Consider the following 288,358-nt stretch of genomic DNA (forward strand, 5'->3'; position numbering starts at 1 on the left):
TCTATAGGGTAAAAGAGTATGCAACCACAAGAATGGAAATTTTCTTGTTGTGTTTGTGCTTTTTCAGTTCTTTCTGTAGTTGTGTTGTAGTTTTTATTTACTTTAATTTTATTTACAACCTTTGTTATGAACGCCTACCTCTACGATTATGATGGATATTTATACCATACACACTGGGTTGCATAATTAACAGGATAAACACTGGACAACTATCCTAGAATCATAATTTCTTTGTATCCCCATTTTGTTCATTTCCGCCATGTTGATTTTTTTTAAATTATGACTTCATATATGCTAAGACATATTCTCTATCAAAACGAATCCAACGAGAATGAAGTTGGAGTATGCAAGTGGGCTTGTTAGAAGTACTGTGAAGAATATTATTTAGTAGCATGGGGATAAAAATTAGTAAAGTACTTTTGAAGTTTGTTTGCATGTACCCGTGTCCGTAAATAAAGAGTACCTTAGTTTGGAAGTAGTTATTTTAATAGTAAAAGTAATAGCAGTATAGATAGTATAAGTTTCACCTGTATAGCAGTGGCGACGAGGATGGGATTCGAACCCAGTGGAGCAACAAGAAAAGAATGAAGTGGTCTGGGTGAAGAACTATCGCGATCGTTTTCCTGAGTTTATCAAAGCCGAACTGGTCAGGCAGATGAGCCCAGTCGTATTTTTGGTAAGAATACAAGGAAAAATACGGAAGTGCCATCGACATCAAATAATTTTTCCGCAAGCAAAGGGAGACCGAGAAGATAACATGCCAAGAAAATGTCAGGAAGATATATGGTTTCTTTGCCGAAAGAACCCGCTCGCAGACGCAGCAGTGGAAGATGTACAACTGCCTAGAAGCCCAAACATGAATGCAGAAAGTGACAGAACATCAGCAGAGCAGCAAGATTGGCAGCTACCAAGAAGATCCGGAAGGATCAGGAGACCACCTAATAGATTGTCATTGAAAAAAAAAAAAAAAACCGGGCGAAGAGTGTAATAGTGAATAATCTGTGAAGAATGTGAAAGAGTGTAAAAGTGAATAGTCTGTGAAGAATGTGGAAGAATGTAATAGTGAATAATCTGTGAAGAATGTGGAAGAGTTAAATAGTGAGTAATCTGTGGAGAATGTGGTATAGCAAATAGTCTGTGAAGAGTGTGACACTACTGTCAATAGTCTGTGATGAGCATGAGGATAGCCGGCTTTGGCATGAGTCAAAGAGTTCGTGGGAGCAAGAATGAAGTTGGAGTATGCAAGTGGGCTTGTTAGAAGTACTGTGAAGAATATTATTTAGTAGCATGGGGATAAAAATTAGTAAAGTACTTTTGAAGTTTGTTTGCATGTACCCGTGTCCGTAAATAAAGAGTACCTTAGTTTGGAAGTAGTTATTTTAATAGTAAAAGTAATAGCAGTATAGCTAGTATAAGTTTCACCTGTATAGCAGACCCCTTTGTTTAAATCGTTTAAGTAAGTTTCAGCTATAGAAGACATCAAATTAATATATATACATACATCTGTGAAACACTTTCCGCGTTGCCGTAGTTGGATAATTCAAACAAGATCCGAATTTCCCTTGCTAAGAATTTATGTAAATAGCAAGCCACTATATTTGTGGTACCTTACGGCCATTTTGATTATTTCATTCTTCATTATATATTCATATGATGTGAAAAAAAGAAAATAATAATAAAAAAACTGAAGTAAACAAAAAATCCAAATACAGGAAAAGAAACAAGAATACACAAGGCCTTGCCACTCACTCACTGTAGCTAGATTGAAGAAACCTATCAGCAAGCCGGCTCCGTCTTTACCGGTTGCGTGTGCATCCACGCATAAGAAAACATTGCCGCCGACAAAGCCGGAGCCGACACCGACATGTCGGCGGCTAGTCCGGCTGCATTTGCCGGAGCCGGGAGTTCCACCGGCTTTTTTGCCGGGTCGGAAAGCGTTTGCAAGCTACCATTTGATTACATTACCGCCGATTCCATCGCCGGAATTGTCGGAACCGGGTCCGGCATTGCCGGAGACGTGTGCAAACGCTGTTAAGGTTTATGACCGGAAGTAAACCTCGAGCTTCTTGTAAACCTCTATTTAAATTTCTTGAAATCTTTCCTCTTCCATGTTTATATATATATATGAACTTCTAAAATTTGTAAGAAAAGATATACAGATAGATACAAGCAGCTTCCGGTTGAACTCAGATATTCATATGCATAATACAAGACAAGCGTCTGACCTTCATGTAGAGTCCTCACGTTTAAAAGTACATAAGAATAGTACATTTCCTGTGGCAGTGAATATTTATAACAAGCTTCCTTCCACTTTAAAAAACAAAACATCTGGTTTCAATAAAGCAGTCAAGTCCTACCTACTCGAGCACTGTTTCTATTCTGTAGAAGAATATCTCGCCTGTAGTGAATAATGTTTAAATATATATATATATATTTTGTATATCTATAATGTAAGGTTTTATTAACTGTTATGTTGTTTTATATCGATGTATGTAAATTAGAATAATGAAAAATTGTACTTTTTATACATAAATTCACATGTCTTTAATATTGCATGTAGATTTAAATCTATACATATGTACACATTCAGTGTTCTTATGACGTGTCCAAATCATACGTTCACGTTGTGAACAATTTGTATGAGAAAGGATGACAATAAATACAATACAATAAAATACAAATATGACCCAATTTCACACCTAAAACATGAGTAGGCAACATGAAATATGACTCAAATCACATGTTAACCAGTAACAAAACTAATTTTATAACGAAGACATACAGAGATCATTTTGCTACTAGACTCTAGTAATTGCCATTATCTCCAAGACTATTCAGTACATTCTAAATATGCATACGTAACACACGCCTTGCAAGCACGTCGTTACTAGAGAAGATGCTGGTAATGTTTGTCCCTACTGTCGAAGCACAGTTCAACGCAACACGTCATGTTTAGGGTTACGTCTTCTCTAGTCTTTTCGAGACATCTGCAATGGTTAGCTTTGATGGAACTTTCCTACCGTCGTATTTATTCAAACATTCGACATGCTACTACTTAAAGGAACGTATCGCTGTAGTTACGAACTATAAAATCACGCCTCTGTTGTGTACATGGTTGCCCTTTGCCAGCACCAACACAAAATCATGGCAGTGTTCATATTCTAGATACGGCAATGCGTAATACGGCGCCAGTTTTCGCGACGACATAAGGACTTTTTCCCCTTATTTCCCAAGGACCTATATTTGTTTGATGCATACGTCATAATTATACGCTTCCGACTTGAAATATTTGCAGTTTTGGGTACCGAAAGAATCTCCCCGTGTATTTACACCAAAATTTATTCAGGTAATAGACAACTGAACTCATAACTTAAATCTAGAATTTTTAATGTTTAGTTCGAAGGAATGTTTTATCACATATTTTATTAGTAGTAAATAAACAAAGTTACATTTTATACAATATTCGCCATTGCAGAACACAATAGTACATAGTATCTTCAACAAAATCAATTTTGTAAAGTAAAACGAGAGTATAAAACACATTTCCAAAGAACTGAAACAAAGTTGATTCTGAATATAATTATTATAGTACTTGATTTTTTGGTTTCGCGAAAATAAGCCGTCACACCCAATTAAATGTACTTTGGTGTATATTCTAATGCACGCTGGTGTCTTCCTCAATATGCACACATTGCTGCATGCAGTCAACGATGCATGGTATTGAGAAAGATAGCAGCGTGTGTTGGAATATAAATGGAAGCTACATGTAATCAGATACAAAGAGTGTTTTCACTTTTCATTATGTAACCTATAACAGCCTTAATATTCTTAGTTTTATTATTATCTCTTAGTTGTTAGTTTGAATTATTTACAATTGTTTTCCTTTTCGTGTAAAGGTGAGAGAAACAATTTTCTACCGACACTTTTCTTGATACATGATTAAACTCAATTAATTAAAGTAACGGATAAATCAATCATCACGAGTTACGTCTTTCTTGCAAATTGAAACTGATACCAGAGAAATAAGAGACTACAGGGTGGCCCAAAGGTAGTTATACACTCCTGCATTGATCAAGTATAACATTCTAGTTTATGGGTTTACAGTATTTTCTTCGGCTCTTCCGAGCTTGAGATGTATGTAAAATAACATTGAGAACAAATAATAAAGAAAGTAAGTCCACCTGATGGATAAAAATAAGAAATGATACAAAATGCAATGATCTATTTTACTTACTTAATACCTACTTTTGGGCCACCGTGTATTATTTTTCATTTTTCTAAAAAAAGGCTTATTAACGATGTAATAGTCTCGGAAATATAGCAACATTCTAGTTTTTTTTTAATTGGAGAATAATTTCTGAAATGAAAGTCTCACTGTATTTAATAAGATGAATATCGATATTTTTTTTTCGAATAGTCGATCTGCAATGCACAACAATACATCTCTCTTACCTGCAATGTGGATCTGAAATTGAATCTGTGCTAGATATTTTGAAGCCGGACCGCCTGTATTGAGGATAATCTTTTTACAGATTTAGTGTTCTGGGGACACTATTTCCACAACACAATTATCGTCCACAGCATCAGGTGATGCACCAAAGGCAAATCTGGCTTTAAAACTAGTCCGCATCTGGAAAATTTCCTACCTGGTAGTTCTTCGACCCTGTGAAGAACTGAAGATTCAAGATTGCGTCCGCGAGTTTCTACACTGCGAGAACCCAATATGGTTTCTACAAGACTACCCTCAGTAGTCTGACTGCGACTAGCTTCACAAATTCTTGAAGCAGTAATCCCTCCAAAGCGAAGTTTATGCCGTAGCTCGGACTCACTCTGAGATGTCGTCAGTTCTGAAGCTTCAATACGGGCGAAACCTTCATCATACTGCTGCAGAACTCTTGAAACTCATCAAGAGTATTCTTTCCACTGAAAGAAAACCAGCAACATAAATTATGCAGCGATAGTTTATAACAAGATGGATTGGCTTGAAATTTTAAATCAACCCTCGTATTTCCCCAGCGTCAATTCTTAGAAATATAACGCAATCAGCTAACAGTTGGAGGAGAACAACGCTTAAGAATTTGTCACCCAAAAGGTGCCTCACTTTTCCAGACAACTCTCCTTCCTCCCGTCAGCCCATATAAGGAAGAGGAATTTTGCTATTCTCGAGATAAACGCCCACGCACAAGTCCTCATGACGATGACAGATTTTTACGTGACAATGTGAAAACTATCAACAATCGTCAGTTCCATAACTTATTGGAATAATCAGTGTTTTTAATGTGATTTCTATTAACCTATGAACCATTTATTGTATATAATCAGCAATATTACGAAGCAAAAACTTAATGTTTTCTACGAACTATATTTTAGTTTTGTCAGTGTATTCTTGCGCTGTTAACTGGCAACTATGTGACGCATGAAGAGAAGCGTGTGTGTCCTGCTAGCCGTCATGTGAATTAAATGTACTGAGTTTCTATCTTCACGAAGACCATTAAAATATGTAAAGTTTTAGTGTTTAACTCCCAAGAATAATATAAGATGATTTGAGCAACACAACACTCGAATCTAAGTAAACAAATCATCACCTTTTCATTTACCAGTGAATAATGGAAACAACATAACAATATAACGGAAATTCACAATTCGCAATGTCAAGGAGAGCACCGACTTCTAGTAAGCGACGTAGACATATTCACCATTTGTAGTTGACTTTTTCGAATGAGGAAATTTATGGGAAACGATGCAAAACTCATTTTTATTCAACAGTGCACTAGTGAATTTTATTCCGTATAGTTGTCGGAATCGTATTGCGCGTTTACATATCGGTTCGTATACCACAGTGATTGGGCCATCCTTTTTATACAAGTGAAATCTTGTGTTCTTATACGTGTGTAAATGCTTTATTTTCATTGAAGTTAAAAGTTAAATATAAATATTTTGCAAAATAGTTCTTTCTTTAATACGCAATGAAAATTAATCTTTAATAATTTCAACGTGTGTGATCTGTATTGTCTCTTTCTCAGTGAATGGAGGATATTTACCTTATTACCTTATAATAGTGTATATGGCTTAGAGCAAAATTAAACAGGTAAGGTACTTCTAAGCAGTGGAGGTCAAACATTACTTTCGTCTCCCACTACTCGTCTGGTGTTAATAATGCATTGCTGTCCCACCTTGTTTCCTTTTACAGGTATTGTCCAGTGTATCTTGGAGCTGACGTACCAGCGACGGTGGGTATATGGATTATGCCTTTGATATGTACAATGCCCGAATCCCAGGACCGTGGAGGAGTGAAGACACTTGTTTTGTTGCCAGTCTCTTACTTCAATTTAATAATTTGTGCATTTGAATGATGCTGTAAAGGAAGATTCATAAAAAGATCCAAGGTTCGGATCCCAATATTATTATTAGTTGTCTTCTTGAACTGGAACAAATGAGTATCGAATCCCATTCCCCTTATATGTGGCTTCCCTCACAGGGACAGATAATGAACGAACCTAACACCCTTATATCTGGCTTTCCGTTACAGGGACCAATAATGAACGAACCCGGCACCCTTATAAATGACGCACCGAACAAGGACAGATGTTTTAGTGGGGAGAAAGCGAGTTTTTGAACTCCACTGCTTCGTATTCAATGCCAGTTTAGTAATTTGTGTGTTGTATTTTCAAGCATAATATTTTACAATGTCAACGCTTAGTGAAATGGAAACACTGCTTGAAGCGTTGAAAATTTATCCGCAGATTTGGCTGCAACTAACCAAATACTAAAATCAAATCATAATGAGTTGACCAAACAATTTGAGAATCTAAATATACAACTGGTTGAATTACGCGAAAAGGTTGAAAATAATTCTCAGGAGCTGTTAAATCAGCCAAACATTGCTGCACAAAAGCAGGTAGGTCCTAGTTTATGCATACAAGAATGCGAAACAATCACTGAAATTTAAAATGTAAATCTAACAATTCATATTCTGCGAAAGAAATATATCTTTGCATTCTTTTACATGTAGTGTTATTTACATTTTTATATTTTTGTGTTCTTTTTAGAATATATAATTCATAAATCCACGTACAAAATGCTAGCGCTAAATTTAATGAAAGTAAGAGCACAGGTAGAGTTAGAGTACGCTAACGTAATAAATGAATATAAATATAGTACTGTTCCATTTTGCTTAGAAGAGTTTAAAATGTTGTAGGCCTTGATGTAGAAACTCATAGTTTTAATAGAGCAGCAAAAATTGCAATTTGTGAATCTGTATTTAATTGTAATTGTGAATATAGGAGAGATGTCGAAAAAGAGATCAATCTCCGCGTACGTGGTATTAGGAAATCAATTCAGTACGAAAAATTAAAAGAGAAGTGTGCTCGCGGCAAGTATATAGATTTTAATTATGTAGCTAGAAAGTTGAAACTTCAATGTGATGACGTTAATGTCAAGAATAAAGTCATTGAAATAATAGTTCAACGGCTACAGAAAATGTATTCCAATGATGTTAGTTCTTTTAGTGATCATGATAGTACGTTCAATGGAGAGGAGAAAGAATTATTTTCAAGTAATGTTGAAAATTCTCCTGAAATTGTTGTTAGTAGTATCAAATCTATCCTCAAAAAACGTAGCAAGGATGTCAGTTTACATACTATGTCATGTAATGTGGGTCAAACCGAAAAGGAAAACAGAATTCCAAAAAAGGTTAAATTTGCAGATGAAGTTAATGTGGACCCGTTAGCACATGTTCGTCATAGTTATCCTTCTGAGGTTAGAACTAAAAGTTGTAAGAGGAAATTGGAAAATGTTGCCGATGATACTGATTTATATCCAAACCCTGTTAAAAAAGGTAGGTTATCTAAAGTCGAACAGTCGCATTTTGTTCAAATTAATGAAAGTGAAAATGTTAGGTGGAATGAATTGTTTCAGTTGTTGGATAATAATACTGTACAATTACTAGGCATTACAACCAAACTGGAAAGTATAGCTGTTTTACATAGCAATGATGTATTTTCTCAAGGGAATGAAGTAAGTATTAAATTAGCCAGTGTAAATACAAACACCGTGCAGGTTGTCTTCATGGGGGTTACCTCCAACAGTAGTACGAGTGTGGTTAACGTAACCACAACTAGAGAAATAAAAAGTGATACTGTTGTAGTATTTTTAGACGAAAATAAAGTCTGCACTTGTCCCTTATGTGAAAGGAAGTGGGTGGATCAGCTGTTTCCCCCCTCCAGCTCAATGCTACCTGTTCATAAGAAATGTTTGTCTATAAGTCCTGTAATTTTTGTGGTGTATACACGGCATGTTACAAGTTATCCCAGAGTAAGATGCATTAGGCAACCAGTTCACACTGATGAGTTGCATTATTTTTCCATTGGTAATATATCTTTAGTGTTGCTAGAAGGTACAGTATGTACACTTGTAATTGTATGTTGTAGTAGAAATCAAACCATTCCATGTTCGACTGGCATACATCGTGTAACTTGTAAATCCATGAAAGTTAGATTCAGAAAAGGTAAGGAAAAGTATGTCGAACCAAATCAAAACGTTCAGATTGACTATCCACGAACCAATACTTTGTACTCAACTCGAAATGCTATTGAAAAATTTAGAAACAGAAATTTTTGCCTAGAAAGCAAAAAAGGTAAGCAAAGGTTTTTCCACCGTGCAAAAATGAAAAATAACCTACAATTCTGCAAAAAGGTGCGTAAAGTAAGTAAAGTATTACGCCTACGTAGAAAGTGTAAATTCTTTGCTGTCAGTGTTTGTAATGACACTCAAGTGGTAAATGTTCTGAGTGTACAAACCAATCGTAAGAAACCTGTTAATTCTCATAGTAAGGTAGCACAAAAATCTACTGTTTACAGAATGTTGCGTTTTTGCACTGACAAACTTAAACGGATGCCGAGTATGGAAGTTAAAAACAAAATTTTTGAATGCATGAGAATTTTAATCTACGATGTCGTGTTAAATCCAATACGAAAAGGAATTGGGTAAACGACATTAATACATAGCCGGATTGCCCATTTTCCATATTTTACATGGCAATGAAAGATAAATTTTTGTAACATTGCAGAAATTTTTATATAAAATTTTTTGATATTAGTAATTATTTTTCTTAACATTGTTAATTTTTCAGAAAATTTTGAATGTTCAACTAAATCAATAATACTTTATCGTATGTATCACGTTAATGGCTATAGCCGATAGATTCTGGAAAATTTTGAATATTAATTTTTCATTTCATATATTGTTACACCTCATAAGATATTGAAAATGTTGGATGAGTGATACCATTAAAAAAATGATATTTCAAATATACACATTACGAAATTACTTGTAATATTATATCTTTTGTTAATGCATTCACAACGAAATTTAATTTTTCGAATTATAAGAAATATAGTGTTTCTTTTCGAAGTGCAAGAGTAAATTTGCGCAGTGAAAATTTTAAATATAGTGAAATAAAATAAAATTTAAATTGTGAAGATGTGGGAAATTTGTATAGAATATTCCATCACAATGTTGTAATTTTACAAAATTAGAAATGTTTTAAATCACAAATTTAAATATTTTGGTGAAAAACCGTTCGGTATTAAACCTAAATAAGCTCATTTTAAATTAATGAGTTAAATTTCTTAAATTTTTAAATAATAACCAAGCGTCAATTAATAGTAATGTATACTTACGATATGTTTTGTCAAATTATTTGTTTTAACAAATCAGTATGCCTCTGGGATTAGTAATCAGCTGAAGATACTTGAAGTTTGGTGTGGTAAGTTATGGTAGTTACCTATACCCACTTTCATGGCGCGTTGTTTAGTTGAAAAGAATATACAATGAGACATCTTACTATAAATGAGTACCAAGTAAGTTGTATACATGATAATTATTAGCAACTATTGTTGCATTCACTTTGTATTAATCTTTTCGTTGAATACGAAAACATTTCAAGTAGTACTTGAAGACATTGAAGCAAAGGTCCTTCCAATATTATGGGTTATTCACATTATGTAATGCCCGGAGTAGGCAATTTTCTTATTAGTCCCCTCTATATTATTTTTAAATCTTAACCAAACATTCTATCCTTTCACTTTGCTTCGGGGATGGAAATATATTAACTAATAATTGGGGTAGGGTCTTGCAAATTTAATGCAGGCAGTATATTTTTATATACTTCGAGCGTGACGAACTCGCATTAGTCTAGTTTATTTCATTTCATAGTAAATGAAATATTTTTAGTGTTATATTTACATATGTGTTTTTAATATGCCATTTTAAGAAATGTGAACCAATTGTGTGCACTATATCATATGTTTTAGTTGTGCTGAATTATTTCAAATATTTTTTATAAATGTCTTGTGCTGATATGTCAAGGAACATACACCTTTGAATTTTATGAGTAATATTGATCTTTCAAATATAATAATTTTTTATGCATTTAGCACTAAGGAATATTTTATCTTCATGAAAAGTAAAATCATGAAAAGTTGAATTATTTGATGATATGTTACTTTTGAGTGATATTGTGTGTTTTATTTTAGAATTAAAAAGCATTATTGCAAAAATTAAAGTAATTTTACCATTTTAAATTTATTGGAATACAGTTAGTTTGTACTATTTATATTTTGTTGTGCATTTTTAAAAATGGCATTGAATATAATACCTCATTGAATACGATACCTTACCACACATAATATTTTATTAAATATGATGCTTTATTGAATATTGTATTGCATTGAATATATTGATATGTTTGTATAATTTGGTTTGAATTTTGAAAAACATTATGAAGTACAATGCTGAATAGTATTTTGAATTACAAATAACTATTGACTTATATTCAAATATTGAAATTATTGTTGTGTTTAAATTTCAAGGAATAATTAAAATAAATGGAAAATATAAACAAATAATGAAAATAAAAGAACTTAAAAGACATTTACGAAATGGCCCTCGCGTTATCGTAAATGGCCCTCGCGTTCGTTATTTTTCGAATGTTCGCGATCATGTACGTCCGAGTGAATTTACAAATTGTTATTCTTTAATGTGAACAAACTTAAAATGACATTAACCCTTTATGGACAAATGGTGTACTTTGATTGCTGTTGTGTTACAATGTTATTATGAAGACTTGGATTCCAGGGTTCTTGCCCACTTCTGTGATACCTTCAGTGGACATTCCGTTCTCCGCCATCTATAACAAGATGGATTGGCTTGAAATTTTAAATCAACCCTCGTATTTCTCCAGCGTCAATTCTTAGAAATATAACGCAATCAGCTAACAGTTGGAGGAGAACAACGCTTAAGAATTTGTCACCCAAAAGGTGCCTCACTTTTCCAGACAACTCTCCTTCCTCCCGTCAGCCCATATAAGGAAGAGGAATTTTGCTACTCTCCAGATAAACGCCCACGCACAAGTCCTCAAGACGATGACAGATTTTTACGTGACAATGTGAAAACTATCAATAATCGTCAGTTCCATAACTTATTGGAATAATCAGTGTTTTTAATGTGATTTCTATTAACCTATCAACCATTTATTATATATAATCAGCAATATTACGAAGCAAAAACTTAATGTTTTCTACGAACTATATTTTAGTTTTGTCAGTGTATTCTTGCGCTGTTAACTGGCAACTATGTGACGCATGAAGAGAAGCGTGTGTGTCCTGCTAGCCGTCATGTGAAGTAAATGTACTGAGTTTCTATCTTCACTAAGACCATTAAAATATGTAAAGTTTTAGTGTTTAACTCCCAAGAATAATATAAGATGATTTGAGAAACACAACACTCGAATCTAAGTAAACAAATCATCACCTTTTCATTTACCAGTGAATAATGGAAACAACATAACAATATAACGGAAATTCACAATTCGCAATGTCAAGGAGAGCACCGACTTCTAGTAAGCGACGTAGACATATTCACCATTTGTAGTTGATTTTTTCGAATGAGGAAATTTATGGGAAACGATGCAAAACTCATTTTTATTCAACAGTGGACTAGTGAATTTTATTCCGTATAGTTGTCGGAATCGTCGTGCGCGTTTACATATCGGTTCGTATACCACAGTGATTGGGCCATCCTTTTTATACAAGTGAAATCTTGTGTTCTTATACGTGTGTAAATGCTTTATTTTCATTGAAGTTAAAAGTTAAATATAAATATTTTGCAAAATAGTTCTTTCTTTAATACGCAATGAAAATTAATCTTTAATAATTTCAACGTGTGTGATCTGTATTGTCTCTTTCTCAGTGAATGGAGGATATTACCTTATAATAGTGTATATGGCTTTAGAGCAAAATTAAACAGGTAAGGTACTTCTAAGCAGTGGAGGTCAAACATTACTTTCGTCTCCCACTACTCGTCTGGTGTTAATAATGCATTGCTGTCCCACCTTGTTTCCTTTTACAGGTATTGTCCAGTGTATCTTGGAGCTGACGTACCAGCGACGGTGGGTATATGGCTTATGCCTTTGATATGTACAGCGGTGGACACTTCTAAATGGTACACCTTAGCCGTAAATCTCCATATGGCTGTACCATTTAGAAGTGTCCACCGCTGTACAATGCCCGAATCCCAGGACCGTGGAGGAGTGAAGACACTTGTTTTGTTGCCAGTCTCTTACTTCAATTTAATAATATGTGCATTTGAATGATGCTGTATAGGAAGACTCATAAAAAGATCCAAGGTTCGGATCCCAATATTATTATTAGTTGGTCTTCTTGAACTGGAACAAATGAGTATCGAATCCCATTCCCCTTATATATGGCTTCCCTCACAGGGACAGATAATGAACGAACCTAACACCCTTATAAGTTCATCTATTTGTGTAATTTGAGTAGAATTATTAATTAACAAGTTCTGCCGCTCTTTTCTTTTACCTTCTTCAATCACTGCTGACAAAAGATCTGTTCTAGGGGGAACGCATGGTACATTAACGTCTGAAGAAACCAATGCACTAGTACAAACAAATTTTCTTGCCCCGCAAACAAATGAAAGAACAGACTTTTCCAGTAGCATTTAGTGGACGTGGTAGCTGGTTCCTCACTCCGTCTATGTATCCACATTAAAAATTCTACAGCGTGTTTACACCCGCCTGCAAAAAACAAATAAGTAAATAATAAGACTTTTTTCTTTAAAAAGAGATAAGTATAAAATATTATATTGCATATTAACACATATTTACGATACATTGATAAAACATTATTTGTATTTTACCTAATAACATGACTGAGTCTCATTTATCCTACTTTACAACATTCTTATCTTTCAGCACCAGCAGCTACAAACACGGTAATGCACTACTGTCATTACGATTAAGTAAATTTAAATGCAGTGTATCAGCTGAAAATACACCACTAAGAAATGTAAGTATCCGGCAATTAACAGTGAAAGAGTTGCAAAGTTTAATTTCCTGGACAAGTTTTATCTTCAGTGCACGGAAAATCCCAAAGAACATTAGTGGAGCGCATGCTTTTGATGATGATTTAAAAGTGTTGGAAATTGCGTCGTTTACTGTGCGTCAAAAACTTGAGTGCTGTTTGTGGTTCGCTGAACTCAAGTTGCTTGAGGTCGTACAGGGAAATTTAGGCAACAGAACCACAAGACCATCGTTACATTGTTCGGTGACCTAAAAGAATAGCTGGAAACTGGCAGTGTTGAGGAAGAAAGACAGTGACAAGAAACTAATGGGTGAAGAGAAAGTTAAGGCAGTTCGGGAAGCTTTTCAGCAAAACTCACGCGAACCAGTCAGGAATATAAGTAAACAACTTCGGATCCCACGATGATGCAACACATTGAAACATATGCTAACTACACAGATCCCTGCCATATTACACCTTTAATATCAGATTTCCTAGATAACCATTCCCTAAAGAATTTCGGTTTAAGAGGAGGCCCTACTGTATGACCAAAGAGGCTATCCCGACTTTTTTAAGCGAACATTGTATACCATACACCAGTGTTAGGATTAGATGACTTATTACAAGAAATACTGCTGCCCGCAAGTCTGTAATACTTTAAAGATTCAATACCTCCTTGACGTTTGCCGAGCAACCAAAGCTACTCACGTGAAAATCTGAACTTACTGTATTATCGTTAGATTGTCGAACATAAAACAATTGATTTTCATAGCAATTCGTAAATATTCTATACTCATTTCACAGATACAAATTCCATATACAGATACAAATTCCATTCTAACATACCCAACCTTAGAGTGGGAGACCCGAGTTGATGGAATCTCATGTGGTTCAGTTTCCATGTTAAGCCGGTCCACGTCTCATAGCTTTGGTGCTGAAAGGTTGCTTTAATTGATAAACTCTGGTAAAATAAACAAGCTAAACAAATTCAAAGTGCACCCGCGACTATTACATTCCTACACCGTAAATATATTCTTTAAAGTCATAAACATTACCTAACCTGCTGCAGCTGCACAATCTTCACATTTTGCCACTTCAACCTTTTCGTCTTTTTCATTCATAATTACATAAACGGTGTAATTTTTAGCCTTGTGCTCTGGTGTTACGTGGCCTTTAATAATGCAGCGATCATTTTCTTTCTTGAGCTGGACGAATCCTACAGCTCCATCTCCATATAAGGTTCTTGCTGATCTGAAACAATAAGAAAATAATTTATTAGGGATCATATCTCGCAAACGGCGCGAAATAATCAAAAAAATATCTACAAAGTTCCCCCTTTATGATACCCTTTTGTCGATTTTCATTACGATACATTCATAAACCAAATTTAACATACCTTCGCCAATTCTAACTCCAACCGGAAGTAGAGGCCGCGGTGGCTCAGTGGTAGAGCGATCACTTCTGCTGCTTGGGGTCCCGGGTTTCATCCCAGCCCCCGCCAAGTGAACTTTGCGGTGGACAAACACCGTGTGTCTGGGTTTTCTCGGGGTTCTCCCGTTTCCTCTCACTTTCATCATTCCACCATTTCATTCACCAGTCATCATCACCGTCTCTTTTAGCCTAACCAGCATAATCGTGGGACGTAAAACTCAAAGATTTCGTTTTATTCCCAACCGGAGGTAGGTTTAAATCTTGCAAACGATACGATATATTGAAAAAAATATGGAAAATTATCTCCAAATTATGATACTCATTGCCAATTTTTATCATGATATCTTTCACTTGTGCCTGTAAAGGTACATGTACAGATGTTTTGAGGAATGATAAGGAGATTCATGCCCATATGAGAATGATGCGCTGTGTAGAGAGCGCAGGTTCAGCTAGTAACTTATTATTTTATTAACAAAAGAAATCGAGTAAGCTCGTATGTACATATTAATGTTATTCGTTATGCAAGAATTTTAAGTGCATCTCTAATTACGCACCGATACATGAATTTATGGGTTACTTATCTCTTCACAAAATATACGATTAGTATTGCATAAATTGTTTCTCACAGAAGTCATTGCATTTATAGATACAAATTCGCTCTAGGAGATCTTAACCATTATGGATATAAATACATGTGGACATGCATCATAAAAGCGACAGTGAAATTAACACAAACAATCTGTGCTAAGTGGCCGCCTAAAAGTACGAATTATATCTAACCTGTCTAAGGGTAGCGCGTAGCTAGTGGATTGCCACGGATGCGTCCGTAGGAAGCAGATGCGTCAGCGATGGTATGCATACACGAGTAAGCGAATATAGCGGAAACACACTATATCTCTCATGTAACTAAATGCCGTACCTTTCGGCCAGCTTTATCGTTATTAATCACGACTTAATGTACTGCATTGACATACGAATTTACTTCACTACACTTTCCTTACAGAGAACTACCTGCTTGAAAGTATTTTGATTACTTATAAACAGGGGGGATGTCTGAGGTGTTCCTAATATAGTTTTATTAATTATATGTCCCTATTAAATTTTACGAATCTACAGTGCCTTAAAACAACACCGGATCTAATCTTCCGTATTGAAAAAACACCCGACAGAGTAAGTCGTTATTGCAACCGACCACGTTTCAACAAATTCCGGGAGAATGGCTCTATTCAAGATAGGGCACGTAGTGGGTGACCAAAGACTGCCACCAATGAGGAAACTGCAACGGCGGTCGTTACGTCGTTTGTGAAAAGTCCTAAATGAAGTACCCGTCGTGTGTCCCTAGCATGTGCCATAAACTAATCCTCCGTTGTCCGGATATTGCACGCCAATCAGTGGCATCCTTACAAGCTGCATATGCAACATAAACTGAACGAGGATGACCCTGATCGCCGTTTGGAGTTCTGCATGTGGGCTACTAAACAACACGAACTGGATCCTCCGTTTGCCAAGGGCATAATGTTCAGCGACGAGGTGTTTTTCACTTTGAACGGGGAGGTTAATCCACATAATTGTCGATACTGGTGTGACGCAAATCCAAAATGGGTTGACCCGAGTCGAGAACATAGTCCAGCGAAGGTGATGGTGTGGTATGGCATATGGGACACCCGCATCATTGGGCCATTTTTCATTTACAATACCTTAAATGCACCACAGTATCTGATGCTGCTGCAGGACCTTGTGATCCCTGCCACACTGAACGCTGACGGTATTTTCCCATCTTATTTTCAGCACGATGGAGCCCTTCCACACTACCGGCTTGGTGTCAGTGAATGGATGAACAACTGCCATGGAAGTGGATTGGTCGCCGTGGTCCCGTGGAGTGGCTGCCCAGATCCCCTGACTTAACGCCCCATGATTTTCATCAATGGGGACATCTTAAGTAGGATAGGCGCCGACTTTGGGGGGCAGGGCACTTGTGTCCCCCTAATATTTAAGGGTGGGGTCCTCTCCCCCAAATATAATCAAGTAGAGGAAGAATTACCAAAGAGGAGCAAGAATTTCTGTCGTAAATTACGTAGTGCCTTTAATTCAATATTAGGAAGAGCCTTCTTATTCGATAAAAAGCACCGTTTTCAAATCGGCGTTTAACCTTTTTAGGATTTCCACTTTTTGAAGTACATTTTAGACTTTCATTCAAACAGCTACTGCTTCTTTACTATTGATCGTAGGATCGTGTAACATACCTCATTTTTCTCAAGATAGATCATACCTTCCAGCGGTACCACTCTCTTGTCCGTATTATTCACAAGAAATAAGAAAATTGAAAAAAAAAAAACATGAGATTTTTTCGAAAAATATTCGAAATTTTTGTGCCCCTCTGGCCCGGACCTGGGTTTACGCAGGGATTTGAATCTTTAAAGAAATCTTCTTATATACATAATACGTGCGCAAAATTTCGTTCTTGTATCTTGAAAACTGAGGTCGGGAGAAATTTTTGAAAGTCTGAAGGTGACCCACCTTTTCATACATGTATATAAATAAAGGAAGTTCGGGTATTATGGAATAGTCGGATAATATGGGGAATACCTCATTAGCTCGCCTGTAATGTGTTGCTTCCAAGTAGAGAGGAAAGAAACTACTACCTCACGTCCCCATGATGCTCTACAGTCAGTCTCCACGTGATTGTGACATTCGTTGTGTTGATAGACGTGAAAATCTGATTTCTTATTCAGGAATACTTTTACAGGTAAGTGGTTTACAACCTGTGTTTTCCTATTGAAATGTAATAGAACAACAATTCTTCATTTACAATGACGTTGGATATACAGAGTAGTAGTTTGATAAGCGTCGTTACCTATACGCCTTCGAATGCGTTTAAAAGCTCTTTCGTTTCCAAGCTGGCGTGAAGGGCAATATGGAATACCCGCAAGAAAAGCATGGTATTTCGATTACAAAAATATCTATCAGTATTGGGCAATTAAACATACATTTATGATGATAACAATACTAAGTGTATTTTTTATTACCGGTACAAAAAATTGTCTGATGATACAAGGGGTGAGCTTGAGTCCAGCGTTCATCATGCTTAGTGTGAGCATACTATGAATGTGCCGATCCTAAAGCAGCGTATTATATTTATGACTTTTGCAAGTAATAACAATCAGTTATGGCTTGGCATTCAGAATTTTAATATATTGTCACTATATTCATTGTATGTTCAACAGAAAACGTTTTTTCTTTTCTATATAGCATTTGTACTCCATATCATCCGACTATTTCATATTACCCTCCAAAGTGGTTTCTTTACAAGTTATACATTTTACCCACCCCTGTAACGAAACTTCTTTATCAAGATATACATAAATAAAGCCAAATATGTAAGGCGTATACTTGTTTTCCTTTTTGTTTCAATGTGCAATTATTAACTGAGTTCCAAGCAAAACAAAAATGGTATTCCATAATACTTGAACTTCATCTATATGTACCTAGGTATAAAATATTTTTTTTTATAAATGTACTGCGTCATTCCTATTTAGCCTAGAGTCATGGTTCAAACGCCATTTTCTTCTGTATAATAAGCCCTTTCCAACGGTATCACTCACATGTCCGTATCATACACCTAAGCCAGATAATTAATGAAAACCTCGGAAGTATTTTTGCAAATCCAACCAACACATTTTGCCCCTCTGGCCTACGCCTGGGTTGACGTAGGGATCTGAATTTTTTTTCTAAAAATATTGTTATGTACTTATTACGTGTGCAAAATTCCAATTTTGTATCTTAAAAACAAAGGGCAGAAAAATTGTTGAAAGTCTGAATTTAGGCTCTCTCTTTATACACACATAGTGATGGGTAAATTCCCGGGAAGATATTTTTCGGGAATATTCCCTGGGAATATTCCCGGGAAGATTCCCAAAATGGGAATTTATCCGGGAATTTATGTACAATCAGAAAGAAAATTGCATTCTATTACTATAGTATGATTCCAACGTTAAATTAATTTTTATACCACAGCATATTATTACTGTTGTCCACAGAGGATTCTTTAAAATGTATAATCTGAACAATTTACTTTATTAACACTTTATTATATTTACAGAGCACGCATAAATCTATATTTCTTTACAATATGTTCTATCAATTAAATATGTGTGAAAAAAATATATAGTAAGTCCTAATACTTTTAAACCGCTAGACAGATTAAATTTATATGTAAGTGGATTTGCTCAACTTGACCCTATTACTGATATTATAAACACATTAAATTTATAAATGTTATAAACCAAATAGTTTGGGTAAATGCCAGATGATACATGTCTCAACAATTTATCAACATTTGCGCATACATATTTATGTTCAAAAAATTTGCAAGATAAATACTTATCATTGTATTTTAGCACGTAACATTGATATACACGACCTTTCATTCTACCTATTTCTCGAAATTCCATACGTTAATTCACATGTAAGAGAAGTCCGAGTACCTCTTCACAAAATAGAGTCAGAGATAATGATTGATAAATTAAGGGGAAGATTCCCCAAAATGGGAATCTTCAGAAAATTTATGCACAATAACAAAGAAAACTGCATTCTATTATTAAATTATGATTTCAAAGATAAATTCGTTTTTATATCAGTATGTTATTACTATTTTCCCCAGAGGAGTCTTTAAAATGATGTTATGTTATTTTATTAATATTATATTATATTTAGAGAGACGCATAAATGAACATTTATTTACAACAGGGTCCTATAGAAGTAAATATGTTTCAAAAACGGTATAGTAAATCCACATACTTTTAAACCGCTAAACAGTTTAAATTTACATGTAAGTGATTTTTCTAATCTTGACTCTACTACTGATATTATAAACATTAAATTTTTAAATGTTATAATCAATTTTGTCAACATTTGCGCATAAATATGTATATTCACAATATTTGCAGGATACTTTCTTGTCTTTATAATTTTGCATGTAACATTGCCATACACGACCGTCCTTCCTGCCCATTTCTCGAAATTTCATGCATTAATTCACATGTAAGAGAAGTCCGAGTACCTCTTCAGAAATTCGAGTCATTGAGAGGAGAAAGACCGACGTCTATTACTAACGGTGGTTCAGGGTTTATTAATAGTACTTCATCTCTATTTCTACATAATTCTACATTACTTTACAAAATGGTTCCTTTTCATCATTTGTAAATTAGTACTTTGCTAATTTTGGCTGTTGCTTAGCATCGAAGGCCAGCTTTTGCATCTACTTTTTTTTTTTTGTGATATTCTATTCCGATGCGTTTGTTTCATGGTTTCATACGTTAAATTACGTTACCAACATTAAATTCAGAGAGCACTGCAGAGCGGTTTTAGCGAATGAAGGCGGGTTAAAGCCAACCATAGCACGCTGTTTTCTATATTCGTTACCAACAGTTCACTTTCTTTTCTCACATAAATCACTTCCACTTACCTTTCCGTTTTGTATAAATTCCCTACTGTCCTAAAAAGAAATGTGTTCGATACTTTCTTGACTACTTGAACATCATTGTCAACTCATTTCTCCCGTAAATCATCCTACTTTTTGCTAGTTTTGGCCCCGCAATACTAAACAATTACCTTACTTTTTAGTGCAAATGGAAATGGAACTTATTAGTTATAAAAAGTACCGTCAAATAATTTTAAATTTTTTAACCTCCAAATTCTTTAAAACCTAGAAGTAAATCATAATATATTAAAATAAAGTAATTAGTCATATGGTTGTTATAATTTGGAAGATAAAGTAAAAAATGGAAATAAATTCCTTTCCGGGAACTTATAGGCCAGGAAAAAAACCGGGAATATTCCCATTTTTAAATTCCTTCCCACTGGGAATATTCCCACTGTCCAACACTAGACGTAACTTAACGTAACCAAATCTAACCTAACCTAACATAAACTAACCGAAGCTAACCTGAACTAACCTAATAATAGAAGTAATAATAATCTAATAATAGGGCCATTCCACGCGAAAGTGAGCCTGAACCCAAATTTTCGAAAACTGTCAAAACCAATGCATTTTTACGTATATATGAAGTAAATAGAACGAAATTTACTTTTCCACAAAGAAAAACTTATTTATACTTAGAATTCACGTAAAATTTTAAGTCAAAGTTGTGAATTTGTAACATGTCAGCTGCGAGGAAATTTTTTATTCTTGTAATCGGCAACATTTTACGGTATATTGTGCATGTTTGGCTGAAGTAACTTCTAGCTATTCAAGATGCTTCTTTTTGCTACAAGCTGCAGTTGAAAAAGTGTTCACAGGATAAAAATTGTTTATAATATCATTAAAGATATAAACGTCAACTTGAGTGTCCTGCCCGTGACAGAAAACTACCAAAAGTTAATGTACTGAATTACTAAATTTGAGAATGTGGTTCGTACTTAGTAGAAGTAACAATTTGCACGTGTACTTCACACGTACCAAATTTTGGACTAATGCTAGTAATATATTTCGATTTATTTCAATTTGAAAACTTGTCCTGCCCGTGACAGTGGGCATGCCACTGGTGGGATAGTTTGTGTACATTGGCTATTTATGATAGAAAATGATTCCATGTGCACTAAAATGAAGTTTTGTAAGCATGAACATTTTTTACTTAAATAGAGGATTATCTATTACTGTCAGTATGATGTTTTAACTTAAAATAAGTTTCATATAAATATTATCATTAGCGTCACCTTTTTGTTCGTTTCAAGGGAGAAGTGAAGAAGGGACAAAATAAAGTAATTGTAGAATGCTGATTTCGTAGTAGCTTTAAGCTCTCCGTTTCAAAATATATCTGTTTTACTACTAACAGTACGGGACAAGAATAAACGACCAAAAATGCCATTAGTTTTAATGGTATTTTTGGTCGTTTATTCTTGTCCCGTACTTTATCATCAACAGAAATTGAAAGAAAAAAGACTTTGAATAAAAGACGGGAAAATGCTCTTGTCAATTGAATGTCTCCAATCAAAACAGTTTTTTCCCTGCAAATCGACAGCGAAAATTTGGTAGTTCGTCGAACTTTTATATCAGAGCTTCATCCGTGTAAAATCTTTAAATTTCTAACAGACTTTTATTCAGATTCTGAAAATGATGATTTCGAAAGCCATGAAGCTATACTGAGGGACGACTTAGATGTGCATGTTAACAAGGCTTGTGTTAGACCAGCTGTTGAAGATATAACACAAGGAACATTTTTTTAATGGAATTTTTCCCTAGTGGACAGAAAAAGAAAACACAAACATGCAACCATCGCACAAAGCCCAGTGGAAGAGGACGAAAAAGTCAACGAAATTCGTATGAAGACCGAAAGCGATTGCGGTAAAAATTTTCAAGACTGTTGAAGATGTGTCTTACGTGCATTTCGATCAAATAATACATGTGATACCAGCAGTGCCGTGCCGTGGGGGGGAGGGGCGAGCGGGGTGACGGCCCTGGGCGTCAAAGTAAGAGGGGCAAAATTCAGGAGGAAAAAATAAAAGAAATATATAAAATGGAAGGAGAAAAGTATTGAAAAGTGCTCAAAATCAAGGAAAAGCAGGGTTTATTTTTGAAAATTTTCTTGCGCGTCGCGCCAACCATGGTGACGCTTTGCGGCTGGTCTATCGACCTCACTCATATTTACGGGGCGCCATCGCGACGCGTCGTATACTCTCGCCCCGGGCGCTGATTTTCCACGGCACGGGCACTAGATACCAGCACCTATTTTATATACTGTTAGACAGTGTTTAGTACGAATTTCCCTACAACGTAGGTGTAAATGGGCAAATAAAACCATTTCCTAAAGTGTAGGTGGTGAGAAATAAGTGTACGACATATTATTATTTTTATGTGATAAAAGCGAGCCTCAAGTAAAGTAAATAGAATTATTTGTGTACAACGCTATAACAGACCAGCAGAAATTGACTTATTTTCGATTTTATTTCATTTTTGAAATCATTCTTATTGAGATTTTGTGTATTGATTCACACGATGTCCTGCCCGTGACAACCATGTGTCCTGCCCGTGACACAGTAAAGTTTAGTTTATTTATCAATATAAATATTTGGCAAATTTCTCTTATGTGAAGTTTGTTTAAAAATTTCATCATTTATACATTTCCGTTTAAATAAAAACATTTTGAGCTAAGAATTCACAGAGTTTTGTAACATTCACTTGGTGTGTGGAAAGTCACTTCTCTTTTTTGTCCCCGCCCGTGACAGACGTTTAGGAATTAATATTTTCTACTCTAAACGGAAAAAAATACTGAAAATATCAGCTACATATACTGCCAAGTCTGTACTGCTCATACATCATGCAATTAGCACAATTTATGTTGTACTTTTAGAAATATACAACTTTAAAGCATCAAAAATGTAGTGTAAATGTCCTGCCCGTGACGATGGAATGGCCCAATAATCATTTTTTGGAAAATTATGCGGGACCACTACACTAATATAACATAAACTAAATTAATCTGAAGTAGCCTAAACTAGCTTAATCTACCCTAAACTAAACGAATGTGAACAGAAATTACGAAAAGTGTAACATTTTTAGAGAAAAGAGCTGGACCCCTTCTGTTAAACCTAGGCCGAAATTTCTAATACGATTTTAATACAGTACATATAAGTAATGCAAATATGGTGTGCACTTATGTCTGAGATACGTATTTACATGGACGTATGTCAAATGCACGTAATCTTCCATAACCTAATTACACATTAATTTCTAGTTTGTGAAATGTTTATCATATGAATTTCTAACACGACGAGAGGACGTATTTCTCGAGTTCTTAGAAATTACCAGGAGAAAAGAATGCTAACGTCCAGATGTAGGCAACAGAAAGGACTTTTTTTTTTTTTTTTTTTCGAATCCGTAGATTGTAAAATGTATAGAAAAATTTTGACAAGTTTGTAATTTCCCCATTTTATGTCAAGAAAAGGACCCAACCAACCCCTGCGGGGCTTCTAATCCATTCCTACCCCTACTGCTACTACTACTACTTACTTCTACTCCTATACCTACTAACACTTCCTACTACTACTATTTATACTATGGATCTGTATAGTAAAAATACACATTGTTTGATAGGCATTAGTGCTTTCTAATGGCCACCTAGCACAGGTTGGATGGTGTTCTGCAGAAGACCTCTTAAAATGAACCTGAACCAGAGAATAAAAGAGCACGCCTCGAAAATGATTGCTGAAGGTACAGAAAGTGCAACTAGGGAAAAAGTAATATTTTTTTATGAACTTCCCTGTGCATCCGCGTAGTAAAACTGCATGTTTAGTTGTTTTGCCTTGTGATAGCCTACACAATAATAATGATTTGTCTTATGCAGCACTACTTCATATTCTGTTATTATATTATAAGAAAAGGATTCTGAGAAACTAAATTAAATTAAAGTGTGGTGAAGATATGAATGTTGTGAGATTGCTTGTAAAATACGTGTATTTCGTACGTGCTCCCAATTTAATGACGTTTACTGCTTAATTATCCTTGTACGTTCCTGCCTCGCTTTTATGTGCGGCACCAATAAATGTGTTCCTTGATTGTTACTATATTATTGAGTATTAATACATTTTAACCTTAAGTTACTTTGGGTTAACTTTACAATGCCCGCTCCAGTTGGTATACTTACTCAGAAACGAGAAATTACACTATTCCTACTCCTACCCTACTTATTCCTATCGTACTCTATTCTACTATATCCTTTTAAAGCGGCCCTCATCGATGCACAGCTGGAGCTTGTGTTCTAAACTTTACTCATTTCTTTAAAATATTTACTTGCAAAGTCCTATCTTGGGTACTGGTGCAGAATCCCACACAGCAATGAAATATTTTCAAAACGTTTCTAAAACGTACCATCATTTTCCTTCAGAAAATGTATCCTACTTCCCTGCAGGAAATATATTCCATATGCTGTTGAAAACATTTTCCAAATAATACTGAAAATATCTTCGCAATATACTTAAAAACGTTGTAGAAATATTTTATACGCCGTTAGAAAAGTTTTCCAAAGAATGTTTTCTGTACCATTTCCACACATTACTGAAAATGTATTTGAAACGTTTTATACAATGTGAACGGAATGGTTTTTAAAATGTTTCGCATGGAATATTTTAAAATCATTTGCCAATAACACTGAAACTCATTTGTCTAAAATAAAGAATTTTTTTCTAAATATTTTTACAATGTATTGGGTACTTATTTGGAATGTTTTCTGAAGATTTCTAATCTATTTTTAACAAAAAATAATGTTCTGTAAAATAATAGTTTTAAAATATTTTCCACTCATACCAAAAAATATTTTCTATACGTGACAAAAAATATTTAGTGAATATTTTCTGTACATCACAGAAAATATTTAGAGAACATTTTCTGACGTCCGAGAAGTTGGCCCCCCCCATTGAAGCACTAATGACCTCTTCTAGTGCAATCGTTAGTGCTTCGTTAGTGCTTCTTAGAACACCAACTCCCAACATTAGTGCTTCAGAAGTTTGGACGCTAGAAGCAAAAAACTTTGGGGGGGGGCCAACTTCACGTTAGCCCCCCCCAGAAAGCACTAACGATTAAACCTAGTGCAATCGTTAGTGCATCGTTAGTGCTTCCAGAAAACACGAGTAGTTTCGTTAGTGCTTCACAACTAGTGTGGTTATGGCCAGTTATATGTCACGAGATTCCCATAACGAATACATGGGGAATTTTTAACTGGCTCTAATTCCCGCCAAATTCAAAAGCGCTAATGATCTCTTCTAGTGCAATCGTTAGTGCTTCGTTAGTGCTTCTTAGAAAACCAACTCCCAACATTAGTGCTTCAATAGTTTGGACGCTAGAAGCAAAAAACTTTGGGGGGGGCCAACTTCACGTTAGCCCCCCCCAGAAAGCACTAACGATTAAACCTAGTGGAATCGTTAGTGCATCGTTAGTGCTTCCAGAAAACACGAATAGTTTCGTTAGTGCTTCACAATTAGTGTGGCTATAGCCAGTTATATGTCACGAAATTCCCATAAGGAATACATGGGGAATTTTTAATTGGCTCAAATTCCCAACAAATTCAAAAGCGCTAATGACCTCTTCTAGTGCAATCGTTAGTGCTTCGTTAGTGCTTCTTAGAAAACCAACTCCCAACATTAGTGCTTCAATAGTTTGGACGCTAGAAGCAAAAAACTTTGGGGGGGGCCAACTTCACGTTAGCCCCCCCCAGAAAGCACTAACGATTAAACCTAGTGGAATCGTTAGTGCATCGTTAGTGCTTCCAGAAAACACGAATAGTTTCGTTAGTGCTTCACAATTAGTGTGGCTATAGCCAGTTATATGTCACGAAATTCCCATAAGGAATACATGGGGAATTTTTAATTGGCTCAAATTCCCAACAAATTCAAAAGCGCTAATGACCTCTTCTAGTGCAATCGTTAGTGCTTCGTTAGTGCTTCTTAGAAAACCAACTCCCAACATTAGTGCTTCAATAGTTTGGACGCTAGAAGCAAAAAACTTTGGGGGGGGGGCAACTTCACGTTAGCCCCCCCCAGAAAGCACTAACGATTAAACCTAGTGGAATCGTTAGTGCATCGTTAGTGCTTCCAGAAAACACGAATAGTTTCGTTAGTGCTTCACAATTAGTGTGGCTATAGCCAGTTATATGTCACGAAATTCCCATAAGGAATACATGGGGAATTTTTAATTGGCTCAAATTCCCAACAAATTCAAAAGCGCTAATGACCTCTTCTAGTGCAATCGTTAGTGCTTCGTTAGTGCTTCTTAGAAAACCAACTCCCAACATTAGTGCTTCAATAGTTTGGACGCTAGAAGCAAAAAACTTTGGGGGGGGCCAACTTCACGTTAGCCCCCCCCAGAAAGCACTAACGATTAAACCTAGTGGAATCGTTAGTGCATCGTTAGTGCTTCCAGAAAACACGAATAGTTTCGTTAGTGCTTCACAATTAGTGTGGCTATAGCCAGTTATATGTCACGAAATTCCCATAAGGAATACATGGGGAATTTTTAATTGGCTCAAATTCCCAACAAATTCAAAAGCGCTAATGACCTCTTCTAGTGCAATCGTTAGTGCTTTGTTAGTGCTTCTTAGAACACCAAGTCGAAGCATTAGTGCTGCAATAGTTGGGACGCTAGAAGGAAAAAACTTTGGGGGGGGCCAACTTCACGTTAGCCCCCCCCAGAAAGCACTAACGATTAAACCTAGTGGAATCGTTAGTGCATCGTTAGTGCTTCCAGAAAACACGAATAGTTTCGTTAGTGCTTCACAATTAGTGTGGCTATAGCCAGTTATATGTCACGAAATTCCCATAAGGAATACATGGGGAATTTTTAATTGGCTCAAATTCCCAACAAATTCAAAAGCGCTAATGACCTCTTCTAGTGCAATCGTTAGTGCTTTGTTAGTGCTTCTTAGAACACCAAGTCGAAGCATTAGTGCTGCAATAGTTGGGACGCTAGAAGGAAAAAACTTTTGGAGAGCAACTTCACGTTAGTCCCCAGGTAACACTAACGATTAAACCTGGTGCAATCGTTAGTGCATCGTTAGTGCTTCCAGAAAACACTAATGGTTTTGTTTTGCTTTACTATTAGTGTAGACGTGCCCACTTATATGTCACAAAGATGTCCAAACTCACGAGGTCGGCGCTCACGAGTTCGAAACTTACGCTAACTCGACCTCAACCTCACGAAGTGAGGGTGAGATAAGGCTGGTGATGTGAGCGTGAGGTTGAGTGAGCTCTAGGTGAGACGGGTGAGGTGAGCGTGAGGTCAGACTGGTGATGTGAGCGTGAGGTCAGACTGATGATGCGAACGTGAGGTTCAGTGAGCGTGAGGTCAGGCTGATTATTTGAGCGTGAGGTCAGGCTGGTGATGTGAGCGTGAGGTTGTGTGAGCGTTAGGTCGAAATGAGTTTGTGAGTTCAGGTCGAAATTAATTTTTTGAGCGTGAGCTTGAGTGAGGTTAGGTCAAAGTGGTCACCTCTGTTTACGAAACTCCCATAAACACATGGGGAATATTTCACTGGGACTAATTCCCGACAAACTCAAAAGAGCTAATGATATCTTTAATACAATCTGTAGTGCTTCGTTAGTGCTTCCTACAGTAGTGACTCTTAGCACTAGTGCTGCAATAGTTTGGTCTCTAAAAGCAAAAAAAAATTCAAGGACAAACGTGAAGATAGTCCTTTTTTTTTTTTTTTTTTTTTTTACTCCTAGCATCCAAACTAATGAAGCATTAATGTTCAGATTTCGTGCTCTAAGAAGTATTAACGATTGCACTGGAAGAGATCATTAGTGCTTTTGAATTTAGCGGAAGTTTAACTCAACGAAAAATTCCCAATGTTTTTCTTACGTGAGTTTCGTCACTAATAATGAAGCACTAACGAAACTATTAGTGTTTTCTAGTACCACCAACAATGTATTATCAATTGCACTAGGTTTGATTGTTAGTGCTTCCTGGGGGGCTAACTTCACGTTTGTCTATGAAACTTTTTTGCTTTTAGTGACCAACTATTGCAGCACTAGTGTTAAGAGTCACTGCTCTAGGAAACACTAACGAAGCACTAAAGATTGTATTAAAGATATCATTAGCTCTTTTGAGTTTGTCGGGAATTAGTCCCAGTGAAATATTCCCCATGTGTTTATGGGAGTTTCGTAAACAGAGGTGACCACTTTGACCTAACCTCACTCAAGCTCACGCTCAAAAAATTAATTTCGACCTGAACTCACAAACTCATTTCGACCTAACGCTCACACAACCTCACGCTCACATCACCAGCCTGAACTCACGCTCAAATAACCAGCCTGACCTCACGCTCACTGAACCTCACGTTCGCATCATCAGTCTGACCTCACGCTCACATCACCAGTCTGACCTCACGCTCACCTCAACCGTCTCACCTAGAGCTCACTCAACCTCACGCTCACATCACCAGCCTTATCTCACCCTCACTTCTTGAGGTTGAGGTCGAGTTAGCGTAAGTTTCGAACTCGTGAGCGCCGACCTCGTGAGTTTGGACATCTTTGTGACATATAAGTGGGCACATCTACACTAATAGTAAAGCAAAACAAAACCATTAGTGTTTTCTGGAAGCACTAACGATGCACTAACGATTGCACCAGGTTTAATCGTTAGTGTTACCTGGGGGGCTAACGTGAAGTTGCACTCCAAAAGTTTTTTCCTTCTAGCGTCCCAACTATTGCAGCACTAATGTTTCGACTTGGTGTTCTAAGAAGCACTAACAAAGCACTAACGATTGCACTAAAAGATATCATTAGCGTTTTAGAATTTGGCGGGAATTTGTCCCAATGAAAAATTCCGCATGTATTCCTTACAGGCGTTACGTGACATGTAATTCGCCAAAGCCAAATTAATAGTAAAGCACTAACGAAAACATTAGTGTTTTCTGGAAGCACTAACGATCCACTAACGATTGCACTATGTTTAATCGTTAGTGCTTTCTGAGGGGGAGCTAAAGTGAAGTTGCCCCCTAAAGTTTTTTGCTTCTAGCGTCCAAACTATTGAAGCACTAATATTGGGAGTTGGTGTTCTAAAAAGCACTAACGATTGCACTAGAAGATATCGTTAGCGCATTTGAATTTGGTGGGAATTTGACCCAATAAAAAATTCCCAATGTTTATCTTACGTGACTTTCGTCACACACAATTTGCCATATCTACACTAATAATGAAGCACTAACGAAAAAATTAGTGTTTTCTAGAAGCACTAATGATGCACTAACGATTGCACTAGGTTTAATCATTAGTGCTTTCTGGGGGGGCTAACGTGAAATTGGCCCCACCCCACAGTTTTTTTTTTTTTTTTTTGCTTCTAGCGTCCAAACTCTTGAAGCACTAATGTTGGGTTTGGTGTTCGAAGAAGCACTAACGAAGTACTAACGATTGCACTAGAAGAGGTCATTAGCGCTTTTGAATTTGTTGGGAATTTGAGCCAATTAAAAATTCCCCATGTATTCCTTATGGGAATTTCGTGACATATAACTGGCTATAGCCACACTAGTTGTGAAGCACTAACGAAACTACTCGTGTTTTCTGGAAGCACTAACGATGCACTAACGATTGAACTAGGTTTAATCGTTAGTGCTTTCTGGGGGGGGCTAACGTGAAGTTGGCCCCCCCAAAGTTTTTTGCTTCTAGCGTCCAAACTTTTGAAGCACTAATGTTGGGAGTTGGTGTTCTAAGAAGCACTAACGAAGCACTAACGATTGCACTAGAAGAGATCATTAGCGCTTTTGAATTTGGCGGGAATTAGAGCCAGTTAAAAATTCCCCATGTATTCGTTATGGGAATTTCGTGGCATATAACTGGCCATAACCACACTAGTTGTGAAGCACTAACGAAACTACTCGTGTTTTCTGGAAGCACTAACGATGCACTAACGATTGCACTAGGTTTAATCGTTAGTGCTTTCTGGAGGGGGCTAACGTGAAGTTGCCCCCCCCCAAAGTTTTTTGCTTCTAGCGTCCAAACTTTTGAAGCACTAATGTTGGGAGTTGGTGTTCTAAGAAGCACTAACGAAGCACTAACGATTGCACTAGAAGAGATCATTAGCGCTTTTGAATTTGGCGGGAATTAGAGCCAGTTAAAAATTCCCCATGTATTCGTTATGGGAATTTCGTGGCATATAACTGGCCATAACCACACTAGTTGTGAAGCACTAACGAAACTACTCGTGTTTTCTGGAAGCACTAACGATGCACTAACGATTGCACTAGGTTTAATCGTTAGTGCTTTCTGGGGGGGGGGCTAACGTGAAGTTGGCCCCCCCCAAAGTTTTTTGCTTCTAGCGTCCAAACTTCTGAAGCACTAATGTTGGGAGTTGGTGTTCTAAGAAGCACTAACGAAGCACTAACGATTGCACTAGAAGAGATCATTAGCGCTTTTGAATTTGGCGGGAATTAGAGCCAGTTAAAAATTCCCCATGTATTAGTTATGGGAATTTCGTGGCATATAACTGGCCATAACCACACTAGTTGTGAAGCACTAACGAAACTACTCGTGTTTTCTGGAAGCACTAACGATGCACTAACGATTGCACTAGGTTTAATCGTTAGTGCTTTCTGGGGGGGGCTAACGTGAAGTTGGCCCCCCCCCCCAAAGTTTTTTGCTTCTAGCGTCCAAACTTTTGAAGCACTAATGTTGGGAGTTGGTGTTCTAAGAAGCACTAACGAAGCACTAACGATTGCACTAGAAGAGATCATTAGTGCTTCAATGGGGGGGGCCAACTTCTCGGACGTCATTTTCTGTGCATGACAAAATATTTAGAAAACATTTTCTGTACATGACAAAATATTTAGAGAATATTTTCTGTACAAGACAGAAAATATTTAGAGAATATTAGGTAAACATATAAAAAACATTTTCAAATTAGTTTCCTTGGTGTTTTATAACAGTAGAAAATGTTTAGAAAATATTAAACTAGTTTCAGATATGAATTTGTGCTAAGAAAAAAATATTTACGATTCATTTTTCAAATAGCAATTGATATGTTTTTGATTTGTTATTGTATGTAGTTTCAGAACGTACTTAAAATACTTTCTAACGAATTCTGGTTTTCACATAGAACATTTTTTCGTCATTACCACGATAACACCTATAGTTTGAAATACATTTCTTTCTTCAGAACTGAAGGAAATGCATACTGAACAGTTTTCCAACTCTTGTGACTTAAAATATCTGGATTTCATTTTTACAAATTGATGGGGTGGTAGAAGTCTGTGTGTGTTGGAACCGGTTTAGAACACACGGAAACATATCATCACATAAATTTGTGGAAATAAATTCTAGTATTCTAACTTATAGGTTGAACAAAGAAATGTATTTCAAACTGTAGATGTTATGGTGGTAATGAAGGAAAAATATTCAGAAAGAATTTAAAATATTTCTCTGCGAAAAGCAGAATATGTTAAAAAATATTTTAAGTACGTTCTGAAACTACATACAATAACAAATCAAAAACATATAAATTTTTGAAAAAATAAATCGTAAATATATTCTTTGTTAGCACAAATTCGTCTGAAACAAGTTTAATATTTTCTTAATATTTGCTACTGCTACAAAACACCAAGAAAAGTTATTTGAAAATGTTTTTGATATGTCTACCTTATATTCTCTGAATATTTTCTATCATGTACAGAAAATATTTTCTAAATATTTTTCATGTGTCCGGGTTCCCTTAATATTACAAGGCGACACCACAGGGGGCACTGTGCAGTATAAGTGGAGAAAAATAAATTATCTCGGACACACTACATTATATCAATGCCAATATTCACTGAAAAATGATATGGAGGAACAATAACAATCGGAACAAATCACATGCATTTTGTGAAAAGTATTCTTAATGGAACTCCTAAAAAAAAATGCTATAGTACAGTTTCTTACTAAAGTATTAAAAATATACGAAACTTACGAACACGTGTATATAGTGAGTTTTTCTTATTAAGAATCACTGTAAAAGGTGATCATATCACCATGAAACCATTTTATTGCACCATCACTCTTAACACAAGGACGACGTAGACTACTCAGATGTTCACAGCCGAGGTGTCTTAATTGTGCTCTTCGTTGTATGTTTTACACAACACTAAAATAGCTATTGTAGTGCGTCGAATAAATGACAGAGCACAAGAAAGACATCCCAGGTATCAACATGTAAGTGGTTCATGTCGTTCTTGTGTTAAAAGTCATGATGAAATAACTCAAGTATAAAGAAATCAGCTCTACTAAGTTAAAGTACATAATTACAAAAGGAAAGAAACTGCAAGAATGGACTAAGATTTGAACCTGTAATTTCAACTTACCGTGTCGATGCATTAACCACTATGCTACTCACTGTTTCCGAATAGTCATTCATTCTACCACTCCTGAAGTCAGTGCTCAAGCAACCAGACCGCATTGACTATACCGCAACTTGTGAAGTACTTGGGCAACCAGTGTCTATCCCTTTGGGGATCTTATGGTACATTTTGTACCATACGCGTTTTTCATGGTACATTGCGTTATTTCTCTTCTATTTGAGCTTTTTCGTCCGTTTTTTTTTGTTTTTCAAGTCCAGAGGCATTGTAGAAGACATTACGTATGGTTTCAGACCGTCCTGCGTCCAGACATGGGAGGTGATGACACCATAATCTTAAAATGTATTATTTCCCTTTTTAAACCTATGTTCATTATTTTTTGGCGGGCTTATTTTTGAACGTAGAAGATTGAAATTTTGCACAAACATTCAGTCCACCGAGTAGTATTTACCAGATTTTTTGTTCCGATGTCAATGCTAAAACAGGGGGGGGGGAACCAGAGGGGCAAAGGGGTTAAAAAAGGAATATTTTTACCCCCAAAATCCTGTTTGTCGTCATTTTCCCGCCTCACGTACATGATAGGACCACGTGAGTCACACCGCCTGAAAGGCCGTTCCATTCTGAAGAGAATGACGGTCGAATTATTATTCTAGGGTAATTAGGGATGTCTCAGGAATTTTTTGAAAAATATACTTCTATATAGGGAAAAATGGGGCATTGTCGGTATATATATTTTTTGGCTTGCTTATTTTTGAACGTAGAAGATTGAAATTTTGCACAAACATTCAGTCGACCGAGTAGTATTTACCAGATTTTTTGTTCCGATGTCAGTGTTAAAACAGGGGGGAACCTGAGGGGCAAATGGTTAAAAAAAGGGATATTTTTACCCCAAAAAATCCCGTTTTTCGTCATTTTCTCGCCCCTCACACACGATAGGACCACGTGAGTCATGCCGTCTGAAAGGCCGTTCCATTCTGAAGAGAACGACGGTCGAATTTATATTCTAGGGTAATTAGGGCCGTCTCAGTAAATTTTTATCCAAATATACTTCTGTATAGGGTAAAAGTGGGGCATGGTAGGGAAATTTTTTCTGGCGGGCCTATTTTTTCACGTAGAAGATTGAAATTTTGCACAAACATTCAGTCCACCGAGTAGTATTTACCAGAAGTTTTTTTCGATTTCTGCGTAAAAACAGGGGTGTCCAGAGGGGCAAAAGTTGAAAAAATGGAAATAAAGCCAGCTCTATTCTGAAGAGAATGAGGTATGAACCATGATCCTAGGATAAATAGTAACGATGCAGTAGCTGCTTGACTGAAAGTCTCAAAAATAGCCCCAAAAGCCAAGATCCCCAAAGGGCAATACTACAGAACCCTACTTGTGGTAAGATTTATACATGATAAATGGGGAAAATAACTTATTTTATATCATGTAAATATCTAATGCGATATACAATCGATTATTTCCTTGAGTTATCGTATATAATAGAGAAATTATCCTTAAAATGATCTAAATTCCACCATCCTACATTACTTATGATTACATTACAAACCGAAAGCCAAATAAAGGAATGAACCTTTAAAAGAGAATACTTAAAATAAAATCCTGTAGATTTATTGAGAATAATTACAGTAATAATTACTTAATTTTACATTAAGTATCCATATGAAGTACACAATATATTTAATGTGAATACATAAACATAAAGTCTATATTAATTTAAGTCTACTAATTGCATACCGTACATTATAATAGTCTGAAAAGTATATACACCTCATCAGTGTATCAAATTTAACAAGTGTTATATAACATTTAAAAAAACACTTACTTTGTAAGAAAAGCTCGAACAGAGTTGCACCTTACAAACTCTTCCCCACACCCTAGTATTGTAGTTCAGAAAATGACTGTACCAATCACCGAAAACCAAGCAGCAGAATCATGCGTTTACTTACATCTTCCCAGCCCCTCAAAACATACAAAATAAGTTAAACTATTTCTTGAAAAGTTCTCTATCACCTTCATCTAAGAATATATTTAACGATACGAAGTAGGTATATTATACATTACTTTAAAATCTGAAGTGTGATTTAACTGCCATAAATTAAAACTCAGCATAATATGCACGCAAATTAGCTTAAATGAGTACCATACACATCACACGAAGCGAGTTACGCCAATAAAAAAAATCACAGTCAATAAGAATTAATTAGATCTTCAGTCTAGATATTTAAATTGGTGTTATGTTGACGCTATGAATTTTGGGCTTCCTACACTAAATGTCTCTATGCCAAACTCTCTATATATAAAACGTTTTTCGTCGAATCTGCAAATTGAGCAAGCCGCGCGCTAATGATGGGAGGCTGATGATAGTTCATCACACAGGAAGACACTTTGAAATGCTAGGTGAGTCACAACACTTTCTTTTTCTGGGATTCATCCTTATTTACGGTCAAATTTGGTACCGACTATGTAGTACCTGTGTGCGGCGTACCTTGAAATCATCTCGGTTGATAGCCTCCAAACACAGTGGACTCCTAAAATAAAGCAATTGTTGTAAAATTACTATTTGTAGCATGTGTGGCAAAATTTAAAAACGAAAGATATCTCACAAGGAAGGGTCACGCAGTGGCTCCGCTGAGATCCGAACGAGACAATTATGTTTGCATTTGATATGCTATAACTAGATGAATCCCAAAGTTATACGTGCCACCGGGCGGAATATCGTCAGTTATAACATATTTTGTAATGTAAGAACTACAAAAAGTTACCTGGCAGAATAGTTTGAACCGAGTCATTTGTTCGGAAACGGTTGGGTAAGTGGAAATCTCGGACAATACGTATTCCATCATTTCCAAGTACACACTTTTTTCGGATAAACAAGTTTGCCCCAGGGTTCTTGCAGGGTCCCAGACGGGGTCCAACTCAAAATTTTTCAAATAGCAAGGGGTGTTAAGTAGCACATCGTTTGAAAGCTGTTGTAAAATGAAAGAAAATGCAGCAAGTCTCGACTCTCTACGACGACCCTGTGCAAAATGGCGGAGGGTCAAAGTGTAAACAAAAACTTAATTGATAAGTCCATGGTCACCTCTATAAATCTTAAACAGTAAGACAAATGTGAAAATAGGAAAGGAAGTTTGGCACTATTTTCAAAGTACAACAATTTAAGTGAAAACGTCTTGTCGCAGGGTCCCAGGTGGGGTCCAACTAAAAAGTTTCAAACGGTAAGAGAGGCAGAACATCGTTTGGAAGCTCTTGTTAAGTGAAAGAAGATGGAGGACATCTCGACTTTCTACGACAACCCTGTCCAAAATTGCGGCGGGTCAGAATGTAAATAGAAGCTTAATTGAAAATCTATGGCCACGTTGAGTCCAAGATGGTTGCTTAAAACCTATATCGAAAGGATAAGCATACCAAACTGCTGAAGCTTGGGAAGCTAAATTTGGCATTAATGTTGATTAGTACGGTAGGTGACGAAAATATGCGAAATGTTTAAAAACGCAACATCTTGAGTTCAAAATGACGCACTATGTATCGAACGCATGTCCAGCTCACACCACTAGTGTTGGAGAAGTGAAATGTGGTATTTGCGTTTATGGTTAACAGTAGGTATCCACAAAATATTAAAGAGTATAATCTGTAATCCAATATGGCTGTCAGCGTAAAAAATGAGATCGTATATAAATGTTATTTCTTGGAATACTGTGACCAAACCAACAAAGTTTGACGCAGCTCGATGTACTAAAATGACTTACACATGATTTAGTACTACTCGCCAATCTTGTAAATGAATCTTTTTTTTTTTTTTTGTATATTTGGGATTGCTTGAAGTATTGCGATCAAACCAACGTATGTCATGCAAATGTAACCATCACGAATACGTTGCAATAGAGCCCCAACCTACTGGTCCAGCAAGTCCTTTATGCATGAGCTATGTATGACAAAATTAGAAAAAATACTCGAAGGTATTCAACTTTTGTTTAGCAGTATGAGTAGGAAGTCAGAGTTGTGTGTTCATCGCATATTCGTTATATTCAAGTAAATGATGTCGAGAGAACCGTGACGAACGTGCATTAAGAACAAAACGTATGTGTTGTTACCGAATGAAATAATAGTTGCAGTGAATCAAAATTCAATTCTTCTTTACTCTTCCTATTGTTTCTAGAGAAAAATTGAGATTCAGATTTGTACTGTTATGAATGACATAGATTTTAAGCGGCCATCTTGGATTCAAGGTGGCCAAAGTTTTTTAATTAAGCTTTTGTTTACATTTTGACCCACCATAATTTTGGACAGTGTTGTCGTAAAAAGTCGAGACTTGCTCCATCTACTTTTATTTAACAAGATCTTGCAAACGATGAGATACTTTACCCCTCTTGCCATTTGAAACTTTTTAGTTGGACCCCACCTGGGACCCTGGAACAAGAGGTTTTATCTTAAATTGTTGTACTTTGAAAATAATGCCACACTCCCTTTCCTATTTTCACATTTGTCTCACCGTTTAAGATTTATAGGGGTGACCATGGACTTTTCAATTACGTTTTTGTTTACACTTTGATCCTCCGCCATTTTTCACAGGGTCGTCGTAGAGAGCCGAGACTTGCTGCATTTTCTTTCACTTTACAACAGCTTTCAAACGATGTGCTACTTAACACTCCTTGCCATTTGAAAATTTTGAGTTGGACCCCGTCTGGGACCCTGGGGCAAAGTTTTTTATCCGAAAAATGTGTGTACTTGGAAATGATGGGATACGTATTGTCCGAGTTTTCCACTTACAAAACCGTTTCCGAATAAATGACTCGGTTCAAACTATTCTGCCAGGTAATTTTTTGTAGTTTTTACATTACAAAATATGTTGTAACTCACGATATTCCGCCCGGTGGCACGTATAACTTTGGGATTCATCTAGTTATAACATATCAAATGCAAACATAATTGTCTCGTTCGGATCTCAGCGGAGCCACTGCGTGACCCTTCCTTCTCAGAATCAAGGTTAAGTCAAACGAAGCGTTTTATGCGTTTTTTTAAAATATATATATATACATCTTACCTCAGGCTATCCAAAACACTAAAACATTGTTTCCTATACTTTTGGAAGTTATATACTAAATATCTTAATAACTGTCACTCAAATTTGGTACGCTGAATAAAGTTATAGTGTAGATATAGAATTGAAACTATGATCCAAACTTAAAATAATGATATTACAGAACACAATAAACTTAACTTAGGATGAAAATGGAAACTGTAGATGCATGAGTATTGCTGAACGAAGGAAGAAAAGTAACTCAGCTGGGTTACGAGTTTGACAGAGATCATACACAGAAATCATTCGGTGGTTTATATTTCCAGCTTCGACTTAAGAGATAAAGAAGATAAACTCACTTTAAAAAGTTAAAAAGAAAAAAAAAACTTTTAAAAGATTTAATTTATTGTGAATTTTTGTTCAGTATTTGTAAATAAATAATGTAGAAAACCGACACAGAGCTTGCCCGCTGGACTCTGGCGCCCTAATCCCAACTCTGCTATTTGCATGCCTGCCATATAATAATAGAGATATAAACTTTTTTTAAAAAGTGCAGATTAAGGGTAGCTTAATATATACATTTTTTTAACGATACTTACAGTATGGCGCTAAATTTGTCGTACAAAAGAAAAGGACTGTTTCCTGAGAGTAAAACAAAAAAAAAAGTTCCTATAAACTTAGGGCGAAAAGCTCATCGTTCACGTGTTATAGGCTACCGAAAACATGAAAAAAAATCAATTCTAAAGGTCAGTAGTATTGGCCCCACTTTGCCTCACTTTTTGGCCCCTGGGTCCCTGCCTCAGGACCCATGGTCCCTGGCCGGGGTCAATGACCTAGGGGTACATAGGACCACCCCCTCTAAATTTTGGCAGGGGTACATAGGACCACCCCCCTTAAATTTTGGAAATTGCCAAATCTAAAAATTTGGTATGGTAGGGTAGGACCATAGTATGTACCTCTATTAGTATTGGGTGTCGATGTCGTTCCCTTTCATGGGTAAAAAATTGCCAAAAATTCAAATTTCGGGGGTTTTTGCCCTAATTTATCCCCTTGCATGAGGTGTTATTACCCTATATAGTTATATGGGCGTATACAGGGGTCCATTCCCTTTCATAAGACATGGGTACATTAATGCACCCCTTGAAAAATTTGGGAGGGGTACCTTGGCCCACCCCTTACATTTTGGAAATTGTCCAATTTCAACATTGGGTATTATACTATAGGACCCTAATATGTACTATGATAAATTTGGGTGGTCCACCTCATTCCCTTTTAGGGGTACATAGGACCACCCCCCTTAAATTTTGGAAATTGCCAAATTTAAAAATTTGGTGTGGTAGCCTAGGACCATAGTATGTACCTCTATCAGTATTGGGTGTCTATGTCGTTCCCTTTCATGGGTAAAAAATTGCCAAAAATTTAAATTTCGGGGTTTTTTGACCTAATTTATCCCCTTTGATGAGGTATTATTACCCTATATAGTTATATGGACGTATACAGGGGTCCATTACTTTTCATAACATATGGGTATATTAATGCACCCCTTGAAAAATTTGGGAGGGGTACCTTGGCCCACCCCTTAAATTTTGGAAATTGACCAATTTAAACATTGGGTATTATAGTACAGGGCCCTAATATGTATCATGATAAATTTGGGCGGTCCACCTCGTTTCCTTCCAGGGGCACAAAATTGCCAAAATATAAACGTAAGCAATACGTTATACCACGTGTTTGATTTTTGGTCGATTTTATCCCCTTTGATGAGATGTTATTACCTTATATGGTTATATGGTCATGTATAGGGGTCCATTCCCTTTCATAAGATATCGGTATATTTGTACACTCCTTTAAAAATTTGGGAGGGGTACTTTGGCCCACCCCTTAAATTTTGGAAATTGCCCAATTTAAACATTTGGTATTATAGTACCGGACCTTAACATGTATTATGATAAATTTGGGTGTTCCACCTCGTTCCCTTTTAGGGGTACAAAATTGTCAAAATATAAACGTAAGCAATACGTTGTACCACGTGTTTGGTCTTTTGGCCCAATTTATCCTCTTGGATGAGGTTCTATTACCTTATATGGTTATATGGTTATGTATAGGGGTCTATTCCCTATCATAAGACATAGGTACATTTGTGCACTCCTTTAAAAATTTGGGAGGGGTACAGTAGTAGTGGTCTTTTATGACCAGGATTTTTGAACTTCGTTCCCTTTTACGACTAAGATGAATGCCTTGGTACCTCGATTCTGATTGGCTGAGAGAGGTCACGTGACGTTAGGCCCCGCCCACGCGGGAAACTCAAATTTTCCAGGTCACGTGGTATGACGTCATGAGTCACCCGCGGGGAAAATCCCTCACCCGGGATTTTTGAAATTTGTTCCCTTTTACGGGTAAGATGTGTGTGTTGATTGGTTGATAGCTGTCACGTGATCTTAGACCCTACGATATTTGAAATTCGTTCCCTTTTACGGGTAAGATGAGTGTTTATGATTGGCTGATAGAGGTCACGTGATCTTAGGCCCTGGGATTTTTAAAATTCGTTCCCTTTTATGGGTAAGATGAGTCCTTTGGCACCACGATGCTGATTGGTTGATAGAGGTCACGTGATCTTAAGCCCTGTGACTTTTGAAATTCGTTCCCTTTTTATGAGTAAGATGAGTGCTTTGGTACCTCGATTCTGATTGGCCGACAGAGGTCACATGATCTTAGACCCGCCACACGGTGAACAGAATACGTGGGAAAACCCCATCACTCATTTGTTTCCATGTTACGGGTAAGATGATTGCTTTGGTACCACGATGTTGATTGGTTGATAGAAATCGCATAATCTTACACACCCACCCCAATGCTAGACATTCAGAGTGCTATGACGACGATCCACCCTAGACCTGGATTTTAGAATTTAGTTCCCTTTTTATGGTTATGCGTAAAGTTCCCATGAAGGGTTCAACCTCCTCCTTAAATAACCCTTTTTGGTATCATGATATTGTACTGAAGTTTACCTTAAATATTATAATTCTCTTTGACAGATAAGATGATTACCAGCTTTTTTACCTTGATGGAGATCCTGTCCTTGAATTAGTAGCCTATGTCTCTGGAAGTAACAATGGTGAAAGAGAGGTGTCCCTTGTAGATTTCTTATAACACATTGTTGTGAGTTTAAGCGATTTTTTAAACGCTCAGTAAGCGCTTCATTAATGGAAACAGTGTTGCCAGATTTTTTTTACCTAAACTGCTCCGATTCTTTTCGAAACGGTTCCGCAGTGTGCAAGAAATTTTAAACTAAAAAATTTTTCGAACTAAAAAAAAAATTTTGTAACTAAAAAATTTTAAACAAAAATTTTCAAACAAAAAATTTTCGAACTAAAAAAATTTGAAACAAAAATTTCAAAAAAATTCGAACTAAAAAATTTAAACTAAAAACTTTCGAACTAAATTTTCAAATCAAAAAAAATTTTCGAACTAAAAGGAATTTAAAAAATTTTCGAACCCAAAAAAAATTCGAACTAAAAAAAATTTAAAATTTTTGGAAAATATTTTAAACTAAAAACTTTCGAACTAAATTTTCAAATCAAAATTTTTCGAACTAAAAATTTTAAAAAATTTCGAACCAATTTTTAAAAATAAGTTTCGTACTAAAGATGTAAACCACATTTGAAAGTTTTCAAATCAATTTTTTTCGAACTAAAATTAAAAACCAAATTTAGGACTAAATTTTCAAATCAATTTTTCGAACAAAATCATGTAAACCAAATCTTGGATGTATTTTCCACCTTAAATTTTCAAGATTACCATGATTTGAAAACAAGTGTTCAGGGTTTCAAGAAATAATAAAACACATTTTTTTTCAACTTGTTGTATTTAACGAAAGGTATGGTCTTCCTATACATGTTTATTAACATAATAAATAGAGGATCTAGTTAATGAATATGTTGGACGCGTCATCATCTTCGAATCTTGTAGCCGTATCCTGTAAAGAAAAAGAAGAAACGACGGATTACTTTATGAATTTCTTTTTTTTCTGAAACAATAAAAATGAGTCAATATTGATAAGAGAGAAATAAAACTTACTCGTAAATGATGGATCTGTTTAGGCTCATCTTCCTCCTCGGGTACGAGATGACAGCATTTTTTTCACCGATGGATGTTTATGAACTCTTCTGGGTACTGCATTTTTCTTGGTGTTGCTGCTTTATGGTCAAGGTTCCTCCTTCGGTACGAGATGACTGCATTTCTTCCACTGATGGTGGTGTTGATGGTTTATGAACTCTTGTGGGTACTTCATTTTCTTCTTGGTGTTGCTGCTTTGTGGTTAAGGAAGGGAAAGAAGAAAAGGAAAAGGAAAAAAGAAATGGCGGCCTTATTGGGTATTTACAGTTTTTTCTTCTTCATCTTTTTTTCCTGTTCCAACTTTTGTTTTTTTTAACGTACCCGTACGGAACCGTATCATAGGAATTGAGTCCTTTAAATCGACGTTTTGTGTATCGGATGCTGTACATTTTTTCTTCTTTGCGTGTGACGATGGTATGGTCTTTAGTCCTGCATATCTTATGGGGGATAGTGATGGTGACTTGTCCACGGCATTGATTTGTAATCATTTCTTTTAGCGTGTTGAAATTTAATTGTTGTCCTGCATTGTAGTTTAATGTAAATCCTCTAATTTTACATATGTAACTGGTGACGTTGGTGTCCGGATTGTATATTTCTAAGCTGTAATTTTTTGGTCCTCCACTGACAAATGTCTTGATGTATGCTCGTGGTCCGTAAGACTCCATCTCGTCCGATAAGCATCCCAAGTACGTAGAAGGTTCAATGGTTGGCTCCCCGGGCTTCTCCGTAAATATTACAGAATCCGTGTCGAAATATAAAACACGTTCCTGCAACATTTCCAGGTACTTGTACAGTTCCAGACGTGCCTGACATGTTGTAAATGCACCTAACACGACATTGGTGTTTCGGTTTTGAACAGGCACATGTTCATTGTACTCCCAGAACGCATACAACATCGTATCATTGATGGGTACAATTTGATGGAGTTTAACGTCGGGGGAAGTGAGTTTTTCATAAAATTCTTCCGGCCGATCAATAATTGTGGTCTGGCTAAAGTTTGTACGCTGGCAAAGCTTTCCCCAAAGAGCGTTACCACAAAGCTTAGATAAACTTCTTCGTGCAGGATTATTTTCAATTTTGGTCGGATCCAATGCAATACCTTCACGCTCCAGGACGGTTTGTATAAATTTTGTTTTGTCTTCTTCGGTCACACAGGAACTGGGCCAGCCAGACGCTTCCATTTTCGATTTCAAAAATGTATTGATATATTCCGTGAACAAGCCACCTGTTTTCGTGATGGGATCATATTGTTCAATGTCATAATCCCAAATTTCAAAAATTTCCACTGGTTGATATCCTAATTCTACTGCTTTCTGTATTTCATATGATACCCATGTTCCAGTGAGGCACCGCTCCTGGTCGTTGTGCGTACACGTTGCTGTAGGGTCTGGGTTCATTTCTTCGGCACACGCAGCACACAGTGGAAAGAGCAGTTTCTTGTTACATCGGTAAGGCAGGAGACCATGATAAAGATGGCGACTTGGTAATATCGTCATTTTGATCAGACCATTGACTTTATTTATTGGTGGTATATTTTCATCACCCTGTAGATAAATTCGTGGATGGCCTACAGGGTATTTAGCACACTTATTTATGTAAGGATAAAGCGAGACAATATCGAAATATTTTATTACTTCCCCTGCTTTTTCGTCGACTTGGTGGTACAATTTCACGCAATTGGTCCTTCCTCCAAAAAAGCTATCTCTTGGATTTAATGGTCTGCGGTTCATGTACGGGTGATTCTTCAGATACGTCGCCATTGCAGGATTTTGTTTTAAGAACTGATTAAATTCGCACTCCCACATTTCATGTACAATGTACCCCAATTCACGCAGTCTTGCATTTTTTCTTTGCGTTCGTTCATAACGGAATTCCATGGTGTCTTCTGGATTGCTGTAGATGGGCTGATTACGGCCTGTAGTAAAACATACTTTACACCCGTGATAAAAGCAGCCGGCATGCTCGTAGACGTGCTCCTCTAACGTCTCAGGATCTTGGTAGTAGCCATCAACATGGAATCCCGCAATAAACACTTCCTTTTGTCGGGCCGCATGTAAGATTTGTTTTTCTTCGGTTTTTTCAATGTAGGCCAGCCATTGCATTGCAGCGATCGATTGGGTACTTCTCCATCGATAGCCATGTGCCGGTAGAATTCCAATGGTGTTAGGTTTGAGGAAATTCCGGCGAAATACTAAATTGGAAGCACTTGCAATCGTGATCGTCTCCAAGAAGGGATTCACTTTGGTTTCTGTTTCAAATGACGTCATAAACGAAACGCATGCTTGCCGCAGTACATTGACATCTTGAATACAATACTTGAGAATTTCCTTCTGGAAATCAAACGTGTCATTACGATGATCGTTGTACCACTGCATGAACTTGTTTCTGTCTTCGACGGCCATTTCATCTGCACCATAATACTTCGTTTCTGGAAGTGGTCCAATATACGATTGATTCTCCTTGGTGTTGAAGAAATGCGGGAAGTAGCCTTTGGTTGCGGGTAAATTGAACGCTTTTGACAATTTACTTAATGCCATAGGTAGGAAGTTCAACGAGTCAATGAACGTCAGGTTATTCAAGGTTAAACTCAGTATCTTGGTCCCATTTAATATGACGTCAGGTCTCCATTGGCATTGTTCTACCATGGTCTTTAGGATAAAATGTCCATCGTATCCCTTAGCGTTGTGCGCGACACAGAAAATCCTATTTATATTGGGACGACGTTCCCGCAAGTACTGGAGAAAATTATAAACTGGATCCTCTCCTTGGAAAATATGCTGGCGCTGACCACACGTACTGCAAGACTGCTGGATATTATTGTTTTCAACACATACATAACATACTTGTTGTGCAACCAATAAATTTGGAATGTGTACATACGTATTATCGCCAATATTCATGTCCTGCATAGATTCTATATCATAGAATATCAATAAGGCTTTCTTTGCGTGCATGAGTGAAGGAACACCAGGTTTCAAGCATTGGCGATCAGGAAGCATAAAACATTGACGTGATCCCGGAACAATCTTCTTACAAACATTGCAAAAGATCTCATTACAATCATGAAGTCGTTGTCCTGTATGCACAAAAGAATATACTCTGTAGCATTTAGTACATTGCTTCACCATTTTGCATACAGGTTCCCCTTGATGATATACAATATTACGATGATTGTTAAAACATTGTTCGCCGTAAAATTGACGATTGCAGTCGTTGCATAATATCAGCGTTTGGTTCTTGTCGCATAGTGGTCTCTGTAAACATTTGGAGCACGTTACAGGACAATTTTTCACATGTCTGTTACGCTCACTATACTTTTTATGGCACGCTTCACAGTAGAAATTGGTTGCAAAACAAGCAGTTAAAGATTGAATGATGTCAAAATGGCCAGCCAAACAAATCAAATTTATGGGAGTGCGATTTTCATCATTGGGCCCCTCGTACATGATATCATGGCCTGTGAAACTAGTATACACTGTAATTTTATATTCTTTGAGGTATGCCTGGAATTGTCGTATTTCATTTACACTGGCACCATGATCCAAATTGACTCCTGCATTTGCACATAACGCATTCACTTCATCGTCCACAACATATTTCGATTGACGTTGATATTGCCAATATCGTTGCATATCTACATTCTTGTATGCCTTCAGGCCAATAGCAATAACAAGGGCGTACGCCAGACACCTTGAATCTTGATTTTTTACACGTACAATCCCTCGCTTGCTACGTAACAATTCTTCGTTTTGAAGTACTCCTTGCCGCAAACCGCCATAGCCACGTGGAATATCCACACGATGAAAATGAACGGTGAATGGTTCGTGCAGGAGAAACGCATTGTTACTTTGTAACACTCTTTCGAACGAGGCCCACATCGTTTCCAGTGTCAAGTTTCGTGCTTGGCGAAAACTCACCCAAAACGGTTTATTCGTGTTGCGTGGTGATATTACCGATAAACCAACCATCGCCTCATCGTCGACATTGACTAACAAATGGTCCAGCATTGCTTGGAAACTGTTATGTACATACTGTATGATATCGGTTCCTACGGGCGGTGCGTTGAATTGAATTTCGAGCATTCTGCCCTCAATGTTAAATCGTCTATAATGACGAGTGATTTCATTGCGAACAGTAAAACCCGATTCGGCCATGTTAATAAAAGGAGAAAACAAACAAACAGGTACAATTATGGTAAAACAAATATGTAATGGGAAAAAAGGAATTGTGCAGCGTGAATTTACTACAAAAGAAAAGAACAAAGAAAAATCTTAATCACCTGATAAACAGGAAATCATAACATTCATGATAAATTCTTAACTAAGCAATTCATGTAAAGGTCCTGAGTTTGATTCTCTGGCGGGGCGTTCAGAATCTCATTATGAAAGCACACGTACTAGAAATCAAAGTTTTTTTTTAAAATAATTATGTTACTGAAATGAGTGTTTTATTGCTGTCAAACTCGAGACCATTACATCAGCATGTAACTGACCTATCATTCTATAGTGATAAAAAGAATGCATGAAATGAATGAATGTTTCATCAGTACTGAGATGTGACAAAGTACGCGTCAGCATTTTTTCCCCACTCACAACGACCTTTAAATGATGCGTTTGCAAGTTGAAGAGATTCATCAAACATTAACGATACCCATGCGTAATTGTCGAAACAAAATCTGTATAGCGTATTTTTTTATTATTATTGTGACTAAGCGGTTAGCGTACATGGTTCGGACGTGGAAGGCCCTGGTTCAATCCTCGGTGGGTTTGCTTTCCACGTCGGGGGCATGTCAAGCCTATTCTGAAATTTAATATTCTCAGGCGTTATCATACATTCTTTTCAAAACTAAGCTAAATGGTTGACGTACACACCTCATAATACATAAACGTACATAAATCGTCTATAATGACGAGTGATTTCATTACAAACAGTAAAACCCGATTGGGCCATGATTAAAAATGAAAACAAACAAACAGGTACGGTAAAACAAATATGTAATGGGAAAAAAGGAATTGAGCAGCGTGAATTTGAGTTGATTTTTTGATTTTTAGTTTAGCGTCCCTTTCAGCAGCGAGGCTATATGAGACGTGGACCTACTGATTAACGTGGAATCCGAACCACATGAGCTCCCGCCGGGAATCGAACCCGGGTCTCCCATGCCAAAGGCGCGTATGCTAACCGCTTAGCCCAGGAAATCATAACATTCATGATAAATAATTAACTAAGTAATTCATGTAAAGGTCCTGAGTTTGATTCCTGGCGGTGACGTTCAGAATCTCATTATGAAAGCACATGTACTAGAAATCAAAGTTTTTTAAAAATAATTATGTTACTGAAATGTGTGTTTTATTGCTGTCAAACTCGAGACCATTACATCAGCATGTAACTGACCTACCATTCTATAGTGATAAAAAGAATGCATGAATGAATGAATGTTTCAACAGTACTGAGATGTGATAAAGTACGCGTAAGCATTTTTTCTACTCACAACGACCTTTAAATGATGCGTTTGCAAGTTGAAGAGATTCATCAACCATTAACGTTACGCATACGTAATTGTCAAAACAAAATCTGTATAGCGTAAAACTTTTAACCACATATTCATACACTCGTGGCTAAGCGGTTAGCGTACATGCTTTTAACGTGAAAGGCCCTGGTTCAATCCTCGGTGGGTTTGCTTTCCACGTCGGGGCGCTGTCAAGCCTTTTCTGAAATGTATTATTCTCATGCGTTATCATACATTCTTTTCAAAACTAAGTTAAATAGTTGACGTACACACCTCTGGCCTTGGTTCAATCCCGGGGCGGTTGCTCGAATATCACGTTAAACTGAAGGGACGCTAATGCTTTCAAAGGGAATCGAACCATATTATTCTCAGACATAGTTTTTAATATTCTGTAATGCATTCTTTTCAAAACTAAGCGCACACATTTTCTGGCCATGGTTCAATTCCCGACGGGCGCTCGCTGAAGGGACGCTAAACATATCATTTCTCGTGCTTAGTTTTAATGTGTGGGGATTCCTGATTCGATCTCGTGAGTTTATTCGGGGTACTCTTACTTTCCCATTCCACTAATTCTTTCATAGCCTAAATATTTCGTACTAAAAGTAAAACAGTGTATGAGTGATCCACCCCCACAAATATGAAATAAAAATGATTTTCGAATCTTGTGTGAAAAATAAAATCTCACTGAACTTACCTCAAATTCAATGAACACAAAGTCGGTGCAGTAAAGCTTCTTAAATGAAGACACTTCTAAAAAAGTCTACCTTCTCACTCGATAGTTCAAAGCGGTGTAGGATTTGAAAAATGAAATTTAGATTTTTATTTAGGTCGCTGTGAAAACGACGTCACCGTCAACCAATCAGAAACGAGGAAATTTATAAAATGACATCACAACGAACCTATCAAAACGCTCGCTGCTTTTGTCATGAATCACGAACCAAAACGATGTGTAACAATCGATCGTGACGTCATTCACGTTTCTCAATAGTATCGCAATTCCGATCCCAAATGATTTCTACATGTCACTACTTGTCGTAACTGTGACGACATTTCATTTTCATCATATTCCATACGAGAATGTCAATGTTTGCTTTTTTCATGAATCATGCTGACACGTTCGTAGTAAAACAAAAAGTAATGCGATCCGCTGACGTTTGCATTTTTCAATCATATGTGCTTCTATGTCGTCACACAAAGAAGTCTATCAGCATTTTATTTTAATCCACGAACGAAACCCACCAAGCATGATTAAATCCGAATTCATTCATAGCTAAGCGGTTAGGATACACATCTTTGGTTTGAAAGACCTGAGTTCGATTCCTGAAAAAAACATTTCTTAGGATTTTTTCTTAAACTTGGTTTAAATTTCTAGTTCGAAAATTTTAAAAGTTTAGTTCGATAAAAAGTTTGATTTGAAAATTTTTAGATGTGATTTACATCTTTAGTTCGAAACTTTTGTTTTTAAAAATGTTTTAGTTCGACAAAATTTTGTTTCAATTTTTTTAGTTCGAAATTTTTTTTTGGGGTTCGAAAATTTTTTGTTTGAAACTTTTTTGTTTCAAAATTTTTAGTTCGAAAATTTTTTGTTTGAAAATTTTTGTTTAAAATTTTTTACTTTTGAATTTTTTTTAGTTCGAAAAAATTTTTAGTTTAAAATTTCTTGTACTCTGCGGAACCGTTTCGAAAAGAATCGGAGCAGTTTAGGTAAGAAAAATCTGGCAACACTGTTTCCATTAATGAAGCGCTTACTGAGCAATAAAACGCTGAGCGTTTAAAAAAAATCGCTTAAACTCACAACAATGTGTTATAAGAAAACTACAAGCGACACCCCTCTTTCACCATTGTTACTTCCAGAGACATAGGCTACTAATTCAAGGACAGGATCTCCATCAAGGTAAAAAAGCTGGTAATCATCTTATCTGCCAAAGAGAACGATAATATTTAATGTAAACTTCAGTACAATATCATGATACCATAAAAGGGTTATTTAAGGATGGGGTTGAACCCTCCATGGGAACTTTAAGGTACCAAAAAGGATAACCATTAAAAAAATCCAGGTCTAGGGTGGATCGTCGTCATAGCACTCTGAATGTCTAGCATTGGGGTGGGTGTGTAAGATTATGCGATTTCTATCAACCAATCAACATCGTGGTACCAAAGCAATCATCTTACCCGTAACATGGAAACAAATGAGTGATGGGGTTTTCCCACGTATTCTGTTCACCGTGTGGCGGGTCTAAGATCATGTGACCTCTGTCGGCCAATCAGAATCGAGGTACCAAAGCACTCATCTTACTCATAAAAAGGGAACGAATTTCAAAAGTCACAGGGCTTAAGATCACGTGACCTCTATCAACCAATCAGCATCGTGGTACCAAAGGACTCATCTTACCCATAAAAGGGAACGAATTTTAAAAATCCCAGGGCCTAAGATCACGTGACCTCTATCAGCCAATCATAAACACTCATCTTACCCGTAAAAGGGAACGAATTTCAAATATCGTAGGGTCTAAGATCACGTGACAGCTATCAACCAATCAACACACACATCTTACCCGTAAAAGGGAACAAATTTCAAAAATCCCGGGTGAGGGATTTTCCCCGCGGGTGACTCATGACGTCATACCACGTGACCTGGAAAATTTGAGTTTCCCGCGTGGGCGGGGCCTAACGTCACGTGTCTCAGCCAATCAGAATCGAGGTACCAAGGCATTCATCTTAGTCGTAAAAGGGAACGAAGTTCAAAAATCCTGGTCATAAAAGAGAGTGAGGATGAGTCATTCGCGCCAACGTCTACCACTACTACTGGTACTTTGGCCCACCCCTTAAATTTTAGAAATTGCTCATTTTATATATTTGGTATTATAGTACTGGACCCTAACATGTATTATGATAAATTTGGGTGGTCCACCTCGTTCCCTTTTAGGGGTACAAAATTGCCAAAATATAAACGTAAGCAATACGTTGTACCACGTGTTTGGTATTGACCTAAGTTATCCCCTTGGATGAGGTCCTATTACCTTATATGGTTATATGGTTATGTATAGGGGTCCATTCCCTATCATAAGACATAGGTACATTTGTGCACTCCTTTAAAATTTTTGGGAGGGGTACTTTGGCCAACCCCTTAAATTTTGGAAATTGCTCATTTTATATATTTGGTATTATAGTACCGGACCTTAACATGTATTATTATGATAAATTTGGGTGTTCCACCTCGTTCCCTTTTAGGGGTACGAAATTGCCTAATTTTAGTACAACCACGTGTTTGGTCTTTTGGCCCAATTTGTCCTCTTGGATGAGGTCCTATTACCTTATATGGTTATATGGTCATGTATAGGGGTCCATTACCTATCATAAGACATAGGTACATTTGTGCACTCTTTACATTTTTTGGGAGGGGTACTTTGGCCCACCCCTTAAATTTTGGAAATTGCTCATTTTTTATATTTGCAAATTTTTGTTCGAAAATTTTGTTTAAAATTTTTTGTTTGAAATTTTTCGTTTCCAAATTTTTTGTTTGAAATTTTTTGTTTCAAAATTTTGTTTGAATTTTTTTTCGCTTCAAAATTTTGTTTGAATTTTTTTTGGGTTTAAAATTTTTTGTTTGAATTTTTTTTCGTTTCAAAATTTTGTTTCAAAGATTTTTGTTTGAAATTTTTGTTTCAAAGTTTGGTTTGACATTTTTAAAAGTTTGTGCACTTATTAGTAAAGAACTGGAACTGTTTAGAACAAAAACCTCTGGCAACATTGTGGTGCAATAGTACACGTCAGAACATGATAATGCAACGTCATCAGTTTTGCATCATATATAAGTATCGTTCGAGTTAGTATTCATGATAACATCATCATGGCTACTTGTCTGCAGTTTCTAAACACACGTGATGTGATGAAATCATTTACCAAGATTACTGATTTACAACAGAATGTACCTTATAGAATCTTAGCTAGCCAAATGATCCCTACAAAGTTTGGATTAAGAATCGTAGTGAAGCTTGAAAATAAGAATATAATTTTACCAGCAAGATATTTACCCATGGAAGCATCAAAACAAGAAGAACTGCTGCGTTTCTTAAATACTGGATCTGTATCTTTATGTTACAAAGGATTCTTGGGTCGAAGTCATCAACTTGAATTTAGTACACAGCCAGATTCGTCAGCCATTGTGATGAAATCATGAATCAGCACATTTCTTTCCAATGACGTCAGCTGTAGTTGTATGAATTTGGTTGGCCAGCATGACATCAGCAACTGTGATGAAACCATGAATTCAAACGTCAGCACATTCCTTTCCAATGACGTCAGCAATAACTATAAATCAACCAATACACTGTCATCCCACGAAATCATTTGAGCAAGTGCTTTTCAGGAGGAAAGATGTGTACTTCTAACGATAAAGAGTTCATCTTCGCAAGCTATTATCCAATAAATATATTTCAAACAAAACATGTGATGATTGGTATCAGTGTTAGAACATTTGAACCTGTGATTCGATTGGGCAAAGCAGAACAATTTGGTGTACAACTGACCTGTGAAGAATGGCAAATATTATGTTCACGAATCGACCAAATGAACGATTATTTTCATGATGAGCTAAATGTGACCATAGTCAAATCATTAGGCTCAAATCATGAAGTGGTGCTGCGTACAGTCCTCGAAGAGAAGATGGTGCTGTTACGTAAAAAGAGTACATTTCATGTCCCTCGCAACATGGTGTATCTAACGGAAACAGAATGGAACAAATTCATCAGCGTATTTCAGTGTGTGAAACATGCAGTGGAAGTGTGCAACAAAACTAGTATATTCCTTCAAAAATGTGTTATGCATATTGTACAACATGTATCTAGATATTGTGATGGTTGTCAACATCGTTCGTGGGTGCATACCTGTATTGATAAACAGTTTATTTGTGATCAAATGGACATTGAGTTTCCACCAATTGATATTGCAATAGACCTTAAAAGACTTCAACTGGAATTAAAATTATATGCTAAAGACAAACTATTGCAAGAAGTTCAAAATACATTGTATCGACAATATCCAGAACCACTATCTGGTATGGATGTATGTGGAGTGTAATAAAATGATCCATTTCAATGAATTGTGTTTTTTCATTTCAAGTACAACCCCAGGTTCTGACGTGTACTATTGCACCACAATGTTGTCAAAGGTTTTTGTTCTAAACAGTTCCAGTTCTTTACTAATAAGTGCACAAACTTTTAAAAATGTCAACTCAAACTTTGAAACAAAAATTTCAAACAAAAATCTTTGAAACAAAATTTTGAAACGAAAAAAAAATTCAAACAAAAAATTTTAAACCCAAAAAAAATTCAAACAAAATTTTGAAGCGAAAAAAAATTCAAACAAAATTTTGAAACAAAAAATTTCAAACAAAAAATTTGGAAACGAAAAATTTCAAACAAAAAATTCTAAACAAAATTTTCGAACAAATATTTGCAAACAAAAATTTCAAACGAAAAAAAATTCAAACAAAAATTTCAAACGAAAAAATCTCAAACAAAATTTTGAAACGAAAAAAATTTCAAACAAAAAAAATTTAAACAAAAAATTTTGAAACAAAAGTTGTCAAAAAATTTTCAAACAAAATTTTGAAACAAAAAATTTCAAACAACAAACTTAAAACTGAATACAGCAAAGATTTAAAACTCATCAACCAATCAGATTGCACGAAAGATAGTGATCAACCAATCAGATTGCAGGAAAGATAGTGATCAACCAATGAAATTGCATTAACAATAACTTTGCCAGTGTTGTAGCATGTATTCCCTTAAGACTATGAGTCATAAGATTCAATAAGGATAGCTATGTATCCCTGTACACTACCTCATCAAGGTCAATCACGTGGTACATCGTATTGCTTACGTTTATATTTGGCGGGGAATAATCAATACCAATGACGCATTCTCAAATTATCCTACAAAGTTTCAATGTACCAATGTCCTGGACTCCTAATCCCATCATAGGTCAATAACTGATCACGTGATCACAATGATTTACCCAAAGAACAATTACCAATTATTGATATGACAATAAGAAATGTACCCCTCCCAAAATTTAAGATTGGTACACAAATACACCTGTGTCTTATGAAAAAGTAATAAATCCTGTACTTATTCAATTATAAAGCCGGTCAATAACCTTTAAATTTTGAATATTTGGCCATAAGAGGAATACCAATGGGTCCTAGAAAACGTTTACCGAATTTTGTTATTTGATAATTCCCAAATTTAAAAGGGAACATAAACATATAGAGGTAATAAACCATATAACGTATTAAATAGGGGTCAATAACATCCGAAATTTGATTTTTGGTAGTTCTTTACCCATGAAAGGGAACGATGTGGACCATCCAAATTTATAATGGTACATATTGAAGACCTGTACGAAGATACCAAATGCTTATATTAATCAATTTCTAAAACTGAGTGGATGAGTCAAGATACCCCTCCCAAATTTTTTAAAGGGTGCATCAATATACCCATGTCTTATAATAGGGAATGGACCAATATACATAACCATATAATCATATAAGGTAATAGGACCTCATCCAAGGGGTGAACCAAAATACCAAACACGTGGTTGTAGTAAAATTTGACAATTTTTTTTACGCATGAAAGGGAACAAGGTGAACTACCCAAATTTATCATAATACATTTTAGGGTCCGGTACTATAATACCAAATATATAAAATGAGCAATTTCCAAAATTTAAGGGGTGGGCCAAAGTACCCCTCCCAAAAAATTTAAAGAGTGCACAAATGTACCTATGTCTTATGATAGGTAATGGACCCCTATACATGACCATATAACCATATAAGGTAATAGGACCTCATCCAAGAGGACAAATTGGGCCAAAAGACCAAACACGTGGTTGTACTAAAATTTGGCAATTTCGTACCCCTAAAAGGGAACGAGGTGGAACACCCAAATTTATCATAATAATACATGTTAAGGTCCGGTACTATAATACCAAATATATAAAATGAGCAATTTCCAAAATTTAAGGGGTGGGCCAAAGTACCCCTCCCAAAAATTTTAAAGGAGTGCACAAATGTACCTATGTCTTATGATAGGGAATGGACCCCTATACATAACCATATTACCATATAAGGTAATAGGACCTCATCCAAGGGGATAACTTAGGTCAAAACCAAACACGTGGTACAACGTATTGCTTACGTTTATATTTTGGCAATTTTGTACCCCTAAAAGGGAACGAGGTGGACCACCCAAATTTATCATAATACATGTTAGGGTCCAGTACTATAATACCAAATATATAAAATGAGCAATTTCTAAAATTTAAGGGGTGGGCCAAAGTACCCCTCCCAAATTTTTAAAGGAGTGCACAAATGTACCTATGTCTTATGATAGGGAATAGACCCCTATACATAACCATATAACCATATAAGGTAATAGAACCTCATCCAAGAGGATAAATTGGGCCAAAAGACCAAACACGTGGTACAACGTATTGCTTACGTTTATATTTTGACAATTTTGTACCCCTACAAGGGAACGAGGTGGAACACCCAAATTTATCATAATACATGTTAAGGTCCAGTACTATAATACCAAATGTTTAAATTGGGCAATTTCCAAAATTTAAGGGGTGGGCCAAAGTACCCCTCCCAAATTTTTAAAGGAGTGCACAAATGTACCTATGTCTTATGATAGGGAATAGACCCCTATACATAACCATATAACCATATAAGGTAATAGAACCTCATCCAAGAGGATAAATTGGGCCAAAAGACCAAACACGTGGTACAACGTATTGCTTACGTTTATATTTTGACAATTTTGTACCCCTAAAAGGGAACGAGGTGGAACACCCAAATTTATCATAATACATGTTAAGGTCCGGTACTATAATACCAAATGTTTAAATTGGGCAATTTCCAAAATTTAAGGGGTGGGCCAAAGTACCCCTCCCAAATTTTTAAAGGAGTGTACAAATATACCGATATCTTATGAAAGGGAATGGACCCCTATACATGACCATATAACCATATAAGGTAATAACATCTCATCAAAGGGGATAAAATCGACCAAAAATCAAACACGTGGTATAACGTATTGCTTACGTTTATATTTTGGCAATTTTGTGCCCCTGGAAGGAAACGAGGTGGACCGCCCAAATTTATCATGATACATATTAGGGTCCTGTACTATAATACCCAATGTTTAAATTGGTCAATTTCCAAAATTTAAGGGGTGGGCCAAGGTACCCCTCCCAAATTTTTCAAGGGGTGCATTAATATACCCATATGTTATGAAAAGTAATGGATCCCTGTATACGTCCATATAACTATATAGGGTAATAATACCTCATCAAAGGGGATAAATTAGGTCAAAAAACCCCGAAATTTAAATTTTTGGCAATTTTTTACCCATGAAAGGGAACGACATAGACACCCAATACTGATAGAGGTACATACTATGGTCCTAGGCTACCACACCAAATTTTTAGATTTGGCAATTTCCAAAATTTAAGGGGGGTGGTCCTATGTACCCCTAAAAGGGAATGAGGTGGACCACCCAAATTTATCATAGTACATACTAGGGTCCTATACTATAATACCCAATGTTAAAATTGGACAATTTCCAAAATGTAAGGGGTGGGCCAAGGTACCCCTCCCAAATTTTTCAAGGGGTGCATTAATGTACCCATGTCTTATGAAAGGGAATGGACCCCTGTATACGCCCATATAACTATATAGGGTAATAACACCTCATGCAAGGGGATAAATTAGGTCAAAAACCCCCGAAATTTGAATTTTTGGCAATTTTTTACCCATGAAAGGGAACGACATCGACACCCAATACTAATAGAGGTACATACTATGGTCCTACCCTACCACACCAAATTTTTAGATTTGGCAATTTCCAAAATTTAAGGGGGGTGGTCCTATGTACCCCTGCCAAAATTTAGGGGGTGGGCCATGGTACCCCTGCCAAAATTTAGAGGGGGTGGTCCTAGGTACCCCTAGGTCATTGACCCCGGCCAGGGACCATGGGTCCTGAGGCAGGGACCCAGGGGCCAAAAAGTGAGGCAAAGTAACCCCATTACTACTAGGTCCACAGCTCCAAAACTGTGGGACCTACCAAAGTCGGGTCAAGACTTCACTTAGGAACTAGTATGTGCTCTATCTTAAAATACATGTTTTAGAATCCTAAGGAATCACCCCTCTGCTTTTGTACACCGAATTTAGCACCATACTGTATAAATTAATAAGGTAGAACTATATGTGGTGTTTCTCACTATGCTCACTTATATATATCTTAAAGGCTAGTGATAAATATCACCAGCCCTCTGCTCCTATACCACCCTGTGATACCGGAGCAGGACGTTTAAACCCAAAGCCGTATTTCTAAATAGGTTAATCTACTTAAACGGGTTATAATGCATTTCAAAAATAGAAACCGGATGATTACGTACTAAAAGCCTTAAAAATAGGCACTAATATCACTAAAACAGTAAAAAAAAAAAAAAATAGTTGCACAACCTAAAATTAAGAAGTTCGGAAAGGTTAAATTTGATGCAAATTTTCTTTAAAATGACATTTTCAAAACTCTAAATTTTCGTTACGTTATAGTCCTATGGCAAACAGTCACTAAAAGTCTCAGTTGCAACAAATGCTTAATTTAGTTCTATTTTTGTATAATGCAGAAAAAATGGGTCTAATTATTTTGTTTTTAGAATGATATATCCTAATTTCAGGAAAATCGGAGACAATGACAATGACAATGATAGCATCCTACTTTTAATCTTGAACAACCAGTCACAGAAACTTCTGAAACAGCCAAGCAAACGTTTGACTGGTGCTAATTAGAAACTTCTCGGCTGTAAGTCAATAAAGTGTGTTATTCAAAAACAATTTCTTAAGATTTTTAGCAATCAATAAAAGTTTCATGGCGCCCGGGAAATAAAATAGTATGTACTACCGTGGTAAAAGGATAAGGTAGAAGGCAAATCAGTAAAAATAAGGCCAAAGATTAATATCTAGATGCAGTCAACAAAAGAGCAAAGTTCGTGAAAAAAATATATTTGTTATTCTCCATACCCACATTTTGCAATATATATGGTGCATCAATTAATATACTTTTCCCCTCGCAGCGCTAGGTCAATGGTTAAATTAAAAATAGAAAGCCCTTCGTTTGAACTCTACATCCAATTGTCCCGCACCAAACACCTGTATTCTCCACATCCACATTTGAAAGATTTGTCTTATATTCAGTAATTATCATGCGTCTCCCCCTACAAAAAAGCATAAATCTGACAATTACTAGATTAGATCCTGCTATCTTTAATTTCGGATTCCTACATTTTTTTTAAAATCAATCCTTATTTCATGTTCAATACATCTCTTTATCAAAGAAATAAATTACTTTCCAAATATAAACGCCCCCCGTCAAAATACCGCTAACACCGTTTTACCCCGTATTTCCATCTCATATGAGTAAGAACTCTGTTGATTCCTTGCTCTAACAATTACTTAATAATTCAGTTCAATGCAAACTATCTCGGGTCTCTGAGGGATTACCAAACCTCTTATGTGCAGTGGAATAGGGAAGGGAGGCAGAGAGGCCGGCTGCCCCTCCAAAGAGGTCCGAGAGTGTACTTTGGTACTTTGACGATTGTAATTTTTTATATATTTTTGTTTGTAATGTTTCTATATGTACCTATAACAGCACTTCCCCCCCCCCCCCAAAAAAAAAACACATCCTGGCTACGCTACTGCTTACGTCTACCGCAAACAAATAATAGCTCCCAAAATGCAATATTAAATTAATTTCCATTGCAAGCAAGTGTCCGTTTTTCCTCTCGTGATTTTTCTCCCCCTCTTAGCATTGCCTAAGGGAGTATATGCGTACACTACTTTCCAATAATAACATTACTTGTGCACTCTTTGCTAACACTATTTATGTTACTGTTGTTTATTTTTTAAAATTCTTTTCTTTTTTCCTGCTTGTTGACTTTTCAGTGTGTAAAATGGCACAATTATGCTGTATCTGGGAATTTGTTTAATAAATAAAAATAAATAAAATAAAAAAATACATTTTCACGGCATATTACTTTAAAAAAATCTTTAACACCCTACCAAATCATATTAAAATGGAAAATAATACTACAGATATTAGCAATAAGTTTCTGTCTTCCTCTTTTATCTATTTGTATCTATTTCCACACCATTTATTGTAAACAAATAGGTGGAATAAAATTTTGAGACCCCCCAATCTTACGAATAATCACAGTGCCTTAATTTTCTTTGTTCTTTCATAGGCTTATCAAAACTATACTATAATATTTTAACGTGCCCCGAGATTACAATAATTACATTCATTATTAACAGTTAAGTGCACTTCTACTATAGTGCAACACACAAATGCCAAATACAAACACCCCATCGCAAACAAAAGTATCGTTAGTGAAAAAAAGACTTAGCTATAGTAATACCGCAAACGGAAAAAATACCATCGGTCTAAAACCTATAATACTTGATTAGTTAGCATTAAAAAAAAAATCTGAGGGGTCCCTGGAGCCTTGGGGTCCGGAGCATGGCTCTGTTCCTAATTGTAGGATCACACTTTTTAAGCATATCATTTTTGATTAATTTTCAAATATCACTCAATAATGTCTACTACCCTTTTCTCTTTCCAATTATTCTTCTCATATAAAGCAGGCAACAGTCCAATTTCTCTATTACGCTTAATGATTTTATACACCACTACAATAAGCAGCATTTACTACAGATGTCACGAGTAAAATATACTATGTGTATCCGTTATAATAGTGTTCTTAGAGTGTGATTCTCAAAAAAAAAAAAAAAAAAAAAAACTGACACAACAGTTCCAAACAATGCCATACTCTATCTAAAATACATTCTATAGTATGTTCTCGCTTTCGACAATGTAAGTAAGGGCAAGAAAATGTACAAACATAAATAAACTCCTCCCCCTCAGATTTTGAAAATTCAATTACAAATATAAGAAACCTAAAATTTTCACTTCTGTTTCCTCTCGTAAATCGTATATTGTTGCTAAAAAGAGGCATTACTCCTGTCTCCAATTACTTTCGAGAGTAAGCACTAAAAATTTTAGACCTATGTACAGCAAGCAAAAAGTTTCCAGCACTGGCGGCTCTTGAGGGAACAATTCTAAAAAGCCAGTGTTTCTTTAAGTAACACAACATCGGCTAAATACTATGTGCTTTGGTCCTCATATATAAATACAATACAGGCCCAGGTCTCATATAGCTTAGCTGCTAAACGGGAGGGTAAACTGAAATTAAATCAAGTAACAGTTATTGTGCACAAACATAGCAGCATTCCCAACAATAGTTCAGATCTCAAGATATATAATATAAGTTTGTAAATATAGGTCCACGTTTCATATATCTTACTTATTGCGCAACTCTTAGCGCCCGTCTATTTGATGTCAAAAATCGATTCTTACTGATACAAATAACCGCTATGCTAAATATATATCTCCCAACATTATTTCTATTGTAGTTCTCAGTGTAAGCAGTCACAAATTCCATTCGCGGAAATCAACCAAAACTATAAAAAAATATTTCAGCCTTCTTGTATTTACACTACGCAAATATTGGAATGGTCCCAGGTCAGTTTCATAATCCTTTCTTCCTTCCTCAAATACTATAATCAACAAACCGCCTTTCTACATATACATGAAAACTATATCTAAATCATAGTATATTTAAGTTGATGAGGAATCTTAATTCTGCAATATCCTAACATTGAAACTTAACTAAATTAATAAAAATAATAACTTACCTTACTGGTTCAAACTTCAGTCGTGGAATACAAGTACTTACAAACAGCAGAAACAAAACTTCACACGCACACATAAGTAGAAATGATCTTCTGAGTTTCACAATCCAGTCTTATATAAGGAAACGTAAAGAAAGAAAAAATCATCCTATACCGTTCTTTAAAGAAACAAAGGGAGTATACAACTTGTTCCAGTCTCAACTTCAAAACAACAATTTAACACAACCCCCTGCCTTTCTTGACAAAACAAGACATGGCAAATTAATAATGCAATAAAAAAATGAAAGTCCCACTAAAAAGAAAAAAGTGGGAGCACAAAAGGAAAAAAAATCCTGTTCTTCCTTAAAGTGAGGAACAACAAAACATGCTTCCAACTAAAAAAGCTGAGAAAAAAAATAGGGACAACAAACAATACTTAAAATATAACTTTTCTTCTTCTTATTGTCCCTTAATGATCCAAAGGTTTACAACAGGGTCCAACAGCTACCTTAATTCCCGCCAGTCATTTTTCCGAAAGTGATTTACAATGCGTTATTTCGTTTTCAAGGTAACTTGAGGTGAGTTATTATCCAACATTTTTTAATCCCACCTCTTCTCTCTCTCTTTCTTCTTTCAGAGAACGTTTCCCAAAACAAAAAGGGACGAGTAAAATTTCTTTATGACTCTCATATGCGTACAAGAAAAAATAAAATCCTAAAAGAGGCAATGTGTAACCTTAGTTTATCTTTCAAATACTTCAAAGAAGTCATATTTCTTCAATGGAAGGGTCTCATATCAGTAAAAAATGCAGCGTCCCTAAACTGCCTTTTCTCACAGTACACAAAAAACAGAAATCCTAAATGTTGGAATTCCCGTTAAACTTTACTTAAAAAATATATTGCCTACCAATAATACCTAAGATAATACGCACTTTCTCCAGATGAGCAAAATAACTTCAAATTGCTGTGTCCATTCAAACTAAAAAATAACATATTACGAAATTTACGTCAAACGGTATTCGCAATTATTTCTTCAAGGACTCGGTAAAAGGGAAAAGAAATTCTTTGCATTTCTAAAATGTTTCTCAAACAATATAACCGATTGCCATTCTCCAATCAAAATTCTAGTGAGTCTTAAAATAAAAATAAAAATGTGTGTTCCTATCACGCCTCATTGTCAAACAATCAAATTCTTCAAAATTCTTTCGCAGCTACACGGTTCCAAATCATAAAACCAACAATATATTTTCATCAAATACATGCCACATATGTTCCAATACTTGAAATTTCATCTGTGTACTCTCTCTCACGGACTTGTCAAAACAAGCAGAAATAAGCTTTCTATTCTTCAGCGGTCAAGTATACCTGATGCTACCTGACTTTATGAAGCTACATTAAGTTCTAAGAACACCGTTCCCCCCTCTAAAGGTCTCTCTATATCCGCACAAGTGTCAATCAATAACATCGTTCCATTATTTTCCAAGGCTGTCGGCATACCCTTTATCCTCTCGTCCACAAAAAAAAAAAAAAAAAAAAAGTTCCAATCTCAAACATTTAAGTTTCCATGTAATTAAAAAAAATGCCGAAAGAGGGCCTATCATTCACAATCTTTCACTCTCCGGCGGCAAGATTCTTTGGTTTCGGTAAGTTTTACGTAACATAAAACGAAAGCATCTAGTATTAACAAGCAAATCTTTCCTTCTTTTGAAGATAGATGGTAGTACTGTTCTTTTCAGCCTTTTATATAATATATGTCAGGCAAATAAAGAATAATTACGGAATAATTTATTTTCTACTTTATTATATAATATTAAAATCCATGGAAAAATTCAGGGATTAAATAATATGTCAAATGTACTCAAACAAAAATAAGAAAATAAAGTAAGCATAGGTATAGCTTCCAAAATCAGAAATAAATTTGCAACAGGCATAGTCTGAGCTATTGCGAAGATGTACATTCTATCTGAAAAAAAAAATCGCGAATCCGGTTCCGGTATCACCGTTCTTTGTAAAGAATCGGAGCAGTTCGTTCAATGTGATTCTCCAAAGGATGTGCTGACGTCATCCGTAAGGAAATATTATATTTATTTATTTATATATGTATTATAGTATCATAAAATATAATCCATACCCCCCGGTCAATAAAAAATAATTAAAGGGTTAACAAAAATTAATATTAATCGCGATTCAGGTAAATTTGCATACATTAGCATGCTATGAATAATTAAAAAAATATGCTCCAATGAAAATATCAAAATGCCACGCCCACTTAAAATGCTCTAGTTTTCATGCATATCATTAAAAATGATCTAGTTTTACCTAATTAATATGCAAAAATATTAAAATGACCTAGTTTTACCTAATTAATATGCAAAAATATCCTTATATTCCGGGTTAACCCTTTCGTTTAATACCAAAATATGGCCATACGGGCCAGTAAATACGGCTTAATTAATCCTTAATTAGGAAAAAGTTCATTAAAAAGGATATATATTCCCCCTATTACTAGTCTCCCCAACGCGCCCTGTTTTAAGTCAAAGGTCAAATTTATAAAGCATTATACATATTATCATCTAATAAGGTTCAATTTTTAATTGAAAATTCTGTTTTTCCTATAAGTGCAACTACTACCTCCGTTTAGTCCGCTACATTTTTTGTTTACATACCAGAAAATTGCAAGGTATTCTTTTACGAAACAGTAACTTTGGATGATTAGGCTTACGTCTGATTATCTGCATGAACATTTGATTCTGGCACCAAAGATTGGCAACAATTATTAAATTATTTTAATAAAGTATCTAATAATTCATCGCAGAGAAAGATTAAGTGAATCGAACTTATTTTTAGTTTAAAGATATATTAAAAGTATTACTTATCTATTCCAAGTTATTTAACAAATAGTCAAGTTGCTGATACACTACAATTCTCATTCTTCATGTCAACTTCGGTGCATCTTCAGAAACCAGCATCGATCAACTTTCAATTACAACCATGTTCAACTCATAACACAACAAGAGTAAAGACAATTCAGAAAAGGAAACTTTTCTTACTGCGTTATCAAGTGACATAAAACATAGTCAAAATCCGCCCCCCCTCTCTCCATGTCCAATATACACAAAACAAACCCATACACCTGTATGATGATTAGAGCGAAGCAGTTGCGATCCCCTGTTGAGGGATGCTGTCTTTTCAATCTCTCGCATATTCACCGAAAGCCAATGACTCACAGCAAAAGGGTGTTTTCAGTTGCAAATTCCCAGAAGGACAGGAAGAAGTAAACTCTTCGTCCGCAGACTAAGGTAAAACTATATTGTTTCTGAACACAAATGAATGTTTGCCGATAGAATAACCATAAATTATTTTTCTCCTGCAGCGAGGGTCGTTTGCACATGAAGCATTAAAAAGAAAAAAAAAGTATCACGCTCAAAGAAATATTAGCAATTCAAAGAAGCGTAGCGCATAAATAGGCCAATACTTTAAATGAGGATAATAAAAGTAAATTTTAATTTTGCACTTTAAAGTACATTTGGAAATACATTTTCTTCCAACATTTCAGTCAGTGTTCGAATTAAAAATTCGAACGAGAGGGGGATGCTTATGTATTTTTGCTATAAATGTAGAAGGCGAAAATTTATCCCAGAAATGGATGTTATGTTACTTCTGTGATACGAGCCGGACATACATTTTTACCGAAGGGGAATTTCCCCGGCATCCCCCGTTAATTCGAACTATGACTTTAGTTAGGGGGCTGCAAAAAATTATGGGGGGCTGAGCCCGCCCTAGCCCCCCTTGACTACGGGCCTGCTTCCCGGGAATATTCCCAGGGAATATTCCCGAAAAATATCTTCCCGGGAATTAACCCATCACTACCCATCAACATACAGCAGCAGACATGCAAAGGAAGTGTTTACGAACTGATGACGTAAACCAATCAGAAAACGTTTCCATTGCTGTGACGTCAATAGTGATTTTGAGTGGTGTTTAAAGTGATTTTACTTCGTAACTAGAAAATAATTCGCTAAGATATTTAACATATATAGGGATGCACGCGAGACGCGAGAAGTCTCGTCTCGTCTCGCATTTGCGAGACGAGACTCAAAATTTTATGCGAGACGCGAGACGAGACTAAACCATGCGAGACGAGACGCGAGACGAGACTCGGTTAAGTCTCGCACGAGAAGTCTTGCGAGACTTCTCGCAGTCTCGCAACATTTATGAACTACATTTAATTGTATATTTAGTGATTTTACATTTATTGAGTTTTCTAAGTTGAGCGTTAATGTCTCTAGTAACAAAAAAGTGATTGGGGCAATAGACATTTTATGAGATTTATTATTATTCAAGGTTGATTTTCAGAATTAAAGCCTTCTTTAGTTTCCAAACATCATTAAAAAAAGAAAAGCTTTGTAAATTGGAAATTTATTACAGCATCGATTTAGGACTTTATTTTGCAACACAAACACATACACGCGGGCGCGCACGAATACATGAACTTCTGTTTTTGGTCTGAAAAGCGAATTAGACTCCCTATTGCTGCGAAATGTGATATTTCTGTTGTTTCTGTCTTTTTCACATTACTGCTAGCGATTAATGTTGGGAGATGGCGGGGAAATCCCCTCTTGTTAAAGTTTATCTCCGGTCCGGTTCGCAGAAATAACATAATATTTTTACATGGAGTAAGTATTTTTTCTATATATTTATCAAAAACATCCCCCTCTAGTTCGGAAGTTTAATTCAAACACTGGTTTGGTAGGATGGCCCTATAGGTTTGGTGGGAGATGGTAGGAATGGCCCTATATCTGTCAGTAATTTTACTTTTTAGATATGGCAACAATATATAAGTTGAAAGCGAAAATTGATAAAACGCGATAATGCAACATTGCTATAAGCGCGAACGAACCAAAAGAATTGGGTCGTATTGTGTTGTGAGGAGTTCGTTTGTTATGTACAAGCGCTTTTGGTGGTCTAAATACATCTTTATAATGGAAAATCACCCTTCAAGAAAACGACCAAAACGTGTAAATGTTGATAGTGGTGACGATATTTTAGAAGAGCCAAATGGGGACCCAGTTGAAAGTGAAACGGATTCAGGTACTGTTTCTGCAAGTTCGAGTCTTGATCCATCCGAAACAGCAGGGGGTAAAAGTAAGTTCCAGGTTTATTTTGAAATTGCGACGAATGCTGAGTTGGCTATTTGTAAATTATGTAAGCCTAAGAAGATAGAATTGAAAATGCATTCTCGTAATATAACGCGGTGAAGAATATTCACAAGAAAGAGTACGCGATTTTCTACCCCGACAGCGACAAAGATCAGAAGAGTAGCTGCAGGAAGGAGGATATAACAATATATTTCCCTCAGGAGAAGGAAACTAAGGTAAGTGCATAGCATACTTGACAGTGTCTAAAGTGTTGAAAATTAATTATCACTATTCCCCGCGGCGAGCCATTGATATAATTGTTATTAATATATAACATAATATGTTTTATATCAGTTATTTAGGTTAGTATATTAGTATATGTTATCCACAAGTCCGTTCACACAAGTAATGTTATTCCTTGGTGGCTGGTGTAAAGGGAGATAGGCGACAATAGATGGCAGCACTGTTCTCCTACACAAGTAACGTATTTTTATATTTTCTCTGCTGTTTCCACAAATTTAATGCTAGAGAGTTTAAACGTTCTGAAAAGAAAGATAAAACCTATTCTAAGGGAACAATCCATGTCAATTTTGGATATTGTGACGTTAGAGCATTCCTCGGACTAGAAGCAGGCAAAGACAAGGTTGATATACGGGTTAAAAGAGACGAAGAAATTTACATATAGATTACCACATTTCGCTTCCACAAAGCCGACTGGCCAGGATATCGAAATTACCTTAGTAGCATTTTTGCAAACTCAACTCTATCAGAAACGGAGGAAGATCGTCATAATTCTTTGGATAGAATAACTACAGCACTCCATGACGCTAGCAGCCGTTTTATACCGACTAGTACATCCCATAGTTTTCACCCAACGCTCCCACCCAATTATTTACCACTTATCAGACGTTCACGAGCACTATACAGAGATTACAAACGTACAGGAAATCTAGAGTCATTGCATTTACATCGTCAATTTCAACGCACAGTTCACAATTATGTTAAAGCATATAAATTCCGTCAATGGATAAAAGCTTGTAATAATTTGGGAGACGATGCACACCCATCCAGATACTGGAACCGTTTCAACATGCTTACTGGTCGCAAGACCCACACTACCTATCCTCTCCTAGAAAATGAAAATCCTCTTCACACAGATAAAGAAAAAGAAGACGCCTTCGCAACCTATCTACAATCTATGTTCACGCCGTCTGAAGCAGCCATTCCTCGCAGGCATCCCACACATACCTTTAACATAAATTTACCAGAACTTCAACCCAGCACGTCTCATGTTTTACCCGACCATCCTCTTGCTACGCCTATCACTGTAACAGATATCAACTCCGTCACGGCTCGCGAACGCAATACTGCCCCTGGTCTGGACTCAATCACTTACCGTCATGTCAAAGAAGCGCCTCTCGCCTTACTACACCTTTTAGCAACTATATTTACGTTTATTCTCCGCACAGGTTATCTTCCCCCTCAGTGGAAGTCTTCCAAAACACTCATGTTTGCTAAGCCACACAAACCACAAAATTGCGTATCATCTTACAGGCCCATACAATTAACTCCGACTTTCAGCAAAATATTGGATCGCATCCTTGTCAAAAGACTTCACACTCACTTAACAGCGAAAGAATTGCTACCTTTACATCAAGCTGATTTCTGACCAGGATATAGTATTAACGATCAGTTAATTCGCCTCACCAACATGATCACTAATCATTACAATTCTTCCAAGCCTGCCTGTTTAGTATTATTCGATCTCGAAAAGGCATTTGATAAAGTATGGCACCTGGGACTTTTATTCAAGCTTCTGTCTTTCCGTCTTCCTATCACGTACATCCGCTTCGTCTTTAATTTTCTTTCAAACCGCCTGGCTTACATCTACATCAATGACAGTGTCTCTTATCCTGTTTTTCTTCATAGCGGCGTTCCGCAAGGCTCTGCCTTGTCCCCACTGCTGTACCTGCTTTATGTCGCTGACATGCCGTCCTTACCGCAAAACATTCATACTTTTCAGTACGCCGATGACACGGCTTTCCTGGCGTTAACGAAATCTATCTCTCAAATAAACAATGCGATGAATGAAGCTATCCGTCTCTTTAGCGATTGGTGTCGGACGTGGCGCTTAACAATAAACGCTACCAAAACTCAGGTCATAGTCTTTATTCCACCAAAACGTCGATCACGAGTTCATCGAAACCCAGCTCGTCTTGCCCTTACCGTCAATGATACTGCCATACAGGACTCAAAGACAGTGAAATACTTGGGTATAACATTTGATCATCATCTTACATGGCGTCCACACCTCGCTACCGTTGTAAGCAAAGCCAAAAATATATTAAATTTACTTAAATGTCTCATAGGTACAACGTGGGGTCTCCATTCTTCTACGCTCATCAACAACTACAAGGTCTTCCTCCGTCCCGTTCTTACATATGGTTTTACCTCATCGGTATCAGCAAGCGCAAAATATTACGAAAAGCTGTTAATAATGGAACGACATGCTCTCCGCCTACCCTACCGCATTAAATTACCAAGTCCAACCAGTAAATTGTACGACCGTATCACATTTCCTCACCTTCTTTATCATATTGAAGCTCTTCGTATTAAATATATAACTCAACGGTATGACAGCGAACACGCTTTATTTTTTGAAACCGTTTACAGCGACGCTCCCTACACTCACAGCCATCACCACACCTCTACAACTCTCTCACTGCTTTTCGCATTATATAAATATACAGTACCTCCAAATCATCCGGACTATAACATCATCAGTATCCTCAGCACATCACACGTACCGGCCCATATCTCACCTTCATATCATGCACAATAAACCCGCTTGTTACTCACAGGACCTCCTCACGTACAACAAAAATAAATAAATAAATAAATAAAACTTATGGATGTTTAATAAAGTTAATAAATGTCTCTTTGCCCAACAGAAATTCATTTTTTCCGCCATAATAATGTTAAATCTCTTTCCCAAATAGAGGGTGTAGCCCTCCCAATGGGTGCTAGCTACACCATAGCTAGCTAACTTTAAAAAAATACATATTGATATAGTAAAAGGATCCGGGTTTGGTTCAATGAGTTCAGAAAAAACATATACGGAAACGTTATATTCTTTATATCCTAATTACATTGGCGACTTCTTTTTTGGGGCAAAAATGTGCCCGCATGACATACTGGAAAATATTGCTGGAGAACTCTAAGCTGGAAAACAATGTTGGATTCAGCAAACAATTTATGCTGGTTTTGTTGTAAATTATGCTATGCGAAAATTAATGGTCCAGCAATCAAATTCCAACACAACTTTTCTTTTAATTTGGAGTGAAGTGGACACAAGTTCGGATACCATGTTGAACTCTAGGTTCCGTCTCCTTAGGATGTTATGAACATTCATCCCATGGAAAGCAATGGCAAACCACCGTGGGTTCACCTTGCCAAGGGACTTTTAGGTCAAATATCTGCCTTCGGACAGAATATCACATCATTCATTAACAGCCATAGAATAAAACATTGCAAAATTTTAACCCAGAATATATGCGAGACTGCGAGACCATGCGAGAAAGTCTCGCGCGAGACGAGACTCAAAATTTTATGCGAGATGCGAGACGAGACTTCACATTTGCGAGACGAGACGAGACCAACATTTGAGGCTGCGAGACGAGACGAGACTTTTGCATTTCTCGTCTCGTCTCGTCTCGCGTGCATCCCTAAACATATACAATATTCAAAGCTCGTTCTACATAAATAAAGCAATATACATACGTTGTTGGTCAAAGAGGAAATGTCCATTCCGGGAAGATTCCCCAAAACCAGAGTGAATATTCCTGGAATTTCTGTACAAATACAAATAAATATGAATTAATTTACTATGTTTTGATTTTAAAAGGTAAATTAGTTTCTTATTACCGTATATTATTACTTGTATGTCCAGATGTTCCTTTAAAATGTATACTCTGAATGTTATTATGTTATTTTATTATATTTAGAGGGTACGCATAAATGTTTATTTACTTACAATATGTCCTATGCAAGTAGATATGTGCGAAAATTGGTATAGTAAGTCCACATACATTTACTTAAATTTATATGTAAGTGGATTTTCTAAACTTGTTTCTACTACTGATATTATAAACATGATAGGCGTTATGCAGAGTCCTTCTGATCGTGATTAGTGCAATACTAAAGAGTTCGAGTAACATATGTTTCCTGCAGTAGTCAGACTTGTAGTATGACTCTAATCATACGCCAATACGACTCTGCATAAGGCGGATTAAACTTTTGAATGTTATAAACAAATTAGGTTTGATAACTGCCGGAACACACATGTCTCAGAAGACACACTTGCGCATACTTATTTGTGTTCAGAATATTTGCAAGATACTGACTTAATTTTAGAATTTTGCACGTAAACATTGCCACACACGACCCTACTTGCTACCTATCTCTCGAAATGTTATTTGTTAATTCACATGTAAAAGAAGTCCGAGCACCTTTTCAGAAATTCGAGACAGAAACAGGAGACATACCGACGTCCATTTCTAAAGGTGATACTGAGTGTATTGATAGTACTTCATATCTATTTCTACATTAATTTATAAACTGGTTCCTTTCATCATTTGGGGGGGGGGCGGTGGCTCAGTGGTAGAGCGTTCAGCTCCGGTGCTTGGAGTCCATGGTTCGATCCCAGCTCCCACCGTGTGGATTTCATGGTGGACAAACACCGTCCTTGTGGGTTTTCTCGGGGTTCTCACGTTTCCTCCCACATTCTTCAATTCACCATTTTCACCTACCTCTCATTATCCCTGTCTCCTTTAGTCTAACCGACATAATCGTGCGACGTAAAACTTAAAAATTTCATTTCATTTTTTCTTTTTCATCATTTCTAAATTAGTTCTTTGCTACTTTTTAGTGCAAGTGGAATTGGAACTTAAGTATCATATTATTAGTTATATACAGGGCCGGCTCAAGGGGGTTCGAACCGTGCCATCGCCCACGGCGGTAATTCTAATCGGCGGCAAAATTTGAAAAAGAAAAATATACTATCAAAATATACTGCTTCGTAATAGGTCCACATGGAGAGATAAAATTGTGTTCACCTGAGATTGTAATTGAACTTACTTCACTCACATTCAGGAAAATAATCAGGGAATTCGGAGCATTCTCCTTCACTTTCAATTATCAAACTACTAGCCACAGGTATATCGTTCAATTTTCCCCTTACAGTGGCGTAGATAAGATTTTCAGCTACGGTGGATAAGACTATCAAGGTTTCTTTTATTTTTTTCTATTCAGCAATGTTCTAACTCTCCGCTCCAAGTATACAAAAGGTATATTCCCACTTGAGACAGGCCGTTCTAGCCTACAGTATCTTGATACATTTAGGTTCTAGCTGCGAGTTGTTAGCACATTTTGTGAGCAAATGACAATAATCGTTCGTTTTGTACAAATTACACAGAGTAATGGAGAGTACATTCTAAAAATTGGCGAACAATTTCTTTGTTTCGTATCGGTAACAGACATCTGTAGTCTAGGACTCACAGAAGTAATAATTAAACAGCTAAAGGCAATAAACATTACTATCGAACACATGAGGGGCCAAGGATACGACAATGGTTCCAATATGAAAGGCAAATATTCAAGTATTCAAAAGAAAAAGAAATAAATTTCTAGCCTTCTACTCCTTGCGATAGTAATTCAGTAAATCTTGTCTCAACGATACAGCCACATAATTTCACTACATTGTTTCATTTATTGTTAGTTAGAAAGTTTGACTTTTTTTCTGCGCCAATTCAACGTTGGGCCTTACTAAAGGAGCATATTAGCAGTCTCACTTTAAAACAATTTACCACCACAAGATGGGAAAGGCGAAATGATGCTCTGACTCCACTTAGATATCAAATAGGGGACGTTTGTGATGCCTTGCTTCATATAACATTAAGTAACGACAATAGAACCGATAGAATGGTCACCCACGATGCTCTGTGTATAGCAAACCAGCTGCGTAGCTCCTTTCCTTCCCTCACTCGTTATCTGGTATGACCTTTTACTCCTCATAAACATAATAAGCAAAAATCTACAAAGCATTGATTCTCATGTGTTCGATGCAGTCGGGTTTCTTCAAAGTATATCTGAGTACTTTGAGAGGAGAATAAATGATACAAAGTTTCAATTTTATTTGGTTGGTGCGATGGAGTTGGCATCAGCATTAGATATGGATGATCCACGGATAGGTAATACAGTGCAAGATCGAAGTCGAAAGAGGAGACTGAATCAGTCCGAGGCAGAGGATGAAGCTATTGAAGATCCACAAATAAGATACAAGAACAATTTTTATTAGAAAGTTCTAGATGTGATTGTGTTAGCTTTAAGAGAAAGGTTTGAGCAACTTAAACATCACAGCGAGTATTTCGATTTTCTTTACGATATAAGTAATCTCAAAGACATGCCACCTGAACTTTTTTTTTTTAAAAAAAAAGTGAACTAAACTCCCCAGCTTTTAACACACGAAGAATCTAAAAATATTAACCCGTTATTTGAAAGACGAACTGAAAGAAGTGTTATCCGCTATAATTAAGCCTAAATGCTACCAAAAGAGACTTTAAAATTAATTGAGGAACATGACTTTGCTCCCAATGTTTGTGTTGCACTTACAATTTTGTTCCTACCGGTAACAGTGGCAAATAGATTAAGAAGTTTTTCGAAACTTAAGCTTGTTAAAAACTATCTACGATCTTCCACGTCTGAAACATCCTTGAGTAGTCTAGCAATGATATCAATAGAACATGAATTGGATAAAATGCTGGACTACGTAGTGTGATAAAGGAATTTGCTCATAACAAAGCATGAAAAGATTCTCTCAATTAAGGTGTGCTAAATTTATGTCTGTCTATTGTGTTCTAGTACATTAAAAGGCTTAGGCTAATCACTTAGGTTTGCTATAATATCTGATTCTCTATATTATCTTCATACTCCATACTCTATTTGAAACACCTTTTGACATAAAATAAGATTAAATATTAAAATTCTTTGTCGTGACTAAATGATACTTCTTTTGTTTTATTTTTTGTATGCGCTGCTGTACATCATAGATATACAGCGAAATCGAGCATACTGAATATTGTTTCTTGTGTGGAGTCGTTTAAAAATTATGTAAGCATTCGAGAGAAGTAGTTCATTTTTTGTTTCCTTTTCCATTTCATAGGCTACATGTTTTTAAATGGGGCATATTACTTTTTCATTACGCTTGATCGTCTTCTGTCAAAATAAGGTTTGCGGATTAAAAAGGCGGCATGTGAAAGTACCGCCCAGGGCAGGAAAACTACTAGCGCCGGCTCTGGTTATATAAAATAGTTTTATGAATTTAATTTATTTAAAATTCAAATTGTTTAAAACCTAGAAGTAAATAATAGTAATTGAAAATAAAAATATTAGACACATGCTTCTTATAATTTTGAAGATAAATTAAAGAAATGGAAATAATTTCCTTCGCGGAATTTATATGTCAGGGAAAACTCGGGAATATTCCCATTCTTTATTTTCCTTCCCACCGGAAATATTGCCACTTCCCATCACTAGGAGTAGGGGCGGATCCAGGACCGAAATCTGGTGGGAGCGGTGGGTTGTCCTACTCCTACTTTTAAGAGCTCCAAACGTTGGGATGGGTTTTATTTATATATATAAAATAAGAAAGTTTCCTCTTCTGGGGGGGGGGGTGATAGCCCCGATCGCCCCCTGGATCCGCCCCTGCTAGGAGTGATGCGAACCGATGGGAAAATCGCATTTTGTGCAACTTTTTGACGTTATTTTTTTCCGACAGAGATAAAGGGTACATTTTTGCATCAAATTGTCGATATATATAAGATCAATTGTATACATAAAGCCCATGTGAATGAAATTTTCTACGAGCGAAAAATAGATATTGTGCATAATCAAAGTGTGAAATTAGTATTAATTATCTAATTTTTACCATGCCTTTCTCTCTTTTTGAAATCGAAAGTTTGTGCAGCTACTGACGAGAATGTTTCTGGTCTGTTTGGTAGTTAAAAATTAACCACCAATTGACGAAACTTGTGCACTGGTAAAACAAAATAATGGACAAATATTTGAATAAGTTAAAGGAAGCAAAAAAAGGGAAAAGGGAGAAACAAATGAAAGAAGAAGGAAAAATATCAGGAAAAAATCAACTTCAAAATTTTCTGCACAAAACGTGTGGAAAACAAAATTTTTATACCATCCTTGTGCTCAGCATGAGGTATGGCTGGTGATGGGTAAATTCCCGGGAAGATATTTTTCGGGATTATTCCCTGTGAACATTCCCGGGAAGATTCCCAAAAGGGAATTTATCCGGGAATTTATGTTCAATCAGAAAGAAAATTGCATTCTGTTAATATGTTATGATTTCAAAGTTGAATTAATGTCTATATCACATCATATTATTACTGTTGTCCACAGAGTATTCTTTAAAATTAGGGATGGGCAAAATTTTCCGGAATGCGGATTCCGGAAATTTTGTTTTCCGGAATCGGAAAAATTCCGGAATTTGGGAAAATTCCGGTATTCAGAAAAATCCGGAATTCGGAAATATCCTGAATTCAGAAAAATTCCGACATTCGGAAAAATCCGGAATTTAGAAAAAATCGGAATTTTTCCGAAATTCGAAATGTTTCCGATTTTACTTTCCGGATTCCGGAAAGTAAAAATTCTGGAATTGGCCATCCCTAGCTAGTAGCTGCTAAATAAAAAACACAATAATGAATATATATACTGTATTAGTTTTTTGTAGTTCGATATGTCTTTATCACTTACGTAGACAATTGCTACTGCAGTTATTTATTGCTTTATGAGTAAGGTCTTATTTTCACACACAAAAAAGTCGCCGGTATGTCTCAAACATTATCGCGTTCCCACCTGCAGCTGTTCCAAAGCACTGCAAACTACTTTTTAACCAGACTAAAGGTAGTGAAGGAAAAGAAATCTCAACAAATATTCTAATAACATTCGCTTATTGTCAACATATCTATGTACAGTAAATACAAATTTATAATTTTTGACTTTACGAAGTATACAATGTAATCGTTCAATAATTAACATAAACAGGCACTCATTAATTTATATTAATATAATAATTAATAAAACTAATGAGCGGGTTATTGATGACTCAGTGTTATAGTTTTCATATATGGTATTCTAACCCAGGACATGTGGGTTTTCGATGGCTAATTTTGTGTTCGAAAATTTTCCCGGTGGTACTCTTGGTTCCCTTTCTTATATTTGTTCCATCATCACTCATTAACGTTTTTAGTTTATCAAAACTATATAGCCATATATTCATTCTGTCCTTCAGTGAAACAAACAGTCTCAAGAACTATCTGATGGATTACCATCAATTTTGGCCATGATGTACAGAGTCAATAGTTAACCCATTCCGGACGAAGCTTTTAATACCTGATTTTCCCTGTAGACGACGGTTTTTTGGCATATGTTAAAAATTCGTAGAAAATACAGTTTTGAACACAATGCTATTTATTATACCATTTTATAAACTACAAAACTTCCCCTTTACACAGGTGTGTAACATTCAACACTTGGTATACATTTTCTAACTTTTTACTGTATATATAGACCCTATGTATATCAATTACGCAAAGCGAGAAAATTTTTTACAATGTAACAAAAACTACAAAAATATCCTATACACATGTAATATGTAAGCTATACAGATGAATTCCTCCATGCACAGGCACTGGCACTTTTGGCTATGCACAAAAACGAAATCAGAATCAGAATCATTGCGCAGAATGTCCACAATCATCATCATCTAATAACTTCGACACCATTTTCACAAGTAAAGGCAAAAACCGCGTATTCAAACAAAGGTGTAATTACAGCTCAATTATGACAAAAACTGAACACACACGCCACGTAGCGCTTGGAATCCGAACCACGTACTCATAATTAACATATACACAAAACGTGGTGCGAGCGTCGCCCATCGTTTCATTGCTACAAAAGAAAAATAGTACAGTGCGAGCATAGCTCGCAGCCCGTCTACAAGGACAAAACATTCACGGCGAGCTATGCTCGCAGTCCGTCCGGAATGTGTTAAGAATCGAGTTCCCTGATGAATGTAATATTCAAACCGGACGCGGTACAAATCAACCATTCTAGGTTTTAGCGTTAATCATTATATAGTAAATAAGGTAATAGATAGCGAGAAGCGGTTTCCAGTAATCTACATATATAACATTCATGTAGATAGAATATTACCCAATTTCTGCATCTGCTGAAAATAATGAGCTTAGGTATTTAGAGAGCATTTTCCGCTTTAGAAAATATGTGCTTGGTAAAGAATGTAGAGAATTAGCTGAGTCAGGCACGTAGCTAGAATATAGTAATAGGAAGGGGGGTTCTGTCACGAAATACTGAGGTTATTTACCATGGGCTCAATCATTCTAAATTATTTCATTGGCAACATATATTGGTTCGTTTAGCCAAGACTTCTAATGGGGGGGATTAGTGATGGGCAGTGGGAATATTCCCGGTGGGAAGGAATTTAAAAATGGGAATATTCCCGGGTTTTTTCCCTGACCTATAAATTCCCGGGAAGGAATGTATTTCCATTTCTTTACTTTATCTTCCAAATTATAAGAATCATATGTCTAATTACTTTATTTTAATATATTATGACTTACTTGAAGGTTTTAAAGAAATTGGAGGTTAAAAAATTTAAAATTATTTGACGGTACTTTATATAGCTAATAATATGATTTTTAAAGTTCCATTTCCATTTGCACTAAAAAGTAAGGTAATTCTTTAGTATTGGGGGTCAAAACTAGCAAAAAGTAGGATGATTTACGGAAGAAATGAGTTGATAGTGATGTTCAAGTAGTCGAGAAAGTATCCAACACATTTTTTTTAGGGCAGTAGTGGAAAGGTAAGTGGATGTGATTTATTTGAGAAAAGAAAGTGAATTGTTGGTAACGAAGATAGGAAACAACGTGCCATGGGGGGATCTAACCCGCCTTCATTCGCTAACGCTTGCTCTGCAATGCTGTCTGAATTTAATGTTGGTAACGTAATTTAACGTATGAAACCATAAAACAAGCGCATCGGAATAGAATAGCGCAAAAAAGTACGTGCAAACCTGGCCCCAATGCTGAAGAACAGCCAAAATTAGCAAAGTACTAATTTACAAATGATGAATAGGCACCATTTTGTAAAGTAATTTAAAATTATGTAGAAATAGAGATGAAGTGCTATTAATAAACCCTGAACCACCATCAGTAATAGATGTCGCTCTGTCTCCTCTCTGACTCACATGTGAAATAACGTATAGAGTTTCGAGAGATAGGTAGAATGAAAGGTCCTGTATGGCAATGTTACGTGCTAAAATATAAAGATAAGTAAGTAAATTGGTGAACAAATTGGTGGCAAATTGTGTGAACATAAATATGTATGCGCAAATGTTGATAAATTGGTGAGACATGTATCTTCTAGCATTTACCCAATCTAATTGGTTTATAACATTTATAAATTTAATGTGTTTATAATATCAGTAATAGAGTCAAGTTGAGCAACTCCACTTACATATAAATTTAAACTGTTACTATATAATTTACTATATAATTTTTTCACACATATTTAATTGATAGAACATATTTTAAATAAATATACATTTATGCGAACTCTCTAAATATAATAAAGTGTTAATAAAGTAACATAGTACCGTTCAGAAAATACATGTTAAAGAATCCTCTGTGGACAACAGTAATAATATGCTGTGATATAAACTAATTCAACTTTGAAATCATAATATAGTAATAGAATGCAATTTTCTTTCTGATTGTACATAAATTCCCATTTTGGGAATCTTCCCGGGAATATTCCCAGGGAATATCCCCGTAAAATATCTTCCCGGGAATTTACCCATCACTAGGGGGGATGATATGAAATACTGTGGTTACACACCAGTGGCTCGATCAATCTAAATATTTTACTGACAACATACCCATATTGATTGGTTAGGACAATAAAATGAGGATATGTTAGTAAGTATTTTAATAAGAAGCTATGAAGAAATCTCGAGTAAAAGAATATAAAAAAGTATTGAAAAAGATATAGTCTTCCGAGGTCGTTCGAACGGTGTCGAGAATTTTGCGCCTGGGAAATTTGTGCCCTACCTCAAGAACAGGGAAAATTGCCCTGCAATGTACCTCCACCGGGAAGTTTGAGCCCTGCGAAATAAAAGAACCTATTCGAGCTTACACATTTGCTCGGAGGGGCTGACATTACAACATAAACAATCCTCCCCCCACAACCATGCCATTTGTGATTTATTTTCATTGTGGCTAAATAAGGAAAGAATAAACTTCAATATAAGCCACAAGAACACAACGGATCAACGCAACCACTGCTTCTTCCAGAGATTATTTTGGGGGAAAACTGGCCTCCCCAGAGCTCTCAGAGTGCCCCCTCAGAGGATACCAAAATAATACATCTATAATATAATAATAAATGGAATAGTACCAGCAGTGACCCTCCTCCGGAATACTAAGTGTGCCCCCGGGAACATTTTTTCTGAAAGAACGACTGAACGCAATTGTGTGTTTGAAGTGTAATTCCAGCAAGTAAACACACTGTACATAGTTTTCTTGATAATATTACTGACCTGATTTTACATTCACTTTACATTTTCTTTTCTATATTTTGTGTCCTGAAAAGCCAAACAACTCGCAAGGATTGTGAACAGAGATATCTGGGTAGAGCCAAACAGCCTTTTGTAGATTAAATTATACTCTTTGATTATATTAATAAATAGTTATATATCAGTCATTTATACTTTTATTGTAAATTTTGTAGTATAATGAAATATTGTTTTTGTATGGATTGCCCTTTAGTGAACTAAAATTGTATATTTTTCATTTGTTCGGAATATTATAACGGATGGAGTAACTCACTGAGACGATGAGAGGCAAGCCTAGTTCAAGTGTGAGTGGAAGTTACTTTACACAATACAAAAATAAGTTGAATTGTAGGGCGCTAACATCCCAGTGCAAATATATAGCTGGCGCATTTTCCCCTCTTTTTGGGGTAGGGCGCAAACATCCCAGTGCAAATATATTGCGAGCGCATTTTTCCCTACTTTTGTAGTAGGGCGCAAATTTCCCGGGCGCAAAATTCTCTCATTGAAGGAAAATATAATGTCCGTGAAGTTGACAAGCCACTTATGTCAGACCCCAATTTCGACTTTAAACGTCGCTAGTGCTACGTTAGTGTTCGATAGTGACGCAAATCGTTAGTACTCCACAGATAACGTGTGCTTTTTAAATAATGGATATAAGTCTTCTAACTGCATGGCAACACGCCCATTTCTAAGAATCATCTCAAAAATGAGGTTAACCGTTAGAGCAAGTACCAGTTAATGTTATAGCAAGTGCCATTAACATTAACGTTAATCCTCCATCGTACGGCCATTTGAGTAATAATAACACCACGCTGTTTGCTAAAGTCTCAATGCGTCCCTATATTCTCGCGAATATAATGCGCAATGTGGATGTCCCCTGACGTGCCCAAGTTAGTTACTTTTTTGCAACTATTCTTTATCTCTTATTGTTTATTGCTAGTCTGCAGAGTATCCTTACATTAATATGCCATTTTTCTTGATAATCATTGCGAATTTACAAGCAATTTGTTATTACTGTTAGAAGATATCAAAAAACAACAGATAAAATCTACTACTTAACTGTTCGTATTTTTCTTTTACAGTACATAAACGATTAATAATAATAATAATAATAATAATAATAATAATAATAATAATATGACTATTCCAGCATAAAAGTTATCAATTGCATCACACAGGCAACAAGCGACGCATACTTTAACTTCATAAAAATTTGTTTCTCACGATTTTCTGGAAAACTACGTATAATAACATCTTCACTATGTCAAGTTGTTTATTTCAGTGTGATATAAGTCTTACCTCTGGACAATATCACAGTAAAACTAAAATTAAATACTAGGAGTACATCGTACTTTTGAACTACATCTCATTAACCATGGGAAGATTGAGTAGTGTATACTTTAGGATGTAAGTTTCAGCTTAACTTGCATCATACATTGTTAGGATTACAAAAAGGAAATTTGTTCATTTGCATTTGAACAAAATTCTTAGGATTACAGAAAGAAAATATAATTTTTCCGAATTCCGGAGTTTTTCTGAATTCCGGATTTTTCCGAAATCCGGGATTTTTCTCAATTCCGGATTTTTTCCGAATTCCGGAATTATTCCGAAGTCCGGAATTTTTCTGAATTCCGGAATTTTTCTGAATTTCGGATTTTTTTCCGAAATCCGGATTCTTTTCAAATTCCGGAACTTTTCAGAATTCGGGAATTTTCCGATTTTACTTTCCGGATTCCGGAAAGTAAAAATTCCGGAATTGGCCATCCCTATTTAAAATGTATATTCTGAACGGTAATATGTTACTTTATTAACACTTTATTATATTTAGAGAGTACGCATAAGTGTATATTTATTTACATTATCGTAAAACAGATCTAATTTGTAATTTCTAAAAGGAAAACAAAATAAATCAGAAAAGAGTAAAAAGGAAATAATCAAGAAACGCGATTATTCTAAATTTAATTTTACATTGCATAGAAACGGTTTCTTTTCGTGTCTCATGCAATTAGCTTGCAATCGTTCAACATTAGCCGGATGCAAACATGCAGATAGAGCAGAAAATAGAAAAAAACATACAATGAAACTGCAGACATAAGATGGAAACACATTGAAGAGAACGTTCTCATCACAAGCAATTGATTTGCTGAGATAGGGACGCCAGATCCTTCGAACAACGCCGAGCGAAGTTACAAATAGAAGCAACAACTTGTAACAATAAGCATTTTACCTCGATATTTCAAACTCGCAACATCGCTGTGTGCGAGATACTCCGATTTGTCTTATTTTGTTATTCAAGCATATACGAATCTGAAGAAGAAAATACCTAAAATGAGAAAAGGACTGTCATGGACTTTTAGGGTATTTTAGAACCTTAGGAGACACTCTCGTGGTCCTCCCAAAAGAGGGAAAGTCACCGAAAACTTCGCCCATACAGAAAAGAAGGAAGAGATGGTTGCCTAGCAGTCTACGATGCTGGAGTCCAGATTCCTAATTGGTCGCCGCCCAGAGCTAATCTCCAAGCAATTAAGATGCTTTATGGACTAAAGACCTTCCCACCTCATTTTTCGGACTAAGACAAGTGACACTTAACAACCGTCAGGAACTGTGTATTAGTGATGTGTTAATGTGAGTGTTAATACAGACTACAACAAACTGGAATGGATGGAACTAAATCCGTAAGTAGTACTCATTTATTGGCAAATCCGAGTCAGTTGCAGTTTCTATACATATACTCACCGTTCTGCTCTTATATCTGAATGTTTCCTTTTAGGCTGTGTTGTTTCCAATCCAACACTAACCCAAAATTTTATCGGGAACTAAATTTCAAATTAGATTCGCAACAAAGAAACAAAGGCACTCGCATTAAAGCCTCACACATTACCTTTGCTGTGAATAAATGTTTCCTTTATACTCGTACATTTCCTCCTCGAAAACTGTGTACTTTTCATTCACCCAAAATGCTCTCCCTAATAATATAAAAATGAAGATACGTTCTAGGTTGCAGGTACGGAAACCTCATCTAGACAAGAACGTTCAATGCGCGCTGTACCCTGAGAGCAGGCAAGACTCAGTAGCATATGCACACAACGTGGTGCCGAAACCGGTTTACATACAACGTGGTGCCGAAACCCACTCGCACACTTGAGGCCGCTGGCTCACAACGTGGTGCAGAAACCCGCTCACACCCTTGACACCGCTGGCTCACAACGTGGTGCCGACACCCTCTCTTCTAACGCTAAGAATAGAACCAGTGGTCCACACACAACGTGGTACCGTACCCCGCTCGTACCCTTGTGGCCACAGGCTCAAAACTTATTGCCCGAAAACCGCTCTTCCCGTAGTGGTCCTGCGGAAAAACAACGTGATGCTGAAACCCGATTTATCCACAACGTGGTACCCGTGCTTTGTATGCACCTTGCTTTTGTAATACCATCACTCGGATTCGTACCTAGGGCCTTCACTATTCTTTTACGGCTCTTCGCCTTTCAGGATATTCTCTTTGTTTATGGCTGAACATCAGAGTGTTTCTTTTACTAGAACGACGCACTCCCAATACTCTTGGATTTTGTTGCCGGGGTTCCCCGTTCAATGTGCGCTCTGCCCCTGAGACCAGGTAAGATTCAGTAGCATATGCACACAACGATATGCTCTATCAATTAATTATGTGTGAAAAGAATAATACATTTATAGTACTAAACAGTTTAAATTTAAATGTAAGTGGATTTGCTCAACTTGACTTTATTACTGATATTATAAACACATTAAATTTACAAATGTTATAAACCAATTAGATTGGGTAAATGCTAGAAGATACATTTCACACCAATTTATCAACATTTGCGCATACAGATTTATGTTCACAAAATTTTCAAGATACTTACTTATTTTTATATTTTAGCACGTAACGTTGCCATACACGACCTTTCATTCTACCTATTTCAGAAATTCCATACGTTAATTCACATGTAAAAGAATTCCGAGTACTTCTTCAGAAATTCGAGTCAGATAGAGGAGACAGCCCGACGTCTATTACTAATGGTGGTTCAGGGTTTATTAATAGTACTTCATCTCTATTTCTACATAATTCTACATTAGTTTATAAAATGGTTCCTTTTCATCATTTGTAAATTAGTACTTTGCTAATTTTGGCTGTTCTTTAGCTCTGGGGGCCAGCTTTTGCACCTACTTTTTGCGATATTTTATTCGGATACGGTTGTTTTATGGTTTCATACGTTAAACTACTTTACCAACATTAAATTCAGACAGCATTACCGAGCGAGCGTTAGCGAATGAAGGCGGGTTAGAGCCCGAATGGCACGTTGTTTCTATATTCGTTACCATCAATTCACTTTCTTTTCTTACATAAATCACTCCCCCTTTCCTTTCCGTTTTGTATAAATCCCCTACTGCCTAGTGATGGGCAGTGGGAATATTCCCGGTGGGAAGGAATTTAAAAATGGGAATATTCCCGGGTTTTTCGGCTGACCTATAAATTCCCGGGAAGGAATTTATTTCAAACTGTTTACTTTATCTTCCAAATTATAAGAACCATATGACTAATTACTTTATTTTAATATATTATTATTTACTTCTAGATTTTAAAGAATTTGGAGGTTAAAAACTTAAAATTCTTTGACTGTACTTTATATAACTAGTAATATGATTTTTAAAGTTCCATTCGAATTTGCACTAAAAAAATAAGCTAATTGTTTATATTGGGGGGCCAAAACTAGCAAATAGTAGGATGATTTACGGAAGAAATGAGTTCATAGTGATGTTCAAGTAGTCATAAAAATATCGAACGCAATTTTTTAGGGCAGTAGGGCATTTGTATAAACAGTAAACGTAAGTGGAAGTGTTTTATGTGAGAAAAGAAAGTGAATTGTTGGTAACGAAGATATAAAACAACGTGCCATGCGGGGCTCTAATCCGCCGTCACTCGCTAACGCTCGCTCGGAATGGTAACGTAATTTAACATATGAAACCGTAAAAGAACCGCATCGGAATAGAATATCGCAAAAAATAAGGTGCAAAAGCTGGCCCCCAATGCTAAACAATAGCCAAAATTACCAAAGTACTAACTTACAAATGATGAAAAGGTACCATTTTGTAAAGTAATTTGGAATTAAGTGAACTTATGTAGAAATAGAGATGAGATACTATTAATAAACCCTGAACCACCGTTAGTAATAGACATCGGTCTGCCTCCATTCTCTGACTCGAATTTCTGAAGAGGTACTCGGACTTCTCTTACATGTGAATTAACGTACGAAATTTCGAGAAATCGGCAGAAGGAAAGGTTGTGTGTGATAATGTAACATGCAAAATTACAAAGATAAGAAAATATCTTGGAAATATTGTGAACATACATATTTATGCGCAAATGATGACAAAATTGTTTATAACATTTAAAAATTTAAAAAGTTTATAATATCAGTAATAGAGTCAAGTTTAAAAAAAGCCACTTACATGTAAGATTAAACTGTTTAGCGGTTTAAAAGTATGTGGACTTACTATACCATTTTTCAAATATTTTTACTTTCATAGGACCCTATTGTAAATAAATATCCATTTATGCGTACACTTTAAATATAATAGAATATTAATAAAATAACATAACATCGTTGAAAATATACATTTTAAAGACTTCTTTGGGGACAACAGTAATAACATACTGTGATATAAAAACGAATTTATCTTTGAAATCTTAATATAGTAATAGAATTCAAATTTATTTGTGATTGTACATAAATTCCCGGGACTATTTCCGAAAAATATCTTCCCGGGAATTTACCAATTACTATCTCTGATCCAATTTCTGAAGAGGTACTCGGACTTCTCTTACATGTGAATTAACGTACTACATGTGAATTTCGAGAAATAGGTAGAATGAAAGTTCGTGTATGGCAGTGTTACGTGCTAAAATGTAAAGATAAGTAAGTATCTTGCAAATTTTGTGAACATAAATATGTATGCGCAAATGTTGATAAATTGGTAAGACATGTATCTTGTGGCATTTACCCAATCTAATTGTTCTATAACATTTATAAATTTAATGTGTTTATAATATCAGTAGTAGAGTCAAGTTTAGCAAATCCACTTACCGATAAATTTAAACTGTTAAGTGGTTTAATAGTAGGTCTATTAGGACTTACTATATAATTTTTTCACACACATTTAATTGACAGAACATATTGTAAGTAAATATACATTTATGCGTACTCTCTAAATATAATAAAGCCTTAATAAACTAACATACTACCGTTTAGAATATACATTTTAAAGAATCCTCTGTGGACAACAGTAATAATATGCTGTGATATAAAAATTAATTCCACTTTGATATCATAATATAATAATAGAATGCAATGTTCTTTCTCATTATACATAAATTCCCATTTTGGGAATCTGGGAATATTCCCGAAAAATATCTTCCCGGGAATTTACCCATCACTACTAATGCCCCAAAAAAAATTGTGTTTGATACTTTCTTGACTACTGGAACATCACTATCAACTTATTTCTTCCGTTAATCATCCTACTTTTTGCTAGTTTTTGCCTCCCAATACTAAACAGTTACCTTACTGTTTAGTGCAAATGGAAATGGAACTTAAAAACTCATATTATTAGTTATATAAAGTAACGTCAAATAATTTTAAATTTTTTAACCCCCAAATTCTTTAAAGCCTAGAAGTAAATCATAATATATTAAAATAAAGTAATTAGTCTTATAGTTCTTATAATTTGCAAGATAAAATAGAGAAATGAAAATAAATTCCTTCCCGGGAATTTATAGGGCAGGGAAAGAACCGGGGAATATTCCCATTTTTAAATTCCTTCCCACCGGGAATATTCCCACTGCCCATCACTAGGTATGGCACCAAGACATGATGGACACACTGGATTTCTCACAACAAAAAAATACTTGTTTACCCTTAAGGATTTCCTATACGGAAACTATTATATTTTTGAATGAAGATCGAATAGTTTTATTCATAGTGTATCACTTTTTTCATATTTTTACTTCATTATTCATATTATTATATCGTAATTAGTATAACATGGGAAATTGGAAATCTTAATGGGACTTTTGGACTCACTAGATGGGATTTTATAACTTTTCGGGTTAGCATCACTGCCTTTAAGCTTGTAGTAGGAAACACGTACAACGAAGGCGTTGAAACGTGTTGTTTTCTAACAGGAATTCATATACATTTTCTTAAAATCTGATTGCATGTTTGATTGAAACTATAAAGTTACTTTTTTTGAATGTTCTTGTAAGTCGTTTCATTAACACTAGCAGTATAAAATACATTGGTCCTATCAAACACAGTTGCAAATACATTATAAATCTGAAATCATAATGGCTGGTGAGGCATCTGTTAAGTTGGAATTGATGTGCAAAGAAGAAATCGAGAATGACTTCCCTAAAGAAGATCCATTCGAAGGGAAAGGGTGGACATACGAACTTATGACTGACAACAAAGAGTTAACATTATCTAAAACAGAAGATCAAACAATGGAGACGGATGTAACTATGTATTCTTCAGATGTGAAATCCACTATTGATAGGGTGAAATCAGAATTTCCAATAGATCCTCTATTTGAAAGTAATAACGAAACGCTAAGAAAAATAGAGGTTGAAGAGGCTTCCACGTCGTTCTCTAATGACAAGAAAGAATTAACAACAAAAAAATTAAACTCAGTTGAGACAGAAAGGTAAGGTTAAATTTTCTATATGGCAATTAGTTCAGATTGATAATAGGGTTGCATGCTTTAGAAAATTTTATAGACGAGGACCAATTCTCCACTAGAAATATTTAGATATGGCAGAGACCTCGATTGTAAGTTGATAATTTACAGTTCGCAAGTGGCACAGCACACATAGACTAGCTGTTCACAAATAATCGATACTACCCATAAAAATTTTATAATAGCTAGAGTCATAATTAAGTAGAGATTAATTAGTTTTGATTAAACATTAGCCACCCTTTTCCGTAGTGCATCCAAAATATTAGAAAAACACAAGATAGAATTCTTACCACATGCATGCACATTAATTGTAAAGTTCCATGCTTAAATTCATTGTGTATTTACTTCTTTTTCAAGAAGGCATCTTTTTATATTTTCACCAGTCATTTTTGTCGGGTTTGTTTACTTTCCTCTATATAGATTTGTTTTATGGGGGCCATTAATGTAAGTAAACGAGAAGAACTATTGCGCTAAAGGCAATATCCAACTTGTGCTCCGTGGCCACTAAGAAAGCACTACCGGAAACCACATTCCGTACGTCTCAATGGAAACTGTAATAAACAGGAAGTCTTTTTTATCGTCGTTCTATATTTCTTCCACTCACATTTGAAATATGGAATAATGATATGGGTTCTTTTATCTGGCGCACAGACTGTCTTCAAGTGTGAGAAAAAGGATATAAGAATAGTACCGTCATTTCCCATAACTATGGTCCAGATTTTGCATATATTTGGTCATACCTTTTCTAATATTTGCCGCAGAAGTGCATAATTTTGGCTGTGGGTAGTCCATACCTTCCGCTAATAAAATAATTTACTGTCGTTAAACTAAGCACTTGACGTTCACATTTATGAAAGAAAATATGGTGGTACATAGTTATGTTCTGAGTTGCCCAACAATGGTCCATGAATAGATTGTGGTGTGGAAGGCAATGTTGGGAGGCAATTTACATGAAAATGAAAATCTACAGAATAGAAAATTTATTAAAAAGAAAACAAAAGTATTAAAGTACAAAGTTTTTAATAAAACGGTACCGTAAATTATCAAATAGTACAATTTAAATATTACTGATATTTTAACATAAACACTACGGTACTACACTAAAGAAAGCACCAGTACATTATAGGTTAAAACTAATTCAATCCAAAGTACTGTGCAATACCTCTGTCAAGTTCTTTCACTTTGAAAAGTCCTCGGGAAGAGAAAATTTGTTGGAGTGGATTAATGCTAATGATTATATCACTTAGTGGATTATATAACCTATCTTCTTGTTGTGGCCATTTCCAGTACGAACCAGCTTTTTCCATACAAGAAACAACAGCCCCTGTTTCCCTTGTTTCCTTTACAATGCCTGGCCATAGCCTACTGTCATAAGACACAATAACATACACCCCCTCTTGCAAGTCAACGCCATTGTAACTGGAGTTTTCATGGCTAAAGATGTTGGTAGAGAAATCGTCTTCGTCTTTATGTAACATAGATACGTTTGTATATGTATCTGAATGAGTTAAACGTGAGAGTTCCAGCCCGTCATCTTCACTGTCTGAAGATTCAAATTCTTTTGAAACTTGGCTGCGCTTCACTTTCATCTTACTTTTAGAAAGCTTCCGTTTTGGTGCTTGAGATCCACTTGTGGAAGTCTGTTCTGCTGCAACATTTCCCAAATCTTAAAACTCATCTATTGAAATGCTTCTACCAGGTTCAACATGTAGTTGTCTCTTCCGGGTAGTACCGGTACATTTTTTGAACGCTAACGCATTGGTATCATCATTATTAGCACTGGTACTGGTGTCGTTTCCATAACGCATTTTCTCTGAATGTTGTAAGAAAACGGTTGATACAAGAGAGGAAGTTTTGTTCCTTTCTGGATCAGATGATGGCAATCTGTCTACTTCGTTCCTTTTCAGTGTATATATTCCAGTTTTGCAAAACACAGAGTGTAGGTTAACTGATCCTCGATCATGAAGCATTTCGATCAGCTTACGCAAAAGGTTCGGAAAAATAGCTTTCGGAAGGGTTCCTTGTTTCCGTCCTTCACCAGTTGCCTTCCAATCGTGTAAAATTTTTCTCCAAGCTACCTTCATGGGTCTAAAATAGGCTACATCCAGAGTTTGCGTGAGGTGGGTTGAGTTTGGTGGCAACCAAATGAATGAAATATTGTGTTGTTTACACGCATTGAGCACACGGACATTAAAATGTGATGATAGGCTGTCATAAATTACAACCTTCTTTCCGGTTAGATCCTTTAATTTTGGTAACATTATTGTGAAGCACCAATCCTCAAAAACTACTGAATCAAACCAACCGCTTCGTGTTCTGTTATATCTAGCCCCTGGAGAACCACCTTCAATCCACTGATCATATATTCTTTCCGCTTTGAAGTTTACATAAGGATGACACATTTCTCCCTTGGCATTTCCGCACATCATAATGGAAACTGAAGCTTTCGTGGAATTGAGGACAAGTTCAGGATACTTACATCCTCTTTTCGTAATAACTTTGAGCTTTCCTGGATCGTCTACTAAGTTTGTTTCCTCAAAGTTCCAAATATGAGTTGGAGGAATATCTTTCAGTTCTTCAGTCAAGTTGTTAAAAAATCATTGATGAGATTGCAGCTGACTCATGCTCGCAAGTTCTTGATATTTGTACTGAACCGCACAGATAATTCTGCACTATGCCGCTGTATAAAACATTCCGACCAGCGTTTTCCAGGTAAGTTGTTTTTAAATCTTGGCTCCACTTTACCAGATGAATCCAAATAAGCTTTAACAATAAAACGAAGATCTAATGAAGTTATTGGAAATCCAAACGTAGACAATGCTATAGCGTGATCAACAAAAGCTTGTTCTTCATCTGGGGTAAACACACAAGTACGTCCAGGCAAGGCTACACAGTTGACTCGTAAAGCTTTCATCTTATAATTATGGAACTACGAGGTATTTTATAGAAAGCTGAGGCCTGCCGTTGTGTCATTCTCTTTTCTTTAATTGCTTTAATGCAATCTTCTAATGTGTCAGGCGAATAAGGAAGATACGGTCGCCCATCAATTTTCCGTCGGTTTTTCTTCCTCGTAGTCATTTCTGTGAAAATAATACGAAAACGATTTTTTTTTTAATCTTGTTGCGTGTATAATAAATGGTACTGGTGCATTTCCTACAACAAGCACTGAACTTTACTTCTGCATAGTAGATTTATAGTCAGTAGCGGATCTAGAAGATAAAAACTGGGGAGAGGAGCTGCCACACACAAAGGGTAATTACTATTACCATTTCCATGTAGAATAAGCAATCAATTGCTTCTTGGTATTTAATAATTTAGTAACTTTCAATAAAACTGATAGGCCGGAACCCCGGGCCCCAGCCTGGATCCGCCACTGCCTATAGTCAGTGAAATAGACCTAGGGTTGAACTAAGAAATAAAGGTGCAAACCAAATGGGATACATCTATGGTCCACATTGTAATAACACGCTACCACATTTCACAGACTAGAATTCCCAACTATGGTCCACGAAAATTGTGGTACATTGTTGGGATTCAAGTTGAAGACTTTTGTTTACTAGCCTACTACACAGAAACAACATAATTTCCTTCAGTAGTTTATATCTAGTTTTACTGTAGACATAAGACAGTTCTTAAAATAATAACTTTTATGCGTATCCTACTTACCAGTTTTATCCACTGAAGCTTACTTTCCATACTTTTGTGCACGAGGCAGTTATTGTTGTTTTCATCACGTCACGTCTCCCGCGCAAATAAAACCCGCGCGTTCAAACTAACTATGTTGCCCTATTGCACCATCTATTGGATCTTCTTTCCGATGCCTAGCTTAACTCCCGGCAGGAAAACGTACTAGCTATTGCTAATGACGTCATGAGAGTTGTCCTGGACCATAGTTGGATGCGTGGACAATATTTATGGGAAATGACGGTAATAGGACTATCTAGAATTGAATCCCACAACGAAGTTTTTAGTAAAACAGATATCATGACTTTTTTTTTCTTTTGTAAATTTTTTGGTGTGTCAAGTATATTTAAAAATATTCAGAAACTTTAACCACGGAAGTGATGTCCATTCCTCTATTAGGCATAAAGACCATATACTATATTATAAGTCACGTAAAACAAAATAAGAATATGGATATATACATAAGTGTACGTCTAAGAAATTATTTAAAAATTTTGGTCACAAGCTCTTAACACAATCTCAAAAATTCTGCAAATATTTTGTCGTAAGAAATTTAGTGCATAGCATTTCGGATATGAAGAGGGTTGTTAAATGCAGAATATTCCTATCTACATAAAATTCACGTCCATAGCTGGATAAAATTTGTAAATGTTATCTATGTATGTATATATGAATGCATGTTTGTATGCATCTATCTATTTATCAGGGCTCGAAAATCTACTGTAGATGCAAAAATGCATTGGTAAGAAATATTTATAAAATATTTTGAAATAAAGAACACGGACCTCCTAATTTTGCTATCGAAGCAGAGCGTTTGACTACGTAGACCATCATGTTTTATCTAAAATTGAAAGGTGTGGACTCCAGCATAACAGTTTTAATTTCTTCGAAATACATATTTACGAGGTCGAACACAAAACGCCTTATTCAAAGACCTTCTGACATGTGATTAGTGCAATACTCAAGAGTACGACTAGCAGATGTTTCCTCAAATAGTCAGGCCTTTAGTATGACGCTAATCATTTTTAAACACGACTCTGCATAAGGCCCAAAGTACCTATGTGAATGGGGAATTCTCACTAGTAGCTGAACTAAAATATGGCGTACCTCAGGGCTTTGTTCTAGAACCTTTAATTTTCATTCTTATAATAAATCATTTACTATTAAGTTTCAAAGCTAATTCTATCCTGTTTCCTTATGATAAAACCTTTCTGAACGTAGCTGATAATTTGACCGACCTAGACGAACAAAGTAGGGTTACAGTCATGTAAACCACATAATAGTTTCGAAATAATAGTTTTCTACTAATTGAAAAAAGACTAAACAGATAAAATTTTACTTAAATATGATACTAATTTTAGTATTGGCGACATAAAGTTTCATGGCATTATGTTAGATAATAAGTTGACCTGGGAAGCACATATTCAACATATGTGTCGTAAATTATCAAGAAAAGTATGTTTGTCAAATACCTTAAGAACTACTGTGCCACAAAATTATCTAGGAACTGCATATTTTACATGTTTCCAAAGTATATCTGCGTACCGTAAGAGAGGGATACTTTGCACAAAATATCAAGAGTTTCACAGTTCTCTGTCGGCAAAACCATGAACAGTAAAGAGGAAGTTTCAACTGTTACCATAAGATAGAACATTGTCACAATTATCGATATCAAACTTTACTAAAACCATAATTTGCAATCAAGAAAATTATACATATATTTTTTGGCTCGATTATTTAAGGTGCGAGTGACTTAAGCCGAAGCAGTACCTTTCACCGGCACATATAAACTCCAAAAAATAAACTTTTCCACCATTCCAATTAACTACTAACTTCGTTCAAATTCTGACCGAATTATTCAGGTAGAAATTAAATTTCCTTTCCGATTCAAGACTTTTAATAATTATTTTAACTGCTATATGCAGAACGTCAAAATACAAATTATTTCAGAATTCATTTTATAATATATATATATATGGGCGCGTCATTTATAATGTCAAACCTTGATGACGGAGAAACCAAAAAAGAGACAAGCGAAACTTTGCACGAAGCAACTATAAAAAGGGGCACACTGGTAGACGTATTATTTGACATCACGGGATGAACAGTGTTGTCAATCCAATATAAAGTTATGATTTTTTAAATGGAACGACCTAAATTGTATTTCATAGTTGAATTCAACACGAAAAAGAAAGGCGAATGATATGCCACCCGCAGGTCAGTGTTGCAAATTTCTCGAGAAATAACGTTAAATATGTGCCACATTTAAACGCCTTTTGCACGCACAGGGAGTGAGGTACACACTAGTTTTTCACAGTAATTTAAATATTGGCCAGAACGGTTTAAATTCACACAAAGTTTAGATGGGTCTGTTAAACAGTGTTGACATAATAAAAAACACAAAAGTCGAGTTTGTTGCAATAACTCAAAAAAGGCCATAAATACATTAAGGTTAAAAATTTATGGGATAATTTGTTTTGTCATTAGAAGCATTCTCACGTTTATTTGAAGTCGATAAGTCAAATACCGAGATATTCGGAATTTTGTGAAAGCTGATAATATTGCGCAGTTGAAGTTGGTAACGCTGTCTCAAATTCTCACTTTTTGCCCTCAACGTTGAGGAATTTGTAAAGAAGTGGCTGAGGCAAAATATTTTGATCTAGAACTTTTCCTGCATTTGCTTGTAGTTTAATTTCCGTTCTTTTGTTTTTGGCTACCTTCTGCATTTCTCAAAGCATTGTTGCAATTCCACGGCGAAAGGTAACGCTAAAATTGTTATAAACAACATTTGTTTATTTGTTGTATAATTAGGTAAGATTTATGTAAAAGTTAAGATTAGAGGATAAGTGTTGCAGAGAGGGTACCAGGTAGGCTATATAAGGATCTAAAGGAACCCGATTTTCGGTACACAATTTGTTTACGCATTATTTACTTTGAATTGCGACATTCTCTAACATGGCCAGGACACTGTCCATATCAATGTTATAAGTCTCCGATTCTCTGTTTGCCCTCCTCCGTGGAATTACGACCAATTTTTGAAGCCTTTCTTTTAAAGTTTAGTTTGTTTTTGTTTTAAGTTGGATTAATGATATTAGGAAAAAATTCTTTTGTAATTAACATTGGATTTTCTATAACAACACTTACTGTAAGCTTGGTAGGATATATACAGGATATAACCTGATTTACTCTTTTCAGTAGCTACTACTCTTGACCTGGTTACTTTTGTAGGGAGTTGTATGCTTATATATTAATTAGATAGATTTTCAAACTCGAAACTGTAAAGATGTTTTAAAGAGTTCTCGCTGTATACTTTGAGTGACAATGCCAGAAAATTACGACGCGAAAATTGCAGGAAGCGCTTTCCGTGTCCTAATCTTTTGCTCGCCTGTCCCTTCCATTGCACATACGTGCCTTTCAGATGGGTTACAAAAGCCCGTTCAGCTTATTATCCCTAGAACGTTCACATACGTACGTCTGTGAATTGTTGCATAGTTTAACCATAGGTTTGCGGAAGTGGGTCAGCGTGGCTCACTAGTAGAGCGCTCGTGTAGAATTACTGTTACTGACGGTTTGCTTGGAGCCAAACCTGAACGACGTTTTGATAACCTTTGCTGTTGTCATGCGAGTAGTGCTTTATCCGATTCCACGGCATGTGAGTTTTTGGAAGACAACATCGTGTTGTTCGGTTTTTTTCGGGTTCCGTTTTTTCCCATATTGTCATTCTTCCAATTCTTTCATAGTCATCCTTTACTATGAATCCTTTTAGCATGCAAGGCATACTCGTGGGGTATAGAACTAGGAATTTCATTTTATTTTATGGGTATATTTTCCTCCATGGTTTAGCTGCCTAAATATAATTAAAAATACATGTAGATCCAGTTTTCACATTCATGTATGGTGCAGCACAACATATAATTTTGTGGTTCGTTGGCGTTTGTCTCATCTCTACCGCTGATAGTATAAAATTCAAAACGGAAGTGGGACCGCCATTTTTGGCGAGGAGTCACTAAGTGGCTATCGGTGGCCAACCGACGCTTACAGCATGGAGATCATTAAAGCAGAAACGATGATAGAAGAATTTGTGGAATAAGAATGTGGGAAGAAACGGGAATACTCCGGTAAAACTCACAGAAAATAATGAAATAAACCAAAACATGAGACATCGACAATGAAATCAACTCTTTGAATTTTACATCTCACGCTTATGCCGGCTATTCTAAAGCAGACAATGATGACGAGGGATGAATGAAATGATGGAATGAAGAATGTGGGAGGAAACGAGAGAACTCCGAATAAACAACGCACACGATGTTTTTCTACCACAAAGTTCAATTTGCCGTGGCTGGGACCGTACCCGGGACCCCAAGAACCAAAATTGAGGTCATTGAGGTAATAGTTACTTAACTATGAGGATATCCTATAAGCGCGTAAGTGAGGAACACGAAAAAAGTTTTCTATATAAAAGGAAACTATATAGGGTAATTTCATTCTTAGCAAAAGTTCTAATTTAATTGATAGTAGTACGCATAACAAAGAATTCCGTTTGCCTTGTAGCTGTGAAAGAAAGTAGATGATTGAGGAAAGAATCACAAGTTCACTTGCTACTACAATAGCAATTAAATTAATTGAAACTCTACTTTAAGCTATCTACAGGCGTTTACTGAGTCAAAAGATCTAATGTGGCATCCTTTTCAACTTTCCTTGAGGCAATTTTGCACATAACAAAGAACATGGATCAATGCAAACTTTACCCACGACCCACTGACCCAGGACCTACCGTGATCCACCACCCACCATGACCCTTTCTGTCCCAACACCCACCGTGACCCACTCTGAGTCTTTGTGACCAACTCCGTCTCACCAAAACCCATCGTCATCAACTCTGACCCATGATCCACGTCCTCCTCTTCACTGGCTAAAGATGTTACACTTGTAATAAAACAAGACTCTGAAATTATCCCTCATCGGGGTTTGAATTTTTAAGGTCAATCGCTCAAGCATGGGTATGTTACAATACCAAAGGATATGAACTTTACAATGTACAATGGTATAGTGTTTTTCATGGTCCAAATTACGATGAATTTAAATTTAATTGTCATATATAGTTATTTTCTTCGTGCCTTACAGATACTTTTCTGTAGAAAATAGGATGAAATTTAAAACTTTCAAATCAAGGTAAAATAAACCAACGTAAGAAAAAGAAAATAAAATTTTTCAGTTAATTAAACATGCCGTACCAATTTAAAATGCCCAAGTAATTAAGCTTACATTAATAACTTTATGCTCATTTTCCTCACAATTTGATGGCCTCATTGCCTTATGCTCTGAATGCTCCATCTAATAAACACAAGTTCTAGCAATTATTTTCATATGAAGCAGCGGATATAGCGAGGCACGGCATTTTTTTCACAATTAATAATTCTTTCTCAATTCGTTTCTCAACTAATATCGTTCGTTTTCGATTATTTTCACAAAGCAACCTACTACCAATTTCCAGTATATAGAAATTTTAAAAATGCTAGGCCATGTTCTGTTTATTTCTAATGAAGTATTAATATACTGTATTTGAGCTCTCTAAGTTGAACCGCTTGCGAACGGCTTGAACGGCAAAAATTCTGATCCCCACTCCCACTTTAGGATATGTATTATAGTAAAAGCGATACGCGTACGATAACTTCCCTTTTGAGGCTGAGGCCTAACTATGTATAACAGGGGAGATTTGCATTAAGGTGGGACACTTTTGGAATTCATACTTATTTTACAGATACTACTACAGAATATGAAATACAAATGTGTTCATTAGAAGCATTGGTGATTGTACTGAAACGCATATAAATATTTTTATATCAAAAAAAATAACAAATGTGCAAAACCATAGTTTGAAACAAAGTCTGTAATATCTTATGAAGTAGGTCGTGTAAGTTGGGACAGATCTTGTGTTAAGATGGGACACGCTATTACTCCATGTTTTTGCACTCTGCACAAAAGTAAACGTTCCCACTTGTACCAAGATACTATTAGTGTGACCAACCTTCACAGTACAATCACTGAATCCATCCTTCTGAGGAAATACTGTACTTTCCGCTATAGAGTAAACAGTAGCATTCATCAGATGTGTCAAATTTATTACTTCCGTGGCGTATATGAGGCATAACATGAGACGACGTTTCATGAAAGGTAATATTTCTTCTTCGTACTGTGCGCTGTGTTGTGGAGTAAATGTTAGTTTACCTGTGATAATGATATTCATGACGAAGACTTGTTCTGTACGGTGATGCAGTTAATACTGGTACTTTCATTTTCCTTCCACGAGCAGTCCTAGATGTTGTTTCTGTAACTTGGAAATAGTTTGGAGAACTTATCTTCTCAACGCTGACATGCAATGACTCAGGCGTACGGGTAAGGCATTTGACTGTGGATGGTAGTTCAATATCATCGACCACTTCTTATGGTGTGAACACTATCACAACCGCGTTATTCGTAGGTTATGTGGCACTAAAGCTGCCTCCATGAAGTGATTGTGGGTTTTGGAAACGGCCGTTGCGGAAACCCTTTTCTAAAGTTTAATGGAGATACTACGCGGAGATCTACCTAGAGAAGGAAGTCATGGTCTGTGGTCACAGGAAATCATTATCTGTGAAAACAGTACAATCAATAGAATAAAAGCCCGTTTTTACTGAAGCCATTTGCACCATTGGATACGGTTGCTGTTTTAACACATACAATTTTGATAACTTCTGCCAGTTGATGTTCTGTGAAAGATCTTCTAGGATTTAGGCGTAGCCATATTTGAACAGCCTGATGGTAATACTTCTCGATTGGGCCAAATATTGAAACATTCAACGGCTGCGTTTTATGAGCACAATGTGGGGCAAGCTGAAAAGGATAATTGTAGTGACGAGTGAACATGAGTAGATGAATTCTTCATCTATGGAAATAACAACTCTGCAGTGATCCATCTGGTCTTACTAACTGAACTGAACCTGTAGGGACTTTGTCTAATAATATTCCCTGCTCCATTTTTCTTCTCAAAATAAATGCGATGTAATATTTCCGCACACGTATTGGAACACTACCTACCACAACAGTTATATTTCTACCCCTCTTAGTAGTAGTGCCTATCGCCTACTATTTTCTTTCCCTTCTTACCAGCAAAAAAAATTTACATACAATTTTCATTCCTGTTTCATCTCAGGAGTAGATATTACCAGCAATAAATCTATGTTCGTTAAACAGGTTTCTCTAATAAATGTTAAAACTTATCAACACGTTCTTTGTTGCATCCATAAATACGAGCGCGAAATGGGGCAATTGTTCCCTCAAATTTCCTGTACCTTTCACAAATGCTAACACAACTCATTTTTGCTTTCGTTTATAGTGAGAATTTTGACCTTTTCCCCTCCCCTTCAGACAAATTATTTGCGGCACTACCCAACCATCTGGACAAAGGCTTTTGCGAAACATAAACATTGGTATTCGCTGTTGAATAAAATGACCAAACGACCAATATACCATTCATTCCAGGTTGACTTATTAGCCAAACCTCAAGTCTTATTGACCAAACTCTTTCGCTACTACCTTCAATTCAGTACCTCAACCCAATGTGCACCTACACTTTTGCAACATTTCGCTTTTACAACAAATTAGTTACATCTAGGAGGAACCAAGCAAAATACAGAAAAAGATCAGGCTACCCACAAGAGTATAAAAGCTCTACACCTTCGTGCCACTTTACAGAGAATGTGTACAATAAGAACTAACTTTTGAAGCCAGATAGCGTCAATAGCATACAGAAATGACTATACGTGACGCCATATGGCGTCAAGTAGTAGTAAATTCAAATTCTCCCATTGTACGAAGTAGCCTGTTTTGATTTCCTATACTCAGGAAATAAACTTGTGTTAAGCAGCCTGAGAGATTAATCAAGGAATATTGAACTATTTACTAAGCTTAACATGTAAAATATTTCGTTCTACACTTTTCTACGATTGTGATATTTGCTTTGAGCCAGCTTTATAAGATGTGACGCTGTTCCATCTTAGGCTTGTAACCACTGTCACATCTTACGAACTCGCCTTCTGTTCCGTCTTTATCACCTCTTACAAGACACCATAATACCTATGACGCTTTCATGCCTTGTCAACATTGATATAATTATAAAGTTGCCACAACACAAAAAAGCTAGTTCAAAACTCTCGCTTATAGCAGTACAGGCGAATTTTATATAGCACTCAAATATAGAAATGCATTGTCCATACATACTTACAATTGTTACACATGTACTTCTTGTTGCAAGTTCTCACGACTATAGTCGTGTCATTTTTCATGTAGGGGGCCGCGGTGGCTCAGTGGTAGAGCGTTCACCTCTGGTGCTTGGGGTCCCGGGTTCGATCCCAGCCCCCGCCAAGTGAACTTTGTGGTGGACAAACACCGTGTGCGTGGGTTTCCCCGGGGTTCTCCCGTTTCCTCCCACTTTCTTCATTCCACCATTTCATTCATTAATCATCATCACCGTCTCCTTTAGCCTAAGCGGCATAACCGTGGGACGTAAAACTCAAAGATTTCTTTTCATTTTTCATGTAACCTCTAGACACTAATACTCGAACTACCTCATTGAACGCTATTAATAGAGCAGTCTTTCCTACGTCCCATTTTTATGAGCCGTCCTAACTTATGCAACTCTCCCGTATATACCAAAAGTAATTCCATTTGATTTTGCAATTTAACTATGATCACCCACACGTAGTTACATTATTTTTTTAATATAATAGTTCTTTTATTACAGATAATTCCAAAGTATTTTTCCAGTAGTTAGCTTCACTAAAAAATCACAGACTGGATCTCAAAAACCAAGTAGTAAGTCCTGTTTTTTATTACAATTGCAAATATCGGAATCCAAAAGTACCTGGAGTTTTTTTCATTAAAAACAATTAAAAAAGAACAGCGTTTGCAAAGGATATCAATGGCATTGTCTTATCGCTTGTCTTATGGCATAGCGTTATACATTGCTAGAAGCAGGTTGCCAATACTGATTGTTGTAGCCCAATGGTAAGCCGTTGGATTCCAAATTCTTATGCCGTGAGTTTGATCCCCAATTGGGTAAATTCTTTTTTTATGAAATTTTATTTTCCGCAGTGAGCATTCCGGGGGGAGAATTCTTCAGAATTCTGTCACATTATTCCCTAGTATGCAGAATAAGGTTTAAGAAACCTTGCCCTATGTGCCATACTCCAATAAACTCGACAATTTTTGAGCACTAGACCCTCGACCACAGGCTCTGTTTCTTGGAACGTCGCGGGTTTGTTGCACCTCCAGACCCCCTTTCTTTGCTTTATCATCAATTTCCTGTCTAGAACGGTAAAAATTCTTTGCTAGTGGATCCAAAATCTGAACAGCTACCATTTATCCAAACAGGCAGATAATACCTTTAGTCAATTATTATCTCGAGGGACCTCTGTTTAGGAAATTTGAGAAGAGTCCCGGCTATTCTTCAGAACCACGTATTCAGGTGTTAAATAATTTCGTACAGGTGCATCCAGTGTACCTAATAAATATGACGTTATGGCTATTCTGCCCTTTGGGATTCATTCTTTTTAAAATAGGCCATTATACGTCGCGTGCCAAATTGAAGTCCTGTTGCTATTGGTACACTTCTTTTTAGAATAGCGTAGCCAGGTAATCGGTAAAACAAAATATATGTGCCCAGCATGCGTTTTATCTTTGCCATGGCCATATCCAAGGGAGCCCAATCATTTATATGAACCGCTTCCAGCGTAAAGCAAACATGTTCACGTTTCGTAATGTTTGTAGGAAAGGGAAAAAATGAATAAAACTATCTTTAGACTATGCCTATCATAACACGGGAGATTGAAATCGTCACGATGTCCATCGTTATTGAGCGGACAAGTGTCCTTTCGGTGCTACACGATCCAGTGACCTGCTAGAAACCTTTAGCGTCACACATAAGAAAATGTGTAGATGTTGGACATATTTGCTTTCTGCAGTAAATGTTTCATATCTTTTCGCATAGAATTCGTTGTACTTCAGTGGAAATATGTCAAAATTATCATTATTATTGACTCAAGAGGCCCCACCCAAGCACGAATCCCCACCTTCCCGATATGGCCATATCGCCCTTGATTTAGCGCCAAAGTTCGTGAAATTGCCAAATTGCAAAGTTAAATGAAATGACTTTTGGTATATATTTTGGCCCTAATCCCAACTGTGGTATTACATCGTTTCATTATAATACATACTCTAAGAAGGAGTAAGGGTCTGATTTTTGGCGAAAAATTGAGTATCTCGCGAGCAGTTCAACTTAAGGAATTGAAGTTCAGTATATCAACTCTTTATTAAAAGTAATTATAACTCGTCCTGGAATTTCTTAAAATTCTCTTTTATGGGGATTGGCAACTTCCAAATAGAAAGCTGGTAGTAGTTTGTTTCGGAAAACAATTCAAAACGATCGATATTAGTTAAGAAACAATTATTATTTAAGCAAAACTACAATGCTTCACATTTTATATCCACTGCTTTCTATTGTAATATAATCTGAAGCTTGTGTTTATTATGTGGACAGCCCAGAGCACAAGATAATGAAGCCCTAAAGTTGTAAGAAAACTCACAAAAAAGAATCTCAATCACAAATTTATACTGGAAGCTTACATGGAAATTTTAAGTTTGTGCGGTATGCCTAGGTAAATTTACACTTTTTCCCTTTACATTGGTCTATTTTACCTTGGTTGAGACTCATAAATTTCATCTTTTTTTCTACTGAAAAATATGTGTACATCAACAAGAAAATAATTATTGAAATTCTTAGTAATTTGACTAATCACAAACACTTTACCATTTATATCGTAAAGTTCAGATCCGCCGGTATTGTAATAGAGCAGCGATTGACCGTAGAAATTCAAACTCCGATTAGTGATAGTTTCGCAGCCCTGTTTTATTACAAGAGTAAACACTTTATTCAGTGGAGAGGAGGGCGTCGATCATGGGTGAGTTTTTGACGATGGGCTTTGATGGGTCACAGTGGGTAGTCGGTCAGAGTAGGTCACGACTGGTGGTGGGTCAAGTTTTCATGGTCTCACACCAATCAAGTCGACATCGTAGCGAAAAATGTATTTGTTTATGTATTGTACAAAACACAAAAAGTAAACTCAATAATACCGAAGCAAGGAAAAGGATTCAATGTAAAGTACTTCGCCTCTCTCGAATAAGTCACTTAAGGCATTACAAGTGCGTATCTACGCCTCGAGCATTTCCAATATAATTATTTAAATGCGCTGGCCTTGTAACTTGCCTGTGCGGTCTAGTGGCTAGCACATGCCTCTGTGTTGTACTGCGTCCCTTGTTCGGTTCCCGGTGGGATAACTTCTGAAATTTTAAATGTTCTCGATGTGTATGTGTTCATGTTCCTGTTGATCGAGGTTACTGGAAATAACTGTAAACCGAGTAGGAAATATACACTAGTTAATAACAAGGGGAAACAGACTTTGGTAACCTCAAACTCGGATCCTAGATATCTTTCGAATCGACGAAACCCTGCCACTAGTTCGGCAATCGTTCGACGCGTCGTTATATCGAGGATCCACATTTACCGAAAATTCCATATTATCCAAATTGACGACTAGATGTTGGCGAAGTTTACGGCATAGAGTGAGTAGTCCAGACATTCCAGTTACAATGGACAACGCGTGCTGATAATAATTAAATAACCATGGTAACCCTTCCAAATAGAATAAATCGAAAATAACCGGTGTAATAATACAGCTTTTTATTTATTAAATATGTTGGTCTTGAAAAGACTGAAGCTGTAAGCAAGAAAAGAGTAAACAAGAAATAATAATAATTAAAATAATAATAATTATAATTGTTATAGATCTCGAAGTCACAAGTTTAGTTTTGAACGAAAACGGTACTTCTTTATTTTCAGAACGATAAAAGAAGGAAAGATACATAGCCGAAGCTATTGATAAGGATATAAGAGATTTAAAAATGCTTCTTCCTTTTACATGTGAACGTAACAATATACTGTGTTTCAAAAAGAATATACGTATTTCGAATGCATATATTTATTAAACTTTAAGACATACGAATATGAAATTTTACACACATATTTACGAACCTCTCAAGTTCAAATTTCAAATTACAGATGATCGATATGTCCTCCATCAGCGATAGGAACAATATCACATCAATACTCAAATTCCTTCCATACTCGGGCAAGCATGTCCTGCGTCACTGATGTTATTTCAGTACGGATCCGGTTCTTCAACTCTTTCAGGTTCTGTGGGAGTAGTGGTACATAAACGTATTTAAAGAAACTCCACAGGAAGAAGTCACAGTGTGACAAATCGGTTGACCGCGGAGACCAGCTGAGACATGCTAAGTCGCCCTTCCTTGACGACCAATCCAACGGTTTGGCAGATTTTTATTCAGATATTCACGCACTTGGCCACTCCAGTGAGGGGGTGCCCCGTCTTGTTAAAAGATGAAGTTGTCTTTGTGCAGCCTCGGAAACAGCCAGTTTTGTAACATAGCGACATACTGCTAACTCTTATCCGTGTTTCCATTAAAGAAGAATGGGCCGTGAACAGACGATCGGGATATCGCACAAAACACATTGACTTTGGACGAATCTCGTATATGTTCCATGACTACATGTGGGTTCTGTAGGCCTCAAATTCGAACATTATGTTTATTTACCTGACCACTAACACGGAAAGTCACTTCATCACTGAACACTATGCGTTGTGCAAAAGTGTATCATTGTCAATAACAACCAGAAACTCGTTCCAACAAGCCACACGTTTCCGTTTCCCATCATGACGCAGAGCTTGTATAAGCTGTAACTTGTACGACTTCATAACCAACCGACATCTCAAACCACGCCAAATTGTTTTTGTCGACACTTCTAACTCCCGACTGGCACGACGAGTTGATTTTGAAGGACTACGTTGGAAAGCAGTTTGAACTCGTGCAATTTTTTTCAGGAACACGAGGGCGGCCGAGACTCTTTCCTTTACATACATATCCTGTATCTACAAACTGTCAATACCATCTTCGAATGTTCCACCCGTTGGAACGATCAATTTGCTACCTCTACCTGAAACGTCCTTGCACTGTAATCACGGAATTCCACTTCGCAAACTCGAGAACACAAAATTATTTCTGCTGCGGAGTAACCATTTTAAACATATGACGGTTACCAAGCAAAACAGAAGACAACTGACATCTAGCTGCTATCAATATAAAGTAGACTATGTGTTCGTTTCTGCAATAGCCGAGACGAGGCGCAGCAATCGATAGTTTAGACAAAATAATTCTTCGTAATACCTAGATTCTTTTTGAAACAGGGTGAATTATTACCTTTAGGGATTTACAAATAGAACTATCATTTTATGACAACAGCAAATATAGTATAGATATTTATTAACTGGTAACAATAATGAATTTTTTACGCCTTGTTTTACGCAAGAAGATGAGTTAACATTGAATAAAATAGTTATTGAGACTAAGGTTGCAATTTAGAGCACTATTTATACATTGTGGCCTTTCTTTAATGCTTTACGAAATGTGTATGAAACGCTAAGCTAATAATAATTTATTGACCACATTACCAGTAAATTTCTACGATTAAGCTATGTAAATTCACACACGGACAGTGATCAAACCAAAATGACAGACTAATGTGAGTAGGTCTCTCGATCAGTTTTCCCTTTCTGTCTATAATACCTGGTGGAGTATTGGATAACAAAGTGGTCTGAAGGTCTTCAGGTTCATGGATCGAATCCCGCTCGCGGCGTACCATTTTTGTTTCTTCAGCACAACTAAAAAAGGTAAAATAAAAATGCTTACGCGTGATAAAGCCTGGAGGTCCATCGAACGAAAGCTAGGTGTCATTACGTGACACTGAAAACTCATTACATTTAAAGAAACAATAAATAATGGAAAGATATATTATCTTTGTCTCAGACCGCAAGAATATATGAAAGACGTAACCAGAGTAACTGTGTTCTGTTGAAATAGTTCTGTTCTGAAGGATTGAGCTCATTCTTAGAGATAGGAATAAAACATTGGTAATACTTTACAGAAAAGTAACATTTTTGTATGAGCATGGGAAGTAATTCGTTTCTCGATTTCAAAAATATCGACAAGAATTAATGATATAAAGTAAAAGCTTTTCTCTGATACTTTGATGTAATAGTTCTTTAACTACAAAATATCATAAAATACCTTCATGAAGGATATGTAAACAAGAATGCTTCCCATATATAAAAGACACAATACGAAACAAAATGTATAACTTCTTTCTTGCCAGAATTTCTACTGGAATTTATAGAAATAAGCAAAACAAAGAATTGTTTTGCCTCAGATCTGTGAAATGAACAAGGTGATTGAATAAGAAAGAAAAATTGAACAATGAAAGTTTTTTCTGGGGACTACAATTGCTTAACAATGAAATTAATCTTTTCTTTAGGCTTTGCTGGGTAGGGTAAAATGGTGATGAAGGATGATGAAAATAAATTGTGAAAGAACTTGTTGAACATAGAATGTCGGAATTAACGGAAGCCCGAAACAATCCACGACCACGGTGTTCTTCACCACAAACTCAAATGGTTTACATGAAATAGAGGGTATCCAGGCAGACTAGACTAACCAGCATTTTTAAAGTTTTGTGAAAAACGAAAAAGAAAATGAATAGGAACTACAATTTGCAGGAAAACACAACTACATAGAAATTTATATCAAATTGTGTCTATTTAAATAACAGTATAGCTGGATTACTTTCAGATAAAAAGTCCCACAATTACCTGTATTTTGTTATGACTAACTCAATTTCGCAAAAATTGATAATTGGTCTAGTTTGGCTGGATACCATATGCAGTATTCCACAACCTGAGCGTGAAAAAGTTAGTTCCTTTGGACGTATCTTCCACTCTTGAGACATGGGAGCTCAAAAATGTTTTATGGGGTTAACATCAGCAGATTTGAGAGGCCAGTCTAGGCAGATCATTTCATGGTGAACATCGAACTATTCCGTTCTCTGTCTTGATGCATGTTAAGCACTATTGTCGTTCTTAAAACGAATTTATGTTTTCCGAAATCGCCTTTGAAAGGATAGAAGAGAAGCGATGGGAGTAATTGAATATAGCTTCAACTGACTCCATTTTTGAATTTAGCACGATGTTGCTAGGATCCACAGCTGTCGTAGAACCCAAAATTGAGCTGAAACTCGATCATAGTGACAATTTTGAACTACATGCTCTAACTGATATCGTGTTCTACGTGGTCGATATAATATTACTCTTCAGTGTTGGTCAGAATAGAATATTTTTTCGTCGAAAAAAAAAATGACTAGATTCTAATACACGGTGCTTGAGTCCCTGGTTCGATCCCAGCTCATGCCGTGTAGACTTTGTGGTGGACAAACACCGTGCTCGTGGGTTTTCTCGGGGTTCTCCCGTTTCCTCCCACTTTCTTCATCCACCATTTCATTCATTTCTCATCATCACCGTCTCCTTTAGCCTAACAGGCATAACCATGGAACGTAAAACTAAAGATTTCATTTCATTTTCTAGTCGCCTTTCCTTGCGCTCTTCTTTTAAAAGTGAATTTTTATTGGACGTGCAAGTTTCTATCTAGCAGATTTCAGTCGTCGAATTGTTTCATACGAACAACCATATTCTACTGCTTTATCCATCTAAATCTGTCGATGAAAAAATGGCTTATTTCGCATCTGCATCCTGTTTCACAGAGGTTTCTCGAGGCCGGCCACTTTGAGCACCGAGGTTTTGCCTAATCCATATCTTCTTGCTCTGCATAAACATCACCCATTTACGAATTGTTCTAGGAACGCAAGACCTTCTTCAAAGACAATGCTTAACTATATTTTGGCGACCGGTATCACTTCACTAAGCAGCGATCAGTTCTACATAGCACCGTGTTCGTGACATGTTCGTAAATGGCTTGCTGTGAATATTCCACACAACCTTACTGTACAATGAACCTGACTGGTATGCTGTAGCCAATTTTAGTCCTCTGTTTATTTTGCTGAAAATAAATAAATAAGTAATAGCACGAATTAAATATATTTTATTTTTTTGTGTGCATTCTTTTAAATTAACCGTCATCAGTGAATAAAAAGTTTGTTTGGATCAGGAAAAACAAAGTTCGTTCCAAATTATCTTCTACCATGAACCTACATTAATGCAATGGAACCATCTCTAAACATGTTCAAACGCGATAGGCTATAACGATGTAAATAATATTATCATATTATCAATCTGTACCTGTTTTAGGTATATGATCAGAGGCGCAATAATTGAACAGAAATAGGTATATTGAAAAAGAAAAGAAAAGGTTTGTTGATTAGTTATTGATAGGATTATCATGAAGATGTAGTTGAATTCACTAAGAAGGATATTTGAAATGTATTTGTGATCTAATGGTTTCGAGTAATCATCTTCCAGAAATAAAAGGAAACATAAGATTCTAATATCGTATAAAAGGTCTTGCTGCTATTATTTATTTAATAATAATAATATAGAAATATAGATAGATAGATAAATAGAGATCTTGTTATATAATGGTGCGACGAATCCCGGGACCCTGTAAAAGTCTTGAAGCATAGTAAAGACAGGGTTCAATTCTAATATCAAGAGACTTATGAACTTAAATTATACTTGTTTGCGTAGTGAAAGAAAAATTGAGCGTAAGACTAATATGGCCAATGTGCACAATGATGGTAAGTCAATGACGGATAATACAGAAGAAACCGTATCGCAAATGGTAAATACTAACCAAATCTTGGATATGTTTATGCAATTAAAGCAGCAAATATCCAGTGAGCTTACAACGAAAGTCAGTGAAATTACAACGAAAGTCGAAGAAATGAAACTGATACGAGTCAACAGCTAGCAACGAAAGTCGAAGAAATGAAACTCAATACAAGTCAACAAATACAGCTGATGTCTCAAGGTATCACTCAACAACTGACGCAGCGAATTGATTCTAAGTTAGACTTAATAATTAATCAAAATGTAGGACGGACCTCATCACATAGTGTACAACAGTCTCCAAATATATCAGGAAACGTAAACATGGCGGAAAACGAAGAGGGCGTTGATTTAGAATTGTCTGCTAATTTACTTCCAGAAACACTTGATATAGACATAGAAGAGCTGGATGTTGCAGAATATGACATTCCACCAGTTGATAAACCTCTAACACTGGAAAGCAGTTTGAACGAACTGGACGACCAAGGATCCCTCAGTGATTATGAAGTTTCTTCTCCTTTGCAACAAGTCGAAGAGACTGGCTACGTTCAAGAAAGTAGTGAAACTTTATCGCTTACCTCCCGAGGAAGCTCTGATGCCAGAAGTCGGCGTTCCTCCGAGAGGAAGAAAAGAAGAAGCCTTAGCGGTGCTACTTCATATGACGCCATCTTGAGACATCTAATTTTAAAAGAAATATCATCGCAATTAATGTCCGAAAGCGAACGAGTCAACGGTGGCCAGCCATCAGCAATGGTAGTTACAACCATGATCGTCGTTGGCACGTCCCATGGTTTGGTCCTGGTGTTTGATGCTACCCAAACCTTGAAATGGTGTTTAGGAACAACTGCGCTTGGAGAGGAATATGGATCTGTGTCAAGTCTCTGCTTCAACTATGATTGTAGCAGAATTCTGGTTGGCTTTGCGAAGGGGCATATTTTAATGTATGATCTCACCAATGGGAAACTTCTAAGAACTATGACAGATGCCGATCCACCTGGGACTTCCGTTCTTCATGTTAAGTTTACAGATTTGCCAACGTTAGCGTTGTACAGCGATAGTGGTGGCTCAGTGTTCGAATTAAATTTCAAACGAACTATGGGAGTACGTGACTGTGATTCCCGATACTTGTTTTCTGAGAGCAGAGGAGAAGTGTGTACCATAGAACTCTTGCTGCTTCATAATTTACAGAATTATCTACTTCATGATGTTGTTATGGTTGCAATGGCAACATTATCTAAGGTAATTGTGGTAACAATACGTCCTAGGATGCGTGTGCTATTTACCCACGCTCTTCAGGCTGCTAACGTAAATTAGACAATATCAGAAGAAACTTGTCTTCATAAGAAGAAAGGAGCAATTAAAAGTATACGTATGATTTCATTCGGTTATGTGATGTTCGGTAGAAATTATAAATAATTTATTTGTTTCTTTAAAAGCTCATCTATAATTAATTCAATATGAAATGATTATGAAATATACATATTGACTTAAATATTTTTGTTGTTGTTAATTTATGTTCCAATAGAAGAACCGAATATGCTTAGTTGGATTTCATGACATTAATCTTAACTCAAAATCTATTCCATTTTGTTTTGTGTAGATAGTACGATTATTTTCTTTTGTTGTTGTTTTGTTAATTTCATAAGTTATAGTAACATATAAGAAGGCGAAAGTAAACGTAAACGAATTCTATTTGTCTTATCCTAATTAAAATATTATAACAATTGTATATTAATTGCAGATCATAATTCGCTATTATACAATCTGTACCTGTTTTATGTGTTGTGATTGATAGAATCTTTGCATATGATCTTGCCTTCTGATCTTTGTTAACATCTAATAAGATGATTATCGTTATTTATAAATAATGTTGCTAGAACATGGATAAATATGTTAAATATAGATAAAGGTAATATTATATTATTTAATACGGAAAGGAATAGATAACTGAATAGTCCTATCGACGATATTTTTTTGACGTTATTAATATATGAAAGTATGATTAAGACTACATATAAAAGAATATAATATTGTAATATGAATATATATATATATAAGGATAAGAGAAGAAAAATAATTGTATGAATGCAATTTTAAATTCATACGAGGGCTATTCAAAAGATCAATATTTGGAAACATTTTAATCCAGGGTTCTTTCCTTCACAGTATTACTGTTACGTAATTCCCGTTCGAGCGACAATTTATATAACGATGTAAATAATATTATCATATTATCAATCTGTACCTGTTTTAGGTATATGATCAGAGGCGCAATAATTGAACAGAAATAGGTATATTGAAAAAGAAAAGAAAAGGTTTGTTGATTAGTTATTGATAGGATTATCATGAAGATGTAGTTGAATTCACTAAGAAGGATATTTGAAATGTATTTGTGATCTAATGGTTTCGACTAATCATCTTCCAGAAATAAAAGGAAACATAAGACTCTAATATCGTATAAAAGGTCTTGCTGCTATTATTTATTTAATAATAATAATATAGAAATATAGATAGATACGTAAATAGAGATCTTGTTACAAGGCTTAACGGTACATTCTGATCACTCTATGCAAAATGAACGAATACGCGATGAAAAGGTACACTCTGCCTACTGTAACTAACTAGGAAAAGCTTGCATATGTGGATGGTTAAATTTGAATGAATTTTAATTTGGAAGTAATTGTGTTTGCGACACAGCACGCAAAATGTTGTGCATGCTGGGGGAATAGATCATAAAAAAGGAAAATGATTTAAAGTACACCAAATCGGCGTCAGATATGCATTGATAAAGGTAGGCAAGTAGGAGTAGCTCATAAGATGGAAGTAGTGTATAGCTATTAAAGGAACAGTGTTCTAATCTCGTGGTCATTTATTGTAAATTTTCATAATAGTTCCTATTCAATTACTACATAGCATATTTTCACTTTTGCTCGTAATGTTTATTTTTTCGATTAATAATTATCGACACATATCCCCTCAAACATTCTTCTTATAAACTGACTAGCTTTTATTAATGTCCGTTAAATGTAATTAAAGTGACATGTAACGAATCGTCTTTGGACCTTCCTGTTATCTGTGAAAAGATGGACTCGTTCTAAGTATTCTTTATATGGAAGAATTAAAAAGAGAGATAATTGATATTTTGTGAAAAGGATTAGATATTTAGTCTTTATGTGTCATTATCAAAACCAGGTTCTTTAATAGTTTACTAGAAATATGGTTTAAAAGAATTGTATCGCTTATTTGGATTTGTTCTTTAAAAAAAAAAGAAAAAATAGACTGCTCTTTTAAATGAGAATAAGGAATGCTATTGCGTTAGAGGTTGTCGTGGCTTCTTCCGCGAAGCTTCGAATCAGCGTGTCCTCCTGTGGTCGCTGATTTTTCCTTTATGATTCGCATAGAGCGGAACTCCGTCTTGAGTTGTGTCTATATTGGTATGTAGCTTGAGCAGTTCCTTTGCTTGTTTGTCCAAGTAGTCAGCATTGGGCAAATTGGAAGTGTGTTCCAACGAAGAGTAATAAGTTATAATTGTGCTTTGTGCTTGGAAGTCTCTTGTGGTTTCACTATTATAAGAAAGTTTTGTAAGAATAGTGTATTTCTGAATCGTTTACTTGTTTGAGAGAAAAAAGCTGGAAAAAAACTTGCTGTCAAAGCTATCATCAAGCATTAATTTCCTAATTTGGGGACCAATAAACACTCCCGCTGAAATCTTAGCATCACTCAGGTTAGGGAACTTATCTCGCAAATACTTGAAACCTTCACCAGATGTGTCCATGGCTTTGACAAAGTTTTTCATAAGTCCTAACTTGATATGAAGTGGCGGTAGTAATATCTTATTAGGATCTACCAAAGGAGCGTATTTGACGTTGCATTCTCCAGGTACGTAATTCACTCTAGGTTCCCATTCCTTCACTTCATAATGTTTGTCATCAGCTCGGCTATCCCATAAACATAAAAAACATTGGTACTTCGTGTAACCGCACTGCAGTCCTAATAAAATACCAACTACCTTGAGATCATAACATATTTGCCAACAATGGTCCTTGTAATTTATAAAATTTAGCAAAGTTGACATGGTGTCATAGGATTCCTTAATCTTCACCGAGTGCGCAAGTGGTGTAGAAGGATTTTATTTCCATTATGTAAAAGGACAGCTTTAAGGCTGACCTATGACGCGTCGATAAATAACCTTCATTCTTCTGGAACGTAAGGAATTCCTAGCTCCGCCATCAACCCATTTATATCCGTACATACGCACACATTATCTTGCATTGAGAAATAGCTTGAAAATTGAACATGCCTTTTCCTGTACACTGATATGTTGTTGACTACAGCAATACAAGTGCGTTGTTGACTATTGTAAATATTCATTTTTATGTCTGTGTTTGTAGTAATAAAGCAAATCGTTTTTACCCCAACTCAGGAGATCTGAAAGCATTACTATCAGGTGCAATAAACAGTGCACACAGTATACATACAAATATATTTATTTCTCTAGAAAGAACAAAGCGATTTTTACGAAACTTTTAGGGTTTATTAAATATAAATCAAGGTATACTTAGGTATAATTTCTATGTTACTATATGTAAGGGGACAGGAGCTAGGGGAATAAAATATCTGAAAAAGGGAAATTTTTGAGGGAATTTCCCGAAAATCCCTCTGTTACGGGAAAACTACGTGATGGAGAGAAACCGAGTGCATATTCGAATTCAGCGCAAAAAGTTCCTTTAAGATCAGGTGATTTTTCTCATGTAACAAACAAAAAGTTTAAATTTGTTAACTAGTGTTATTGACATTTTATATCACTATTCTAAACTGGATAATTATAGATTTGAATTGAATGCTGATTGAGCGATTTTTGCCAACAAAGAGAGCTAAATATTTCTTGAGATATCAGACTATATATAATTGTATTATTATTATGTATATTTTGTGATTGTTGCTTTGTGTATATATATATTAATCTAACAAATTAGTGTATATGCACAATCGCTTACTTGTTGTAATAAAGTTTGTTATCCAAAAGTTGAAACTTGGTATTTTCTTTATATATATTTTAGTTATTTGTCCTTTTTGTATTTTTGCAAACAAGGAGTACTAGATCATAACACTGACGTGTCACTGACTAGAAAAGGATTATCCATACTATCAAGTCCTTTCTGCCAGACAATTCTGATCCACTTCAAATCTATTGTAATTACTATTATTATTATTATTTTACTCTCGATTTGGATTCGTTTGGTTGTGTTAGGTGGAAGGGGTCGTTACAGACTTCTAACTAACTCAAATTCTTCTTCATACGTTCACGCTGTTCTCAGAATATAAATTTACATGTTTGATAATTATGTAAACAAAACTCTGCATCTGCTAGAGGATATTTCTGTCAAATATATATGGCTTTTTTAAATGTCTTTCTGTAAGCAAATGGGTGCAAAACGTGTGTCAAGATGAAGATGTGCAAACGCAAATGTGACATGCTCAAATATGAAAAAAAATCTTATCATATTTTTAAAAACAAACACCAAATCAAGATTAAAATACGTGTTCTCTAAGTGGTAGTCTGTGCCTAAATAGTAGCTACGGTATCTTGCCTACTGTTAGGGGTTATACAAATCCATTCTTGACACCTTTTTGCCGCAACTTGCCTTACTGTTAAGTTTTTGCATACTATCTACAACCGTATTAGCAAATTAAAATTGAACCACACACAAATGAATTCATTAACTTGTAAATTATAAGAGATTAGAATATCAGGACAAGGACAAGGACAAGAAAATAGGACAAGACCGATAAAATATATAGTGTCAATTACAAAGGATTCAGTATTTTACAATAACTTAGTCGCAATTTTAGTGTCTCCTGAGTAACAAGGCCTGACTTATATACCTCTTTTCCCTTTCTGGCATAGTCATGGGAAGCATGGGGTTTGTATGGTAGTGCCCTCACTTCTGGTTGCAAGACTCCTTTCGTGTGAATCTACGGTAGACATAATGCTGTTGATTCACACATTCTATGTTCCACCAGTTGTTTCATAACTTATTTTCATCATCCTTAATCACCTTTTCTCCTACACAGTACAATTGTAAAAAGCTAAAAGTAAAGTTTGATTTCATTGTTTAGCAAATGTAGTTGGAAGAGAAAATTTTCATACGTTTAATTTTTCTTCTCTATTCAAAACTCTTGTTTCTTTCACAGCTCTCAGGGAAATTAAATTCTTTGTTATGCTTACTACAGAACTTCTGGTATGAGTGAAGTTATATTTTTTGTCATGTGCTGTTTCTTTTATGTACAGAAAACGTTCTTGTTAACATATTCTTCATTAAGGCATTTTATGAGATTTTATAGTTAAATAACTATTACCTTAAATTCTCAAAGAGAAATGTTATTCATTATTTCCTGTTTACATTTCTAAACAAGAGAAACAAATTTCTCTCATGCTCACACAAATACAAATGTCTTTTGTGTGAAGTATTGCCATTGTTATATTTCTTTCTTTGTTGAAAAGGTGTTTAATCCTCCAGAATAGAACTATTTCAACAGAATATAATTATTTCTAATTGCGTCTTTCATATATATTCGCATTCCTATACAGAGATAACACACCCTTCCACTCTTTTATTGTTCATTTGTATTGAAATCAGAGGAAGACATTTCGTCACTGATGTAAAGAATGTCTGAAGGTAGTTCGATTTCTATTTACTACCAAAATGTTAGAAGGCTGAATAATAAGTGTGATGAATTTAAATAAGGTCTTTTGGCAACTAGTGTTGAATATAATATAATTATTCTGACGGAAACTTGGTTAAAGAAAGTCGTATATGATGCAGAATTATTTAATAATCAGTACAAGGTATACCGAAAAGATAAGATTGGAAAGGAAGAGGGAGGCGTATTGATTGCTGTAAGGCGACAGATAATATGCAGTGAAGTGAAAATAGCAAATAATGTATTTGAGGAATATAAAATTATGAAAAATTTAGCAAATGATAATATTTTTATAGTAGGAGATTTTAATTTACCGAAAATTAGGGGTTATGTAAAGCGTTGGCTTATATAAAATTAGAAAATTAGGGCCGTTATATAAAGCGTTGGCTGACTTTTTAAATCTCTACGATTTAAAGCTAATAAATAATGTTAAAAATAGTGAGGGAAAGACCCTTGATTTAATTTTAGCAAATATAAAACTTCCTATTGAAGTAAATAAAGAGGAGGCTCTTGTAAAATCTGATATTTATCATCCGGCTTTACTTGTAGATATAAAACTTAAATCAAAAGTAAGTGGTAGGCTTAGTGAACCAAAAATTGCATACAACTTTCGAAAACCAAATTTTTATGAAATGTATAATAGAATTCAAACAGAAGATTCGAGTAACTTAGATAAAATAGATGATGTAGAAGAGGCAGTTGAATATTTTTACAATAGAATACGGTCAATATTTGATATAACAATCCCTAAAAACTCTTTAAATAAGGAAAATAAATATCCACGTTGGTTCCCGAAAGAAATTATTGAATTAGTAAAATTGAAAGAATATTATGGGAAGCATAAGAAAAACTCAGTATATAGCACAATGATGTAAAAAAATGTAAGGTCAGAACTGAAACAAATGATCAGAGGAGCGTATAAAAAATATGTAAATGAGTCAGAATTAAATATTAGAAATGATATAAGTATATTCTGGTCATTTATGAAACACAGGAAAGTGACGAAAGTAGCTCCCAATGTTATGACTCTAGATAACAGGGAATATTGTACTAATAAAGATATTGTTAATGGTTTTGCAACTCATTATAAAGCTGTATATCTGCCGGTTCCATCAACTTACAAAGTGAATGACAGAAACTATTATTATATAGTACACTATATATCAATTATATAGTACACTAAAATTAGATCCTGTAAATGTGACAATATCAAAACGCTATCCGTAATTTAAAACCTAAGAGAACATGTGGAATAGATGGAATACCACCTTATAACATTAAGGGTTGCTCGGAGGTTTTAATGCGTCCTTTATGTTATACATATAATTTAATGATTAAAAAACAGATGTTTCCAAGTACCTGGAAGATATCTCGTATTAGTCCAATCTTTAAGAGTGGAGAAAAATGAAAATTAACGACCGATATCAATAATTTGTGCTCCAGCCAAGGTATTAGAATATATACTCTATATACGTATTTTTAATCACGTTAAGTTCTTTATTTATCAGAACCAACATGGATTTGTTACAGGTAGATGAACTGCTACAAATCTGATTAATTTTGTTGAAGATGTACAGGATACATTCCATAAACAAAATAGAGTGGAACTATATACGTTGACTTCTCAAAGGCATTTCATAAAATTAATCATGATATTTTATTGAATTAATTGTCAAATTTTGGTTTGAGTTTGTTGTTTTTAAAATTAGTGGCATCGTATCTTGAATATAGAAAACAATATTTTCATACAATGGTGATCAGTCTTCTTTCTATCAAATGACTTCTGGCATACCGCAACGCTCTAACTTAGGACCTTTATTTTTTCTAATATATGTAAATGATTTACCGTCTAAAATTAAAAATTCGAACTGTATAATATACGCGATGATTTAAAATTGTATAAAGAAATATATACTAAGAATGATGAATATATGTTACAATCCGATATTACGGAAGCCTACAATTGGAGTGTTGAAAACATGTTGTATCTTAATTTACAAAAATGTCAATTTATGATAATAACTAAAAAGCGGAGCTATATTGATTGTAAATATTAGTTAAATGGTGTTGAATTGGAAAGGAAATATGAGATTAAAAACTTAGGTGTATATTTTAATAATAGCTTGTCATTTAAAACTCATATTGATAACTAACAAATAATGCTTATCGAATGTTAGGTTTTATTATAAGAAGTACAAAAATATCCATGATATATCAGTTATTGAAATATTTTATACTTAAGTACTTCGAAACAAATTAGAGTATGCATCAATAGTATGGTCACTAAGTTGTAAGTCACAAAAGAAATGAAATTGAAGTAATACAAAAGAAATGTTTGAGATACTTATATTTCAAAAAAACATTGTTTCATCATATCAGAGAAAAATATCGTATATGTGGTTATTAAAGGAATTTTACTATGTCAAATTAACAAACAGAAGGATTGTAGCTCAGCAAATGTTCCTATATAAAATTATCAATGAATTAATTGATGATAGTACGTTTTTGGAAAGAATATGCTTTAACGCTACCCCATGTAAATTAAGAAATAGGTATATTTTGGTAAATAAAACACCCAAAACAGTAGGATATAAAAATTCACCATTATTTGCAATGTGTGAAGCATACAACAAATTAGTAAAAATATGTGATTTGGATTTTAGTTGTAAAGTGAAAAATTATTGTAATTTGGTGGAAACTTATGTAAATTAGGAGTATATGTAAACCGCTGTCCGAAAATTGCAGTACATGATAGTAGGAGATAATGGTAATAGGTCGCGAAACATGAATACTTATGTATGTTGGCATTCTTGTGCGTGTTTGTATTTTTTTTGTGTGTGTTTCTTTGTATTTTTTGTATCTTTTTATTCTAGGGTTTGGTTTAAATTGATAACATAGATGTAATATTTTATGTAAGACTCCTGTAATCGGGATTCTTCTGTTGGAGTCAGCGGATTTAAATAAATAAATAAAGTCACGTAATGTACCTTAGCTTTAGTCAATTGACCTCTAGACTTTGTGTGACGCGTAAGTATTTTTATTTTGTGTTATATTTTATACTTGTGCTGAAGAAACAAAACTGGTATGCCATGAGCGGGAATCGATCCATAGACCTCAGATCTTCAGACACCCATCTTATCAAATTTTGAACAAGGAATAAAGAGAAGGGGAAAACTACTTGATTTGATATGAGAGATATACATTACTTGCTCTAGTTATTTCGATCGCAGTTTGTGCTTTGTGACAATTCACACAGTTCCACAATCGTAGAATTTTACTCGTAATTTACGTCATAAAATTATTATTAGGTTTAGCGCTTTACATACAGTTCATAGAACATTAAAGGAATATATAAATAGTGATCTAAATTATAACCCTAGTCGAAGAATTATTTATTCAGTATGTCGTCTCATCTTCCTATGCAGAAAAATGGCCAAACAAAATTCAATACTGCTACCAGCTAACTAATATATGTACCCCATTTCTTGTTGTCATAACATAATAGTTCTATTTGTAATTTGATGAACATAATAATATTATTATGTCCATGTGTAAAATAAGAGCCATTTATATATCTCTTCTATTCCTTTCACTAGCTACAGCTATATGCCTTTCCCTTACCTTCTTTTAACGTTCTAAAAATGAAAAAGAGGACAGTTTTCGTCCGAAACTGAACTTGCGACTCTAGGGTCTATAATGTAGAGCGTTACTGTCGATAACACCTTGGATATTGTTTATAAAGGAACCCATAAACTCTATTCACTAGCTTATTGTCCACATTTTGGACAGCTAGAAATGAAAATATTCTTTAGCGCTAATGTGCGTGCCAAAGGAAAATATTGTTTTACAAAATTTTCTTTTCTCGTATGATAGGATAATAAAAAATCTACCACGGTGAACAAAACAAACCGAGTGGCTTCAGTGGGAATCGATCTGAGAACCCTCTAATCTGGATACCATTTTCTTTTCTATTATACCATGGAGAAACTTCTTGAAATATAACGATACATTGAGTTTTTGTGGAGAGGGCCAAAGTAGTTTACATCTAATACTTTTCCTTGCTTTGATCTTGTTGCGTTCTGTCTTTGATCTTCGTACTATGATTGACACAACTAATACATTCTTTTTACATAATCCAGGAGTACTGTTTAACTTATCAGAAAATAGGAATCTAGTGGTGAAATGATATGGAGAATTTGTAATATTTTAAATTCATACCATGGGTGACAGCAAGGGAGAAACGATACTATCCTGTCGAGAAGAGTCATAGAAATGTTTGACGGATACTTTATAGAAACGAAAAGTGAACGATGAAGTAACGGTCGATTCATATTTCGATTTTTTTAATTCTTACATGTTTCAAACATCTCAATTATTTCAGAATCGTATGCATCTTAGATTCCACAACCAGTGTACTATATATATATACATATATATATATATATATATATATATATATATATATATGTATATATATATATATATCATTACTTAATGTTATCTTTCTATCATTGGATTAGAGTATTATGTGCAAGAATTTTAATTAGCTTTTTCTTTTAATTTGTGTAATTGATGTAGAACTGTGCGTAGTTGCTTTAATTTTTTTTGTGAGTTTCATGTCTTGTTCTTTTATTTCTTGTCTTCTTTATTTAAGTCTCCACTTTTGTAATAATATAATAATAAGTAATATTAGTGTCTTTAAAATCATTATACACTGTGACGAGAATGTGTTTCTGTTACCTAGTTTTCTATGCTATTTATATTCTCATTCTTAACTTAAAATATGCTTAGAAATGCTCGATAGTGTATACTAACCAGAAGTATAACGAATATCACGGAAAATACAGATTTTCAGTTCTTCGTTTCTAACATGATTGAATTCATGTCATTTATCTGCTAAACGAGAATAAGGAAACTCCATTATTTAACTGGAATTTGAGGCAATGGTTTATAGTAATTTTGTTTCAGTGGATTAATTTATAGTATATTTCTTATATACAGTGAGTTCTACGAAGTAAATTCGTACAGAATAAATACTGTACTGTATGTGGAAATGTGTTTCATACAGAGCGAAAGTCCCCATTTTGAACCTCTCAGTAGGTGAGAGCATATAGATATATTTGTGTATGAAATTTAACATCATCGTGTACACATATTCTGAACGTCATGTTTTTTCATCTAACCATTTACAAATGTCATAAGAAACTGGAACTGAATTCAGGTAATTTGTGAGTGGCAAGGAAAACACATATACATCAATTTGAAAAAATTGTATGTAGGACAGCGAACAATAAAATACCTACATACAAAATTCATTGTCATGTACTACGCAAAACTTCAAATTTGAAATTTGAAATTCAAATAATTAACCTTCTCTTTTGCAATATTTTTTTCTGGCGGAAATACTAAGTGTTTGATATATCACACTTATTTTCAATAACTTCAATATGGAAGCAGTTATATTATTACGAACAACAAATTGAGAAGGAAAAGGAGCAGTCCTTTAATTACGTAACAATGGACAAGAAATATCTCCTACTGCTCTATTCCTTTCCTCAAAGGAAGAGTGTACATTTTAACTCCTAACGACGGAGAGGCTTGAAAGAATGTTTCGATATAAGACTATATTTGTATTGTTATAATTTTGTATTTAATATATAGGTTTTAAATTTTCCTACGATTTTGTGAGTCCTAAATTTCTGTAATTCCCCCTAATGGAAACTACTATGTTTATAGAGGAATACTCATAACAGGTTAATATTTGTTTTTTTTTCTAGTCTCAAGGTGTTTTTCCGACATTATACGAACTGCATATAACTTTGTTTCAGATCACATAGCCATGGTCTACAAAATACTTGCAAACCGGTATGCGAGAATTTCGGGTTCCCAAACCGTACTTCAATAGAAATGGAAATAGAACATACACTTCATTCCTGCATTCAATGTGGAAAAACCTTCATTTATTTATATCTATTAAAAAAACACATGCTTATCCATACGGGTGAAAAGCCACTCTCTTGTAGCCATTGCGGCAAGAGGTTTAGAACCAAGTCATACTTAAAAACGCACATGCTTTTTCACACAGATAAAAGACCATATTTATGCACTCAGTGTGGAAAAACGTTTACCCTGAAGGCTGGTTTAAATCGACACATGCTTATTCATAGAAATGAAAGGCAATTTTTGTGCACTCAATGTGGAAGAACCTTTGTTCGTAAAGATGATTTAAATGAACACATGGTTATTCATACAGACAAATGGCCACATCATTGCATTGAGTGTGGCAAGGGGTTTAGTAGTGAGTCAGTTTTAGAAAGGCACATGCGTAATCACACAGGTGAAAAACCATTTTCCTGCATTCATTGTGGAAAAGCGTTTGCTACAAAAATTTATTTAAATAAACACTTGGTTATTCATACAGGCCCATGGGCACATCATTGCGTTCAGTGCGGCAAAGGGTTTAGTTATAAGAAATTTCTGGAAAGACACATGCTCACTCACACAGGTGGAAGGCCATAATCTTGCCGCCAATGTGAAAAATGAAATGAAATCGTTGAGTTTTACGTCCCACGATTATACCGGTTAGGCTAAAGGAGACGGTGATGATGAGTGATGAATGAAATGGTGGAATGAAGAAAGTGGGAGGAAACGGGAGAACCCCGAGAAAACCCACGCACGCGGTGTTTGTCCACCACAAAGTTCACTTGGCGGGGGCTGGGATCGAACCCGGTACCCCAAGCACCAGAGGTGAAAGCTCTACCACTGAGCCACCGCGGCCCCTGCAGTCAATGTGGAAAAGCTTTTGCTCGTAAATACGAATTGCGTATACATATTCTTAATCATACAGGCGAATTGCCAGAGCATTGCATTGAGTGCGGTAAGGGGTTTAATTGTAAGTCAGTTTTAGAAATTCACATGGTTACTCATACAGGTGAAAAACCATATTCCTGCATTCAATGTGGAAAAGCGTTTGCTACAAAAAGTAATTAAAAAAAACACTTGGTTATTCATACAGGTCAGGGGGCATATCATTGCATTCAGTGCGGTAAGGGGTTTAATCGGAAGTCGGCTTTGGAAAAACACATGATTACTCATACAGGTGCCAGTCCACATTCTTGCAGTCAATGTGGAAAAGTGTTTGCTCGTAAATACGAATTACGTAAACACTTCCGTAATCGTACAGTCGACTGACCAGAACATTGCATTGAGTTGACAAGGGGTTTAATTGTAATTCAATTTTAGAAAGTCACATGCTTATAGTGATGGGTAAATTCCCGGGAAGATATTTTTCAGGAATATTCCCTGGGAAGATTCCCAAAATGGGAATTTATCCGGGAATTTATGTACAATCAGAAAGAAAATTGCATTCTATTACTATATTATGATTTCAAAGTTGAATTAGTTTTTATATCACAGCATATTATTACTGTTGTCCACAGAGGATTCTTTAAAATCTATATATTCTGAACAGTACTATATTACTTTATTAACACTTTATTATATTTAGGGAGTACGCATAAATGTATATTTCTTTACAATATGTTCTATCAATTACCAGGTGTGTTAGTTGAAATTTGCCGTTTTTTTTCGAGAAAGAAAACACTTAATATTCAGGGAATGTCACAATTTCTTTATTCAAAATAATGACCATTTAATTCCACACACTTTGCCCATCTTTTAGGCAAATCATGGATACCATCCCCCAAAAACTATTTCTCTTTCGAGCCAAACCATTCGACGAGCCATTTTTCGACGTCTTCAAAATTAGCGAAGCGCTGCTCTGCAAGTGAGTGTCCCATCGAGGCGAAAAGGTGATAGTCCGACGGGGCGAGGTCTAGAGAGTACGGCGGGTGCGGTGATATTTCCCAATTAAGTGTTTTTAATGTGTCCTGCACCAGTTTAGCGGTATGAGACGGCGCGTTGTCATGTTGCATGATAACCTTGCCATGTCTTCGGGCCCATTCCGGCCGTTTTTCGATCAACGCATGATTCAAATTAATAATTTGTTGTCTGTAGCGATCCGTATTCACTGTTTCACCAGGTCTTAATAACTCGTAGTACACCACACTACACTGGTCTGACCAAACACAGAGCATTTTCTTACGGCCAAAGCGATTTGGCCTTGCCGTCGATGGGCCGGCTTCACCAGGCGCAAGACATGATTTTTTTCGCTTTGGGTTCTCAAAATAAATCCATTTTTTGTGCCCCGTGACAATTCGATGCAAAAATGATTTCCTTTCGAACCGTTGAAGCAGGATTTCACACACGGTTTTTCGCTTTTCCATTTGTCTATCCGTCAGTTGGTTTGCCACCCATTTTCCATACTTCTGGATCTTTCCCATGGCTTTTAAACGTTGGGAAATTGCTCCTCGAGTCACATTTAGTGTTTGTTCTAATGGGGCTTGCGATTGGGTTGGGTCTTCATCTAATAACGCCTGCGATTCCGCGTCTTTGAACTTTTTCGCGGCACCGGGATATTCCTTGTCTGTTAAATCGAAATCTCCACTTTTAAATTGACGAAACTATGTCTCACATGTTCTAATCACTGGAGCATGTTCACCGTAGGTTTCTACCACCGTATGAGCTTCAGCTGCTTTTTTCTTTTGATGAAGTAAGAACAGCAATGCATGCCGCAAATGCGATTTACTTGGAACGAAACTCGCCATATTCACTGAGGTAAACAACTCTGACGCAATTCTGTTGGCCGAATGTGACTTGTGTATTTTTGAAGGTTAATGTTTAGAGAAACAATTGACGTACATGCCGCATCATAGAAATGTATACATATTGCTAGGGACATCTAAAGGCAAAACCGCCAAACTTCAACTAACAAACCTGGCAAATGTGTGAAAAAATTATATAGTAACAGTTTAAATTTATATGTAAGTGGATTTGCTCAACTTGACTCTATTACTGATATTATAAACACATTAAATTTATAAATGTTATAAACCAATTAGAATGGATAAATGCTAGAAGATAAATGTCTCAATAATTTATCAACATTTGCGCATACATATTTATACTCACAAAATTTGCAAGATACTTATCTTTATATTTTAGCACGTAACATGGCCATACACGGCCTTTCATTCTACCTACTTCTCGAAATTCCATACGTTAATTCACATGTAAAAGAAGTCCGAGTACATCTTCAGAAATTCGAGTCAGAGAAAGGAGACAGACCGACGTCTATTACTAATGGCGGTTCAGGGTTTGTAAATAGTATTTCAGTAGTAGTTCTGCATAATTCTAAATTACTTTACAAAATGGTTCCTTTTCATCATTTGTAAATTAATACTTCGCTAATTTTGACTGTTAGCATTAGAGGCCAGCTTTTGCACCTAATTTTTTGCGATATTCTATTCCGATGCGGTTGTTTTATGGTTTCATACGTTGAATTACGTTACTAACGTTAAATTCAGACAGCATTGCAGAGCGAGCGTTAGCGAATGGAGGCGGATTAGAGCCCCCTATGGCACGTGTTTTCTATCTTCGTTAGCAACAATTCACTTTCTTTTCACACATAAATCACTTCCACTTGCCATTCCGTTTTGTATAAATCCCCTACTGCCTTAAAGAAATATGTTCGATACTTTCTTGACTTTTTGAACATTACTATCAACTCATTTCTTCTGTAAATCTTCCTACTTTTGGCTAGTTTTGGCCTCCAACACTAAACAATTACCCTATTTTTAGTGCAAATGGAAATGGAACTTAAAAATCATATTATTAATTATATAAAATACCGTCAAATAATTTTAAATTTTTTAATTTCCAAATCCTTTAAAACCTAGAAGTAAATCATAATATATTAAAATAAAGTAATAAGTGATATGGTTCTTATAATTTGGAAGATAAAATAAAGAAATGGAAATAAATTCCTTCCCGGGAATTTATAGGCCAGGGAAAAAACCCGGGAATATTACCATTTTTAAATTCCTTCCCACCGGGAATATTCCCACTGCCCATCACTAGATAAGAGTAAAAGAAATATATCTATATCCATTTTTGCTCTTTCGAGATTATCGTTAAAACCAGAAACTGTCTACTTTGACTACTTTCTATTTAAATTGGTCAAAGATGGGATGGATCCTTTGGACCTTGAATCGATCACAGAAAACCAATTCTCATAAATATCTTTCAGTTTTATCTCAATGGGGATCAATACGGACAATAAAAGCAGTAGTAATTTCTTTATCATTTAAGGTTTAATAGAGAGAGAGTGAAGAAAGTATACTTTCTTCAGATGCTCAATTAATTCTAGAAAACTACCTGTCGCTATCTGTTACTATGGTAATCTGTGTTGCGGGGCGCGGTGGCTCAGTGGTAGAGCGTTCACCCCTGGTGCTTGGGGTCCCGGGTTCGATCCCAGCCCCCGCCAAGTGAACTTTGTGGTGGACAAACACCATGCTCGTGGGTTTTCTCGGGGTTCTCCCGTTTCCTCCCACTTTCTTCATTCCACCATTTCACTCATCCCTCATCATCACCGTCTCCTTTAGCCTAGCCGGCATAATCGTGGGGCGTAAAACTTAAAGATTTCATCTCATTTATGGTAATCTGTGTTGAAACGGTAAAAGGTTGATTTCTTCCACTTCCGGTTTCAGAAAAGCGTTAACAGAGAAAATGGGACCTATTCTTGCGATGGCGAATCAATTCCAGAAAACCGCTTCTTGATATCCCTTACGGTTTTCTCCCTGTATTGAGATCGATATTGAAACCGGAATAATAGCTTTTTCAAATGACAAGTTACATAGCTTTGAGGTTTCCTGCTCCTTCAATAGCAGTAAAGCGACGTCATTTTGGGGCTGATTACAGTGTATAGACACACTCTAGAAGTCTAGAAGGCTATTCTAGTCATTAATAACACGAAACGAAAATAATAATAAACGGTATCTATTAGGAATGCCAAAATTTTAAGTTACTTCATTAAAATTTAAGCTTCGTCCCAAGCAAATCGTGGATTTAGAAGGCAAAAATCCTCACCACCAGCGACGACATTTTGGGAGGGCATAGACGATAATTGTCACTCCTTTTTTTATAAACACACACCATTTAATAAATCGTATTAGTCGCGAGGAAGAATCTGGAAAAAGTCTCCAAAATAAGAAGTTGGATCAGCCCGAGAGAGTAAAAGCAACCGGTGGTTTTAAATTATCAAGTCCCTTATCCTTATCATTTCTTGACCGCTGGTCGCTTGATGTGAGCGGAAGGTCCTCCCGTACACCCCCTCCCTCCTCTACTAAAGCTAAAAAAATGAGTATTTCAAATAAAGAACATAACTCCGAATCTAATCATGAAATTAATGAATTTCTTTTTCCGGTTTCATCCCTAAGGTGTGCTTTACGCTTTTGTCTATTCATGCTTTGATAGACCCAATGGGTTTTCGGAAAATGTAACTTAAACATTAAAAACTGACATATTTTGTAATTAATGTTTTCTTTCTTGTTAAGTATCTCCCCAATGAGTTTCGATGTGAAATCAAACATCTCTAATTAACTGTGTAGAACATTAAATAATCTTTCCAATGGTACCAATATTGTTACATTTACTTCCAAAAACAGCCGTACAGCGAGGTAATTTTGAAGCAAAATGCACTTTGATTGGAATGCTGATGCTCCGAATGGCACCACTGAATTTCAGCTCACGTCAGTCAATAAAGGTTTTGTTTCCGAGATAAAAGCTGATATTTTCCCCAATATTTGAAAAACAGTTCTCACCCTTCTCCCTTGAGCTCTCCTGCACTGTCATGATCATTTCTAGGTTTCCGGTCACTTGATACTAACGTGTGTTAAGGATCACAAAATTTTGAGGTAAGTAGAGATATCTTTTATAGTGTTAAAATCCATTTACAGCTCATATTCAAGTTGATTCAGATTTTTCAACTTTATTTGTGTGCAGTATTTCCACCGGTCTTTGAAAATAATTCCTTATTTCTTTAACAAATTTGTTTATCTTACCATAATGAAAAAGAAGAAAATATAAATAAGGTAAGAACATATGTAAAGATGTATTAAGTTAGGGCAAACACCATTTACAGGTGATATATAGGGTGATTGATAACATCGTTGTACACCTAAAGGGTATTTCTAAAATCAAGAATGATCTGTATTTTCTCAATGGTCACTAAAAAAATGTTTTTGCAGAAACCTCAATAACTCTATTTGTATGCAATTTATGAGAATATTACATTGAACTTCATTAAATAGTTACTAATTACTGGAAACAAGCAAAACTATTATAGTATTCTACATTATCATATCAAGTCTGCGCAAAATTACATGTTTCTTTAGTTTTTTTAAATCCTCATCAGATGAACCATTTTCTGGTACATAAGTGTTTATAAGTAAGTTATAACACTTGTTACCATTACAGTTACAGATTTCCATACATTCCACTGAAGCCTGCACAAGCTTGCAATTATTTGTGTCCCACGCATGTTTACATGTACAAGACTAATTCTGGGCAACTTTTAGGCATAGACTCCTGACTGGTCCATTTGGACACCAATTTTCCATCCGTAGTTTGCAACCAAAAAGTACGACTTTAAGGAAATCAATATTCGAGTCGGTGACGTGCCGCTAACTGTATGTTTGAAGGTGTGCTCACTTGATGTTGGGCATTAGAACATCCTTCGTTGGTGGAAGTTGGTCTCAGTTTTTGTAACCGACCAAATCGTCACATACAGCATTGATCGATATTATTGTGAGTCGGTGTAGAGCTTCATCGCAAATTCTTCTGCTCGTGCTATCGTCTCATCTAAATTACCAGATCCTATGTTACTATTCAAGTATGATTATTTTTACAATATACATTCCAAGTTTTTTTCAATTCCTGCGAACTGACTGGTGGTGTCGCTTCCACTCAGTACAAGGAACGCCCGCAAGGAATGGCACTTCATCGTTGAGCTCATTCACAATTGTGTGCATTGGAATAAATTCTGATTTTATTGCTGTTCTAATAGACATCCATGTTCCTCCGACTTAATTGTTTTAAAAAATGTATAAGGAAAACAAGAACATCGGTATCTTTGGAGACAATGAGCAGCTGATTATAACCGCAGCTGAAAGTATGGTATGCGCGATGTATTGTCCTCGTATCACCCTATTCTTGATTATATTTCAGAAACGGTAGGTCTTCTCCCTGTGATGAAAGTAAGTGTGTGATAACTAACTATCCACCCGATGTGATAACTAACTTACTGACTACAGAACGTAATCAGCTCTACAAAAAAGAAATGCTGCGAGGTCAGATTTCTTTTCAGGCAAATCAATAAAACATTTCCAATGTTGAGGAATCGGACCAATCTCGACCTTCATTATTGCTCCTGATTTGTCATTAGTAAATACTTGCTGTTCGTATAAATCTTGTATTTCCTTTAATAGAACATGGGTTGTAATAGTGGAATTCGTGAGCACGCCCTGTTTAGAAAGTTCATCACACATTTTACAAAAATATCCGTCAAATCACCACTAGTCAGTTCGCAGACATTGGGAAACAGAAAGCATGGAATATATATTGTAAAAAATTATACTTCCTAAGTAACATAGGATCTGGTATTGTGGATGAGACGATAGCACGTGCAGAAGAATTTGCGATGAAACTCTACACCGACTCATCAAAAAATCTCGATCAATGCTTTCTATGACGATTTGGTCGGTCACAAAAACTCAGACCAAATGATATGTTGTAGATATTCTGTTTCTAAGAAAAAGTTCCAATGGGCACAACCAGCCAGCCATCACTGACCGTTTGACCACTACAGGGCCACTTTTTTGAAAACAGCCGAAGAAAACGACATTCTAGATTTCGGTAAAAATGACTGAAATCGTGATATGTTGTAGCTATTGTGATCCTGAGAGAAAGTCTTAATGGGCATAATCACCAATCACTGATCATTTAGCCACTACGAGACCGCTTTTTTGAAAGCAGCCGAAGATAGAGATATTCTGGATTTCGATGAAAATGACTGAAACTGTGATATGTTGTAAATGCTGTGATACTGAGAAAAGTTTTAATAAGCACAACCACCAATCACTAACTGTTTGGCCACTACAGGGCCACATTTTTTAAAACAGCAGAAGGTAACGTTATTCTGGATTTCAGTGGAATTGCTTGAAACCGTGATATGTTGTTGGCTGGTTCACGCTAGACATTATAAATAAAATTAAAATGAAAGCTCATCACCGCAAAGCGATAAGACTCGGAAAGTCAAATATAGATTTACATAAACGCGAATTTGATTAACTTCGAAAAATGATTAAGAAAGATATACAAGTCGCATACACTAACTTCGTTAAAGGAGCGGAATGTTTAATACAAGAGGACCCGTCTACGTTTTGGAACTTTATTAAGAGTAAAACAAAGCATTTAAATGGTAATGTATTGTGTTATGAGGGTGAAGAGTTAGCATGTGATAAACGCATTTGCAACTTACTTTAAATCAGTGTATACAGACGAAGCACTATTGCTAGTTGAAACATATGATTCGACATTATTTGAAATATATGAAAAAATTGATATGTTGCAAATAGCGTTAATAGGAGTGGACGAGATTCGAATGGCAATCAGAAAACTAAAATCAAACTGTTCGATAGGTATCGATGATGTACCATCATATGTAATAAAAGGTTGTGAAGAGAGTTTCTTATTACCTTTACACATGCTATTTAACATAATATTCCAAACCAGCACGTTTCCAGCAAAATGGAAACTTACAAAAGTTTGCCCTATTCCTAAGAATAATGACAGTAAAGAAATTCAAAATTATAGGCCGGTTTGTATTCTAAACTCATTTGCAAAGATATTTGAAAGCATAATTTATAAGCGCATTGAGAATCACATTAAACCAGTAATATCGGATTATCAACATGGATTCGTTCCTGGCAGATCCACCGTAACAAATCTCGCTGTCTTCACTGACCATCTAGTTGATACATTGGAGAGTAATAATCAAATAGATGTAGTTTATACAGATATTGCGAAAGCATTTGATAAGGTAAACCACACGTTGTTAGTGAATACAGTAAACTTAAATTTCTCAACTTTTCTGATCAGTTAATTGCTCTTATGAAGTCATATTTGATGGACAGAAAACAATATGAGGTTTATAAATCCTGTAGATCATTCGAATACATTCAATTTTCTGGAGTCCCACAAGGATCTAATTTTAGAGCCGTTACTTTTTATAGTATTCATTAATGACCTTCCTAATTGTATTAAAACATCACATAAACTACTCTATGCAGACGATCTAAAATTATATAGAAGAATTACAACAGCACAGGACTGTCAGTTTGCAGGAGGATCTAGACAGAGTAAATGAATGGTGCAAGAACAACTTGTTAAACATAAATTCAGATAAATGCAAAACCGTGTCCTTCACTAAGAAACGGAATGTTGTTAAATTTCAATATAACCAAGATGGTAAACAATTAAAGGGGGAACAAACTGTCAAAGATTTGGGTGTAATATATGATAACAAACTATTGTTTGAACATCATATAAATCAAATTGTAAATGACGCAAATAGAAATCCTGGATTCATTTTGAGAATGGGAAGGGAATTTAATAAGTCGAATGTTTTACTAAAATTATATTTTTCATTTGTTAGATCAAAATTAAATATGCGTCTATTATATGGAACCCCCACACGAAGAAAGACTCTATTAGAATAGAAAGAGTTCAAAATAAATTTCTGCGGTTTCTGGTGTACAAGAGAACAGGCATCTTCCCCACATATGAGAATAGTACTTCTCTTAACGAAAATTTTAACACAATGTCTCTCAATCACAGAAGAGTTGAATGACATGATATTGTTGTACAAAATATTAAATAACAAATTAGATAGTAAGGATTTGGTCTCTGCCTTTCATCTCATGGAACCCCATGGAAACTTACGTGTGGGAAATGGAAATTTCTTTTATTGTAAGAAATCTCGAACAAACGCAACAAAACAGTCACCAACGTGGAGGATGGATGCAGTGTACAACAAACTGAGTAAATGTAAAAAAGTTCTGGATATGCACAGTATGAGTCAGAGTAGATTTCGCAAATATATCATAGATATTCTATGTAACTCTGATATGAACACTACAATTGGGTAGAATTACCTATTGTGTTCTTCTTCAATAAATAAATAAATAAAAAATAAATATTCTGATCCTGAGAGAAAGTCTCAATTTGCACAACCATCCATCACTGACCGTTTGGCCACTATACGACAGTAGTAATAAAATGCCGGTTCTGAGCCACTGACCCTCTACCGACTTTCTCAGTCCCGCCTGAAGCAGATAACGAGTTTCCCAGTGACCTGACAAACTATGCCGAGGGACATATGGGCGATACGAGAAATCGAGCATCGTGAACCGTCAACCCACGGTCTTTTACGACCTCCATTTTATGGGTGAATTTGTTCCCTTTTATGAGCACTTTTTAGGGGGTGTACTCGTTCTCTTTTATGACCACATTTTAAGGGGTGTACTCGTTCTCTTTTATGAGCATATTTTTCAACCCTTACGAACACATAACATAACATCAGACTACGTAACATAACGAACATACAGCAGAGCAGATTACACATAAGACTCGTTCCCTTTTATGAACACTTTTTCAGGGGTGAACTCGTTCTCTTTTATGAGCACTTTTCCAACCCCTATTTTAATTACGAACACATAGAAGAGCAGATACCACACAACACTACGTAACATACAGAAGAACAGATAACACATAAGAGTACGTAACATAACAAGGGTGTACTCGTTCTCTTTTATGAGCATATTTTTCAACCCCTATTTTAACATAGGAGATAACACATAAGATTACGAACACATAGAAGAGCTGATAACACATAGCACTATTTTAACATAGCAGAACATAAGACTACGTAAGATACCAAGGGTGTACTCGTTCCCTTTTATGAGCATATTTTTCAACCCTTATTTTAACATAGCAGACATAAGACTACGGGGGGGGGGGTGATCTCGTTCTCCAACCCCTATTTTAACATAGCAGAAATTACACTGAGACTATGAACACACAGCAGAACAGATAATACATAGCAAAGCTAATAAAAGAACATGGCTCACTTTTCAACCCCTATTTTAACATAGCAGAAATTACACTGAGACTATGAACACATAGCAGAGCAGATAATAAACAGAACGACCTCCATTTTAGGGGTGAATTTATTCCCTTTTATGAGCATATTTTCCAACCCCTATTTCAACATAACAGAGACTACGAAACATGGCGGACATAGCACAGCTGGATCTTATAGTTTATGTGGGATACGCCCTTTCTATGACAATTTTAACCGATTTGGGTGAAACTCAGTATATGAGGGTTTTCGACCATGCTGAGTACGAATATCATACTTATTTTTACCTGGGTCTGATAGTTTATGTGGGATACGCCCTTTGTATAACACTTAAAACCCAATCACTCGAAAACGGAGCCACATATTGAGGTGGCGTTTCCACATTTAATAATTGGTGATCAACTACTACAAGTTCCAAAAATAATGGTCATCGAGGTCAAAGGTCAAAATGCTTAAAACCTAATAACTTGGAAATGGATCCACATATTGAGATGGTGTTTCCAAATCGAGTAATAGGTCATCAACTAGTACATGTTAAAAAGTACTAATCATCGAGGTCAAAGGTCAACATACTTAAAACCTAATAACACGAAAACTGAGCCACATATTGAGGTGCAGTTTCCAAATCTAGTAACTGGTCATCAACTACTACAAGTTCCAAAACAATGATCATCGAGGTCAAAGGTCAACATACTTAAAACCTAATAACACGAAAACTGAGCCACATATTGAGGTGCTGTTTCCAAATCTAGTAATTGGTCATCAGGTACTACAAGTTCCAAAATACTGATCATCGAGGTCAAAGGTCAACATACTTAAAACCTAATAACACGAAAACTGAGCCACATATTGAGGTGCTGTTTCCAAATCTAGTAACTGGTCATCAACTACTACAAGTTCCAAAATAATGATCACCAAGGTCAAAGGTCAGCATACTTAAAACCTAATAACACGAAAACTGAGCCATATATTGAGGTGCTGTTTCCAAATGTAGTAATTGGTCATCAACTACTACAAGTTCCAAAAATAGTGGTCGTCGAGGTCAAAGGTCAAAATACTTAAAACCAAATAATTCGTAAAATGGAGCCAAATATTGAGGTGCTGTTTCCAAATCTAGTAACTGGTCATCAAAGACCACATGTCTCAAAAGTGTCAACCATCGAGGTCAAAGGTCAAACTCGAAAACAGAGCCAAATATTGAGGTGGTGTTTCCACATTTAGTAATAGTTCATCAATCACTGCAAGTTCCAAAATAATGACCATCGAGAGCGTGTAAACGGAGCAACGGGTAAATTTTGTACAAAGCAGAAAAAGTGAAGGAGGAATAAATTTGAGTGGCCTATTCAATTTTGTACCAACGAGAAATGTCATTTTAACTAGCTGAGAATTATATGTCTTCTTGTACTAATTACATAAACGAAGGAATATTGTACCAATGAGAAATGTCATTTTTTCTAGACCATGTTCTAATATTTAAACAAACGAAGGGGTGAATTTGAGTGACCTATTCAATTTTGCATTGAATTTTGCATAATTGTGTATTTTAAATCATTTTGTACTATTTAAAGAAACAAACAATCGGATAAATTTAACCGGCTCAGAAGTTCAATACTATTTTGTACTCTTGAGTGAGCTTTCCAATTTTGTAGCAAGAAGGACCATTTTTTTAAAAACTAACTCAGAATTTCATTTAATTTTTAATACTCAAATTTGGATGAAGTGTTTAGTTTTGTACGAACCAGAAAAATTTGATTGGATTATTTCCTTAGGTACCAACTGGAAAAAGTGAAGGGCCATTATTCAAACAAATGAAGGAATAGAGTATTTAGTTTTTGTACCAACTAGAAAAAAAGAAGTGAAGTATGAATAAAATTTAGGTGGACTATTTTCTTTTGTACCAACTGGAATGTTCTATTTTTGTATCAATCAGGGGGGGGCGCGGTGGCTCAGTGGTAGAGCGTTCACCTCTGGTGCTTGGGGTCCCGGGTTCGATCCCAGCCCCCGCCAAGTGAACTTTGTGGTGGACAAACACCGTGCTCGTGGGTTTTCTCGGGGTTCTCCCGTTTCCTCCCACTTTCTTCATTCCACCATTTTCACTCATATCTCATTATCACCGTCTCCTTTAGCCTCACCGGCATAACCGTGGGACGTAAAACTTAAAGATTTCATTTCATTTCATTTCATGTATCAATCAGAAAAAAACGAAGAGCCATTTTAACAAGTTCATAATTTCGATGTTCTACTTTTTATACCAACGAGAAAAAAATGAACTAGCTGAATATTTAAATATACGAAAGAACAAATTTAAGTGAACTATTCAATTTTGTACCAATGAGAAATGGCTCAGCAAAAGGCGAAGAAGAACTATTTTATATAATTTTACTACTCAAATAAACAATAGAGTATTTAGTTTTGTACCATTTTGGAGTATTCAAATAAACAACGGACTTATAATTTGTGTCAACTCTAATATCAATTAAACGAAGTAATGCATTTGAAAAACCGAAGTTGAGTATTTTTTACCATTTTGTATTATTTCAACAAACAAAGGAATAAGCAAAAAAAGGATCATTTTATATCATTTTAAACTAGTCTAATAAACAAAGGCATAAATATGAGTGAACTATTTAATTTTGTAGCAACCAAAGGATTTTCACGAAAGAACAAAATTGTACTAATCAGAAAAAGCGAAGAAGACCCATTTTAACTAACTGAGAATTTCTGTACCTTTTTGTACTATTTAAACAAACGATGGGATAAATTTGAGTGACCTGTTTTTTGTACTAACCAGAAAAATCGAAGGAGGTCCAATTTAGCTAACTCAGAATTTATATACCTTTATACTAGCTCAATGAACGAAAGAACAAATTTGGGTGTTCTACTTTTTTTATATCAAACAAGGAAGAACCATTTTGTACTACTCAATTAAATGAAAGAAAAAGCGAAAAAAGATCTTTTTAACTAGCGCAGAATTTCTGTAACGCAAAAATTAATTTGGATGGAGTAACAAGAAAGAAAGCAAAGATATGCCATATTAACTATTTAAATAAACGAAGGGATAAATTTAAGTGATCTATTCCATTTTGTACCAAGGAAAAATGCCATTTTTATCTAACTTAGAATTTCTAGTGCATGTTGTATTATTTAAACAAAACGAAGGACTAAATTTGAGAAAGCGAACATGAACCATTTTACTCAAATTTGGATGGAGTATTTAGCTTTGTATGAACCAGAAAAACAAAGTGAAGAACCATTTTAACTAACTCAGATCTTTATACCATTTTGTACTACCTTTTGTACCAATCAGAAAAAAATCAAAGAAGGGTCATTTTAACTAGCCAAGCAGAAAAAAGGAAAGAATTAACACTGTACTAACCAGAAAAGGAGAAGGATCAGCATTCTATACTTTTTGTGCAATTTATTGGGGTGTCCTATTTCTTTTTTTACCAACGAGAACCATTTTTAACTGACTTAGAATTTTATACCTTTTTGAAAAATTTGTATCAAATCGAAAAAAACAAGGAAATACCATTTTAAATAGCTCAGCATGTTATAGCTTTTTGTGTTTTTGGTCTACCCAATTTCTTGACCATGTTGTACTATTTAAACAAACAAAGGAATAAATTTGTGTGACCTATTCACTTTTATAGCAAGCAGAAAAAGGAAAGAACTAAGTTGAGTGGCTTAAGCAAAGAAGGTCAATGGTAACTAGCCTTTTTGTGCTATTAATTTTGAGTGACCTATTGAAGAATGAATAAATTTTGTTTGCAATTAAAAAAGCGGAGAAGGTCTACTTTCTGTACCAACCATAGAATACAAATTTGTTTGACCTATTCACTTTTATAGCAAGCAGAAAAAGCACGAAAAAAAGGGAAGAAGGTTCATTATAACAAGCTAGATATTTTTATACCATTTTGTATTACGGGTGGTCTATTTCATTTGTGTAACAATCAGAAGAAAAGCTCAGAATGTTATACCTTTGTGATGCTACATTTTGTATTATTTTTGTGTCATCCAGAGAACAATTTAAATTGCCTCTCCCTGACAAATCAGTTGCCAGAGTCCAATGTTTGTAATATTACAATACTACAAATTGATCCATTTATCAGTTCAAGTTCTTCTATCACAATCAAATGTATATGCTACAGTGTCTCAGTGTTCATTTACAGAATTAAATATTTTTTTTATCTTTCTCTAAAAACATTTCTACTATTTTGTTGATATAATAATCACACTCTGTAATGTATTCATATACCAGATTTAATTTTTTCTCCAAAGTATAAGTGCTCTTAATATTACAACCTTTAAAATGCTTCTTTAAATAAAGTTTATAGATTTTCTCTCACATTTCACGTTTAATTAAGATCGTCCACACCTTTTGCAATAATTCGTAATCATACTGCAGCAAACAGTTGTGATCTTTTTCATTCTCATTATGTTTAGAACATGCTTCACATAATAATACTGAATTTGGTGTATACTCATTAAATAATTGTATAACACATGTATGACTAATACTTTCACTAGTACACTCGCACTCATTAGCTTCCAGTTCAAAACAGGTAATATTTGGAACACTGTCATCATCACTTTCCGGGAGTATTTCATCATTGTATCTATTATAGCGTCTAAAATAATACAATTCTATTTCTTGTGTTGGATATATGATTCTCACTTTATCACGTAATTCATCTGGCAAATCGGGGTCAGACGGCTGGATTAAAAGTATAGGTTTCTCGTTTTCACGCTGAATTTCTTTTTCTCTAGATGAAACATAAGCAATTTCCATGCTAGTCATTTTTCTACTCTTCAGCAAAAATAAATCAAATAAATAGTTTTCTCATGTGTTCTATGCATTCTCCGTGTTTAATAATATGTTTCAAGGCAATATAACATCATGATGTATGTTCTATTATTTTCCAAATATACTCCATAAACTTATATTCCATTATAATAAAATACATAAATGCAAAAATATATATTTGTCTTTTTGACTTCGACGAGGAAGGAAAGTCTAAAAATAATTGAATCGTTGAGCAATAGACAGTATACTAGCAATACAACTGTTAGGTAACGCATTCGTAACGTTGCTTAAATATCTGCAGCAAAATGGAACTTTGAAAACTTTTCTTTTCCTTGATGAGCTGATTCTTCTGCTGTGATCAAAAATGGCCATGCATGATGTTACGCAAATTACTATGGAGTCTGTTCTACACAATTATGACGCAATTATGGTTTGTTATATCTTACGTTGAAATATTTTATAAGCTTTAGTGACGGAAGAGGCAATTTAAATTGTTCTCTGGATGACACAAAAATAATACAAAATGTAGCATCACAAAGGTATAACATCCTGAGCTTTTCTTCTGATTGTTACACAAATGAAATAGACCACCCGTAATACAAAATGGTATAAAAATATCTAGCTTGTTATAATGAACCTTCTTCCCTTTTTTTCGTGCTTTTTCTGCTTGCTATAAAAGTGAATAGGTCAAACAAATTTGTATTCTATGGTTGGTACAGAAAGTAGACCTTCTCCGCTTTTTTAATTGCAAACAAAATTTATTCATTCTTCAATAGGTCACTCAAAATTAATAGCACAAAAAGGCTAGTTACCATTGACCTTCTTTGCTTAAGCCACTCAACTTAGTTCTTTCCTTTTTCTGCTTGCTACAAAAGTGAATAGGTCACACAAATTTATTCCTTTGTTTGTTTAAATAGTACAACATGGTCAAGAAATTGGGTAGACCAAAAACACAAAAAGCTATAACATGCTGAGCTATTTAAAATGGTATTTCCTTGTTTTTTTCGATTTGATACAAATTTTTCAAAAAGGTATAAAATTCTAAGTCAGTTAAAAATGGTTCTCGTTGGTAAAAAAAGAAATAGGACACCCCAATAAATTGCACAAAAAGTATAGAATGCTGATCCTTCTCCTTTTCTGGTTAGTACAAAGTGTTAATTCTTTCCTTTTTTCTGCTTGGCTAGTTAAAATGACCCTTCTTTGATTTTTTTTCTGATTGGTACAAAAAGTAGTACAAAATGGTATAAAGATCTGAGTTAGTTAAAATGGTTCTTCACTTTGTTTTTCTGGTTCATACAAAGCTAAATACTCCATCCAAATTTGAGTAAAATGGTTCATGTTCGCTTTCTCAAATTTAGCCCTTCGTTTTGTTTAAATAATACAACATGCACTAGAAATTCTAAGTTAGATAAAAATGGCATTTCTCCTTGGTACAAAATGGAATAGATCACTTAAATTTATCCCTTCGTTTATTTAAATAGTTAATATGGCATATCTTTGCTTTCTTTCTTGTTACTCCATCCAAATTCATTTTTGCGTTACAGAAATTCTGCGCTAGCTAAAAAGATCTTTTTTCGCTTTTTCTTTCATTTAATTGAGTAGTACAAAATGCTTCTACCTTGTTTGGTATAAAAAAGTAGAAGACCCAAATTTGTTCTTTCGTTCATTGAGCTAGTATAAAGGTATATAAATTCTGAGTTAGCTAAATTGGACCTCCTTCGATTTTTCTGGTTAGTACAAAAAACAGGTCACTCAAATTTATCCCATCGTTTGTTTAAATAGTACAAAAAGGTACAGAAATTCTCAGTTAGTTAAAATGGGTCTTCTTCGCTTTTTCTGATTAGTACAATTTTGTTCCTTCGTGAAAATCCTTTGGTTGCTACAAAATTAAATAGCTCACTCATATTTATTCCCTCGTTTATTAGACTAGTTTAAAATGATATAAAATGATCCTTTTTTTGCTTATTCCTTTGTTTGTTGAAATAATACAAAATGGTATAAAATACTCAACTCCGGTTTTTCAAATGCATTACTTCGTTTAATTGATTTTAGAGTTGACACAAATTATAAGTCCTTTGTTTATTTGAATACTCCAAAATGGTACAAAACTAAATACTCTATTGTTTATTTGAGTAGTAAAATTATATAAAATAGTCCTTCTTCGCCTTTTGCTGAGCCATTTCTCATTGGTACAAAAATTGAATAGTTCACTTAAATTTGTTCTTTCGTATATTTAAATATTCAGCTAGTTCATTTTTTTCTCGTTGGTATAAAAAGTAGAACATCGAAATTATGAACTTGTTAAAATGGCTCTTCGTTTTTTTTCTGATTGATACAAAAATAGAACATTCCAGTTGGTACAAAAGAAAATAGTCCACCTAAATTTTATTCATACTTCACTTCTTTTTTTCTAGTTGGTACAAAAACTAAATACTCTATTCCTTCGTTTGTTTGAATAATGGCCCTTTACTTTTTCCAGTTGGTACCTAAGGAAATAATCCAATCAAATTTTTCTGGTTCGTACAAAACTAAACACTTCATCCAAATTTGAGTATTAAAAATTAAATGAAATTCTGAGTTAGTTTTAAAAAAAATGGTCCTTCTTGCTACAAAATTGGAAAGCTCACTCAAGAGTACAAAATAGTATTGAACTTCTGAGCCGGTTAAATTTATCCGATTGTTTCTTTAAATAGTACAAAATGATTTAAAATACACAATTATGCAAAATTCAATGCAAAATTGAATAGGTCACTCAAATTCATTCCTTCGTTTGTTTAAATATTAGAACATGGTCTAGAAAAAATGACATTTCTCATTGGTACAATATTCCTTCGTTTATTTAATTAGTACAACAAGACATATAATTCTCAGCTAGTTAAAATGACATTTCTCGTTGGTACAAAATTGAATAGGTCACTCAAATTTATTCCTCCTTCACTTTTTCTGCTTTGTACAAAATTTATCCGTTGCTCCGTTTACAAACTCTCGATGGTCATTATTTTGGAACTTGCAGTGATTGATGAACTATTACTAAATGTGGAAACACCACCTCAATATTCGGCTCCGTTTTCGAGTTTGACCTTTGATCTCGATGGTTGACACTTTTGAGACATGTGGTCTTTGATGACCAGTTACTAGATTTGGAAACGGCACCTCAATATGTGGATCCATTTTCGAGTTATTAGGTTTTAAGTATTTTGACCTTTGACCTCGATGATCAATACTTTTTTAACATGTACTAGTTGATGACCTATTACTCGATTTGGAAACAGCACCTCAATATTTGGCTCCATTTTAATTATTTGGTTTTAAGTATTTTGACCTTTGACCTCGATGACCACTATTTTTGGAACTTGTAGTAGTTGATGACCAATTACTAGATTTGGAAACAGCACCTCAATATATGGCTCAGTTTTCGTGTTATTAGTTTTTAAGTATGCTGACCTTTGACCTTGATGATCATTATTTTGGAACTTGTAGTAGTTGATGATCAGTTAGTAGATTTGGAAACAGCACCTCAATATGTGGCTCAGTTTTCGTGTTATTAGGTTTTAAGTATGTTGACCTTTGACCTCGATGATCAGTATTTTGGAACTTGTAGTACCTGATGACCAATTACTAGATTTGGAAACAGCACCTCAATATGTGGCTCAGTTTTCGTGTTTTTAGGTTTTAAGTATGTTGACCTTTGACCTCGATGATCATTATTTTGGAACTTGTAGTAGTTGATGACCAGTTACTAGATTTAGAAACAGCACTTCAATATGTGGCTCAGTTTTCGTGTTATTAGGTTTTAAGTATGTTGACCTTTGACCTCGATGATCAGTACTTTTTAACATGTACTAGTTGATGACCTATTACTCGATTTGGAAACACCATCTCAATATGTGGATCCATTTCCAAGTTATTAGGTTTTAAGTATTTTGACCTTTGACCTCGATTACCATTATTTTTGGAACTTGTAGTAGTTGATCACCAATTATTAAATGTGGAAACACCACCTCAATATGTGGCTCCGTTTTCGAGTGATTGGGTTTTAAGTGTTATACAAAGGGCGTATCCCACATAAACTATCAGACCCAGGTAAAAATAAGTATGATATTCGTACTCACCATGGTCGAAAACCCTCATATACCGAGTTTCACCCAAATCGGTTAAAATTGTCATAGAAAGGGCGTATCCCACATAAACTATAAGACCCAGCTGTGCTATGTCCGCCATGTTTCGTAGTCTCTGTCATGTTGAAATAGGGGTTGGAAAATATGCTCATAAAAGGGAATAAATTCACCCCTAAAATGGAGGTTGTTGTGTTTATTATCTGCTCTGCTATGTGTTCATAGTCTCAGTGTAATTTCTGCTATGTTAAAATAGGGGTTGAAAAGTGAGCCATGTTCTTTTATTAGCTTTGCTATGTGTTATCTGTTCTGCTGTGTGTTCATAGTCTCAGTGTAATTTCTGCTATGTTAAAATAGGGGTTGGAGAACGAGATCATCCCCCCCGTAGTCTTATATCTGCTATGTTAAAATAAGGGTTGAAAAAATATGCTCATAAAAGGGAACGAGTACACCCTTGCTATCTTACGTAGTCTTATGTTCTGCTATGTTAAAATAGTGCTATGTGTTATCAGCTCTTCTATGTGTTCGTAATCTTATGTGTTATCTCCTATGTTAAAATAGGGGTTGAAAAATATGCTCATAAAAGAGAACGAATACACCCTTGTTATGTTACGTACTCTTATGTGTTATCTGTTCTGCTGTGTGTTACGTAGTGTTGTGTGGTATCTGCTCTTCTATGTGTTCGTAATTAAAATAGGGGTTGGAAAAGTGCTCATAAAAGAGAACGAGTTCACCCCTGAAAAAGTGTTCATAAAAGGGAACGAGTCTTATGTGTAATCTGCTCTGCTGTATGTTCGTTATGTTACGTAGTCTGATGTTGTGTTACGTGTTACGTAGGGGTTGAGAAATATGCTCATAAAAGGGAACGGGTACACCCCTAAAATAGAGGTCATAAAAGGGAACGAGTACACCCCCTAAAAAGTGCTCACAAAAGGGAACAAATTCACACCTAAAATGGAGGTCGTAAAAGACCGTGGGTTGACGGTTCACGATGCTCGATGTCTCGTATCCCCCATATCTCCCCCGGCATAGTGTGTCAGGCGGCACTGGGAAACTCGTTGTCTGCTTCAGGCGGGACTGAGAAAGTCGGAAGAGGTTCAGTGGCGCAGAACCGGCATTTTATTACTACTTACGACCACTTTAAAAAAAGCTGAAGGTAACGGTATTCTGGATTTCGGTGGAATTGTTGAAACCGTTATATGTTCCAGATATTTCAATAATCCTGAAAAAAATTCTCAACAGATGCAGCCACCAACCAATGACCGTTTGGCCACTTAAAAAAACAGAAGATAATGGTATTCTGGAATTCGGTGGAATTGCTTGAAAGAGTTATATGTTGTAGATATTATGATCTTGAGGAAAAGTCTTAAAGGACACAAGTACTGCCCACAGTCCGTTTTGCAACTACGAGGTCACTTTTTTGAATGCACCGAAAATAATGATGTTTTCGATTTCGGTAAAAAATGACTGAAACTGTGATATGTTGTAGATATTCTGATCCTGAGAAAAGTTCTTAATGAGCGCAACCAGTAATCACTGATCGTTTGGTCCCTATGAGGACACTTTTTTGAATGCAGCCGAGCCGTAAATACTGATATTCTGAATTTCCGTCAAAATGACAGAAGCCGTGATATGTTGTAGATATTGTCATCCTGAGAAAACATCTCAATGGACACAACCTCAAATCACTAATCGTTTGGTCACTACAGGGCTACTTTCTTAAAAACAGCCAAGTACAATGATGTTCTGGATTTCGGTACGATAGAGTAAAACTAAGATGTGTTGAAGATCTTCTCATCATGAGAAAAAGTCTTAATGGACACGACCATCGAATAATCGAGTTATGACCGTTTGGCCACTACAGGTCCAGATTTTTTAAAACAGCCGGGTTTAATAATATTTTCGATCTCGGTGTAAATGAATGAAACTGTGATACATTGTAGATGTAGTGAACCTTTGAAAAATTGTCTATTCTTTCCAGGGTTTTCCTTTTCTTCTAGATCAACATCTGAATGTTGCCTATGCTTTAATGATGTTGGCCGCTACTCTACCTATTCCTTTTTCAGGCTGTAGGATAGAACATTTCAGGGTTTCAAACAATTCTACCAAAATTCCAGAGTATCCTTACCTTCTGCTGTTTTTAAAAAAATGTGGCCCCGTAGTTGCCAAATAGTCACTGATTATTGGTTGTGTCCATTGAGACTATTTCGCAGCATCACAATGTCTACAACATATGGCAGTTTCATCAATTAAACCGAAATCCAGAATACCGTTACCTTCTGTTTTTTAAGTGGCCCTGTCGTGGCCAAACGGTTATTGATTGGTGGCTTAGAATATTGAGACTTTTTTTTAGAATTACCATATCTACAACATATCACGGTTTCAAGCAATTCCAGTAAAATCCAGAATACCGTTACTTTCAGCTTTTTTTCCTTTTTTAAAAAAGAAAACAAGTGGTCCTGTAGTGGCCAAACGGTCAGTGCTGGATGGTTGTGCAAATTGAAACTTTTTCTTATGATCTAAATATCTACAACATATGACGGTTTCAAGCAATTCTACCGAAATCCAGAATAACTTTACCTTCTGCTGTCCTAAAAAAAATGTTCTGTAGTGGCCAAACGGTCAATGATTGGTGATTGTGCTTATTGAGACTTTTCCTCAGGATCACAATTAGGGATGCGCACGAGTCGAGACGTGTCTCGAATCTCTACTCGAATTCGAGTCGAGATTCAAGTCGAGACATACTTCGTAAAATTCAAGGCGAGTCGAGATAAAAGTATTTCTCGACTCGAATTTTCAAATCGAGTCGAAACTGTTTGTAAAAATCTCGACCTGACTCGAATGTCTTGGAAATCTTTCTATAATTTCGAATTCGAGTCGGTAAGACCACCTACCACCAAGACATTATGACCACCTACCTATTATCCATATAAACCCGTCCAGGCGATAGCAGAGTCACCTGCCGAGGAGTGCTGCTAGTCAGACACGCGTACGGGGCATGTAGTATCAGTGAGAGTACTGATCGTGTGTAGAATGGGGAAATCGCGCGATCTATGTGAGTTTGACCGAAGGCAGGTTGTAATGACCCGAAGACTCGGCACGAGAATTTCGGAAACTGCAGGAGTTGTCGAATGTTCGAGGAGTGCTGTGGTGAGTGCCATCAACAAGTGGCAAAACCAAGAAGAAATGACGTCCAAAGGTCGAGGGGTCGAGGTGTTCCACCTCATTACAAATGTCGGACATCGTAGGCTGAGCAGACTGGTAAATCAGAACAAGCAGCGAACTGTGGTGGAACTAACATAAAACTTCAATATTGGGCAAAGTACAAGTGTGTCTGAACACACAGTGCATCGAATACTCCTAACAACGGGCCTCAGCCGATGACCCATCCATGAGCGAATGTTAACACCATGACATAGGTAGCTACGACTAAAATGAACACGTGACCATTGCCACTGGACCTTGGTGCATTGGCAGTAGTGCATTGTTTGATGAATTCCGAAACCTTCATTATGACGATGGGAGGGTGCGAATCCGCCCTGTTCCAAGGGAATAGCACCTTGACACCTGTACTGCGGGACGGAGACAAGCTAGCGGGGGCTTAATTATGTTCTAGGGAACATTCACATGAACATCTACGCTCTAGTGGAGCTCGAACAACGCACCGTGACGGCCGAGGCGTATCGCACACTGATTGGCAAATACGTACAGCTCTTCATGACGATCATGCTTACTAACGGTATTAGCATTTTTGGACAAGATAATGCACCATGTCACAAGGTCAGGAGTGTGATGGAGTGGTTCGAGAAACACAAGAGCGAGTTCCAAGTGATGTGGTTGCAGGCGCGTAGCCAGCCCCAAAATTTAGCGGGGCGGACCCAATCATATTATACTTTATCAGCATATTAGAGTTCATTTGCAAGCCTACAGTGAAAATTTTAGGGGGCTAGCCAAAGCTTAGAGGGGGCCCGAACTCCCTAGCCCGCCGTGGATACGGGCTTGTGTGCTTGGCCTCCCAACTAGCCAGATCTGAACCCAATCGAACATATCTGGGATGTAATTTAACATGACGTCAGAGCGCATCGCTCGCTCCCCAGAATTTACGGGAATTGGGTGACCTATGTGTGCAAGTATGGTACCAACTCTCTCCAGGGACCTACCAGGATCATTGCGTCCATGACAAGACGCGTCGCCGTTGTTATCTGTGCCAAAGGTAGACATACTGACAATTAGGTAGGAAGTCATAATGTTCTGGCTGATATGTGCGTATATTTTAACTCGTATATTTTGTCTCGAGTTGAAATTCGAGACGTCTCGTCTGCAATTCGGGGTCGAGTCGAGACAGAAACTGTCGAGACAAACATTTTCGAGTCGAGACAATATTTTCTCGAGATGGTCTTAAATCTCGACTTGACTCGACTCGTGCGCATCCCTAATCACAATATCTACAACATATCACAGTTTCAGTCATTTTCATCGATATCCAAAATATCACTATCTTCGGCTGCTTTCGAAAAATTGGCCTCGTAGTTTCCAAACTATCAGTGACTGGTGTTTGCGCCCATTAAGTCTTTTTCTCAGAATCACCATAGCTACAACATATCACGGTTTTAGCCATTTTTACCGGAATCTATAGCGTCGTTCTCTTCGGCTATTTTCAAAAAAAAAAAAAAAAATGATGGCCCTGTAATAGCCAAATGGTCAGTGATTTGTGGTTGTGCTCACTGAGACTTTTTCTCAGGAACACCATATCTACAACATATCACGGTTTTAAACAATTCCACCGAAATTCAATTTCTATAAGGAATGTACCTAGTCATTTGTGATTTCGAAGGGGCCCGTTGCCCCCGTAACCGTTTTCTTGCAAAAACGACAAAACCCGTATTTCCTACTTTGAAGTCATCGTTCAATCAGCAAAGTTTCGTTTCTTTATTGTGCCCATTTTAATCACAGGGACCTTTGCCCCCCTTAACCTATTTTCCGACAAAAAGAAAAAGAATACGTGTCGGTTTATTTCCGGTCTAGTCAGTGGCGTATGTAGGGGGGCTTCCGGGCGGAACCCATCCCCCGAAATCTTACTATAATAAAGTATATGCAATACCTTGCAGAATTTTCACATTTTCAGGCAAAGCCAGTAGTGTCATTGATACCAGTTCTAACACACCCCCTACCCCAATTTTTTGGACTAGAACAGAAAAATAGCACAAAATATTTACATAATTGTAACTCCAAAGTAGATTGGGTAGTGTCTCTGCGCATTGGCTTTTATAACATGCAAATCGAATCGTGAAATCTATCTAGTTATAACAAAAAATGACCTAACTATTTTGGATATTTTATATTTAATAAATTATGAAAAAGTGTGTAATTTGTGGAGAATTAAACAATACCAGGAATTTGCTCGAAATGGAAATAAGAGGGCTGATTACTGTAAGCGGTGTTATAGAGCAGAGAATTTGAATAAAGAAATTGAACAGGGTTTAAAATATTCTCGACCGTTGGTAAATTATTCACTCTCATCAAAAGAACGAATGATTGAAATACATAATAAAATTTTAGAGTATGACTTTATAAAAATAATGTATCTTTTCTTTAAGGATATAAACACACGATTTATGATTTTAAGACCAGCTACATTATCGAAATGCAAGTTTGTAGATTCAACATATAGCCCCGTAGGTTTTACATTACCAGCACCACAAGTTATTTTACTTAAAGATATAATACGTGTTGGTTTCCCACCATATCTTACTAGAAGGAACTATACTACATCTTGTTATGACTTAATTAATGAAAGAAATATTAATAATAAATGTGTTGTATGTGGAATTCCTGCATATTATAATGAAGCCTTTTGCTCCATATACCATATAATACTTCATGATTGGATACAAAGTAAAATGTCAGAATTTAAAGAAAATGGGTATAATATCACTAACTACAAATCACCACTAGATGACTAACGTAATTACTAAGCATTTTCTAACATTAGTTGACTAGCACAATTTTGAGACTAGACTTTTAGCATATGAAAATTAGCTAAAAAGTTGTTTGCGTATAGAACTTTATAGCACTAAACTATAAAGAACTTAAATCTAATTTAGCTCTTCTATTCGTATTGTTTCTCTTTCTTGTCTACTCTTAGCATATTGATCATATAACTCTTTTAACTTGGGAATCAAATCTTCCTTCCTTAATTCTGTTATAATGACCCCAAGCTAGAGTATGTATACCATCATTCAATATATATCTCTTATCGTCATAAGCACTTAAAGCTAACTTGTTTTCTTCTACTGAGTATACATTATGCTTTTTACTACGAATATGATTTTGCATTTTATATAGCTCTTTCTTTTCTAAAACACAGTTCTCATAATCCTCAAATGATATATCTTTTATAACTACACTTTTCTTTATACCCTTTGCTTTTCTAATCGGTACATCCCGATCTACCCCTTTCTTTTTAATAGCATACATTTTTTTTTATTTTAGACCTACAAACTTCTCTATTACAACACCTTTCAATTCATCTTTAAATTTTCCTAATATCTTTTTATTAACTAATTTCAATCCATATTCATTGTTTTCTTTATAATCAGAGGTATCTAAATATTCATACATATCTTTCATATCTTCGTAAAGGCCTTCTGTTTCTATATGTGCTATAACAGAATCAGTATCAGTCATTAACAACTTTACATTGTCTCCATATCTCTTTTTCAAAACATTGTAGTAAAAATCATACAAACATATTTTAGAAATATCTAGTACTGCCATTCCTACATAGATAGGCTTGTTAAATATAATATTAGTTTTATACATATGAATAGCAGCTAAATTCTCAGAAAATATCGTTCTATCTTTGAAGCTAGGTTTAGCTACTAAATCCTCTAATAAATTTTCATTATGTACTAATCTTACATTTATTCTTTTTCTTATATTTTCTATAGTTTTACCAAAGACAGCATTATTAGCCAACTTATAAAAATCCTTCTCAAATTCATTCTTTGCTTGTGATCGTATATTAGTGTTTAGATCTATATATTTCTTTAACCAGGCTGATTGTTTAAATGTTATTATCTTATGTAGTTTTTTAAGTTTCATTTCTTGTGACAAATAGAATTTAACCCTTATCCGGGCAACCGGGGCCTCCCAGGCCTAGAAGCTTCATTTTTCTAAAATTTCTGAATAACCATACATATTTCGAAGACATAAAATAATGAATTTTTCTATCTTTCATCAAAGTTAAAATCATGAAAATATCGAGTTGGTAAAGCTTTTTTTAATTTGAAAATCTTTTCCTGACGTAACCGGGCAACTGGGGCCTAGGAGGCCCCGTAAAACTTTAGGGAAATTCCTGTCAAATATTAGATCAAATTGTCACATAATTATATATTGGACACGTGACTATTGTAACATTTAGTCGGAACAGTATGCGGCAACAGACATTGAATTTTGAGTGTTCTGCACTTAAAATATATACTGGGCCTGACAGGCCCCGGTAGCCCGTTTACGTTACAAAAATGTCTTGCCCGGATAAGGGTTAAGATTTTGATAGTGTAGTATATAATGCTCTTTATCATATAGAGTTGTCAATAACTTTGGAAGCTTTTTATTATTAATGTAGTTTTCTGAAGCTAAGGGAAAATCTGAATGTTTATTATGGAGTTTCTTTGGGTATTCTAAGTCGACTTCTAAAATATAACCATATTCAGAATCATCTTTTGTTTGTAGTATTTTTTTGCTGTGTTTCTCATTATACTTATTAACATATATCCATTGAAAATCTCCATACGGCATGTGAAGATTCATCGCCCAACCATACTCGTTATTTGCATCCATGTCTGTTATATAAGAGCTTATTTTCTTCTTATCAAAGTTATCTAAGTATTTATTATTAGCAACTGCATATCGGTTTGAACATTGAGAAATTCCACCTCTTATACCTTTCTCTATAAAGAGTAATTTGTCATAGTCAGTCAATAATTCTAACTTTTGTTTCGTCATCTTGAACATTGCATCTCAGAAAAATCCAGGACCAGTAAGATACCATGCTGGATCTAATTTATATGTTTTAAGAGCTGTATCTCTGAAATTTTCAATAACATCTGTTAGTTGAAGAACATCTGTCTTATAAAAATGAGAATATTCTTTTATTGTTTTTAAATCAAACTCTTCACAAACTCGTACATGATGCTTATGACGCTCAGAACTCATTTTTTCTCCTGGTAATCTGTTTGTAAATTTGTCTGGAGATAATGGAACAGGCTCTTCTAACTTTTCTTTAGAATCAACATGATCATATGGATAATCACCTTTAGTACGAACTAATTCAGGCTAATTCTTATTTGGAAAAAACTTTGATGTTTCTCGAAATTATTCTAGCTTTGAATTCTTTGTTAACTCTGCTAAACCTTTTAGTAAAAATCTGAATAAATCAATGAATCTTAACCTGATAGATCTATCTTTTCCTTTTGCATCCTTATACCGAATAGTTTTTGAGAATGAGATGTAGTTTTCTTCAGTGTTAGCTATTACATCTATTTTTTCTTTCTCATTTCCACCTCCTAAACTTTTTTATAATTAAATGCGCATCATACCTAAAGAGATTGTGAAAATATACAGGAATAAATATTGGATTTGTATATTATATTACAATAAGAATGAGCAGCACCTCTAAATTTACCTGTTAAAGGATCATGATCATGCAGTTTTGTTTTACATGACTCTCTACTATTTTAAGCTTTTTATATTCTTTCTTACATTCTACTAGGACTTCTTTTATCTCTTTCCTCTGCTCTTTTATTTCTGTTATGCTGTCATCCTCCTCGTCTTCTATTTTGAGATAGTGTTCTTCTTCCAAGTATATAGCACCTTCTTTTATTTTCGTTTTTAAATACTCAATTTTAAGCTTTAAGCTTTCTATTTTCTTCACTAATAAACGTGGTAGAGCTTCAAGACTTCCTTCACAAATATGGCATATTGCAGCCGGTTCATATATCTCTTCTTCTTCCTCAGATAATGGAGTCATAGGTGTTTAAGTATCATATATTTTTGCTATTTTGATTGCTTCTTCTGTTAATCTTTTTATAAGCTCATCTGCTACATTATCTCCTATGTATTATACTGGTTCACTTTTATAGGATTCCAAAGTGCTTTTTACATAGCAATTAAAACTACTAGGTTCATGTAGTTGATAAGCATTTGAGTAGGAACTTTCAGAATCAGGTTGACATGAACTTATTCTTCTTAGTATTGTTTCTAAGTCTGCTATTACTGTGAATGGTATTCTTAAAGAACGCTTATCATTTACAAATTCTCTTCCATTCTTATTCCATTCTCTAGGTAAAATGATCTTAGCGGCAGAATGTAAACCACAGTATTCTTCATGTTGTTTTAATAATTCTTCTGATTTAAAATGCTTAGCTAAACATCCCTCACATAAAAATCTCTTATGTCCATCTTTTGTTATTTGACTTCCAACAAGCTTCCATAAATCTCTAATCAAACAGTAATATGTTTTATCTCTTTTCTTTAAATATAAAAGATGAAAATGATTTTGTTTTCTTTCTTTAGGTATTCTAAGTGGGTAGATCTTTTCATTATCATCTATAGTAAAGACACTGATAGATATATTAGGTCTGTTTTCAAATTTTGCTATATCAGTAATCTGTACAGGAAAGGGAATATCTTCAAAATATTTATCCAATTCTTGCTCATATTGTCTAGGAACTCTATGTGGATCTCTATTAACAGGGTTTAATGCTCTTAGAACAGACCATAAGATGCATTTTTGATCTTTGTTTTAATATTAATGCATGCTTTTCTTCTTTTAATTGTTTCTGAAAGTTCTATATATGATGATCCATTCATTGCTACAAATTTCTTAATTCTTAGCTCGAGATAATCGACAGAATGCAAAGTCCAACCTGAGCCCTTTCCTTGAAACTCTTCCATCTCTACCCTAATTTTCGTAGTTGCATTTTTATAATATTCATTTAGATCGGTGAATTGAAGTATAATTTCATTTGACGTTTTAAAATTATGTTCTCGAATCTGCTTATCTTTTTTGAAGCTGCATGTGAATGACATATTTACCTTACGTGCATTAAAATATTTAAATCCATTTTTTATCATACTTTTAACTGGCTTGCTAATTGAACGTAGGAATTTGGAAGGATCTCTATATCCACCTGTGTTTTTTATTTTGAAAGTATGTAATCTATATTTAAATGAAGTTTCGTTTAGTTCAACATTTATATTCACTCTTTTAGGCTTCGGTTCTTCAAAAATCTCTTTTTTTAAATGGGAACAGTTTTAAAGCTCTCTTTCTATTTAATCTCTAAGGTTTTGGTTTTTCAAAAATGTCTTCTTGAAAAGGAAATGTTTGGTTAAAGTTTAATCTGTTTTGTTCATCTTCATGTTCAATAAGTTACTCGGAAATAATTATAACGTTTCAACATTTATTTCGAGTGGTGTGCATATACTTAACCTGCACGGTGCTGCAAGTATTAAGGACTTAGGCAATGCACTCCATCTTTCATATCGGTATGATACTGGTACCCAGTATGTCAATAACTAAAAAATTCCATACCGGCATTAGAAACATGGTTAGCACATGTAAGCATAAGGTTTAAAGGAGGGAGTACCACTTTTTTTTTCGGCCATTGGTTATCCAGTTGTTACATTTTACAGTGCAGAAGCAAAGCGAAAAAAGTTCTATTTTGTGCACTTGTGCCTATTATTTCTTGTTTGTGTAGTTTCACACGCCAGAATGAGATGTACTTTTCGTTTTATTTTTATTAAAATTATTATCTAATTACCTGGTAACGAAAACAGTAGTTAATCAATAAATATTAAATTTATTTAAATATTATTTGAAATCTTAGGTAATAAACTTGGACAGGTTGGTACTATGTCATGGTTTACATTTTATTATATCTGTGCTGGCATAGAACAGAGGAAACTCTTACACAAATTAAAAACGTTAAATCAAAATACATATTATGGGATGTTATAAATTAGCTTCATTAAATTTAATTTGTAATTGCACCAATTATTTCGCATTAATAAGAAGTGCGTTAAAGACAACATCCGCAAATTACTATTTTTGATTGAGAAGTAGAGATGTTTTAACAATTCGTATGATGTTAGTCGAAAAGACAATTAAAAGTTGTTGCGAAGTAGGTATTTCATTCGAGTAGTTTCGTGAATCCTGTAGGTAGGAATATTTTTATGAAATAAGTGGGTTTCGTTCTCAGAAGATGCATATAGGAATTCGAGAAGGAAAACAGGACAGGAGGCCAATATATATAAGTATAGAGTTCAGTTTAAGTTTTCATATTGCAGTAAGTTGTACTTGATAAGTATTTTCTGCAAAACTGTACCTGAGTAATATTGAAAATACAATCATAGGTAGGACTAATAATTTTACTATCCTGTAAAGTTTAAAATGAACTAAATTTTAAGGCACTACACTGGAATGCTTTCAGTTAACCATTGTTTTGGATGATCGATATTCGGATAATCGATGCTCTACTGTATTTATTGTCACTCATTTACATATATATACCATACATATATATATATATCATTGCTTTTAAAATACAGGATGGTCGTGCATGAATGACGGAAAATTCGGGAAATAAATCTACAGGTAAAAACAAGCAAAAAATGTCATGAACATTGGGTGAATACGGATTCGTTTGGACACTAGAGGCGTCTGAAATGTCAACTTCCGAGGCGGCAATTTGCAATATCGCAAGAACTGAGAGAAATGCCAATGTCGGGTCAAAAGATATCAAAGGAAACCCCATCCGAAGAATCCAATTATGCATAAGTGATGGCGAAACAGTGGCGGCGCTAGAGGGGAACACGAAGAAAGTGAATGAAATATGGAGAAAAATGGACAATCTACACTGAAAAATTGTAGGAGGGGATGTTACTTGGAACATGCAGCAACAAATGGTAATGAACAAAAGCAACAATGGCTACGCTGTAGGGACACTATGGGAGGCGGAATGTAGGAATACAGTATCTTTGTAACGGAGAGAAATAGGAATGTCGGGTCAAAAGATATCAAAGAAAACCCCGTCCGAAGAAGTCAATCATGCATAAGTGATGGCGAAACAGTGGCGGCACCAGGGGGCACAAACGAAGTGACTGCAACGCGGCGAAAAAGTGAACAATTTACACTGACAAACTGTAGGAGGGGATGTTACATGGAAGATGCAGCAACAAATGTTCGTGAACAAAGGCAACAATCGCTACGCTGTAGGAACACTATGGGAGGCGGAATGTAGGAATAAAGTATCTGTATAACGGAGAGAAATAGGAATTTCGGGTAAGAAGATTTCAAAGGAACACCCATCCGAAGAATCCAATTATGCATAAGTGATGGCGAAACAGTGGCGGCACTAGAGGGGGCACAAAGAAGGTGAATGAGGGGATGTTACTTGGAACATGCTGCAATAAATGTTAATGAACAAAAGCAACAATGGCTTCGCTCTAGGGGCACTATGGGAGGCGGAATGTAGAAATAAAGTATCTGTATAACGGAGAGAAATAGGAACGTCGAGTAAGAAGATTTCAAAGAACACCCATTCTAAGAATCCAATTATACATAAGTGATGCCGAAGCACTGGCGGCCCAAGGGGCACAAAGAAAATGAATGAATCGCGGAGAAAAGTTCTAGCACAGATGTGATCTCGGATGAGGAATTCATACGGCATGGCATCACAAATATCCACAATGACCATCGATAGACACCCAAACACCCACATGCAGTTGTAGTGACGAAGCATCATAAGCGTTTCCAATTGAATGTGTTGGCTGGTATTATTAATGACGACGTTGTGAAAAAACACTTCTTACCACAGCGATTGAACGCAGGCATTATCGTATCTGCAGTTTCTGACCTAGGGCCTACCTATTCTACTTAAAGACGTGCCACTGAGGACACGACAGTGTATGTGGTTTTTGCATGATGGGGTCCTTTCCCATTCATGTCACACTATTCGTGAATATCTGAACGAAACATTTCCACGCAGGTAGATAGATCGTGGAAGCAAAGGAGCATGCCCCCCCGTTTACCCGATCTGAATACCCTAGACTTTTTCCTGTGGGGTTACGTGAAGAGTCTCATGAATAAACGACCCGTGCATGACATTGAAGAGCTTTGTTAGCGTGTATGAGCTGCATTTGCCACACTACCCCGTTATTGCCAAAAATAAGAGAATTCTTAGGCCATTGTGTAACTGTCTGTCTTGAAGAACAAGGCCATATTGAACACCTTTAAAACAGCATTATGTTGATCACGGTAAGTACAATACCTCTTGCTTTTACAGTACACTGGGAGTTATCTTCCTTACGTGTTTTTTACGATCTGCACGTATCATCACTAAGAGTGTTTAATCGTTTCTTTGTAGCTCCCATGCGCCGCCAGTGTTCCGCAGTACATGCGCATAATTGAATTCTTCGGATGGGGTCTCCTTTGATATCTTTTGACCCGAAATTCCTATTTCTCTCCATTACAAAGGTACTTTATTCCTACATTCCGCCTCCCATAGTGTCCCTACAGCGTAGATATTGTTGTGTTTGTTCATTAACATTTGTTACTGATGTTCCATGTAACATCCCCTCCTACAGTTTGTCAGTGTAAATTGTTCACTTTTCTCCGCGTTGCATTCACTTCGTTTGTGCCCCCTGACGCCGCCACTGTTTCGCCATCATTTATGCTTAACTGAATTCTTAGGATGGGGTTTCCTTTGTTCTTTTGACCCGACATTCCTATTTCTTTCCGTTACAAAGATACTGTATTCCTACATTCCGCTTCCCATAGTGTCCCTACAGCGTACCGATTGTTGCGTTTGTTCATTAACATTTGTTGCTCCATGTTGCAAGTAACGTCCCCTCCTAATACTTTTCAGTGTACATTGTCCATTTTTCTCTACATTTCATTCATTTTCTTTGTGTCCTCTTCTAATGCCGCCACTGTCTCGCCATCACTTATGCATAATTGGATTCTTCAGATGGGGTTTTCTTTGATATCTTTTGACCCGACTTTCGTATTTCTCTCCGTTCTTGCGATAGGTGGTGCGTTCTTCTCTCGGAAGGTGACATTTCAGACGCCTCTAATGTCCCAACGAAGCCGTATTCACCCAATGTTCATATGACATTTTTTGCTTGTTTTTACCTGTAGATTCACATCCCGAATTTTCCGTCATTGTTGCACGACCACTCTGTATACAGCTTCTTTGGGATTTAAGAGACAATTTTTGTAATTTTAAAGTCTTATTTTTGTCGTTTACGTTCCGTGGAAAATGGTGATTTGTTTAGATAAAGTATGCCACTGAAATTTAAAGAATGTAAAATGTATGACTGGACTGAGAATTAAAGCCTGGACTCCTCCTCACTATAACGGTGGGTTAATTACTACACTACACTACTGCTTCTTGGTCAGCCAAACATATTTCCTCTTGTAGATAAATCACAAATGGAGTTTATCACAACCTTGTGCTTGTAGAGCGCAGCACATATGACAATGAACAATTGTTAAGCTCATGTATGTTATATGTACATCTAGTAGAACAGAGAATGTTCTTTTGCTTAATACTACTCTTGGCATCCAAAACAGTCTACAACTAGCTGGAAATCGAAGCGTGCAAAATTCTGCATCATGTTCAGTGGAATATTTAATTGCTCATCATGCACAACTTGCTGCTGCAGTTCCTTGGAAGGATATGGTGACGGAACACGGAGTTTGGATTCGGCCTTTGTGCAAGGTAGGATGAGTGTTGGTTTGCACAAGTTGAGAGATTGTCGCCTCTGCTTCTTGAAGAACACCAAGCCAGTTGGAAATCATTTCAGATGATGCTATTAATAAAGCATGCACCATCTCCTAGGATTTTTTCCTGTGCTTTGTTATCATCGATTTTGAGGCAAGAACTTTTGGAATGACAAACAGAGATGTTTATTTACCAGTGCAAATTATACGAAATTTCACTTGAAATCTATTATACACAATGTTTCTTTACTGCCTCCATATTGATATATAAATTACAAATTATTTTGTTATACCGATGGGCACTAGCTCAACAGCATAGCGTTCAGAGCTAATACTAAGACATCCACAAATGTAGAGCAACTTGATATTTTGTAAAATGTATTTGTCCATTTATATTTGTTGCTATAGTATTGATGACTGTATTTTATTTTCGATAGATATGTTATTGGTATTTTTTTTTGTTATTTAACATTTATTGCTATGTTATTAGTCTTCCAAACTATGCTATGCATAAGTGTCGCAAGTCTTATAGAATAATGCCTTTGTTCGTTCGTCCGTCTATCGACAGATATCAAAGAAAAATTGGTAAGAGATATATGGGTAGGATGCTTTCAACATTAAATATAGATCGAAAACTATAAAAGATAGCGAGAAGAGGTTTATGCCAACGATTCAGCATCTCAATATAACATGATTATCTACAATACTCTACCAAAACCAGAAGTAGTTCAAATTTACTATTACTTCCGATAGAACAAAAAGGGCAAGGGATATGGAGATGCTGTTTTATACAATAGATTCAGCTTCTCACGAATAGTGTCTGTCTCCTCCATTAACCAACTATTAAACTGGAAGTGGTTCCAATTAACCATTTCCGGTTTCAACTTTCATCGCAAGAGAAAAAATATAGTAGATTGTAAAAAACGGTGTTCTGCAATTGAGTCAAGGCCTCAAGACCCGGAACACTACTAAAATCGGAAGTTGAAATTTACTATTACGTTCGGTTTCAATACTGATTTACACAGAGCAAAAACGGTAAGAGATCGATATGTGGATTTTTCAATTGTTTCAATCTTTTCCGTTAACTTTCGGTTCAAGGCGGAAGTGTTTCAGATTTATAATTTCCGATTTCAACATTTGTCGCCATTGAACAAAAATAGTAAGGTATAGCGAGTAATGGCTTGTTGATATGGATTCCGGTTCTGAGGAACAGGTTGTATCTTAAATCTTATTACTCTAATTCATCCATCAGTTATACAGGTACTACTTCAAATTTGAGTATTGAATTCCCATAGGTTGGTAGTCTATAGATGGGGCACAGTGAGAAAGAAATTCTCTTTCTTATTAGTTTCGTTATTATTGTTATATTTGATGTATTTCCAATTTATATATTTATTATTAATAATATTGGGTGAGAATGGTGTGATAGGCCGCTAGCTCTGATTTTAATTTTTTGTTAGTTTAATTATATATTTACTATTTATTCATTAATATATAATTAAGTTATCATTACTTTTAAAAATGTGCAAGGTGTTTGAATTTGTATTTGTTTGAAGTCTGTCCTTTTAATATTACGAGAAAGCTATGTCGTTTACATTACATGAACAAATGGTGATTTAATTAGATATTCTGTATCTGCTACAATTAATTAAACGAGCCATTATTGAAGACAATTTCTCCACTGCTGATTTCTCACTTGTAAGACTCTGGAGTCTCCACTGGATGACGGATGCAGAAAATTACGGAAAAGTATTTGGTATCCATGGCTATGTTTATACAGAGAGAATGTATGCCATCCACTTACGCGATTTCAATGCAAAGGAGCAATTCCAGAGTGATAGAAATTTCCCCTAAATTAAAGATCCATTATTTATGTGATGGATGAATATACCTGTAATGGTATTTGAAGTGTAATGTTCATTTTCTGCTACAGCTATTATGAGATTGTAGACCTACAGCTTGAAGTACGATTTGAGTTGCATGTACGGGGTCCACCAGAAGAGAAAGCAATGTTTAAAGTTTATATTTCATAATTTTAAATTATTTTAAAACTTGTGCGTATGGAATGCGTAAGGCAATTAATTAGTATTCATGTTATATGTGACGAACAAAACAAGTCTTGAATACAATGTCTTGCAGTCTGCAACAATCTCTACACATTTCTAGAACTTCGGTTACAAATTATCGATTACTGTACATTTGAAGTGGATCTTCTCTGTATGTCTGTGTATTATTTGTTTCGGTAGTGGAACATTCCTTGATGGTAGGGGGCTAAACTTTATAAACACATGTAAAAGGAAATAGCCACGAGCGAAGATATCCAGGGATCGCGCAGGCCAAGACAAGAAACCATATCTTGAGATGATGTGATTGGAAACACTCCTGACACCGTCTGTGAATATTTAACCTCGTTTTGTTGAAACTATATTTCTCCACTAATTTTAGAGAAAGTTGCCTACTGTGACTTCAAGAATGTATTTAACATCGCTATATAGTTCTCGTTGTTATCTTCAAAGACGTACAGACAATAATCCCTAAGTAAGAAATAGGTAGAACATAACACACTTACTTTTTCACTATATAGTGGGTCCTTGATAAAGTTCCTCAGGTTAATCTTGCACCAGTACCGAATAATTTACTTATTCACGTATACCGATAAGCAAAAACGGGCCTCTTGTTATGAATAGGATCTGTTTCCCCCTACATTTGTAGTAATATTTGGCAAAATTTGACTCTGTTTACGTAATTCTTGGATAGTGCATGCACCTGCATTCCATTCTTACACTTTATATGGATGAGATTCCATAATTACGAATGCGTCTTTCATTTGCGGCGTATATTTCAATGTATGTAGCTTGATGAGTTCAAGAGCATTGCAGACTGTGCTGGTTGGCTTATCTCGTTGCAATAATGTTCTTAGGTATGTTGAGGTTTTTCCAATAGTGCGGACTCTATTTCTTTGATATGTGTTGTATGATCTGCAGGAACTGGATTGTCGTGGTGAAATGCGAACTGTTAAGCTTGAGTTGAATTATCATTCCTGTGATATATATTAATAACAAAAACAGGTCGTTTGCCTATCCCTTTCCGCATTCCGACTTAATGTTTTTGGACTGTAATGCAATGTCAGTGATCTAAGCTTCCCACATACACACTTGTACAATACCTAACTACAATTGCGCCAATTTAGAAATCTCGACTGAACAACTCCGGAAATTATAAATGGATATTTTGGAATCCTGATTGAAAACTGCCTTACGATTTTTTTTGTACGATATATATGGTGCATGTTAATAACAAGTCTAAAGTCATTTTGCATGGATATGGTTAAGTTCGTGGTGGCATTATGACTTAGTAGTAGATCCTCATCTCTGACGCTAGGAGTCCCTGGTTCAATCTCAGACCATATGAGTTTGTGGTGGACAACATATGTGCGTGGGTTTTCTGGCGATCCTTCTCTTTCTTCCAACATCCTCGTTTCACCAATTCTTTCATAATCATCCATTTTCATGGATCGTCTGTCTTCCTTAGCCTATAGAGCGTAACGCTAGACGTAAAACTAAAATCATACTTATTGTACTCACTTTTAATTTATGATGTAGTTAAATGATACTTAAAATTTAACAACATCCATTAAATTTAGTAAATAACACGGTAATATTACACCTTATTTTAACATCTTACTAAACTTATACACGTAGTTAACTAAACTTATATTCTCTAGAAATATGGTTAGAATTCCTTATGAGAACGAACTAAACGCAAGTGTAATATAAGGTGTACATAAATGATTTTACTTCAACTGTACTAGTTCAGTTACCATATGGTACTGCTGCTGATTTTCAGTAATAGCTACTATCACCTTCTTCTGAGCTAAGTACCTAGAAGTAGTGAAAGTTTTTTTTTTTTTTAGATAGGTTAGAAGTGTAAAGGATTTTCTATTCAAATGTGTATATATACTCTTACTTTTATTCAAGCTCTAAAATCTTGATGTCAGTTTATTGTGAATATGCGTCCATGTTGACATTAATGAAATTTAGAAATGTCGTGTATTATTCTTTGCTCTTCCGGTACCAAATTATCACTGGTTAAGCGTAATACGGTGTGTGTAAAGACTCATAACTATGTTCAATATGTCAATTACTGGCTTTGTAAATTATGAAGAATTTAGTTTCTTAGTTGAGATGATAAAAATAATGCTAATCACTTTTTACATAACACATGAAACATTTTGTTCCAAAAACTGTAAAAGTGTTTATTTTTACATATTTATTCCCAATGAATATATCATATACACTATCATATATCATATAGTGTGTTGTTAATTAACATTAAATAATAGTGTAGTCACTCACGAATAAATGTACAAATTTTGTTTTACGCATTTCTTGTTGATTATTTGTGTATTTTGTCTCAATTTGTTGTAGAATTTTAAGTAATATAGTATAGTGCAAATTAAAAGAATTTGAAGAGGTATAGCATACTTTTACTACTTTCCTTTATTTGACTGGTAGTGTTCGAATTTGTGGTTGCAAACATTAGATTAAATCAGTAAATAGCTTAACGCTCAACCAACTAATGCTTTAATGTGTAAATGTTTAGAAGAACAGCAGTGATTTATGATAATTTCTTGATTTATACGGAGTGTATATGTAAATCAAATCAACTCTTATGTCGAAGTGATGTAAATGTCAATTGTGATTTCACTGCCATTCCATAACGTAAGAAGTATAAATATAAGGATTTTCTTTTAATTGTTATCATTTTTCATCATTTAATTCAATACATTTTAGTAAATGACGTATTGTTGATAGAATGAATATTAACTATGAGTATTGTCAATTATGGATAAAATAATACGCAAGTCTGATATTAAAGTTCGCTAGGTTTCTGAATTTGCCGAGAAACTTCGCGTTAAAACAAAATTCCGAGATAACTTCTAACTTAGATTTTTTCTATTCATTCAGTACAATAGACTTCCGATAATCCGGCACGTTCGAGACTTGGCCAACATGCCGCGGTCACTACACACGAAATCCTAGACTGAATACAGCTATCACATGATATTTGGCACCAAATATTGTTACCAGGAAGATAGGATAATAATTTCAACTCAAGTAAATAAAACCTAATTTTAATACTACATTTTAAAAGACAGCGGACTGGTACAGAATTACTGTAGGCCAATAGCTTGTATACTAAGAAGATTTTCATTTAAAAGATTCTCTAGTGTCTTTTTCTGTACAATCAATTTCCTCTTTTTAGAAAACATATTCCATATAATATAAAAATAAATGAGTTCGGCATAATTATTGATTATTCTGCAAATTGATTATCGTACCGTACTGATTCATAATAAATAACTAAGCATTCTAACAGTGCGCGCCGAACATTTCTAATTAGTCTTGAATTACGTAGTTAGTATTTATAGTATAAGTTAAAACGGAGTCAGGATTGCAAGCGAAAAAAAAAAACTTCATTTTGCAAGGCGAAACTACCAAGTTTGATTTTTCGTGTGTCTATGCAGTAGGGAAATATGGATAACGAGGATTGATGCCAATTTTAGGTTTACTTTTGTTCTTATTACTTCACTCTTATCATGCCAGAACAGCGATTCTCAATCTATAAACTACAAGTGAGCAGGGGATCAAAATATACTCTTAGCTTTAAGGGGATCAAATAAAATATAGCTCTCGTATCAATATATACTCTTAGCTTTAACTTTTTGGATGACAGTAGCATGTGAACATGACATTTCAGATATAGCATTGTAGCATTAAATACTATTTAATGATAATCTTTATATCCATGTTGTGTGTGAATACGCTTGGTATCAAACAAAAGCAATGTGCTTGTTCAATGTAAAATATGGATAGTGTTCTACAGGTCAATATGGAAAACCCAGATTCTGTTCCTAGGAGTACAAATTATTCTGACTTAATATATAAGATATAGGTCCATGCCGTATGTTGGCTTGCTTGTCAATTAACACTCAAATTTTAGGAAGTGGATAATACTGATTTTGTTTCTGAAGTAACATACGCCTTTGTTTGTTTGTTTATTTCTATTTCCTAAATCCGTGGTGTTAACATTCCTCGGTACCTTCCAGATAATATTGAAAAACATTGTAATTGGGTACATGCATTATTGTATTAAACTGTTGAGTAAAATGTTTAGAACTGTATTTTCTGTCAAGTAAAGCTGTAATAATTTGCTTTATTTTTGTGGATTCTCTTTAATAAACTATTCTAACATTTTGTTTTTATTTTGGTTATATGTCCCTTTTCTATATTCTTGCATAAAACATAGTTTAAATATACCCTTGAATTGTTGACTTTCTGAATAAACATACAAGGTGTCTCAAAAGTCCTCTAACATAGGGTAACTCTGTTATTATCAGAGATAAAACAATATGTAAGAGGGAAAACAGTCTCCAAATATGATGTTTTTAATCTAAAGCAAGCTCCGCCAAGTGAACTTTGTGGTGGACAAACACCGGGTGCGTGGGTTTGCTCCGGGTTCTCCCGTTTCCTCCCTCTTTCTTTGTTCCACCATTTCATTCATTACTCATTATCACCGTCTCCTTTAGCATAGTCGACATAATCATGGGACGTAAAACTGAAAGATTTTTTTTTCAATCTAAAGCCAAGGAAGTTTTTAAATCGGACGAGAAGCTTGTGCTGTACACTCTTTATGTGCTCAATGTTAAATGAAAATGCAATGTTGCAATTTACTTGGACTCTCAACATATGTGAATGAAGTTACTGTTTGAAATGAGGGCTGACCATTGTCATGTTAACGTAAAAGACAGTAAGTAAGTTCACTTTTGTTTTGGGTCCAAGTAAATGGCAACGTTGCATTTTCATTTAACATTAAGCGCATAAAGAGTGTACATTACAAACGGCTCGTCCGATTTAAAAAAATCCTTTACTTTAGATTGAAAACGTCATATTTGGAGACGATTTTCCCTCTCACATTTTGTTGTACCTCTGATAATAACAAAGTTACCCTATGTCCGGGGACTTTAGGACACTCTGTATATACTTATATGTGTATACAAGAAAATATAACAGTTGTTTATTTTTTTGGAACGTTAATAATCTATGATATTCAGCACTAGCAAATATGATTTTTCATTCTGTCTCTTCCAGCAACAAACTTCACACAGAAAAGGAGAAAATAATATCACATCATCCGTGTTCACAGAAGAGTAAGTCAAAGCCCCAATTGTACATTAATTTGATCTTTATTACAATTCCATTAATCACTTGTCTTACTTATATGGAAAATGAAATGATAGGTAAATAATTGTACACATTAAATAAATGTAGTCTTGTACAAAGTCCTGTGTCTTGTTCAAGATTTCTGGGCTTTCTGCATCTAAAGCCATTTAGCCCTTTACGTTTTGAGGGGTGACGTCACCGGCATTTCCTGGTGTGAATGAGGAAAACCTCATTAAGGGTGGCTGGCCTGAAAAAGCGTTTTACACTTTTTCAACCGAGTGCCCTCACCGGGAATAGAACCCGGAACTACTCTAATCCAGTGATTTCCAAGCAGTAAGTTGAGCAGTCCTACAAATTACGTCGCGAAGTTTTAGAATTGAACAATCAAGAAAGCACGAAAGTACCATTTCCTAAAATTGTAAAAAGATACGCTTTTCGATACTGGTCGAATCCGAGAGGGTTATGTTCTTTTAGGTGTCAATGACTAACATTTTAAATCCTATCTGATGCAGAAGCACTACGTAGAAGTAATGGTGCTCATACAAGATTCTCAACGACCTAAAAATCCGGAAAGTTGAATTAGCTTTCTCGTAAAAAGTCCTGGAAAAGTCAAAGTAGTTCATGACAAGCTTAAAAATCTAGAATTTTCAGGGAATTTTTCTTTATCAGAACTCATTTCTCTTTTTGCCTTACCCGGCTATTTGGTACATTTGTATGGGATATTTTACAAAACAAATTAGTTTGCTTTGAAAAACTTCTCTACCTATACACACAGTATAGCTCTGGAAAACTGTAAATCGTGACCGTGAAAGGTCAGGAAATTAGTGCTCGGAAAGCAAGTGGGAACTCTCTCATTATGAACGCAAGATGCAATAGAAATTATGTACGAGGTGTGGGAGAAGAGATTTCCTGATGTTGGCCTAGCTTTGAAGAAACAATTGAATACTACAATGGAAGCAGTTAGTGGTTCTCGCAAGCAGAGTCTAATGGTGGGAGGTAAAGTGGTAGTAGCCGCCCGTAACGCAATTATTGAAAATCATTTTAGCTTTTAAATCAACTTTGTTTTGCAATAGGTTATCACGCAAAAGATCAACGTTTTTTTTGTCGCAGTAAAATTGGAGTTTGTTCCATGTATTTTCCCATCCTTTATGTAATGTTTCAAGTTGTTTTTTCTTTCTTCGAGTCTTACTTTTTAATTGATTGATTGAGTAAGGTTTAGTGTGGACGTAGCATCGTGGCAATTTGTCCCCGTTCCAATCAACTCGATTCCTCCAAACATGGACTGCCGCAAAATAGAAAATAGACAACAATAAATAAAAGAAAATAACAATATAGAAAATATAACAAATGGACAATGTGGAACAATAATAACAAACAGGGTACATGAGGAAAAAGAAAAATATTCAACAATAACAACAAAGAAAAACAACAGAACTGTAACAAGAAATACGATCAATATTGAGAATAAAGAATACACATAACAGTGAAAAGCAAGAAGGCAGAATAAAATAATAATTTTTTACTGTCATTTACTTTTGTTGCACTTTTATTATGTTATGTTGGGACGGCGGCATCGAGGATATCGATCCCTGACACGATAAACGCAGCTACACGAACACGAACGGCCATAAAAAAACATACCCAGAAAACAACACCCACAACCCATCTGATTATAACATGTTTATCCTGGTGTCACCAGTCGCCAGAGCCTCGTTAGCCTTCATTACAACGAATGCAGTTTCCAGGGTGCACTACGAGGAAGTGAGGTGGGCATTTGGACACCCACAATGGAGCGCCCCTTACACCCCGAGTCTTACTCTTATTGATGTGTAGGTAAGGCAGTCACTTTTACACAAAGATTTACATATTCATTTGGAAAAACACTCCTTTTTAAAAACATTATTATTATTATTAATATTCGTTTATGTTTGGAATAATAGAAGCTATGCAAACACTGTTTTCATAACGTTTCACCTCTTATGCAGAATTCTACCGGAAGTAAAACACAACCATGACACGTAATAACAGAAAATTTTCAATTATACTCCAATGATTTGTTCCATGCAAAAATGGATAACATTAAGATATTTTTAAAATACAGTATGCATTAAAGTGATTCTTTTCTTCCCTTGTAACAGATCTAATTTTATTGATGACTGTTACAGTATTATTTTAAATTAATATTATTCTCTTATATTACTTTGCTTCTCAATGTTAAATATTGAACAGTTATATAAACATTTACATCCACTGAAGGCAAAAACAAGTTGGCATGTCCTCTGTCGTATTCCAATTTCTAAATTGTATACAGAAACAGCGTTGACTCAGTCGTAGAACGCCCATTTCTGGCACTTAAGGGTCTGGTTTCATCCCAGCTACTGTCAAGTGAATTTTGTGCTGGACAAATATCATATGCGTGAGTTTTCTCGAGGCTTTCCCATTTCCATTTACTACCGGTCGTAATTTTTCCATTATCATCCATCTCATTATTACCATCATCTTAGTCTCGATGTTTAATTGTGGATATTAAGCCAAAACAAACAAGTGTATGAAGTCAGCAATATCATTTTGAAAAGATGAAATAAAAGTTATATATTAAAAGAAAGACTTTTTTGTTAAAGTTTGTATGTCTTATCAAGAGTGCATATACAAATATTATATGTGATGTATAGACGAAACAATCAACTTTAGAGAATCGTCTTCTGTAGGTGAAAATGTAATTATATACAAGGAGCGAAAAAATGGACCGGGAAACTTTCCATGTGCTCTGATCTCAAGTGAAGGAATGTATAGGGTATTCAGGTAGCATAGCAGTTAACTCAAGAGCACGGGAAGTCGGAGACCGGGTTCGATTCTGCTCAGTCGTTCATTGCTTTACTTAATTTAATTTTCACCTATATCGGTAAGATATTATTGATTGTTTCGTCAATATTTATGACATGTAATATGAACTCAATCGTCAGAGGTCTTCAAAATGTGGAAACAGGGTTGTCAAAGAGCATCAATTGTACAATCCAGGCTGAGCACAAACTTCAAATATAACGGAATGTGTAGTTGTTCAAGGAGCAAATTAGATAGCATAGTTGTTAAAGTACGGTAAGAATGTAAAGTAAGTAAAGTACGGTTAAGTTAAAATGCGGAGACCTAGATTTGGCTCTCGGTTTAGTCATGTTAGGTAGGCTTGCAATTACTTCGTAAGTCAAAGAAAAGACTACACCATTCCACACAGTAAGCTGTTTATTGTTCCATATTTCTACAGATTTAGAGTTCTCACGCTGACCCTTTTTTTTCTTTTTTATGCGTCTGTATCCATTTTTCTCGGTACACAAAACGAGTTTCTGAAAAAGAAAAATTTCGTTTAAAATGGGGCGTTTGCACACCCTATTGTAAGTGCGCTTTTTTTTTAGAAATTTAACCCATGACACAAAATATAGATATATTTAATATTGTAAATTATCAATTTTGAGTTTACGGATGAAAACTTACATGTATAAGCAATTCTCCTTTCTGTTTGTGGGTCTTCCTACATTTCTTCAAGAATATTATCAAACTTTCAGATGAAGTATCCCATCCATGATATACTATACTTGTCTACTCATGCCTGTTTTGGCGCAGGAGACTATTACCTATTAGATTAGACGTTCCCCCTCCTGTATTCTTCACTCAATTCACTTTCTGCATGTTCGATGAACAATAAACAGAAAATAATAAAGCATAACTTATCACATGTTCACTACGCAAGTTAAGTATTTCAGTAACCTTGCACCAAGTAGTTCCCTCCCCTCGACAAATAATTCTATGCTCATAACCGCTTAGACAAATTATAAGCACACAAACGAGCAAATTATATACATTTTTCCCGGTAAATTTTCAAAATTTTGCTAGAAACGAAACGATTAACTTCGGAATTTAACCAACAATAATCTTCATCATAAATATATGATATCGTTGTATAAAAGGCAAGATTCTGTACAAGACGAGCAAATTATAGTTTCTTGCCCGGTAAGCTCATAATTTGCAAAAGGCATTTATTTCGCTTAGGCCCACCAGCTAATGAACATGATAATAATTACTGATGAATAGGATAATTTAGTTTAGGCATCATTTGATTCATTTCTCTTGCTTGTTTGGGCTAGCGGGCTTTATTGGAACGTAACCCTTAACAAAGATTGCACTTCAAATTATGAGTCTGAATATCATTTATCTATTGAAATAAATGTCTGACTTTACTGTAATTAGTGGAAAACAATTTCATTACACTATGAAAATAAAGGCAATCAACGGTGCTGGTGTAGTTTTGGCGCACCACATTTTGGAAGATTTACAGGTAAAATTAGATATTTTGCATGAAAATACATGTTTGTATGTAACATATTTCTGCGCGACAGAATTAAATGCAAAGGGGTTAAGTTCCAAAGTTGGTCGTCCGTTTCTAGCAAAATTTTGAAAATTTATAGGGATGAAATGCATAATTTGCTCGTTTGTGTCCTTGTTAATATACAAAGAGAGCGAAGGCTGTATTTATATATAAAAGTGGTTCTAAACATGGAATCGAAGGGAACTAATGGCGCAAGGTTACCGCATTGTAGGACTGTGAGAAAGTAATAAATATTTGTCTTATACACATGGCTGCAAGTGTAGAGACACGTTCCCCTGGATTTCAATTTACAGTTTTTGAAACAATGCAGTGATAATCAGAAAAATCTATTAACAGTATACTGAAGTAATCGCTTAATATACCTAAGAATAAATTGCAGAAAGTAAGATAACCAAAAAACTGCAAAGAAACAAGAAGAAAGTTATTCTTTTAAATGTAACGGTAAGTAACATCAACATGGCTACTAACCCGCCGACACTCGTTGTCGCTCGCTCGGCATTATTATGTTAATTGGTAATTAAGCTTTGGTCAGGTAAATTAAAATAAAAACTGACGATTTTCAAATTTTCGTAACCTTTATTACCCTTTTCGCCAAAAACAAGAGAGAAGACCAACTTCGGAATAAATACCATATAAATAGATGTATTTAAGGTTTACAAGTATACCAAGTGCATAGAAAAGATGACTCTATTAGATTGTATCTTCCATCGGTGGTATATTTTTGTATATTATCTTTACAAGTGGAGCGTTAATAGATGAAACCATGACAAGTGCTATTGAAACTCGTGTCACTGCGAAAAACCTCTTATTTTGGCTACACTCGTTTATGCGCATACCCAACATCACTAACGCGCCTGTTCCCTTCGGACGCACCTCTGCGCGAGTGCACAAGCTTGGCCCTGCTCTGCCTCGGTTAGGTAGCAATCGTGCTTTCTACGGGAAACTTAGCACAATTTGGTTGCTGCACATCCGGAATCCAATTTATACGCAAATCTTAAAACAATTCTTCCTACTGGTGCGCCAGAAACAAACCAGTAAAAATTAATTACCTGTCTTACCTTTCATTCCTTCCATCTTATCTGGTAAATTAACTACTCTTTAACTACTAAACCGACTCCTTTTTTAATAGCAAACTTTCTCTATAACATTGACTTCTACATATTCCCTCCATAATACTATCCATCTCACAAATATTTACAAACACTACGGATTTCGGATGTCGGATTTCGTGTTTCATATATTTTCATTTTTACAGGCTACGCATGCGCACGGCCAGTTTTACGTAGTTGCCACGTTTATTTGTCTCATTTGATGTATTCGGATTATATTATTTAATCATACCCAAATCAACTTTTTTGCAGTACTCAAAATAGACTGAATACGAAAAAATTACTTTCCTTAGTAGATTAGTAGGGCCTTATGCAAAGTCATTTTGAAGTCTGATTAAGGCAATACTACGAGATTGACTAAAATATTGTTATCAAAAGTGTATTCAGAGTCTCTGCTTAGGACGTAGCAATCGACGGAGTTCATCAGATGCGACTAATTACTCTAGAACAAAGGGTACCACTTAGCCACGGTTTAGCTTGTGCGATACATTTCGGATTTCGTGTCATGCATTTCCATTTTTACAGACTACGCATGCGCACATCTCTTTTTCGTAGTTGCTACATTTATTTTCTCACCGATGCATTGGGGTCTATAAGTTAATCATTACCAATTCATCGTTTTAGTTCTACTCAAGGTAGACTCTGAATTCTCCATTTTGGGAATCTTCCCGAGAAGTTAGCCATAACTACGCATGACTGCTATCATAGGAATAGTACATCCAGGACTAGCTCAGGAAAGTACTGCTCCCGGTAGTAGGAACAAAAAACACAGTTCTGATTGGTTGGCGTTATCTATGTCTTGCCACGTTCCAATCAAATAGCAGAATTAAACAATTGTTGTTGTCTGTGCTCGTGGCCGAGTGGGCTAGCGCTATATTCTAATAACGACAATCTCTTTTGGCGTGAGTTCAGACCCGGCTCGAGGAAAGTTTTTCTTAACATTTTTCTTTACATTTTTATGAAAATTTTTAAATTAAAAATAATATGAAAATAATACTCAAAAATGTGATTTACTTACTTTTGTGCAGATAACTAATAGTAGTAGTAGGAACGGATTAGAAGCGCCGCAGGGCTCGTTTTGTTCCCCTTGTACTCCATGATATAGATTTTGTGAGTAACTTAAAACAACTAACTAGGATAGCGAGTAAAACAGCTGGTTGGAGTAGCGCGCGAAAAAACGTACTTCCTTGAGTATTCCTCTCCCGAGCGGGTCGTGTACATTCGACGAACTTGGATATTTTGATAAGAACAAGGAAAATTTTATATCAGTCGAGGGAAATTTTCTTGTCGAGACCTACGATCACTGCTTCAAGCTCGTAGAAATGACATCGAAAGCGAAGTGAAGCTAGGCTGTTGTAGTGGGTGCTTCGTGTCTCTTGGTTCTCCGTGAGGAAGAAGGCTAAGTGAGACTTGCTATACACCTACATCACACTCACACTTTCTGTTACATTTACACGTACATACATTCCCTTCTTTTTATACGCTTTCCTTTTTCATTTTACACTTCCCACTTACCCTTAATTTTTTGCCCTGTTCATCTTGGCTTTTCGCACTCTTTCCCTGTCTGAACTTCTTTCCCGATTTTGACCTTTTCTTGACGTTGACTATTTTTCTGATTTGTGTCTCATTTTCCGATTGTGTCCTGTACTATATTCTATTTTGTTTTTGAATCATAAATATTCTGTTTGAGGTACACATTTGACAATTTAGCACTTGTAGCACATTGGATTAGTAAGCTGGTGCATCTACCTATTTGACTGATAGTAGTCATTCGACAAGACAAAACAAGACATGTGAAAATATATCTTTAATTTTTTTAATGTTCCTGTAAATTATTTCATCAACTCTAGCAGCACAAAATACAAACGAAGTATCAAACACAGTTGGTGAATTCGTATTAAACGTAAAGTCATAATGGCTGGTGAGGCGTCTGGTATGTTGGAATTCATGTGCATAGAAGAAATTGAGTGTGACTTTCCTCAGGAAGATCCACTCGAAGGGAAAGGGTTAACATGCGAACTGATGACTGACAACAAAAAATTAATATTATTTACAACGGAAGGAGATCAAACAGTGGAGAAGAATGTAGGTATCTATTCGGATGTGAAATTAAACATTGATACGGTGAAATCAGAACCTGTAGTAAAAGAAGAACTTCCTGCGTTTGAAAGTAATATAGAAAAGCCAAGAAAGATAATGCTTAATGAGACCTGCGCGTCTTATTCTAATGACTACACACAATTAACAACAAAAGGTTTAAATTCAGTTGGGCAAGAAAGGTAACGTTTTCTATATGGTAATTGGTTCAGATTGATAATACTGATGCATGGGTTAGGGAATTTGATAGCTAAGAATAAACACTTTAGAAGAAATAGTAGTAATTGTTTACAAAACCAACTTCTCATTTCCCGTACACGTGGATTCTTCTTACTGTTGCACTACCTATAGAAATGTAATATTTTCCATAAGTAGAAGCTACGTGGTTGATGTGAGAGGTGGTGGTGAAGATGATGTTTCCTATAGGTTTAGGAATAATATTCCTATAGTTTATTTTGTATAGTTTATTTTGTAAACTCTCTTGTAAGACTTAACACTGCTAGAATAAAATAAAATGGAAGTTGTTGCGCATTTCAGCCCAGAAAATATGCGAGCTTTAAATTCAACAGAAACAAATGACAATCGAGGTAGGCCTATTAAAGAAAGTGATAAATGTGAGTGTACTTCATCTGAAATTTTGAGTATATTGTATGAAGAGTTGTGTGCCTTAAAAAGTGAAGTGGATTATTTGAAAACCGAAAATGCTGAACTACGATTTAATGTAAAACAAGTAAGTGAACAGGTTAAGTTTGCAGTGCAAGGTGTTACTCAAGAAGTGAAGTCGCAGGTAGCTTGTAGTAGCAGTAATGTAAATAAAACTAAAAGATTGAAAAATAGTGAGGCCAAAACAAAGGATGCATTGAAAACCAAATACTCAATTCCAGTGAAAAACCGGTATGAGCTACTGAACATCGAAGTGACAACAAATCAAAATCGAAAAGTAAAAAGTGTGCAAGGCAAACAAGAAACGGTACACATACCTATGAAAACAATGCATGAGGAAAAACGTCACCCTAGACAGAAGAATAGCAAACAAAGTGGAAATAAGAAAATATTAATTCTAGGGGACAGTCATGCCAGAAACACAGCGGTTCTGTTAAAAGACGTATTAAGCAACAGTTATGAAGTGTCATGTATCACGAAGCCGGGTGCCACCATGAGTGAAACAATGAGAGACTGTGGTTCACTATGCAAGGATATGAGTATGAAAGACACACTAATAATCATTGGCGGGGGGAACGATGTTGCACGTGGTGAGGGTAACAAAGCTGTGGTAAATCTGTACAAGTGTCTAAATATGTTAAATAACACTAACGTAATTGTAGCAGGTATTCCACATAGACATGACTTAGACGGTAACTCCTGTGTTAATGTACATTTAAAACAAACAAACAGCAAAATTTCCAAAATATGCAAAGGTTATTGTAATGTAAGGTACGTTGATTTGGGCTCTATGGAAAGGGATAAGTTTACTACGCACGGACTACATTTGAACAACACTGGAAAACGTTCAATGTGTAATAAATTTGCTGAACTTGTAGAATCATCATCTGTAGTCTCGACAAGCGTCATCCCTTTACCATGGCAAGCATCGTTAGACAATAATGAAAGTCTAGCACCTGTAGTAAGAGACGGTAGCAATAACGTATGCAAGACACTTGATACATACTCCAATATTAACGTAGAGTGTGGTAGTGTAGGAGTAGATTATATTGATAGGATTAGCTTAATACAAAGGGCAAGTAGTTCAATCTATAAAGCAGAAGATTGTAATAACATAACTGAAAATGCTCAAAAGATAGAACGACGGAAGAGAATGCGTAAGATGTTATCCGATGATTTTTTATGGTAGGAAATACTGACTTTTTACACCTTCTTTTTCATAATGTGCAAGGTTTAGGGAACAAAATTGATCTTCTGGAGGTATTGTTGGAAAGCGACTTCTCAAATGTACAGCTTCTTTGTATATGTGAGCACTGGTTAGATGCAAATATCGTTAATATGGTTAGTTTAAACGGTTTTAATATTATTACTCACTACTCTCGTACAATAAAAAGTCGAGGTGGTGTCGCAATTTTTGCCCGCTCTTATATACATGCAACTGAGATTGACGTTCGGAATTTTTGCGTCGAAATGCATTGTGAGGTAGTCGCATCAAAACTTCAAGAGTTAAATATTTGTATTGTGTGTATCTATAGGACCCCTTCTGGTGATTTAGGAATTTTCTTTAAAAATTTTGAGAAACTTCTAGCGAACTTACGTAGAAAATTTAGTAGTGTAGTTATCTGTGGGGATATAAACATAGATTGGTTAAAGAATTCAACTGATAAATCTACGTTTCAAGATATGTTAAATTTATACGAACTACAAACTATTATTAACGTACCTACTCGTCAAGGAAAGACAGCTATCGACCAAATTATTATTCCAAAAAATAATCTTAAATGTTTGTTTGAAGTTACTGAACTTGGATTTTCTGATCATGAAGCCATTTATTGTAGAATACCTACCGAGAGAATAGTGAAGGGAAGTCCGAAACCGATAACGAGAACAACCAGATCATTTTCAACGGAAAATATAAATTATTTTTGTTTTCTATTATCTCGTGAATCTTGGAATCCCTTGTACGACTTACCTAGTGCTAATGACAAATTCAATTATTTTGTTGATGTTTTCTTACATAATTTTAACATAGCATTTCCATTACAGTTACGGAAAGATTTTAATAACATGAAAAAGTGGGTCACGCAAGGAATAAAAGTTTCAAAGCAAAAGCTTATATATTATCATAAACTTAAGAAAACCTGTGTTAATTTACCAGCTAAAGTTATTTCCCATATAAAAACATACAAAAGAATATATCAGAATGTTATTCGAACAGCCAAAAGAATCCACAATGACACTATAATACACGGATATAAAAACAAAATGAAAGGTGCGTGGAACGTAATAAACAATTCATCAAAGACTGTTCCAATGCGCGAAATATCACAAGTTAATTATAGAAATAATTCTTTTGCTGATCCTGCTGCCATTACTGAAGTCTTTAATCAGTATTTTCTTAATACTAATTTACCACCTGGAAAGTTGGATCTCGCTGTAGAGTCAAATATTCCATGCAACAAACATAGTATGTATGTAACTCCGGTAACTGAAGAAGAATTGTTGGACTGTATCAAAAGGCTTTCTAGTACCCGTTCTGCAGGTATAGATGAAGTCCCATCCCTAATTATAAAAAAGAGTGCGCATTTAATAGTGAAACAACTATGCTTTCTTGTAAATGTATCATTTGAATCAGGCGTTTTCCCCGACAGATTGAAGACTGCAAAAGTTATACCTTTGCACAAAAAAGGAAATACTTATGATGTTCAAAACTATAGGCCTGTTTCTATTTTGTCTGTTTTCTCGAAGATTTTTGAATCTCTAATGTTATCGCGCTTGAGAAATTTTATATCCTGCCATAACCTAATCTCGTCTTCTCAACATGGATTCCAAAAAAACAAATCAATTGATACAGCGTTGTTTAACTTTATTAAAGAGGTTTCTACAGTACTTGATAAGGGAAAATATGCAGTAGGTTTATTTGTTGATTTCTCCAAGGCATTCGACAGTGTTCAACATTCTCTTCTACTGGCAAACCTCCAGAAATATGGTATTAGGGGTGTAGTACATGAATGGTTTCGCTCGTACCTGACAAACAGAAAACAAGTGGTAAAAATACAAAAAATAATTAACAATAAACAAGTCACATTTTCATCCACAACTGCTACTATCTCTGCTGGTGTTCCTCAAGGCTCAATTCTTGGGCCAACTCTTTTTTTATTTTACATAAATGATCTTGTTCAATATATGTATCCCCAACATATTGTACTATATGCTGACGATGTAAATGTCATAGTAACAGCGGACAATACACTTGAACTAGAAAGTAAATTAAAACAAACTGTGGAGCGTTTGATAAAATGGACATCTCAGAATCAACTGCTGATAAATGCAAAGAAAACAAAAGCACTAAATTTTCATTATTCATGTACACCTCGAACAGTACCACCCATTGTGATAAATTCAACTGATATAGACTATTCAAAATCCACTAAATTTTTAGGTGTAACAATAAGCAATAGGCTTACATGGGATGCACATATTACTGAGCTAAACAGCAAATTAAGTCGTATCTGTTTTGTCATTTATAGACTACGTGGTTCAGTGTCAAAAGAAACTTTGCTGTTATTGTACTATGGTAAGTTTCAATCATTGTTAAATTACGGAATAATTTTCTGGGGAGCCTCCTATTCCAGTGTTACTACTTTTCGTCTACAGAAAAAGGCAATAAGATCTATTTTTAATCTATCACCAAGGTCCTCATGCAAAAGGGTCTTTCAGTCAAATAAAATTTTAACTGTGCCTTGTCTGTACATATACAAAAGTATCATATATGTAAAGAGAAATGAAAGTAGTTTTCTTCATGTTGACGATGTACATTCATACAACACACGACAAAAGAATAACATATTCACAGCATACCAAAACTATGCGTGCACCAAAAAAAGTGTTCTTCCTATGTCCGCTAAGTTGTTTAATAAGCTCCCAAGTTATTTGAAGAATATCAAAAACATACGAAATTTCAAAAATGAACTATTTAATTTTTTGTGTAACAAAATGTATTATCATATTAATGAATACTTGGGTGATAGTTTGTAAAATAATGTAAATCAATTATATTGAAATGTCTTATTATTATTTGACAAGTCCTATGTACTGGTCTCTGACCAATAATGTACGACATGGATGAATAAACAATGAATGAATGAATGAATTTGGTTTGTATATACTGAAACACAAACAAACTATTTGCTGAGCAAAACAATATATTCACATAAAAACTACATGCGTCTTACAGTTTCGCCAACTAACATTTTGGCTTTACTAGGATAGGATAGTAGCTTTGGATAGTGTCTGGTGAAGCCAAAATGTTAGTTGGCGAAACTGTAACACGCATGTAGTTTTTTATGTGAATATATTGTTTTGCTCAGCAAATAGTTTGTGTTTCACTATAGAAATGGTTCTATATCATGTACAAGTGGTAATAGATCTCACAACAAACACAGATCATGTTGGCATCAGAATATGGAAATGTCCCTAGTAAGGAATTGGAAATTTCCCTAGTAAAAACCCAGGAATATTTCCATTTTTTATTTTCCTTGCCGCCGGGACCGCCGGAAATATTCCCACTGCCCATCACTAGTCATGTAATAAAATTAATTTAGCTATATAAAATTAAGCACCAAACACAACAGTAAAAAATAAATGTCAAAAGTAAGAATGTTTCAATACTAGTGATTCCCCACAAATTGTAATGAAGTTAGAAAGGAAACGAAAATACTTACATAATATTCTTCCAATGTCTGCTGTTGATTTGTGAAAGGGTAACCAGGGATTGAAATCTTATTTAGTAAGCAAGGAACGCAATAATTATATTTCCTATTTTTTATATTAAATCATTTCAAACCATAACTTTACACAACTTACGTACCTAATGTGTGTGTGCTGTGTGTTTCAGAGGCGATGTTTACATGAAGAAGGTATTAAAAATCACTAAAACATACACCAAAATTTACACAAGGAATATTATGCTCTCCCATTAACGCCGTCAAATAAACTTCTTCTCTTTTCATCTTGTTCTAGTTTATTTTTCAGAAAGAAAAATCTTACAGAGTATTTTTTTCATTGCTTTAAGATTTTGTAGATTTTTTCTGGCTTAAGAATGTTTTTAGTTCGTTTTCTCCGTAATGTAACGTCACGCTACATGTCAAATATCTACATATTTCACAGATATCTTCTTATCCTTCGCTAATATCTACTTATCCTCCACAGGCTTCAGTCAAAGTTTAACCTTTCAGCATCCTCTGTTTTGAATAGTATCTTATAAAATCGTTTTTTGTTTCCAGGCAGTTCTCTTCTTACCTTTCTCATGCCTTATGACATTGCGAGAATTATTTTCCGTTTCCACTTGCCCTAAGATGCACTAAAACCAACATTGCCTCCCATTTAAGAAAATTCTATTTACTGGCACATTTGTTTAATACAATTAACAAACCACACATAAAAATCACAAGAATAACAAGGTGTAGCTGTTCGAAATTTATGCATAATATTATTTTCCATTGAACGAAAAATTGGCGTTTGGTACTTAATAGTTGTGATTATCCAAGTATGCTTAGTACACATTGTGTATGTTGTTCTTTGACTATACTTCAACCTGTTGGTACCAATAGAACACTAGTAGAAGAAAAGAAATAAAAGAGAAGCTGTTTGTGACTAATAGTCCGTGACAAACATATATATGAGTGGGTGAAAATAATTCAGCTTAAAGGAAAAGAGGCATGAATTTGTCATGTTAAGGGGACCTTGTACATTCTACCACTGGTTTCTTCATCCCCATAAGATAACATGTACATTTTACGTCATGAATATCTAACGATATGTGGTAGGTAACAACTCAAAATTTTCTAGAAATTTTTATGTTTTTTTTTTTTTTTTAATTTCACGCATAATGACGTAAGTGAAGAGTACTGAACAACGTCATAGCGCGTTCTCTACACAGCAGTGTTTTTTTTCCTCCCTCTCTCTTTTGCACATAAGATTACTGCAATTATCTCCCACAAAGCTATGTTTTATATTCAGTGCTAGTGCCGGTGGCATCCACGTAAAATATTCTTTTAAATCACATGTTCAGCCACTAATATTGCGTCAGCGGCTTTGTTAGAAATGACCTATGCCTTATTATGCCGATAAAAGGATAGAAACTACATATGTTAAAAGTCATACTGGTTTTACCTCAAGGCTCAAAAATCATTTCCAGTATATATAATGTTAATTGGATATAGCACATCTAGTTTCGAATCTGACATAATATCACGGCTAATTTTTGAAATATACAGAAAAGTTTTTTTGTTAATTTATTGTTCATAATGTTTATCAAATCAGAGACAGATTTTTGGAGTTTTAAACTATGCTGTGCATGAGTGGCGGAAGTCTTATAGAAATGCTTTCTGCGACTGTCCGTCTGTCAACATGTATCAGAACAAAAGTTGTAAGAAATACCGATAAGTGATTTGTACAATCGGTACAACGTCCAAAGATTCTGTTCTATCTCCTCTGTTAACTCTCTATTCAAACTTCTATATCAAGTGGTTTAAATTTGCCATTTACAGTTTCGACGTTTATCTGTATATTAAGAAAATAGTAACAGTGAGAAGTTGTTCTTTCCAAACGATTCAGCATGTAAGGACAACATATCACAACTATGAATAACACCCTACCAAAAGCGGGAAGGGTTCAAATTTAATATTACTTCCGGTTTCAATTTCGCTTTCAACCTTTATCTTCGTTGAAGAAATACGGTAAGGGACAGCGACCAGTCGTTCTTTCAGAAAAAATATACCGCGAAGGTACCCTTAGTATTCCGGGTTAGGGGCACTGCTGGTAATATTTTATTTATTACTATATCATAGATGTTTTAATTTGGTACGCTCCGGGGGGAGGGCTCTCTCAGAGCTCCGGGGACAGTGCCCCCAAAAAACATGTCTGGAAGAAACACTGATGGCGACAAGAGTCTTTTGGAAATTATTCAACGTCTAAAGACTATACAAAACTACTTAATCGGAAGTAGTTTAAATTTACTATTATCTCCGGTTTCAAAACAGATTTCCGTTGAGCATATAAGGTAAAGACTTTCATGATGTGGTTTCTTGTAAGTATTTCAAGGTCTCAAGTTATTTGAATTTCATTTGTGAAACCTTTACTCAAACCGTAAGTTCTTCAATTTGGCCATTTTAATTTCAAACTTTATTGCCTTAAAACGAAACATTAACAGGTAAGAAAAGCGATTTTTTGCAAAGGAAAGGATTCAGTCTCTATAGACGACATATTATGACTATTATAAAATTTCAGTCAAAACCGGATGGTGTTCAAATTAACAATTAATAATTTCAATTACGTCAGATTTCAAAGTTTAACGCCGTACAAGGAAAATAGTAACAGAGAGCAAGATGCAGTTCACTGCTAGGTTCTCAGAATCTCAAAAGAACATACCGGTCTGCTATCCACAATATTCTATGGATACCAGAAATATTTGAAATTTACTAATAATTTCGGTTTTAGTATTGATTCTTGCAAAACAAAAATGGTAAAAGGATCAGGACGTGGACTTTTACAATCGATAAAGCTTCTAAACCATCCACCACTACGCACCATCTTGTACATTGAGTTTTATTCAAAGGAAAAGTATTTAGGTATCATTGCGAACTGTACAATTAGCGATTTCAGGTTTGAACTTTTATCGCCATAGAACAGAAACAGGTAACAAGAAGTTTTTTGATAGACGATTAACTGTCAACACAACATAACTTGAGTATTCACTTGCGCTACCAAAAGAGGAAGTGGTTCAAGTTTAATATTGTTTCCGGTCTGAGTACTTATTCTGATAGGGCACGAGATATCTAGATGCGTTCTCCCCAGTCAATTCAGTATTCTGATTAAAGATTCACATTTTCCGAAAACTCCTCTTCAAAGGAGAAACGTTATAAATGAGATGTTTCTGGTTTTAATATTTTTCAGCATAAAAGGGAAACAAAAATAGATAGCTATAAATGAACTTTTGGAATCGATTGAGAGTCTGAAGGGAACATACCACAACCCAGAGAACTCTACCAAAGTCAGAAGTTTTGAAATTTACTATTACGGCAAATTTTAATAATTACCTCTTTAGAGCAAATAGAGTGAGAGTTATCGAGTTAACATTTCGTGCAATCTATCGCGCAAATGATAAGTTCATTTCCTCCATGGAAACTTAATTTAAAGTGGAAGTGGCTAGAATTACCCATTCGTGGTGTTACGTTTATCACCACAAAACAGACTGTAATAACAATAAGCGTGTTCTGCAAAGAAGAAGCGTATCAAGACAACATATCAGTACTATCCACAACTCTATACGAAAACAGGTTGAGGTTAATATTTACAAATCCAGTTTCAATACTGATTTCCGTAGAGCGAAAATTGTAAGATATCAATATATATTTTCTGGTATCGAGAGAGCTTACCAAGGAAATGTTCCATCTTTCCCGTTGAAGCTCTATTCAAACCGGAAGTGCATACGTGTTTCGTGTTTCATCATTTATGAACATAGATCGAAAATTTTAAGAGAGCGGAAAGCTGATTTATTATTGTTTGATCGTCTCAGCAGAAGCTAACATTAGTATTGACAACATCCTACCAAAAGGGAAAGTGGTTCAAGCGTGTTATTATTGCCAGTTTGAGTATTAACATTTTCAATATTTATTTCTATGGGGCAGAAGCGATAAAATATATCGAAATGCGTGATTTAATTGATTTAGTTTGCCTAGGATATATTCCATCTCTTACATTAACCCTTTAGTAAAGACGGGAATGATTCAAGTTGTCAATTTTCATTTTCAAAGTTTATCACCATAGAACATAAATGGTGATAGATAACGATAAATGGAACTTGAATAGATTCACCTTCTTAGTCGTATTTATACGACTACAACTCGCATCGCTATATTGAAACCCGAAGTGATTGAATTTATTAGTATTTTTGGTATCAGTCTTTCATAGAGAGAATTCTGAAAAAGGTGAACTTTTATTCAATCGGTTCAGAATCTCAGAGATTGCTTCTGTCTCCTAACTTTACGCTCTATTCAAGTTGGAAGTACTTTAAATTAACGAATTTTTAATACATTATTTCCATAGAACAGAAAGACTAGTGGTTTTTAATATGAATTCAGCGCCCAAGACTCATCCTTCATATTTAATCTTGTTACGTTATTGCAAGCAGTGGGAACAGATATTCTAAAAGTTTGAAAGTTTTCAAATCCTTGTTTCACTCTGTGAAACGATATTCACTTGTATAACTTTGGTATCGGTATTGGCAAGTCTTGTAATACAACTGAGTTGATACTCTTAATCGTAGATTAAGGAATTGTACAATGTGAATATAATTTGCCAGGGCTTCATCTTTGTCCTTCACTGCTACTAGTTAAATCCTTGATCATGATTTTAACTACTACGATAGTACTAAAGTAATGCTGTAATTCGGTTCGTCGGTCAAACAATGATATGTAGCCCCGCATGCCGTACTCCCTAACGCTCTCGCCGTCGGTGTGAGCGCTTCCGGGTTATATTCCCGGTTGAGACACTCGGTCGAGAAAGTGTAAAATGCTTTTCAGGCCAACTATCCTCAATGAGGTTTCCCTGGGATTTCCTCATTCACACCAGGCAAATGCCGAGATGGTACTTAAGTTATATGTCCCAGGTCACTTTCTTCCTTCCTTTTCCGCGGATAGTGTGCTTGCCAATCGACGTCATCTCTCAAACGTGACGGGCTAAATTTCCTCAGATGCCGAAAGCCCAGCATTCTAAAATCTTCATCAAACAATGATATGTTTTCACCACTGCATGTCCTTTGCATTTCGTCACTTACCTTGTGTATCTCCATATTCCGTAACAGCAAATCACTTGTTAATAAAAGGCGATTTTTTCTAATTTTTTGTAGCATTCTAACTTGATGTTTGTGGTTGCCCTAGTATAAACGAAGTGTTTCGTTGAATTTTTAAAACATTTTATTTCTTTGTTTTTACATGTATGCAATGATTTGTCCGCTTCTATCCCTGTATAACAGCTAAAAAATATAAGCTAAAGATAATAGTTCGGTTGTAAAGAGCCTGACATACATGCGTTGTCCGTTGGACTCTTATGTGAGTCAAAGTTTTTTGGGGTTTGTAATGGTATATTCTTCAACGCATGACTATGCATGTCGTAAAATTTCCTCCCACCCAATAAACTTTTATTGGTATGTGTGTGGGAAAATTTAATGTTTTGTAAAATTCTTTAGTTTAATTATTAATCATGTCACGTTGTAAGTGAAACTTGCTTTAGGTGTATAATAAGTTATGTGAGTAATAACTAATGCTTTAATTATGGCAATGAGTGTAGATACTAGAACAGGCTTAATACGTAGCTGCTTTCGTATTTTTCAAATATGTGTTTTCATCTATACTTGGTATCGAGTAGGAAGAAGAAGTTGTCTGTTCGCAACATTCATGAGGTATTTTCTTAACTGTAAAGAATTCGCATGTAAGACCGCGTTTAGAAAAGCATGATTTTTCCATCGATCTCTCCTTCAGTCTTTCTGGATAATATTGTTACATGTCCAGATTATCGTATTAAATAGATTGTTAATAACGCAGTAGTGAAAACTGATAAATTTTGATTAATTATTTAGTTGGGTACTTAGCGTTAGGTGAACTACAAGAAAATTTACATCGCTATAGGTATCCTAGATCATTAACAGTATTCAGAAATCAAGCAAGGTTACACATATTGTTAAATCTATTATTGCGAAGTTTAACTACTTTACTCTAATTTCACTAATTGCACTCTAACCGTTACTACCAATAACTTAACTATATCTTTCACCAGTCTCCAATCCATGTGCAGAAAATAATTACATCGGATCTCGAACATTTACAACATAAAACCATAGTTCCTACGTTGAATAAATCATGCATTTACTCTCAACATTCAACTACATGGTACAATGTCTGTTATACATCTTAATATAGCCAAAACTCATTCCAGTAATCGCTATTCAAGACAAAATCTATTTTCCTAGAAAACAGAAGTTCCATGAAACAAAAATGTCCCACTTCCACTATACTATGTTGTCTTTCTTCTTCTTCTTTACTGTTCTACACTCGTTCTTCTAAGAACGCTACACATATAATGAATAGGAAATCACTAAGATTTACGAGTCACGTTGCGTGCGTCCATAATACTCATGAAGAAAGTTAAATTGTTGTGAAAGGAAAAGCTGTATGCGAGGTATGGTAGGTCAAATATTATAAGTGCATTATACACAACAGAGTTCTCTGAAAGTGAATGTAAGAAATGTATGTCGCAATTATATTACTGAAAGCATACAAATGCTTAATAGTAAATGGTGTATTCTAATTTATTCAATGTTAAACGTTTGTTTTGAAAATTACACAGTGAAAATTACTACGAAAATTTAAAATGAAATTCAGACTTATTGCAGATATTTAGCTCTTCTCAGTCTTCATTCATACTTTCGCGAACGTATCCATAATTTATTATTTGATTTATTTCATGTTATAGCACAATGGTATCACATTTCAGTATATTACGTAATATAACATAGGTTTGCCTCGCAACATAGAATATTTAGGATCGATTTCAGATGTAATAGGAAACTAGTATTTACTCATTGTTCCTGTATTCTTTATTAAGCGTAACCATTTATTTAGTGTTTCATATAATTTATTTTGATTCAATTTCCTTGTTTACTGATCCTTTTGCAGGTTCCATAACGATACTATTTCCAGAAAAGCGAATAATTCTATTACACGAAAGAAAAATCTAAAATCAGATTTAGGAAAACACATGAAAATATTTACAGGTGAAAAATCTCACACTTACGAGGAGGGTGGAAATTCTTTCAGCCATGATACTAATTTGGCCGCCAACATGTTAGTACATGCAGGTGATAAATCTCACAAATGCCAAGTGTGTGGAAATGGATTCGATCGAAGTTCAACTTTCGCTACGCACATGCAAACACATAAAGTTGAAAGAGCTCACAAATGCCTAGAGTGTGGCAAAGAATTTACTTATCGGTCACGTTTCAAAACGCACAAGTTAATACATACAGGTGAAAAACCTCTGAAATGCCAATTTTGTGGTAAGGGATTTAATCATAAATCAAATTTGGCAATGCACATATTGATACATACAGGTGAATGTACTCACAAATGCCAAGTTTGTGGAAAGGGATTTTTTCAGTATTCAAATTTGGCAAGGCATATGGTTGCACATACAAGTGAAAGAACTCAAAAATGTGAAATATGTAGTAATGTATTTAAAACTCGTGCATGTTTGAAGCAGCACATGTTAACACACACAGGTGTAAAACCTCATAAATGTCATTTTTGTAGTAAGGGATTTAGTAAAAAGGCACATTTGGGAAATCACGTATTAATACATACAGGTGAAAGATCTCGTATGTGCCAAGAGTGTGGAAAAGGGTTTAGAGATGTTTCATGCATGAAAAATCACAAGGTAATACATACAGGTGAAAAACCTCATATATGCGAAATTTGTGGAAAGGGATTTGGTCAGAAATCCAACCTGGCAACCCACATGTTGATACATGCAGGTAGCAGAACTCATAGGTGCGAAAAGTGTGGTAAAGTATTTAGAACTCGTTCATGTTTAATAAAGCACAAGCTCACACACACCGGTATAAAACCCCATAAATGCCTAGTTTGTAATAAGGGATTTAGCCAGAAGTCACATTTGGCAAATCACATGATAATACATACAGGTGAAAGGCCGCACAACTGCCAAGAATGTGGCAAAGGATTTAGAGATCGATCGTGTTTGAGAAAGCACAATTTAACGCATACTAAAAAATCTTGTAAATGATAAATTTGTGGTGATGTGTTTAGGTAAAATTCACACTGGGAAACGCACGTGTTAATGTATGCAGGTGAAAAATCTCAAAAAAGCAAGTTTCGTTAAAGGGAATAATAAAAGATGTTAATCTAATAACGCAATGTTAACCCGTAAGTAAAAAATGCCACAAATGCAAGGGTGTGCAAATGTATTTGGCTCGCGTTCAGATTGGAAAAGAATAATTCATACAGATGATAAACTCACACAAAAGTAGAGTATCAAATGATATTTTGTCCACTCACGTTTGGAAACACACATGTCTAAACCTAAAGGTGGAACATTTTGTACGTTCGCAATTTGTGAAATGATTTATTAAAAATTCCTGTGTTGAAATATAAAAATAACATACATGATAGGGGTGAGCAATTTAATAAATATCATTTTGGCAGTACACTCGTTATCACATGCAGATGAGATATGTTCTATCTGTCGCAAGTGTGGACAAATTTAATTGTAATTCACCTTTGTCAACTAATATTAAGACTTTAGTTGACAGAATATTGAAGCTAAAGTAATTTATGTATGAGGAAGAAAAACGTTTATTAAAGACTAATTGAGTTTACAACGTGGGAACACATATTTGAAAGGGGTCTTAGGTGCTAGAATTGTGGAAGGCAGTTGGTCTAAAATCAAATTTGTGAAGAATACTGACAGAACAATTCTATGTGTAAAAGTAAGAGGGCATAAACTTCAAGTTAAGACGCAGCATACCATAGTTAATAAATATTAAATCTGTATCTGGCAGGAATCTAAGAGGGGTATAATCAAAATCATTTTTTGAAATGTACATTTTAGAAACAACGTATCATGTCGGAATCATCGTACGAGAAAATACCTAGAAGAAAAAGTTAAGTGAAATGTCAAATTTGGTAGCATAGTGTTAGCACATAAGGCTGAGATACTGCATCATGCCAATAATGTCTCAAAGCATTTCATCCAAGTGAAAATTGACAATACATACGTTAACAGATTTTACTGCTGAACATATCTTTTGTATAAAGAGTTTGAAGAGAAAGTGCAAGCTAACTGGAAAAAACAAATAAAGCGCATCCAAGTGAGATGTCTTTGACATGCAAAGAATGCGGAAATTCAATTCTTGAAAACCCATGTTCACAACATCCATCTTTAATATGAGCGAAAATATTGGGGAGGAACATATATATATGAACTACAACTAAAATACCACGTGCTTAAACGTGTTGATGACAGCCCTAACCCGCCTTTGTGGTGCAAAGAAGTTTAGTTGAGAATCATTTCACCAAACAAAGTTACAACTGAATGTGAGCAAGCGGATTTTGTAATATAGCAAATTTCACAATAAATTTCTATTTGTATATGCATATGTATGTAACCTCGTGTCCAAAATTTTTGTCGCATGTCTATAAATATGTTGTTCTAGGAATATAATTTGATAACGAATTCGCTCGGTATTTCATATAATGTTAGTAGTGTATAATCGGCAAAGACATGTGTGTGGCAAATTTAAAGTCAAAACAGCAGTAAATAAGAACACTACAATGAAAATAAAATTTTCTTGTCTATTTAGCAACATTATATTTTACTCATTCTAAAATACGTATTTATAATTCTTTTCTTATGAAATTTACCAGAAACATACATTTCTCGGTTATACACATAGTATTAGTATTATACCATGCAAAATCATTATCAAATTATTTTCTTACAAGAAAACAGATATAGATATGCGACAATAATTTTAGACATGAGTGTACATACGCGTTCATAACGTATCTACGATTATCTTCATTTGACAAACATTTCATTCTAACATCAGAGAAATAATTCAAAAAGAATTACTAATGGGGGTACTGTGTTTGTGAATGTTCCTAATAATCTTGTTAACTCATTATGTATTATCTGTCAGAAAAGTAAATGTACACCTATTTTTCGAGTCTGACATTCCTGCGCTCCATCCGTGGAGAGTATGAGAATTAAATCAATCAAATCTTTACTGAGGGGCAAAAAGAAATGGTTAATCTGAATACGACATTCCAGAGGGGCACAAGCTGTGTATACGAGTAGTGCATAGTGTAAATAAAGGACGACACCAAAAGAGAAAGCCAGAAACAACTGTTAAACTTAGAAAAAAGAGTAAAAATTGTCGAAGTGGGAACATAAAACACAATACAACAAATACGCCAACAACTAAACGTTCAGCATGCCATGATCTTGATATAGTAGTTAAGGTGCTGGGTTACAAATGCAAAGATCGCCAGTTCGAATCCTCGGCAAGGACATTTTTAAAAATTTTGTTAATAATACATACAGCTCATGAGAAATGGTAAAACAGGTCGTATTTAGTCTTTCGTAGCAATTATTATTCGTAATGTTTAGTACAGATAATACTTTTTGTCTTTTGCGTATTGCTTTTGTTCTTTTCTTCATTTTAAAACAGAACAATATCCGAACAAATGCCAACAAATTTCCTCATATTTTGAATGTAAACGCCATTTAATATTAGTAAAGTATAAAAATTTAACGTTCCGATGTAGCTGCAAAAAGTAAAAAGAAAAACATGGAAGTAAAGTGTTGGACTCCATACTCATGGTTATTAAAAATACAATTTCTACATGCTTTACACCTCCCGACCACGTTTCTACGTTAGCAAGTAAGAGGCTTGTGTTTAGGTTAGGCTGGTCAATACGTTTTGCAAAGGGGACCGGTTTAGCTCTGACGCACCACAGGTACGACAAGGGAGCAAAACACTTCTTTTCTCTCCCTCTGTGTGTCTTTATCTATCTATCTGTATATATATAACGCTATTTGTGAAAGCCATAACCACCCTAATTTTCAGCGGATTGAGACGAAACATGGCACAAACATTAATTGTTGAAATATCTTGATGAGTTCGTTAACCAGAATAATCAGATGAAAATGTTCAAAATGATGGCCCTACAAACTCTTAACTTCCAAGGGAACCAAATTCCGCCTATAAATAGGTATTCAGAAAGTTTGAATAACTTTTCCTCTTTCACTGAAATATTTGTGTGCAGGGACTTATTGAAATATTGGACTCAATTAATCGCCTAAAGAAGGTTCACGCCCTTTCGCTACGGTCAGGCTTTTTTTTTTCAGAAGGGGGTTATTTTCGTTTCGGAACTAGATGATTGTTAGTGATGATATGAAATCACACATTGAAAGTGAAGTAACTTGTGAAACGTGTTATTTGAAAGAATAATGTAATAAATGTGCTTTCCTCTAACACAGAGAACTGTAAATCATGTATTTCGAGTTCGGGAGCGTGAATGGCGAGGAGTGTTATTTGATTTGCTTTTTAGTAACACATTGCATTGCAAATAAAGATAGGCAACATTAGTGGTAAGTAAAATAATAATAATAATAGGTGTTGTTTGTGGCAAGGCAATATCCTCCTCAATTCTTCTTCAAAAGTAATGAATGTAACGCCATATCTCCCTTACAAACAAAATATTAGCAATTTATATCGAGAGAACGGGAAACTGTTGAGTGATGGGAGGAACGTTGGACAGTATGCACTCATAGTGCTCAGAAGAAATAAGCGCTTTCAATGCAAAATGAACGAAGAGTCATTGTCATGGGTAGTCATGGAGCCAAGGCAGAGCCCTCTTTAGGTAAAATGTGGATAACTTACATCGAGAGAACAGAAGGTGATAGTGGGATGGGACCAACGTTGGACACCGTGGACACATAAGGCGCATGGAAAAAACTAGAGGGGTGGGCGCCAGTCATCCTTACTTATTTCCACATAATAATATAAAATTATATTGTCGAAATACACACAAGAGTTAGCTACTAATATTTCAGATTATTATTATTATTGACAGCATCTTTCATTACGTGAGCATGTTTGACATGAAACCAAAGAGAAGGTACATCATTCGTAGAAAGAATAGGAATAGCCATTTACTTTAACTGTGAAGGACGGCGAAAAATACGAAAAGAGAGACTACCTGTAGCGAAAAGAATGGATAAAAAATCAAGCCAAGATAGATTCGAACTCGTATGGACGGCGCGAAAAGCCAGTTCATTGTCCACTTTTTTTAAAAAAGGCTGACTCACTGAACGTGTTTCAGTAACTTACTTATTGATAATTTTACTTGCTTCATTCGTTTAACTTGCTTTTTCTAATAACTTATAACGACAAGGACACGAATTCAGAAACATCGAGGACAGTTAAAAATCATAGATGCTATCCCGTCGGGAATCGAACCCGGGACACCATATACCGAAGGCGCAGGTGCTAGCCACTAGACCAGCAGGGAGGGCACCGCTCACTCTCTGTGTCGTTAGGGATTACTACCACTGTATTTCCAGCTATCACTTTTGTGGGTTGTATACTATGATCACATGTTTCTCCTTTGCTGGAAGAGTTAAACCTACATTCTATGTAATACATGAGGTATTTAGACCTACATGTTCTTCATATAATGTAATAAAAGGGTCATGCTGGGAATAAGAAAAAGAACATTCCTTGGAAAAAGGGAAACTATTGGCATCAAAAAAAATATTTATTTACGAGGCATGCGCAGTAGTATATTTCAGAATAGTTAGAGTTTAGTTCAGTAAACGAAGAAAAAAGTATAAAAGAGCAAATATGTCGCGTCAACTAGATCGACCAGAGTTGACAGAGGCAGAAGCAGATGTGTAGCAATACAACAACTTGCTTAAATTGATAATTGGTTCTTGGGAACAATTTAGTTTCCGGGGGCGGGGTATAGTCAGCAACGAAACATGTACAATCTATATAGCAATCGATTCAGCTTGACAAAACAAATCAATCGATACAAAATTTAACTACTTCCGGTAAACCACTTCCGGTTAATTGAGCCTAACTTAGTTTCCGCGGGTGGGGTATAAATCAGCAACGAAACATATACAATCTATATATCAGTCGATTCACCTTCACAAAACAAATCAATCAGTACCAAATTTAACTACTTCCGGTTTACTGAGCCTAATTTAGTTTCCGGGGGTGGGGTATAATCAGCAATGAAACATATACAATCTATATATCAATCAATTCCGCTTGACAAAACGAATCGATCGGTACCAGATTTAACTACTTCGGGTTAACGACTTCCGGTTTACTAAGCCTAATTTACTTTCCGGGGGTAGGGTATGATCAGCAACAAAATATATACAATCTATATATCAATCTATTCAGCTTGGAAAAACAAATCGATCGGAACCAAATGTAACTACCTCCGGTTTACTGAGCCTAATTTAGTATCCGGAGGTGGGGTATAATCAGCAACGAAACATATACAATCTATATATCAATCCATTCAGCTTGACAAAACAAATCCATCGATACCAAATTTAACTACTTCCGGTTTACTGAGCCTAATTTAGTTTCCGGGGGTGGGGTATAATCAGCAACGAAACATATACAATCTATATATCAATAGATTCACCTTGACAAAACAAATCGACCAATACCAAATTTAACTACTTCCGGTTTACTGAGCCTAATTTAATTTCCGCGGTGGGATATAATCAGCAACGAAACACATACAATCTTCCTATCGATCGATTCCACTGAGCGAAACGAATCGAATGAAACCAATTTCAATCCCTTCCGGTTTCATGACCTCAATTTAATTCCCAGGGAAAGGTTATATTCAGCAACGAATCATAAAAAAAACTATGTATCAATCGATTCAGCTGAACGAAACAAATCGACTGAAATGATTTTCAACCACTTCCGGTTTAATGAGCCTAATTTAGTTTCCGGGGGTGGGGTATAAATCAGCAACGAAACATATACAATCTATATATCAATCGATTCAGTTTGACAAAGCAAATCGATCCATACCAAATTTAACTACTTCCGGTTGAATGAGCCTAATTTAGTTTCCGGGGTGGGGTATAACACTAGTTAACAAATTTAAACTTTTTGCTTGTTACATGAGAAAAATCACCTGATCTTAAAGGAACTTTTTGCGCTGAATTCGAATATGCACTCGGTTTCTCTCCATCACGTACAGTTTTCCCGTAACAGAGAGATTTTTGGGAAATTTCCTCAAAAATTTCCCTTTTTCAGATATTTTATTCCCCTAGCTCCTGTCCCCTTACATATAGTAACATAGAAATTATACCTAAGTATACCTTGATTTATATTTAATAAACCCTAAACGTTTCGTAAAAATCGCTTTGTTCTTTCTAGAGAAATAAATATATTTGTATGTATACTGTGTGCACTGTTTATTGCACCTGATAGTAATGCTTTCAGATCTCTTGAGTTCGGGTAAAAACGGTTTGCTTTATTACTACAAACACAGACATAAAAATGAATATTTACAATAGTCAACAACACACTTGTATTGCTCTCTGTAAATTAGAAACGTGTATAAAAATAGAATGTACTTCCAACGTATATTTTTTTAAACGTACAGTATATGTATATCTTAATACATATATATATATATATAATTCTCCAAGTTTTTTTCGTTTTGTTCATGAAATGGTTATCAATATTTGTTATCAAATGTAACAGAATGCAAAAGAACTTCCACTTCCCGAGCCCCCTACCAACTGGGAAGAGATATGGCCAAAAGACTAATGATGATCACGACCTTGATGAACCATCGACATCAACATGTACATCCAAGGATCCAACGTTCATCCCTGACTGTGTTCGCGAGCCACATTTCATCCGGCAATGTGAACTTAATGACCTAGTCCGTGATTTGCACCTGACAAAACAAGAGGCGGAACTTCTGGGATCAAGGCTCCAGCAGTGGAACTTATTGGATGCAGAAACGAACATATCAGTGTACAGGAAAATGCATGTTCAATTTTCAAGCTATTTCTCAATGCAAGATGTGTGCGTATGTACGGATATAAATGGGTTGATGGCGGAGCTAGGAATTCCTTACGTTCCAGAAGAATGGAGGTTATTTATCGACGCGTCAAAGGTCAGCCTTAAAGCTGTCCTTTTACATAATGGAAATAAAAAACCTTCTATACCACTTGCGTACTCAGTGAAGATTAAGGAATCCTATGACACCATGTCAACTTTGCTAAATCTTAGAAATTACAAGGACCATTGTTGGCAAATATGTTGTGATCTCAAGGTAGTTGGTATTTTATTAGGACTGCAGTGCGGTTACACGAAGTACCAATGTTTTTTATGTTTATGGGATAGCCGAGCTGATGACAAACATTATGAAGTGAAGGAATGGGAACCTAGAGTGAATTACGTACCTGGAGAATGCAACGTCAAATACGCTCCTTTGGTAGATCCTAATAAGATATTACTACCGCCACTTCATATCAAGTTAGGACTTATGAAAAACTTTGTCAAAGCCATGGACACATCTGGTGAAGGTTTCAAGTATTTGCGAGATAAGTTCCCTAACCTGAGTGATGCTAAGATTTCAGCGGGAGTGTTTATTCGTCCCCAAATTAGGAAATTAATGCTTGATGATAGCTTTGACAGCAAGTTAAACAGTGCTGAGCTAGCTGCCTGGACAGCATTTAAATGTGTTGTGCGCAACTTTCTGGGCAATAACAAAGCTGAGAGTTACACAGAAATCGTACAGGACATGATACAGAAATAGAATGAGTTGGGTTGTAGGATGTCTTTAAAAATCCACTTTTTGCACTCCCACCTCAGCTTCTTTCCTGCTAACCTAGGTGCTCTCAGCGACGAACAGGGGGAAAGATTCCACCAAGATATAATGGCAATGGAGAAAAGGTACCAGGGACGATGGGATCCTTCAATGATGGGGGACTATTGTTGGGGTCTTGTTAGAGAATGCAACATTTCTTACAAAAGAAGGAAGTAGTGTACGTTTCTGTAACCCAATGGAAGTTTCATATATTGTGATAGTTTTGATTGTCTTTTCATGACCTTTTGGTACATTTGTATTATTGTTTATTGTAAATTGTCACACTTGTAAATTATAGTGTATTATATTTTATATATGTGTTTGTGGTAATAAAGCAAAACGTTTTACCTCAACTTAAGAGATCTGAAAGAATTACTATAAGGTGCAATAAACAGTACACACAGTATACATACAAACATATTTATTTCTCTAGAAAGAATAAAGCGATTATTACGAAACTTGGAGAGTTTGTTAAATATGAATCAAAGCATACTTAGGTATAATTTCTATGTTAGTATATGCAAAAGGACAAGATCTTGGCAAAATAAACGAAAAGGGAAATTTTTGAGGGATTTTCCCGAAAATCCCTCTGTTACGGGAAAATCGTACGTGATGGAGAAAAACCGAGTGCATATTCGAATTCAGCGCAAAAAGTTCCTTTAAAAACAGGTATTTCCTTTTATGTAATAAAACCTTTGTTAAATAGTGTAATCAGCAACGAAACATATACAATTTATATACCAATCGATTCACCTTGACAAAACAAATCGATCGATACTAAATTTAACTACTTCCGGTTAAGCACTTCCGTTTTACTGAGCCTAATTTAGTTTCCTGGGTGGGGTATAATCAGCAACGAAACATATACAATCTATATATCATTCGATTCAGCTTGACAAAAACAAATCGATCGATACCAAATTTAACTACTTCCGGTTAACCATTTCCGGTTTAATGAGCCTATTTTTTTCCGTGGGTGGGGTATAATCAGCAATGCAACATATACAATCTTTATATCAATTGATACAGCTTGGCAAAGCCAATCGATCTATACCAATTCTAACTACCTCCGGTTAACCACTTCCGGTTTCCTGAGCCTAACTTAGTTTCCGGAGATAAAGTTTAATCAGCAACGAAACATATACAATCTATATATCAGTCGATTCACCTTAATAAAACAAATAGATCGATACCTAATTTAACTACTTCCGGTTACAGAGCCTAATTTACTTCCCGGCCGTGGACTATAATCAGCAACGAAACATATACAATCTATATATCAATCTGTTTAGCTTGACAAAACAAATCGATCGATACCAAATATAACTTCTTCCGGTTTACTGAGCCTAAGTTACTTCCCGGCCGTGGACTATAATCAGCAACGAATAATGTATATAAAATATGTATTAATCGATTCAGCTGGACGAAACAAATCGATTGAAACCAATTTCAACCACTTCCGGTTAACGACTTCCGGTTTAGAGTTATTGAGCTACGGATATTATGCCATACCTGAGTAGAAAGCGTCAGATGAAAGAACCAGTGTGATATAGCTGTTGATAATTTTTCTGGTTCCTGAGTTTTCTGTAGGTAAGTTTTCAGTGGAGTAAATTTTATTCTTAATTAACTTCAATTGTAGTCATTTTGCATTCTGAATTTCGGCAAATCAATGATCATTTTCGTACAAAGCAGAAAAGAGTTGAAGTGATTTGTACGTTGCTACATGTGACATTCCAAGGTGGCGCGGAAAGATATATGGAATACCAATGGGGTGATAAATATGGAATAGTAATCCATAATTGTATCTCTCACGATTTTTTTTGTATCATAGACATATGCCTACATCCAAAAAGAAAGACTATCATCGGAAACAATTGGCAAGTAGACATCTTCCAGGTCAGAAGTAATAAAATGACAAATCTAAAAGAGGCGAAATATTATCATGTTCCCAGATCTACTCTATTTAGGCTTGCAAATTAAAATCCGTATGTTATACTTCAGGGAGCTGGAAAAACAAAACTTGGACGCAAAACTGTATTACCTGCAGAGTTGGAAAATCCGCTAATTATCATTAGTGAAATATTTATTGCTAATGGAAACAAATATATTAGATATTCACGAAGAGTAACTCTAAGAATATGGTAGAAGAGGTCTAAAACTAAATGTCTGAGAAGTCCTGAGCAAGTAATACCAGTTTGAAATCCTAGAAAGCAGTTAGGTAGCAGAGGAAGAAAAGTAGAAACAGTTGCAGTTTTGACATCTTCACCATATAAAAATTCTCTTCAGCAGAAGAACGAAAGAAGCCCAACATACAACAAATAGAAAAACAAAAAGCAAATAATAAACAATACACGTATAGGACAAGGAAAAAAGTACAAATGAGCCCACAGCTACCTCAATATATCGTGAATGAAGTAACAAACGTTTAAAACCACACAGGGAGAGTTCTTCCAATCCATCAAAAGAATGTAATATCAAATCCGAAGACTCATCTTTAGACTTTTCTCAGCCAGACGATGAAGTTATCCCAATAGTCCTGATGCAGTATGTATCTTTTGCGGTGGAAAATTCCCACAAGATAATCATGGAGAGCAATGAGTGATGTGTTTTATGTGTGAATTACGATGCCATGTAGAATGTTTTGGATATCAACGAGGATGTTGTTAGATTTGTGAGTTTTGTAAATAGATCATTACAAGTATTCCATATTTAGACCCATTTACTTAAACATAAAAAATGACATGTTATCAGTAAAATGCTATCTATCTTAGTCTTATTCATGTGACGATCGTAACTCATTAGTGCTGTAGTAAACGTTCAACTTTACCTTCTGAAATATATTTTGCTGATATTTTCAGTTTTGGTGACGAGTAATTACTTAATTAGTAAATGGTATTCCATATTTGTATCCTTTCCTTTAATATGCAAAATAGAAATATATTATTATGTACGTAAATTAACCAAAAATTTAATATGTAAATACATAAATATTGCAGGCTCTATACATAGGATTCAACCTTTTGATTTGTTCTTCTTTAGGCCGTGGAAAAACTTCATGAGACATTTTTCTGACATTCTCCTTCTCTACAACTATAACAGAAATTTACATCTCCGTAATACTATCTTTAAGATCCTATCACCGATTCATAATTGTTTTCTCTCCAGATTTGTCAATCTTGTTAGGTATGCGTTTCACAAAAGCGGTTATTTGGAAGAAAATTCATCTGCGTTTGAAAATCCCGTAACATTTTGTTTCAAACATTCTGCAGCATTTTACGATTTGTTTACAGTTATTTCTGTCATAAGCGTACGTGATGTAAACGATGTTTATACATTACACACTTTTTTTTCGGAATATGCTTACTGTAAAACGCTTTTTTGATAAATTCATAATTATAAAAATTGAGGACATATGAAGTTCTGGCGTAGTGAGAGGCGAGGGCAGTGGCGGATGTAACCCAGGGCCGGGGGGCCTGCTTCCCAGTTTTCAGAGTGACGAAAATAATTTAAGCTATTATGTATATTTTTTTGAAACTTTATAGTAAACTCATGATATAGTTATCATAGTCTAGGGTCTGGCAGCCCCCCAGTTTTTACCTTCTAGATCCGCCACTGGGCAAGGGGACTCACTTTAAATATACACACCGACTAGTGAGAGGCGCAATGACTCACTTTCAATAAGCACCCTGAACAGTGAGAGACAAGGGGCTCACTATAAATAAGCATTCCTTATAATGAGAGGTGCAGACACGCACTTTAATCAAGCATCCCGTTAAAGTACGTAGAGAAAAGGGTTTCAAATCGGTCAGCAACTTCTTGCAGTAACCCTGCCAACTATTATTGTTCTTGTCTTACTACAGAGCGTTTCAAATCAGAAGACCTTTTGTAATTGTAATCGCCGTATTGGACGCGCCATTTTGAATTTTGTAATTTTGACGTCAGAATCTCCATAAGCTGTTCTAAACCCCCCTGGTAGTATGTTTTCTTCTACATTAAATGACTGTTTTCTTTCTATGCTTGAGACAACCCCAACAGTTCAAAGGGTGATTCTTATTCTTAAACCAGCACCTTTGCCGAAATAAAAAATACGTGTCGATTATTTTTCGATGTTCTACAAGTATGCAAAGTTTCATTCAAATCGGTGAGTGACACTTCCGTAAGTCTCCTTGTCAGTATTCAATCATTACTCTGGAAGATTTAAAATAATAACATGGTTTTTATTTGTAAAGAAAATAACATTTCCTGTTATAATTCATCTGAAATAACCTTGAAAATTTTCTTTATTCTTTAAAATTAATATTAAATATTTAGATGAACAATTCCCCATAGGTTTGCAATATGATATGGCATTCTTATTGGCAAAAAAGAAGTAAAACAGCACTTAGGGTATTACAATATATGAAACGCGAAAGTTCAGCAGGGGCACGATTGTTCTCCATTCCTTTGACAATAACTCGAAAGCCGATAACTGCGTCGCTCTTTTACTACTTGCTACGTTGTAGATAGAAAGAAATATGAGACCTCAACAATATACTTGTAAAGAACTTTGAACACAAAAGCAACTTCTAAACTTTTATTTTTCTCCTCACCTGTAACAGAAGTCATTTGAAATTTGGCGTTCTGAGTAGACACACTGAGATCAAAAATTGTCTAGTTGTCAGCATAATAGTTTTTGTGTGTTCATATATTTAGAAGAGTTTACACACATTTCTGTGTTTTCATTTGGTGAATTCATGAAAGAAATTTTGATCGATTGTACTAAAATAAGTATTTTCATTATGATACTGAAACAGAAAGGACTGTCAAGCAATGAAAGAAGTGTGTGGCATTGGGAATCTGTATTTGAGGGGTTACACCTAATGAACTTTGAAAGGAAAATTCCAACAGAAAACCTTGCAAAAATAATATGTGAAGAGATTGGAATCATTCCTAGGAGAGGATCGTCTTCAGTGCCTGAATGTCCCAATTGCAACATGATAGAATGGTCCGAGTCTGTGAAATTACTTGGGTTCCTTTACCATTGTAAACTGTTCAAGCGTGAGTTCAATCCACTTAAGAACACTATATTTGGAGGATCACATGTTACTTTTCTGCAGTTTTTGAAAGTTATGTTTGTTTGGTAGTAAAATCCACCAACTCAGAGATCATTAAGTACACCGGACTTTCATCTTCGACTGTGTGTGATTGGTTGAACTTTTGTCATGATGTGGCCAGTGCTTCTATTTTTAATAGTTATGAAGTTCATGGTCCTATAGGTGGAGATGGGGAAGTTGTTGAAATCGATGAGACTTTCGAATGTAGACGAAAAAGAAACAAAGGAGGGAACCGAGGTAAGCTTTCAAAAAGTCAGAAACAAAAGATTTGTTTCTTCGGTGGAGTGCAGCGTAGGAAGAATCCTAAGCAAAAAGGTAGAGCTTTTATTATTAGGGTCAGAAACAGAAAAACAGAAACCTTAGATCCTTTTATTGTAAAGTACATTGCTCCGAGGTCAACAATTTACTCTGATCAGGGCCGGATTTCTCAATAGGCCCGGTAGGCCCGGGCCTATGGGCGCAAGCTCCCAGGAGGCGCACGGCCGAGAGAAAAAAATTAAAAATAAATAACCATAACTTAACATATTTTTTGAATTGATTAAAAAAATCAGGCTAATAAAGCATTCTGATTTTGAAGTTCATTGGAACAAATAATTGTTGGTAAAGTTCACCAATCTTTTGTTAGTACATTATTGTTAGCATTTTGTTTTAACGGCATTTTGTTAAACCCAGAACCAAGTAAATTTCTCAAAAAACATGCAATGATAAAATTGCATCGTGGAGTGGTGTTTAAGCAATTAACATATAGGCCTGATATAATTTTTAATAACGGTTTTTAGGAAAGTAACCAGACTAGGGGGAGGAAAAATTTATTGGGCTTAGGGGTGCCAAAATGTTAAATCCGGCCCTGACTCTGATAAACTACAGTATATTCTAAAATTAGTCAACGTTTGTATGAAAAGGAATATAAACATGAAACCGTTAACCATTCGAAAGGCGAATGGGTTAGAAAAGAAGTATTTACTAATACTTGCGAGAGTATGTGGCGTAGGGTGACCAACCGTCCTGTAAAAACGGGATTGTCCCGTTTTCTCACTACCATTCCGATTGTCCCGAAAAATTTTCCCGGGACACCAAAATGTCCCGTATTTACGTACATTGGGTACAAAAAACTTTCTAATCTACAATTTCCTAATTTATATTATTATTTTCTAAGCTATGTGATTATATTGGAATGTGTCTAATTTCTGAGCAACGTCATTACGACATTTGCGATATTGGATTTGGTGGCTGCACTGTTTTCCCTCCTAGGCTTCCCCCTCCGCAGACGACAGTGCAAGGGACTGAAGGTCTTATGAAAAACTGTTTTTACTCTGTTTCGGGCGATAGAAGACTGAGGCGCTGTCGTCAGTACAGCACAGTGTTTCCGTGATTTGACTAAGATGTAACATACTGTCATTTACGAAAGGTATACAGAAGTATAGAACTATAAAAGTGAAAGTAAAAAGAAAACTAGTTGTAAGTGAAATAATGTTTAAAAGTAAGAAAAAGAAATAAAGGGACTTGGAATCCGAAGGTGGGAGTAGTTCGTTATAAATTCTGCCGGTGACAGATTTTGTTGATTGACAGATATTGATAAAAATTTCATATATTTTTAGTAATGTTTTCAAAATTTCATTTCTGTTAGCTGCTGATACTTTTTTGTTATTTAATTAATTCCACAACCTTTTCAATAGGTTTTAAATCGAAAAAGTTGAGAATAGAGAGAGAAATAGAGAACGGAGACAAAAATATATATTTAGGGGAGATACGTATCCAAAAGTAAAAAGTTGTCCCGTTTTTTCTAGTTGACGATTTGGTCACCCTAATGTGGCGATATCTGAAGCAAAGCATTCCTCAGCAAGCATTTAAGAACATCAAGATGGTTGACGACTACATAGCTGAATATCTTTACCGAAGACAAATTTTTGTAGATAAGTTTGATGATGGTCCTAACTTTCTATTTTTTTCTGGACGATATTCTGAAAGTGTGTGCAGGTTTCGGAAGAAAGGGATTAAGTCTTGAAAGACCTTATTCCGATGTAGACGAAGAAGATGATGTGAGTGAAGATATTACAGTAGAAAGCGATACTGAAGAAAGTGACCAGAGTGATATCTCAAGTGTAAGGTCGATTCCAGTTCCTGAAATAACTAAAGAAGACATGAGAAAAATAAGTAGGGATGCGCACGAGTCGAGACAAATCTCGACTCGACTCGACTCGAGATTCGAGTCGAGACACACTTTGTAAAATTCGAGACGAGTCGAGACAAACGTGTTTTTCGACTCGAATTTTCGAGTCGAGACTGCTCGTAAAAATCTCGACTCGACTCGAATGTCTCGAAAATCTTTTTATAATTTTTAATATTATTTTCAAGAAAGTATTTACTCACAAACAGCCTTGAAACTAATTCAAGTGAGCATCCATGCATAGACGTAACTTATAGGGCCAGGGGGCAACTGTCCCCCCACATTTCTGAGGTTTATTTGGATAGTCATCCAGTGTTATGAATGAACTGACAAGGGAACCTTCCGAAAATGATAGTTGCAGTGAAAGATATGGCCTATGCCAATTGAAAGAGCTGTAACAGAGATGAGCATTCCCAAAAAATTAGCTGCCCATAGCAATAGGTTCAAGAAATATAAGGGGTGGAAGTTCGGGAAACAGCAAGGTTGGACAAGGGAGAAAAGTGCAAATTCCGAAAAAAAGGGGGGCACGGCAAAATACAATGCTGACAAGTGATGTATAGAAAGAGACTTGCCACAATAGGGAACAAATGGAGGACACCAGTAGGGTTAACAGTGTTGCCAACTGCAATAAAAAGTACATGTTTTGCAAAGAGCACTATATGAATTGAGTGCAATATTCAGTGTCATGTAGAACATAAGATATGGCGTGTATAATCAGTGGTACAATCTAACAAAAGAAAATAGAAAAACAGAAGTACGAAAAATACGGAAAAGACGAAGTTGGCATAATGCGTCACATATTATCACGAGCTGTGAATATTAGAATGAACAAAACAAGAAGCACCAACTATGCAGGAAGCCGACGTACCTAGAGTCGAAAAGAAAAACGAGTTCCAAAGTTGGCAGCACTGGCCGAATATTCGGACACCACATTGACTTACTGGAATGCAGAACTGGTGCGTTCCGGCCCATTTTAAGCCCCGCTTAGCCAATCTTTTCCTGATCTTTGCCCAATCCCTCATATTGACCTGAGCTTTAAATGTTGTTAAGGAACAACCCATCAGCACAATATCCACATATTCGTTTACCCCAGCTCATTAATAGTGTTTCTTTCAGAAAATATCCCCAAAGAGGGTATTTTGAAAGTAAAGAGGGGAATTATAGTTAAACATATGTTTCTTGATATTCTGATTTTCCATTCTCTGAAAATTTGCCTGAAGGGTATTTTGCACTTGACTGTGTGTGTATGGAGGGGAAAGCCTCGGCTCACCCACTGAAAGAAATACTGCTTATCAGTAACACAAGGAAATCACAATATTAAGAAATCCAAACAGTAGCCAGTAAATATCACATTTATAATTTTGATTTAATAAGTTACTATTTCACTTACCTCTAAATGTAATGATATGGAAACTGGACTTCAACTGTTAATGGGGCTGAAGCCGCTTTCCTCGAAGTGTTGTTTCTGAATCAAATTTGCCGATAATCTGAGAAACGTTAATGTCGTTAGACCTTTCTGTGCACAACACAGCTAAACAACGAAATTTTTCTTAACCCATAGTGCTACGAACGTATGTTTTAGCCGTCTTAGGCACGAAAAGGTGTAATACGCCGCTATTATCTAGCTGCCCGAAGCGCATTACATAAAATTCATTTGGTGATAGGGTGTCTGGTCTGCATCTTGTGATATTAAGATTGAAATTTAAAAAATAACTTTTTCGAATCGAATTTAGAGAGTTAGTTAGCAGTTCAGTTATATAAATAGTTTTCACAGTATGAGTTTTTTGTAACTACCAATTCAGTTTAAAAATATGAAGCTGTAATAAGCAAAAAGACCTCGGATCGTACGCCAAAAGCTAATCCATCTGTAAAATTATGTATGTATTTACATTTAATGCCTAGAAAAATCAAATCAGTTCTAGCTGTAGCAAATATATTGTTATTTGTTCACAGATGATGTGCAGCTTTATAGAAAACAGAATGAACGATAATAATTTTGATTATGTTTATAAATATAGTGAGAATATTAATACTAATTTTAAATACAGCCACTATATAAATTGAGCACTACAGTGTAAAAATGGCGATCCTAGTCATCAGGATTTGATGGTGATTATCATATGAAAAGGCAAAGGAAATTTGAGGGTAACATAAAGAAAACTCTGTGAATATTTTGGAAATATATATATATATATATAAGATATGGCAGATTTGAAAAGGGAAGATGATGAGGCTCTTCCGAACTATTATTAGAAGAAGATGTCAATTATTAGCTCTAGTAGTGATACTATAGTGTGCGTGTGTTGTAATGAAAGGGACAATAAGGAAGTCGCAGACAAAAACAAAATAATTCAATGTGACCACTGTGAAGAGTGGCATCATTTTATATATGTTGGAATCAATGAACAAAAGTATGAAGAAATGAGTAATCCATCAGTTGTATGGATTTGCGATGCATGCAGTCAAAAGAAGAAAGAAGTTGTCAAAGTGAATTCATTAAGTGTAACTGAGAGAGAAGAAGTGTCAAAAGAAGATTCAGGTTCGTCTAGTAAGAACAATGGGAGTGCCGAAATTGGGAAGGAAGAGATGAGCTGTTGAAAAGTTTAGAATTGACTCCTATTAAAATATAATCTAATATTCGTATGTTCTTCAATGCTGCATAACCTAGTTGACATTTAAACGATGTTTCCTGCACAGCTTGAGTTTTAATGGGCACTTTTACGCATGGCTAATGGAAAGAGATCTTACGCTCTTCATTGTGTTAGTTTCTTGATTTGCGCACTGAACCTCCAAATTTTATATAATGGAACATGTACCTGTGTGTGTGACAAGGTGCATTATTACAAAGGAACGTTCACTAGTTGCGGAACTGACAGGCACGGTTAGAAAAATCTATAAACTTGGTTCAAGTTTGGGAAGCACTCGCTAATTTTTAAAATACATTTAGAAGCGATGAAAAATCATTTTCAGTCTGTCTTTCTGCACACAAATTGGAGAAAACTGTTAACTCTGATGTCAGCTCAACTTTAGGGATTGTGTACGTGTTGCTGACAATTGTGATACTTTCTGCTGATCGCTTGTGTTGATTCAACATGTCGTGGAGGGAATGAAGAACCTACATATCATTTTCTTTGAACTTTGTTTGCTCATATCTGCCACAAGGATGTCAATAACGGAATAATACACTTCGCGTCTGTAATATTCAGCTGCTGTCTCACCACCATCCAATGCTCGTGGGATTCGTCTTCTTTGTGGAACGTTCGGTGCAGTGCACCCCATGGTTTCTGCAGTTTCTTCTGTTTTTGTCCACATCGTTTTGAAACTTTTCTCACTCAGTAAGGACTGAAGGCTGCAGATATTCGCTTGCGACAAATTTTTCATAGTAGAAAAATTGGCACGTGTATTCTGTATGTGCATGGACAGTTGATTAGCGTATTAAAGAACACGTCTCATCAGTTTATGACGAAACAAAAATAAAAAATCATGAACGTTTCTTAACATTGAATACGCAACTGGGACGTAAATTTGATAGTGATCTGCTATTTCCTCTAAAGTTTAAACTACAGATCCAAAATGTTCTAAAACTGCACGAATAGCTTCCAATTTACAGTTCCATCTAGTGTCGCTCAAAGATTTTAATGTTACCAAATGCTCCAAGTTTTCTCCTTGACGTGGAATATTTTCAAAAATAGCATGCCTGTTTGACGACGCTTCTATGAAGGAATGCAAACTACTCAGAACACCAAACATGTTTCGAATTGCAGACACTTCTCGGCACACATCGACAATGCATAAGTTCAAAATGTGAGCGTAACAATGAATATAAATGGCTAAATCGTTCACGTTCCTGGTCCTCATTGCAACGCCAGAGTACTGACCACGCATAGTGGCTGCACCATCGTAACATTGTCCTCGGGTGTTATCTACGCTCAGACCCGGTGATATTAACAAATTTGTTAACAGTTTGGACAAACTTTCGCCGTGTTTTTTTTGTGTTGTAAAACCCGATAAAACTTTCGTGAACGTTTAATGTTTCATCACAGCATCGCAAAACAATTAATACTTGTTCATGTCGCTTCAAATCTTGAGTTTCATCCATGGTGACACTATATATACCTACAGTCTTCACACGATCAATTATTTTTCACAGAACATACTCAAACATTAAATCTAGAAATTGATTTTGGTATTCGGGACTAACGTATCTAAATGTTTTTTCTTTGTTAATATAATACCGAAAAATCATGTCATTGTCTTTGGATCTTAGCGATAAGACTTCTAGTAAATTACCTTTATTTTCACTTTCGTTATTTTCCCTATGGTCTCTAAGAGGATCCGAATGTGGTGTCCGAATATCCTATTAAAGCACGATAAAGAACTAATCTAGAACTTTTCGTTCTGCGTCATTGTGTTCCGCGAAATTATTCTAGGGAAAGGCGTTCCAGCTATTGACTAAAACAATTTTTAGCACAGAGCAAAGGCTTAATTTTAGGTCTCATCCGGAAAAACTGACGTAAAGTTAGGCTGTATATCTGCCTGAGTAGTATTTATATCATCCCCACACTCCAACCACACAATGATGATCCAAAATCAGAGAGGGTTTCTCGAAACTACGATGCTAAATATTTGGTTAAAACATTCGAAGCAAATGTATGGTTGGTTTCAAGAAGTGACAATTTAAGGTCGAAGACTACCTGCCCAAGTGGAAATTTATGAATATATTTTTTTCGAAACAAAGAGTTTACATGTGCACAACTGAACAAAGTATATCATATACTTCTAGTTACAGCTTGTAAATCTTATAATCAATAAATAAATCTTGCCTTTTAATAATGAAAAAAAAAGAAGAATCGCAGTTCACGCTCATGCCATGTAGCTTGCCACCACAAATTCAATATTGATAATCGACTTTTTATACCAAAGGCAATAATTTGAAATATGTTGCTGCTTCCAATCTAAAGTAGGAATTAACCCTCGGATGCATGTGTGGGGTCATTTTGACCCCAACATGCTTTTATTTCCTAGTATTACAAGGAAATCTCACTGAAAAATCCTGATGTTCTGTGACATCTAAGCAGGATGCTTCAACTACAAAAGAATGTAAACACATTTGTTTTGCAAGTTATTATTATTTATTTTTTTTACCATTTTTTATCATTACCCATCTATTACATATGTGGGGTCAATTTGACCCCAGTTTCAAAATAGTTTAGAAACGTTCAAAATAAAAAGTTTGGCCTGGATATAATGTTCAGCTATACCCAAAGTAGAGAAAATCTTTTAAAATCAGTATTCCCCGGTGGATAAGTGGTTACTCTCACCGCCTTGTAATCAAGGGGTCCCGGGTTCGATTCCCGGTGGGGAGACATGTGATTCGGATCCCACGTTAAACTGTAGGTCCCGTCCTTAGGACGTCATCATCATCCCATGGAAGGCAATGAAAAACCACCATGGGCTCATCTTGCCCAGGGACCTTCGGGTCAAAGACCTGCCTTAGGGCAGAACAACAATCATCATCATTCGAATTATCGAGGGATGATGATGAATCTTTTTGTAAAACTGGATATTTTTTATAAGTTTTGATTTCGAGATCTTATTTTCTCTGGGAATAAACTTATGCTCTTGTAAAATTTCCATAAATTCGCATATTGCTGCAAGTATAGTAAAAATTTGTCGCGAATAAAAGGTTGTTTTATCTTATTTGAAAATATTTTTTCCACTGTAACCTGACAACACTGCAATCAGTTGTTGTTGACAGACCGCGTGTATAGTCGGACGACATTTCTACAGTGCTCCGCTCTCATGTTTGTTTGTGTTGCAGAAACAATTGCACACCGTGTGTGAAAGAACGCCGCATTTTAGGTTTGAACAAGTGCATGCTTATTGCTTTTACGTGATTTTATAAAATCCTGTTTATTAGACTGAAAGTGCCATAGACAGTAATGACAAAAAGAGGATTGTCTCTAAATGAAATAAACGAACTGCTTACGGAGGAGGATGATAATGGTGTTGCCAGCAACTTGGACAGTTTTGACGAAGATGATGGAGTTTCAGAGGAGGAAAACATTCCGAGGGAAGACAGTGATTTTGAAATGGATAATGGTGGTGATGATGATGAAGAAGAAGAAGAAGATGCAAGGGATGAGCAAGCGTCTTTCGGTATGATTTCGAAGAATGGAATTGAGTGGAAAAGCAAACCACCCGGTGTTCACCAGACTGCTAGGCACAACATCGTAAGGAATGTACAAGGTCTCCCGCGGGGCTTTGTCTTGACGTCACCCAAAGATGCCTTTGATTTGTTCATTTCCCGTAACATTTTGGAGGAAATTGTGCAGTGCACGAATTTAGAAGGAAGAAGAGTGGCAGTGAAATCAGTGAAAAAGTGGACTGACCTAACATTAGAAGAGCTTCAGGCTTTTATTGGCATCCTTCTTATCGCAGGTACTGAGAGAAGTTGGGATGTTCCTATTCGCGAACTTTTTCTCAACAAATTCGCTAATCCGAAATACAAAGCAACTTTTGGCGTGAATCGTTTCGAAGATATCAGAAGACTGCTCCGGTTCGATGACAAGCGAACCCGCGCTTTGCGTCTGGAAACTGATCACATGGCTGCATTTCGATATATCTGGACACTTTTCATAGAAAATTGTCGAAAAGTTATGGTTCCCGGAGTTTTCCTCACGATTGATGAACAGTTAGTGCCTTTCCGTGGGAGATGCAAGTTTGTGCAGTATATGCCAAGTAAACCAGGTAAATACGGCATTAAGATCTTCTGGTTGTGTGATGCTGAGAACTTTTACGCAAAAGACGGTCTAGTGTACTTGGGACGACAGCCAGGGGAACCAGTTCAAACTAACCTCGCCAGCAACGTCGTGAAGACATTGTGCTACACGCTGCGGAACTCCGGCAGTAATATCACAACTGATCAGTTTTTCACAAGTTATGATTTAGCTAAGGAACTGTTGGTACAAAATGTAACTATTGTTGGTACAATAAAGAAAAACAGACGTGAAATTCCACCTGCGCTGGTCAATGTTAAGTCAAGACAGCCTAGCACATCACAATTCGTCTTCAATAAAGATGTTACCCTAGTAAGCTACGTACCGAAAAAGAATAAGAACGTCATTCTACTCAGCACCATGCATCATGACACAGGCGTGGATGAGGAAGATTCCAAGAAGAAGCCAGAAATCATAAAATTTTACAACCAAACAAAGAGTGGAGTTGACGCCATGGACAAATTGGTTCAAACATACACCTGTAGGAGACAGACGCGTCGCTGGCCAATGGCCCTCTTTTATAATGTAATCAACGTAGGCGCTCTCAATGCATACACATGCTACTTATCACAACATCCGGATTATCATTCAGGGATCAGTCACAAGCGCCGTGTCTTTCTAACTGAGTTGGCGAACGAACTGATTCTTCCTCACATCAGGCTGAGGTGCCACAGTTTGAACCTAAAGAAACCAGTGATTGATGCGATGAAACTCTGCGGTGTAGAGAGGGAAACAAAGGCATTGGCTCCTACATCTTCGAAAAAGAGAGTAAGATGTCAGATCTGTACAAGGGAAGAGGACAGGAAGACATCACAGCGTTGCAGCAGATGTGAGAAGTATGTGTGCAAATTTCACAGTAGTGTGTTAGTAGTGTGTTCTGAATGTCAGTGATGTGTATTGATGTGACAAAGCCAAAACATGGGTACTTTCTTCATATTTAGTGTTGTTTTCCTTGCTCAAGAAATCTTTTGTTTCAAGTAAGATTATGGTGCTGAATTGCAGCTTGGATAAGTGTAAGTGAACTGTTACTCATATTAATATGAAGAAGAGTGAACTATTTTTAACTATTCGGAAAGCGAGGAAGAGGAAAACAGTTAAAATATCTGAACAATATTTGTAATTGGTTTATTCCTTATATTAATGAATAAAACGCGATAACCTGAACTATATACCTTGCCTAATGTAACCTAATCTAAACAAACTTAACATACCTCCGCATTACCTAACTTAACCAAACCTAACGTAATCTAATTAACCTAACATGCATACTATGTTATATTATTATCAACCAAATATTGCGTGGGGTCAAATTGACCCCACATATGTAAAAGTGTAGAAAAAAAGCGACATGCATCCGAGGGTTAAAATCTACGCCTGGTTGAATTCACATCTTTTTGTGATCAGTTGTTAATGTATAATGCTCTTTCTTAAACTCCCATAGGGAGAGAGCATATACAACTCAAAGAAGCATGGAGAGATGTATGCTTGGAATAACCCGAAGAGATAGAAAAAGAAATACATGGATCATGAAGATGACAGGAGTGACCGATACCATCGCGAAAATAAAAGGACTCAAGGTCAGGGAGCTGGTCATATTGCAAGAAAAACTGATGATAGGTGGACAAAAGTAATCCTTGACTGGATCCTAAGGGAACAAAAAGGATCCGGGAAACGTTGTAACACATAATAGTGTGACGAAATTAGGAAGCAGTGTGGAGTAACGTGGAAAGAGACTGCCGAAAATAGATAGTGTAAAAAGAATTGGAGAGACCTTCAATCCAGAAGTGGGTCGATAAATGTTATATATATATACATGTGTGTGTGTGTGTGTTTGTGCACGCATGTTTTGCCCCACCCCCAACGATATGGGCCAAGGTTACCCTTATGCATCCATGTGTCTAGTGGAGCTTGGGTAAAGCACCATGAAGGCCAAGCACACTGCTTGAAGACTACGTACACCCCTTCATGACGACCATGTTTCCCAACGTTAGTGGCATTTTTCGGCAAAGCACCATGTCACAAGTCCAGGAGTGTGATAGAGAGGTCCGAGGAACACAGGGGCGAGTTCCAAGTGATGTATTGGCTCCCAACACGCCGGATCTGAACCCAATTAAACACATCTGGGATGTGATTGAACGTGACGTTAGAACGCATCGCCCCCCTCCCCGGAATTTAAGGGAATTAGGTGACCTCTATGTGCACATGTGGTGCCAACTCCCTCCAGCGACCTACAAAGGATCATTACGTCCATGCCAAGAACATTCGCCGTTGTTATTCGTGTCAAAGGTGGACATACGGACAATTAGGTAGATAGTCATAATATTCTGGCTTATGTGTGCGTATATTTTAACTCGTATATTTTGTCTCGACTCGAATCTCGAGACGTCTCGACTCGAATTCGAATCGAGTCGAGACTGAGACTGTCGTGTCAAGACACGAGTCGAGACAGAAACATATTTTCGAGTCGAGACACGAGTCGAGACAACATTTTCTCGAGTCGAGTTGAGACAGGCTTAAATCTCGACTCGTGCGCATCCCTAAAAATAAGTGAATATACGTCAAAAGATGACGAATATTTAACATACAATGGTAATAGATCGCAATGTTTTGTCAGAGACCTAAAATTGTTAGAAGACAAATGTTGGTTTAATGATAATGTAATTGAAACTATTCTTTCCTATCGTGAAGAGAGGCATGATAATACATATGCTGAAGCTTGTCCTGTGATCGACATGATAACTGGCACTTACGGACGTAACAACTACGAAAGAGTATGGACAAATTTCACTCTAGAACGTGATATTTTTCACGGCGTTTTGTCTTCTTTCCGGTAAATGTAAATAGAAACCATTGGGCATTAGTTGTTGTTGACAATGAGGAAAGAACAATTTCGTACTACGACTCTTTAGGTGGACTCGGCAGAAATTATTGCATTGCAGTTAGAAACTATCTACAGTTCATTGTTGAAAAATTGGGAAATACAACTGATATGGAAAATTATATAATTAATTCACGTGTTCGAAACATTCCTAGACAAACAAATGGATATGACTGTGGGGTGTTTGTGCTCCTTTACGCCGAGTGCATTATTAAAAACTTTAAATTTACTTTTGACCAGCAACAGATGCCTTTGTACAGGAAAATGATTCAAGCAGAACTAATTGCTTTGGATTCTTAGTAACATTAGATTTCGTGTTTATTGAAGATTAATTTATCATCAGTATTGACAATATAGATTGCCGAGGGAGAATTTTAACTTCAGCGTAGTAATAAATAAGTTGTTTCTGAGCTATATGTAAGTAGGAAATAAATTCACTTATAAAATGTATGATTTAGAATTTGAACAGTTGATTATATGTTAATTTAATACCGATATACGGTATTTATTTCAGTATAACTAACTGTCTTATATATTAAAATTCGATATATTTTAACCAATATGTTTCTCTGAAATCCAATCCATTAACTATATTTTTTTTCCAAGTGTCAAGTGTTTATTGTTTATTTTTAGTGAGCACGAAATTGACCTAGTCAGACAGCTGAAGAGAAATCTAAGATTTTAACAGGCACACACCAGAAATTTCGCAAGGACAGTTAGCCATTATTCGTGCCTCAACGACTAACCTCAGCCTAGGATTTGTACAAATCGTCATCAAATACCAATGTAACACATTTCTATCTTTATATGGAAAACAACAGACACCAAATCAACCATAACTTACCTACAGCGAAATTCAAGAAGGACAAGCTTGCTACAGAACTCAGGAATGTAGCCACAATAAAACATATGAAAGAGAAAGGGATATACTTCAAATGTTTCAGAGAAGAATCGTCAAGAAATCAGCGACAAAACGGTAACACAGCCCATATATCGCGAGAACACATATAACATATTTTACCTAGGTGTTAAATTACGATCGTAGCATCGTAACACGCAATGTATGGATAATTACTAGAGACCGGATTTTTTTAGGTGCACAGTGTACAAAAAGTGCGTTATTTTAATTTTAAAAAAGGTGCAAAATTTACAGCTAAATATTTATTTTAAAGCAGTGCAGAAGTTAAAGCAATATAGACAAAAACATTCGACACAGGTATAAGATCATCTACGAATTTAACAGACTGTTAACCTCGCGCTTTTGTATTAAAGAAAGCCGACGGAACAATTGCCAATAATGATTGCGGAGGAAGGGAAAGTCACATAGTAGATATCTCAGGCTTATTCATTCATCTCCTTATCTGGAACAAGGTGGAATTGCCTCAATCAGTGCCGGATTTAGGTTTGATGGGGAACTAAGCTAGTAAAATGAGCCCTTTATACGTCAACCTTACTTTCTCAGCGACAAAATATCGCCGGTTTTTAGGCTTGAATACGAGTATATGCTTTATTCTAATGTATGGACCTAATGGATATCTAAATAGAAACAAGGGCCCATTACAAGCAGGGTCTCCATTATAAGTGGGGATGGATAACAAGGTCTCATTACAAGTGGTGCTGAGAAATAGAGTCCTATTACTTGCTTCATAAAAGTTTAGTACATAATAATACAAAAAAGCGTTGTTGTATGTGCGTTTAATGTTATTTGCTTTTTCTTGGTATTTGGAAATTTCACTGCAATCAGTTTTCTTTAAATTTTTTGGGCTCCCAAGCGAGTGGGGTCCTAAACTATAACTTGTTTAGCTTATATGTAGATCCGGCACTGGCCACAATCAATCATTGTTCCAATCCGTAAGAAAATTGACAAAACTGACTGTCAAGGCTATAACTATCAAGGCATCTCTCTTCTGTCAACATCCTATAAATCCTCTTAAATATTCTGCTTGCAAGATTGATCGAATAAGCAGATAAAGTTATTTGAGCTTATGAGAGCGGATTTAGGCGAAATTGATTAACTATCGACCAGATATTTACCATTTCACAAATACTCGAAAAGAAACGGGAGTGCTATAATCCACTTCATCAATCATTAACTGATTTTAGAAAGTCCTACGACTCGGTTAGAAGGGAAAGAGCCTACAATGTTCTTAATGAATTTGACAAACTAAAAAAAGTTTAAAATATTTAAATGAAATCAAAAGCACAGTTCCCGATGGAAAATACTTTCCCACGAGCTTTCACGCTGAAAATAGCATAAAACAATGAGATGTGTTGTCGTAATTATTTAACTTCGTTTTGCAATATGTCGAGGAATTTGAAGCTTAAAATATATAAAACGATAATCATGCCTGTTGTTCTGTATGGTTGCGAAACATGGTCGCTTACTCTGAGGGAAGAACATAGACTGAAAGTATTTGAGAACAAGATCCTGAGACGAATATTCGGACCCAAGAGGAACGAGAATGGGGAATGGCGGAAGCTTCATAACGAGGAACTACATAGTTTATACGGTTTACCCAACATTGTTAGGGTCGTCAAGTCTAGGAGGCTTAGGTGGGCAGGTCATGTAGCTAGAATGGAAGAAAGTAGAAACGCTTTCAAAGTCTTGACTGGTAGACCCATAGGAAAACGACCATTAGGAAGACCTAGGCGCAGATTGGAGGATAATATTAAGATGGATCTCGCAGAGATAGGAATACAAAGTAGAAACTGGATGCAATTAGCTAAGGATAGAAGTCAGTGGAGAGCTTTTGTGAACGCGGCACTGAACCTCCGGGTTCCATAGGCCATAGAGTTAGTTAGTTAGTTTTTTAGTTTTTTGCAATATGCTACTACATGGAAATTCAAAGAGAGCAGTCAGACGTCTAGAACTGAATGGTATTAATCAGATTACGGCATATGACGATTATGTAAATCTGGAAGGTGATGATTGAAGAACAGTAGAAAGAAACGCACAGGTAATTTTATTAAACGCTTGCAGGGATATGAGTTTAGGAGTAAATGCAGTGAAAAGTAGATACATGGAAATCCGCCGACATCGTAATATTGCAAATTATGGAAATGTCAAAAATCAAAGAGTTCTTTCGACAAAGTGGATACTTTCAAATATCTAGGATCAATATTAACAGACCAAAATAATATCTACGAAGAAATAATACCTCGACTGAAAGCAGAGATTTCGTGTTATTATTCACTTCAAAATCTTTTTTATCTTCGAGCATTCTGTCGTAGAATTTGAAGCTTGAAAAATCTATAAAACGATAATCATGCCTGTTGTGCCGTGTTTTCGAAACTGATCGCTTACTCTGAGAGAACGCAGACTGCGAGTATTTGAGAATAAAATCCCTAGGTGAATATTCGGACCCAGGAGCGACAGGAATGGGAAACGGCGGAAACATCATAACGGAGAACTGCATAATTTACATTCTTTACCAAACATTGTTAAGGTTACGAAATCTAGGTAGCTCAGGTGGGCAGGTCAGATAGCCAGAATGGAACTAAGTAGGATCGCTTTCAAAGTTTTAACTGGAAATCCAATTGATGGAAGACTAAGGGGCAGATGGGAGGACAATATTCAGATGGCTCTAGCAGAAATAGGAATATAAAGTAGAAAGTGAATCCTGTTGTCTAAGGACAGAAGTGAATGGAGAGTTTTTGTGAACGCTGGACTGAACCTCCAGCCTCGATAGGCCACATAATTAGTTAGTTAGTGAGCAGCCCTTAAAAAAAATAAAAAAAAAAACAGAAACTACATGAAAAAGCAATTACATGAACAGAGAACAGCAAGAATTTCGATGTTTTTTTCTTTGGTTAGATTGTTACATCTGCGATCACTAGGGTCACCTATGTGAAGTTGGCCCCCACTATCAAATTTCGATTCGAAACCAAAATCAGTAGTTTGTTATTGATTGTTTTAAAGTAAAACTCGTTTGTTTCGAAAAATATAAAGAGACATTTACAAAATAAAGTTGGCAGCAACTTTACGCTGGCCCATCACTTTCAAATTTTGATTCGAAATCTAAGCCAATCATTTGTATTTCGTTTGATATCGAAGGGAAAGAATAGTTTGTTTCAAAAAACGTAAGGAGATATTTACAAAATAAGGTTGGGTGCCAACTTCACACTGGCCACACCCACTTTCAAATTTAGATTACAAACCGAAGTCAAGCGTTTATTTTTCGTTTGTTATTGATTGTTTTGAAGTAAAAAACATTTGTTTCGAAAAAGCAATGAGATATTTATCCAATAAGGTTGGCAGGAAACTGCCAACTTCACACTGTCCTCCCCCACAGTTTCAAATTTTGATTTTAAAGTAAAGCCAATCATTAGCTTTTCGTTTCAAGAAAAATGGCTTGTTTCGAAAATGATAAAGACATATTTACAAAAGAAAGTTGGGATCTGGCCAAATTTATCCAGATCCCCCTACTATTAAATTTCGATTGAAAGCTAAAATCAATCGTTTGATATGCGATTGTTGATTAATTTGAAGAAAAATAGTTATTTTCGAAACACATAAAAAGTGTTTACAAAAGAAATGGGTGATGAAATTTTACACTGGTCTCACTTTCAAATTTCGAATCAAAACAGAAGCTAATTGTTTGTTATTGGTTATTTTGAAGAGAAAATCTTTTTTCTTTTTCTTTCGGAAATAGAAAGAGAGATTTACAAAATAAATTTAGATGGTGGCCTTCTCTTCAAGTCTAAAATCAATCGTTTAATATCGGTTCCTAGTTGATTCTTTTGAAAAAAAGTAATTTGCTTCGAGAAATATAAGTATATATTTACGAAAGAAAGTTGATGAAGGTGGTTTACTTCTCGTTTGTTGTTGATTGTTTGAAGAAAAAGAGTCACTTTTCCAAATACAAAAAGATATATTCGAGGATACGTTTGGTGGTAATCTTTCTCTGGTCTTCACACTGCTTTTTCTACTTTTAGATTTCGATTCTTTCTTATTGATTGTCTTGAAGAGAAAAAAACATTAAAAAAACATAAACATTAGTTTATTTCAAAAAATATTAAAGATTAGTTACAAAATAAAATTGAGTGGGCCAATTAACACTGCTCTTTCAAATTTCTAATTTCAATAAAACAACAAATATACCCACAATAACTTTTAAATGTTGACGTTGCCAAGAACGTGCTCATATTATTGATGAAACTTTGTCACACAAATAACGTTTCTTTGAAGGCATTTGACTTAGTTAGTTGTCTGCCACATTTATATTTATTTAAAAGGAATTTTCATAAAAAGTACAAATGAGATAAAGAAGAAAACAAAAAGGTCGAAAAAAATAAAGATAACCGGATGTAGTTAAAATCGGTATCAGTCTATCTGTTTCGTCCGGTTGAATCGATTGATATATAGTTTCTATATGATTCGTTGCTGATCATACCCCACGCCAGGGGAGTAAATTAGGCTCACGAAACCGGAAGTGGTTAACCGTTAATGGTTGAAATCGGTTTCAATCCATTTGCTTCTTCAAGCTGAATCAACTAATATATAAATTGTATATGATTCGTTGCTGAGTATAACCCACCCTCGGGAAGTAAATTAGGCTAAGGAAAACGGATGTGGTTAACCGGAGGTGGTTGAAATCAGTTTGAATCGATTTGGTTCGTCCAGCTGAATCGATTGATATACAGTTTGTATATGATTCGCTGATTATAACAAACACCCGGGAAATAAATTAGGCTCAGGAAACATAAAGTGGTTAACCGCGAGTGGTTGAAATTGGTATAAATCGATTTCCTTTGTTCACCTGAATCGATTGATATATATTTTATATATGATTCGTTGCTGATTATAACCCAACCTCGGGAAGCAAATTAGGCGCAGGAAACTGGAAGTGGTTAACCGGAAATGGTTGAAATAAGTTTCATTCGATTTTTTTCGTCCAGCTGAATCGATTAATATATAGTTTTTATATGATTCGTTGCTGATTGTAACCAACCCCAGAGAAGTAAATTAGGCTTAGGAAATCGGAAGTGGTTGAAATCAATTTCAATCGTTTCCTTTCGTCCAGGTGAATCGATTAATATATAGTTTTTATATGATTCGTTGCTGATATATAACACACCACCGGAAAGTAAATTAGCCTGAGGAAACCGGAAGTGGTTAACCGGAAATAGTTGAAATGGGTTTCAATCAATATGGTTCGTCCAGCTGAATCGATTGATATATATTTTGTATACGTTTTGTTGCTGATTATACCCCACACACGGAAACAAAATTAGGCTCAGTATACCGGAAATGGTTAACCGGAAGTGGTTAAATTTGGTTTCGATCGATTTGTTTTGTCAAGTTGAATCTAATAATATATAGATTGTATATGTTTCAATGCTGATTATACCCCACCCCCGGAAACTAAATTAGGCTCAGTAAACCGGAAGTGGTTAACCGGAAGTAGTTAAATTTGATACCGATCGATTGGTTTGGTCAAGGTGAATCGACTGATATATAGATTGTGTATGTTTCGTTGCTGATTATACCCCACCCCCGAAAACTAAATTAGGCTCAGTAAACCGGAAGTGGTTAATCGGAAGTTGTTAAATTTAATATCGACCGATTTGCTTTTTGAAGGTGAATCGATTGATATATAGATTGTATATGTTTCGTTCTTGATTATACTCTATCCCCGGAAAATAATTAGGCTCATTAAACCGGAAGTGGTTAACCGGAAGTAGTTAAATTTGATATCGATCGATTTGTTATGTCAAGCTGAATCGAATGATATATAGATTGTATATGTTTTGTTGCTGATTATACCCCACCCTCAGAAACTATATTAGGCTAAATAAAACGGAAATGGTTAACTGGAAGTAATTAAATTTGGTATTGATTGATTCGTTTTGTCAAGCTAAATCGAATGATATATAGATTGTATATGTTGTGTTGCTGATTATACCCCACCCCGGAAACTGTACTAGGCTCAGTAAACCGGAAGTAGTTAAATCTGTTGTCGGTCGATTTGTTTTGTCAAGGTAAATCGATTGATATATAGATTGTATATGTTTCGTTGCTGATCATACCCCACCCCAGGAAACTAAATTAGGCTCAGTAAAACGGAAATGGTTAACCGGAAGTAGTTAAGTTTGGAAATGATCGATTTGTTTTGTCAAGCTGAATCGAATGATATATAGATAGTATATGTTTCATTGCTGATTGTACCCCACAACCGGTAACTAAATTAGGCTCAGTAAACCGGAAGTGGTTAACCGGAAGTAGTTAAATTTGGTATCGATCGATTTGTTTTGTCAAGCTGAATCGAATGATATATAGACCGTATAAGTTGCATTGCTGATTATACCCCAGCCCCGGTAAGAATATTAAGCTCAGTAAACCGGAAATGGTTAACCGGAAATAGTTAAATTTGGTATCGATCAATTTGCTTGGTCAAGCTGAATCGAATGGTATATAGATTGTATATGTTTCGTTGCTGATTATACTCCATCCAGGGAAAATAAATTAGGCTCGTTTAACCGGAAGTAGTTAAGTTTGGTATCGTTAGATTGGTTTTGTCAAGGTGAATCGATTGATATATAGATTGTATATGTTTCGTTGGTGATTATACACCACCCCGGAATCTAAAGTAGTCTCAGTAAACCATAAGTGGTTAATCGGAAGTAGTTAGATTTGGTATCGATTGATTTGTTTTGTCAAGCTGAATCGAATGATATTATGATTGTATACGTTTCATTGCTGATTATACCCCACCCCCGAAAACTAAATTAGGCTCAGTAAACCGTAAATGGTTAACCGAAAGTAGTTAAATTTGGTATTGATCAATTTGTTTTGTCAAGCTGAATCGAATGATATATAGATAGTATGTGTTTCCTTGCTGATTATACCTTACCCACGAAAACTAAATTAGGCTCATAAACTGGAAGTGGTTAAACGTAAGATGTTAAATTTGGTATTCATCGATTTGTTTTGTCAAGCTGAATCGATTGATATATAGATTGTATATGTTTCGTTGCTGATTATATCCCACCCCGGAAAATAATTAGGCTCATTAAACCGGAAGTGGTTAACCGGAAGTAGTTAACTTTGATATCGATCGATTTGTTATGTCAAGCTGAATCGAATGATATATAGATTGTATATGTTTTGTTGCTGATTATACCCCACCATCAGAAACTATATTAGGCTAAATAAACCGGAAATGGTTAACCGAAAGTAGTTAAATTTGGTATCGATCGATTTGTTTTGTCAAGCTGAATCGAATGATATATAGATTGTATATGTTTCGTTGCTGATTATATCACACCCCGGAAAATAATTAGGCTCATTAAACCGGAAGTGGTTAACCGCAAGTAGTTAACTTTGATATCGATCGATTTGTTTTGTCAAGCTGAATCGAATGATATATAGATTGTATATGTTTTGTTGCTGATTATACCCTACCCTCAGAAATTATATTAGGCTAAATAAACCGGAAATGGTTAACTGGAAGTAGTTAAATTTGGTATCGATCGATTTGCTTTGTCAAGATGAATCGAATGATATATAGATTGTATATGTTGTGTTGCTGATTATACCTCACACCCGGAAACTGTATTAAGCTCAGCAAACCGGAAGTAGTTAAATCTGGTATCGGTCGATTTGTTTTGTCAAGGTAAATCGATTGATATATAGATTGTATATGTTTCGTTGCTGATTATACCCCTACACCTGAAACTGTATTAGGCGCATTAAACCGGAAGTAGTTAAATTTGGTATTGATCAATTTGATTGGTCAAGCTGAATCGAATGATATATAGATTGTATATTTTTCGTTGCTGATTATACCCCATCCACGGAAACTAAATTAGACTCATTTAACCGGAAGTAGTTAAATTTGGTATCGATCGATTTGCTTTGTCAAGCTGAATCGAATGATATGTAGATTGTATATGTTTCGTTGCTGATTATACCCCACCCCCGGAAACTAAATTAGGCTTAGTAAACCTGAAATGGTTAACCGGAAGTAGTTAGGTTTGGTATCGATTGATTTGTTTTGTCAAGCTGAATCGATTTATATATAGATTGTATATGTTTCGTTGCTGATTATACCCCACCCTCGGAAACTAAATTAGGCTCAGTAAACCGGAAGTGGTTAAACGGAAGTAGTTAAATTTTTTATCGATCGATTTGTTTTGTCAAAGTCAATCGATTGATATATATGGATTGTACATGTTTCGTTGCTAATTATACTCTATCCCCGAAAACTAAATTAGGACCATTTAACCGGAAGTGGTTAAATGGAAGTAGTTAAATTTGGTATCGATCGATTTGTTTTGTCAAGTTGAATCGATTGATATATAGATTGTATATGTTTCGTTGCTGATTGTACCCCACCTCCGGAAACTAAATTGTTCCGTGGTTCTTTATTCTGTAGTAGATCGTATCCAGTGGCGAAGGGTGGTAAGAGGCCCTGAGGCCCGGCCTACCCATTTACTTTCAGAAATTATAATTTATAATTAATTAATTTTCCTTGCACAGAATGTATGATATTTTCTAAGTTGAAAAAAATGTTCGATAATAAAATCGTGGTTGGCACCACTGCTCGGAGGCTCACCGAGCAGTGTCTCAGGAGGCAGAAGAACTACCGCCAAGCTACTCAGAAAATCCTGTGAGAGAACGTGTTGGAAATGACTCTTTCATCACCAGCGTATAACCTGCGAAAGAGACCGGCCTCAGCGCTTATCGACTTTCGTTTCTACCTACTAGTTTCTCTCGAGACCTTCGATTTCGATTCGATATATCAAACAAATAAAGAGCAAGATAACGTGAGCTCCATTCCGTTCCAACTTTGCTTAATTTTGCGGACTCTAACACAACGCAAAAACTGGAACAAGAAATTCTAAAGGCGCTACGCCTATTATCGCAAACTAATGCCCCTTTATTCCGTTCCATTGGCGCAAACCTGTACGAAATCAGACTCGTTGAGTTCATTAGAAAGAGTGTGTGTTTTCGAGATATTATGAGTGATTTTTTCTTACATTTGCAAAAGTGAATGAGAGAAAATGTCAGTAAATGGAGAATATGAATATACGTAATATAATGCTATTAAAGAACCTTCTATGTCAGTGGTCTTTTGAAAATTAATGTGCTATTAAGGAACGAAGACTAACGCCTGTGTTGAAAATAGAAAAAATAGAGGGCAAGAGAGTTTTGCATGCATTCGTACAATATTATATATATAAATATATATATATATATATATATATATATATATATATATATATATATATATATATATATATATATATATGTGTGTGTGTGTGTGTGTGTGTGTGTGTGTGTGTGTGCGTGTGTATTTGGTGAAATAGAGAGCAGCGTATGGAAATATTTAAGTCTGATTCTGTTTCTAAAGGGGAATTAAGTGACACACAAAATATCTTGATTGAATGCGTGTCATATGTTTTGAACAATATAATTAAAGACAAAATTTTACAAGCTGTTTTTGTTTCAGCATATGTTTCTTGTGAAGCGTAAATAATGCGATAATCCATCTTCCCCACTCGATCACGCCACTTAAAGCAATTAAATGGCATTATGGCGAATTAAGATCAGCTATGAGTCACATACGTCAATTTCATTATGAAAATTGAGATCTGGATCGAATAAGTGCTATCGATGAACTACAATTGCATTAAATTTATGTGAATTCGTCTTCTTGTATTTCTGTAGTAAAATATTTATGTCTAATCTGTTTCATTTTACTATTATTATTATTATTATTATTATTATTATTATTATTATTATTATTATCGTTATCATTATTATTAGTAGTAGTAGAACATTGGGCCTACCCTCTTGAAACTATCACCCTTCGCCACTGATCGTATCACAACTTTACGGGAGAGCAGAGAAAGACTTACTAACGCTATCCTATAGTAAGCTTTAGTAACACCATCATATAGACACAAATGGATGTAACTGTGAGTACCACAACTTGGATTTAACGAAAGCCGTTTAGATATTCAGTGGTTTGCAGGGTTGTATAAGACACAAAAAGATAAGACATAATACAATTCTTCATACCTCAGCTTCTAGTAGCTAGATACATGCAATTTCTTGTTAGATACTGAAACTGCTGTCGGATTTTAATACATGACGTATTGCAGGATACAAAATGCTTTGCATTACTTGTTTGTTTGTAGACATATACTAGTTTAAGTTCTGAAAGGTTGTGTATAAACTAGGGATAGCCAATTCCGGAATTATTACTTTCCGGACTCCAGAAAGTAAAACCGGACAAATTCCGGAATTCGGAAAATTCTAACTTTGGAATAATTCCGGGATTCGGAAAAATCCGGAATTTAGAAATTTCTGATTTCGTTAACATTCCGGAATTCGGAAAAATCCGTTTTTTTCCAAGATCCGAAATTCTTCTGAATTCCGGAGTTTAAATGAATTCCATAATTTTTCGAAATCCGGAAAGTGAAAGTTCCGCTTCCGAAAAATGAATTTATTTTGGTTAATATGAATCGTGATGGAAATAAGTCTTTGACCAGGTAATGGCGACTGCGTTGAAAGAAATGGGGAGTATGAGAATTGAATCTTTCATATTTGTAGTTTCGTGTGGAGAAAAAACAAATTTGTGAACCAACGATTTAAGAAAAACTCAAGTTATTCATGTAAATTTTGCCGACTTCATAAAGGAAATACGAAAGTCATTTTGAATCGAAGAAATATAACATACAAGTTTGCAAGCGGAGACAAAGAAACCTAACGTAACGAGACTAATAACGAATCGTTTGCCTCGTAGCGATCGCGGTTCAGTGGTCAAGGTGCTTGTGCGAATGCACGTTGCAATCATTTTTTTTATACTTTAGGATTTTTGAAGATTAATCGGCGATACCATACTTTTTATTATATTCAGATATTTGAATAATCGGATGGTTCAATACTTGAACTATCAAATCTTCAGGAATAATAATAGTAATAATAATAAACTAATAATAATTATTATTATTTCGTAGAAGATTAAAACCTAGAAGCTAATTATTGCTCGGGTCTTACCATTACAAGCAAAAGCGTGACATTTGGAAAGAATATTTCTGATTGGTTTAATGTTGCTCAGGAGAAGAGGAGTTTCTCATCTCGTTTCTAAAACAAATAAAAGAACATGAGAATTAACATTTCACACTCGAGACGGGTCAAGGCTAACTCAAAATTTTCATCTCTCTTTGGAGATGAGAATCGAGAAGAGACGAAAAGTATTGTAAACATTTTCCGTCTTGTCTCGATTCTCGAAATAGTGTATGTCCATTCTTTAAGTAACAATTGCTCTGTAGATTGAATCTCATAGGCTAGTTCGGTACATTATATTTTAGAGCTCATTGAATTATGCTCTGTGTAGGTATTTTGTAGCAAAGCTTTTATATTTACCTCTGCATATCCTGAAAACTAGTTTATTATGTGCCTTATTGTTGTGTGATATTCAGTTATATTTATGTAAGTTATTATCCTTAAAACATTCAGTAGAATACTTTCTACATGAAACTTCAATGGAACGTTTTAGTTTAAAATGTTGGTAGTTTCAGAGGTATGTCTTGAAGGTACGAAACCCTTTCACTGAAATCTCTACTTTTAAGTAAGTTTTGCCAAATTTCAGGGCAACTTTAAAACTTTTATTATTATTATTATTATTATTATTATTATTATTATTATTATTATTATTATTATTATTATTATTATATCAACACCGTGTAAAATCTTTAAAAAATATACGGTTTGTATCTGAATAGTAAAAGCTACTTGACTGTCGATCTCGGTCGTCGAGAAGTCTTCATGAGGGAAGGACATCGGTCACGTTCTGGATAGAGTTCCGAAGGGGCAAGTATTCGGGCTGGAGCCAAAAATTGTTAAAAGTTATAGGCATCAGCCAAACATGTTCAAAACAGCTGGGACCGGGTTTAGGCTTCTCAACGGCTCGAGTGGCTCGGCTTACAGCTCATTCACTATCGAACCGAACCGAGAAGTGAGCCGAGCCAACAGCTCACCCAACCGAGCCGATTTGAGCCATTGGCTTAGTTGAGCTGAGTCGAAACGTGCCGATGGACTAGTTTCAACTTAGCTGGCTCGAACCGGTTCACATGAGTCGAGTAGGTGACCCATCCCAGCCGAGAAAGCTCAAGCCATCGGCTCAATTGAGCTCAGTCGATAGCTCGTTCCAACTGAGCCGGCTCGGGTCATCGGCTCATCCCAACCGAGCCGACTCGAGCTGATCGCTCAGTTGATACGAGCTGAGTTGGTTGATATCACTACCTGAGTTGGTCTTCTGCTTGGGCTCAAGAATTCGACAGTGCAGGTCTCAGCCTTGATTTTAAGAACTACAGTATATACTTATATTGGTGATTACGACATTTGAGACTGTCTCGTAATAATAATAAAAAAACTCTTGTCTTTTCGTTATCTAGACGAGACGAGATACACTAAAATTGCCCCACGAGATGCACTAAAATGACAAGGCGAGACCCACCCCTGTTGTGAGCAACACTGAAAGTATTCCACATTACTGGTTACATTTCTCATGACTTTCGCTTTCCAGTCTAATCAGGCCATTATTTCAAAACGAGCTGAATGAGCGAGCGAGCCATTATCAAACTCAACTCAACTCGAAACTCGACCTCGAAAACAACGACTTGGCTCGGAACTCAACTCAAGAAAATTACCTTTTACTCGACTCGAATTGAACTCGAGTCGAGTCGAATTTTGACTCAACTTGTGCTCATCACTATTCGTATTTGTATTTTATGTTTCCACTTCAACAATTTCTACTCTTTTTTTCTCCGTTTACCTGGTGTTTCTGGATTTCTCTTTCGGTGTCGTCCTTTATTTACACCATGCACTATTCCTATTCCCAGCTTGTGACCCGCTTCAATGTCTTATTCAGTTTAGGCTTTTCTCCATACCTTGACTACACATGTGATTGATTTAATTCTCACTTTCCGCGCAGAACCGATGAAATTATTATTATTATTATTATTATTATTATTATTATTATTATTATTATTCTATTGAAATTGCAGTAACAACACGCTCTCTCGGAGTGCCCCCGCCGTTTTTGCCGTATGGCTACTTTCAGCCTGTCCAGGGTGTGGCAGTACGTGTGTGCATTAATGTTCGTACCCTTTTTTCAGAAATTCAACATGAATAACACCGAGACGGTCCCAAAAGACAGTAGCCATTGTTTTCTGGGCAGATGCTAGTCTTGCATTTCTTGGCCTGTGGTGACGATAGATGTTTCCATCTCATGCTCTGACGTTTGGATTCAGGTGTCCATAGAGGTATCGGAGTTTCATCGCCCGTTATGATGCGATGAAGGAATGAATTTGCTTCTTCGGCATAACGTGTGAGGTGGCTCAGAGAAATGCCCATTCGCTGGTTTTTGTGTTCGTTACTCACAAGCTTGGGTACCCAGCGCGCACACACTTTTGTGAAGCCCAGTTGGTCATGGACGATACCGCTTACGGAACCATAAGAGATATTCAATTCATTGGCAATGTGCTGCAACCGCACTCTTCTGTCTTCACGAATCATGGCATCCACGACAGCCACATTCGTGTCGGTGATGGACGTTGATGGTCTGTCACTTCTGCCATCATCTGTGACAGTACTCCTACCACTTGCAAATGCGTTACATCACACGTACACTTGTTTCAGCGACATAACATTATCTCCGTAGACCTGCACCAATTCTCGATGAATATCCCTTGGCCCAGAAAAAACGAATTAAACCGCGCACTTCCTCCTTGGTGAAATGTTCCAGTCGTTGCGCCATCTTTGAGTTACTCTCATCACCAGACGGGTGGACATAGAATATTGTACAAGCCGTCACACTTCTATTACCAGATTACCTGTAACATGGAAAAGAATTAATTAGCTACACACAATACTATGAGTTTGACAGGCAATTTCACCTTACTTTTTGATTTATCCTTGTATGTACTTATATATATATATATATATATATATATATATATATATATATATATATATATATATATATATATATATATATATATATATATATATAGAGAGAGAGAGAGAGAGAGAGAGAGAGAGAGAGAGATAGTAGTGCTGGAACCTATTTCAAATGAATGTACCTAAGTATTTCAAATACCTATTTAACATATCAAATACCACTTTGTATTTTGTATTTTAAATAACTATTTTGTATGCTATATTTAGGGTTGCCATAATTTGTTGATCCAAAATACGGACAAGCCTTGAAATGATGACCCACATAAAATAAATATTTTGAAATTTCTTACGTAAAAACCAAATTTTTAGGTTATCACACAATTGTTTCTGTAATACTTAAAAGACTATTGGAAACACATGCTTTATTTATATTTTAAAAAAAATAACACAAATATAATAAATCATGCCATTAGGTTACGTATATTAAACCTAACCAAAAGACTCCTGGAATAGAAAAATAAGAAACTTTTTTAAAAAAACATAACGTATGTTATTAATATTACCTAAAATAGAAGTTATATGACGAAAACAAAATTCTGTTCGTCCTAAAATTTTAGCAATTCCCGACTTTGAAATTTCGGGCAGCTCCAAAAAACTGTCAAATACGGACATTTTCCTATTTCATGCTTTGTACGATACAAACACAGACCCAAAATACAATCAGTCCGTACAAAGTATGGACATATGGCAACCCTATTTATATTTGAAATAGGTTTTGTGGTGTATTTTGTTACTTTAAACAATATACGAAATACAAAACAGGTCTCAACTTGGCAATAAAATATTACGCAGTTTACGAGTTTACGAACCTGGACACACTGTATTAGAAATTAAGAGTTATAAACATTACAGATCGCCAGCTGTTGCTGAACTTGCAGTCGAAATCCCCGAAATCATGCGAAATTTTCAATGATATTGTTGGTGTGTCTCGCGCAATACCTTGTTGTACAATGTGGGATAGCTATTTTGATACTTTAATGAAACGTAAAAGGTTAGTTAAATGATACATGCTTTGCACTGAAACTTCCCACTTTTAAAGATAATGAGTTGGAATTTCTTGACTAATACCAGAGCCTTAGCTACGAAGAGGCGAGCGGGGCGGTTGCCCCAGGCACTGATAACAAAAGGTGTGGAACGACCAAGAAGAAAGGAAAATGATGGAAATGAGCAAACAAGTGTCGCTCCTAAAAAGTACTGGCGCCCTATTAAATCAATATTGTTGCCGGTTTGCAAAGAAATAGATATCCGCTCGCAGCTCAAACATTTCAATAAGATTTATAAGTTTTTACTCTTAAAGAAAGTTATTATATATAATTTTTAATGACCATGTAATATGCACTACGAGGGTCACTACGAAAGTGTTGAGATACGCGTTGTTGTTGCACAGTATTTGAATTCCAACAATTGCGCTCGGTAGCGGTATCTAGAACGAAGAAGCGAAGCAAGTTTCAACTCACCTCGCTTATCGGTGTGGCCGTACCGCCTTCACTTGTTTGTTGATGTGAGCAGTATTCGGCTGTCTAGAATGGAGCTCGAAAGGGAACAGTTTCGGGCAATGATCCTTTACGATTTCCAAAATTAGTTGAACGAGACACAAAGCCTTGACCGTTTGCAGGGGGCATTAGGGGACCTTGCTCCTTTCCGTGCTACAATTTTTCGGTGGTTTGGTGAATTCAGCAGAGGCCGGATATCGCTTAAAGATGAAGAGAGAGCTGGACGTCGGTGCTCAGTGAAGTGTGACATGGGAGTATCAATTGGTGTGTGGAGGGCCAGAATTCTCTTGTTTAGAAATGCTGGGAAGAAAATACTGTGAAGTAACCAAGGTGTGAGTAGTATCTCAAAATCGAACAAAGCGTACTATGTGTATGGGCTTGTGATTCTTGCTATACTATTGATTTCAGAAATAGAGGAGAACCCAGGTCCCCCTAATTCACACAAATCTGATATAGCAGAGATTAAATATATGCTTGGTGCTTTGCGTAATTCAAATGATAGTGTTATATCATAAGTGAAACGATTAAATGATATTGTGGCTAGACTAGTGGACAGACTTGAAAACATAGAGGGCAAGTTCGAAAGAATATCAAAGGAAATCGGTGAACTACAAGACTACACGAGTTATCTTGAATGTAAAATATAAGACTTAGAAAATAGGAACAGTAGACAAAATTTAGTTTTTTATGTAAAAGGTGAAAGTGCTCATGAAACATGGGAAGAAAGTGAAGGTAAAGTTTCTGAAGTGATAGGGAATAGATTGGGAGTGGGAATAAATTAACTTGATCTCGATAGAGTCCATACATTAGGGAGAAAGACCGAGCCAAGAAATCGGCCTATAATATGTAAATTTTTAAGTGACAAGAAGAAAAGAGAGTATGCTACGAACTAGGAGCAAACTGAAAGGCTCAAACATTTATATTGAACAGGACTACTCTTACAAAGTGAGACAAGAACGCAGGAAGCTACAGTTTTGTTTAAATAATGCTAGGAGAGCGGGTTCTTATGCATATCTGCAGTTTAGGTACTAAAACATAAACGGGAGGAAATTTACATTATGGGATATGGAGAATGGAAAACACGAAAGAGACCAGGAGCGCGAAGACAATAGGACACCTATGTCGCCAGCAGAAAAGCCGGAGGTCACGGTCGTTCAACCTTCAACTGTCAGTGAGAAAACCCAAAATAACCGCATCCCTCAATCGTCTCCCTCCCTCTCAAGAAAACAGGCACAGAGTGCAAGTTTGGTAAACCGGAAATCAGACTACACCACATGAGAGAAATGCCTCAAGGGACAGTTCCATATAAGTACAAACAGCAATGACCATCTACCTAATCTTACTTGTGACCGTATTGAAGATAAAAATAATGAAAGTAGTGAAAACGAAATGAAAGTGAGAAAAAACCCTTTTCATTTTATTTTCAAAATGTGAATATGCTTAAGAGCAAACAATCTGAATTTCTTACAAGTGTACTATCAAATAATTATGATATAATTGCAATTGTTGAAAGTGGTCTGTGTGATAGTTTTTATAATTCGGAATTTTTTCATTGTAGATACACTGGATTTAGAAAAGATAGGAATCCTGAATTGCTTGGGAAGCCAAAAGACGGAGGGGTATTACGACGGTATTTAAAATCAATAGAGTATTTCATGTTAATTCAGATGACAATGAATTTGAATGTATTCTCACATAACTTGTGACAAATAGTGTAACTATGTATGTTTGTGCTGTTTATATACCACACGACTCCAATTTAACAATTTATGAAAATTTTTTGTCAATTCATTGAATCCAATTGCCCAGTAGGGAGCACTGTTCTTTGTATGGGGGACTTGAATCTTCCAGAGATAAATTCAAGTTTCTTATTTTTTAATTCATCAGGGGCCTGTAAAAGTCTTTTCAACTTTATTAATTTATTTGGTCTAAATTCGATTAACAATGTACAGAATGAGAATGGTCGCACATTGGACTTAGTAATTACTAATGTTGATGACGCTTCAATTGAAAGAGTTGAGCACTCTTTGGTTCCCTAAGATAGGCATCATCCTGCATTGGAAGGCTTATTGTACTTAAATCAACCATCAATAAGAGATAAACTGAAAAACAATTTGCAAGGTTTGAACTTTAGAAAGGCAAATCTTACTAAAATGTACAATGGGTACTAAATGCTAACTGGGACTGCTTCAAAGATCTGAGTGATATTAACTTGATTGTTGATAAGTTTTATTAAATTATTTATAATGCGATACATGTAAGTGTTCCCTCTAAGAAATTTTTGAACAAAAATTATCCCTGTTGGTTTACGTGTAATATTATTAAAAAATAAATGTAAGTCGTATCACCATAAAAAAATGTAGAAACGGTATTGGTGATGTTTCGTTTCACAAATGGGAATTTTGTAAACTCCGGAAAGAATTGAAAACAGAAAGAGCGTTAACGTATAAATCTTTCATTTTTGAATCGGAACACATGGTACAGAGAGATCCTAACCAATTCTGGAATTTTATAAAAACTAAAAATAGGCATCTTTCTACAGGTTTCCTTACGTATAATAGTAAGGAACTGAGAAACAATAATGATATTGCAGAGGAATTTGCTACCTATTTAATTCGGTTTATAGTAATGGCAGAGCGCATTACGATACAAATAGATTCATGCCTGATGGGACAGCTTACGAAACATTTGATATGTTTCTCTTAAATGAAATCGCTCTAGAGGATCTTAAGGAAGCCATAAGAATGTTGAAACCCAAAAGATCGTGCGGATCGGATGGTATACCACTGTACATTCTTAAGGGTTGTATAGACATTCTTAAGCATCCTTATAACATATGTCATTAAAAACAAGCGTGTTTCCGGACAAGTGGAAAGAAGCCATAGTTTGTCCTATCCTTAAAAATTTTATGCGAAGAATATACAGAATTTTAGGTCTATTTCTATTTTGTCAACATTTGCCAAGGTGTTTGAGCAAGTAATATTCAAGAGGATGATGTGTCATGTAAAACCCGTCATGTCAGTATATCAGCATGTCTTCTTAAAGAATAGATCAACATCCACAAATTTAGCCATTATTACAGATTTTATTGCAAATGAATTGGATAGAGGGGGTCAAGCGGATGTGATCTATACTGACTTTTCAAAAGCCTTCGATTTGGTAGACCATTATGTACTCTCGCAAAAACTAACGACTTTTAATTTCTCTATGCAAGCAAAAAGTTTTTTCGCATCTTTTTTGCAAAATCGTCAACAGGCCATCATGTATAAAGGATGTGTATCTAAAAATTCACATCCTTATCCGGAGTCCCTGAAGGTTCAAATCTTGGTCAACTCTTATTTCTATTAGTGATAAATGACCTACCGTCTTATATTGATTATTCTAACACTCTTCCATTCGCCGATGACCTTAAATATTCTCCAAAATAAATTCGCTTGAAGACTGTGCAAAACTGCAAATAGACTTATGTAATATTAGGGACTGGTGTGGCAATAACAAGTTTAAGTTGAACATAAATAAATGTAAAACTCTTTAGTTTACCCCCCCCAAAAAAAACACAATTAAATATGACTATTCTATTGAAGGAACTATTTTAAGGACACCTACTTTAATTAAAGATCTGGGAGTGCTATTTGATCCTAATTTAAGTTCTACTCGTCATATTGAAACAATTGTTAATAATTCATACAGAAGTCTTGGCTTTTTTATGAGAATTGGTAAGGAGTTTCAAAACGATGCTACGTTAATAAAACTCTACTTTTGTTTTGTGAGATCGCAATTAGAATATGCGACTCTGCCTTGGACACCAAAAACACAAAAATACATAGATATGATTGAAAGAATACAATCAAAATTCTTGAGATTACTTGCTTATAGAAAAATTGGCGTGTATCCAAAATACGAGTAGAGTTCAGAAATATTACAAAACTTCAATATGAAAACGTTGAAACAACGGAGAGAACACATGGATCTTTTATTTTTACACAAATTACTACATGGTAAAATTGACTGTCCCAATCTTACTTCGAAGGTTCAATTGCATGTCCCATCAGGTAAAGCCCGCGTAGGAAATAGCAGTACATTTTACTGCAGAAAGACAAGAACAAATACCCTTGCTAAGTCTCCTATATGGAGAATGATTGCTTCCTACAATGCAATTGAAGGAGACACTATACAAGAATAGGCTTAAAAATATGTGAAAATGAAAATATATAAATGTATAACCTTGTTTAAATAAGGGTAAATGGATTTGTAAGGAACAACACTTTAACTGGACCTAGAGCCTGTTGTGTTGAACAAATAAATAAACAGCTGTGTCAGATGAAAACATTGCCGCTGAGGAACAAATAATTCGAGAAAATCCTTTAACAACTTTGAAGGACATTGAATCTACAGTGAAAATTGGATCACCCGCAGTAACAAAAATTCTTCATTATTATCCTCGACTTAGGAAGGTTTTATCTCGTTGGTTGCCTCACACTTTGACTGAACAGCAGAAGCGCATACGTGTGGAATGGTGTGAGAAAATGCTTGCAAGATTTGATGGAGGCAATTCTCGACACGTCTCTGACATTGTTACTGGTGATGAGACTTGGATCTATCAATTTGATCCTGAAAATAAACGCCAGTCTACAGTTTGGATCTTTCCAGACGAAAATCCACCCACGAAAATGAAGCGACCGCGAAGTGTGGGGAAGAAGATGGTCGCAACTTTCCACTCCAAAACTGGCCATGTTGCAACTGTTCCACTTGAAGAACAAAGGACTGTTACTGCTCAGTGGTATACCACTGTTTGCCTAACAAAAGTGTTCCAGAAGCTTCGGGAACGGCGTCCAAGAACGATTGCATGGCATCCTGGTTCATCATGACAACGCGTCAGCACACACGCCCAACATCACAATTCAGTTTTTTAAAATCTATGGAGGCCAAACTTATGACTCATCTGCCGTATAACCCTGACCTGGTCCCGTGTGATCTTTTTCTGTTCCTCAGGAACAAAGATCGCATGCGTGGGTAGAGATTTTGCATCCCTGAAGAAGCTGTAGTGGCTTTCGAGGATGAACTTTCAACACTTGAAGAAAAAGACTGTCAACAGTGCCTCCAAAAGCGATTTCGAGGATGCAAAAGTGTGTACAGTGTATTGGTGAATACTTTGAGAGAATGTAAGTGTTAAATTGATTTTAAGTATGTAAGTTATTTCACATCTCAAATCTTTCGTAGTAACCCTCGTACAGGGTGCCGAGGCTTTTAGATAACGCAGGAACGTTTTCAAAATCAGAAACGGCAAAAAACCTGAAATATATGTTCGACTTTTGATGGTGATGAGTTTACTTAGTTAATCAGACTTTTCTACCCAATAGAATTAAGGTAGTGATTAGATCTACAGCCCCTCAAGAGAGGCAAGCGGATAGAGACTATCAAAGTTTGTATACTCTATGACGTCACTATTCATAACAGACAATCACATCTTCCGTATCAAAAATTAAGGATAAAACCTCACAGAAACAAAGAGGCGGCCATTTTGGATTAGAATGCCGAAGCTGAATTTGGATTAGAATGAAACCATTGCTGTTACTAACTTTAGGTACGTTTTCGTTTTGCTTATTATTTTTCAAGTTGTTTTCTAAAATATTGATCGTCAATATTGTTAAGGAGTGAATGAGTGTTCTCGTTTCTGCATATAAAGGGTGGCTTAGTGATTGTAGAGCGCTTTTTGTGCGGGGGAGCCTTTGGTTTGGTTCCCGGCCAAGCACGTTTGTGGTGTACAACATCGTGTACGTAGGTTTTCTCGGCTACTCGCGGTACGTCTCATATTGTCATTCCATCGCTTTTTTCATATTCATCACTTGTCCTATCCATCCGTATCCCTTAGCCTAAAGGCCATACCCCTGGAACGTTAAACTGAAGATTTTATTTCGGTCGTACGTTGTGGTTTCGCGTAGAAGAACATTGAATTTCGAAAACACATTACTCAAGCAGACGGTTCTACCAAATTTTAACAAATTTTCAGATTAGGTTAGAGCTTCGTATTATTTCTTTTGTCAGAGCGTGCTCCATTGCTATTTGCAGATTGACTTCAGGATGGTCAGTATAAATAGCGTGAATGTATGACATACAACTGCAGTGCATAAAACAAACCAGCTTGTGCTAGGTGAGCACTAAAATCCACGAATGCTATCTAATCGAGTCAGGGCAGGAGCGCCACAAGGGAACCCGAGCGGTAGCGATGGGGCGCGTCCGAATGAAGCACGAATGTCGGCGACGGTGGGTGTACGGAGGTTTTGGAACACAGATTCCCATGCAGTTAGCTATAATAAAGACAGAAAATAACCTGCCCTGCGTGGCTGTAGCCAGCCTTTACTCGCTAACATTCGCTCGGTAATGCTGTGCAAATTAAATATTAAACGTTGGTACAGAAACGAATGAACCTAGCTACTACCATATATAGGGGGACCTGTGTTCTAGAACCTTCACGGGTATACGCATAAAAATGGCTATTTGAAGAGCACACTTACACAAGCAATACTTTCACTATCACTCAAAATTCAGTATGCTATGCACTGACAGTAATTACTTATGTTCATACTCTTATTCGTTCACAATAGAAGTCTTGCATTGTATTTTACCTATATATTTTCTATCTGGTACAACCGTCTGCTCAGGGGGGCGCGGTGCTTCAGTGGTAGAGCGTTCACCTCCGGTTCTTGTGGTCGCTATTTCGATCCCAGCTCGCGCCGTGTGGACATTGTGGTGGACAAACACCGTGCTCGCGTGTTTTCTCCCGTTTCCTCTCACTTTCTTCATTCCACCATTTCCCTCATCTCTCATCATCATTGTCTCCTTTAGCCTAACCGGCATAATTGTGGGACGTAAAACTTAAAGATTTCATTTCATTTTCAAGCGTCTGCTCGAGTAAACACTTCGAAAATATTGAGGCTTAGCAACACTTCAAAATTGGTTAGTAGGCAAAAGTAGATGAGTACTGTAATGGTGTTCGGAAGTACCTAATTTATTCATTGTTGAATTTCTTGGGTGAAATGTTCTTAAACACTAATCCCCCTTTCCATTTCGCTGTAATAAAGAGAGAGAACCGTGCCGTTTGGGCTCTAACCCGCCTTCACTCGCTCCCGCTCGCTCGGCAATACTATGTGAATTAAATATTAAATTTTGGTTCAGAAGGGAAAGAACCCAGCTAGTAACCTATATGGGGGACCTGTGTTCTGGAACCTTCCCTAGTTTGGGGCTAACCTTTCGCAGATGGCTGCCCCGGATGAGATACATGAACCTGTTTTTAACATAGTATTATTATTTGTCTGTTATTTTAGTATACCTTACCTACAATTACTCTTGTTTCATTTCCGATGTTTACTTTTCACTGTTAATCACAAATTTTATTTTCGTGCTTCCTTCGCTCTTCCCTACATCCGTACAGTATACATTTATGTAGAATTACAGCGCAAAATTAATACCCACGAGCCATTGTAGCAAACCGCACTAGTCAGATATTACTAAAACAATAAATCCTTACAGTATTACATAAATAAAATATCAGTGGGTGTTTCCTCTTGTGAAAAACATGTCCTTACATATAAATTATAAAACTCATACAAAAATGCTTCTCCTCCTTGTTATTCCTTTCTGTAGGTGATATTTATATTCATGAAAAACGAATTTGTTTTAGCACAACATGCACTAAATAAGGACTTCCATTGCTAGTTGCAGATTGACTTAATGAGTGCTGAATGAAAATGCAGTGTGGACGTATGGTGCAAACACTATAGTGCATAAAACATGAACCCCCTTGTGTAGGTGGCTACTGAAAAGCACGAATGCTGTCTAACCGAGTCACGGAAGAAGCACAAGGTAGCTCCAGAGCTAGTGGGTGAATACGCAGGGAGCATATGCGTCAGCAACGATGGTTGTACGCATAAACGAAGATAATGGGAAAACACTTTATGTGGTAAAACACATGTCTTGTGTATTGCAAGCTCTGCGACACTTGTGTGATTACTTCGTACACTGCCTTGACATAACACTTAACTTTATTTCGTCTTTCTTATGGAATAATATGTGAAAGAGACTACTCATATTTCTACCTTAGAAAATACGTTAAATCCCGATGTATTTTCATCACTTGTGCAATGCTATTGTGGAATCCAGTAGATAATGCCAGTTTCTAAGCCATTACGAGTTAATTGCCTAATATCAAATAACAGAATAGGGTACGGAACATGGATTACTTGCAGGGTACATCGGTTTACATTCATATTAACGCTATACGCTATGTATACGCAATTATTTGGATGTACGTCACTGTAGCAACCATTCAGAACGTCTTAGGGAGTGATTAAAATCAAGGAAAGTAAAAGCATTTTTAATTAATTGACGTATTATTTTCAACTAGTAGCAAGTTTTATATATTTGGTGCAGATTTACAACAGGAATTCATACATATTGCATTTTGCTGTATTTTTCATTAAATTTACGTTGTACCGTAAACATTCATTTTTCGTAGATGAAGTTGCATTCTTCATTGCACGTGTTTGTTATGGATATAGATACAGCGTTTCTACATATGCTATAAAAATCTGATTAAAAGAACGGTATTTAATTTGATGTACACTACAAAGCAGGGTTGGCTGGTTTAAACCAGCTGTTTCTTTCTTCAAAGAAACAACTAGTTTCAACAAAAAGTCGAAAATAGTTAGTAAAAGTGTGAATGTCCGTAAATTCTCGATGAACACACATTTGTAGGTTATCAGTTTCACTCCCGTATATTATTCGTATTATATTCAGACCTAAATTCCCTATTCATTACTCACATTGCAAAAGCAACTTTTTTTTAAAAAAAAATAGTTTATTAATGTTTCTTTTGTGATTTTTTTTAATTCTTTGTTATTATTGTTATGCAATTGCAATCAAAGGAAAGTTCTAAATATTTTTTTTGTTTTTTAATAATGTTTAATACAAGGGTGGATAACTTAACGAAATGTGCAATATTTACAATTCGTTATCTGTTACGGTTACTATTTTGTAACCCATTTCTGCACCTAGTTAATAACGTTATTAGTCAGTGTAACTTTTAAAATGGTACGCTGTGAATTACGTTACAATGAATAACGTTACTCACTGGAACATTCTGCATTTTGGTACTGTAGTTACGGTCGTCAAGGGATTAGCGTTACTCGAAACACCCACCTATTTCGTACCTGCTTGAGATTGTTAAGATAAAACTAGTTCCAATGAATACCAGTTCTCTCTCGAACCCAAAGTGTTTTGTTCCTTGATTTTAGCGATATGAAACGTATTGAATTCTGCTGAACATTTTTGTGTAAGTAGATATATTTTTGTTATGATGAGTACCATTTCTATGTTTCTCTTTTCTTTATCGGTTACCTTTTGTACCTGTATTTCATTTTCTTCAATTCTAATGGTCTTGGAGTTACGCTTGTATAACGTTTAAACATCCTTGGCGACAGGGGGTCTAAGGTTGGCTTTAAAAGAATCTCCATTATACTAGTAAATAAATCCACATTTTTCAGTCTGTTTTCTATTTCCTCATACTTAAGATTCAGTAAACACCTTAGGCCCCAGGCACATGTCCTTTTGGAATAGCATTACCTTGATTGTTCTGCATTTAAAAAGAGGAAAAAGAGAAATGATCAAAGAGTGAAGTTTTTAATATAAGCTTATTGATAAGACTTTTACTTCTTGTGATGACTCTGCCGATAGTTGAGTTGATTTGGAGTTTAACGTCCTTTTCGGCAGCGAGGCTTTATGACACGGGACCTACTGATTAACGTAGAATCGGAACTACATGAGCTCACGCCGGGAATCGAACCCGGGTCTTCCAGGTCAAAGGCACGTACGCTAAGCGCTTAACTATGAAGGAGCTCACTGCCGGTAGTCACCATATATCTTTATTTTACAACAGACTTGCACTGACCAATGTGGTTGAATCTCGAGCTCACTTCCCACCAAGGATCGAACCCGGAGGTACATACACCAAAGTTACACATACACTGACCCCCAGGGAAGCAGGAAGGACATTTCATTTGCTTGCAAGCAATTTAGTTTATAAATGAAATACATATCATACATCAGTGGCATAGCGAGAAACTCATCAAGGGGTACCAACACGCAAGCATTATATATATACAGGGTCGCAGAAAGAATTTTCTGAGGGGGTGCGCCAATAACTACCAGTACATTTAAATTGAATTGGAATTTTTTAAATGACTTTAGACACCTGTGGTATGAATGAGGAAATGCTGTGGAAATCCTAAGTATCTGTTCTCGGTGAATCCTTTTGTTGAACTTTTAGAAAATTGACTTAAACTATCGATTTTGCAAAACTTCCCTTTGAATTAAACCCAAATCGAAACATGACAGAAGAAAATTTCGGAAAGTGTTGCTATTTTCACTCCTAGCTTCTCACTTTAGGTAGTGTATATTTACAAGGAAGGGGGGTGCACGTGCACCTTTACACTCCAGTAAATCGGCGTATTCCCACTTGCAACAGTCCTATTAGCGACAAGAACTGTTATCTGTCCTATGAGCGACCGATTCGTTCATACTAAGATAATGGAAGAAAATAAGGTTCTCTCTTCTTTAACTTGTTTCATGCTAATGTGATTTAGAACCTAACAAAATGTACTATGAAACATTTCGCTCTACCTGAATTTAATACGTGGGAATGCTCGCATTACATTAACAATATTTTATGTGTTTTTCCTAATACTATATATTTTTGAATTGATTCCTATGAATACATTGACTACATCAAGGAGACAACTAACTAAATTCAGAGTAGGTCCGCCTTTATCTATGGTTCTAATATAATTAAAAATTTCATGTCAAAATGATACGTAGCGTAAGTTTAGATTGAATATGTTTATGGCATAAGAAAGAAATCAAAGAGGTAGGGACGCCCGAAGAAAATTTTCTAGGGAGGGACAACTCCATGGTTGCTGTATCACGTCTGGTATATATGGTATTTAATACACATGGTTTGCTATATTACGTATACGTTTTTGTGAGCCAGGGGGGCAACCCCTGCTATCCCTTTGGGCGCCCATGAAAAAAAAAATGTTCATCATTTGAGGATATCAAAGAAATCTAAAAACACAACAAGTTAGCACAACATGAAGTCTGCTTCAAACTATCATTACTTTTCGAAAATTTATTATTTTAAAATAATTTTATTAGGATAAGTGTTCTGAAACAGTAATCAAATTTTTGCAACTAAAAATTACACCCGCCTCCAAGAAACGCGATCCTAGCCCCTAAGAGCATAATTAGGAAATTTTCAGAAGGAGTAACTCCGAAATGACTTGTTTTAAAGCTAAAATAACCGCACAATCGTATTTCTGGTAAAGTTCTAGGCTTAAAACACGTAACATGACTCCATTTGTATTCGTAAGATGGCAGCCATGATATTTGATAGCACTATCTGATGTGTCGGACCACTTAAAAGATTCATCATTCTCCCTCAACCCGTTCTCAACGCACAAGGGTGGTGAGGACTTTTGTTTTACCATTCATATTGATAGATTGTGTGGAATCTCCACAGTAGGCAGATTTTAAAATCTACCTAAAAAGCTAATTACAACCAAGAAAGTACTTATGAGAATCACTGGCAAGAGGGTGTAATAAAAAGGGGTCGGGATATGAAATAAGTTGAGAATTACTAATCTATACTGAATCATTCTGTACCCAGCGTAGTGTTATTAGCCAGGATAAAATAAATGAAAAGGTAGGTTGCAAGTAAAGAGAAAAAAGTCCTAAGTAATAAGTTATTACATGATTTTGAAATATGTTAAAAATCATGTTTAAAACATGTTTTTTTTTTTCGTCTGTGTTTTAAAACATTTTGAACATCTTTTTTATGTTTTAAACACTTTTTTTTTTTAAGTAAAACTGTAATTTTTCCAACCCTGATCTGGTGCCTAACTAATATAAAACAAAACCATGTACCAATTGGTCGCTAGGTTGGAATTTTCGATCGCCAGGTCGCCATTGCTGACTGAAAATTTCAGTTTGGCGATAGACATTTGCATAAATTATATCTTGCAAAAAAAAAAAAAAAAAAAAAAAAAAAAAAAAAAAAAACCCTCTATGATCTTGTTTCTGGATTCAGACTTGAGGTTTCGTGGCGTGCCTGTAATATATAGCAAATCAATATATAGAAGTCATTACATATGCCGGCACGAAAAGGTCAGAAATATGGCGTTGGAAGCGAATAACTGACAATGTACAGCGCCAAATGAACACATTCTCACACCCAAGATTATACTTCAACTCCTTCCCCTTCCTTCAAACAAAATATATTCGTAGTTCTTTTGTTGTTGTAAAGGCGAACCTTTCCTTTGCCCTGTCGCTTTGTAAAGTATAGCGATCTTCATTCTTTGGACAATGGGTTATGTGCGCACCATATTTCGTTGATATTCAGCCAGTAGTTACGGAGAAATAAAATAGAACATACAAGGCAAGTCAAGCCGAGCCTACCGCCGGCCGAGCTCGGCCATCACATGTAGTGATCTTTTTTCCTTAGATGATTGGGTATTTGCGCATCAAGTTTGGTTTATATTTAGCTGATAGTTACCGAGGAATAAAGTACTACATACACACATACATAATTACAGTACATCTGGAGTAAACCTACAACATCCAGCTTACTCCGGGAACTAAAAAGAAAAGTCCTAACACCAGGATCACAAATAGAACATACTGTATGTAGGCGGAATCCACTTTCAACATCGCAACACTAAGGGGGAGGGGGGATTGAGCCGGGTGATCCTCTCTGACTACTTCACTGTCAGACATGACCTACAGCTTAAGAGGATGTCTTCCCATCATCAGAGGCTTCAGAATGTTCATAAGATAACATGTAAAATTTAAATCATAAATATCTTTGAAAATACTGCATTTAGGAACTTGTAATTTTGTACAAAGATGGTAATTTTGTTGCCAAAGAGTACGGTAATACAATTCAGATGACTGTCAAAATTTTGCACCTCATTACTTGGATTAATTGTAATGCATTCTTCCATATTGAGTTACTGCAGGTAGAGTGAAACGACCACTTTCAAACCTCATGAATTACTACGGATGACATTCTTTGAAGAACAAATGCTGAGGAGGGATGTATTATGACAATTTGAAAAATGAAACCCGTGTCTACCCCTCCAGTTTCATAATCATTTACGCCTTGAGCATTCTCCCTTCCCACTCCAACCCCTTCTTCCCTACTGAGTTCCCACAACTTTACGACGACAAGTATCTGAAATTGCATTTTCGGCGGAAGTTGGTGTGATTCACGTGTCAACAAAATATTTCGTAGAATAAAGATAATGATCTTTGAAACCTCAGTATGGAATGTCTTTCCAATTGCTTTTCTACATCTTTTGTTGCTTGAAACGGATGGATTCTCCTTCGAAGCAGTAGCTTTAATCTCTTCCACTTACAAATGTACAACCAAAAAAAGTCTAAATGTTTCTTATATATTTGCTTATTTCTTTTGTTTTCTGGAAGGATAGATTTCTTTTCATTTTATAATATTTATCACAAAAACACATAGTACGATGTTTCTGTGGTTAGAACGGATTAATTGTGTGCAGGGATGGCAAAAATCAAGTTTTCGTTGTAAGCTTTTTGAATAACTAGAGTTTGGTTTACCAAAACTCCATTATATATTTACCATATTCGCGTGTGTCCGTGTGTAACAAAAATAAATAAATAAAGTATTTCATGGATCATCACCAAATTTGGCAAAAATACAGAGTGTCAAGAATTAGGAATTGAGTTTGTTATTTAAAATAGTCTTCTCAAACCGAAAGCGGTTTAAATAAACCATTTCCGGTTTGATCATTGATCATCATAGATCGAAAAACGTAATACGTATTAGGATCTAGGTTTCTGTTTCGTAAGAACATATTTAATCTCTATTATTAACTCTCTACTAAAACCGGAAGTGGTTCGTTCAACTATAGTTTCTCGTGTCAATAAATATTGATCTACATAGAGTAAGAGCGGTAAAAGATAGATGAAAGCAGTTTTCTCCAATCGAATAGCTCTCAAGTGTCTCAAAAGTACAGTGGCGTAATCAGGGGGGCTCACCCGGCTCAAGGTCCCCCCATTAGTGTTGTAATGTTGAAAGTGGATTCTGCTTACATGAAGTATGTTCCATTTGTAATGTTAGAACTTTTCTTTTTAGTTTCCTTAGTAAGCATAAGGGAGCTTGTAGTTTTACTCCAGATGTAATTATGTATGTGTGTATGTAGTACTTTATTCCTCGGTAACTACTACCTAAATTTAAACCAAATTTGATGCACAAGTACCCAATCATCTAAGGAGTAAAGATCACTACATGTGATGGCCGAGTTTTGTCGGCGGCAGGCTCGGCTCGGCTTGCCTTGTATGTTGTATTTTATTTATTAAGTTTTATTTATGTTCTATTTATTAACTCGTAATTTGCCACCTTAAAACAAATCTGAAATTGGGTTTCTTTCCTATTGGCCTTCAGAACTTTTTCGTGGTAAACCATCCGCAGCGGAATGATGTTCATCCTTCAGCCAAGAAATAACTAGCTCGTCTACTTTGAACTTGCCTAGCGGTGGACCATTAACATTGATGAACAAGTTAGACAATGTTTGAGCACTTAGTCTATTTCTAATATCAGTCATCTGTAAATTCATAAGAGGAAATCCCCGTTCGCACTCTGTCGTGGAAACTGATAATATTTGTACCCGATTCTGCAACTCCTCATCGACAATCTGCTTGTTAAACTTAAGTCTGATAACGATTTTTCTCGGTCAGTTTTTAAATACTCAGCAAAAAGTATCATATCTCTATCACCATGCAACATCTTTTTCATATCGACCATGTCAGTTGGCAATGTCGACTCATGGAGAACAGAAATTTCATCTACCACACCTTCGATAGGGAATCTTTTGCCTAAATTATCAATTAAAGACTGATAAACTTATGATTTACTTGTTTATAAATTTAATTTTTGTAATTACACATGAAGGTTTGATGCCATTACCAAGTTTCTTCCCTCCTCTAGAAAGCGAAAGGGAACGAGGTTCCTGGAAAGTGTTCAGAGGTAAATGGAAATTTCCCTCCTTCTTCCCCTTCAATTACCACACTGTTGTTTGCCATGGGCCAAATTACGATGAATTTCAATTAAATTATCATAGTATAATTATTTCCTTGATGAATTATCGATACTTTTCAGTGGAAAAAAAGGATAAAATTTGAAAGTCCCAAGTCAAGGTAAGTAGACCAGCGTAAGAGGGGAAAAAAAAGTAAAAGTAACAGATCCTTCACTTTTTAACTTTTTTATACACGATTTCAATCAATTTTATGATTACTGAGGAACTGTTACTTGATCACTGATATTTGTTAAGAACGGAAAATTTTCCAGAAAAATGTAGAAGAAAATTTTCCACCTCACATCACGGCTAAACAACGATATAGGAATACGTGGAGTATGTTTTTATGAATCGGAAAATTTTCATCGCTGTACAGGACAGACAATTCTTCGATTCATGAAAAATTGTTTCACTTGTTCCTACATAGTACTGAAAATTGTCTGATCCATGAAAATTTTCAGTTTCTTTAAACGATTTTTCAATTTTTAACATTTCTATACATAAATTCAATCAATTTTATGAATACTGAGGAATCGTTACTTGATCACTGATATTTGTTAAGAACGGAAAATTTTCCTGAAAAATATAGAAGAAAATTTTCCACCTCTCATCACGGCTAAACAACGATGTAGGAATAAATGGAGTATGTTTTTATGAATCGGCAAATTTTCCGGAAAATTTTCATCATTGGTGGTGGGTCGCAGTGGGTCCCATGCTGTTGACCCACTCAGAAAACTTGACCCACTGACCCACCCAGAAAACTTGACCAACTGACCCACTCCATCTCTGCTGCAGGTCTAAAAACCTAGAGCCCGCTCCTTTGATGGACGTGGTCCTGGGACGATTTTCGGTGGAAGAGGTTGAAGGCATTACGATGGTTTAGATCCTACCTTAGACTGTTGGTCTACATCTTCTGTAGCCGCGGTGCTACACCGGAAGGATGTCAATGTAGCTCGGTGAACACTTCTAGTGAACAAACAAGCAAATAATAATAATAATAATAATAATAATAAAGAAGAAGAAATGAAATGAAATCTTTCAGTTTTACCCTCCACGGTTATGCCGGTTAGGCTAAAAGAGACGGTGATGATGGTGAGAAATGAATGAAATGGTGGAATGAAGAAAGTGGGAGGAAACGGGAGAACCCCGAGAAAACCCACGTACACGGTGTTTGTCCACCACAAAGTTTACTTGGCGTGAGCGGAGATCGAACCAGGGACCCCATGCACCAGAAGTGAACGCTCTGCAACTGAACCATTGCTGCCTCTTATAAGAGAAAGAGTACAGATAAAGTGTAAGATCAAATTTTCATGCTACATCAATCATTTCCATGTTGAACAAATATAGTTTTATTGAGAAAGTGTACAAATATATATAGAGTTAGGATGTTTTGAGGGAGGTCCAGACCCGTTGGACCCCGTTGGTGTGTCACTGTGTGCGAGTTATAAAGAACGCTGAAATAGGCGATTAGCAACAAAGGAGCCAATCTACAAGAGCCTTGGCAACGTAACGTAAATAATGAAACAAGTAATTACAACTACCTCGACTATCAGAAAATTCTGTAAAACACAAAATTTGCATTGCGTTGACGCGAACCGCTACGGAACTAAGCTCAAGATGTCAGACACAGTTCCCAAATACTCCCAAAATGCGTTGTCATTTTCGTATAACTTTATGTTACCTTCTCCCATGCCCAAAAGTGAATGCTCTGTCACTGAGCCACGCGGTCCTTTGTCGTTGAGCAGGATCGTGTGAAAATACATCATGGAGAACGCATAAATGCCTTTGGTATTTTGTTGAAGAGCTCAAGTTAAAATATTCTTCACATCTAGCCGCGAAATGCAAACGGTGCATTTGCTCCAAAAGTGATGAATAAACACACTATATGGTATTGGTTTGTAAACTTTCGTGCCAGTGAAAAGTATTGAAAAATAAACCCCGCATCCACCGACCAACAGCATATTCTTATGAGCTCCTTAGGATAACTGTGAAAGCAGATCTTCGGAAAAGTATTCCTAAAATTGTAAACGAATTTGATACAGATCATGACACAATTGTTCGAGGTTCCACACATTTAGCAAGTAGAGAAAGTTGGATTAATGGCTACATGATTTGACATCGGCTAATATCACCGTTAAAAGGTATACCATTCTTTGAGTGTATGGAATAACCGAGAAGTTTTCCTGCATTAGATTGTGAAAAATAGATCTGCAATTGTAAACAATCAGGACTTTAGACAACAATCAAAAACGGCCAGGACCGTAGTAGGATCGTGATCACTTCAGGATCATATTTTCCAATACCACCACCCACCCGCAGAAGGTGCTAATATGATAATGTTTTATGTTGGAGGTGATCCATCATGTCTTTCTGTGTCGAGTAATTATCACTGCGGATCGTTCAACGGCAAGAAAGTGGAAAGAAACGGGAGAATTCACGCACGCAAGGCTTGTTCACCACAAAAGCCCACTTGGCGCGAGCTTGGATTGAACTGAAGATCACACGAACCAGGGGCGAATGCTCCATCACTGAGCCACCGCAGCCCCCTGTCATTGAACAGAATCGTGAAGGTGCATCACTGAATGCGCATCGGCTAATAAATATCGAGGATCTTATACCTTTTACCACTAGTTTCTCACTCCTCATAAGATAACGTAAATTTTACTTCATGAATATCTAATGAAGTATGGTACTCAACAACGAAAGATGCTCCAAATGTATATACACAGAAAAGCAATAGAAGTTGGATGATCGTTTCAATTTTACGCTTAATTTTAGATCAAGAGTAAGGAACATTTTTTGGTAACATTGAAGGTTGCCAGCTCCAATTTGATCTTTGCGAACAGGTGTGCTGGTCACAGGCAGGGATTTCCCTCCCCCCTCTCAAGACCTTTTCCAATTCATTCTCGTTCTGCCTCCAGCACTTTGTAGAGAATATTTTCAATGATCTTATCTGGAACCACTATGCTATTTCTAAAATAATTGAAAATAACAACTAGCTAGCCCAACATTATCTTAAAAAAAAAAAAGAAAAATTAAATTAAGTATAAAATAAATGTAATTCGTACTCTACTTCCACTAAACATCAACTGGTGCTTCTAGAAGTAATACACATTTTTATTGAGATTTTAAATTCTGCGGACCCAAATATTAGTTCTTGCCCTTCCAAGAAAACTTCCCAGTTACGGCGCTGTCATCTTCATAACTATATACTGTTGATAGCCATACACTCAGCAATTATATACAGGCTGCGGAAGAAAAATACACAAGTATGCAATGCACTTCATTATAGCAAAGGAGACAAACTTTCTAATAAACACGAGTCGTAAAACACCTTTCTTCAAAGCAAAGATGGCACCTATACTGAGACGAACAATACTGTCTCGAGATGCGACGAGACAGAGATAAATTTATAATTCGAGACGATACCAACCCAGTCCAGGCCAAGAATATTATTCCAAGGTGTGAGTGTTCTGTATAAATCGATGTGTATAGCAACCTTAGAAAATAGTATAGAATTTAACACAGAAATTTTACTTTTTACATTTTTGCTTCATTCGGTGTAAAGGCTGCAATGAGATTGCGCACACTTTTCCAGTTTTATCAGTTTTATCTGATAAGTCATTGACAAGCTGTCATTATGTACAGGATTGCGCACAGAAAAATTAAGCAATGTTGTCAGATGGAAAATATTTTCTCTTCTGTTATGTAAATCTGTAAGAAAAGAGCAGCGGAATACCCGAACCAAGGACCGAATAAAATTACTAGGATTGAGCAAATTTAGAAAATATAGAGAAATTAACACATAAGGATAGATAAGCTATATACTGCATTCGAAAAGAAAGAAAGAAAAAAAAAGATCTCACACCAGTTCTTCCGAGAAATATTACAGAGGCTGCTTCAGTAAGTGATTGAAAGAGAAGTTGAGTTCAGTTATGATGGAGAAAAGTTAGTATTTATAAATGAAGAAGCTAAGATTATCGTCCTAACTTGTGCGAGTAACATTAGGTGCGAACAATGGTAGCATTTACTGTGCATAGTCGTAGTGTATGTAATAAAACTAGCAGGTAGCTACACCATACTGTTTCTAATTATATATTCTAACTAGATTTAGGAAGGTGATTTAATATATATATTGACAGATTCTATATTATTAATAAGTAACTCGTGCAATTTTGCAAGGATTATATTGGAATGCAGTGTAATTAGTATGAGGAAGTAGTTTACTCACATCGTTGTATTATACTAATAATATTGTAATTTAAGTTTATTGTATCGCACATATTATTGTAACAAGTATCCTATTATATGACCAGACGTTAACGACAGACCTCAATAAATTTACCAAAGCAAAACTTTACGACAATGGAGAAAATTATTCACTTTTTCAATTTTCAATTCTTCCATAAAACTTGGCTAGTAGTGGGAAGAATGTATACTATATTATTATTATTAACATTAAGAATGTGAGGATATACCAATACACAAAAAAAGGAAGATTTAAAGAAGCATAACATTATATTGAAACAGTATAACATGCTTAACCCTTATAGATTCCGGCTTTTTAAGTTAAATTAGAGACTTTCTGTCAAGCGGCTACAGCATCATCCCTATTTATCATAGGATCATGGTTCATACCTCGTTTTCTTTTTACAATAGAGCAACCTTTCGAATGGACCCATTCACATCTACTTATCATGTCCCTGAGGCGGGAAATTTTGAGAGAAATTGGGATTTTTCTTTGAATATATTTCTTTTTTTTTTTTTTTAATGAGCCCCTCTGGACTCCCAGTGTGTTAATGCAGAGACCTAAAACTCAACTGGAAGACACTAAGGCGTGTACTAAATGCCTGTACAAAATTTCAGGCTTTTATCCTGAACAGTCAGGGCGGGAAAAATATCAATAATCTCCACAATGCCCCAGATTACTGTAAAATACCTTGATCTCAGGCAGAACATTTCCTGAGACATCCCTATTTATCCTAGAATCATAGTTCGCCCTTTATTATCTTCAGAATAAAACTGCCTTTCAAACGGACCCTTCACATGTCTCCATCATGTATATCAGGCGGGAAAATCGCGAAAAAAGGGATTTTTAAACCACAAAATCCCTTTTATTTACCTTTTTGCCCCTCTGGATCCACCTTGTGCTAACGTAGAGATCCGAAAAAATCTAATAAATAGTACTCGGTGGACTGAATGTTTGTATAAGCCCGCCAAAAAATAATGAAAATAGGCCTAACAATTTTTTTATTTTTTTATTTATTTTTTTTTTAAGTTATGATGCCATCACCTCCTATGTCTCGACGCAGGAAGGCGTGAAACCATACGTAACGTGTTGTACAGTACCTCTAGACTTGAAAAAAGTAAAAAGCTTTATTCGTTCTTATTTAATCGAATAATGAAGACGCTACTTTAGTACCTAAAAATGGGTATTAATACTAGAACTCCAAAGGGATTCAGATTACAAGACAAGAAAATTTTAACATTTGGATTGTAAATTTGGAGGTATCATGACTTCTTGTATCTACTGACCAAATTATATTTAGTTAATCCTCAATATAATATGAATTTTATTTCTAATTTCTGTTTCTATCCTAGTCTGAAGGAAAACCTTCTTTGCGCACAGATTTTAAATCTACCATTGTGGCAGTGTTGGGCAAAAATCTGTGTTCAGAAAGACCAACAGAGATTTGTGCGCAATTCGGGATCTATAGGGTGCGCAATCTTGTTGCTCCCCGGTGTAAAATACATAAAACTAAAACCTAGATAATATAAAATTGTTACATGATATTCCCGGAGGAATTCTGAACTTCTGGGGTAGTTTCCATCAGGCCGACCTCTGGATTCATTCCTGTTCAGCTGTTGTACCAAGTTGCAAGTTAATCGTACATATTGATATGACGTATTCGCCAATCTCTGCTCAATAATTCGAAGGGAATATTGCCACTTACGGAGTTAGCTACAAAATGTTTAGATGCGTTGTTCCTTTTGCGGGTTTTCGCAGGAAAGGAAAAAGCGTTCATATTTTATAGTTAGTATGTACACTCATCTCCAAAATTATTGTCGCATGTCTATAAAGATCTCATTTTAGGAATATAATTTGATAAGAAAATCGCCCAGTATTTCTTATAATGTTTGTATGTGTATAATCGGCAAAGGCATGTATGTGGCAAATTTCATGTCAAAACAGCAGTAAATAATGACAATAAAACAAAAATAAAACTTTCTTGTCCATTTAGCAAGATTTTGTTTTATTCATTCTAATTTTCTTATTTATAAATATTTCCCTATAAAATTTACAACAAATATACATTTCCCGATTATACACATAGTATCAGTATTAAAAGTACCCTGAAAAATCTTTATCAAATTATATTCTTACAAGAAGACAGTTATAGATATGCGACAATCATTTTGGACATGAGTGTACGTATATACAAGTTAAATGAGTTGGACGTGTTCTACCTTTTCTCGCACTGGCATTGAAAGATAAATTTCATATTATCTTAGTTTATCGTTGTAATGTACATATAAAAGAAACTACAACTGAATTAGTCATATTGATCTATTTTCGGATTTAGCTACAAAATATTTCGAGAGGGGCCATTAACTCTTTATACCAGTTTTCACAGAAAAGGAAAATGAATGTCCCTTATTGATTGTTGTGATGTTTGCACTAAGATTCAAGTAAATTGGATGTGGTTTCCTATATTATTTAAAACTAGCTCCAAAAACTTCCGGAAGGGCTTTTGCCCCCTTAATCTGATTTTTGAGAGAAAGGAGAAAAGCGCATTCCCTTATTTTGTGTATATTGTTTGCATGATTTAAATTTTCGCTGAGATCATGCACGTATGTGTATACCTCTAATCTTTTCTGGTGCTCATGCTTTGCATTAATGAACATTTACTTTTGGCCCAATAAAAAAAATGATTCGAGGGACTTTTCTTCCCTCAGACGAGAGTTACCACAGAACACATACTATATATATATATATATATAAAGAGTTTGTTTTTGTGTTTGCCTGTGTGTCGCCTGGGGTCTCAAGGGGGAAGGCGTTTACCGAGACGTAAAAAATATTAGAAAATAACAAAGTGTCGAAATCATAGTTTTCGTGGCCGCTGAGATCAATGGTGAAATACCGATCTTAGTAACTTCCAAATTCACCCTATTCGGCTGCGGTCCGGGGGTCACTGGGGGATACCGAGACACGTAAATATAATCCAAAATGTCCGATATTCGTATCAAATGTCCGATATTCGTATCGATTCGTTTTCGCGGTCGCTGAGTTCAATGATGATACTTCCATTAGCAGGGTGTCTATCGGTCACGAAAGTCATGAAAAAGTCACGAAATCAGAAAACGGTCATGAAAGTCAAGAAAAAGTCACGAAATTTAGCTTTTAGGTCACGATTTTTTTTATCTGTACAAATATAAGTATAGACTGGAAAATTTTGTTCTATAAAACGTCAAAATTCACCACCAAAAATGTCTTCGTCGGCTTTAGACGCTACCAAATCGCAAGCAAAGCACACTTCTATCACATGCATGAAAATTTGTCCACATTCGCACCCAAATTTGCTCTTAAGAATGTTACTAAATTTTATGGTTTGGGAAAGAAAAGGTCACGAGAAAGTCACGAAATTTCATTTTGGAATTTTAGTAGACACCCTGATTAGCGATGACTTTCAAATTCAGCTACCATTATATGCGGGCAGGGAATCACCTGCGGAGGGAGATTTACCGATACATGTAAAAATAATCCAAAATGACAGATATTAGTGTCAAAATCCATAGTTTTCGCGGTCACTGAGATACTCGCACAGGCATTTGCTTCCAAATACAGCCCCCATCGGCTGGAGGCCAGAGGCGATTTTTTTAAATTCGAACCAAGGAGTCTCAGGAGGAGTTTACCAGGATATGTAAAAGTAGTAGAAAATGATCGATATTTTTTCTTTCGTTGTTCAGTTTGTTTACATAGATATTTTATCTGATCCATGTGAAGTACGAGTATTTCAGCTAGTAATTTATGTATTAACCTGGTGAGAGGGAGATAAGTTCACTCAGTTTAAATCGCAGTAGTTGACATGATTGTGAAGCCTTAAGTTTTGTCATAATAATTTTATATTGAAATATTGTTTTCCATGTACATGTGTAAACTTTCAACATGAGATTGGTTTTACCAACTCCCCTCCCCTTTTATACTTGATGAATTGCAACCCCAAACAAAAGCATTATTCCTGCAAGTAAAAGGAAGGCGCATAGTACGTAACCGGACTCCGCTAGTTTACCGTAAGCTTTTTCATTGTCTCCAGATGGTGAGTCAACACCTAAAAATACTTTCGCTCCGACTGGGAATTGAAACCAGGACCTACATGGGGATCCACCGGATTCAGATTCCTCCCCACAAAACTTCGTAACTCGACGAACATTTGTGAACTTGTTCAACATAAGTGTACTTGTTTAACATCGAAATGATTGATACAGCCTAAAAATTATATTTAGTATCTCTAGGTCTGTCATTTTTAATAGGAGGCACTATTTAACAACTACTTATCGTCTTTTCGGGTGTTGAATAACACAGGTTCAATACTACATATACGGGAGCAGGAAAATTCGGTGTACAGAAAATTCGGTGTACGGAAAATTCGGTGTACGGAAAACTCGGTGTGGGGAATGTTAAGTGTAAAGAAAGATTCGTTGTAGTAGGCCGTAGGATTTATTAAAAACTCAACTTTCAGGATAAATGAGCGTATTAGTTTTAAGTTCAAATTTTGTGTAGAACGTACTTTTACTGTCTACTATCATTTTTACTGTTTACTGTCTACTTTATATTGCTTTATATTGAATTGTGTTCCTGAAATTATTGGAATTCTAGATTTCGAGGGATTTTAACCTTTTATGGCCCTTACATGACGAGAAATTTGTCCTCCAATCAGACACTTTAGTCCTCAAAGCCCTCCAATCAGACACTTTAGTTTGCTTACCTTAAGGCAAACAAACTAAAGTGTCTGATTGGAGGAGAAGTCAACTATTTGTACAACTATTATCTGATAAAACCATCCTGCTTTATATTGCCCTTTCCACTAAGACTTTTTTGATCAATATATTTTTGCATCTTACATATGTATATACAGAGTGATTCTTTGAAAACTCACGGATTTCACTTGGCTCTAGAATTTCTAACTGAAACAGATTTTCATGCCGTTTGCTGCAAATCATCAAGGAGGGATGGGAGATTTATGGGACTATGTTTACTGGTTTAAATTCATCCGGGGTAATATAGAGCAGGCCGCAAGAAAAACAGCAAATATTCGCCATTATACGTTACAGTTCGAATGAGATATTGGATATTTGAAGCGAAATCACATGTTGAATAGAGATTTCTTGGGTGACAGAGTCGGTACCTGACATCTTTCACAACATCCGCCAGCGAGGTCCGATGCTTCCCTGTCTTCCTCAAAAGCGATCCTGTTTCCTGCAATTTTTTCACTAACGACCGTATTATGTTCCTGTCTGGGGCAGAACGTGAGGCAAAGTTGCGTGTAAATACCCTTTCCGTATCAACAACAGATCCCGTTCTCCAAAAACTTTTTAACGATAAAATCACGTTGCTCCAAAGAGTACATTATTGTAACTGTGTCCTGATCATATTGATACAGTCGCACAGCATAATTCTCAATACAACGGCCCAGTTTCTTGTTTCTTATTGACCGTCGCGAGGTTGCCATCTAACGAAGAAACTCAAATCTCCACACCGCTCCTCACCTAATTCCAATTCAATACAGTGGCGAATATTTGCTGCTTTTCTAGAGGCGTGGCCGATATTACCCCAAATGAATTTAAACCAGTAGACATAGTTCCATAAATCTCCCAACGTTCCTTGATTATTTGCTACAAACCACATGAAAGTCGTACTTCAGTTAGAAATTCTATACCCAAATGAAATCTGTGAGTTTTAAAAGAAACACCTTGTATATGTTCTATGATGTACTATAGGAAAGGTGTTTTTAGTTGTTCCTATAACTATTCTCTGAACTAATAATTGTTTTATTTCTGACAAAAAGTGTCAGCTTCATTGTGTGATGAAAAGTAGTTTATAGTAATACCCCGCGAAAGACATGCAAGAGGTAGTGGACTGAAGGCAAAAAGAAAAAAAAAATCTTGAAATAGGAAATAACATTTTATTCGTTACATTTTATGGTTTTTGTTTTCACAATATGAAGTGTCGTAAATTATCGTAAGTGGTAATATTCAATATTTATTACACCGAATCTACCTTACACCTAAATTTCTCCACACCGAATTTTCTGTACACAGAATTTTCCTACACCGAGTTTTCTTACACCGAAATTTCCTACACCGAATTTTCCTAGACCCCTACATATACGTATTAGACCCGCAAAAATCTTCGGATCCCTCCAAACTAGCGTGCTCTAAACATTCATTTATTTGTGTGATAATATTTAAAATGCAGCCTCTAAGATAATTTACAACAGAATATTTTAACATCAATAATGGAAAAAGGAAAGAAGAAAATAAGGCAGGATTTATGCTTAAAGATAACATCTCTACATTCACCTTGTGGAACTGCGAAAAAACTGGTGAAACTGGTCAGGGTGGCAGGCCACAAGCTTTGCACCCAGGATCTCCCTTTTGCGAAGGAAGAACACTAACCACTAGGCTACGCTCGCTAGACATAATAATAATAATAATAATAATAATAATATAGTTTGACTCAATATAGTGAACAAATTGGGAGTGTGCCTGGATTAAGAATCAGCAAACAACGGTGAAATATCACAAAAATAATGCAGACTGATAGCCAATGACGTGGCCATGCATCACGCAATTTCCTAGCTATTTTGTGGGCTTTGTTATAATAATAATAATATGATTTTCACAGGCTTGCGCCCCCTTTCATGGAATAGGTCAATTAATCCTACTCTTGTTGTGAACAGCAAAGAGCGCTATGAAAACAAAGCAAGATGAAGAATGAAAGACATTGTCTATTTTCCCTCCCCTTTGCTACTTTTGTCTCACTCTGTGCTTCCCTCTGGCCCTGCTAACCCTTCCACCTGCCTTTTTCCTTGTATGTGACTGATTTTCTCCTATGATATTCACAGAAATCGTTCAAGTCTTTTTTTTTTTCTCCTTGTCTCTACTTTAGATTTGCAATAACAACATATGAAAGTGAAATTTCTTTCTGCTTCACCACCTGAAGAACGAAGTTCAATGTGACCCTCTGAAGAACAATACAATTGATACCATGCCGGAGGAACTCTCCAAAGATCTGATAAGATCTGTAACTGATGAGCACAATACCTTTACCAAACCTGTCTGATCAACTGTGTTACTCATGTGGCAAATAGTATTTGTAACGAAATAGCTTCTGCTTTGCTCATATTCGTTCCATTAGATACCCGCAGAGGTAAGAATCTCATTCTGCTGGTATCCGTTGTCGATTTTCTCCCACCAAGCGTCCCAAGGAATATCCGAAACAGATTCGTTCCATCAATTAGTTACGGTACAATAACATTACATGCTCGAATAACGTTACAGCGTCGTAACGAAAATTGGTGTTATATCTTGTACCTACCAACATTAAATAACAAATAATTTTTTTACAGAGAGCTATTTTCGTTAAGTTACAGTTACGTTAAGTTATCCACCCCTGGTTTAATATTGATAAAATACATCGAATTGCCGAACTTTTTGGATGGGTGTCATACAAACCGTACGAGAGGCAGTTATTAAAACCAGAAGTATCTTTGGTATCTACTTATATATAAATGGGTCAGAGCCAAAAAGGACTCAAATAATTCGTATCTTTATTAACTTTTCTTACTGATATGCAAATTAAGTCGTATTTCTTTAACTTGGGACTAATAAAAGTCGTAGTACACTAACTTGGACTAAATTAGTTCTGTGCTCTTCAGTATTTTGAAATTGTCCATATGTAATTCTGTATAATGGTTTCACTTGTGCAACTGTTTATTTTTATTTATTTATTTATTTATTTATTTATTGTCCTTCTGAAATGGCCCCTGACAATTGAAGACTACAGGGGAAAAGGGAGGTAAGTCAGTTGTTTATGATTTTACACAATTGACCTTTTTTCCACTGACTTACCTACTTCTTCCCCTGTAGGCGAAGTCTTTAGCATTAAATTTCTTAGTGACTAATTTCCTTTTTACCGTGAGATTTAGTGCATGTAAACTACACCTTTGAGGCTACATTATTCTGCTGTTAACTCATTCTCGACCATATCTTGACTTACCTCCCTTTTCCCCTGTAGTCTTCAATTATATTAACAAGTATGTAAAGATCAATACGATGTATTTTTATCAGGAGTCCTTTGTGAGTGAGTCGGCAGACGTATTGACAGTTATTCCTGGTTTCGAGTTCAAATGGAGGATAATTTCTCTCGGATGTAAGCCGAGACGCGGTTTGGATTTCGCTTTAAGCTTATGTAACCCCTTTCAGCGTAACCCGATTGTTGTATAATAACACCAAGGCGAAACAAATTTATTTCTGTCCATATGTGATGCGAATACATAGAACAAATTATTTAAACCAAAAAAAAAGGGGGTTTAAACCAAAAAACCTGGTTTTTTGGTTTTTTCAATAAAAACTGTTGTTTTTGCCAACCCTGGTTTGTGGTATATATATTCAGGGTTGGCTGGATTAAACCAAGGGGTTTCGAACCAGCTGTTTTTTTTTTCAAAAGAACCAACTGGTTTAATCCAAAAAGAAAACGAACGTAAAAGTCTTTAAATCGTGTGACGTTTCCACGTATCAAACCACCTGCATTAGTTTTATCTCCTTTTCACCTTTTAATCAAAGTGTCCCATGTTCAATTTTCGGTCGAACCACAGCCCTTCTTTCATGTGTAAACAAAGTAACGGTTTGGATTTGATTTTAAAGCGAAACTCTTCTTGATAACCTCGCTATTACATAAAGATGTTAAGCTTAAGCATACGAAACGAAGCCAAATTGTATATTTTTGCTTGCCTGAATGCTTGTTCTATAATGAAGCAAAAGTTGCCTAACTATATTGATAGACATTGTCAAAATTTATCTACTGCCTACATAGCTTCCAACATTAGCTTGGATTGAACTTCGTTTTAATTTTATTGAATGATATCTACATACCGAATTTGAAACTTAATACCTAAGTTTTAGTGTAGTGATTATGATACGTTGACCTTAGATTTTACATGCAACGCAATAACAGGATTTGCTATTAATTTAATTTAATTTGCAATAACAGGATTTTCCCAATGGCAAACGCGGGTGTTCCCCGATTTATATGTAATTCTGTATAAAGGTTTCACTTGTGCAACTATTTACTTTTTGTCCTGAAATGACTCTTGACAGTTATAGTAATAAGTATGTAAAGATCAGTACAACGTATTTTTTCAGTAGTCCTTCGTGAGTGAGTCGGCAGACTCATTGCATTTGTGGCCAATTATTCTCGGTTTCGAGACCAAATGGAGGACAATTTCTCTTGGATGTAAGCCGGGAAGCTGGTTGGATCCCGCTTTAAGCTTATAAGACCCCTACTAGCATAGCCCTGTTGTTGCATAATAACAGCAAGGCGAAGCAAACTTACTTTTGTCCATATGTAATATAAATACATAGAGCAAATTTTTTAATCAAAAAACTGTTTTTTTTTTCAATAAAAAACATAGTTTTTGCCAATCCTGTATACATGTGACCCGTCTCGTCTACCTGTTTTATTCTAGAGATTGAATTCCGTGCTTCTCTGCTGTTCAGCGTTTGTTTATGTATGGAATTTCCGTGTATCTTTTAATCATCCAGGCTGCATATGAGACGTGGGAATAGTTTAAGAAGAAATTCGTACAACCATAATTCGTTCAAATTTCAATGTGCTCCAACCAAGAATCGAACCCGGAACCACGTGCAACAAACGCATGCTAGATATTAGACCATCGTGGATAGATTGTACTATAGCATTTTGAAGATATTTAGATGTTAAAACTGCAAGAATTAAACCATACAGTGCAAAGAAAATTCCAATTTATATTTATTACATGTGATATTTTTATACTCCAGAAATAATATTTACGTATTATTTGGTTTGTTTGGAATATAATATTATTTTTAGTACCTACTCTATATGAGTCATGCTTAATGTACTTAATTACTCTCACATTTACTGTCGACGCATCCTGACAATTTTCTTTCTGCACTAAATTATTTCCACTTGCTATCTGGCAAAACTTTTAAATGTCATGTTCCTTTGTGTTGCCCTTTATTTCCTATTTTCTATAGCATTTCTTTCTTCCATCTCTGGTGAAGCATTTAACGAAAGATCAATTATTTATATCAATGTTTCTCTTCGTACTTGTATGTTATTGATTAATTTTTTACATTTTATTATTTTTAGATTCAACAGAAGTCTGATGCCCTTCGTGCTGTATATTGCGTGAGTGTAATATATTAAGAGGTAAGTTATTACCTTTGATTCGTTCTATTGTATTGAGGGAATAATTACTCAAAATATATTTTCACTGGTAGTAGGGAGATTGATTATAAAGATTATTTTCCTCCTTTTAATTCTTGGTTAATTTTAGTAATCATTTTTCACTATTGCAGCATTTATTTTTCGTATAAGGATTCTTATTTGAAGGGTGCTAGTTTTCATGTGTTACTTTTCATAAAGTACGAGCCCTAATATTACAAGCTATTTTACGTATCATGTGATGTCTTATATAATATTTCTTTGTTCTTTTAGATATATATAGTTAAGATGTTTCTAATTGCTGGCCACAGTAAGACGAAATATCTCCACCAGGTTCGTGGTTTTGGTGAAGAATACTACTCCGTATCGTTCCCAGGATGACGAGTCCGTGACTTATGGTCAAACATTGAAGATCTAGTTTGCTTCTTTCATACCATTTTCATCCTTACTGGTGCAAACGATTTGGCCAATCGTAATGGAGAGGCAAGATATGATCCTGATACAATTTTGAATGATTTCGACGACTTGATGCTGAAAATCAAGGAACTTCATCCTCATGCTGTGGTGGGTGTTTCAGGTAATAAGAATGATTTTATATTCGTTTGAATGTACTAAATGAGTTCGATTAATGTCTTGAAAATCTAGAGAAAAGTTATTTAAAATTACAGAAATATAAATCGTAATTTATGGAATTAATTTGTTTTTCTACGATATACTGATTGTACATTCCAACTTAAAATCGCCGACTAGTTGGTTTAAGCGGTTGTGGGCTTCGTGCAAGGGAATTTCGTTTTATAGTTGATAGTCATATTAATACAGGAGACCAAAGGAATTGCAATTGCATTTTTACTGATAGTAGACTTCATTGAAATATAAGTTTCACATGTTTTTTTCACTGGCTTTACAATACATTTCTAAGTTAAATACTTGTAATAATAATTACTTTTGGTTGTCAGGAAAGCTTAAGTTGAAACAATTTGATAATGGTTTCTTTTTCTTTTTTTTCATGTAATTTTCAAGGTCTATAATCTCCGTTCAAAGGTACTTAATGTCAATCATATGTAGTTCTACACTCGTATCTTCTTGAAATTCGATTTGTATGTGTAAAGTGCCAAATTGACTTGCAGTTCCTTGAAAATTTAAAATATTTGAATAAATGAAATAAGGAGACATTTTGTCGGATAAATTATCCCTCCTATGTATATTTTCAAGGCAGTTGTTGATAATAGTCTAAAAACTGTTTCGTGCTTTATCTAATCCATATGCTAGAATAATTACGAGGATCATTTATTGATGTGGCAGAACTTAAATAATTCGATTGTAGTTTGTCCGTGACAAATGACGGTCGTAGTGTTTTCCTGGTCAGTGTATCAATCGTGTCGACTTGTTCGGGTTCCCGTATTGCGGTGTGTATGGTCAGAGTAAACGCTATGAATGTCAGATGCGTGTAACACAGTAGTAACAGTGTTGTACCTCATAGGGCGGTTGCAAGATGGGGTGCGGCATTCCATCCAAGGCAGAGAACCAGTCAGCAGACAAAGAGCTTAGTAGGGAACATATTCGAACGACTAAGGATCAACATCATATGGAAGTTCTGCGAACATTACTGGATACTGGACGTGTAGTGAACTGGCTAATAAACTCAATGTTTTATCAATGTCAATGTTTCATATGCTAACATGATCTCGGAATGCATAAGATTGCAGTCAGATAAGTACCACATATTCTGAAGGTACAGGAAAAGTGGTACCGATGAGAATATGCGACACAATCGACCATATCTTTTGTAGCCTGGTAAAATTCTGCTTAACGACAATATCGGATGTCCATACTGCCCATACGTAATACTCTCTAACGATGATGTGTGGGAGGTACCAGAGAGCACCTTCCATATTCCCCGTATATGATTCCCTGTAATTTTGATTTGTTTGCAAAAAAGAACGACTTCAGGGACAACGTTTTGGTGATATTCCCAGCATTCTTCCTGTCTTGGGGCACTCTTTCACAAACAAGACCTCTCAACGGTATCCAACGTCTGCTGGATGTTCGGAAACGTGTTTACCAAGCGGACGGGACTACATTGAGAGAATGTAACCATGTTCAGTGGGTAACGTTATGGTGGCACTTAAATATAATGATCCTCATATTTACATCAAAAACTGTTCTATCTTTATTTTTATCGTGCAGTCAGATGTGAAATTACTAATGTTACCCTATTTCTTCTAAACTCCGTAGGGATTTTCCCACACTCTGTAAACAACTTCGCGATTGAAGAAGGGAAGTCATCATATACATATGAGGTCAGTCGTATAAATATTATTAATTACAAGTAAGTAAAATGTTCAATAATATTCTAATCTTGTGCCTAGAGTTCTTAAAAGCAAATGCAATGCATGTACTAGATTTTTTTCACAGGTGTCGCAGAGTGAAGGGAATTGATATTATATTTCTTCATTTTTTTTTTTTAATTCTTTGGTATACTCATAAAATAAGTCATAAAAAAGGAACTTCTGAAACTTTTTGGTATTCCGTTATTTTATTTTTATTTTATTTACTCTCATAACGTACGTGCATTTAGTTTGCACACCTAACAATATATAAGGTACGTGCAGATTCTCTATACATGTTTAATGTCTTTCTAACTTGTGCAAATGGTTTAACAGTATGTTAATACATTCGCGATTTTTAGCTCTTCTTTCAGTTCAAATTTTGTTTACTGCATATTCGACAGTGAGCTGGTTCCTGACAACTGAACCCAACAATCAATAGGACAAAATATATCTTCAATACTCTTTTACAAAGATTTATTTCCGTTATATTTCCCTTATGTTTTCTACTACATCTATTTTGCTCTTGAACCAAGCACTTGAAATTGGATGATTGTTTCCAGGAATCAGAATTCGAAGTTTTAGCTACTGCTTTGGACTAATTAGTTATCTGCTGAAGTTACTCACTGAATGAGCGCTAACGATCGGCTTTATAACTAAAATGTTAAAAGTTATGTTATCACATTTTAACGTGTAATTAACATGCATTCTGCTCGATCAGTATTTATGTGGCTCTTCCACGATAACTCCCAAGAAACACCAAATTTTCATGAACATTTCTATACACTTTCTGAATAAGCGTATTATTTGAGGTTGCAATCCGTGAAAAATAAGAGGTGAAAGGAAAGGGAGTCAAAGCCAATACATATTGTTGATTTTAATATTTGCATAAAAATGTAATGCATAGTTCCTTTAAAGAATCCCTAACTTATCTACAACGTGGGGTTAAAATTTGCGAAGAATGAAAGGTTAAATTTACCCTTTCCTCACTTAAAAAAAATCGTTTCTTTCTTTTTTTAATATTTGTTTTTCTTTGAGGCTTTTCAACGGTTAGGATAAAAAAGAAAGTAATAACAAATGAATTCAACACCGTAATCTATCGTAAATTCTTTCCATTCAGATTTTAAAATGTTCCAAAATAACTTCCTTCAAGAAAATATTATGTTGATACAAATATTTTTTTTTTTTTTTTTTTTTTTTTAGGCTTAAGCATATTCTTCACTGCGTTGATTTTAAAATCAGTCGACGACGAGAGAACTTTTCCCAACCCTTGACACATTCACAAATTCCATAGTGCTTACAGTTGATATCGGTCGAAAATGAGGAGCCATTTTACCTACTCATTTCCCCTCAACTGGATGATTTTAGAACCATGTCTCAGAATAACTCGTAACATGAAATAATTAAATTCGGTGGAAATGGCGTTTTTCTTAGAATTCTCAATTGTCTTTCCTACTTTGAGATGCAATGTATCGATAAATCGGGAGAGGACACCCACACCCGATTATTAGCCGTAAAGTTTCGTAAAAATAAACATGTTTTTATTATAAGATATTATATATAATGCTCAAGATTAGAGATTTACTCATATAGTTTCGGGTTCAAATTAGAAGGGAGAATGCGGATCATTTGCTTCAAAAAATGCACAATATCACTAGGCTATCGCAGTTATTGTTCTGTTGGTGATAAAGTACGTCAGGCATACGTTTTTAAGTGAATGACAGATTTCAAAAGTCTCTGAAGTTATTTTGAAAATGCATTAATTGTACTGTCACATGTAAAAATTATGTATACACATACCATCCGTCCTTTTTCATGTGTGAATAACTTCAGAATGAAATGACTTCTCTATTGCACAGAATATGTATTTCTGCTTATAGCAAAATAAAATTACAATTGAAATGTATCCACTGTACTCGTTCTGACGTTATTGATGATAGGACATACAGGGGGCACACACACACACATACATATAATACATAATATATGTGTGTGTTCGTTTATGGTATATACTTAGTACCTTTGATTTTTTAGATTTGCGCAAGGACATTTACGAGGGGATGATTTTTCATCGAATGAAAAATTTTAAGGCTCCTTATAAAAAATATCTCCTCTTTGAGAAGTATTCATATTCCTCTGTAGAAATTCCTAAATTCACTACTACACATGCATCAAATGAGTAAGTGAAGTTTTTAATTTACTGTTTAACAACTAAATTAGCATTTGCCACTTAAGTAATCAGTGGACGTAATTCATTCCAAGCTGCAATCGAATATGCACCAAAACTCCATTAGCTAAATTCATTCAACATGTAAGTTAGAAATCAAATTAGCACAATTGTACCTTCTCATGGTTTCTTAGAGTTGCGCCAATAGAACTTACGATGTTTCTTCTTAAGCGCAGACAAATTAGCTAACTTATAGCATCTAAACTGCAGTTGAATACTGCAGTAAGAAGTCTCTGCATTACCCTGTCGAGTTGCGTTCGCCCAGTGTTTGGGAAATGCGACACCGGCACGGTTTCCAATGACCATTTGTTATTCGTGAAATCGTAATAATTAACATTTTTCGAGCTTTCTTTTTAAACATTTCCTGTTATTATTTAAGATGTATTTTTTTCCAATCTCTTAGTTTGGGAACTTATATTTCAACTACACATTTTTAGAAATGTTATTTTTAAAATCTAAGATCAGCCGACAACTGCTCTTGGACTGACGAGGAAAAATAGCCTCGCTGTTGACGTCCCCATTACCGTAATCAATCAATTTTGCTGAAATCATTACTTCTGTTCTACTTTTTCGGTCAGTTGTTCTAGTTTTTTGCATGTGGTGGAAGTACATACACCTTAATACAGTGTATCACTTCACTTGAAAGTGTTGTGTTCACCACTTCAAAAAATATATAAAGCTGTTCTAGACATTCATCTAACAAGCTTTTCAAATCAGTATGAAATATATATGGAATAGAAAAATGGTTCTGTGAGTTTCAGTTGGTTTAACACTAGAAGGACCAAATTTTTTACCTCCCTAGAAGTACCGAGCCGTCATTTTGACGGCTATTTAATTCCAAGAAATGTATATCATTTTTCTTTATATTTCTCTTATTTTAGCTTGAATTTAATCTGTTTAATTGACAAGCTTATGTTTTATGTAAGTTTTTCTCGTGACATAATACAGGGTAATCCACTAAACCCCGTCAATATATTAAATATAATATTAATATTGAAAGTTCGCCCACAGGACAGTGACATGAAAAATTAAAATAAAGGAATAATATTCCATTCCTACGTATGAAATCCTTTTTATACTAGTCACGTGATCACCCTACTTGCCCTGTAGACATTGGCTGGGCTACTTTTCTTTAGCACAGACCCTGTGTATAATGCATCAAAATAATTAGTTTATATCGAACTTTTTATTACATGGAAGTGAATTTACATTTTCAATACATTTTTATTTCAACTTGTATGCACTGAACTCAAGACAGCAACACTTTTCTTGCGCTTACACTTGTGTACAGTGAGTGGATTTCCTGATTGATCTTCATATACGTTTGTAGTGAACATATCCTTTTCTTTCTGATTCAAGCACATTTTCGAAAAAACTCCTGTTTGGACGCAGACTATCAATCAAGATCATCTGTTTCTTTTTCAAAGATTCGGCTCATTTTTAACGTGTAAGAAAATTTATCGCAAGTAACATTCAATCCTCTGTTGAGAAAAGGATCCATCGTTTTCAGAACAATATATTCGCCTAACTGTAAGTCCCGACGTCGTTCTTAGTAGTTTTCAAGGTAGGGAAAGACTTTAAGTTCATACCGTGACTTTACAACTGCAAGCAACCAAATTTGAATCCAAATTTTTCAGGCTTGTTAGGCATACACTACATGAATTTGCATCTCATCTTAGTAAACAATAACTATTCATTCACACAAACACTGTCGTGGGTTTTATAGTGCCTGATACAATTCTCAATGAATAAGTTCTACACAGATGATGTCAAAGCAAACTTGTTTGCTTTTAGCCTTCAAGAGCTAGGACATTTTTCACCAAATCGAAGATACTTCATTATTTCAAGAAATACTTTTCTTTCCATAATCTTTCTGTAAAACACTGGTCCATAGCTTACGTTCTATAGTTCCTTTAGGGTATTTCTGAAGCTACACGAAATATCAATATTGCTAGAAATGAAACGGGTTCTAGAATTGACAGTGCCCAAAGAGAATCTTGACGCTCTCTGAGCTTCAATAACGGTGCATTTCAGAATGTTTCTCAACATTGTTTCGTCTATGAACAAGCGAAAAGCACTACCAAAATCACCATCTTCAATATGATGTAAAGCATAATATAACAAACTGGTTTCTCGCGAAGGATGTCGTGAGAGGTAGTATGCCCAGCAATGTTCTGTTTGTTCCCTTTACTCCAACGTGTCCCGTGAGCTGCTATAAAAATATTTGATCGATTACTTCTGGAAACTTCTATATTTGTTTCCTTCCTCTTATCAGAAGAAGTAGCTTCAGACACTGCATTTTTGCTACTACTGCTGTCTTCATCGAAGCAGTCTCCTTGTTGTTTTTCCATGCGAAATTGATTTTCACTCAAATCTTAGAAAGTACGTAACATTTTATCAGGTCTCATGTTGCTTTTGTAATTATTCATACCTACCGTCAAGAAAACTTGTTTCTACAGAGAACAATGTTACCAACGAAATACGAACATAATTGAAGAAGAAAATCTATTAAAAGAAGTGCCATATATCTTTTTTCCTTACAGCAATGAAAAGCAGAAATAAAACATTTCAAATAGCAAACTCGGAAAACATAATGTAAAATATTTCAAAATTTATTATTTCCAACAGAGATACTACCATATAGCGTACAACCTATAAAACAGTTCACATTAACAGTAAAATATCAACTTTTAAATGAGGCAGTCAAATTGACGGCCTGGTCCTTCTAGGGGTATACAACAAAAAAATGTATTTATTTAAAATAGACACACAATGTTTATATGCTATATCAAACCTCTCTATAAAATAATAAAAGTCCTAAAGTATGGTTGCGTCAGTCAAAGAAATATATCAGATATAGAAAATTATTTTACGTGATGCCGTCAAAATGACGGCTTGGTCCTTCTAGTGTTAACTCCTGCGTCGGAACATCTTTAACAATCCATACATTTTTTACATGACTTTTGTTGTTTGTTTTTGTTTTGTTTTTTACTGTCCAATGCTAAAGACAATAGTATCGATATTAGCTGGTAATTTCAGATTTTATTTTCTATTTTTTCAACGCAATTGAGCAAATATATTTTTGCATCATGTCTGCTAGTGTGATTTGCTCTTCGTAATTCTTTATATTCTGTAAATTGTGAAATAAACTAGTTTTCGTCGTTCCAAACAACACATATGACTACTTAAAGTAAAAATGTTAATCGTACTGTAGGAAATGCTATGGCACACTAATGCAACTTACTTTTCGTTAAACAATATTTATTTCACTCATTAAGTAGTAGTATATATTTATGTATTTGGTGGTAATTTATTTTTTAACTTAGGAATGCTGTTTGTAAAAACTGTTCAGCGTCTAATTTGTTCAGACCAATTTTTACATTTGAGTTATTCTAATTGTAAATTTCGTATGCACAAGAAATTCATAATCGTATAATGCAGAACAGAACTCAAGCTTTTTATTTTATAATTTACAGTGCTCGAAGTTTGAACCGAAATCTTGAAGAACTTTGTAAGAAGAGAGGAGTGTATTACCTGCCTTGCGAAGAGTTTCCAACACAGTTGCTTTCTCATGATGGATTGCATCTGACTAGAAGAGGTGTTACGTATTTAAAGGAGAGGGTCTTGCAGTTTTTTTAAAAGATGAGTACACCTTCTAGAATTTCATTTGTGCATTCCCCAGATCATCCGAAGTACAAAACCGTGGTTCCTTCACAGTCTATATCTTCTTTCCAGTCTCCACTTTCCAAAACAGTCGCTCCTTTACCATTTACATCTTCTTTTCAGTCTCCAGTTCTAAACCAATCAATTCCTCCACCTTCCAAACCGGTCGTTTCTTCACTGTCTTCAACTCCTTCCCAGTCTCCACTTCCCTCAAACCGTAGAAGCTATTCTTCCCAATTAAGCAGTACTCCACCTTCCAAAACAGTCGCTCCTTTACCATTTACATCTCCTACTTCTTTTCAGTCTCCAGTTCTAAACCAATCAATTCCTCCACCTTCCAAACCCGTCGTTTCTTCGTCGTCTTACACTTGCCTGACAGAGGTTTTTTTCTGTCTCTTGTTTATTGCTGTTTCTCTGTTTTTTAATAGTTTATCTGTTGTAAAAGAATGTTCTTCCCTTGTAAGTATGAATTTCCGAGAAATGAGTCCAAAGGCTACGACTGATCACTTAAAGGTGTTTCTTAACTTAATATTACAGTTTGTTCTGATATTTTGTTTCACTGTGAAGCATTTATTTGTTTCTTTACAGAAGATTTTCTCTGGTGTTAGTATTTTTATTCATATTTCCGTCCAGACGATTAATGGAATATTTTTAAGAAAAAAGTATATAATTTATGAACATGTTCAAAGAAGTTGTTTACTGTCTTCGACTATAGCCAGCACTTTTTTTCATACCTTGTTTCTTTCTCCCTTTGGTTGTTCTAGTACTCTATTTCTTAATAGAACTTCTGTAAATATACTTTTCATACATTCTTGTGAATTGTCAAGACAATAGATAATTTATTAATTTGTTTGGTTTAATTTGTAATATTGTCTTGATTTTAGGAAATCTAATTTAATGTTATTTGTTTGTAAAAAAGATATGTGCAAGTAAAACACCATGTGTATATTCCAGATTTATACATTCTAGTCTAATAACAAGAGTTTGTAAAGTTATGTAATAAATTTGTTAACATTCACACTTTCTTCGGACAATGAGGACATCAAGAAAAGTGACATTGTTTCGTGTCATCATGATTGAATTGAGGTTATGAGAATTTGGTTGAATAAGATCTTTCCAGATCTGGAACGCACGTGGATGAAAATCGGCCCAAGTGCTAAAATCGTATTACCGGAACGTCAGCAGTTTGAGTTGTATAAAAACCTTTTATTTTATTCAATGAGATCATTCGTTACTTCGAGATCATTCAATGTTTGGACGAGGATTCCGTCGAGATCATTACTTCGAGATTCAGTCTTGGTTCATTCTCAAAGAGCAGACCTTCATGGATGCATTCATTCATTAAGTCTACGAGCATCCATTCAGTTATTCGTCGAAATTAAGTATCTTTAGTGTTGTTATTCAGAGAATCGTTAAAGAAGTATCAACGTCAAAGTACAACTGACTGCTGTCTCTGGGATACGAACATTCAGTGCTTGGTTCGAACATCATCACCAACAACAGGTATGTGACACAACCAAAATCTGTGCTAATCCAATTCGTTATTCATGGTTCATACACTAAACGACTTTCTCTCGAGTCTTCATTACACAACCAACACTTCAAACACACATGTTTCTTAAGTTTGTTAAATACACATGTTTTAAGTAGACGTTTTATCATTTTCAATAGGGCTCTGGTTGGCCCTCAATCAATGCAACCATTGGTGGATAATCCCCAACTTACCTCTCACACAATGCGAGTAAACACAGAGTTGCTTAATGCTAATTAGATCAATCTGGGGAGCTCAGAGTGCTCTACCTAGTCAAATTCAATTCAATTTAAATCAAGAGCAACCCAGGTTGGCATGGCAGAGATGCTGCAAGACCTCAGGTCGTAAATACGATCCCATACTTCTAAACAATTAGCCATTGGCATGGTGTAGATCCCGCACTCTTGTTTGATAGTTCCTAACCTACCCACCCACCCTCGCAAAATGTTTGAAACTACGATAAAGTTAAATAATAATAATAATGACTAATTTTTCCATTTAGTAACAATAATTATTATGTGTATAGTTAATAAGGTAGAAGTAAAAACAAGAATTCCCCATGAATTATTAAGAAACGGTTGTGTTATAAAAGTATATTTGCCTTATTACATCAAGAGTACAAAGGGTGTTTGTATACGTGCCTATACGAAAGGTTTAGAATTATATGATGTGTGTATAAAAATTTAAGATTAAGTATAGTTTAATGTCGGAAAGAAGAATTATAACTAGAGCACAGAAAGCATTAGAAGGTGTAGACGTAGAAGTCGACAAGTTAGTACGTTTATTAACACCACCGCGGGAACGCAAGAAGCAAAACGAGGACTGTGTAGCTGACCAGGCATTAGAAACACCAAGTTTTAGAGCAGGTCCGCTTACAAATTTTCTGGGTAGCCCTGTATCGATAAAAACGTTTGATTTTCCACGTGAATTTGAAGAGATTAATCCAGATATAAAAGACGAAAAACAAGTAAAAATAAATAAAGAACAGGAAGAACCTAAAATAGAATTACAAAATAGAGACATGGCAACATCAGATAGACGAGTAACAATATTTACGGACATTAGTAGATTGCCTAAATTTGATTTAATAAAAGATCAGGACATAGTTGCAGTCTTTGATGTGTTTGATGACGCTTGCGAAATTGCAGTGTATGAAGAAGATAAAAGAAAAACTGCTCACTACAGTTTTCAAAGGTGTAGGTAGACAATGTGTAAAGTTATTCTTGAAACGAAAGAACGTAACAGATATTTCGTATAAGGATCTACAAAAGGATCTCATAGAAAAATTTACAAATACAAATTTTAACCTAGATTTAGAGGATAGGATTAGAGACAGGTTGCAGAGAGATGAACCTGTGATAAATTTCGCTTATGATATTCTTACATTAGCGGATAGAATAGACGAAAAAATGGACGATACAAAGAAAATAGGATTAATAGCGGCATGATTTTGCCATACTTTATGGAAAAAGTAGGAACAGAAACTTTCGGATCACTAGAAGAATTTGTAGAAGAATTACAAAAAATAGAGAAGAATAAGTGTAAATTAGAAAGAAGGCAGAAGAGATATATTGAAGATAGGAAAGTAACGGTGAAAGATTTATTGAAGAAAATGAAAGAACAAGTTGATAGTGATATGGAAATAGATAAGCTATTAAACAAAGAGAAAGAATGCAAAGAAATTAAGAAAGAGCCAATTAGTTTTGCGCAAATTTCGAAATAAGAAAAGAAAATTGATGATCTACAAGAGTCATTAACGAACGCATCACAATTCAATCAGAATAAAGATCAGACTCAAGATTCAAACGGTAGTTAAGATCAGGGCCAAAATAGAGAACAAATGTCAGATCGAGGAAAAGGATTTAGAGAAAGAAATTTTAGAAATCAGAAATTTCGGGGAAACAATGGAAATTATGAAAAGAATCAGTCGTGGAATGGCAAATATAATAATGGAAATAATAGTGGTCGCGGAAACAATTGCAGATCCGGAAATGGAAGAGGGCAAAGGAATTTTAGAAGAAGTTGGCGCGGAAGAGGATTTCAAAATAATTTTCAGAATAACTATCTGTATAATCCGCAATTTCAGCCTAATTTCCCGCCGCAATATTACCAACAGATACCAATGGTATCTCAACAACCTCCACAGTCTCAGCCAGTGGTACCAACAATGGTTCCACAATTGAATGGAGTGACATACTATAGTCCACCGACTCAGTTTTTAAACTGAAACAAACTGTAAATGATCGAGGAACATTTACAGGTAATAGAAAAATTAGAGAAATAGTAGCCTCAATAGATAGTGACAATGAAATTGTATTTTTACCAGTTTATATAGATAATGGAAAGATAAGATCAACAAGTGATACGGGATCACAATTATCAATCATAAGTGATAAATTATTACCAACGAACGCTATAGTTATTCCGGAGAAAACACAAATTAGAGGCATCACGCAAAATTTGTTAACAAGTTCAATTTACAATAAATGGCAGAAATTTTCATCATAGATTCAGAGTTATTAAGGATTTTCCTAATCAAATTTTAATTGGCAATGACTTTTTTACGCCCGCACAATTGTCAGATTCATTATGGTAAGAGATTATCTTGCAAAGATGTGGTCGACCTCCAAATAGATATAGGAATAATAATAAACCATTAAATGTTTCTGAGAGGATAGAGCATATTTTAAGAGTATGCATGGTTCCGAAATTCGTTGTAGCAAAGAAAATATTCTTAGCTCCTAGAAGTAGAGTAATTGTCCCGCTAAAATTGGTAAATTCTTGGTCAAATCAGAAATATCTATTAGAACCGAATAGAGAAACAGCAGATGAAAAATATTTTTATTCCTAGGGCATTATTGGCACCAAATCAGACTTTGTTGGAAATTGTAAATCCTACTCAGAAACGGGTACGGTTAACTCGTAATACAGAGATCGGAAAAGCGGAAGATTATGTTGAAGATCAGGAATTGATAGAGCAGGGTTTGACACAGCAAGAAATTGACGAAGTAATAAAATCTTGAAAAGAGTTTAACACAAAATTAAATATAGGTGAAAAAACAAGATAGTATGACAAAAATTGGAAACTTTATGCCGAGCATATTCAGGTGTATTTGCATGGAGAAAAGAGAGTATAGGGAAAATTAAGAACTATAGCCATCATATAGAGTTAAAGACCAAAGTTCCGTTTAGGCGCGCGCAATATCCAGTGCCTGTAGCATTAAGGGACAAGGTTAGGGAGCACATAAATGTCCTTGTAAAACAGGATATCATAGAAGAGGCTTCAAGCCCATATAATAGTCTAATGCTATTTATTAAGAAGCCTGACGGGAGTCTAAGAAACGTCCTGGATGCTAGACAATTATATAAGCACGCAGAATTTTTCACGGTATCTTTACCGCCTATACATTCGATTTTATGATGTATGGGAGGTCATAAATGGTACTCTATTAGGTATAAAATCTGCTTATTTTCAAGTGCCAATCACGGAAGAATCACGTGATTGCACCGGATTCAATATTCCGGGTCTAGGAAGCTATAGATTTACTAGACTAATTCAAGGTTACTTGGGTGCACCTGCGGTATACTCTAAAATTATGGCTATGGCTTTGGCAAACATTTCAGTAGAATCCGTATCATATTATATGGATGATATATTTTTATTCACGAATGAACAGGAGAAAATGTTAGAAAATCTAGAGAATGTGTTCAAAAGATTAGGAAAATTTGGAATGAAATTCAGTTGAGAAATGCCAGTTTATGAAAGAAAAGTTTTTAGCTTTAGGTCATCTAGTAAGCCAGAGTGGATATGAGATTAGTGACAGAATAATGAAGGCAATAAAAGTGTTTAAATAACCAAAAGAATAAAAATCATTCCTAGGATTGACATGCATGTTCAAAATCCGTAGGCGCAGTGTTGTTACAGCAACAACAAAATGGTGATTGCACACCATTAGGATATTATAGTAGGCTATTAAGACCGAATGAACAATCCAGACATATTGTGGAACAGGAATTGATTCGTATCCTAGCAGCATTTAACTTTTATTTATATGCGAATGAATTTGAATTGTACACGGATTGTCGAGCCCTTACTCATTTAAAAACATGTCCTAAATTATCACCTAAACTCTTACGTTGGTCTTTGGAACTTGAAGAATACATTACATCCCAGTTCAATTTGAAGGAAGTAAAAATCCCTTTGACGTATTAAGTAGAAATACGACAATATCTCCAGATAAGAATGATTTCGATTTAGATACAATTGATACGTTTCTACCATTAGAAGGAAACAGATTTAGCCGAATTACAGAGAAAAGACAACATATTCTGACCTTTAATAAAAGCAAGAGAACATCCAGATGAATGTACACCCAAACTCGAGAAACAAGCAAGAATGAACGAAATACGAGAAGGAAGATTAGCAGTATATACCACTTGTTTAGTCTACTGTATTTTATCTTTCAGTGTTTGGGTAGATATGTTTTTCTTTCTTCATATATCTTTCCATTTCCTGTGTTACCTTTCTTCCGTTACTTTCCTACTTTTCTACATTGTCTTTGTAAATATTTTGTTTATACCTAAAATTTTCTGTTAGTTCGTTTTTTTCTATGAATGCTGTAGGAAAAAGATATTTGAAATTAAAACACCATAGAAAACTCCGGACAAAACTCGTTGGAAGTGTGTTCCAAAGTGGTGCTGAATATACTTCATATAAAGAATTTCTACTATCATTTGAAGTATCCACTGGTAAAGAGAAGTTCGTTGAAGAGCTCCCTGAGTGATCTTAGGTATCCTTACCAAAATTTAGTTTTATTGCAAACATTCCGGAGAGAGAAAATCAAAAGGAAAATACATTAGAACGAAACAAAGCTGTAGTGCCTTGGTTGTTAATGTTAATTTAATATATCACTCGTATAGATAACGAGTTGGTCTTGTTGGTGATATTCATAACCACCAAACTAGTGGAGATCTGTATTTGCAATATGCAGAAAATCGTTTACTTTCTGCTGAAGAAAAACAAATCCACACACCATTGTTGAGTTACAATATTAGTACAAGAGATTTTGAAAATTACATTTTGCATAAAACTGGTAAAAGAATATCAACACAGGATGATAGTAATCTCAGGCACACTATGCGTGAAAAGGCACACTATGCGTGAAAATTTCACTAGTGGTCGTTCTGAGTCGGAATTACTAACTGACACATTACAACAGCTAAAAGCAATTGATCGCGAGGGAAGCTTAATGGTTGGACAAAATGAAGATATTTCTCTTTTGTGCTCATTCAAACTCTAGTAATGAAGCAGCTAGCTGAGAAATATGTTCTTTTCATTGATGGAACCTATAAAGTTAATGTCGAAGGTTTTCCACTTTATACTGTCTTACGTGAAGATGGTAGTGGTAGAGGTAGAGCAATATGTTATATATTTGTGCAAAATGAAACGAAGAGTGTCTTGTCCTCTGCATTCAGAGAATTCGTTACTCAGTACTGAACAAATTTCGTTTTATTGTAATAGATAAGGATTTCAAGGAAATGCAAATTTTAAAGACTCTTTTCCCTAAGGCTGCTATATTATTATGAATATTCCATGTTTTGCAGGCATTTCAAAGAAAAATGAACAAAGTCGGTAAAGATCCTTCTATTAGAGACCTATTGCTTAAATATACTAAGAAGTTAGTATATTCTTTCACGATTTCTGAGTACAGTGAATGTGTCGCACGTATAAGAAATAAGTAACGAATTCTATGAATATTACATGGGCAATTGGCACTCCTGTAAAGAGAAATGTGTTCCATGTTATCAAGAGGAATTGCCACACATAGGCAATCGAACAATACAATTGAGAGACATAATTTAGAGTTGAAGAAGTATTTAGAACCACATGTTCAACTTTCTGAAGCTGTGAGGTCATTAATTGCATTTGATGATAATGTATCTAGTGAGTTAGTGCTACTTTTAAAGAAATAAAAGTAACACTAGATACTACTCAAATTAATTCTGAAACTGCAGCTATTTCAAGGCATTGCTCTTCGTGTGACCCGCGTGAGGCCTTTAATTGCAATACATAGATCCTACAGATCCCTAGGTCGGCTCGGATATCTACCATGGTCCGGGATTCGATCCTTTGCTACTGATATGTCTCCTTTAATATTTATTATCAACTCGGATCATCCATTTCAGCCTTCCATATAGCTACTGGACACACAACTTAAGAGTTCGAACCAGAACGTTTTAGAGAACCAACATAAAATGAATTCTAATTGTACATTTAGCGCTGATGCTTATTAATGCACGTATTATTAAGTTGCATAGGCGCTAATCACTCGTGCTGTAAAGAAAAATGAATTAGGTTATTTCTTAAAATAAACATATGTAAATTTAAGCCATAATTATTATGTTGAAAGGATACTCGAATTTCTATCTTTGTTTTTAATTCATAACACTAAAACTTTATGAACAAATAATACATCACTTTTATGGCACTTCAAATGGATACTTGTTAGTGATAATTATATTTTGATTTACTTTAGGCCCGTTGATTATCGAGGACGCGTCTGACGCGGTTGCCACGATCTATTGGTTATGTTTCGTTAAATTGCTGATTATTACACTTTCACTAGCACTGTTCACTCACTTTGACACTGGAAGGGGGACTGTATTGGATATTCAGGGGTTATGTCCTGTAGGTTGCGGGTTGTTCTCCTCTCATCTTTTTTGCGGTGAATTGAATTGTATGCCGTTCTCCAGCTCCATACTGCCAAAACCACTTTATTCACATTTGTTAAAGATATTATTTAACGTTGCTCGTTCATTTCGATGATTCGTTCTAGTTTCTCATGCTAATTTCACTAATGTCAGACTTTTCATTATTGCTGTATTTTTGCACCAGCTAATCAATTCGTGGTGGCTTCTTCGGGTGTCTCAGTAACACTAACTTCTCTTTCTTTTCGTCTCGTCTTGTTGCTAGGCAATAGTGCGCTTTGCTTCGCAGTTAGGTGATGTCAGAAGCTAAAAATAACTATAACAATCCATGCATTGGAATTTTTAGAGACGACGTTTGTCCATTGTGCTGGATTTTAGCTCCTTATATGGGAAGAAGAGAGGAAGTCTACGATCTCCGTCGCAGTGGAGACGCACATACATATATGTACATTCGTTTGTTGGCTGAGAGAAAAATTCTTGAGAGCACTTTTATGCGAGGTTCATTTAAAAAGTTAAAAATTTCTTCTTAAAAATTGACTGAGCTGAACTGTATGGTTACAAAGGCGCTCGACAGGACGTTTGTTTTTGATCGAAGAGGAAAAACAAACAGAACCCTGCAACACTGATCACTTCACCTTTGTCACCAAATTTCATCCATTGGTCTTCAAAGGGTTAACATCACTTAACTCTTCTCGTGACGATATAACGAAAAATTTTCAAAGTCCTTTCGGAAATACGGTAACGAACACGTGGGCCATGCGAAACGAATTTCGGATTACGGTTGGGCCATAACTCAAATAAAGTTTATCAATGTCTTTCATTTTATTATTATATTGTCGTTAAAATATGTAAGTGCCACAATTTCCAACACAACAAAACATGAACAAAATTATTGTTATTTTCTTTCAAAATATCACATTTAATAATTGAACAACTAATTACTGGCATTGTTTACCATTAAACACAAAAATGTTACAAGTATATTAAATAATCATTGTAACCTAAAATATTTACTAATGTAGTGCCTTGTACTCTTAAATGTAACATAAATTTATTTTCTTACCGTTTTCAAAAAGCATTCATTTTCAATATTTACTTGCATTAAAAACAACTTCAATCATTCTTGAAAACTAATACAATGACTGTATATCTGCTTTCATTTATTGATATTATTATTAGTAGTATTATTTCAATTACCATTACTACTATGAATCAAATATATAACACACAAATTAAATTCAAGTATCAGCACACGTAAATATTTTTAAAATATTGGTTACAGTATGAAAATTTTTACTTAAATCTACAACAGCACTCAATATCATGATATTTACAATTTTTACATTCCGGTTAGAAATTAACCAAGAATGGACTTAACAGTGGATGGTTTGTCAAACCATTACACTTTTCAAAGTGTCTGCCCTCCAAAATTTCGAAGATACCTACCCACATTAAAATATCATTTATTTCCATCCCCGAAGCAAAGTGAAAAGATAGGATATTTGGTTAAAATTCAAAAATAATATAGAAGGGGACTAATAAGAAAATTGCCTACTCCGGGCATTACATAATATGAATAACCCATAGTTGGAGGGACCTTTGCTTCAATGTCTTCAAGTTAAGACTTGAAATATTTTCGTATTCGACGAAAAGATTAATACAGAGTGAAAGCAACAACAGTTGCTAATAATTATTACATACACAACTTACTTGTTACTCATTCATAATAAGATGTCTCATTATATATTCTTTTCAACTCAATGATGCGCCATAAAGGTGGGTGCGGGTAACTAACATAACCTACCACACCAAACTTCAAGTATCCTCAGCTGATTACTAATCCCAGAGGCATACTGATTAGGTAAAACAAATAAATTGATATAACACATCGTAAGTATACATTACTATTAATTGACGCATAGTTGTTATTTAGAAATTGAGAAATTTCACTAATTAGTTTCAAATATGATAATTCAGATTTATTACCGAATGGTTTCTCAACAAAATATTTAAATTTGTGATTCGAAACATTTTTAATTTTGTAAAATTGCAACACTGTGATGAAATATTTAATATAAATTTTCTACATCTTCACAATTTAAATGTATTCCATTTCACTATATTTGAAAATTTTTATTGCGCAAATTCACTCTTGCACTTCGAAAAGAAACACTATATTTTTTATGATTCAAAAAAAATCAAATTTCGTCGTGAAGGCATTAAAAAAATATACTATTACAAGTAATTTCATATTACGTATGCTTGAAATATCAAGATTTTTTTTTTTGAAATATTAACACCATTGCAAGTGTTGGTTTCATACAGTACAAGCAGTCCGGCTTAACGAAGTTTCGTTTATCCTACACCTACTCGAGGCTTTTTCAACACAAAAACAATTTTCAAAGGTTTCATTTGCCAATAAACAAATAGCGTGAATGGTTTCTCAACATGTATGACTGCTGCATAGCACAAGAAATTGACTAATTTATCACTGCTTGAGTTGCAATTACTTTTCTTTTGTGATAATTTTCGCTGTGCACCAATTTTACTATATTTAGGTTGAACACTAGACTGCTTTTTTCTTTTCACTAGGTTTTTCCATTTACCTGTATGCTTAGCTTTTGTTATGACGTCACGATCAGCTGATAACGCATCACTGACAACAGTTGGCGATTGACATTTAATTTTCCTATTACGTTCACTTTCAAATCGCTTGTGCGTAAAAGATTTATTCACCCGATTACCACATTCTTCCTGAAAAGGTTCCTGATATTTATTTGTAGGTGATGAGTGGTCAGCACCTGACCTATTTACTACGCCATGGATCGCTAAGTTACTAGTGTGATTCAATTTTAAACTTCGGTCACTTGTCTGAGCATTGATGCGACTGTTACATTTATTCCTCAAAGAACATTTACGAACATACTTGGAAAGTTTTGAAAGACAATACAGCATACGTTTAACTCTTTTTAGTTTCCGTCTGACTTTACGTACTTTCTTTTTATTTTGCCGGTGCTTTTTGCCACATTGAACCTGTGAACTATATTTTCTTGCCCTTTGACAAACAACATTTCGTAATTTACTAAAATATTCTTGACAGGTTTTCAATTTCTTTTCCCACGTTATTGAGTTATGTTCATTACCATTAGGCCTACCTGGCGTAAAGCCGTTTGTACTATATTCTAAATATACAATTAGAGTGCAAGTAACTGTGCAAAAGGTGACATAATTCATTTGTCCTATCTGTATGCTTTTAACTTTCAACTCACAGCTTAAAGAACTACTCTTCTCTTGACAAATTTCTACAACCCTAACATACACAAAAAATAAACAAGTTCTGTGAAACGGAACGCATTCCAATCTACTGGTTAGCAAGGTGCCATAAAAACAATTTTCCTCTAAGAAATACATTACACTACGAGGCTGCGTATTTGGGCTACTTTCATTCCCTTTTTTAACGCAATTTATTACAACTCTCATAAACCTTTTCGTAGTGAGGCGCGCATTGCATCCGTGAATGCCTTTTGTTCCCTTACATAACAAACAAACAGCTGGAGCAGCCAACCGCTGGCTCACGCATACATCTGTACTAAACGTGAACAACTCGATAATTGGTAGGGGTTGCAACAAGACAGCTGGGTTGAGCTTGTTATTCTTTTTTCTCTCTGTTTCTTTTCTTTCTAGATTGCTATTCGAGAGAGACAAAACAAATTCTTTGGCTTGGCCTAACTCAATGTTAACGTGACTGACAACAGAAATAATTTCGTTCTCTGCTTTTAATTCACACTCAGATATTTCTTCAACCTGTTCAAATTCATTGTCAAGAAATTCAATATTGGCTTGATTTACTACAACAGGTGGTGTCTGAGACTTAACACATGGCAAAATAGTAAACTTTCAACACATTCATTTTTCACTGTTCGTGCGTATGCTTTCTGAGCTACGGGGGCAATGTCCCACAAAGTACCTACGGACTCATATTCAACAAATTCTAAGCTATTTTTAGCAAATTTTCTTTCTAATGGTGCTGTTTTCCTTCTACAACTTTCATAATTTTGAACGTTTTCTAACTTATTAACATTTACAGGAGAATCAGCAAACCTAACCCGTTTCTGTGATACTATTTTACAGTTTACCTTCTTTTCATCGCTGGAATCCTTATTACAACTAATCTTGTGATGTCTTAAATACTTTTTATATATCCTTTCGGCTACCCTTTCTTTCGCAATACGTACTATCTCTGAAATTTCAAAGTCAATGTTTAACTTACGTTTGATGTCTGACAAAGAAACAGATGTTGATTTATAGACACATTCATTTTTAACTCTTCGATAAAACTCAGATTTGCGTATTTCATGCATTTGAGACACAATTTTATCTTCAACTCCTGCTCTATATTCTATATTGCTTTCTAAGAGAAATTTTGCAGCTTCCTGTTTAGCTCTTTTACGAATTTTAGATACTTCCTGATCTACCTTCAAAGCATTTTCAACTTCTCGCAACGTAAATGGTTCTATTCTATATCTAAATTGCATTTCTACCATTACATACTCTCTTTCTTTTAGAAATTTTCGCATTTCCTTCATGACAGGTACCATTTCTCCATTCACATACATGATGACTGATTTACAAAATCCAAACAACAAAATTAAAAAGTACTAAGAAGGCACTACAATTTACCTTGATCAAAAATACAATTAGCGTCACTTTCATGTGGTTTTATCAAACGTTCCAGTACATAAAATACTAGTTTCGATTTAACGGTTCAGGAGTTCTGTCTCTGTTTCGGAGCGCCATTATTGTGACCCGCGTGGGTCCGTATCTTGTTCGGTACGCCTTTTATTGTGATAGTACTGGGTTCGATTCTCCTGTGTGCGTCGCAGAAATGAGGCCTTTAATTGCAATACATAGATCCTACAGATCCCTAGGTCGGCTCGGATATCTACCATGGTCCGGGATTCGATCCTTTGCTACTGATATGTCTCCTTTAATATTTATTATCAACTCGGATCATCCATTTCAGCCTTCCATATAGCTACTGGACACACAACTTAAGAGTTCGAACCAGAACGTTTTAGAGAACCAACATAAAATGAATTCTAATTGTACATTTAGCGCTGATGCTTATTAATGCACGTATTATTAAGTTGCATAGGCGCTAATCACTCGTGCTGTAAAGAAAAATGAATTAGGTTATTTCTTAAAATAAACATATGTAAATTTAAGCCATAATTATTATGTTGAAAGGATACTCGAATTTCTATCTTTGTTTTTAATTCACAACACTAAAACTTTATGAACAAATAATACATCACTTTTATGGCACTTCAAATGGATACTTGTTAATGATAATTATATTTTGATTTACTTTAGGCCCGTTGATTATCGAGGACGCGTGTGACGCGGTCGCCACGATCTATTGGTTATGTTTCGTTACATTGCTGATTATTACACTTTCACTAGCACTGTTCACTCACTTTGACACTGGAAGGGGGACTGTATTGGATATTCAGGGGTTATGTCCTGTAGGTTGCGGGTTGTTCTCCTCTCATCTTTTTTGCGGTGAATTGAATTGTATGCCGTTCTCCAGCTCCATACTGCCAAAACCACTTTATTCACATTTGTTAAAGATATTATTTAACGTTGCTCGTTCATTTCGATGATTCGTTCTAGTTTCTCATGCTAATTTCACTAATGTCAGACTTTTCATTATTGCTGTATTTTTGCACCAGCTAATCAATTCGTGGTGGCTTCTTCGGGTGTCTCAGTAACACTAACTTCTCTTTCTTTTCGTCTCGTCTTGTTGCTAGGCAATAGTGCGCTTTGCTTCGCAGTTAGGTGATGTCAGAAGCTAAAAATAACTATGACAATCCATGCATTGGAATTTTTAGAGACGACGTTTGTCCATTGTGCTGGATTTTAGCTCCTTATATGGGAAGGAGAGAGGAAGTCTACGATCTCCGTCGCAGTGGAGACGCACATACATATATGTACATTCGTTTGTTGGCTGAGAGAAAAACTCTTGAGAGCACTTTTATGCGAGGTTCATTTAAAAAGTTAAAAATTTCTTCTTAAAAATTGACTGAGCTGAACTGTATGGTTACATTCGGAAGCTGCGAAGTTACTATTTCGACAATTGCGGAAGTACGATATTGAACGTGAGACATATAAGATTCAAATGAGTTCGAATTGCGCCAATTTGTTTGTAAACAAAAAACAATACACTTACTGACTTTTGCAAATGTACATGTCGCTTTCATATACAATATCAACTACTGTGCTCACATGTTTTTCGTGTTAGAGAACAAAATGGTATAATTATCTTCGAACCATAGCTCGTAGCACGTAGGTGGTTTAAGGAAAATTTCTTAGTTGCAGAAACTTTCGAATCATCGTCTGCGAAAATAATTTCAAAAACAACAGGTCCAAGTCTTGACACACCTGAAAAGAGATTTCATCATTCTCTAGGGTTGTTGAGAAACATTGCGTCTTTCTTATCCACCTGCGGTGAAAAAGAATACAAGGAAAAATATGATTTCCTTGAAACTTTATTTAATGAATGGTGACAATCATCAAGTGTCTTTAACCACATGTGAGCAAATACAGTACAGTGCAGAACATAAACCGCAAAACGCAGATGAAACAAAATCCTGTACTAGAGAGGTTAGTGGTAATCAATCTACAATTGATACCCATTTGATTGAAGCCAGTGCCATGTCTTGTGATGAATCAGATGAAGAGGATTACGATGTGGTTGAAATAAATATCTCCAGAAAAAGTTCGGAAGACAAATTTACTGGATTTAAAGGTTTTAATTCCACAAGTGAAGCCAAGGCGAGGAAGGCCAAAACAGAAAAGAAAAACTGTGTAATCCTCGAACACAGGTAATACCATATGGTCCCGCGCTGTGGATACCAGAACTCCACTTGAATGCTAATGATGAAGCGGAATTACAGGATGGCAGTATGGTAAGCGATAATAAAGTGAATGCTGCCCAGAAATTAATTAAGAGAAGATATAATCAAATCAATGAATTCGAAGATGTTCTTCTTGGGCAAACTCTGGGATTTAAATCTATAGAATCAGTATCACAATTTATTCAAATACTGTTTTGTGGTAATAGCCATAAACATTGGGTCACTGTAACAAATATAAATGTTCCCGTTAATACCGTACATGTTTATAATACCATAGAGGAACCACTTCTTATTAACGTGGTGCATCAAATATGCAACATTGTAAGGGTCACTGACAGCAGAATAACTATTGTTACTAAGTCTTCACAGGTTCAAAATATCGGGAGTAATACATGTGCATTGTTTGCTTTTGCAAATGCTGTTTCTCTTGCAGCAGGACTAGATCCATCACAAACGAATTACGAAGAATCTGTGATGAGAAAACATTTGAAAAGGTGCCTTCGCAATTTGCACATTGATTTATTCCCATCTTCCTCCCTTCCAGTGAAAAGGACTGTTGGTAGAATCGAGACTTTTCATTTATACTGTTTGTGTAGGCAACCATGTACATTCAGTAAAAGCCAATATTCATTCACAGATTTGTTGATACAATGTTTAATATGTAATAATTCATACCATAGCCGATATGTTGGAACTCCTCAAGGACAGGAATCTTCAATTTTCATTTGTCCGCGGCATGATGGTAAATAAAATGAATTTTATATATATTTGTAAATATTGTGTTGTCCGCCCAAAGGCATTTCTTTCTGTTATTTACTTCTCTATACTTTATCATTAAGCTTCTGTTCTTTACTTGTGGTTGTTCTTTGTAGACTTTTTGTATTTTTTCAGCACCTTTTGAAAAACTACAGGAATATTTCTTGCAAATTTTTACTTTCCAATACTTTCTCATTTCACATTCATCGGGGAGAGAACATAATGCACATAGGATTGATGAGTGCTCATATCGATTCCGTTGAAACGTGTCAGGGCTAGTGATGAGTAAATTCCTGGGAAGATATTTTTCGGGAAGATTCCCAAAATGGGAATTTATGTACAATTACAAAGAAAATTGTATTCTATTACCATATTATGATTTCAAAAAATTCGTTTTCATATCACAGTATATTATTACTGTTGTCCCCAGAGGAGTCTTTAAAATGTCTATTCTGAACGATGCTATGTTATTTTATTAATGTTCTATTATATTTAGAGAGTACGCATAAATGTCTATTTATTTACAATATGTTCTATCAATTAAATATGTGTGAAAAATTATATAGTAAGTCCTAATACTTTTAAAACGCTAAACAGTTTAAATTTATATATAAATGGATTTGCTAAACTTGACTCTACTACTGATATTATAAACACATTAAATTTGTAAATTTTATAAATCAATTAGATTGGGTAAATGTCAGAAGATACATGTCTCACCAATTTATCAACATTTGCGCATACATATTTATGTTCAAAAAATTTGCAAGATGCTTACTTATCTTTATATTTTAGCACGTAACACTGCCATACACGACCTTTCATTCTACGTATTTCTCGAAATTCACATGTAAGACAAGTCCGAGTACCTCTTCAGAAATTAGTCAGAGATAGTGATTGGTAAATTCTCTGGAAGATATTTTTCGGGAATATTCTCGGGAAGATTCCCCAAAATGGGAATTTTCCGGGAGTTTATGCACAATCACAAAGAAAATTGCATTCTGTTATTATATTATGATTTCAAAGATAAATTCGTTTTTATATCACAGTATGTTATTGCTGTTGTCCCCAGAGGAGTCTTTAAAATGTATATTCTGAACGATGTTATTTTGTTATTATATTTAGAGAGTACGCATAAATGGATATTTGTTTACAATAGGGTCCTATGAAAGCACCTATATTTTTAAAATGGTATAGTAAGTTCACATACTTTTAAATCGTTAAACAGTTTAAATTTACATGTAAGTGGCTTTTCTAAACTTGACTCTACTACTGATATTATAAACATATTAAATTTTTAAATGTTATAAACAATTTTGTCAACATTTGCGCATAAATATGTATGTTCACAATATTTGCAAGATATTTTCTTATCTTTATAAAGTTGAAAGTTACATTGCCACATACGACCTTTCCTCCTGTACATTTCTCGAAATTTCGTGCGTTAATTCACATGTAAGATAAGTCCGAGTATCTCTTCAGAAATTCGAGTCGGAGAGAGGAGACAGACCGACGTCTATTACTAACGGTGGTTCATTGTTTATTAATAGTACTTCATCTCTATTTCTACATAAGTTTACTTAATTCTAAATTACTTTACAAAATGGTTCCTTTTCATCATTTGTAAATTAGTACTTTGCTAATTTTGGCTGTTGTTTAGCATTCGGGGCCAGCTTTTGCACCTACTTTTTTGCAATATTCTATTCCGATGCGGTTGTTTTATGGTTTCATACGTTAAATTACGTTACCAACATTAAATTCAGACAGCATTGCAGAGCGAGCGTTAGCGAATAAACAATTAGCTTACTTTTTTGTGCAAATTCAAATGGAACAAAAAAATCATATTATTAGTTATATACAGTACAGTCATACAATTTTTAACCTCCAAATTCTTTAAATCCTAGAAGCAAATAATAATATATTTAAATAAAGTAATTAGTCACATGGTTCTTATAATTTGGAAGATAAAGTAAAACGTTGGAAATAAATTCCTTCCCGGGAATTTATAGTTCAGAGAAAAAACCCGGGAATATTCCCATTTTTAAATTCCTTTCCACTGGGAATATTCCTACTGCCCATCACTAGTCAGGGCCCTGGCTTACAGCGTTATTTTACCATTTTTAAACATTCATGTTTGTATATTATTTGATTATTTCTTTATTCTACAGGACATTAAAGCCGCTCGTATTGCTATTCGAATAAGCTAACTACTTTCATGACGTCATACGTACATGTACGCAAAATTAATTATTTTAAAGCTTAGAAACAGAAAATCGACAAAATAAGTTAAATATCGAGGTCTACGACACCGTGATTCGTAGTTGTTTAACAATCTTTTCTAGTGTTTTGTTTTTCCGTCACATAAAGATTTTAAGAATGTTACTGATGATTATTGGCTATGCATTTTCATCTTGTATCAGTGTTTGTTCACAAACTATGTACAGTCTTAAATTACAATAATCTTTAATATGCTGATATTTCAATCACGTCTCATGGTTTTCATTTCGTAATGAAAAGCAATTATAAATTATACCGTGTGGATATAGTAAATTTAAATACACTAATATTCCTGTTCCTATTATTTCTCGAGGCTTGATGGAAGCCATGAGATGGAATTGAGACAATGGTGTGTTTATGTAAATAAAAGCCAGTGATGAAGGTAGGGGTTCATATTTGAAAATGTGTGCATCAATAAATATTAGGTACATTTCTGAATGTTACTTAATTGTAATTATCGTGCGTCATTTTAGTTCCTGCATTAGATGTATTCTTGTTTAAAAAAACATGAACGCACATTCTTAAGACCATTTTCTCATAATTATACACAGTAACTTTCAATACTTTGAAATATATAAATTACCCTTTAAATTCTTATTAGTTTCATTTAATTCTATCTATGGATATACTTACAAGACTTTTCAAAAGCGATTGGTGGCTATTTTTTCTTCAGCTGTCACAAAGAACTAATTTAGTTCAGATAAGATCTTTAATCACACGCTTCACATTAAGTCCGAAATGGGCCAAAATAATTCAACGTGATACGAATACTTAGCATTATTGCGTAATCCTTGAAGCATAACTCGTCACATCGCTTCCGCTGCTCGTCCCTAATCTTTATGTTTATGCGTATCTGATCCTAAAACTACTGTCAATTTTCGGAATACTTCATTGTCAGCAATAATAATAACTGATACTTAAATTGTAAATGGTATATAGTTATTATTATATTTAAAAGATACTTATATCTTTTTTTAATGTGTTATAGGCGGGCGGAGTCTACGATCTTCTGTCAGATTGAGACGGTAGAGAATGATCATGGGGTAACGACGACCGTTGCATTGGTGGCTTCTATACAGCACAGAGAGGCGTTGGTCCGCATCCAGGATCTACAACAGATGAACGCAGGTGCAAAGAAATACCTGATAATATAGGTAAGTAGCTTACAGACTTATTTATTTTCCAAAAACTTTCATTACTTACTTTACTATTTAATTTGAATATGAAAAACAATAATTCCATTTTGATCTTTTTTAGAGTAGTAACTCTTCACATTTACGGCAAATTAAGGAGAATGTTAAAACCTAATATAATCAATTTATTCCGGATATAAGTATCCCAGCCAGTAACCGAGACTTACTTTTCATATACAGAAGGTTGTTCGTTGTATATCCGACTATTTCCTGTTCGTTGCTACTGGAACTATGGGTTTGCTGGCGGAAGCAGAGTGTGTCTGCCCTTATAGGTGCGTGAGTGTTATCACATTGCCCTGAAAATCAACTGGTATTGGAACGGTTAAGTTATTATGGCCCGTTACACACAACAGACTCCACTTCCGAAACATTCTGCCACGAAAACCACCAGGAAAACGGCTGCAAGCAACGTGACACAAGTACTGCTAAGCGGGATCCATCGATTGGCGTGCGGAGGAAATTCCCGGACGCAACATGATGGGCCGCAGATTCCACCTCACACCGTCAACTGTGAACAAAACAATTCGCAAGCACCTCACGTTGAAGTGAGTGCGGAAGGTTCGTGTATATCTGTTACTGCGTCACATTGCCGAATGAAAGACGAACTGCAGGAAACTCTATAAAGAATACCTAGCGGATTACAGATAGAAGAAAGTTGTCACAATGGATGAATCATATGTCCAGCTCACTGCTGGTGGTCACATTCGATCACATACCGTGACATTGATGGGAAGGGAACAGCAACTTCGTCAGTACAGGGAAAATTTTTCTCGTGGCTTATGGTTTTTACGGGGTTCGAATATAAGGATAAGTTGCTGATAGGCAAGGTGGATAAAAACGTGAAGGTGAATGCAGGATATTTCCAACAATACACCTACCTATCGGAGAAACAATACACCTCCCACAATTGTATGGAACGTGCGCAAATCAGGTGATGATCCATATGGACCAGGCTTCGAGTCATACTGCCAAAACATCACTACGTTTTTATCAGGAAATGGCAGAGAAATTCATTTCATTCCTGTGAAAAGCTCAGATGCCAGTCCAATGGATTTTGGCACATTTAGACTGTTGAAACAATGTCTTAACATCGTAGCTCGCGCATTCTGAATGGTCTAAGGGACGAGTGGGACAGAAATTGGGTGCGTGTCTTGCACCGGAGCTTGCTACAATGAAAATTGCGGTGCAGTGTAATAATCCACAGTGCGGCGGGTCCAATAGACCATGATCGGTGGCGGCGGCGGGGCACCTTTTAAGGTGAGTACTCGTCAAAAATGTTTGGATACAAAAAGAACAACCTTCTGTACAGTACATGAATCAGTTATCGATTCCAACAAAATAAATGTTACTAACTACGTGATATGACAGTGAACAACATACGGTTTTACATCATAAAAACTATTTTTTTCTCAAACTATGCATGACTATTGACCCTCAAACATCTCATTATAGTCACCTTAATGATGTATAAATTGATCTCTCTTTTTGGACAGTATCCGGAAAATTTTCCGATTCATAAAAATATATTCCACTTATTCCTACATCGTTGTTTAGCTGTAAAATTTATTGGTAATAAATATTGTCCGAAAAAAGAAAGTTTCATAAAGTGAAAATCCAACGATTCTTCATTTCTGCACAAATGTTTCAAAAATTTCAACATGTTCTTCCCTCAGAATTCATTTCTGATCTCATAAAATCATATTTCGTCAGTTCAATACGGGTTAGACGAAGTTCCTTATAGCTTTACTACTTTTCATTATTTACATACTTGCAACATACATAAATAAGTAAATATAATATAACGTACCCACTGTAAATTTTTGCCTACCCAAAATTCCAGTTTAAGTAACTCATGAGAACAAATACTGAACATTTTCTGGAAATAAATGTTTATTTCTTCATATATTCATTCAGAATAGAAAGTACAATGTAAGTAATGAGCAATCTGACTTACGTAGTTGTTCTTCCAAAATAATAAAAGAAACGTTAAAAGCTGTGCTATTTGCGTTGCGTTCTAATATCAACAAGTGATTTCATTGTAATTTGGAAAATAAAAAATATATTTTTTGTTACATTTGTACTTGTTCTATCAAATTTTCTAATACATATTTATACATGATAATGGTAGTTATACAATACAAAATATCTGCTCTAAGATATTGATTATACAAAACTCCAATATTGAAATTATAATTTACTAGTGCTGAACACAAAAAATCAAAGCATTTCTTCTTATTTTCTGTTACAAAAATAATGTTCATTAGGAACTTTTATGTACTTATTACATCCCTATATATGAGGAAATGGTGGAATATTTTTCTTCTTTTTTATTATTATTATTAAAGATAATTGATAAATTCACAGAGGTTTCCTTTCGCCTTCTTGTTACATTTTAAACAAGGGGATGGGATATATTCCTACTCTACGAACTCGATCTATGTTCCCTGTAATTTACACATACACACAAACTATGTAAATTTTCACTTGCACCTCGAAATATTAGAAAATTTTCCGATTTCCGGAAGCTAATTGGTAAAATTATATTTTGTTGCTGCCTAACTTTTTTTCTACAGGAATTCAACTTTATAGCTTAATGTGCTGTTAAATATAGTGGAAATTTTTCCATCTAACATCACTATAACATAACATTCAAACTGGCTTCTGAAATGTTTTATCACTTGTTTCTACAGATCAATAAAACTTTCCTATTCACAAAAAATCGTTTTACTTTTTGCTTCAAAATAATGAAAATTTTGCAACTCATAAAAAGGTTTCCATACAAGACAAAAAGTTTTTCGATTCATGAAAAATGGTTTCACTTGTTCCAACATAGTACTGGAAATTTTCTGAGCCGTGAAAGTTTTTAACGATCTTTCACTTTTTAACATTTCTATACACAAGTTCAATCAATGTTATAGTTAACGAGGAACTGTTACTTGATCACTGATATTTGTTTACAACGGAAAATTTTCTGGAAAAATATAGCGGAAAATTTTCCACCTCACATCATTACGTTTCACCTTAGCTTCAATAGGTTTCATAGTTAAAGTACAGCATCAATTGTAAGTTTATAAGACTTAATTTTCTTTTAAATTACGCATTGAGAATTTACACTCACCCTTAAAATTTTGTTGAGCTCAGTGAAGTCTATCGAATGATCATCTCTTCATCTTTGGACAATTGATGCAAGCCAACGTTTCAATAGATTTTGTGCATGGTTGTGAACATAGTGCAGTCTTTTAAAATCGTAGAGAATAGAAAGTTAAAAGTAATCGTTAACGAACGCTCACAGTGTAGGTAAGAATTAATGTTATTGAATTTTCCTGTTGTTTGAAGTTTTGTACCTGAGATTGTGGAGTAAAGGTGAGCAGTGTAACCATTAACCTACAACCGGGAAACATTTAATGTTATCATCCTGCAAGCCATGGCTACATAATCACTTCTTTCTTATGACACTAAGCTGTCCACACAATCGTCGATGGTCATTGAGCAGAGGTTGAAGATGATAATCCTTCCATATTTAATCATGAAAAATCTTTTTATTTATTTTACAAATGTATGTTTATAAATTACTTGCACTATTTCGTATTGCATGCTTGACAGAGATAGTTTTTATCTCATTCATGTAAGACAGTGCATCTCAACCTTTTCCAGTGTGGAACCCTAAAAGCTTATAACCTCATCTAATTCAGAATATATGCAAAGTTTCTGTTACTCCAGAAACTAAAGAAATACTTTTATACTCACGAAATAAGTGAGACTGGTGGGCTCTTTCCATGTTTTTTTTCTTTCTTTCATTTTCTCTTTTATCTTGCTGGGAGTGTGTATTAATTTTATGGATTTTTAGTAACAGTATGACTTTATTATGAAAAAACGGCTACAAATTGATCATTCAAAATATTGTCCATTGTTAGCCACTATTTTTTTCCCGACTATCTAATAATAGATAGATTCAACGTCGAAAGAACGACATATCTTTAGCGGCCATCCACGAATTGACTTTTTTTTTCTTCTTAAAGTCCTTATAAGAATGAAAGCGTTGTCCAGAAAAGCCATGAGTTATCGATCGAAATAAGTGGTAGTCGGAAGGCAATATGTGGCAAATACAGCAGATGTGGTAGGATATTACAGTTGCATGCTTCTAATGTTTTCTTGATCGGTTTTTCATAACATAGGCGAGAGTGGTTCGGTAGAAGATCACTTTGTCGTGTCTTCTCACGCAATAGCGCCATTTTTCCTTCAATGCTTGACATAAATGCACCAGTTATTGTTGAGAGCCTTCCCAAGTGATGGCCTTGTTGAATTGGAGCAGTTCATAATACACTACATCCAGTTGATCCCCACTAAACATAGAGCTGGACATTGGCGCCATGAGTATTCACCTTTGCCCGTCGATGTAGATGGTTCGTCTGAGTTGCATCATGATTTCTTGCGCTTCGGATTATAGTTGTTTAACCATTTTTCATGACCCGTCACGATACAATGCCAAAAAAAAAATGCGTCTTGTGATATCCTTCGTCTTCAACTTGTACAGCACTCTGTCTCCTTACCTATGAATCACTCGAAGTACATTTAAATGTTTGAAAATCGTTGATCGACCAGTATTTATTAATACTGCAAGTTGTTTTGCGTTTCACTGAGTCTTTATCGAGTAAAACTGCAGTTCCTTGTCTTTGAAGTTATTCGACTGTTCTGGACGCCCTGTACTTTCCGTGTCAAAGTCACCTTCTGTATACCGTCGAAACCAATGCCCATATGTTCCAGTAGATAAATCATAATCAGCGTAAGCTTCGGACAGCATTGTTGACTTTCAGCAGTACTTTATTTAAAAATGAAAGCAATGATTCCTGTAAATTTCATTCTCTAGGCACAAAATTTGACATGTTCAACGGTCAAAAAAATAATCTGTTACCGTTTTCCAAATTAAAACATACTGAGAACTAACGCTGCATGTTGATATTTGGCATGAAGTTAGCAACATTGTGTCTTTATACTGTGTAGGTGTAGCTACACTATCTTTTAAAAATCCTTTAGATTTAATGCACACACACCCAAAAAATCAAAGTGCATCAAACCTCTTTCTATACTTGATTTTCACTTGAATCCAAGGTCTAGATTCATTCAATCATACAATTAAATAACATGCTCTATGTACGTTATTTCAACTATTTATTCCTTAATTATATCCACCAAATTCATAAACTTTGGCAAGTAGGTTTCTGGTAGTTTTAAAAATAATCACTATCAGCAGTTCAGTTGTATTTAACGAAAATAATTATTTTTTGATATTGTTTAAAGCTTCAAATAAGATACAAGTAGTAGATAAACTAGAGAATCATTCAAGAAATATTTATTACTACTTTCTCTATTGGTTTTCAGAGCGTTCTTCCAAATAGATCAGCATGATGAAATGAGAGAAGAATTTAGCTGCTATCCTGACTGAGGTTTTCCAGGGTTTTCCTCAGTTATGAGGCAAATGCTAGGATGGGTGGTATTAATGTATACCATAGTAGCTTTGATATATACATACTGTAAGTGCTGATGTAGATTGTTCTTAATTACAATAAATCAAATTTACGAAAAACTTTTTTTCTTAATTGTGTATTAAAACCTAACAAATGTGGTTTATGTAATGTTACAGATATATTTGAACGTATGCATCAAAATTAAATAGTACTTACGGTTCCCATGAGATTAGTCAAGTATTGGTATAGCTAGTATTTAGAGAGGACAATTGGCGAAAACCAAATTGTTTTAGCAGTGTGACATTCGTCCAACGTGTAGACCAATTCAGGAAATACATGAAAGAGGACGGCTTGATGTGGTCAAAATAATCAACAATGGCTATTTAAGTCGCCATGCTGGCCACATTCTTAAGCTTGCAATTGCAAGATTGTTAGCTTAAGTCTTCAGAGTATCACCAATTTTCTATAATTTATTGTATATGTTATGGTAATGGCTCTAAATATTACACAGAATTTAAAGTTAACTCCAGCAAATTGGCCATTGAATTAGATTTTACCGTTTCAGAGGACAGTTTTTCAATATTAAGCAATGTGAAATACATTTTTCTAATACAATTGCCTTAACATTCGTGGATGTAGTTCCTTTGAAAAGGGAGAATAAAATGACTTGTGAAGAACATGTACAATTTATCATTATTATACGAGGGGCGTTCAAGTTATAACCGGATTCTTTTTTCACAGACAAGACAACATGCGAATCAATTACTGTTCTTTTTCAGGATACTCCTCATGTACACTTATCCCATCGGTGTGAGAGTGCCCGTATCCGTGTGGCATAGAATTCTTTGGGACGATCTTTCAGCCATATCAGCACACACGTTTTTTTTTGTCGTCGATGTGAAATGTTTGTCTTCCCTAGTACTCCTAAAGAGCACTAAAAGGATGGAATTCGCAAGGCGGCAAATCGGGGTTATACGGGTATGGTCTACAATCTCAATCAAGTTTGGTGATTGTGTAACCATTGTCCTCGCCGTATGAAGACAGCGTTGTCATACAAGATAATTACGCTCATGCTTCACTGTCTGCTGCCGTTTTCTTCTCAAAGTTTCTTTGACTTCGGCCAAGGAAGGTTGAAGTAATACGCCGCACTGATTGTTGCCTTGCGTGCCAGGAAATCAATGTGTATTAGCATGTCTTTGTCCCAGAATACCTCCAGCATTACATTGTCAGTGGACGCTTGTGCCTTGAATTTTTCGCCGGCGGCGAGTCTGGATGCCTCCATTTCATGCTGGAACGCTTTGACTCCGGAGAGTAATTATCCACCCAGCTCTTACCGCAGGTTGTCTTTGCAAGGAAGCTGTCTCTTTCTCTCTGAAATCGCTGCAGATGCTGAGACTAGACGTTTTACCTACACTGCTTCTAGTCGAACGTTAGTATCTGGGGACTCATCTGAGTTTTCCGGAAGTGCAGGTGTTCGTGGATGATCTTGTGCACACTTCCCACGCTGATATTTGTTTTCACACTCAAATTTCTCACACTGATGCGTCTATTACTCAGAATGAGCTGTTGGTTTCGTTGACCGCAGTAGCTTGACGTGAAGTACGGATCACGTTGAGAACAAATTATCTTCTGCCTTGAGTATTGAATTCCATTCGCTGCACTTACACTTTGGCATATTCCGCACTTCTGAAGATTTCAGCAGGTCTCACGCCTTCCTTCAGGAGGAACTTGATGCAGGGGTAGTCCACTGGTGCTGCCAGGCTTCTTGCTATCGTCCATCGCCGTTCTCTAAGACCCAGAAAAATGTCAGAACTAACCTATCATAGGATGGGACACGTACGCCAAACTGCGCACAGAACACCTAAAAAATTTTGGTTATAAATTGAACGTTCCTCGTACTCATATACGAGGGATGGATAAATCATAACCTTTTTTTTCTCAAATGGGGATAACACGAAGAATTGATGCTAGACGTTGGAAAGTAATTATATGGCATCTACTAGCAAATGGTTACACCAAATACTGCATGTAAGCAGATTGCTGATTTGAGCACGTCCGGGTCAGTTGGTGGGATACTTACTGTTCAGAAATGGAAGTCACGAAGCATAAACAATGTGTTATCTTCTCGGCAGGATTTCCGCAAAACGCTACGAAAAGCATTGGTTCCGTGTGCTCTGCCCTATTGACTGACACACGGAGCAAAATGCTCATGCCATAATAAAACAATATTGTCCGGTTGCCAGTGTTTCGCTTCTTTCCCAGAAGGGCCTCTTAAATTCAGTCTTTGGTGGCAGTATATAATCATATATTGTACTTTCCAACATCTGTCGACAGTTTTTTGTTTTCCCTCATTTAAGAAAAAACAATATTTGTCATAACTTATCCCTCGTATACAATATATTTCTTCAACGTCCATCGAGATTATGGGAGACAATGTGATGGATGATAATAGTAAAATTACGAAAGTGGAAGGAAACTGGAAAACTTCGGAAAAACACAGGTACATTTTACGTATATACATATTTTTTTCCAGTATACACTGCTATGGAATTGAATAGTTGGGGTAGAAGCTCAGAAATAACACTTGAACAGTTCGAGTAGTAATACCAAACTGCTTTGTAGGACTCAGTTCTTGTGCCTATGTTCCTATGTATATTCACAAGATGTTAATGAACTCAAAGCCATATGTAGAAGA

General features: G+C 35.5%; 2 protein-coding genes and 1 long non-coding RNA gene across 6 annotated transcripts; 2 read left to right on the plus strand and 1 right to left on the minus strand.

Moving 5' to 3' along the window:
* Positions 1-12,622: 12,622 nt before the first annotated feature.
* Positions 12,623-24,824, minus strand: LOC145676170 (uncharacterized). The gene is made up of 3 exons (XR_014129311.1): positions 24,655-24,824; positions 14,414-14,609; positions 12,623-13,093 (listed from the first exon to the last, which is right to left on the minus strand). It is a non-coding gene; the product is annotated as an uncharacterized LOC145676170 (long non-coding RNA).
* Positions 24,825-84,996: 60,172 nt separating this feature from the next.
* LOC145675729 (uncharacterized) lies at positions 84,997-183,332 on the plus strand. Of its 4 annotated transcripts, none has more exons than XM_081746356.1 (2): positions 84,997-85,593; positions 118,628-124,975. In XM_081746356.1, exons 1-2 carry the CDS (start codon positions 85,238-85,240, stop codon positions 119,316-119,318), a joined length of 1,047 nt encoding a protein of 348 aa, XP_081602482.1. In that variant the 5' UTR covers positions 84,997-85,237; the 3' UTR covers positions 119,319-124,975. The 4 variants fall into 4 exon arrangements, with proteins under 4 accessions (XP_081602482.1, XP_081602481.1, XP_081602484.1 ...); XM_081746355.1 differs by lacking the exon at positions 118,628-124,975 and adding an exon at positions 180,807-183,332 and having other exon boundaries at positions 85,000-85,593; XM_081746358.1 differs by lacking the exons at positions 84,997-85,593; positions 118,628-124,975 and adding exons at positions 167,811-168,396; positions 180,807-183,332.
* A 45,042-nt stretch (positions 183,333-228,374) lies between these two features.
* Positions 228,375-261,698, plus strand: LOC145675661 (uncharacterized). The gene is made up of 5 exons (XM_081746230.1): positions 228,375-228,540; positions 252,525-252,584; positions 252,933-253,176; positions 254,835-254,928; positions 260,630-261,698. The coding sequence occupies exons 3-5, from the start codon at positions 253,128-253,130 to the stop codon at positions 260,790-260,792; spliced, it is 306 nt and encodes a 101-aa protein (XP_081602356.1). The 5' UTR covers positions 228,375-228,540; positions 252,525-252,584; positions 252,933-253,127; the 3' UTR covers positions 260,793-261,698.
* Positions 261,699-288,358: the final 26,660 nt, after the last annotated feature.

This window comes from Thermobia domestica, chromosome 18 (assembly GCF_964235325.1).
Source record: "Thermobia domestica chromosome 18, izTheDome1.hap1.1, whole genome shotgun sequence".
Classification (NCBI taxonomy): Eukaryota; Metazoa; Arthropoda; class Insecta; order Zygentoma; family Lepismatidae; genus Thermobia; species Thermobia domestica.

Excerpts from the sequence above, each read along its gene's own strand:
- LOC145675729 (XM_081746354.1), top strand. The coding sequence starts at position 168,226 with ATGGCTGGTGAGGCGTCTGGTATGTTGGAATTCATGTGCATAGAAGAA. Across the intron at positions 168,591-180,806 it reads AATTCAGTTGGGCAAGAAAG|GTTCCATAACGATACTATTT; the intron begins GTAACGTTTTCT and ends ATCCTTTTGCAG.
- LOC145675661 (XM_081746230.1), top strand. The coding sequence starts at position 253,128 with ATGCTGAAAATCAAGGAACTTCATCCTCATGCTGTGGTGGGTGTTTCA. Across the intron at positions 253,177-254,834 it reads TGCTGTGGTGGGTGTTTCAG|GGATTTTCCCACACTCTGTA; the intron begins GTAATAAGAATG and ends TAAACTCCGTAG. Across the intron at positions 254,929-260,629 it reads ATAAATATTATTAATTACAA|TGCTCGAAGTTTGAACCGAA; the intron begins GTAAGTAAAATG and ends TATAATTTACAG.